Source organism: Stenella coeruleoalba (assembly GCF_951394435.1).
Source record: "Stenella coeruleoalba genome assembly, chromosome: 6".
Taxonomy (NCBI): Eukaryota; Metazoa; Chordata; class Mammalia; order Artiodactyla; family Delphinidae; genus Stenella; species Stenella coeruleoalba.
In genome coordinates this window covers 67,277,147-67,563,665 of record NC_137151.1, presented here as the reverse complement: position 1 = coordinate 67,563,665, position 286,519 = coordinate 67,277,147, and the positions used below count along the sequence as shown (strand labels likewise).

At 39.1% G+C, this 286,519-nt stretch overlaps 3 protein-coding genes and 2 pseudogenes across 12 annotated transcripts; 3 read left to right on the top strand and 2 right to left on the bottom strand.

The window, feature by feature from the left end:
* Window positions 1-91,718: 91,718 nt before the first annotated feature.
* Window positions 91,719-127,118, bottom strand: CYBRD1 (cytochrome b reductase 1). 2 transcript variants are annotated; one of them, XM_079924299.1, is made up of 5 exons: window positions 126,709-127,118; window positions 111,942-112,150; window positions 96,483-96,637; window positions 95,483-95,779; window positions 91,719-92,317 (listed from the first exon to the last, which is right to left on the bottom strand). In XM_079924299.1, the coding sequence occupies exons 1-5, from the start codon at window positions 126,899-126,901 to the stop codon at window positions 92,314-92,316; spliced, it is 858 nt and encodes a 285-aa protein (XP_079780425.1). In that variant the 5' UTR covers window positions 126,902-127,118; the 3' UTR covers window positions 91,719-92,313. The 2 variants fall into 2 exon arrangements, with proteins under 2 accessions (XP_079780425.1, XP_079780426.1); XM_079924300.1 differs by lacking the exons at window positions 91,719-92,317; window positions 111,942-112,150 and having other exon boundaries at window positions 95,518-95,779.
* A 16,787-nt stretch (window positions 127,119-143,905) lies between these two features.
* LOC307188113 (structural maintenance of chromosomes protein 6-like) lies at window positions 143,906-145,020 on the top strand (annotated as a pseudogene). The gene has a single exon. The product of its transcript is annotated as a structural maintenance of chromosomes protein 6-like (transcript).
* Window positions 145,021-146,938: 1,918 nt separating this feature from the next.
* On the top strand, window positions 146,939-147,596 carry LOC307188114 (structural maintenance of chromosomes protein 6-like; annotated as a pseudogene). The gene has a single exon. The product of its transcript is annotated as a structural maintenance of chromosomes protein 6-like (transcript).
* A 15,001-nt stretch (window positions 147,597-162,597) lies between these two features.
* On the bottom strand, window positions 162,598-197,972 carry DCAF17 (DDB1 and CUL4 associated factor 17). Of its 5 annotated transcripts, XM_079924481.1 has the most exons (14): window positions 197,242-197,972; window positions 196,704-196,807; window positions 191,174-191,264; window positions 187,427-187,563; window positions 186,583-186,661; window positions 185,486-185,575; window positions 182,559-182,663; window positions 181,987-182,092; window positions 176,318-176,460; window positions 172,230-172,339; window positions 169,076-169,166; window positions 168,275-168,358; window positions 165,928-166,083; window positions 162,598-165,142 (listed from the first exon to the last, which is right to left on the bottom strand). In XM_079924481.1, exons 1-14 carry the CDS (start codon window positions 197,365-197,367, stop codon window positions 164,975-164,977), a joined length of 1,590 nt encoding a protein of 529 aa, XP_079780607.1. In that variant the 5' UTR covers window positions 197,368-197,972; the 3' UTR covers window positions 162,598-164,974. The 5 variants fall into 5 exon arrangements, with proteins under 5 accessions (XP_079780607.1, XP_079780608.1, XP_079780609.1 ...); XM_079924482.1 differs by lacking the exons at window positions 196,704-196,807; window positions 197,242-197,972 and adding an exon at window positions 196,403-196,659; XM_079924483.1 differs by lacking the exons at window positions 196,704-196,807; window positions 197,242-197,972 and adding an exon at window positions 195,263-196,369.
* METTL8 (methyltransferase 8, tRNA N3-cytidine) lies at window positions 197,964-281,690 on the top strand. 3 transcript variants are annotated; one of them, XR_013828762.1, is made up of 12 exons: window positions 197,964-198,103; window positions 229,057-229,214; window positions 232,956-233,110; window positions 251,013-251,104; window positions 261,030-261,400; window positions 262,772-262,821; window positions 267,808-267,871; window positions 269,068-269,207; window positions 273,886-273,992; window positions 274,136-274,201; window positions 274,943-279,215; window positions 280,820-281,690. XR_013828762.1 is itself a non-coding variant. In XM_079924486.1 (11 exons), exons 2-11 carry the CDS (start codon window positions 229,203-229,205, stop codon window positions 275,131-275,133), a joined length of 1,248 nt encoding a protein of 415 aa, XP_079780612.1. In that variant the 5' UTR covers window positions 197,964-198,103; window positions 229,057-229,202; the 3' UTR covers window positions 275,134-281,690. The 3 variants fall into 3 exon arrangements, 2 of the variants coding, with proteins under 2 accessions (XP_079780612.1, XP_079780613.1); XM_079924486.1 differs by having other exon boundaries at window positions 274,943-281,690; XM_079924487.1 differs by lacking the exon at window positions 229,057-229,214 and having other exon boundaries at window positions 197,975-198,103; window positions 274,943-281,690.
* Window positions 281,691-286,519: the final 4,829 nt, after the last annotated feature.

Below are 286,519 nucleotides of genomic sequence, written 5' to 3'. Positions count from 1 at the left end.
TGGTCATTGCTCACAATGTTGTATGTGTTATATCTTAAGATCTTTGACTCAACATTGGCCGAATGTTTAAGAAGTGTTATTTTCAAGTGGTGAACCTATGTATTACACTGAACATTTGGTGAACACTTTCTAGGATATTTATACCAGTATTAGAAAGAAAACGCCTTACAGAGGTTTAAGCAAAATCTAGAATACAAAATCTAAATTTTGAAAATGTAGTGTAACCTCATCTGTTAAAAAAATGTGAGAAATTGTCTTTAATTAGAAAGAGATTTGTAAATCTTTACTCAGTTTTCACTAGTGTTCGTGGTTGTAAACTGGCTTCATTGGGGTGTTACAGTTATGAAAATTAGCAAGAAAACCTCTGATTCCTGTATTTCCTCCCAAATTTCTTTAAATGTAAGTTTCTTTAAATATTCCATGTATACATGGAATATTTATTTGAGCCTGCAAATAAAATGATAACTGTTGCAATCAATGAATCAATAAGAATATGTTAATCAGCATAGCAAATAATTCCTCAGTGTTTTGTTGCAGTGTGGTAGGTAGCATTTGGGTTTTATCTCAAAGAATTTTTTAAAAGAAAGCATTTTATACTATTGGAATCTAAACCAAGCAAGAAGGTTTCCACAGTTTTAGATTTTTTTAATATACAAAGAAAGCAAAAGTTATTAGAATATGAATTTACCAGAAATGTGTGGATTGATACACATTTTTTAAAATTTTATTTAAAGAATTTAAAGCATTATTTAGCAAGAATTAAAGCTGACACCAAAGCAATGTCTTTCTTATATTCTAGAATGACATTGCCCAAGTCTAGCAGTAATCCTAGGATTCAAAATCTAAGTCCTTGGGCCTGTGTCTAGTCTTTTCCTTGTCTTGCTCTGCCTATATACAAGATAAATATCTCAGAAATAAATTTGAGAAAGGAAATCCTTCAATTCCAAGACTTTCCCCCATAACCTAAAATTTCAAAGAGGTTTATAACTATACTCCCTTTTTGTTTTCTTTCTTTTTTCCTAATATTTAGTTTTCATTTGTTAATTTGAAGAATTGTTATTGATTACCTACTGTGTGCCAGGAATGGTAAGAGCTAAAATGCATATCTCTGTTCTCAAGGGGGAAGGACAGTCGGGATACTCAGTTCAACTAAGTATTATGATGGGATTAAGTAAGGAAGTGATGGAAAAACTCTGAAAAATAAAGTTTTCAGGAGGAGGTGATTCCAGAGCTAAGTCTTTGATTCTGGAAGGTTAAGTAGAAGTTTGCCAAGCAAAGTAGATGCATAAGATTGCCTTAGGAAGAGGAAAGAATATGGCCAATGTAGAGAGAAGGTGTGAGATCAGGGACTACTGGAGAATCTGGAAATAATTCAGAATGGCTGTAGGCTAAGATAAAAACTGGGCAAATGAAGCCATAGGCAGGGGTGAAGTCACATATTCCAGTTTAGATTTAGTCCTGAAGATGATGTGAATCCACTGAAAGATTTTAAGTAGGAGAATGGTATGATAAGTTTAGCATATTAGACAACTGACCTTTTGAAGTGTCTGAGGAAAGGCTGGTGTGCTGGTATTTTCTATTTGGCCCTTGGACTCATTTCCTGCCCTTCTCTGCCAAGCTCATGCCTCTGGGGGTTGACCTCATCTTCTTTGAGGTTGGGTTTAATGAAAATGAGGTTTAGGTAAGGTTATCAGAAGGCAGATGGAAAGTGAAATTGGCACCTCTTCCCCACTCCTTCTCTCCTTTGATGTTATATCTCTAGTAGTAGCTTCATCCCTCCATGACTACAACTCCTGCCTGGTGGCCCCTCCTCTATGGCTCTGCCTTTCACTGGGCTCTGGAAACTTTATCTTCTCTCATTGTCTCTTTATCTTCTCCTCTGTCTCTAAGTGTTTCATCAACTCTTATTTGCTCCCTTACCTCTGCTAGCCCCTCTGCAACTGATCCTTTCATTAAAAGACCTTCATTTGAACTATTTGAGTGAACTCTGTTTCTTCCTGAGACCCTTATTGATCCTGCTTGGTTGGAAGGATGGGATATGGAGAGAACAGGCAGAGTAGAGACTAGAAGCAGGGAATGCAGTTGGAAGGCTTTTGGATGGAACCAGAAATTACATGTGTATGAGCCAATGCATTAGCAGTAGGGATGAAGCAAAATAGATTAAAGAAATATTAACATTGTGTAAGACTTTTACAGCAATAAAGCAGAGTTGTACCCCAACTGACCTTCCCACTGAAAATAACTAAAAATGAGGATAAAATAACTTCCTTCTTGCTTCAAGAAGCTGGCAAGACAGTAAAGAATACTTAGGATAAAAGAAGGTAGGAACCTTGAGGGCATTTACCTTACCTTGTGAATTTTCACAGCCCTGTAGGGGTCAGATCATAAAAGACAAAGCCCAAGGCCTACTCTAGACTGGGATTTTAAAAAGAAACCTCCAAACACATCCTTGATCTAAGAAATCCACTCCTACTCCTGAAGGACTGCCCAACAACTTTGCCACTGAGAGGGGTGGGAATAAAGAGGCAATTCTCTGAGAATGTGCAATCACAAAAGGGCCTTCATGTGGATTTGCAGCCTGAAATGTCAGTACTTGGATGGTTCGTAAAAACACAGATGGAAAATTTTGTTTACAGTTGTCCCAGACTTGTCATGTACTCAGGTGCCTAGGAGAAGCAAACATGAATCTTTTTTATAGAAATCCATCCTTATTCCAGGCTTTGGAGAATTCTACACAGACAAATTTTAAGAAATTTGAGCTCAAAAATCACAAAACACATGAAGAAAGAAGGCACCAAAAGCAAGAGCCAACCAACTAAAACAATAGATAGCAGAATAAGACCCACAAGGACTTCAGATACTGGAATTATCAGACACAGAATATAGAATAAGTAAGGTTAACATGTTGAAAAAAATTAAAGAAGGAACTTAAAATATGAGTAAAACAGAAGATTGTTAAAAGAACCAACTGGAACTTCTAGAAATCAATAATGTAATAACTGAAATTAAAAACTCAATAGATGAGTTAAACATAGCTAAAGAGAGCAGTATTGCCCTTACACAGCATTGGACACTATGCTTTGGAGAATGTGCAGGCCTTCATCCAGCCACAAAAAATCTGCATGGCGAAGGATATGGTAAGTCACACAGAATCTATATGCCCCCTTCTGGATCATACTTCTGCCACCAGGGGCCCTGAAATTCCCAGTTCAGATGGCCCCAAGCCTGCTTCCAGTTCCTCATGCAGACCTCTTCCTTAGGTCTCTCCCCCTGAGAGTAGACTGTGCCCTCAGGGGGTGGGCAGGAAATGGCTCTCATGGGACTATGGATGGAATTAGGATTTGTAAATTGGGTGTCTAAATGTGTACATTTGATGTCCCTTTCAGTGTGGAATGGAGCTGAGGAGAGAAGACAGGGGTTTGGGGTTAACAGTTAGGAGTTAGCTCTCCCTATGCCACTATATTATAGGGCAGAGCTCTAGGTATCCAAGAATTTTATACTTTTTTTTTTTTTTGGAACGCGGGCCTCTCACTGTTGTGGCCTCTCCCGTTGCGGAGCACAGGCTCCGGACGCGCAGGCTCAGCGGCCATGGCTCATGGGCCCAGCCGCTCCGCGGCACGTGGGGTCTTCCCGGACCTGGGCATGAACCCGTATCCCCTGCATTGGCAGGCGGACTCTCAACTACTGTGCCACCAGGGAAGCCCAATCCAAGAATTTTAAATTCAAACTTGGTCTTTGTCAAGATCAGAGGATGGAATCTATTTTATTTAATACTTTATTAGCTTGATTGCTAACTTTTAAATATATTTATATAGTATGTTGCCTTCCATTTGTACTCTTTCCCAGGGTCCTAGAAATATTAGGAACAGGTCAAGAAGAGAAAATTTGTGTATTGGAAGATAGTACTAAAGACACCATCCAGAATGCAATATGGAGAGAAAAAAAAGATAGTATGTTAGAAAGATTTAGAATCATGGCGGAGAGGAGAAGTAGGTCTAATAAGCATGTCATGAAGTTCTAGAAGGGAAGGGGAGAAAGAGTAGAGCAGAGGCAATTTCAGATGTAAAGACAATTTTCCACAACTGGTGAAAATCACCATTCTACAGATTCAAGAATTCCAATGAGTTGCAAACAGGATAAATGAAAAGAAATCCAGAACTTGACACAGCTGAATATAACTGTAAAAAAACAAAACAAAACAATAAAAAAATCAATCCTGAAAATAACCCAAATATCCACCAACTGGTGAATGGATAAAATTGTAATATATTCATACTGTGGAATACTACTCAGCAACAGAGAGGAATGAACTACTCATATACACAACGGCATGAGTGAATCTTGAAAACATCATGCTAAGTAAAAGAAGTCAGACATAAAAGACTATGTACTGATCACATTTCTATGAAATTCTAAACAAGGCAGAATCCTAGACAATGACAAAAAGCAAATCAGGGGTTGCCTGGGCTGGGATGGAGAGAGTGACTAACTGCCAAGGAGGCAAAAGGAAACTTTTGGAGTCATGGAAGTGTTCCTGTGGCTTCGTAGTATGTTTTGAAGTCAGGAAGTGTGAGACCTCCCACTTTGTTCTTTTTGAGATTGTTTTGGCTATTTGGAGTCCCTTGAAATTCCATATGAATTTTAGGATGGATATTTTTATTCCCGCAAAAAAAAGGACATTGGGGTTTTGATAGGGATTGTATTGAATCTGTATATCGCTCTGTATTGCCTTTTTTTTTTTTTAACTTTTAAACCTTTAGCCAGAGTCATCAAGAAAAAGAGGGAGAGGGCTCAAATCAATAAAATTAGAAACGAAAAAAGAGAAGTTACAATGGACACCACAGAAATACAAAGAATCCTAAGAGACTACTACAAGCCAACTACATGCCAATAAAATGGACAACCTGGAAAAAATGGACAAATTCTCAGAAAGGTACAATCTCCCAAGACTGAACCAGGAAGAAATAGAAAATATGAACAGACCAACCACAAGTACTGAAATGGAAACTGTGATTAAAAAACTTCCAACAAACAAAAGTCCAGGACTAGATGGCTTCACAGAATTCTCTCAAACGTTTAGAGAAGAGTTAACACCTATCCTTCTGAAACTACTCTTCCAAAAATATCACAGAGGAAGGAACACTCCCAAACTCATTCTATGAAGCCACCATCATCCTGATACCAAAATCAGACAAAGATACCACAAAAAAAGAAAATTACAGGCCAATATCACTGATGAACACAGACACAAAAGTCCTCAACAAAATACTAGCAAACCAAATCCAACAACACATTAAAAGGATCATACACCATGATCAAGTGGGATTTATCCCACGGATGCAAGGATTTTTCAATATACGCAAATCAATCAGTGTGATACACCATATTAACAAATTGAAGAATAAAAACCATGTGATCATCTCAATAGATGCAGAAGATTTTGACAAAATTCAACACCATTTATGATAAAAACTCTCCAGAGAGTACTGCCGTCTTAACACCAAGTCTTCCCATCTGTGACTACAGAGTATCTTTCCATTGATTTAGTTCTTCTTTAATCTCTTTAAGTAATTTTTTTTTCTTGGTTTTCAGTGTACAGGTCTTGCTATCCTCAGTTAAATTTTACCTAAGTATTTAATTCTTTTTTATGTTATTGTAAATGTATTGGCTTTTTAATTTCCTTTTTGCATTGTTCATTGCTAGTGTATAAAAATACAACTGAGTTTTGTGTGTTCATCTTGTATCCTAAAACTTTGCTGGATTCGTTTATTTGCTCTAACAGCTTTTTTGTAGATTCTTTAGGATTTTCTATATATAAGATTATGGGCCTTCCTGGTGGCGCAGTGGTTAAGAACCTGCCTGCCAATATAGGGGACACAGGTTCGAGCCCTGGTCCGGGAAGATCCCACATGCCATGGAGGAACTAAGCCTGTGCACCACAACTACTGAGCCTGCGCTCTAGAGCCTGCGAGCCACAACTACTGAGCCCACGTGCCACAACTACTGAAGCCCGCACACCTAGAGCCCATGCTCCACAACAAGAGAAGCCACCGCAACGAAGAGTAGACCCCGCTCGCCACAACTAGAAAAAGCCCACGCACAGCAACAAAGACCCAATGCAGCCTAGAATAAATAAATAAATTTATTTTTTAAAAAAAGATTATGTCACCTGTGAATAGAGATAGTTTTACTTCTTCCTTTCCAGTTTAGACATAGTTTATTTCTTTTTCTTGCCTAATTTCTCTGGCTAGAACTTCCAGTACAATGTTGAATAAAAGTGATGAAAGACAGCACCCTTGCCTTGTTCCCTAAGGGGAAAAACTTTCAGTCTTGAAACTATTGCTTTTTTTTACAAAGTCAGAATATCTCCTCCTTTCATTGGAAGAGTAGCCAAGATTATTCTGTGGAGTCTGGTCTCTCTAAGACCATGGGAAACCTACTCACCCAGGGAAATATGTCAGCTCTGGGCTGGAGGAACTGAAGACTACTGCTTTCAGACAGGGAGCTGAAAGAGGTGTGGGAAATAACTAGATATTGTTTGGAATTTCCATCCACTTAATAGGGAATAAAAAATATGTGAAACCCTTTAACTGGTTTCTATATCTTAGTGTCCTGAAATTTCTCTCTCATTGTGGTTAAAGAATCACTGGCCAAACAGGGATGCATATCTGTTTTTCAAATTCTAAAATCTGATTAAGTAAATAAAGGTATAGCCATAGAATGCAGTACCATGAAACCTTTAAAATTAGCATGGTAGTTCTCTGCATGCTGATGGCAAATGACCTCCATTATAATTTATAATTGAAAAAAGTAAGGTACAGGGCTTCCCTGGTGGCACAGTGGTTGAGAGTCCACCTGCCGATGCAGGGGACGCGGGCTCGTGCCCCGGTCCGGGAGGATCCCACATGCCGCGGAGCAGCTGGGCCCGTGAGCCATGGCCGCTGAGCCTGCGTGTCCGGAGCCTGTGCTCCGCAACGGGAGAGGCCACAACAGTGAGAGGCCCGCATACCGCAAAAAAAAAAAAAAAATAAAAAAAAATAAGGTACAGAGTAATTTGCATAGAAGTATTCCATTTGTGTAAAAAAGAAGAAACATATCTGTGTGTACATACCTGTGCAAGGATACACAAGAAGTGAGTAATAATGAATGTCTCTAGAGAAGAAGTTAGAGGTCTTGGGATCTAGGATAAAATGAAGACTTTGTCCTGTGGCCATTTGAATTAAAAAAAAAAAAGTAAATGTGTAATAACCAAAAAAAACCCCACACAAGTTTTTATTTCGTTTCATTTTTAACACTTTTTAAAAACTCATTATCAGCATTGATTAGAAAGACTGTAATGGCTGAGAAAAGGTCAGTTCTACAGATATTATTTAGTTCAAACCACCATGCCATTCCTACTTCTTAAAGTGGCAGGGCTGAGGAGGAATCATAGTAAGCATTAGTACTGAAGGGGCCTTTTGTTCTGGGGAGAGAGAGAGGGAGCTTGCATTTTAAAACTTTGCAGATGGGACTTCCCTGGTGGTCCAATGGTTAAGACTTTGCCCTCCAATGCAGGGGTGCAGGTTCGATCCCTGGTCGGGGAGCTAAGATCCCACACATCTCGTGGCCAAAAAACCAAAACATAAAACAGAAGCAATATTGTAACAAATTCAATAAAGACTTTGAAAATGGTCCATATCAAAATAAATAAATAAAACTTCTCAGAATAGTTTGTAAGAGAAAAGTAAAATAGATAAAAACTGCATTTGCTGAACACACTCATATCTAGAATTACACTTGAACTCAACATGCCAACATTTAGAAAATTTTATATAAGTAACATATTGAACACACTGGAGGATTTCATTTATATGAAAGTTTAAAGCAGGTGAAACTAATCTCATGCTATAAGTCAGAATAGTAGCTATGAGGTATGGGGGTATTGATTTGAAGGAGAAATGGGGAGGTCTGTGGTGTGCTGGTCACGTTCCATATCATGGTCTGGGTGGGGGGGGTTACACAAATTTATATAATCTATAAAAAATTCATTGTACAGCTGTACATTGTAAAATTGTATACATTTTATGGATTTATATAATCTGTGAAAATTTCTACCTTAAGTCGGGTCTTGTTTACTGTTTATAGGTTATATTCAATAGAGAAGTTAAGAAAAAAGTAGCATATTAAACTGTGGCACTTAAACAAACTCACAAACCGTCCGAAAGATGCAACACCCAAATCAGAAGAGGAAGGAATTTGAAAGGGTTAGAAATGTGTCACCCAGTGATCCAGGCATCACAAACTATTCAAGGAACTCCAGTAAGTCTTTCCCAGGTAGTCGAATAGCATTTAAAACTGTTGACAACTGTTATGATATATACCTTCATTGTACAAAGTTTAAGAAATTATGTTGTAAAAAAGAAACTTATAGCTGCATTAGTGATACACAAAGCTTTCTGGTAATTATACTTTTAGTATTTTTCTGTAAATGTCACTTGTCTGGTTATAAACTCTGCTAAAATGAAATGTACTAAAATTTAATATATACATTCCTGTGACCTTTTTATCAGGCAAAGAGCATATTTCCTGGGATCTTTTCATACATATTGCATCTCTCCTATTGTTTTGACGTGTTAATCAAAGGTCCTATACGATTTCACTTTGGTTTTGTTCCTGATGTTTCCACCACCCTGCCTTTGTGCTTTGAGACTGCTCATCTTTTGCAAGTTAACAATTATCTCCACGTCACTTGCGTTTTTATACTTTCTAAATATTTCCACTTCACCTTCAGGAAATGTATTTGACCTTGTCTTTTTGAAACACTGGCACAACTATTTTATTCCAACTTTGGAAACTATCTTAACTTTCCCATTTCCTCTCATGCCTAAGGGAAGCTATTTAAGAAACTATCTTCACTCAGAGAAGTGTTCAGGAGCTGACCAGCAAATCTCTCCTCATAATTTAACAGCATTACTTTTCTATTATCCTTATTATTGTTCTAGTCTATATTTTTCCCTTTGGAGTGTTTGCTGCATTGTTAACTTAATATAGTTGTGTTTTTTTTTTCTCATTATTTCCTCTGCTTGTCTTGATGCACATATTTTCTCTCTTAGTGTCAAAATAAGGTGATGGTGAATTATGAGTCCCTTCTGAGCTGAGGATACTTTTGTAATCTGGTAACCTTTGGCAGGAAGTACATATCCTAGTGAATGATGGAGCACTTAAGAGTGATTCACCACCAAGCATTACAGAAAATAGGCTGAGGGTTCAAAAATTCAAGGCACGTTTCCTCTCCTCAGCATGGTGTATATACTGTGCTCTCACTTTTCTACCCCCTATGATGTGGTTAAGAGAGAGGAGATAATGACGGCTTCTTAAAGTTACCTATAATGCACTCAAAACTGTTAGGTGTAATGGTTTTAAAAGGTAGAATGAAAACACAGCTAGGAGATCAACACAAAAGGAATCATTTTCTGATAGAGACAGCAAGGCTTGTGTGTTTCTCGTTACACACACGCAACTCCCATTAACTGTAATGGGAATTAAGAGTGCCCCTTTAAAGGAATACATACCCCCCACCCTGAGTGTGGTAGGGAGATACCTTTCTCCCCCAGAATTTCTTGTATTGATTTACTTTCTTGTGGTAGAATCAAATCTTGTATCATTTTTTAAAAGTTACTCCTGCATATTCAATATGCTATCTAATGTAAGGGTGGAAAACAACAATTACTAATTGGCAGGTGTAATATAGCTAAACAACCACAAACCCTATGTAAAGCCCAAACCAGACCCAGATTGATTGATTTTCAGGTTAGAAGCATCGATCTGTAATATTCCCCTTTGAATAAATATTTATTCAACATTTGACCTTACTGACTTTAGGCAAATTTCAGGGTGGCTAAGACTTTCTACATTAACGTGGAAATGAGCTTCCAATTATACAGAACTGTTGATTAACAACATGTACAGACTTGCATAACGGGAAAAGAACTTTGGTTTGCTCAGTGATCTTTTCAGCTATATATGAATATAGAAATCTTGGTCACTGACAGATGCTGAGCTTAATATATATCTCTCACTATCCCCCGAGCTCCCAAGCCATACATCCAACTCTCCACTGGATATATCCTGGAGATCCACAGGCACCTCAAATTCAGTGTGTCTAAAACTGACCTGTCATCTTTCCCAGCAAGCCTGCTCCTCCCCTCTTCCCCATATCACTGAATGAAACCACAATTCCTTCAGTCATTCTAGCCACAGTCCTGCAAAATCATCCTTTTCACGTTTCATATCTCCCACATCTATCACTGTTGATTCCATCCCCTAAATATTTTCTGGAGGAAAGAGAAAGACAGCTGTGGTGCTAAGCGGGCAGGTTGCAGCAAGTGTGACTCTAGCTAGCATCAGATCCAGGCAGATGGCCTTCATGAGGGAAGTGTGGTAGCAGGAGATGAGAATCCAGCCACAAGGACTAAAGGGGTTAAGGTTCAACCAAGACAGCACTGGGCACAGAGAACTAATAGATTAGGGGGAAAATTAGGTAGTGGTAAGGGAAACCAGGGGTGGAGACACAAGATAAGGGTTCCCAGAGTTGGGATGGCAGGCAGAGACTTGGTCACATGTGGCCTGAAAAAATGAGTCAGTTGCTAGAAGATACAAAGTGAGAACTTGATCAGCATTAAGGGTGACTTGGGGCAGAGCCACAGAGCAGTAGATCCCGTAGTCCTTACGTTTCCCTGGCCTTGGAGCCAATTAACCTCAGAGGCTGGAATAGGAATGAAGGAACAGGTGGAGTTAGATCCCAACTTATGGCTTCTAGGACTTTAGGGCCAGTCGTCATCACATCAGCTGTCGCTGGGTGCTGTCTATAACTCTCTCACTAACAGCCCCCTCATTGTTTTAACCTGCTGCCTAAGAAGCTTTTCCCTGAATGACTGCACAGTTTCAAAAGAACAGTATTCTGGGCTTCCCTGGTGGTGCAGTGGTTGAGAGTCCGCCTGCCGATGCAGGGGACACGGGTCTGTGCCCCGGTCCGGGAAGATCCCACATGCCACGGAGCGGCTGGGCCCGTGAGCCATGGCCGCTGAGCCTGTGCGTCCGGAGCCTGTGCTCCGCAACGGGAGAGGCCACAACAGTGAGAGGCCCGCGTACCAAAAAAAAAAAAAAAGAACAGTATTCTGCCGTTGATTTGACTGTTTCAGGTGTATTCTAGACTATCAAGGTACCAAAGTAAAGACAGTAAATTGCAGGGGCTAGGGCTCCCCTCTCGCTTGGCGTCATGGCCTCCCTGGCCCCGAGAACAGTGTCTAGCCCATGGTGAACACTCAAGAAATAGTCATTGAATTTTGAATGAATTACAATGTAATTATAGTGGTACTTATTACTTTGGACCTTACAGATTTACGATTCTAATTGTTCAAGACTCACAAACCCTAATCTCGCCTTCACATTGTAATACAACGAACAAGGAAACTTAGAAGTGATGGCCAATAGATTGTTTCCAAGCAGCTCTGCAGCAAACCATTTGTATTAAAATCAACGAATGTACTACTTATAAATTATTTTTGACATTCAGAGAACTCACAGAAATTATAGAAAAATTACTAGAAGACTAGGAAGTAAATAGGCAAAGAAAAAGACAGTTTATAACAGAGTAACAACAAATGGCTAATAAGTGTGAAAATGTCCAATTCCTAGTAGTGATGATATGCAAATTAAACAAGGAAATATAATTTTGTAACTCAGGTTAGAAATTATTTAAAACTTCTAGGCCTCAATAGGTAGACAGACACTCTTAGATGCTTTCAGGAAATGTGCACGTTGTTGCTGTCTTTAGGAAAATAATTTTCAGTGCTTGAAAAATATTTGCATCATTCAACAGTTGGTTCAATACCTGAGAGTGCATCCTAAAAAATAATTAAAAAAAGATTGACAGAGCTTTTTGTGACTTTTAAAATAATTGTGAACAATTAGAAGCAATCTAGATGTCCACAGAGGATAACCAGCATCAATTATGGTACAGGCAATATGGTGGAAACATTCACCACTGCTAAAAATGATGCTTCTGAGGAGTGTGATGATATGAGAAAATCCTTTGTTATAATGGCAAGTGAAAAAAGAAGAATATAGGGGCTTCCCTGGTGGCGCAGTGGTTGAGAGTCCGTCTGCCGACGCAGGGAACACGGGTTCGTGCCCCGGTCCAGGAGGATCCCACATGCCGCGGAGCGGCTGGGCCCATGAGCCATGGCCACTGAGCCTGCACGTCCGGAGCCTGTGCTCTGCAACGGGAGAGGCCACAGCAGTGAGAGGCCCGCATACCACAAAAAAAAAAAAAAAAAAAAAAAAAAAGAAGAAGAATATAAGTTTGTATATAGAGTATGGTTCCAATCACTTGTAAACAATTACATGGGGAAAAAAACTAGAGGGAAATTCACCAAAATGTCTCACTGCCTCTAGGTAATGAGACAAGGACCCAGAACAGGAGTTGGCAAAGGAGAGTCAAATAGTCCTAGAAGAAAAAGTTTTCGTCAACTGGGTGAGGATATAAAACCCCTCAGGGAGAACCAAACCTTCTCAGAAAGCATAGTATCATCTATACAAAGGACACAGGGAGTGTGACATCAGAGAACGTCATTATCATTAGCAGCTTTTAGACAGGTAAGGCTGAGAAAGGCCTGCCTTGTGGGAAGAACTCAATGCTGAAACAGTTTTTGTCAAACTGTGTCTCATAGAACCCAGAATTCTATACATAATAGTATTTTAGGAAGTCCATAAGCCTCCGATTGAAATCTCTTCAATGTTTACATTACTAAGACAGCAGCTATTATCCATTAATTCCATTTTCAAATGCATGTGTTTATCCAAAGTGTGCTCTTTGATTAACTTTATAAGCAAATGTTAAATGTTATAAAGTTGACTGCATAAAATAAATCTATGCTGATAAAATGCTGGTCTTATCTATCTTCTATATTGGGGTTTAATTTTATTCCTAATAAAATTAAAATAAAAAAAGAGATGACACACTCAAATTAGGATAATTCAAATAGGGTTTATTTACCAAAGGGACCATAACTTTCCCAGGTACGAGGGGTTATGGAAGAACCACGAGTGATACTGCAGGATCCAGCATGGAGCTCATAGCTACAGAGCTGTCACCAGCCCTGAGGCTTGAAAGACGAGAGGAAGGAGAATAACAGAATCCCAAGAGGAGAGAAGATCCTAGGGTGTGAGCTGCTTTGAGAGGAGCAGTGACCTTCTACCCAGGAGCCCAGGCACCTAAGTGTATCTTACAGGTAAGCAAGTAGGGGAATAAGTATCCTGATGTTACTCTCACTCTGATCTCCTGGGGCTGCCCGTTAGGCAAACGCACTTGGAAGCCAGAGAGCACAGAAAGTGATCCATGCAGGTCAGCCTCTTGAGGCAAAACGCAGGAAGGAGAAGGGTAAAGCACGGTGGAGGGGCAAAGTATCAGGGGGAGAGTATCACATGGCATGTTATTTCATTCAATTAATAGAATAAAGCTCTTGTTTCCGATAGATAACCTTGCATTATTAAGTTTTGGATTTCAGCTAACTGTAACTACTGGCTTCATCTCAGGGTAGATATAATACATGTCACAAAACACTTAATAGAGATTAGAACAATGCCTGCAAGGAGTGTATGTGTGTGTTTCTTTTCTACTAGCCAAGGCAATATTTTCCAGGAATGAGAACCATGTATATTTTGTCACTTATAGAAGAAATTGAATGTGGAAACCTGAGTTAATTGGCACTATATTTCTAATTAATTAATTAGAAATTGGGCAATGTCTCAACCCTGCCCTTTATTTGGAACTGATTCGATATAGAGGAGTGGAGGCGGTGAAGGACTCTAGAATTCTTTAAAGGCATTGTATTTGATGGGGGTAGATTCATAGCACTCCTTTTTCTCCACTCAAATGTGGAACCATTTAAGAGAGAGGGGGAGAAAGAGACAGAGAGTCAGAGAGACAGAGACAAAATCAGGCAGATGGAGATAAAAACATCACCTTATTATTGGTAAAGCTGTTGGATAATGTGGCATGCTAATATTCACCTCTGAACTAGGCAGCCTTACCCAGTCAGTCATTGGCAGCCCTGAACAGCACCTGGTCTCCTTGGGGAGGGGGGACCACTTCTATAAAACTCACAGCAGAGAACAGAGAGTGTACTTTCTTTAAGTACACAGATGCCAAAGGAAAGAAGAAAGAACCAAGGAAGGAGAAAGCTGAATATACTCAATTTTTTTCTCCCAAACTCTCCAAGTATATAATTCTCTCTTCCTCCTACAGGGAGGAATGAGGGAAGGGATGGAAACAGGCCAGGCGTTGTACTCTGGAAGAGATCCTGCCACAAGGAAACATAAGGTGAGGAGAAAGGAATCTCTTCTCCAATAGAAGCTGATATCTTGGCTAACTGGATGCTATCAGGGAATATAGGAGAAGAGGAAAAATTGTGATTTATTTTGGGCAATGTTTGACTTGAGAAGCCAGTGGGCATCAAGATGGGGATGTACAGCAGGCAGTTCCATATACGGATCTGGAGTTCAAGAGAGATGTTGGGCTGGAAATGTAGATTTGAGTCACATACATATAGATAAATGAAGATGGATATGGATATGGAAGATGGACATGTATAACAATGCCTTGGATTTAATGTACATAAAAAGAGAAGAGAGCTCTATATGGAACCCTGGAGAACACCAGCATTCAAGGAACAGGTGGAACAAAGTGATTATAAAATGGTAATGGAGAAAGGTAGGTAGGAGAAAAGCCAAGAGCAGGTGATTATGTAAGCTACAGACCCAATGACTCAATTGGGATGAGAGAGAACACGGGTGAAGGTATTCAGAAGAAGAGTTTCTGAGTTCAATACAAATCAGTGGATTTTCATTATGCACATTTATAAGGTGCAGTGATTGAAGGTGTAGCGGTGTAGGGAATGCAGAAATTAGGAAGACGTGGGAATTGGCCCAAAGTTGGGGAAGATTCCTTGATTTAATTTTTCTAGTCTCTCCTCAGGCTCTGGAACCTCTGAGAGTATCTGATTTAGGGTAGTGACAGTGGGGGAGTCATTCAAGAGTGTGTCTTGGTCAGCTTTGGTAACAGTGAGATAGGGCCCCAAACTTAGAAGAGACCAAAAAGTCAATGTCTCTATACCTTATTCATAGAGATTTTTTAATTTAGGCAGGTTTAAAGCATTAATTGGCAAACCATCAGTTAATTGAGAAAGTAAATTATTATATCCAATTTCTCAACCAGACCAGTTTATTAAAATGTATTGTGTCAAATCATAAATTTTGACAGTGTTGGATTCTATTTAAAGAAAAATCAAAGGAAATACATATATAAAGAGTAAATGGATCATCACACAAATTCTTGAAGCTAAGAACTAAAAGAATAACAAGGTCCAGGGCTTCCCTGGTGGCGCAGTGGTTGAGAGTCTGCCTGCCAATGCAGGGGACACGGGTTCGTGCCCCGGTCCAGGAAGATCCCACATGCCGCGGAGCGGCTGGGCCCATGAGCCATGGCCGCTGAGCCTGCGCGTCCGGAGCCTGTGCTCCACAACGGGAGAGGCCGCAACAGTGAGAGGCCCGCGTACCGCAAAAAAAAAAAAAAATAACAAGGTCCATACCAAAATACATCTGTGTGTGTGTGTGTGTGTGTGTGTGTGTGTGTGTGTATTTTTTTAAGATCATTCTTCAGTTGACCTATCTCTCTTATAGGGTTTTAGGGTAAAATAAGAAAAAAGAAGAAATACATGAAAAGTATTTAGAAGAATGACTATCACACAGTGTCCATGAACATTTATTTTTACTATTATTATCATTACTGTTACCACTACTTCTCCTCTCTTAGGAAAACAGGGAGAGAGGAAGTGTGCATGTAGGTAGAATTTTTCTCCACCTATGCTTCCGACAGACAATTTGAGATCTAGAAGCCTCTGGAGCAGTAGTTCCTAAACTTTTCTAACTCAGAGAGGCTGGTGAAAATTACAATCTCTCCTTGAATAAATTCACCTACACACAAAATATTGTACACAATTTTGCGAGTGGGATAAGGACCCTTAGAAGGGATAAGCCCTTTTAGAATAAACTCTAGACTTCCCAGGGTGGTGGGACAAGGAGCCAGTTGCAGTTACTGTAGACAGTGTTTACAAGCACTACATTAAGTGTGGAGATAGAACACAGACACATTTAAAAGAGACTTTAAAATAGCCACTAACCTCATGTGGCCAACATTCAACAGAGTAATAATTAATATGTGTCCAGTCCTCTGTTGAACATTCTGGAAAATGCAAAGATCTATAAGACTCTAGATGTCAGGGTCTCAGATTCTTGTGGTGGAGAAATACTAGACCAGAGTCGTGTTCAAAGTCCAGAGGCACAGAGCCAGGAGCCAGCTTGCTGGAAGTGGCGACTGAGTGGCTACACTCATTACTGTAAAGCTAATGATGAATTAAAAACATATTTACTGAGCTGATGCAGTCAATAAAAGCCCCAATTAAGGCACCATTAAGGGACTTAACAGTGTAGTGGTGGGGAAGACATTCCTAAAAAGGTTTAATGATCTCAGATCCTGACATAGCCGGGAAGTCATTAGTCATTAATGCCACGTCTGGATCTCGATTATGAAGTTCTCTATAAGAAAACAGTTGGCATATAATAGCACACAAGATTATACCTGATTTGTTACAGAGAGCAAGATACACCTTTTCAAACGTATTTTTAAATCTCTGTGTTTTCAGGTAAGAAAAGTGGCCAATTATGAGCAGAAACTGCCGAGTGGAAATCCATAGCATGATCGCATGCAAATTAGATAAGCATTACCATTCAAGTGAAAAATAATAATAATGGAAATACAAAATGGAACATGGTATTGTACTGATTAATAAGACTGTGACTGTGCCTATAAAGCAATTCGATTAATTCCCAGTGTAATGTGTGGAAACTCCTTCAACGTAAAGCTACATTGAATCTAGAGAAAATTAAGCAGATAGAGTCTCTGCCTTCTTAAGTATTCATGCACTTACTCGTTCATTCAACAGCTATTCACTGAGAGCATCTGTGTAAGGCTTGGTCGGGGACACTAGGAAACAGGTGAACAAAGCAGTCAAGGTACTCATGAACGGTACAGTCCAAATAAATGACGATCGACTGTGATAAGTACAGTGAAGGAACAAACATGGTGCAGACTGAAGATCTTTTAAGATAAGGTGGTCAAGGGAAGGCCTCTGGGGAGCTGGTTCAACAAAAGACCTGAAATGTAAAGAGGCCAGTCTTGAAAAGGCAAGCAGGGGAAGAAATGAGGGGTGGGACTTTTTGGCTATCTAGCATCTGAATTCCTTTCCTGAATTCCTTCCCATGGTGTGAGTCTTGGTAAGGGGCACGCTTCTCCAAAGCCCACCTACTCACTTTCCTAGACTTCCTTGCAGTTAGAGTTTGGGAATGTGACCCAGACTTGGTCAGAGTCATCTAAGGCAGTGAATCAGGAACTAGTGATACCAAAAAGCAGAGCTGAGAATTCCTTTTGGTGGCAATGAGTGTGGTAGCAACATTCAGTTTCTGGAGTAGCGATTCCAGGATATCCTCGTCTAAGGGAGCGTTGCATTCAGAGGCAAAGGCAACAGAGCCCTCTTCAGGCTGGTTCTGGGTGTGATTTTGCCTGAAGTTCTGTTTGTCCAGCTTTGCTTTGTCTCTTCCTAATCTCCAAACCTCATATTGCAGCCTTCCTGGAAATTCTGTGAGCCACCCAATACACTCCATTTCTCTTAGGCTTAAATCACCCAGAGTCGGTTTCTGATGACTCCATCTAAAAATCCTGAGAGATTGGAGTACGTTGCAGGTAGATGCATGTGCAATAGCCCTAAGGTGGGAGGAGAGGGAGAGAGGGCTTGGAGGAACCGAGAAAAACCCCGAGTGGCAGCATTAGTGAAAAAGGTAGCAAGTGAATAAGATGGGCGCAGCCGGCGAGCCAGAGCAAGCAGGTGTGCGTAGCAGAAGCTGGGAATGTGCTGGGCCGAGCCTTTTCTCAGGGACACTCAACTAGCTCCCATGTCCTGATGGGATGTGTCCCTACTGGTCTCTGAGGACTCTGAGGCAGGGCTAAAGGGTTCTGGTTGGGTGGTTGCCACTCTCTGCTGTGCCAAGGAATTCCAGACTCTTCTCTACTGAGAAGGCTAAGCCTGAGCTTGCCATTTCCGGCTCTGTGAGATCACTCTCTCTTTCTCTCCTTGAAGTACCAAGATGTGTATCTCTAAAGGCATTTATAGCATTAATTTGGTTATATGTTTTTGAGTGTCATATCCATCATTAGACACTAGCTAACTCCCTGGGGTCACAGTGGGGAGGTGGGATGATTACATGCTTTGGATTAAAACAGATTTGGATTTTATCTCAGACAAGTTCCTTCACCTCTCTGAACCACAGTTTTCTCATTTGAAAAATGAGGATACTGGGCTTCCCTGGTGGCGCAGTGGTTGAGAGTCCACCTACCGATGCAGGGGACACGGGTTCGTGCCCCGGTCCGGGAAGATCCCACATGCCGCGGGGCGGCTGGGCCTGTGAGCCATGGCCGCTGAGGCTGAGCGTCCGGAGCCTGTGCTCTGCAACGGGAGACGCCACAACAGTGAGAGGCCCGCATACAGCAAAAAAAAAAAAAAAAAAAAAATGATACTAGTACCTCATTGAGGATTACATGCACTCTAAGTTACTACGCAGTGCCTACCACATAGTAGGCACTCTGTGATACTAGTCCTTTGTTCCTTAGTATTTCATGGAATTGAACAGAATCTTCTGCAGCTAGGAAAACAATGTAACATCCTTACTTTGGTGCTTACCTTATTGTAAAGTGCTAATTTAGAATAAAGTAACTTACATTGCTTTCTTAGTTCAGAATTTGATCATGAAAATTTCCTTTTTCTTAAAAATTCCCTAAAGAGTTATTGCCATTCACTAAGTTCACTCCAGCAAAATTACTAGCCAAAAAAAATAGACCATTTTTCCCCTTCTAAGATCCTTACATTAATGATGTAGAGTACAGTTAAAACACTGCATCCAAAACCAGAAGGTAGATTTTGTTATTCTTGAGAAACAGAGGAAGATATTACTCAAGTCCTGATTGTCTTAGCCAAAACATTCCCTTATGTAATATTCCTTGGGCTTTTTCATTTTAAGAACTTGAAATCATAGATGTTCTATAGGTTTGTCATTGATTGACCAAATATGTAACTCAGCTCTGAAGATACTAAAAAAACTTTACAAAACAAAAATCCTAGAGCCTCCCAAGCTCCTTGCTTACTGACTTAAACACTTTAATTTAATCTAATGAATTAACAGTCTTTTAGAATCCTTTTCTTTCCTCCTTGGCTCCTGATTTTTTCTGCGGTACATGGGCCTCTCACTGCTGTGGCCTCTCCCGTTGCGGAGCACAGGCTCCGGACGCGCAGGCTCAGCGGCCATGGCTCACAGGCCCAGCAGCTCCGCGGCATGTGGGATCTTCCCGGACCGGGGCACGAACCCGTGTCCCTTGCATCAGCAGGCGGACTCTCAACCACTGCGCCACCAGGGAAGCCCTTGGCTCCTGATCTTTAACATACATTTTCTGATCTCCATCTTCCTCTGATTTCTTGTTTCCTTGGTTTTGGTATAGTTTCTCTTTTTGTGTCTGGGGCCATGTTAAGAAAAAAAAAAAAAGGTTATGTTGCAAGTGTGTGAGGTTTCCCTTCAAATGGCAAATGAGGCAAAGCAGCCAGAATGCAGGATTCATTTGTTTTTCTTCCTCTAACTACTTTCTGTAAACCACAAGACCTTGCAACCAGTGAGAGGCCAGTCAAGGAAGGTCTTGATTTACATAAGGGGGTTGATAACACCATTTTTGAAAAACCTACATTCCTCTCTTTAAAAATTCCCATATTCTTGGCACTGAAGTAGCACTCCCAGCACTGAAAATTCCTACACAGCCCTGGTGATTCTGAAATGGAGCAGGTCCTTGCCCCCCATGTCCTCCGCCTGCCTTTTGTCTGTGAAAAAAACTTTAGCCAAAGAATAAGTTTAATCAGAGAAGTGAGGAAAATGCAGAAGCAAAGAAAAACAGGACAAAATTATAAGAGTTTAGTCAGTAAGCAAAGTCAAGGACCTAAATAGGTAATATTCTGAGCCATATCCTGTGAGCTGTCTTATAGATACTGAACCTCCACCAGGTAAAAGAAGTTAACTACATGGTGACCAGACTGTAGCCACAACATAGGCGACCACAATTCTGAGGACTGGCCTCAAGGAAATGGGAACAAACCGACCCAGAAACTGAAGATTAACTGTACTTAAAACAATCAAGATGACGCTGGTCAGACCACCGATGACCAGTTTCAAGATGACTGTCAGGGCTGATGGTGCTGTTTCTACATACAGGCCCCTCCCTCTGTCTATAAAAGCTCTTGTGGGCTGATTGTCAGTGGTGGTGGGGGAAGGAGGGAGTCGGCCTTTGGACAGGCATCTGCCCTCCCCCCACCCCCAGTTGCCAGTATCCTAAATAAAGCAAACTTTACTTTCCACCAACCTGGCCGCTTTATTGGCTTTTGAGTGGTAAGCAGCCGGACCCCACTTTCGGTTACAATTGGAGCCTCAAGTGAAAACATTATCACAACTTCCCACAGAGGGAAGTGAAGAAGATTTATTGCTGCTAAGTACAAATGTGACAAATAATTAAGAACTGAAGCATATTCTTATAGGATAATCAGGCGCTTGTAGTTATTTCTTGGCATGTTTGCCTTGGAATTCTAATCACTAACAACAGTTCAGATTCTCAGAGAAAAGATTATCTGCCTGTGAAAACCTCTAGGCAAGGCAACTGGAAATGCTTATTGCAAAGAAAAGCAAAAGTACAGCAAGATATATTTGTAGCATGTGAGAGGAATGCATAGGTGAGCATTGGAATGTTCTTTTGGTATTGGTCCTGAGGAGTAACTGTTTTAGGAGGATTTAACCAAGACAACTTTGAAAGCATCTTGTCTTCATGTGAAGGGTTAATCACGCTTAATAGGAGGAATTCTGCTCTTTGGTATAAGTTTTACGCACAAATAAGTAACTGATTTCCGGACCTCCAACACCAAACTCTAGTTAATGAGAGAAAGTGAAATCCCTGACTCAACAAACAGACTAATTTAGGGGACTAGCGCAATTATTCTGTCTTTGTTTAACGGTAGGTTTCAGGTGGCATGCATTCACCTCACTTTCTGCCTCTCACATCTACATTTAAGGACCCATGTGATTTCATTGGGCCCACTGGAATCACATCATCATCATCTCCTTTTAAGGTTAGCTGATTAGCAACCTTAATTCCCTTTTGCTATGTAACATAACATATTCACAAATTTTGGGAGTTAGGACATGATTTGGGAGGTCCTTATTCTGCCTATCACACTTCTCAATCAGACTGTAAACTCCCTAGTTGTCTTATATTTTTCTCTGTATTTCTCATAGAGATAAGAATAGGTCTAACTATGTTTGTGTTTTGGTTGATTCTTGAACTAATAGAATAAAGGTTCTCAAACGATGGTCTAAGGAGCTTTGGTGGTCTTTGACTTTCAGGTATATTGCAAGTTGTGTTAAAATTCAAGTCTGAAAAACATGTAGCTAAAAAAACCCCAACAAGTAGTTTTCATTGCCCATACAAGTTTACATTATTTTAAGAAAAGAAAGAAAAGAAATTTTATGACACTCTTCTGCAGAAACAAAGGAGTAAGCCAGAAAAGAAGACATAGGGTCTGGGAAACAGGAGAGGCAATACAGAGCAGGGGAGAAGACTGTTCTCAACGCCTAGCAGCACTGGACACAACCAAGCCAAATGGGAGCTGGAGAATGTGGGACTCCATTAGGATGTCTGTAAAATGATCAAAATGGAACAGCTAGATTACTTGGTGTGTCTCATGTACTGGAAGGATATTTACACTTCTTTCAGAGAGTTTGGAGATGAATCACAGAAAATTAAGCAAATAAAAATATGAGGCAATTCTTGTACCATAAAAGAAATGTAATTCTAGAATACTATGTAGCTTAGCTGTGAATAATATTAACAAAATGATGAACACTGAATTAAATGAAATATTGATTAAATTGATATTGAATATTGATAAAATGAAAATTATAAGTACATAGTGGAATGAGGAGAATATGTGGATAAGAATTAAATTCTCATCTTACATAGTAGGAAGTCAGATAAAATCTAAAACTGACAAAAAAATCAAGAAATAGTAACCTAAGAATATTATTTAGAAATAAGGATAAGCAGCTAAAAGAAGAGATATTTCTAGTAGGGAAGTTTGGGGCAGAGTCCTTGTATTATTATTTGACTGTTTAAACTACATATGTGCATTAATTAATTAATTAAAATTAAGACAAACTGTATCCACATTTTGAAAAAGATAAAAGAAAAATGGAGGGATTATTTATAAAGGCAAAATTCCTTTACATGTTGCCCTCTCTCTTTCTCTGTCTCTTTCTTTCTTTCTCTTTGTCTCTCTTGCCTATGGCAAGCAGGCCACAGGAACTTTTATTCTAACCAGAGTGATGTTTATTTTATACCTCGATTCTAAAAATTGAAAGACTTCAGTATGATTTAGCCTATTAACAAACCAACGTGGCGGGCCAGGTAAGGGTCATCAGGTGGTGCCTGCACAAGGTGATCGGAAAGAACTGTACTAGGAATAGCAGGGCATTGCAGGAAAAATATCTAGTGGACATGAGAGGGTATTGTTAAGGAAACAATCTGGTTTATGTTTCTGTCAAACCGAACTATTCCCGGTTGCCTGTGTGCCATGTTTTCCTTCCAGTTGGTTCTTCATATACTTTTATAAACCAAACATAATTAGTCTCATCACTACTGATATTACATTGGATACCAGAAAATGCTGAGCTACCTATGCTTGCATTATTAACCCTTTTACCTTACTTGTGGGAGGTTGTCCATGCTTGCTTGGTCGGATTTTAAATAACTCTCAGAATGATATATCCAGAGGAGACAATTTAGTTGAATTAAGCTTTGGCAAAACCTCTTCCCTCCTTCCTGTTATCTCCCTACCTTCCAGTCTAATTATAATGAGCTTAACTGTAACTATAACATGGTTAAGCAATGATTTACGGGGCAGTGAGACAAGATTTTAAAAGTTAGAACTGTCTCAGGGATTCCAGCAAATACGGTTATCCCAGGTTCTCAATTATGTTTTGTTTTGTTTTTAAGTTTGTTGGGCAAGATTATCGATTTATAGGTTAGTTTTCTTCTACTTGTTTTTTTGAGTTGAGAGGCCCTAATCTTCATTAAACATTTTCCCGTTAAGTTGTGCAGTTTGATTAGTCGATCCCAGGAAGAGGTGTTTGGAAGCAGGAGGAACTGGAGCAACCAGCCCAAAGAAGCCAATCAAAGAATAGCAGGCTGGGGGCTTCCGTGGTGGCGCAGTGGTTGAGAGTCCGCCTACCGATGCAGGGGACGCGGGTTCGTGCCCCGGTCCGGGAAGATCCTACGTCCCACATGCCGCGGAGCGGCTGCGCCCGTGAGCCATGGCCGCTGAGCCTGCGCGTCCGGAGCCTGTGCTCCCCAACGGGAGAGGCCACAACAGAGGCCCGCGTACCGCAAAAAAAAAAAAAAAAAAGGGGGGGGCAAGGTCCTGCACTGTTTGTCCCTATATTTAAAAAACGAATGGCAGGCTGTGGACATAACCAGGCTACAGGGCAGTGTCTCTCCCTGATACTGACAATATCCCATGACAAAGGCTCTGTCCTATTACAGTTCATTCGATATTTACTGAGCATCCCAGTGCCTGCCACTGTTTAGACGCTAGGAATACAGCTGTGGACGGTGTCATAATTCTGCCCAATTGTATCTTTTTCAGATGCAGCCGTGCAAATTAAGAAGAATACAGTTGAATTTTCTACACCCTAATCCAAACTTAGTCCAGGGGTCTTACCTGGCTTCATTTAACCAAAAACTTCAGAGGAAAGAGCCCTTCCCATGAAATCTGCAGTGTTCCCAGCTTCTGACCCCTCTGGGGGAACAAGGTTTATTTCTGAAGTAGTTTGCTCCAAAGCGTTCTCCCACCCCACCACCTCTCAGATAAAGGACTAAATTCCATGAAAAGCCACGGCTACCCCGAAGTAGAAATCAGTCCCTAATGATATTACACTCGCACAAATTGAAATGGGGTTAAAAGCTCAGATTGTGGATTCTTAGATTTCTTGCTAAGCTGGAAGCTTTTATGGGCTCACTTTAAATCGAGAGGCAGAGTTTAGATCCTTTTGTTACTTAAGAGACTGAGCAAATTAGCAAGTCCGAGGCAAATCTTTTTTGATTACTGAACTATTACAAATGCCTCCTGGCCAAAGAATAACCTCTCTCCAGAGGGAAATGTTCAGCAGGACCTTTTGCTTAAATTCATAAAATCTGTTAAAGCAAATCTCTCACTTTTCCATTAAGTCGGTAAATTACTTCTAGGGGAAAAGGAAAAAATGCCGGCAATAAAATGGCTGGACTATATTAATCATGGGAGGTGGGGCTGCAAAGGTGGAAGAATTGATGCTACATTTATGGTGCAGAGAATTTCAGGCTTTTTCACGTGTTGAACTAAATGTAAATGATGTCACCTTTTCCTCTGCTAGTCAGAGGCAAAGTTATCCGTCCGCAGAGGCTTCACCGAATGCATTGCGTGGCTGACATTAAAATGACTACAAGATTATTTCTTTCCATATCTATCCCCTTAGAAAAATTTTCAAGATTTTATTGTAGATGGGAAAAATGCATAATGCTACGAGAAACAAAGCCCTCGTTACATTCTTGCTACTGGATTATTGCCATTCTATCTCAATGCTGATTGAAATCCAAGATTTTGTATCGGTGCTTTAATTAGATGCTGGCAAATATCTTTCTGCCCCACTGGAAATGTAATCTTTCTATTGAACATTTTGTCCCAGTGAATTTCATCTGCAATAGCATTTTGCATTTGAATCAGGGAGGTCAGTGCTTGATAGCAGACCATGTGGCGCTGGCTCTGTTCACTTTTGGGTGAAATTGAACCCTGAAGGTGTTGAAAGTACAGCAGTGAGTCATTATCCGTAATTATCTCATTGTTTCATCCAAATGATTAAAGTCATAATACCACTGCCCAATTTGTTGTGTTTCTAAAAATCGGACTTTCCTATGAAAATGACTTGCCAATTCCCATGTCCCCAATGCTTCCCAAATATATGAATTAGCATATTGTCTCAATGCATCTTGTATACAGGCATTACATTTACTTAGGGAAACTCGTGCATGTCATAACAGTTGTCCCTAAAAGGGTCATATTTTTTTACATTTTTCTCAGTTTGTGTGAGTGAAGAAGTAGTCCATGCTGTGAACTTAACCCAAAATTTAAAGTTAAAATATTCTGTCCCTTGTCTAACCATCAGCACTTTCTGAGCCTTGGAAAAGAGTTAATCATCAAGCAAAGTGCTAAATTATACTCTTTTCTAAGGTTGAGATAGCAGAAAAGAGAGTGTCTAGCTAGTGGTTTTTTATACAGACTAGAAGCAGCAGCAAAACACATTTCCAAATATTTGGCTTGGTAGTTAAATAATTTATTCCATATCTGTAAGCAACAAAGCATACCCCTAGAATGCATCTATACACATATATGCATATTTTTAAAGTAAATGTGTGCTACCAAGATATAAAAACTTGCCTTTCATGCTGTGCTAATATGGAAAGACTGAGCATTTAACTGCTATGTGGACAAGGCTTTTACAAGTAAATTTGCACATCAAAAAGGCCTAGCATATTCTAATTTAAATTCACCTAATTTAAATAGTGACAGCTTATGGTTCTTTGCAATATGATCAGTTTAATCAAAAAATGTATAGAACTACTAGAGAGATTCGCCTATATTAGTAGACAAAAAAATTGGGTTACAAGCCAATTTTTGAAATTGAAATTGAAATTCCAAGTGTAGAAGAGATTCAAGAAAGTAAGCAGCTGGTAACTGCTTTAACTTTTAGTAAAAATAAGACCTAGTACAATTTCCGAGTAGTATATTCATTGTCATCATAATGTAACCTTAAGTGTGGAAAAAGGAAGTGAAAATTTTGTATGAATCTGTTAAGTATAAAAAGAGGAAGTGAAAATTTTGGTACGATGATTTAATAATAGACCGATAAAATTTCTCTAAGTAGAGAATATAATTCATAAAAATATTTAAATGTGCCTCAAATTTTTGTGATATGTATTTAAAAACTTAACATTGTACAAACACTTTGAAGTACTGATGAACCTAGTGGCAGGGCAGGAATAAAGACATAGACTTAGAGAACATACTTGAGGACACAGGGAGGGGGAAGCGTAAGCTGGGACGAAGTGAGAGAGTGGCATGGACATATATACACTACCAAATGTAAAATAGTTAGTGGGAAGCAGCAGCATAGCACAGGGAGATCAGCTTGGTGCTTTGTGATGACCTAGAGGTGTGGGATAGGGAGGGTGGGAGGGAGACGCAAGAGGGAGGGGATATGGGGACATATGTATGCATATGGCTGATTCGCTTTGTTGTACAACAGAAACTAACACAGTATTGGGAAACAATTATACTCCAATAAAGATCTATTAAAAAAAGAAATTATACTAAGGGAATTAAGAGTTTAATAAGGATGCTTAAAGGAGTTTAGTTACAATTATCATAGTGCTGTTAATTATAACAAAAATAGCATTGGAAAAGTCTAAAAATCCTATACTGATGATTTGATTGTGCACATTATTTCCAGTATAGAACATGTATTCTATATGATGGAATAGTATGTAGCTATTAAAATTATGTTGCAGAAATATAATTATAGAAATGTTATATGGAAATATATTTGCAATGTTATGCTGTGTAAAAAAAAAAACGTTCAGTTTATACAATAGTACATAAGTATGATCCCATGAATATATGTATAGGTGTGTGTGTTTGTTTTCAGGAAAAGTTGTCGCCAAAATATTAAGACTGGTGATCTCTGAGTGGTAGGGTATGTGTGATTTTTATTTTCATTTTGCTTTTCTATTTTTTTTTCTTTTCTATTTTTGATTTGCAGAATTTAAAAAATAACAGGAATGGATTGCTCCACAGTGCCAGAAGTGTTATACATTATTCTAGCTAGGATTCAATCTGGCTTTGCCATTATTCTCTTAAAATTGAGGGAATCCAATCTAAGTAATTTTCCAATCCCCTCTCTTCTCTTAAGATTATAAAAGAACCCCCAGGAAATTGGAGCAGAGCCTGTGCTCTTCAGTTCATTATGGTTGGCACTCCTGATACTCCTCACCAAGGGAGCATGCTCCATCTGAAGGTGAGCCGCTCTACTGGTGGTCACGTGCTTCCTGCTCAGTGTGGCCACAGGGGCCTTCACTGGGGTTTAAGGCTCAGTTCCCAGGCACCCATTCAGCCTTTTAACTTCATGGTGGTGCTGGTGGGGACTTGGGAGGAGCTGGTCTTTCTTTCCCTCCCTTAATTTAACAGTATTCAACAAACAATAACAAAAATAAAAAGGAATTTTTTTAAAATAAAATTACCCTGTTATGCCATTTATTTTCAAAAATGTGCTTAATGCCTTTATTTTGAAGATAATGGCATTTAAATATTAATTTTAAATTTATAAGAACAACAACAACTAACTATTCTTAATATTTTCAGGCAATGAATGATACCAGTGAAGACACAGTTCTTATCCCCAAGAAACATAATTAAATTAGCCTTTTTTTTCTTTGGAGAAAAATAAAAAGCAGGTCTATGGACAAGAGAGACTTGTTCAGGGCAGGCAGCTACATTTCCCCCTCAGCTTCACCTCTTCTTCCCATATCCGTCTTGCTGCTGATGCAATGTTGGGTGCTCGGAGAGTCAGCTAGATCATACAGCATTACATTGAGATCCTCTTCCAAATGAATGGACAGGATTTAATGCTGGGAGATCCAGTGACTGACCATATACAGCCCCTTGTTAAAAACAGAACAATTTGCCACAGTCTATCAGGGGCTGGCTCTAAAGGATTTGGTTCTGCAAAGTTAGAAGAGGGAAGGAAGGTGCTGGCATCGGTAGCACCTACCAGATTTGAAAAGAGCTCATCTGCAGAGATGAGACTGAAGCCCAGAGAGCTGACACAGTAAAGACCACCCAGTGCCTGTTTGTTGAACGTGTGATGGTGATATCTGAGCCCTACCCTTGTCACACAACTGTGTTCCTTCAATAAGAGCACAGGTTAATTGGACATAAGACAAATAGTTCATAGTTTTGGTTTTAGATATTTAGTTGAGATTAACAAACAAGACTCTTAATAATAATGACCTTCCAGAATATAATGGATTGTTTCACAAGCAAGAAGTGATCAGTTGTCTTCCACCTTCACTCAAGACAGGTTGAGAGCCTGAATTACAGCCTGAGAAAGTTCAATTGCCATTTCAAAGAGCCAGTCATTTAGATATCGATTATCTATGTTTCTCCTTAGTGTTACAATGTACTCTTCATTTTGCACTTACAGTGCATCAAGTTCTGTGCTAAACATTTCACATGCTTTTTTCTCCACTAAATTTGTACAGTAACTCTGTATAGTAGGTATTACATACCCCAATATACCGGTGAAAGAACTGATGTTTAAAGATTTTAATTCTTTTTCAAGTTTACATAGAACAAGTAGGAAACAGGTTTGCCTGATTTCAAAGCCTCACTCTTAACTGCTGCTTTTCAAACATTTAGGATGCTTTTGGCTGCAAGTAACAGAAAAACCCCAACTCAAGTTGCCTTAAGGAAAATGCTATAACTAACATAACCAAAGGTCCAGAGGGAATGTGGATTCAGGGCAGTGTGTCAGGGCTCAGGCCCTCATCACAGAGCTTCCCTTGACTCTGCCCTCACTCCACCCCACCCCCTCCAACCCCCTATGTTTTGGCTTCATTCTCAGGCTGATACCAAGAGGGCTCATCAGTTCCAGGCATCATATCCAGGCAAAACAACATCCAGAAGAAGAAAGGGACTATGCATTTCTTGTCTCTCCTTTAAGAATAAGAAGGAGAAGACCTTTCCTGGAAAGCTCCCCAACCCCCAGAAGACTTTCTCCCACATCTATTTTGCCAGAAATAGGTCATATATATTCTTAATCAACTTACCAACAAGAGGAATATGATTACTGTGACTGGCTTAGATCAATCACCTGGGGTGAAACAGATTCTGATGATTTGGGAACTTGGACCACTCTAATGTTATTAATTAATTGTAATGCTCAGAGCCACATTTTAGGTTTACCACTAGCAGTCTCATGAACTTTGGATATTAACATTACCTTGAGCCTTATCTTATTTTCCACCTCGGTTTTTTCATATTCTTACTTTTCAATATATTGAAATATGTGTTTAATTGTAAGTGACCTCAAATCCTTTTTAGAATGAGGTGGAGTAAAAATAATAATGATTAAGTAGCTATTTAGACACTTAAATTTTAAAATAGTGCTGGTTTTATTTCTAACCTGCTTTATTATCTGTGAACTTCTTGTGAAGGAACAGGGCTAGTATAAACTTTGTGCATATTTATGACATTTTGGGTTATTCTGCAAGGCCAGGTTATATTTTTAAGAGGAACTCCTTGACAGTGATCATTGTTAAACCTATGATTTGAGTGATGAGAGATTATTGGATTTCCTCTAGAGGTCTTTGCACATAAAAAAATTAAGACTCTAACTACCCGTGTGATTGAAGCAGTTTTGCTGTATGAAGAGGGCTTGAACAGTCAATTATTTATTCAAAACTCATCTCTTATGTTTCTAGACACTGAGCAGACTGGAAAAGTATGAGATTCAGATTCTGCCCCAAAGGTGTTTACCAACTAGATGGAGAGGCAACTGCTCCTACACAGAATAATCAGATAAAAGTCACAGACACTGCATGGTTCAGGCAACTGTGGGATGAACTCTCAGTTTTCCCATCTACAGTGAAAGAAGGTTGGGCTGCCCACAACTTCTTGGTTCTGACAGTGCTTAACCTTCTGTAATCCTGTGATGCTTCTAATGTTATGACTCTGTCTCTATTTCCTCTTCTTTCCTTATCTCCATACTCAGATTTAATAAGGTTAAGAGATGGGCCTAAAACAACACAAAGTCTAGAATCAAGGCAAACCTTGATAGCTCAGGACACTCAGTTGATAGATTTTGTGGGTCCCTTTGTTAGGGGGAAACAAAATCACAGCAAAAGAATTTTATGTCTGGTTGGAATTTATTCAAAACAGAAGAGAACTTCCAAGACAAACTGTGAGGTCTTCTCCTAAGTCCTTAGTATCTACAACTAACAAATGAGGCCTCAGGATGGTCAGCACTAGGTGCTGACAGATCCTGATTTACCAAAGAATGATTCAAATATGTTCATTGTACCATATGTACTTATGAAAGAAAGCACCTGGCACATAGTAGGTGATTAATAAATATTTATTGATGTCATTAAATAAATTGAGTGAGTGAATGAACCAATGAGTGAATAAATGAATGAATAATTTTATCAAAGTGTTTCAGGTTGATAAAGAAGATGTGGTACATATACACAATGGAACATTACTCACCCATAAAAAAGAACAAAATAATGTCATTTGCAGCAATATAGATGGACCTAGAGATTGTCATACTGAGTGAAGTCAGGCAGAGAAAGATAAATATCATATGATATCACTTATATGTGGAATCTAAAAAATAGTAAAAATGAACCTATTTACAAAACATAGACTCACAGACATAGAAAACCATCTTATGGTTACCAAAGGGGAAAGGGGTGGGGGAAGGATAAACTAGGAGTTTGGGATTAACAGATACAAAATACTATATATAAAATAGATAGGGCTTCCCTGGTGGTGCAGTGGTTGAGAGTCCGCCTGCCGATGAAGGGGACATGGGTTCATGCCCCGGTCCGGGAAGATCCCACATGCCACGGAGCGGCTGGTCCCGTGAGCCACGGCCGCTGAGCCTGCGTGTCCGGAGCCTGTGCTCCGCAACGGGAGAGGCCACAACAGTGAGAGGCCTGCGTACCGCCAAAAAAAAAACAAAAAACAAAACAAAACAAAAAAAACCAAACAACCCAACCCAAAAATGGGCCAAAGCCCTAAGTAGACATTTCTCCAAGAAGACATACAGATGGCCAAGAAGCACATGAAAAGCTGCTCAACATCACTAATCATTAGAGAAATGCAAATCAAAACTACAATGAGGTATCACCTCACACCAGTTAGAATGGGCATCATCAGAAAATCTACAAACAATAAATGCTGGGGAGGGTGTGGAGAAAAGGGAACCCTCTTGCACTATTGGTGGGAATGTAAATTGATACAGCCACTATGGAGAACAGTATGGAGGTTCCTTAAAAAACTAAAAATAGAACTACCATATGACCCAGCAATCCCACTACTGGGCATATACCCAGAGAAAACTATAATTCAAAAAGACACATGCACCCCAATGTTCACTTCAGCACTATTTACAATAGCCAGGTCATGGAAGCAACCTAAATGCCCATCGACAGATGAATGGATAAAGAAGATGTGGTACATGTATACTATGGAATATTACTCAGCCATAAAAATGAACGAAATTGAGTCATTTGTAGAGACATGGATGGATCTAGAGTCTGTCATACAGAGTGAAGTAAGTCAGAAAGAGAAAAACAAATATCGTATATTAACACATATATGTGGAACCTAGAAAAATGGTACAGATGAAGTGGTTTGCAGGGCAGAAATTGAGACACACGTAGAGAACAAACGTATGGACACCAAAGGGGGAAAGCGGCGGAGAGGTGGGGTTGGTGGTGTGATGAATTGAGAAATTGGGATTGACATGTATACACTAATATGTATAAAATTGATGACTAATAAGAATGTGCTGTATAAAAAAATAAAATTAAATTTAAAAATTAAAAAAAAATTAGAAATAAAAAAATTTTAAATAGAAAATAAAACAAGCCTTATTTTAAAAATACAAAAAAAACCCACAAAAAAATAGATCCAGTAAATTTACGTAACTCTTAAATGCATTTGGCAAGAATAAACATCTACCTAAAACCTATGTAGAATTCTGTGAGGTGCTTTTGTTTTGGTAATGTCCCATCCCACCCACTCACCCTGGAGGCAGAAAACGTCTATTCCATTAGCGAAGGGCTGGGCTGCTCTTGAACATTTGATAAATAATCGCTGGAGTTATGGCAAAGTAAGGGTCAGTGATGTGGCCTCAGTCATGTTAGCCAACATTCATTTCCTGTGGTCCTCGGCACACTGCAGTGTGGTCTCATCTTACTGCACAACAGCAGGAGTGAGTGGAGGGGAACAATGCACAGGCCCTGAAAAAGGCACAATTCACATACTGCAGCCGGGCCACCCAGAGGCTCTCAAACACGACAGCCCCTAATCCAGGTGAGTGCAACGCTACAATCTGTAATCCAAACACTTAAACGCTGCAGTCTACAATCTACGTGAGTATAACATGAAGGCCCTATAGATCCTGGTGCAAAAGGCCACTCCAGGCAAATACTGTTCAGCAAACCAACAAACAGAACCAGGAGTGAGAGACCACTCAGCCCAGTGCGCTGTTTCCCATTTCCGCCCTCAGCAGTTTTCCCAGCCTCAGAGACCTCACAGAACTGCCATTTTGCAGGAGTGGAGGTTTCTTCTTGGGTTCCCCAGTTTCCTTCTGGTATATCACATAGCACTCACTTTTGGTTCCAGGTCAACATTTTCTAACTTGACCTATACATCCAATCAGTGATTTATCCTGAGTTGCTCACCATTCACAATCACTGTTGTTATCTGCTTTGTGTTATAAATCATCACCGTTTCTTCTCTTTTGCGAAGAACGTGGCTACACTTAAGAGAGCAACTATCATTAAAGCAACATATATTTTTAAATAACACTAAATTGGCGTTTAAAAAGAAGCTAAGGCACGTCTTGGCTGAGGCTAGAAGTCAGAATTTATCAATCTCATTGATAAACGCTCAGCCTTTGCACACATTCTCCCATCTCTCCCCACCACCCACACATAGGTTGTTATAAAAACACCTCTCAGATTGCTGGGGTTGGTTATAGTGCCCTCTTGTGTCTCTGCCTTGCAATGTCATCTTAAACCTTTCAGAGGACGTATTATTTTCATTCATATAAAATATAATCAGTAATGGCATTTTAAACAGTAGAAGCAAGTCTAAAATTCTCAAAATGTACATACAACGTTAGACAGCTTTGAAGAGCCATAAATGGCTCAGACTGGTCACCCCGGTCTCATGGCAAATTTTAAATTTAACGACAGAAAATCAACAAAGATTTGACACCAAGGAAAAATATATCTAAGGGACAGATGATGAAAACATTACATCCTCCTTAAAAATAAACTTAAAGCCCCTTTAAACCTTGAACTTTTGTTGAAACCAAGTTGCCTTTATCATCTCTGTTCAGATTTGGAAGAATTCTAATTGTACATTTTGTGAGAAAATGCACGTTTGACAGTAGCTTACTCTTCCACTCCCCAGCAAAAAGTCAGAACTACTTATTTCAGAAAGGTTAATTTCAAGTCAAGCTTCACTTTTTGTTTTAAAATAGGTCTTAAGAGAGAATATTTAAGCATAGCCTCAATTTAATTGGTTTAGCACCCAGAAACTCATGTTAAAAATAAGGACATTTATAACAAAGAGAAACTGCCATGGCAGAGAAATTATTACATTCTCTGCTCCCTTCAGATTTTTAACTCATTGTTTTACAAGCCCACCTCACCTTAATTGCTTTTCTTTTTTTTTTTTTCCCCCATAAGCTTATAGCGTGGTCTCAGCCCAGGAAAACTGCTGCCATTTGCTGAAACTGGCAAGTAGGTCATCCTAGTCAGTAATAGCAACGAAGAGCGGGTATCAAAAGACTCCATTTCAAAAACATAGCTTTTAAAAGAACATACATAACATTTTCCTCCTTGCTGAGAGAGCCAGTAAGTGTCAGAAACATTTAAATTGAAATTCTCTGTGGACGTCATCCCTATTCTTCATCCCACAAATTTTGGAAAAGAGAATTAAGTCCCAGGTCATTTGACAAGGATCAGTCTTGGGAAAAAGAAAGATTTATCTCCGACCTTACTTTTTAAAGGACAAGTTCTGAATGACATTACTGCCTCTCTAGGAAATCGCCCTTCTGGCTCTTGGTTTCAGGTTTTATTTCATTTCCTACGTTACTCTCCATGTGACATGGGGATGAACCAAGATCAAAGTCATTCACAGTCTGGAAAAAGGTTTAACCTGTGATCCGAGGAACAGAGACAAGAAGTAGAGACAAGAAGCAGCCTCAAAAGTTCATGAAGAGACTCTGACAGCTTAACAAGAGGGTAATGAAAGCCGTACTCCAACAAAAGTCTGAAAGAACGCAGTCAGATATCAAGCAACAAATATGTGTTTCCAACCGTAGTGGGAAGCTTACAAAATTTTGCTGAATGGCATTGGACCTGTGAGAACTCCAGAAACTCTTGGCACAGTGACTTCATCCAAACCCTGACACTAAGAGACTTGACCAAACTCTACCACAGCTGCTAGCAGCCTAAGACCCAAGGAGACTTAGTGATAATTCAGAATCCAAAACCAGATAAACCAAAAACCAAAACAAACGAACCCCATAATGTTTAATTTAAACATAACAGGAACTCACAGCTGAAATAAATTTCAAGGCTTTCCATTTTGAAAGTCAAAGAAAAGCCTGGTAAATATACAATGAGACATGAGGAAGAGGGATAAATAACTTTTTGGCAAAACCACTGAAGTTCCTCAGACATTGTCGTTGTCAATTATATTCAAATGGTCAGAGTGTTGGCTAGAATGAAAGGAATATTTGTTATCATGATGCTAAGAAAATTCGGTTTTAATAATATTGAGGTTCAAAGTTTGGATACAAAACAAGATAAAACCATCTAAAGAATTACAACATTTTTTTCTAATACTTTTTCCAGTGTTAACTTTACTAGGAAACTTGTCTCAACACCCAAAACTAAAAGCTAATGTGAAGAAGATTTAGAACTGCCTATTGATGAGATGACCTGGAATTCAGTCTAAAGCATCGAATTCATTTGAGGTAGGGGATGGTGGGGTGAGAATGTCATGTTTGAACACCATGAGGTTTAGAAGAGTATGCTTTGGTGTGTATGTTGGTCCATATCCAATCCAGAAGTCGATAGTCACATGAAATGGAATATAAACTGTCTTGGGTCTTGGCTCTCAAATGTCTAAGAAGCTCAGCTATGGAAGGTCTGCTGCTTGAACAAAGACTGCAGAATCTGCAGAAATATGAGTGCCTTGGAGAATTAAGAAAAAGGGAAAGGAAAGAGAAACACCAACTCAGCCCTTCAGATGGCTTTTCAGGCATGGGGCTAAATGTTTACACTTAGGTATGAATAAACAAATATGCTGAAATCACCCCTCTGTAAAGTTGAGGTTTTTGTCCTGAGAGAGAAATTTAATAAATTTTAAGCAAGGGGACTTTAGTTTTAGAAATATATTATCCAGGAATTTATTAGCTATTAGCATTTCTAAAGCTACCCCAGAGGTCTACGTCTTGGTGTCTTATTCTGAGAAATTGAGACTAACTGGAGAAGAAAAATGGAAGTAGTTTGAAAAATACAGAATTCTTTAATCTGGCTACTTCTATGTACAAGCTATCCCCAGAAAGTGGTACAGAGATACAATTTGACTCCAGTTTCCTTAATTTAGGTGTTCACATTTTTAAAATGATATATTTAATTTTTTGTGCTCAGGCAAAGAAATTCAGATTTTCTTTAAAAACAAAACAAAACACTGTATGGGTAAGGAAAATGTTTAAATGGTAACATGAAAGTAATAAGCTAAGCCTAAGCTATGATTTATTTAATAAATATTTATTGAGCTTCTGCCATGTAAATGGCACTATGATGATTAGCCTAATGACCTGAATAAGAAAATGTGGAAGTGCTTATAATATCAGTGAGGACTCTCGGGGTTAAAAGGGATAGACATACTATTCAAGCCAGCTTTTTTTTTTTACCAAAAGTGATAAAGGGAATTTATTGTTCACTGTTACTGAAAGTTCAAGAGCTGCTTCAGGGACTGCTGAATCCCGGGTCTCAGTGTCTTATCTCTCTCTTTATCTCTTGGCTCTGCCCTCCTCTAAAAGGAGTTAGATGTTAAAGAAAAATAAAAGTAAAAAAATAGGGCTTCCCTGGTGGCGCAGTGGTTAAGAATCTGCCTGCCACTGCAGGCGACACGGGTTTGAGCCCTGGTCTGGGAGGATCCCACATGCCGCGGAGCAACAGAGCCCGTGAGCCACAACTGCTGAAGCCCGCGCACCTGGAGCCCGTGCTCCGCAGCAAGAGAAGCCACCGCAATGAGAAGCCCACGCACCGCAACGGAGAGTGGCCCCCGCTCGCCGCAACTGGAGAAAAGCCCACGCACAGCAACGAAGACGCAAGGCAGCCAAAAATAAACAAATAAATAAATAAAAATAAAAATAAAAAATGAAAAAGAAAGAATGCACTGCAAAAATAAAAAAGGAGTTAGAAGAGCCAGAAAGGAAACCCACAATTTAAAGACTTTAAGGTCACGTTTACAATCACCATTAAGGAAAATCTCCGTTGAGACTCATATCTCTTGGTCCCACTTTCTTTTCCTTAAAATGAAAGATGTGAACTATCATTTCTAACGTTTCTTCCAGCTTCAACATTTAGATTTAGCAAATAAAAATACACACATTTTAATTTCAGATCAACAAAGTAATTTTTTAGTCCATGTATGAACTGAATATTGTGTGGGACATACTAATACTGAAAAGTTTTCTTTGTTTATTTGAAATTTCAAATTTAACTGGATTTTACCTGGCCATCCTAATCTAGACCTAAAGTTCCATCCATTCACCCATTCACTCATTCGTTCATTCATTCATTCATTTCATCCATCCATCCACAGATTTATTCAAATAGCTGGTAACTGAGCACCTGCTATGTGGCCAGATAGGTGCTAGGGATACAGTGAAGAACAAAAACAGACAAGATTTCTGCTCTCATGGAACTTTCAATCTCTCTAGCTGGGAAGAGTGACAATAATCATATAATTGACAAGGTGAATGGATAATTGCTAGCCGAGTTAAGTGTGCTGAAGGAAAGGTGAGCACATTACAAAGGACCAGAGGTCAGAGAAAGCTTCCCTAAGGAAGTGGTATTTGAATGAGAGCTGAAGGCTGGGGGAAGAGCATTCAAGATGGAGGAATTAGCCAATATTTCTTGTCTATGTTAGTGACTGCAGAGTTGGATTGAAAGATTGGTTGGTCTTTTACTGGGTAGAGTTGGAGAAAAACATGAGTAGAGGCACCCTCTCACCTCCTCAGTCATTCTGGTTCCTGTTACACCCCCAGCCTTGCTTTGTGACCATAATAGGACACTTTCCATGAGTAGTACCACTGTTACCCTAGGTAACCCTTTTTCGGATGTCATTATAAGGAAATGTGGGCATTAAAAGATACAACTTATGATGCCAGTCCTGAGAACACATTACTGGTTCTATTTCACTTCTGCTTATTAATGATGAGTAACAACACACGGAATTGTTTTCTAAGTCAGGAGACCTGGATTCTGGCATTCACTCTGCTGCTAGCTAGCTAGCTGAGTGTGGACATGCCATTGAATCTCCCTGTGCCTCAACTTCCTCAGCTATCACATGGGATTCACATCATGAATTCAGCCTTTTGCTCACTGGATTGTTGTGAGGAGTAAAATAACATGGAACCTTATGTTTGAAAAATGAGTTTTATTGTTCCTATATTATTGGTTATACTGAAATAGTTACTACTATTGTTTCTGGTATGGAATAACTTCCATACAATATTCAACAAAATATGTCTCCAGATGTTATGCCAGGTATATTGAAACTCGGACACATATAAATGTGACATGAATAAGTGCCTTTATAGGTTTTTCATCAGTTTAATGAGAATACAGTATAATATTTGCTAGGTTTCCACCAATGTGGGGTTGAGAGGGTTAATGTGCTTAGAACTTTTTGAAAGTAGGCTGCTTCCTGAACACAAATATAAATCTCACTTGTTATTATTACTATCATTATAGCTGATGTTTCTTTTTTTATAAATTTATTTATTCATTTTTGACTGCGTTGGGTCTTTGTAACTGCACACGGGCTTCCTCTAGTTGTGGCGAGTGGGGGCCACTCTCCGTTGCGGTGCACGGGCTTCTCATTGTGGTGGCTTCTCTTGTTGCAGAGCACGGGCTCTAGGCGCGTGGGCTCCAGCAGTTGCGGTGCGCGGACTCAGTAGTTGTGGCTCGCAGGCTCAGTAGTTGTGGCACATGGGCTTAGTTGCTCTGCGGCATGTGGGATCTTTCCCAACCAGGGTTAGAACCCGTGTCCCCTGAATTGGCAGGCGGATTCTTAACCACTGCGCCACCAGGGAAGCCGTGATGTTTCTTTTTTTTTAACACATTAACTTCCCTCCACTGAGCAAACTGCTCAATTGTTGGGAAGACTCATGTCATCATTCATCTCTTCTTGATGTGTCTCACTGCTGTTGAGCTAAACAATTCTTTAGCTCCCAGGGTGCCTATTTAATAAATGAAGCTGTGAATTTCCCAAAGAAAGACTTTCAATTTTCCTCTTGTGTGATGGCTGTGATCAAGCTCCAACACCCTGTGGTCTGGTTCAATGGGAATGTATACTTGGAACTCATTCACTAACTTGCTTGTTGTATTTAATCTGTTAAGTTCTATAAACTGTAGAAGTACCTAATGCTTTTCTTCTTCTCTTGACAATTTTCTCCTTTACTTTCCCCCAAACTTGGAAAAAAAAAGGTTAATTGCTATATATTTTTGAGCTAATTTTCTCTGACTTCTATAAGACATTGTGAAATAAGAAGGTTATCAGTATTTTATGTATCTCTTAAAATGCACACACACACACACACAATACATCCTGTCTAGAAGCTGAGTGGAAATAATAGCCGATGCACTGAAGTTGCAGAATCATGGAGTTATCAGAGATTTTGAGATCAAGTTCAACTTCTTCATTTCACAGGTGAAGAAACTGAGGCTCAGAGTTTACATGTTGGTGCCAAGAGCACGTGACAAAGGCAGCACTAAAATGTGACCTGAGGACCAAATCCAGCCAAATCCAGCCATCATTGTATTGTCTATGGCCGCGTTTGCACTCCAATGAGATGAGTAGTTTCCTTTTCGTTGTATTGTTTCTAATTTTATTTGATAATTGATTATTTATTTTTACTGAGGTATAATTGACATACAGCATTATATTAATTTCAGATATACAACATAATGATTTGATATTTGTATATGTTGCAGAGTTGAGTTGAGTACTTTCAACAGAGACTATATGACTCACAAAACTTAAAATATTTACTGTCTGGCCCATAAGGTAAAAGATTGCCCACCTCTGTCTAGGCTTTTGGAGTCTTCTGCCTCCAGCTGGCAGATGGGGGGCAAGCAGGAAGCATACATGAAATGGGGACTGGGAAGGCGGTGAGGGCAGCCAGGCCTGGAGGGTGAACATCGTTTCTGCTCACTTTCCACTGGTGAGCATTCGTCATACGGCCCCACTTAGGAGCAAGAAGGGTTGGGAAATGTAGCCCTGAGCAGCTGATTCCCAGTGCAAATTCTACTCTATGGAAGTGGGATCATGACTTTTGATGGATAGTTTGTTGTCCGTGCCACAGGTGGTCAGAACCTGTTGGTCCCCCGTAGTGTAGTAGATACAATTTGTGGGTATCTGCTCAACACTTGGCCCCCATCCTTGAGAACTATAGCCTCCCAGAGGGTGAGCCTCTTTGGCCATGTCTTTAATATCTGACCCCATTGCTTGTCATAGCTAATTACTGAATTAAATGATGACACTTTGTCCAAAAGATAATTCCAGAGATTTGGATCAGATACTAAGAGACAATAGTTGGTCTCTGTGGTTTATTTTTATTTTTTTAATGTTCTTCATTTACTAAACTTTTAACTGGAATGATATATACAGACTCTCAGTAGAGGCCATGTTTTGCTTTAAATCTATTCCAAATGTTACATATTGCTGGACCTTTAAAAATAATACACATAGCTTATTCAGCTAAGACGGGAGTACAGCATCATAATTATAATTAGTAATACAAAATCTACAGAGGAAATGCAAAAGATTAATATCTTTCAGTATTCAAGACAATAAAGCATAATAAATTGTAAGTATTTTAATTAGACACGGAAGCTGTGGGGCAGCCATTTAGCCCCCATAGAAAAGCAGAGAAAGCCACACTTCAGAGCAAGTGAAGGATGAAGCAGATACACAGAGAAGAGACAAGAGACCATGTGGCTCCATGAAGAGCATAGATTCTTTAGCTCCTGATGGTTTTTGGATTCCTGGTTCTTGTTTTGCATGAGGCCCATCTGTACTTCCTAACTTTGAGACTTTTCAGATACCCATTGTAGTGGACATATATGGTTTTTGTCTACCCTGCACCTCTTCCTTTATTTAGGGGAACAACTCTTCATCCACCCCATACTTGTGACCCAACGTGTGATCATATGACCTTGATTTTTTATTCACGGTGATTAATACAGTGGAGAGACACATGACCCAAGTCAGGACAATCACAGTCTCCTTCTGGGATGTTTTTGAAATGGAAATGGGAGAAAGAAACACTTTTCTCCAAAGAAGGAGTCAGAAAGCTATGTTCCAGCCAAATTCAGCCTACTACCTTCTTTGCTTTTGTTTTTTGAAATAATTATAGATTCACAGGAAATTGCAAAATTAATAGGGAGATTCCAGTAGCCATCACTCAGCTTCCCCCAATGACAACATCTGATATAACTATCATACATTATTAATACCATGAAATTGATGCTAGCCCAATGCAATTAACTAGACTAGAGACCTTACTCAGATTTCACCAGTTTTCACTTTTCAAAAACGTCTTTGTGTAAAGTTCTATGGCATTTTATCGTATTTATACGATAACCTATAACCACCTATAACCACCATCACTATCAAGGTACAGAACTGCTCCATAACCACAAAGGAGGGCCCTCTTGCTACCCCTTCATAGTCACATACTCCCCACTTCTTCCCTAATGTATGACAACTACTAGTCTCTTCTTCATCTCTATAATTTTGTCATTTCGAGAATGTTACATAAATGGGATCAACAGCACATAACCTTTTGAAATTGGCTTTTTTTCTCTCAGCATAATACCCTTAGAACCACTCGAGTTGTGTGTATCAACAGTCCATTCCTTTTCATTGCTGGGTCGTATTCCATGGTACAGATGTGCCACAGTTTGTTTACCATCCACCTTTTGAAAGACATTTAGGTTGTTTTCAATTTGGGGCTATGACAAAGAAGCATTCATAGACAGTTTTTTGTGTGTGAAAACATTTCATTTTCTAGGGTAAATGCTCAGGAGTGCAATTGCTAGATCATATGTCAGGTGCGTGTTAAACTTTTTAAGAAATTGCCAGACTGATTTCCACTTCACATTCCCACAAGCAATATGTGAGATCCAGTTTCTTTGCATCCTTGCGGGCGTTTAGTACTGTATTTTTATTTTAGTCATTTTAATAGGTTGATGATAATATCTCATTGTTGTTTTAATTTGCATTTCTCTAATGGCTAGCAATTTTGAACATCGTTTCATGTGCTTAGTTATTTTTGGTAAAGTGTCAGTTCAAGTCTTTTGCCCATTTCCTGATTGGATTGTTTGTTTTCTTACAGTTGGGTTTAGAGAACTCTAAACATTTTGGATATGAGTCCTTTGTAAGGTAGGTGTTATGCAAATATTTTATTCCATTCCATCCACCACATGTTTTTGTAAACAGTTTTATTGGAACTTTGTTTCATTTTTGTAAATGAAGTTTTTACTGGAATGTAGATAAACTTACTCATTTATTGAAGTATTTTCTGTGGCTGCTTCTACACCACAATCGCAGAATTGAGTAGTTACAACAGCGACCATACGAGAGACACCAGAGACCAGCAGAGGCCTGCACAACCCACAATATTTACTATCTGGATCTTCACAGAGTTTGCTGACCCCTTCTCTAAAGTAGGGAAGGTGGAAAGATGAAAGCCCAGAACTGCTCACTTAGAGAAAGTCAGTGTAGAGTAAAAGGGAATAAGGTGGACTTGAAGAGAAACTAGAGAAAAGACCAGGACATGAGAAACCAGGTTCCAGATCCTGGATTCAGTCCATTTACTCGACGCTCCAGCACTTGTACAAGAACTAACAAATTCCCCCTCTTGCTTAAGCTGGCTCAAGTGGTGTGAGGCAGGAAGGGAACTCGCCATATGGCACAGGCAGTATAAAGGAAAGTCAGGATGAAGACCACTGACCAGCCCCAAAGAGCGATTTCAGGATTTAAAAAAAAAATCTGTCCTTAAAACCCATCAAAGCAGATGACAGCTTCTGATTTCCCATGTCTTCTCATTTAATAGGAGATCTTTTTTTTCATTTACCCCTTTATAATGAGTCTTTTTATAAGTGAGTGATCGTTGTGTTTCCTCTGTGTTGTACAGACCTGATAGTAAGTGTATCTATCAGTCAGCATTCTCCAGAGAAACAGATCCAATAGGATATACCATATATATCCATATTTATAGATATGAACCTATACATAGGGATATATAGATAGATAGATTATAAAGAGAGATTTATCTTAAGAAATTGGTTCATCCGGGGTGGGAGGGAGGGAGAAGCAAGAGGGAAGAGATATGGGAACATATGTATATGTATAACTGATTCACTTTGTTATAAAGCAGAAACTAACACACCATTGTAAAGCAATTATACCCCAATAAAGATGTTAAAAAAAATACTAATACCTAACTAAAAAAAAAAAAAAAAAGAAATTGGTTCATCCGATTGTGAAGCTTGGCAAATCTGAAATCTAGGGCAGATCAGTAGACTGGAAACTAGGCATAAGTTGACGGTACAGTCTTGAGTCTAAAATATATAGGGCAGGCCAGCAGCCTGGAAACTCAGGCTGAATTTCTATGTTATAGTCTTGAGGTGGAATTCCTTCTTCTTTGGGAAACCCATTTTTGCTCTTAAGATGTTCAGCTAATTGTATGAGGCCCACCCACATTATCCAGGGTAATCTCCTTTTCTTAACGTCAACTGACTGTAGAGCTACAAAATACCTTTCCAGCAGCATCTAGTGTTTGACCAGACAACTGGGCACCATAGCCTAGCCAAGCTGACACGTAAAATTTAACGATCACAGGAAGATATGACAAAATCACTGCTTAATTCATTTTTTTATTGAAAGCCAATATAGGGATTTTTCAGTCACATTTATTTACTAAATATTTATTTAACATTAACTATCTTCCCAGCTGCATTAAGGTATCCACATAGCCACTTCCATCTCAAGTGCTGCTTACAAGTAGGTCCCAGGAGTACAACACTCACAGAAACTCCTATAACCCCAATTCCTCTCCTTTTCCAGTGTCGAGAAAGCTAACACTCTCCATTTTGCACCACCTTCTTTTTTTTAATTAATTAATTAATTTTTATTAATTTATTTTTGGCTGCATTGGGTCTTTGTTGCTGCACGCAGGCTTTCTCTAGTTGTGGTGGCGAGCAAGGTCTCCTCTTCGTTGCGGTGCACAGGCTTCTTATTGCGGTGGCTTCTCTTGTTGCAGAGCACGGGCTCTAGGCGCATGGGCTTCAGTAATTGTGGCCCACAGGCTCAGGAGCTGTGGCTCGTGGGCTCTAGAGCGCAGGCTCAGTAGTTGTGGTGCACGGGCTTAGTTGCTCTGCGGCATGTGTGATCTTCCCAGACCAGGGCTCGAACCCGCGTCCCCTGCATTGGCAGGTGGATTCTTAACCACTGCGCCACCAGGGAAGTCCCTACACTTAACTCACATGTCAGCTACAACCCCTTGCGGGAAGCAGCTTTAGCTTAGCTCCTTCAAAGGCTAACATTTACAACCCTGAGTAGTCCCTAAAACACAGAGAAGCTCTTAACCACCTTCCCTGAAGTGGGGAGTGATGGAGCATGAGATTGTGGGGTGTCAGGGCTGGACCAAAAGAGACTGGACCCAAGAATTAGAGGGTTTGGCTCTTCTTGCAGGAGGCAGGAAGAAAGGAGAATGATCGTTTTATTCTTTTGAATCCCCTACAACTCCAAGACAATGTAAAGTTAAATATCTCAATCAATTGCCCTACCCATGATTTTGATTCATTTCTTGAGAGGAGCAGAGTCAAATGGTAGAAATAGAACTTGGCAGAGAGTTGGGCGTTTGGGTTCTAATCCCATCTTTGCTGTTATGTATAAATATTTGTTGAATGAATATTCAAGTCGCTTCAGTGATGTGGGGTTAATCACCACCTCTTACTCCTTCTTGCTTCATTTGTACCTCTCACTTCTCTCAGAGAATCTTTGTGAAGATTTTTGAAAGAAGGGAATGACAAAGAATTTTGAGTGCATACAGACTGGTTCCTGTGGTGACAGGATAATGGCCTCCTGAAGATGTCCAGGTCCTAACACCAGACCTGTGAATATGTTAGGTTACACCGTAAAGGGGAATTCAGATTGCAGATGGAATAAATGTTGCTAATTAGTTAACCTTAATTTAGGATTACCCTGGATTATCTGGGTGGGTCCAATATAATCACAAGGGTCCTTGAATATGGAAGAGGGAGGCATTAGTGTCAAGGTAATGTGATGTGAGAAAAATTCAACCAGCCAGTGCTGGCTTTAAAGACTGAAGGAGGCCCCAAACCAAGGAATGTGGGTGGCCTCTAGCTGGAATAGGCAAGGGAATGGATTCTCCCCTAGAGCCTCCAGAAGGAACACAGCCTTGCCAATGTTTTGATTTTAGCCCAGGGAGACCCATTTTGGATTTCTGACTTCTAGAATTGTAAGATAATAAATTTGTGTTGTTGTAAGCCTCTAAATTTGCAGTAATCTGTTACAGCAGCCATAGAAAACCAATACAGTTACTTATAAACCTTTTAGATGGCATTGGTCCCTAACCCCCTAGAATGAAAATGGGTCTCTCTAGATTATTAACCATAGTCAGATGTTTGTCATGCAAACTAAGGTATCCATGGCTAAGGCTCTTTGTTCCCAATTAATCTGAACTGTCAAGTACATTATATTGATATGCATTTTACTTGTTTATGTTTGCAATGGATAGCAGTGTCCCTTAAAGTGAAGTGTGAAGGTGCATTAATCTCCTAGGGCTGCCATAACAAACTGGTGTCTTAAAATAACAGAAATTTATTCTCTTACAGTTCTGGAGGCTAGAAGCCTGAAATCAAAGCGTCAGCAGGGATAGACTCCCTTTGAAGACTCTAGGGAAGAATCTTTCCTTGCCTCTCTAGCTTCTGGTGGTTGCTGGCAGTCCTTGGTGTCCCTTGGCTTATGGCAAACTATGTCTCCATCTTCACATGGCCTCCTTCCCGTGTGTCTCTGTCTTCATCTCTTTCTCCTTCTAAGGACACTAGTGATCGGATCTAGAGCCCACTCTAATCCAAATGACCTCAGTTAACTTGATCATTTGCAAAGACCCTATTTCCAAATAAGGCCACATTCGCAGGTACTGGGGTTAGGACTTCAACATACCTTTTAGGGGACACAGTTCAACCCACAACAGAGGGCTCCTTCCTCAGAATTCCCTGTTGCGCTCGTTAAAGGTGCAAATTCTGGGGGCCCACCCTTGACTACCTGATTGGTTTCTCGGGTTCAGGCTTAAGAATCTGCTTATTATTTATTTATTTATTTACTTATTTATTTTTGGCTGTGTTGGGTCTTCGTTTCTGTGCAAGGGCTTTCTCTAGTTGCGGCGAGCGGGGGCCACTCTTCATCGCGGTGCGCGGGCCTCTCACTGTCGTGGCCTCTCTTGTTGCGGAGCACAGGCTCCAGATGCGCAGGCTCAGTAGTTGTGGTTCACAGGCCCAGTTGCTCCGCAGCATGTGGGATCTTCCCAGACCAGGGCTCAAACCTGTGTCCCCTGCATTGGCAGGCAGATTCTCAACCACTGCGCCATCAGAGAAGCCCATGAATCTGCTTATTTACCAAGTTCTTCCAATGGTAAATAAAATTTAGGGTGACTAAACTTTATTTAGTCACCCTAAACTTTGAGAACCATTGATATGTTTAATGGTTTTATTTTTCACAGTTTAAAAATGGTAAGGGAAGACAATTTAGCTTAAAGCCTGTTTTTGTCTTCCAAATATTTATTTTACATATTTATTGAGGTGAAAAAATAATGCAGGGAAGCCCTCCACCTGTGTACAGTGGCATCCACAAGATACTAAGAAAAACATCAGGTGTGCAAATGCTTCCATTAGCACAAAACTGACCAGTTTTCAAGCTTTCCCCAAATGACCTCCAAGGTGGGCAATTTCTTAGCTTAGAACATAAGAGGTGCCCCACAAAAACACTGATCTGAAGGAAAAGAGAAGGTGGCTTTCTAGAGCCCCTGAAACACAACATGGTCCCAAGAGAAGCCCTGCCATGCTTTCTAACAGTGACTCGGGTGCCTATAGAGAGGTGGCCCAGGGAGAGGGGAACAAAGGAACAGGAGAAATTCTGGGGAATCTGGCAGAGGCAGTTCAAGTCCCCAGGAAAGTTCTCTGTTGTGCTGTCTCTCCACTTAGACTGCTAGCCATAAGCCAACACAAGGGGATGGATGTGTCCTAAATACATAGCCACCCCCAACTCCCGCTTCTGTTTTCTCTAGACAAGATTTATTCTAAGGTTAAAGTATAAGAGGTATATATAGAAATATTGGGAAAGATGTTTGCCAAAATAGAAACAGTGGCTATAACTGGTCTAGGTTTGGGGTCACCCTACTCTTTTTCTACACAGAACCCCATGCCTTATCAGATGTTTTTGCTTAACATGGCCGTAAAGGTAATTTTTCTCCAGGTATTATTGCAGCTCTAAATCATGGCTTCTAGAACATTTCTAGCTAACGGGGAGTTTAGAGAGTTTAAAGTTTTAAAATATAAGCTTACAAGATTTAACATATTTTTATTTTCTATGTTTCTTTCTGACAGGTAAAAAATAACTCTGAAATCTTCACCACATAGCAATATATACCCATAGTCCACACTTCCAACCACAACATGATTTCCGCTGGGGTAGAGGGATGCCGGGACTGACTAGAGATTTTCTTCAAAACTCCTCTTTACCACAAAGACCCTGTGGAATTTAGAGCATGTGTGGAAGGGAAGGGAAAGAGCTGGGGAGCAGACAAGATGAAGCATGATAGAGCAACAGAAAGGAACAGATTTTACTTAAAGAGTTTTAAAAAGAGAAAGAAGCGAGCTGGTTAAAACTGCGGGTAGGGGCCTTCCCTGGTGGCGCAGTGGTTAAGAATCCACCTGCCAATGCAGGGGACACGGGTTCAAGCCCTGGTCCAGGCCGCAGATCCCACATGCCGCAGAGCAACTAGGCCCGTGTGCCACAACTACTGAGCCTGTGCTCAAGAGCCTGCAAGCCACAACTCCTGAGCCCACGTGCCACAACTACTGAGCCTGTGCTCAAGAGCCTGCAAGCCACAACTCCTGAGCCCACGTGCCACAACTACTGAAGGCTGCGTGCCTGGAGCCCGTGCTCCGCAACAAGAGAAGTCACTGCAATGAGAAGCCCGCGCACCGCAACGAGGAGGAGACCCCGTTCGCCACAACTAGAGAAAGCCTGTGCGCAGCAACGAAGACCCAACGCAGCCAAAAATAAAAACAAATAAATAAATAAATTTATTTTAAAAAAAAGAAAAGAAAACTGGGGGTAAGCAAGCAGCAGAGCATTTGGAAGCATAATAGGGGCTGGAGGCAAAGAGGAGCCATTCAGAGCAACACGAAAATTCCAGTGAGGTGAGAAGGAGGAAGAGAGGCTTTGCCAACACAGGCCAGGGTCATCCTGGCATGTGGCTCTGAGCCTGAGCCTGGGGCCCATGTTTGGAACCCTGATTAAGTTCATCCCTCCATTCCTCAGTGTCAGGAACTAAGAGGGCAGTGGCTGGGCCAGAATACGTCAGGGAAAGGGAGCCTGCAGGAATAGCCAAGAGAAAAATCAACACTTTCCACTCTGCTTATTCTAGCAAAGAGTGTGTGACTCATCCTAGAGCAAAGTTATTACTTGTCACCTAACAGCTGAATGTGATGCTGCTAAGTCTGATTGAGGGGATATGGGAAGGAAACTAACAGTTGGCAAGTTCCCACCATGTGCCAGGCACTTTGCTAAATGCTTTTCACCTTATTTTATATAATCTTCAAAACCATACAGGGAGACAGCACTGTTGTCCATATTTTGCAGATGAGGAAACTGAGGCACAGGGAACTTACATAACTTGGCAAAATGACAAAATTATCAAGCGGCAGAACTTGTAGGATCTATCTGGCTTGAAAAATCATTGCTCTTTTTGCTGAGTAGAAACACTACGGCACACCGGAGAGTTCAAATCTCTACTTTTGTTTTTGCTTCTGATCGTCACTGCCACCCATTACGGAAGGATTTTTGGCCTTGAATTTTTAAATTCTTTCTTTAGGGTAGGGGCTGCCAGTGCATGGTGTGTTAGTCCAGGTCCTCCAAGAAGCAGCCCTCAAGACAGGATTAGATGTGCAAAGATTTTATTAGGGGAAATGCTGATGTGAGAGAATATAGGGCAAGAATGGGAGAAGGCTGAGAGCTGTCAGACTGCGATGCAAGTCTAATCCCGATGAAGAAGAAAAGGAAGGAAGATTGGATGGAAGCATGTGAGACCACAGAGCAATCTAAGGAAGGTCTGGTAAAGCCTTCAGGGATCCTTGAGACAAAACCAGCTATGGGAATAATGACTCTCGAGCCAGAATCACCTTGCACCAAAGTTGAGAAGTCCCACATCTCCTAGGAATGAGCCTGCCTCAGATTCCTTTCCTTATTCAGCCATTGGCTGGGAGCAGCTATGGGTATCGTGGTCTCTGTGCAACCATTATGATGGACAAAAAAGTGAAAGACAACCCATAGAATGGGGAAAATATTTGAAAATCATATATCTGATAAGGGACTTGAATCCAGAATATACAAAGAACACAATTCAATAATAAAAAGATGAATAACCCAATTAAAAATGGGCAGAGGATCTGAATAGAAATTTCTCCAGTGAAAATATACAAATAGCCAATAAGCATGAAAAGATGCTCAACATCATTAGTCATTAGGAAAATGTGAAAACCATCATGAGATATACTTCACACCCACTAGAATGGCTATGATTAAAAAGATGAACAATAACAGGTATTGGCTATAATGTGGTGAAACTGGAATTTCATACATTGCTGGTGGGAATTTAAAATGATGGTGTTCCTTTGGAAAATAGTCTGACAGTTCCTCAAAAAGTTAAACATAGTCTTGGCAATTCTACTCCTAGATATTTACTCAAGAAAATTGAAAACATATGTCCACATAAAAACTTACACACTAATGTTCATAGCAGCGTTATTCATATTAACCAAAAAGAAGTGCTCATTAACTGGTGAATGGATAAACAAAATGTGGTATATCCATACAACTGAATATTATTTGGTCATAAAAAGAAATAAAGTATATGTATGTATATATATATATATATATATATACACATATATATATATACACACACACACATACATACATACATATATACACATATATAGTTGACTGTTGAACAACACAGGTTTGAAATGTGTGAGACCACTTATATGTAGATTTTTCAATCAATATACAGTTAGTCTTCTGTATCTGTGGATTCAACCAACTTCAGATCATGTACTAAAGGGACTTGAGCATCTGTAGGGGGTGGGAGGGTGTCCTGGAACCAATGCCCCATGGATATAGAGGGACAACTGTATATATATAATGGAATATTATTCAGCGTTAAAAAGGAAGGAAATTCTGTCATGCTACAGACGACGAACCTGGAGGACATTATGGTAAATGAAATAAGCCAGTCACGAAAAGACAAATACTGTCTGATTCTACTTATATGAGGTACCTAGAGTAGTCAAATTCATACAGACAGAAAGTAGAACAGTGGTTACCAGGGGCTGGGGCTGGGGGTGGGAGCTGTTGTTTAATGGCTATGGAGCTTCAGTTTTACAAGATGAAAAGAGTTCTGGAGACTGGTGCACAACAACCTGAATATACTTTACATTACTGAACTGTATACTTGAAAATGGTTAAAATGGTATTCTATGTTATATGTATTTTAATACAATTTTAAAAAAAGGGTGGAAAAAATGGAATGAAGTAGTGACACATATCACGACATGGATGAACCTTGAAAACATTATGGGAAGCCAAAGAAGCCAGACACATGTTGTATGATCCCATCTGTATGAAATGTTAACACCAGGAAAATCCACGGAGACAAAGAGTAAGTTAGTGGTTGCCATAGCTGGAGGGAGTGAGGAATGAGGAACGACTGATGATGGGGACAGAACTTCCTTTTGGAATAATTAAAACGTTATGGAGTTAGACTGGGAGGGAGGCACAAGAGGGAGGAGATATGGGGATATATGTATGCATATGGCTGATTCACTCTGGTGTACAACAGAAACTAACACAGTATTGTGAAGCAATTATACTCCAATAAAGATCTATTCAAAAAATGTTATGCAATTACATAATGGTGATGGTTGTACACCTTTATGCATATAATAAAAACTACTGAATTGTATAATTGTAAAGGATGAGTTTTACGGTATGTAAATTCCATCTGAATGAAGATATTATTTTTTTAAACACTGCAATAGATTTCAGAGCACATCAGTTGCTGGGGCCCCCCGGTCAATTACACTCCCTGCAGTTACAGACCTACAATGTGTATTTTCATGGCTACCATACATAAAGCTCTCCCACAAGTACATTTTTGGTGTTGATCACGATAATGGTTACCTAAGATGCATTAAGTGCAGACCTGAGCAGAGTAATGGACTAAATTATTTCCCCAAATGATTTCTTTTTCCAGGATTCAGCAAATGCATGGTCCTGAATTTCTCACTGAAGGTATATGAGTTTTGCTGCTCCTATTTCACTGTTGCAACCATTTTGATTCTCAGAGAACAAAGAGTATATCAGCAGAAAGTATGAAATGCTTTCAGATCTACTTTGTGACCCTAACAAACCATAAAAAGAAGTTTGAAACAACTTGGCATTTTCGACTGCTGACCAGAGCCATGCTTATGCAAACTGTCACTGAGTTGTTACTGCCATCATCCTCACTTTGGGCAAATCAAATGCAAAAAAGGAAGAATGGGACAAGCCCTGCTGAAATAAGATGGGAATGCTCGTGACTCGAGGTACATGGTAATTTTTTTAAGTTCCAGATTTATTAGTTTAAGTGGAAGATAAACCAAAATCTAATTTTAAAAAATTTCCCAGAGAGATGGAAAGGACAAAAGGTGGGAATAGCGATAGAAGCCAGACGTTTCTGAAATTACTTTACTTAGATATTTGACTTTGGAATTATGTAAATGTTTTACATGATTAAAATAAAATAACTATGAAAATCAAATATGAAATTAATAAATCCAATTGTGGATTGAGTGGGTGGCTTAACTACACAGAGAACTATTTCAAGGTATTTTAAAAATAATAATTTGACTGAGATGTATCCTAAGATAAAAAGAACTGCAAAAATGTACAAACTTGAATTTTTTTCCAGTAGTCATATTGCTAATAATAATATTGATATAGTTATTCTAAACTATTATGTATGTAATAGGATAAAGCAAATAAATAATTATGTTCATTCATTAGAAGCCAAGATTTTCAACATAAAAGAATTATAAATATAAAATAAGAGAAGTATAAAACATGCAATCCTAAATTTGAATCAGAAGTATAAATGCACAATTCATTTTCCATTAAAAAATATTTCCTAGGGGCTTCCCTGGTGGTGCAGTGGTTGAGAATCCACCTGCCAATGCAGGGGACATGGGTTCGAGCCCTGGTCTGGGAAGATCCCACATGCCATGGAGCAACTAGGCCCGTGAGCCACAACTACTGAGCCTGTGCGTCTGGAGCCTGTGCCCCGCAACAAGAGAGGCCACGACAGTGAAAGGCCCGCGCACCGCAATGAAGAGAGGCCCCCGCTTGCCACATCTAGAGAAAGCCCTTGCACAGAAACGAAGACCCAACACAGCCAAAAATAAATAAATAAATTTATAAAAAAAAAAATTCCAAAAACAAAAAATATATTTCCTAGTTCTGTCTACTGGAAAGGCCTAGGAACAATGATGAATCCAGTCTCATTGATCTACTCTGGCACTCAGACTACAGTCTCTAAATACAACTTCCCACCAAAAGCAACCAAGCCCGCCTAGGGAAATAGCTAATTAACTGGGGCAGGAAATGATTATGACAAGTTTGGAATACCTTGTCATATTAGAAAATCAGGAAGCTATGAAAAACTGCTGGAGTCATGACAAAAGGATTCAGAAGGCAATATGAAGAGTCTCCCACGGGCCAAAACTGGGACAATTCAATCATCAAGATGAATAACTTCAATGAAATGAAACACACTAAAACAAATGAGTTTCATCTTTGGAGAATGCTAGCAACCAAATCATTTTTCTGAAAAAAAAGAAAAGAATCAAGCATTTATTCTGCCTTTCCTGTATAAATTATACCTCAGGACAATCAAATTGTTGATGAGAGGAAGTTCCTCTTGATAAGATTTAGGCTAGTAAATGAAGAAGGAATGATAGAAAGAGAGTATGATCATTTTGCAACCCTCTAATGAATTAGTGGATATAGGCAACAATCTCATTGGGCTTCTAACATTACAGAGACAACCAGACATTTTTCGCCCCCTAGTGGAAGCTCACCATTATGATGTATTCTTGATAAACAGGCAAACCTGAATCCAATAAAGTAGCAATGAACAATTTCAAATAACCTAATTCAAATTTCAATTAATCTCTGTGTTGTCTGATATGGTAGGCACTAGCCATTTATGTCTAAGTAAATTTAAATTAATTAAAACTAAATAATTCAGTCTCTCAGTCACATCAGTGTAATAGCCACATGTGCAGATATAGAACATTTCCATCATCACAGAAAATTCTGTTGGGCAGGGCTGAAAATGTAACTACTAGTTTACAGGAAGTACAGGAAACAGAAGAACACTATTCACACAGTATGAGGATTCAATCACCAAATCCAGGATGTAGGAAACTCTATTGGACGAATGACCCAGGTCTTTCACCCAATAAATTACAAGGGGAAAAGCGGGGGTGGAGAGGAAGAGCCTATAGTTTAAAAGAGACTTAAGAAAAACATCAACCAAATGTAAAGTATGGACCTCATTTGAACACTGACTGGGTATTTGATGATACTATAAAAGTAGTATTACCTTTTAGTGATAGTGATATTTCGGTTATATCTAATACATAATTATCTTTCAGAGATATATCCTGTAATAGAAGGAATGATTTGATGTCTAGATTTAGCTCTAAAATCCAGTAGGGAGAGAAAGCAGACCGGGGCATAAATGGCATAAGATTTGCCATACGTTGATAACTCTTGAAGTTAGAGATTCCATTAAACTATTCTATTTTTTTGTATAGGTCTGAAGTCTTCCATAAGAAAAGTTTTAAAAATGACTGATTTATCTTTTAGATTCATAAAGCTGTTGTATCTTTTTTTTTTTTTTTTTTTGCTGTACGCGGGCCTCTCACCGTTGTGGCCTCTCCCGTTGCAGCGCACAGGCTCCGGACGCGCAGGCTCAGCGGCCACGGCTCACGGACCCAGCTGCTCCGCGGGACGTGGGATCTTCCCCCACTGGGACAAGAACCCACGTCCCCTTCATCGGCAGGCGGACTCTCAACCACTGCGCCACCAGGGAAACCCTGTTGTATCTTCTTTATTCTCCATGTCAGAATGATTGCAGCACAGAAGTGGTGGCATCACATCGTGCCACTTTGTTCTCTGACGAGCTCTCTCACCCTTTGACAAGTTACATAAATGTGCTTTCCCATTATATTAGCTGTAAGACCACTTGGGTAGGTGTCCAGCAGCCATTTGACATTCAACGTACACTACGAAGTGATCATTTCATCCAAAGAAACATGTAAGCTGCTGGAATTACAAAGATGAATAAAATATAGTTCTTGACTTCAGGGAAATTACACTCTCACGAGGAGGTGGTTATATAATTCAAAATACATAAATTACTACAATAAAGTAGTCACAAAGTTTAGCAAAGACTGAAGAAGGATTGGTCTATTATATCTTGGGGTAGTGTTGAAGAAAAGGTGTATAAAGAAGGTGGACTTCGCACAACATTTTTTTTAAAATAAATTTATTTATTTATTTTTGGCTGCCTTGGGTCTTTGTTGCTGTGCGCGGGCTTTCTCTAGTTGGCGGTGAGCGGGGGCTACTCTTCGTTGCAGTGTGCGGGCTTCTGATTGTGGTGGCTTCTCTCATTGCAGAGCACGGGCTCTAGGCACCGGACTTCAGTAGTTGTTGCATGAGGGCTTCAGTGTTTGTGGCTCATGGGCTCTAGAGTGCAGGCTCAGTAGTTGTGGCACGTGGGCTCAGTAGTTGTGGCACGTGGGCTCAGTAGTTGTGGCTTGTGGGCTCTAGAGTGCAGGCTCAGTAGTTGTGGCGCACGGGCTTAGTTGCTCCGCGGCACGTGGGATCTTCCCAAACCAGGGCTCGAACCCGTGTCGCCTGCATTGGCAGGTGGATTCTTAACCGCTGCGCCACCAGGGAAGCCCTCGCACAACATTTTGAAAGAATGAAAACACACTTTAGAGGTTGACAACAGGAGCAAAGACAGACAGGCATGGAAGGGGCTGGCATGTTTGAGAGACTGCACACGGCGTGCCTCACTGCTCTGGAGGTGTTCATTAGTAAAATTCAAGTAATTACTGTCTTACTAATGGTAAATTTCAATTCGGTTCAATAAATTCAATTCAATAAACTTTCAGTTCAATTTAATTAATACCTAGCAAAGCAAATGAATAACTGAAAATATTCGATCATTTAAGCAGTTTCTACGTACTTAACACTCCCCTCAGAGTCTGTGGAGGGTCCAAAAGAAAAATAGGGAAAATTCCTAAAGGATTTTCTGGTCTTGATAGAGAAGTAGGATTTACATGTGTGGAATAATCACAGAGAATGATGAGAGAATTCCTGAGGAAGGCAAAAAAGCAGACTTTTAAAGAGACTTAAAAAAAAAAAAATAGGCCAGGGTTTTGTTCTAATTTGAGCTAATTTTGTTGGTAATGGCAGCCAACACTGAGGACTCCAGGACATGTCAGGTCTTGTGTGAAGCGCTCATACTACCTCATTTAAGCTCAGATTCATGAACAGAAAAATCGAGGTCCCAGTGACTTGTATAATGGATATTTTTATATCCATTATATCCAGAAAAATATAATGGATATTTTTCTCCCATTTTTAAACTGTAGATACTGGGAATGTCATCCCCCAAGTTTGCCTCACTCAACTTTAGTTGGTCTTCATGTATACATGGGGCTTGGGGAGTGTGGGGGGGATGGGGCTGTGTAGCATGGGATGAGACTGACACAGGGAAGTCTTTGGCCTGCCTGACTATGGTGAGACTTGCTATGAACAGATGAGCTGGGCCAATGTGATTCCTTCTCCAGGCAAACTGGTCTGCAAACGCAGAAAGAATCTGATAGTTGGACGAGGAGAGAAGGGAGAAGGGAGCAAATACATGAAGAGCAAGAAGCTCAATCACATTAATCCAAACACCAGTGAGAAGCTCCTGTGGCCCAACCTAACTGCCCTTCTGATTTTAGTCTAGATATTTGGATTTTTCCAAGGTCTCTTTGCACATTCATCCTTTTATAGGTGGTATGAACTTGAGGTCTTAGGATTAAGATGTGCAAAGATGTTTTTCTAACTCAACTGTGGTTTCAACTCAGTCTCTTTTGGGTAAATACACATCAAATATGGAATTCTCCCTCCGCCTCTTCTTCCTTTCTCCCTGGAGGGATGTAATTCCCACAATGGAGACAAATGGGCCCTGGCAGAAAGAGGGAACTCTGGCCTGTGAAATGGTCACCCTCCCCGAGGCCCATGTGGTCCTGGGTGATCTCCTTCCTCTCTACGGCATCCCTGGCTGATGACCTAACCCTGATAGCTCTGAGGCTGGTCCTACACTGTACCTCTTCCTCCTTCAGTGGCCAAAGTTGTCACCCCCCACTTTTTCTTTGAGGGTCAGAGACTCTTGGTTATGTTCCCTGAACCATGCAGGAGTACACTGGGCCTGAGAGGATGCCCTAATCTATGAGACTGACATGCTGCCTACTGCACTAAGGAGGCAGGTTGGGGATGCCCTAATCTAGTCTGAGCTAATCTAGGATGTGCCTGGACCCTGCCCCCAGCATCACAGTCTACTCAAGAACAGTGTTGGATGCAACACTTCTCTGTGAGGCTTGCACTCTCCCCAGCTACAACCCTGGGCCCAGGCACAGCCCCTTCTGTCCTTGGAGCTCCCCAAATGCTAGCTTTCATTTGACAATCTGCACTCTGCCATACATGATTTAGCCAGGCTGAATAAAACCCAAGTCCTGGATGAGTTCTTCTAGAATCTTCTTTCCCATTCCCTGCTCAAAATTCACTTTGGAAAGATAGGTACCCTGCTCTTGCATGTTCATGCACGCTTCTTCTTTCTGGGGGTTGTTGCTTCATGTTCTCAGTACTGAGCCCTTTCAGGGAACACAGGCTTGCCTCTCTCAACTGGTCTGGCTCCTACATTAGAAAATTTACTTACAAGATTAGTTTCATTTCTCGTCTTAGTTTTAAGAATCTAAACTGGAACTCAGAGGTGAAGAATGATTTCTTTTTTCTTGCCTTCACACACGCTCTTCCAGTGAGCATGCAAAGTTGCCTGCTGTCTGAAAGGGAGAGGGAGTGTAATGATTACAAGAAAGCTTGAGGAGAAAACCTTAATGGTATTGCATAAGCGTTATCTACTATATAACAATACTTGAGTATCTTGGTGAAGTTTCTTACAACCTGTGCAACACACCACCAGAATCCCCTTTAAAATGATGATATTTGTGCTCCAGGATACTTTACAGTATAGACTTCCTGAATTACAGTACAAGATTTGCATGACATAATTCTGTCCACAGGAAACTGTCCAACTCACAATATAACCAACTCTTTTTTTTAAATAAATTTATTTATTTATTTATTTTTGGCTGCATTGGGTCTTTGTTGCTGCATGCAGGCTTTCTCTAGTTGCAGCGAGCGGGAGCTACTCTTCGTTGCGGTGCAGGGGCTTCTATTGTGGTGGCTTCTCTTGTTGCAGAGCACAGGCTCTAGGTACGTGGGCTGCAGTAGTTGCAGCACGCGGGCTCAGTAGTTGTGGCTTATGGGCTCTAGAGTACAGGCTCAGTAGTTGTGGCGCATGGGCTTAGTTGCTCCGTGACATGTGGGATCTTCCAGGACCAGGGCTCGAATCCATGTCCCCTGCATTGGCAGGCAGATTCTTAACTGCTGCGCCACCAGGGAAGCCCAGATACAACCAATTCTTGAAATAGCTTCATTACTAGATTTTTCTACATAACTAGGTCTTTCAATTTTACATGTAAGATATGTGAAACCCACAGATAATCTACTAAATTCATTTTCACCATTATCTCCAACATCAATCTAAACATAGTCTTTTTATGGGCATGAGCAATTACATCTAGTAAAATAATTAAAATGCAAGTTTGGAATTTTTCCTTTTCCAATCCTTGAGGAAGATACTAAGGAAGAGGAAACAGAAAAAAAGGCAGGACATGATAAAATGGTAGAGATTTTAAAAACCCACTCCATTTGGAACAATTAATATTACTAAAATGGCCATACTACCCAAAGCAATCTACAGATTTAATGCAGTCCCTGTCAAAATACCCAGGACATTTTTTACACAACTAGAACAAATAACCCTAAAATTTATACGGAACCACAAAAGACCCCAAATTGCCAAAGCAATCCTGAGAAAAAAGAACAAAGGTGGAGGTATAAGCCTCCTAGACTTCAGACTATACTACAAAGCTACAGTAATCAAAACAGCATGGTATTGGCATAAATCAGACACATAGATCAATGGGACAGAATAGAGAGTCCAGAAATAAATCCACACAGTTATGGTCAATTAATCTATGACAAAGGAGGCAAGAATATACAATGTATACAAGAATATACAAAGACAGTCTCTTCAACAAGCGGTGCTGGGAAAACTGGTTAGCTATATGTAAATCTATGAAATCAGAACACTCCCTCACACCATATTCAAAAACAACTCAAAATGGTTTCAAGACCTAAACATAAGACCTGAAACCATAAAACTCCAAAAAGAGAACATAGGTGAAATACTCTTTTACATAAATTGTAGCACTATTTTCTTGGATCAGTCTCCTAAAGCAAAAGAAATAAGAGCAAAAACAAACAAATAGGACCTAATTAAACCTAAAAGCTTTTGCACAGCAAAGGAAACCATCAACAAAATGAAAAGACAACTTACAGAATAGGAAAAAATATTTGCAAATGATGTGACTGACCAAAGGTTAACATCCAAAATATACAAATAGCTCATATAACTCAATAACAAAAAACAAACAATCCAATCAAAACATGGGCAGAAGACTTGAATAGACATTTTTCCAAAGAAGACATACAGATGGCCAACGGGCACATGAAAAGATGCTCAGCATTGCTAAATATAAGCGAAATGCATATCAAAACTACAATAAGGTATCATCTCACACCAGTCAGAATGGCTATCATCAAAAAGTCTATAAGTAACACATGTTGTAGAGGATGTGGAGAAAGGGGAACTCTTCTACATCGTTTGTGAGAATGTAAACTGGTGCAGCCACCATGGAAAACAGTACAGAGGTTCTTTAAAAACTAAAAATAGCAATTCCACTCCTGGGTATATATCTCCCAAAACCAAAAACACTAATCCGAAAAAATGCATGCACCCCAATGTTCATAGCAGCATTATTTACAATTGCCAAGATATGGAAACAACCTAATTGTCCATCAACAGATGAATGAATAAAGAAGATGTGGTATATATACACAATGGAATACTACTCAGCCATAAAAAAGAATGAAATGCTGCCATTTGCAACAACATAGATGGACTTGGAGGGTATTATGCTAAGTGAAACAAGTCAGACAGAGAGAGACAAATACTGTATGGTATCACTTAACATGTGGAATATAAAAATAACATAAATGAATGTATATGCAAAACAGCAACAGACCCACGGATATAGAAAACAAACTTCTGGTTACCAAAGGGGAGAGGGAAAGGGGAGGGACAAAGTAGGGGTATGGGATCAACAGATACAACTACTATGTATAAAAAAGAAAAGCAACAAGGATATACTGTATAGCACAGGGAATTATACACAGTATCTTATAGTAACCTACAATGGAATATAATCTGCAAAAATACTGAATCACTATGCTCTATACCTGAAACTAACACAATTATTGTAAATCAACTATACTTCAATAAGAGAAACAAATTTTTAAAAACCCAATCCATGCTAGGATTATGACTATGTAAAATGAATGCATGCAAATTCAGGGCATAAATGAAGCCTGGAAAATGGAAACCCAGCTGACTTTTTAGTGAGGTGGGATTGTGATTTTTTAAATCTTTAAAATTTTTAGCTAACATTATTGTGTTAAATAGAGGAAACATTCTAAAGCACACAATAATTTGGACTTACAACAGAAAGATCATTGTTAAAGATTGAGAGGAAATAGGAGAGAGAGTAGAAAAATAAAGTCTAAATAATCTTAAAATCCTGGTGAATTCTAACTAATCAATTCTCATCTGGGAAGAAATGACAAGAAATCTATGATATTTAGAAATAACGTTAAAACAAAGCTCCACCAACTCTCACATGTAGGCATTGTGTAATTCATTTCATTAAATGGGTGTGCAGAAAGGAGAAGTTTCCCTCCAACTGAACAATTTAGATGTCTAATTTGAGGTCGGATCCCTTTTAGCAGCAGATTTTTTTTTTGTTTGGCAAACACAGCAAACGCAGAGCCTCTCCTATTTGTCCTCTCTCTGGATTATTTGCTTACCCTGGGAAATGAAAGGATGGCATGGTTTGTGAATCAGGAGTTGTTATTCTTTGCCTGCATATCATGTTGGCTTTTTTTGGTAAGAAAACTCACAAGAGTATACAAAAATTTTTGGTGAATAGAACCCTTTATTTTTAGTAGAAAATGGATGGAACGGTTTGGGGCTTTAGGGCCACCTGTTGCTCTTGGGTGAGCGCCTCCCACCGCCTTGACTTTTTATTCTGCCACGTACTTGGTGCCAAGATTTACATGGCCACAGTGGGGAACAACAGGATTTAGCATAAGTAAGAATAATTGCTTTTCCCCTGGGGAGAGACAAAAAGGATAAGTGCACAAGGTGCAAAGACAATATTATCAGGAGTTATATTCCTGTTCGGCTCTTTTATTCACTCTGAATCCTGGATTCTGTTGCAAATAATAAAAGCAAGAAGCCAGTTGGCTTGGAGCCAAGGTCTGGGATTAGCAGAAGAGACTATTTGGGGCTAAAAATATGTTTGCCGGTGATGGTTCTGTACATTACAAATATGGCCATTTGGATTAAAAATTGTTTCTTTTTTCTGCAAATTGAGACATTGCCAGGAAAGCACAAATTAATAACGATTTGAATGAGGCAGGGAAAGACAGGTTTCTATGAGTACCTGGGATCCCACACGCTGTGCAGGCACACCTGTTACTTCTTGCCACCCTTTCTCAGTTTGCCCGTCTTCTCTGAATTTGGGTTGGATTGTCATTAGTCCCTTAATAACCTGCACCTTGTTCTCTCTGTTAATTCAAATTGTGAGGTACTTTTTACTCTAGCACTCTAAAATCAAATGATGTCCATAAACAACAAAGTGCTGCTGTAGAGCCCAGGGAACTATAGTCAATATCCTGGGATAAACCAGAATGGAAAAGAATATGAAAAAAGAATGTCTATATGTGTATAACTGAGTCACTTTGCTGCACAGCAGAGACAGGCACAACACTGTAAATCAACTATACGTCAATTAAAAAATTATTTTAATTAAAAAAATAAAATGATGTCATGTTTTCCTTTTTACCCCCCTTTCAAATAATCCCCTCTTTTCCCCCATAAAATACATCGAGTTAATTGCAAGAACTCATTTTGAATTCAGGCAAACCTGGGTTGGAATCCTAGTTTCCCTGCATGCTACCTATCTTTGTGATCCTGGGGAAATTAATTTTTTTTCAGTTTAGTTTCCTCATTGATAAAATGAGGAATCATAATAATACACATCTCGTTGAGTTTTGTGAGGATCAATGAAATAATACATAAAGAGCGTTTTGCATTGCACCTATGCAATAGTAATGTTGCATAGTAATTGTAAATACTCAACAAGATTTTATCTCGATTGTTATTGTGGGGTAAAGTGGTGTTCAGAGGGAAATTTATAGCTTAAAAATATAAAAAATACGAAAGCCTTAAAAATGAGATAAGCATTCAACTTTAAAAGTTAAGAAAAGACAAAGAAATGTTTGTTACAAATATGATGACTTCCATTTCTGATTATATGGAAGACTAGATGTCCAGAGAAGTCTTCCAGTACGGAAGTAAAAATTCTGGATAAAACATACTTTAAAATTTTTTTAAAAAATACTTGGCTGGCCTATCAGGAAAAGGAGGAATATCCTTGCTATAGATAGTAAGAAAGTAAAAATTCAGAGAGGTAAGCCTATCTGATACTGATGTTTGCCATGGAGGTGTCTGTCTATCTTAGGCGGCCATGTGCTGAGGAGGAGAGACCAAAGCATGAGGCCTGTAAAAGCTGAGATGATGGGCTGGAGAACATCCACATGAAGCCAGGATTCCAGAAAGGTTATACTAGGTACGTTCAAGAGCACTGATCTGGGATGTGGTGGTGAGAGTGGGGTGCCCTAGAGAAAGAGAGAGTGGAGGGAATTTACCTATCGTCCTTGCATCTAAATGAAACGTAAAAATGGGGAAAAATACTTGGAGAATATCTAACCACAAGTTTGTCATCACATGTGTTTGAGGCCAGAATTTATACCATCTGTGTTACCCACACCCCAATCAACCTGAGCTAAGTATTTGGTTAAAAGTGCTCCCAAATATTTGGTTAACAGAATATTAACCAAATATCAGAATAAGCCTTAAGAAGGCAGAAGGGTGGAAATAATAAGAGAAAAAATTAATGAAATAGAAAGTGAAGAAACAGTACAGTCTTTTGAAAAGACTAATAGTAGTGATAAACCTTCAGAGAGTTGCCCAAGAAAGAGGAGAAAACACTAATAACGTTAGCAGTGGAAAGAGGACATAATTTGCCAATAAATTTGAAAACAGGTGAAATGCACAGATTCCTACAACAGTGTTTCTCAGATTTCAGCATGTATCAGAATCACCTGAAAGCCTTTTAAGAACACTGATTGCTGAGACTCCTCTCTCGAGTACCTGATTTAGTAGGTCTGAGATGGAGTCTGAAAATTTGCATTTTTAGTAAGTTCACAGGTGATGAAACATTGAGAACACAGTCCTAGGAAATATAAATTACCAAACACATTCTGAAAGAAATAGAAATCATTTTCTAATCCAGTGCTTTCCTACCTTTTTCACATCATGTCACATACACACAAAACCCAGTAACACTGTATGCCTCACTGGGGTAAACAGTTGAGGCTGCCCTTGGCTGGGGATAATATGCTCTTGAACTCAGCTTATCCCGGGCCCACCTTGATCTACCTGTTCTTGGCAGCCCCAGTGATCGAAGGAGCAATATCTGGGCTTACCTGTAATCCATACTCCGTATACCAGTGTGCCTTGCTGCACCTGCTGGGAAGCGCCGTGCTAGGATTTATACTCAGACGTACTAATTATCTATTGCAGCATTAAAAATTTCCCCCAATTTAAACGGCTTGAAACAACATACATGTATTATCTCACAGTTGCTATGGGTCAGGAATCCAGACGTGGCTTAGCTGGGTCCTCTGGCTCGGGGTTCTGACAAGGCTGCTATCAAGACGTGGGCAGGGGCCGCAGTTATCTTGTGGGGAAGAATCCGTTTCCAAACGCACTCACTTGGTTGTTGGAGGGAATCGGTTCCCCCAGGGCTGTTGGGCTGAAGGCTGCTTGGCTCCTGTCCGGTTGCTGGCTGCAGCCCTCAGTTCTTTACCCTGTGGGTCTCTGTGTTGGTTCAGCTGGCTCCAACAACTTGCTTCTCGCGAGAAAGCAGGAAGGGCTAGAGAACGAGAGCTAGGCAGAAGTCAGCTTTTTGAAACCTAATTTCAGGGTGGCATCCCACCACTTTTGATGTATTCTATTAGAAGCAAGTTACTAGGTGCAGGTCACCCTTCAGGGGAGGGAATTACACGTGGGCATGAAAACCGGGAGGTGGAGATTATTGGGAGCCGTCTTAGAAGCCTGCTTACTACACCAGAAGAGAAATCCCTGGGTGGAAGGTTAATGCACACGTTCAGCTTTACCGGACAGTTCCAGATTACTATTTAATACTGCGTGATGGTTGCCATTATTACAAATTCTCACCGACACTTGCTATTGTCAGACTTTTTAATTTTTGTCAACCTGGTGGGTATGAAACAAGAACTTGTATTTCTCTAGTAACTAATGAGGTTGAACATAGTTTCGTATGTTTATTTATCACCCAGATGTGTCTTTTTTTTTTTGGGGGGTACGTGGGCCTCTCACTGTTGTGGCCTCTCCCGTTGCGGAGCACAGGCTCCGGACGCGCAGGCTCAGCGGCCATGGCTCACGGGCCCAGCCGCTCCGCGGCATGTGGGATCTTCCCGGACCGGGGCACGAACCCGTGACCCCTGCATCAGCAGGCGCGGACTCCCAACCACTGCGCCACCAGGGAAGCCCCCCAGATGTGTTCTTCTGTGCAAGGCTATTCATATTTGTCGATTTCTATATTCGATTTTTATCTTTTTCTTATTGATTCAAAGGAGCCCATGTGTCTGGTTATTAACCCTGAGTCCACTCTATGTGTAATGAGTATCTTCCTCCAGTTTTTGGCATCTGTTTTCACTCTCTTGATAACTTGATATTCTTTGAGGAACAGCAGTTTTATTATAATGTAGTTGAACCTGTGCTTCCGGTTTTATGTTAAGAAATCCTTTGTTACCTCAAAGTGAGAAAGATACTGTTCTACGTATTCTTCTGGAGTTTTAAAATCCTGTCTTTAAGGCCTTTATCTATCAAGAATTGATTTCTGTGTACAGTTGTGAGATAGGAGTTCACTTACCTTTTCCCCTCACATGGTTAATCAATTAACACTTATTGAATAGTCTGTATCCCTCCTCCTAATCTGCAATGCCATAGATAAGTTTTCCTTATATTCATCTATTCATGGGTATTATTCTGGACTCTGTTTTGGTCCATTGATCTATCTCAGAATTGATAACATGTTCTTAGTTTTTAATGACTTAATAACAAGTCTTAGTATCTGGTAGTAAGACCATTGCTTCTCCTGCTTCTTCTCCAGGATTGTTTTGGCTATTCTTGACTCTTTGCTCTCCTGTATCTTAGAAGCAGCTTGTCAAGTTCCATGAATAGAATGTCATTCAATCTATAGGTCATTTTAGCAAAATATTGTTTACATCCTCTTTAATGTCCTTTACTGATATTTTATGTTTTTTTTCCATAAAGGACTTGTACATCTCTTGTCAGATCTATTCCAAGTTGACTTATATATTTTGTTGCCATTATAATTAGCATCTTTCTTTTAACTGTGTCTTCTATATATTTATTGCTAAAGGGTAGATTTGCAATTATATTTTGTCTGTCGATCTTACAGTGGCCTGAAAACCTCTTTTCCCTGTTCTTGTCTGGTTTTAGTGTCAAAGTTGTGCTAGCCTCAGTTAATGAGCTGGACGCTATTCCCTTTTTTTTTTTCTGTTCTGCAAGATTTCATGTATGATTGGAACCATCTCGAATATTTGGCTGTTCTTGCCTTTAGAAATAGCTAGGCTTAGCGTTTTCTTTGTTGCAAAATTTGTTACTACTAATTAAATTTCTTTAATGGTAGTAGCAGAGTTTTCTATCTGGTGTGTCGTGTAAGCAAACTGGTGTGTTCTGAATGGGCTTCAGGGTTTTTAAACCCTCAGCCCTGACGAGGCCAAGGCAGATAGGTGAGAAGTGGACATGGGCTGCAGGAGCCCCTGGACCAATTGCCTCTGGTCATGAGCATCCTCATCCCTTTGCCCCACTGTACCTTTGATGTATATCACTGAAGCTTTCTGATTTCTCCATAAAGACCTTGCACATGTTTTGTTGGATTTATTCCAAGGTGCCTTATCATTTGTTGCCATTACAATTAGCATCTTTCTTTTAATTGTGTTTTCTAATTATTTGTTGCTAAAATATAGATGTGCAATTTTATTTTGTCGACTGATCTTATTTATGGCAACCTTACTAAACTTTCTTATGAATACCCACAATTTTTCTATACAATAGCTTTTGCGTGTATGCCACGATGGGGAAAAGGTTGGTAAGCATTGCCTCAGAGAAAGTTTAGCCTTGGTTTCTTCATCTATAAAATGGGGTTGAAAAAGTGTCTGCTTTATAAGATTGTTATGAGGATCAAATGAGTTAATCCAAGTTAGGCAACAGAACAGTACCTGGTAAACAGTAAGTGTTTAATTATTCTTCCTTTACTTAAGACTACATGTTCCCCTCCTGCCAGGTTCATCCTGATACCTTAGGCTTTCAGAAGTAGTTTTGACCTTTTTTGCGTCTTATACCCACTTTTAGAACCTGAGAGAAGCTTTGGATCCTTACCCCAGGAAAATGCAAAAATATATAATTTTGCATATAATTTGAGGAAGGTCAAGATCCCCTTATCTCTGTGCTTAGATCTTCCCCTGCCTCCAAAAGATTTATAGAACCAGGTTGAGAATCCTGCTATAGAACAATCTTCCTGGATTCCTAGAGGAATTTAAACTGTTCTAGTGGGATACCCTGTGGATTTGGGATTAATTGAATTCACTCCTAGTTCTGGTTGTGACATTGTGCCCCCATCTGATAAGTGGGATTCAGTCCTGCTCCTCTGACCTGCAGCCTAGCTTTGGTAATCAGGGCCAGGTCTTACTTTCCTTCTAGAGCCCGTGCCTTGGCAGACAGCTCAGAACCCCTGACACTCCTGAGATAGGGGTCATGCCCTGTAAACGTTAGTGTCTAGGGCAGGGTTTCTCCACATTGGTACTATTGACATTTATGTTGGATGATTTTCTATTGTGTGTGTCTGTGTGTAGGGGCTGCTCTATGCATTGTAGAATGTTTAGCAGCATCCCTGGCTTCTGCTCATTAGATGCCATTAGCATCTCCCAATTATAACGATTAAAAATGTCTCCAGACATTGCCACATATCCCTTGGAGAGACAAAATCGCCTCCAGCTGAGCATCACTATTCTAGGGCCTGAAGTCTTGTCCTTAAACTTCTGCCTGTTGCCTGAAGTCCTGCCATCTGCTGACAGACTGCCCAAATACCACAAGCTGAGTTCTCCAAATACAGCTTGCTCCTGGATTTCCCAATGCCATGTTCTGCCTTCCTGTAAAGAGGCCACTGTAATTGTTTTTTTTTCTCTTTTTTTTTTAAACATCTTTATTGGAGTATAATTGCTTTACAATGGTATGTTAGTTTCAGCTTCACAACAAAATGAATCAGTTATATATATACATATGTTCCCATATCTCTTCCCGCTTGCGTCTCCCTCCCTCCCACCCTCCCTATCCCACCCCTCCAGGCGGTCACAAAGCACCGAGCTGATCTCCCTGTGCTATGCGGCTGCTTCCCACTAGCTATCTACCTTACGTTTAGGCCACTGTAATTGTTGCAGCATCTTGCTGGTGCCAACAGCTTGCCTGGACTACCAATTGTTTTGTTTCAAGATACAGTTTTTTCTGGCTTGAGTGAATGGCTCTCCACCCAACACACCTGCTAGCTTTCCCTCAGGGATGGGGTGGGGCTGATTTCAGTCTTTGGATCCAGTTGAGACCCAGTTAGTTCTTCTAAGAATGGCTGTGTCATGAGATATGGCAGTGAGAATGTGTTTGTTTTTCTTAGAAAAGTAATCTTCACAGTGGTTTTATGTGAGAGAGCCTGTCCTTTTACTGTGTAAGTGGTGGCAGGGTTTTCTGAAGGCGATAAATTTCCCCATTCTACCGTGCAACAAGTCAGCTGGGAATGAGCTGTAGAACAACAGAATTGCAGCCTTAATAGATGCCAGCAGCACAAAGGTGGTCAGCTTAATAACACAGCCTTAGAGAGAGTGAGAAAGATTGATTGATTGAAAGCTTAGAACAGAGAACAGAATGAGAGAACATTGTGTAATGCTTTTCAAAGAGAACTTATCTAAGAACCACAGGAGAGAGAGAGTAGAGAAAGAAAGTACAGGACAAATCGTACCTTGCAGCACCCTAAACCTGCCCTAGTTCATTACAGTGGGGCAGGGGGCGCTGGGAGGGCCCAGAGCCTGAAAGGTGTACTCCACGGGCTGACACTGACTTTGACATTGGGAGAAAATCTATTCAAGCAGGTAAGAAATGGTATCCAATGGCTTTAACAAGTTAGAAGCTTATTTCTCTCTCATGTGGAAGTTAGTGGCTTTCCTTTGCAAAGTAATCAAGGGCCCAGGTTTTTCCCTCTTGTTTCTCTATCATCTTTCGGATGTTGCCCTCATCTCTGCCACCAAGATGGCTCGTTCCCCCACCCATATTCCTGCTAGCAGAAAGAGGGAAAGAAGGGAAGACACACCCCTTCCTCTTCGAGGCTTAACCCAGAAGTTGCAATACATTACTTTGGCTCACATCCCATTGGCCAGAACTTAGTCATATGGCCACACCATATGGCCACACCTAGCTGTGAAGGAAGCTAGAAATTCTGGAAGGCCATGTGTCCAGAATCAGGGCTTCTCCCTGAGAAATTTCTCTACCACCATTAGCCTGAGTGCTTCTTGGCCTCAGTCTTTCCTCCAAATTCAATTTTCCAAATGCCCGAAACATCTGTCTGGCAGATCCACCCTTGGAAGACAAAAGATGGAAAGGAAAAAGATGGAGTCCTCTTGAACAAAAAGGGGTTGCTAAGCACTTAGATTTTGTTTAACTGCTAAAAGAATGGCGACTATAAGTGTAACGCCATCAGGCAGGTAAAGTGACCTCATCTTGTGCTAGGGCCCCACTTCTAACAGAAGAGTTGCTGGCTAGTAATTGTTGCAGAGTTCAATTGTTGCGGAGAAGCCTGAGGCAATGACGTGGGCTCTTGGAAGGCGAGAGGCACCTGCTTGGTGAATTGGGATCTGAAATACACCCAGTGTTCTAAGGCAATCATCCCTAGTAATGCTCACCTTCCAAAGGAGTGAAATTTAATGGGTGGATGCCAGCACATTTCTGAGACTGAAAGAATTAGAAACCTAGAAGGGAAATATGTCTTTGGCCACACTGGAAAAGACACTTCATTATACTGACAGCCTCTGGATTATGCGGAATGTGGTCTCTCGGCTGGAAAATCTCAGCAGTCTAGTCCTCACTGTCAAGAGGGCCAGAGGTCTGTGGTTACAGGACACCACAGGATTGCAAAGCAGTGAAGGCAGAAATGGAGATTAGGAAAGAACTAGTTATATAAAAGATATTCTGATATGATGTATGTTATTTTATAAGATTATCTTTTTTTACATTTAAATAAACTTTTTTAGAACAGTTTTAGATTTACAGAAAAACTGAAAAGATAGAGTTCCCATACAAATCTTACATTTTAATTTTATTTTCAGAGATAAAGGAATTTATTACAGCACAGCAGGAAGCAAGAACATCTGCATATTTGTCTTATATTTTTACATGAAGCCTTTTTTATTCTGTAACGTTTTAATAAGGACATTAAGGACAAGAGTTGGTCAGTAGCAGAAAGTCAAAAAAGGTAACATTTTCTTTATTCTGCCACTCCCTGAACATGAGATTTTTTAGCAGATCACTTATCATCTTTGAGCCTCAGTTTTGTCACTTGTAAAACAGAAATAAAACTAATGTTTCATAGAGTTGCTATGGTGACAACACAATAAAGTACATGTGAAATGTCTGTATATGGACTTATTGTAAACTCTGAAATACTGATCAAATCGTAGTTCTAGCAATTATTCTGCAGCACCCTATGATATTTTAAGTGACTGAATACAGTATGTGAGCTGACACGCAGGGGTTAATGTAGTTAATTAGCTTGTCATAGTATGGGCAGCTGACTCAAAGAAGGGTTGCTAAACTGATGCTGGAAAAAAGCTAAAATCATTAAACAATTGAATTTCCACTTGTAAGAACAAGTGGAAATTTTTCACTATGAAAATATGTATCATAAAATTTTAGATGACCTAATAATCATTTTCCCCAAATAAAACATTTAATATGATTGACGAAGGATGTGAAGAAGAAATAGTTCTTAAGTGTCTCGGATTTACTGTCCCTACCTCCTAGGATAAGGAGCAGAAAAAATGGGCAGGATTTGTATCTGGAGGGGTTGTATGAACCAGAGAGGAAATGAGTGTTTTCCTAACTTGCTGAGGTACTTGAGCATGTTTGTAATATCCATAGATTATTATCAACGGTTATCTCTGAGTGATGGGATTTAGGGGTAATTTTTTTTTTCTACTTTTTAACTTGTCCAAATTTCCTACAATGAACATGCATTGTTCTTTTGTAATAAAAGTTGTTTAAATGCTAAGTGTTGTCAATGTTCAAAGTAGATGTTGGGGACTTCCCTGGTGGCCCAGTGGTTAAGAATCCACCTGCCAATACAGGGAACATGGGTTCAATCCCTGGTCTGGGAAGATCCCACGTGCCGCGGAGCAACTAAGCCTGTGCACTACAACTACTGAGCCTGCGCTCTAGAGCCTGCGAGCCACAACTACTGAGCCCACGCACCACAACTACTGAAGCCCACGCACCTAGAACCCATGCTCCACAAGAGAAGCCACCACAATGAGAAGCCTCTACACCGCAGCGAAGAGTAGCCCCTGCTCGCCACAACCAGAGACAGCCCGAGCGCAGCAACGAAGACCCAACGCGGCCATAAATAAATAAATAATAAATTAAAAGAAAAAAAAGTAGATGGTAGGTTAGCTCACCTTGTTAAAACAAAAACTGTGAAGCATTTGCTTAGTTTTTTCTGGTTAAAAAGAAAAGTCACGGTTCCTGGAAAATCCCATCAACCATGAAGCATGTTCTTTACACTTCATGTTTCCAAGATAAGCCACCCATGAAGGTGGAAAGATTCCTATAATGAGTGGACAAAAGGGTATGCTGCCTTAGCCACTCTTGGGATCCATTGTATGTCATCAGTCCCAGCTATAAAACCTTGAATTTTCTCTTTCATATAATGACTAACATTGAAAGAAAAGCTGCTAATAGTCACCTGGAAATTAGAGCACTAAAAGTCACGAACAAAAAATTTTTTCTTTCAAAAGCAAGGTCCAGGAACTGGCTTGAATCAACACATTACAGTATCGAAAGTAGATACTCACTTCAACCTTACCCTTTATTTGTGAAGTCATCATGTTTTAGGTAACTGGGAAAGAGGAGACACAGGTGTCCTCAGTAGTGGGGAATGTAACCTTTGTCTTTGTTCTTCACACGTGGTCCACTGACCAGCCGCAGCGTCACCTGGGAGCCTGTTTGACAATCAGAATCTCGGCCTCCACTCCAGATCTGCATACTGACAGGCTCTGCATTTGCCAGGTGATTCGTAGGCACATTAAACCTTGAGAACCACTGATGTGTTGAATGGCTAATTTTGAGCTGCCCTGACAGTATTGGCTAAGAGATCCAGCTGCTCTGGAGGCACTTGTAGAATGTGGAGGTAGGTCACCGGTGTCAGCACTTCCAAGAAGCTCATCTTCGCTGATTCATCGAAAAGCCCGCCCCAACTGGTCAGGAGTAAAGATGAAAGGTGGGGTAATTATTCAAAGAAATTATCAGGGCATTCGTTGTGCAAAAAAACATGTTACAGGAATTCTTTGCAATATTTTTTATAACAATAGAATAATTGAAAAGAATCTAATGTTAACAAGAGATTAAAGAAATTATGGCTGCAAAGTAGCCATTAAAAACCATGTCACAGAAGAAAGTTTACTGGCATGGGAAAATGTCCGCATTGTATTCCTGAGTGAACAAAGCTGGCTACAAAACATGGCCTGATTCCATTGTTATGTTTTAAACACACATATACGCACAAGGAAGAAAAACTGCAAGGACATGTGTTAACAGTGGTTACAGATTTAGAGTGATTTTTTGTTTTATTTTCACTGTACTTTTCACATTTCCTGCATCAAAGCAATTTTTATTTTGTACAAGGAGAAAGAGTGTTATAACCAAAAAAAGTGATCAAGACACAACCCTGTATTTCTGGCTGTAAGTGGTAGAAATTTTTATCGAATAGAAACTCATTTCTACTATGAATCAATTATAGCCAATATTCAAAATGACACTGACTTTTGCACTAGAGCCATAGGTCTCAATCCTGGCTACATGTTATTATCACCTGGGGAGCTTCAACCAACCAGCCAACCAAACAACAATACAAAAACAAGGTCTGGTTCCCACCCCCACCCCCCCGCCGCAAAAAACCCTGGGCACTGGGAATTTTAAAAAGCTCCTCAGAGTTGAGAACCACTGCTAAGTACGGATGGAAGGATATTCATAGTCAGTTCATTCCTGAAAACGATTCCTACATTGTTTTAGTTATAAAACCTTATGGTTATATATTTTGGGTTGTTTATGAAAGTACAGTTTTTAAAGTCCTCCCACCATCATTTAGTTTTATTTATTTATTTTTTTGGCCATGCCGCATGGCTTGCGGGACCCTATTTCCCTGACCAGGGCTTGAACCCGGGCCCCAGCAGTGAGAGTGCTGGGTCCTAACCACTGGACTGCCGGGAAGTTCCTCCACCATCATTTTATTTAACAATATTTAACAAACATTTATTGAGCATCTAGACTATTTGTTCCCTGTGAGTCTCACAATAACCCAGGAGGTCAGTAGGAGAGGTATTAAGTCCATTACACAGAGGGGATAGCTCAGATCCCACAGTTCCTTAGGGAAAGGGCTCAAATCTGTGTTCCCAGAAGCAAAGCCAGTGTTCTTCCTGTCATCACATTGCTCCTAGTGTTCCACATTTATGTTAAGTTTAGAGAAGGCACTTTTTAAAAAAAATTAATTAATTAATTTATTTATTTTTGCGCAGGCCTCTCACTGTCGCGGCTTCTCTTGTTGTGGAGCACAGGCTCCAGACACGCAGGCTCAGTAGTTGTGGCTCACGGGCTTAGTTGCTCAGCGGCATGTGGGATCTTCCCAGACCAGGGCACAAACCCTCGTCCCCTGCATCGGCAGGCGGACTCTCAACCACTGCGTCACCAGGGAAGCCCGAGAAGGCCCTTTTCTAGTTCATTCGTTCTTTTTCTTTATACATCTCAAGCATACTTAGAATGTTTACAACTGAGGGATGTGCAAGAGTCTTCCTTTACACTGCTTTGAAAATCAGGCAGTGTCGGCTCAGAAATTTCTGAGGACCAGTCTTATAATCATCATTTTGTTGCCAGAGCTGGCACCAGATCCTTGCTCAAAACTCACCAATCCCCACCTTTAACAGGAGTTAATATAAATCTTTAAATCACAGAGTCTGAAGATAAGAAAGGAAGCTATAGGAAGAGAAAAACAAAAACCAGATGGAACCAGCTGGAACCAAGATGGCAATGAATCTGACCCCCAACAGACCTTGAGTCTCATTATATGCTGATTTTACTACATTAGCATATTAAATGACACACTTACTGGTGGCCATAACTGGTGGAAGTCAAGGACCAAAAAAGGATAAAAAGAGGGTGTCACCCCACTCCCTCAGAAAGCCCTGTCCCTTCCCTGGAAAACTAATGCATATGCTTCCCCATCATCAGCCTCACTTCTCCTCCCTCTGTCTTCACTCTTTAAAATCAAATCCCTCTCCCCAGGTGGGCGAGACTACTAAATTCCCACTTCTCCATTCTCTGGCCATTGAATAAAGCTTGTGCTGCTTTAATCTCGGCTTTGGTTTCATTTTTGGCTGCACCAACCCTAACAGAAAAAGAACCTTCCCCACCAAAGCAGAGGGCCATGGCTGGACTAGGGTCTGAGCAGGGGTCCATAAGATTTAATTTGTTAGGGAGGGTGGGAGGGAGGGAGACGCAAGAGGGAAGAGATATGGGAACATATGTATATGTATAACTGATTCACTTTGTTATAAAGCAGGAACTAACGCACCATTGTAAAGCAATTATACCCCAATAAAGATGTTAAAAAAAAAAAAAAGACTTAATTTGTTAACCCTTTGGGGCTTAGGTGCTAAGGGGTTCAGAGCTTCCGGATCTGGCAATGTAAGACTGAGTAAGAAAGCTAGAGACTTGGTGTGACATTTCCTAGCTGAATCTGGATTTTAGCAATAGTGTCCTACAAGAAGAGGCCACTGGAACCAGCTGTAATTTACCTGCTGTCAAATGATTCTGCCCTTTGTAAAATGCAAATTGTTTGAAAGACTCTTTCTCTGAATATTTTAGCTGTTGACTTCCACTGTACCTTCACAATATAACTGTATGTCTTATTATGTGAAATTATTCACATGACTGGTACATTTTGGGAAGTAGGCGTGGTTTTAAAATAGTAAAGCATTTCACCAAGTATATTGAGAAAAAGAAAAAAAAGGAAAGAAAACAAGGTGAGGCTGTTTATACTAGATATCAAACTATTGTTTATGTTACTTGTGATTAAACCTGAATAATTTTTAATTGGAAATGGTCACAATGCTTTTCTAAATCCCAGCACTAAAAGAAACAACCAAATCTGACAAACTACAACCGCCCTGTTGGTGGTGAGGAAGTCAATGGCGGCCTTGGTTGCCCTTGGAGGCTGCTTGTTGACAGCCGTGCAGTTGCTGCCACCTCGTGGACAGTCCAGATAGCACAGCCAGGGAGGCGGCCTCAGCCACCCAAGGAGCAAGGGCTCCACAGCCCAGCTAGTCAGTGACACTTTGATAATGCTTCAGCTGAGTTCACTTATTACCTTGGAAGACAAAGGGCCTGTGTGGTTTATTATGGATTTGTGGTGGTTATTAATCCACTACACTATTGTTTTATGATAGACAACCTAAGATTGAGGTCAATAAAGGACTCGGAACATGGACTCAATAATTTTGTTGGCTTGAGAACAAAGAAGAAAGTAAATAGTACCTGGATCCTCCAATAATTACTCCATCTTATAAATTACTGTTTTCTCTTATTCCAGTCCACAGTCTGTCATTCTAGAAAGTATGATATATTAATTTTTAGCTAAACAATATCCACAGGGAGTAATCAGAGTTGACACTGTACAGGTGTTTTCCCAGGGAAAAAGGTTACTGTTGGAATTATTTATAAACGACATGAGAACACTGAATATTAACGAAGTGATTTTCATCCATTTATTAAGTATCTGAAGGTACATATGCACCAAATCATGTCCTGGCTGACATTTGGAAGGTCATGTGTTATCCAAGAAGGAAGCTCCTGCCTTCAAGGTGCCATCACCGACTTTCCTTCTTGTCGTTTTTCCTTTTAAATTTTATTTAAAATTTAATTATTATTAAATAGTTCAGTCGTACACAACAACATAAAAATGTGAAATTGATCATGCCTGACCACAATACTCAGCTTAAGAAACACAATGTTATCGGTACAGGTGAAGCCCTCTGTGAAACTCCATTGTGTTCCCTTCCTTCCCATCACTTCACACTTTCCACTCCCCTAAATTTGGTGTTTGTCATTCCCATTTGCTTCTTTATGGTTTTGTCAATATATATGTATCTGTAAGTATTATAAAGCATCAGTTTTCGTGTTTTAAAAACTTCATTTCAATGGTTTTTCTCCTGTAACTTGAATCTTTTTTCCTTCAATGTTACGATTTGTGAGATTCATCTATTGCATTACTTTCCTAGGGCTACCATAACAAATTACCACAAACTTGGTGTCTTAAAATAACAGAAATTTATTCTCTCACAGTTCTGAGAGCTAGAAGCTGTAATCAAGGTGTCCTCAGGGTTGTCCTCCCTCTGGGGTCTAAGGGAGAATCCGTTCCCTGCCTCTTCCAGCGTCTAGTGGCTCCAGACGTTTCTTGGTTTGTGGCTACATAACTCCAGCCTCTGTTTAAACTCACCTTCACATGTCCTTGTGCTCTCTGTCTGTGTCATTGGATTTAGGGTGCACCCTTGTAATTCAGGATGATTTTCTCTCAGAATCATTACTTAATATGCAAAGACCCCAGGTATTATATGGTGGAGGCAGACTCCACCATATGCATTTTTTTTTTTTTACAAGTGTTTCCTACCCAATTAACTCATCTGGTTTTTTTTGTTGTTGTTGTTTTTTAAATTTAATTTATTTATTTTTGGCTGTGTTGGGTTTTCATTGCGGTACACGAGCTTCTCACTGTGGTGGCTTCTCTTGTTGCAGAGCCCGGGTTCTAAGCCCAGGGGCTTCAATAGTTGTGGCCTGCGGGGTCTAGAGCACAGGCTCAGTAGTTGTGGTGCACAGGCTTACTTGCCCCGTGGCATATGGGATCTTCCCAGACCAGGGATCGAACCCATGTCCCATGCATTGGCAGGTGGATTCTTAACCACTGCACCACCAGGTAAGCCCCCACCATATTCATTTTGACAGGCTCCCCTGATCATTGGATTACATGCCTCTAAGCTCAGATGGCTGGGACTGCCGGTTAAATACAGGGCATCTCATGTGGCATTGGTTCTAATGCTTAGCCCACATAGATTAAAGTAGTACTGAGGTTACAGGTGGAAGAAATGGCACGCTAACTGGGGAGGTAAGAAATCTGGGTTCTGGAGTCAATCCTCTACTGACCCCCAAACTCTAAGAGACGAGAAGCCATTTTGTCCGCTCCTCTTCCTAACCATTTACCTGATTTAACTGTCAGGGAGGTTGAGAAGAAATAACCACTGACTTACTCCCTGGTTTGGGCTGGGAGTGCACAGTGGGATGTTTGAAAATACTTTTTTTTAAATTATTATTACTGAAGTAAATAATCTTATGGAAATTTGGAAAATGGAAGGAAAAATGACTTTTAAGCCTACTAACCGAATCCATCTATTTCTCATCTGCACATTTTTACAGTTGCAATCATTTGAATCTAGTTTTATAACCTATAATAACATATCATTTACTTTGTTGCTACATAATCTTCATAAATGTTTTTTTAAGACAAGTATTTTCATCTCCATTTTACAGTTGCAGAAACTGATGCTCAGGAGACTGACTTACTAAAGGTCTTACAATTAGTAGGTGATAGAGCTGAGGACCATAAAGAAATTGTAGTTTATAATGCCTAAAATCTTGTAACTGTTACAAGGTTGTATTTACATATGTGGCTATTTCTAGTAACCATTTACCCATCAACATCCCATTATCTCTTGCCACGTGACAAACCACCCCAAAACTTAATGCCTTAAAACAATGATTGCATTTATTTTTCTCATGAATTTGTAATTTGGGCAGGGCTTGGCAGGGACAATTTGTCTTTGCTTCCCAGGGCATATCTGGGGTGGCTTGAGACTGGTGGCTGGGACCATCTGCAAACTCGCTTACTCACAGGTTGCCAGGTGATGCTGGCTGGGAGCCAGGACAGCAGCTGGGCTGTGGCCAGAACACCTCCACAGGGCCCTTCCCTGTGGCTGCTTGGCCGCCTACCACAGTGGTGGCTGGATTCCAAAGGCAAACATGTCAAGAGAGAAGAAACAAGGCAAAAGCTGCCTCTTCTTTTGTGATCATCTGAGAAGTCATACAGGATTGCTTCTGCCACGTCCTACTTGTTAGAAGCAAGTCACTGAGGCCAGCCACTTCCAAGGGAAGGGGAATTAGGCTGCATCTTTTGTTGGCAAGAATATCAAAGAATTTGTGGACATGTTTTAAGACCTCACAATCTGCCCATTGGACATGAATTATTTACATTGCCCCCTACATGTAAGATATACTTACTCACCTCTCTCTAGATCCCTAAAACATTGTACCTACGGTAGCATCAAGCTTGAGGTCCATGATCTGGACACGTAAATCAGGGCTAGGGGTGGCTGAGGCTCCTTGGGTCCCGTCCCCTGTGTGCAGCTTCTCCCAATCTGAAGACCTGTGAATCAAAAGACAAGCCGTCTGTCCACCACACCCAATACACGATGGCATGTCAAGCTATAGACACTTTTGTTCAAAAAGGAGAAAAATGGGAAGCACACAGCAGTCCCTGGTTCACGGCTGTTCTGAAATCCACCTGAGTGTGTGTTGCCAGTTCCCTGATGAGGACCCGGTCTTCCTTCCTGGAAGTTGTTCACCATAGCTGGACTCAATTCCACCCTTTGAGTCATTTTTCCTTTTCCACTAAAAGTAGTCCATTTTTGTAGCCAAGTAGTTCTCTTAGACTGCTTCGTGCCCTTTGGGAATTCAAAGGCCTGAATGTCCCTCTTGGTCTAAGCTGATTATAATTCTTAAAAAAAAATTTTTTTGTAGGCTTCTTATGAATCAATTTATAACCAACTCTATTTGGCAAAAGCCATACCCACCAATCTCATTTAGCCCTTCTCTACCTCAGTGTCTCCAAAGCTGCTGTCTGAGAACATCCTGATGCTTTGCAGGTCTTTTGTACGCTTGAAAGGGTCAAGGAAGCAACACCTTAAAACTTCCTGAGGTCTTAACAAAGAGTTTTATAGTCACACCCCTGACTTCACCTTTGGGCCGTGTTTCATGACAGGACTCTGGATTTGATCTTCACTTGGAAGCCATTTATTTTGCCATATGAAGAGGTGAGGAAGGAGAAACAGTTACTTCAAACCTAGCAATTCCTGCCTGCTATATATTTAACAGTTCTTTCTTTAGTTTCTCTCTCTTCTTGCGTTCTACTGTAGTCAGTAAGAATAACCAGGCAGCACATGCAAGGCTCTTCCTGAAAATCTCCTTAGATAGGTCATTTGCGTAATTTGGTATATTTTTAGTAAAAGGCGAAAGACTTATGCGTTCTGAAGAGGAACCAGAGTATTGGTGTATTTTTTATCTTCCATGTTACCATAGATGACACTGTTGCTAACTTTCTACCACTATATGACAGCTCCCAATAACATTTCCTCACTTTCCTGTCACCCCTAACCAATAACATCTTCAAGAACCATGAGGTTTTCTTTAACAGTCTCTTGAAGACCCTCCCAAATTCTGCCTGCTGTCCAGTCCTGAAGTCGTTGCTGTATGTTTTCAATTCTCATCGTGATACCAAAATCTGTTCCAGTTATCTGTTGCTACATAACAAACCACCCCAAACCTTCATGGCTTCAAACAGTAATGACATTTATTTGCTCATTAACCTACAATTTTGGAAGAACTTAGAGAAGACAGTTTCTCTCTGCTGTACTCAGTGTCAGCTGGGCTGGCTACAGGACTGGGGGCTAGAATAACCTGAAAACTCACTCACTCATTCACATGTCTGGTGGCTAATGTTTGGCTGTCCGCTGGGAGCTCATCTCTAACTGTTTTGGGAATACCTACACTTGACCTACATGTGACCTACACGTGAACTTTCCCTGCAACAGCTTGGCTCTGTCACTAAATGGTGAAGGGATTAGGCTCCAAGAGCAAGCATTCCAAGAGAGAGAGCCGGAGGGAAGTTTGTCTCCTCAGAAGTCACATAGTATTATTTCTGCCACATTCCATTCTTTAGGCGTGAGTCACTGAGTCTGGCCCATGTATAAGGGGAGGGGAATTGGACTCCACCTTTTCATGGGAACAGTGTCAAAGAATTTGAGGACTTGTTTTAAAACCACCAATAAAAATGTATTCTTAGCTCCATTTTACAGATGTAGAAGCTCTAATTCAGAGAGACTGACTTGCTGAAGGTCTTACAATTAGTAAGTGATAAAGCTTGGAACCATAGAGTGTACTTTCCATATTTAATTACATAATATGTAATGTACAATTGGTAAAGCATTATAATGCTACAACATTTTACTTAGGAAAGCAGAGCTGTAGATGTCTGAAGGAGAGGGAGGCAAGGTCCAGAAGCTTTCTAGAAGGCCTTTGCACACATAAAATACTCCAATAATGTTAGAAAATACACAGAGCACTAGTCCGTGCATGTAACATCTGCAAAAATCATCAAATGGCACATTTCTGGATTTGTATGATCTCAATTATTAATTGAGTGAACATTAAGATGATCTCAGTTGAGCTTTTTTCTAGTTTCTTAACACAAGGACGAGAACCCATCAGCCATATGGGTTATTAATCAAGGAACTTGATTATTTCTTGTGTGTAATGAAACAGGAATTTATTTTGCTGTTAGTGTCCTTTAATGAATCAAACTGTCCTAATGGCCAGAAACATCTTCAGTCCTGACGTCAGAGCACCTAACTAGGTTCTACATTTCTACCAACCACCGTCTAGTTTGACGTACAGTACACCGGCTCCATATTCAGCTAAGATAACTGAGCACAGGGGAGCCCTTTAACATAACATGACATTGGGCTGTTTGGATTCTCATAAAGAGGGAATATGCTCACCAACTTTTGCCCAAAGTTATTTTTGGTCTCCAAGTGAAAGTCTGATTAGTGGTCAGTTTTTCTTGCTGAATGCCTCATATTTCTTTTTCTCAGATGGCCTTTATTCATGTCTGTGTGTGTTTGCGTTTGAATGTGAGTGCATGTCCTTATGTGAGCGTATTCCAACTAGTTTGTTTCTCAGTTGTTAATAACTGACAGGCCTTTGAATTTTCTTGGCAAGCACCTTATTGTGCAATGAGGAAAAACAATCAAATGAAGATATATTACAACCAATATAAAGTGCTGTGTCTAGCAATGTAACTAAGTATCTTCTGAGAAGTATAAAAGCAACTTTCCCTGACCTATTATGTCCTTTATGATTATGGTTAGTCTGTGTAGTTTTTCTGAAACAAAACACCAGTTCCTACTGATTTGGGCACATGTTCCCTATATTGGTCAAAATCTATGATCTTACCCATTAGGTACAGTCTTTAATCTCCAAGGACAAAGATGTTTAGCTTAATCTCTCCCTCTCCTGCAGTAATTGCAAACACAATCAACATTGTTTGGTTCAGACTGTGGTTGCCTGAAAAGAATAATGTATTGTACTTCAAGGAAAACAAGGCATTTAGACAATCATGCTTAGGAATTTACCACCATGATCTGCAAGTTTCCCCGTTGCTTTGGCTCAGGGTTTCTCCCTTTTGCTCCCTTCCCCCAGGCTGTTCTGAGCCATGTGGGTTTGGTTTGGGTCCATCTCCAACTCCTTCCTCTATTTATCCCTTACCACGGTCTTGCCTTTTTGTTACAAGGAGCCACCCACTTCCTCTCTCCTTTCTAGAGTCCTCCATATCTAGATTACAAAGTTTTACTCCACCCTTAAACCTTGAGAATTCTAGATAATTCTATTGCAGAAAAATGGAAATGGTGGTGTAAATTAAATTGAGTGCAAGTCTGTAAAATAACATAGACTCACAGCATTCCAGCATGAGCCTAGGTCAGTGCCTGCGCACACAGGAGAGCCTCAGTAAATAATTTTTTAAAATAACTTTATTTATTTATTTCTGGCTGTGTTGGGTCTTCTTTGCTGTGCGTGGGCTTTCTCTAGTTGCGGCGAGCAGGGTCTACTCTTTTTTGGGGTGCGTGGGCTTCTCATTGCGGTGGCTTCTCTCGTTGCAGAGCACAGGCTCTAGGTGTGCGGGCTTCAGTAGCTGTGGCACGTGGGCTTCAGTAGTTGTGGCATGCAGGCTCAGTAGTTGTAGCACACAGGCTCTAGAGCGCAGGTCCAGTAGTTGTGGCGCACGGGCTGAGTTGCTCCACGGCATGTGGATCTTCCTGGACCAGGGCTCAAACCCGTGTCTCCTGTATTGGCAGGCAGATTCTTAACCACGCGCCCCCAGGGAAGCCCCAGTAAATAATTACTGAGTCAATAAGAAGGGTCTGTTTTTGGAGAGGATAGAGATCAAGGAACTTTTTCTAGGCTACACTCCTGGACGATGATAGCGTTCTTACCAGAATCCAGATCTTCCTGTTTTGTCCAGTTCTCATGCTTCTACACTGCCCAGATTCCAGTAATTTGCATTACCTTCAGAAACTTTCAACATTTATGCCTCTGGGGATCTGGGAGATCAACAGTGCTGCAAAGCACGAGGATCCTTGGGCCATTCTGGTGTCTGACCAAGTTGGGTTTTTAGCAGATGCTTTGGTGCCTCTTTCCTGATGTTAACAAAGCATTTATTCTGATTTTAAAAATATTGTCTTTGATTTCTTGTTAAATTAGACTAAACCAAGATTTGGATGATGTCAACCAGGCAGATGGATTTCTAATAAAACATAATTTTAAGTACTTGTAAATGTTTATCTTAGTACAAAAGTAATGCATGTTAATTATAGGAAATACACATAAAACAAAAAGAGGTAAATTTTAAATGCCCATTATCCTACTCTGACCCAAAGAGAACCATTATTAACTAATTAACTATTGGGTATATTATGCTTTCAGTTATGTATATATGCACATTCACGTTTACAAATTGTTTCATATATTATTTTACTTAACAATATTTTTCCATATTGTTAAGTATTCACCTACAACACAATTTTTGACATAATGTTTTTATAGCATAACATTGTATTTGTCCATTCTATTGGACACTGTTTCCAAAGACAAGAAATCTTTAAAGAAGATTTGCCATACAGATAGTCAAGACAAGAATGATTCTCGGTCTCCATTTGCACCTGCTTCCAATCCAGTGCTCTGGAAATACGAGAACGCAGCGGCCATGCACTGGGTTGCCTCTGGGAGCAAGGATCCAGCAGATAGCCAGAGGAAAACGGCTCTCGACCACCGATGCTCTGGGTTCCTCTTCTCGTCCTCCTTGAAGGAGGACCAGAGATTTTCACAACCTACAGACCTTGTGGGCTCCCTTCTTGAAATCAATCAAGTATTTGTACTTGGGAAGATCATGAACCCAAGAAATGAACAGGGAGTGGGGAGAACAACTTTATACATTTAATATAATTATGGAGGGTGGAAATAGAATTTTTAAAGTCTTTTTAATGAAGCAAAGAAACATGTATGCAGGGGGTTTTTTTTGTTGTTGTTTGTTTGTTTTTTATTTTTGGCTGTGTTGGGTCTTCATTGCTGCGCACGGGCTTTCTCTAGTTGCGGTGAGCAGGGCTACTCTTTGTTGTGGTGCACAGGCTTCTCATTGCGGTGGCTTCTCTTGTTGGAGAGCACAGGCTCTAGGCGTGCGGGCTTCAGTAGTTGTGGCTCGCGGGCTCTAGAGCACAGGCTCAGTAGTTGTGGCGCATGGGCTTAGTTGCTCCGCGGCATGTGGGATTCTCCCTGGACCAGGGCTTGAATCCGTGTCCCCTGCATTGGCAGGCAGATTCTTAACCATTGCGCCACCAGGGAAGCCCACATGTATGCAGTTTTGCATGCTGATTTAAACTGACAAACTGCAGGTTAGGGAGACGTGTGTGTGTGTGTGTGTGTGTGTGTGTGTGTGTGTTTGTGTGTGTGTGTGTATGAGAGAGAGAGACAGAGACAGACAGACAGACAGAGACAGAAAATGGGAGTGGAAGGCTAGGTAAGGAAAGAATGATTTTCTATCTCGTGGGAACTGAATCTTAATCACCACTCCACACTCTTGCACACACTTGAGTTGTGTTTGTACTTTTGCTCTCCCTGGAATGAATAAAGTCACACTTAAAAGTTGTCACTACTCCCCTTGCCTCAGCCCTCTTTTACTTTCCTTCCTCCTCCCTATCTTGCCACGTGTTAGTGTGAATGGCTTTTGATGAGAGAAAAACAGAAGGGTTAGGGCACTGAGAAACTAGGGAGGGAAGACACTAAGAAAAAAGGTCAGTGAGGACTTCTCTGGTGGCGCAGTGGTAAGAATCCGCCTGCCAATGCATGGGACACAGGTTCGATCCCTGGTCCGGGAAGATCCCACATGCCACGGAGCAACTAAGCCCGTGAGCCACAACTACTGAGCCTGAGCCCTAGAGCCCGTGAGCCACAACTACTGAGCCCGTGTGCCACAACTACTAAAGCCCACGTGCCTAGAGCTCGTGCTCCGAAACAAGAGAAGCCACCGCAATGAGAAGCCCCCGTACCGCAACGAAGAGAAGCCCTGGCTCACTGCAACTAGAGAAAGCCCACACGCAGCAACGAAGACCCAACGCAGCCAAAAAAAAAACAAAAACAAACAAACAAAAAAAGGCTAGTGAGCCAGGATGGGAAGTTTAATTCAGCCTAGGACCAGCCCCACAATCCCACTGTCCAGGCACAGAGGGAAGCAGCTCTCAGCAATTCTGCGGCCCCGCCCCACCTTCTCTTTCCCACCATCGGCCATCTCTCTTGCTATCTGCTTCTCTTGGTGATTAACCCTTCATAAACATTCAACATCTATCTATCTATCTGGCCCTACCATAAGCCTGGGGGTGCAAATTCAAACTCTCTACACTTACAGAAATCAGGAAGGGAGAGCCAAAGAGCAACAGGTACAGTCTGATAAGAAGGGCTTGTGGCAGGAGCAGGGTTCTTTGAATGCTCTGAGGAGAAATGCTCCACCCAGACCAAGGGGTAGTGGGACCAGGAGCACAGGAGAGGAGAGGGAGCCAGAGAGGGGTTTTCCTAGGTGATGCCTGATTCGAGTTTTAGATGAGATGCTGAGGTTAGCAAGGCGCAGAAGGTGGGGCAATGTTTGGCCTGTTTTGCCAGCTCCCGACCATCTTGTAAGCTATTTCAGGGAGGTGCTTGGTCCTAAGCCTCGCAGGCAACCACTACGTAAAGCAGTTAATTTGCCGTATCAACATAGTATTGTAAACCAGAATAGAATTGCAGAGACTATTATGCTATACAATAGGACCTTACGTACTGTGTGTACTTCACACACTAGTAACCAGTATTAGCTTCACAAGATCTTTTCCACCCTTTTTCACCTCTGCTTCCCTCTTCTACTTCACAATCTGTTTTTTTCTGAAAAGAGATATGATTTCTGTACTAAGGAGGGAAATTAACTTATCCCAAAAACATCACCTGGGACAAGATCTATATGCTTTTCTCAAATGGATATTAGATGATATTATGCAATTAATTTATTTTTAGGAGATGCAAGCTGAAGTATCTCTGGGTAAAGTCTTATGTTTGCAACTTACCTTAAAAACTATGGTGGGGAAGGAGACTGGGAGAGACACAGAGAAAGAGAGAGAAAGCAAATGTGGGAAATGCAAAATGTAAATCATTATAGAGGATATATGTGTTTATTATACTATTTTTCAATTATTCTACAGATTAAAATTAAAAAATAAAAAGTTGGGAAAATACAAATGGGTTTCTCACTTGGAACAAAGTACTGAATTGGTCAGTAGTAGATTCCTTTCAGAGTCCATGTAAAAAATGCCTTTGCCTTCACATGGTGCATATCACCTCATGAACCTATCTCTGTACATATTTGTTTTGTCTGTATTCCCATCTCTAAGTGTCAAGCTGCCAGAATACAATCTCATATTCAGAATTTTTCTCTTGTCCAGTGGCACAAACCTAGATGTTCAGACATTTTAAGTGGTGAACACAATCACTTAATATTACCTTACAATTCTTACCTTATAACGAAGGTCAAACTCGTCTTAATTGCAAGGTGTTTAAAGCAGGTATGTTTTCTACAGCATTTAATTAAGTGAGCATTAAATCTAAGTGGATGATAAGCAAGGTCTGGATTTGGCAAGAAGTTGTAAGGGCACCTTGAATAAGGCGGTCCTCTGATCAGCTTTTCCCAAAGCAAAGCAGTCATTTTGCAGCTGTTCCATTAAAACAAACAAACAAACAAACAAGACCTTTCTGGTCAAAATCAGTTAGCAAAATACTGCACATTATATTGTCTGTCTTGGAGATTCATATTATATATTAGCAATTAAAAGTGTTGCAAAGTTCTAGTTTCTAGTAATGGAGGAGTAGCTTCTATTGGATAAACGCTTCCACAGATAACAACTAAAAGTTCTGGAAAAAATATTTTTTAAAAACTACCTGAAAGGGCTTCCCTGGTGGCGCAGTGGTTGAGAGTCCGCCTGCCGAAGCAGGGGACACGGGTTCGTGCCCCGGTCTGGGAAGATCCCACATGCCGCAGAGTGGCTGGGCCCGTGAGCCATGGCCACTGAGCCTACGCATCTGGAGCCTGTGCTCTGCAACGGGAGAAGCCACAACAGTGAGAGGCCCGCGTACTGCAAAAAAAACAAAACAAAACAAAAACAAAACAAAACAAAACAAAAAAAACTACCTGAAGACACTGCAAAGCAATGAAAACCAGACAGAAATTGGAGTACAGCCTATGTTTGTAAAAAGGGAATGGCACTAGATAAGTTTCCATTTTTAGCTTTTTTGCTGAGGGAAGACCCTGGTCTCTGTAAAGCAAGGAGGCTGAAACTCAACAGAAAACACTGTTTTACTTGGTTGAAGAACCAGAGGACAAAATTCAGTGTGACCACAGGAGCTTGAAAGAAGGGGGAGGATCCTGGGAAGAACAGAGCCTATAAGGGAGAGCCTTAAATTCTACACATAAACTCTACTCACATCTTTGGCTGCCCTTGAACTATATATGCATGGGTAGATTCCAAGCAACTCATCTAAGCTAAAAGAATTGAGCAGAAACTTCAGCTGCTGCTTGCTGCAAGATAAATAGTGTATAGTGTCAGTCTGACCAAGTTAACTGCCTATTAAAACAAAAGGTCAATATTCTTTAGAGGAATATAACAGAACACAGAGTCTCTTCAACCATTCACAATGTCTAGGATACAATAAAAATTGGTAGACATACAAAGAAATACCTAAATGTGTCCAAATTCAAGAGAAAAGGCAATCAATGGGAACTCATTTCAAAATGATCAAGACATTGGTATTAGTAAACAAAGACTATAAAGGGGCTATTGTAGTTATGCTCAGGGATAGAAATGGAAACATGCTTGTAATAAATGGACAAAGAAATTCATGCCAATACACATCACAATCAAACTTCCAAAAACAAAAGACAAAGGAAAAATCTTGAAAGCAACAAGAGAGAAAACAACCTGACCTATAAGGGAAAAACAATTTAAATGACCACAGATTTCTCATCAGAAACCTTAGAGGCCAGAAAGGAATGGGGTAACATTTTCCAAGTACTGAAAGAAAAAACTGTCAACCCAGAATTCAATATTCACTGGGAATATCCTTCAAGAATGAAGAGGAAATAAAGTCATTCTCAGACAAAGGAAAACTAAGAGAATGTGTTGCCAGCAGACGTACCCTAAAAGAAAGGTTAAAGAATGTTTTCTAAAAAGAAAGTAATCTTGGAACATCAGGAAGGAAAGACTAACAGTGGAGAGAGTACATATATAGGGTAAATACAATAGATTTCCTCCTAATCTTGGGTCTTCTAAACTTTGTTTGATGGTTGAATCAAAAATTATAATACTGAGGGCTTCCCTGGTGGCACAGTGGTTAAGAATCCGCCTGCGAATGCAGGGGACACAGGTTCGAGCCCTGGTCCAGGAAGATCCCACATGCCGTGGAGCAACTAAGCCCGTGCACCACAACTACTGAGCCTGCGCTCTAGAGCCGGCGAGCCATAACTACTGAGGCCACAACTACTGAGCCCGCGTGCCATGACTACCGAAGCCCATGCGCCTAGAGCCCATGCTCTGCAACAAGAGAAGCCACCGCAATGAGAAGCCTGCGCACCACAATGAAGAGTAGATCCCGCTCACCGCAACTAGAGAAAGACCGCGCACAGCGACGAAGACCCAATGCAGCTAAAAATAAAATAAATAAATAAATGTATTAAAAAAAATTATAATACTGTCTGATGTGATTCTCAATCGGTAGAGGAAATATTTAAAACAACCATAATAAAAATGGGTGGGGAGGGAAGGTAGAGAATATAAATGGTGTGGGGGGAGAGGAAGTGGATGAGAATATAAAAGAGTACCACGAGAGATCTTTGTGGTGTTGTAATAGTTCTGGATCTTGATTGTGGTGGTGATATCATGAATCTACACATGATAAAGTGGCATAGAACTATATACTCACATTGTTCCAATGCCAATTTTATATTATACTATAATTACATAAGATATAATCATTGGGGCAAACTGGGTCAAATACCTCTGTACTACATTTGAAACTTCCTGTGAGTCTATAATTATTTCAAAATTAAAATTTCGGTTTTCTTTTTTTTTTTTTAGTAGAAGAGGGGATATAAAATATAGAAATGTAAAATGACTTAAACTCTTATTTACTAAAAATGTATATAATTTTAAAAAATGAACAGAGCCTCAGTGACCTGAGAACAATATCAAAAGCTCAAACACATTCTAAATGGAGTTCTAGAATGAGAAGAGAGAATGGGGCAGAAAAATATTTTAAGACACAATGGCTAAAAATTTCCCAAATTTGATAAAAGACGTAAATTTATAGATTCAAGAGGCTCAGTAAACGCAAAGCATAATTTAAAAAAAAAAATGTACACCCAGGTATATCACAATTAAACTACTGAAAGCAAAGATAAAAAGAAAATCTTGAAGCACCGAACTGATCTCTCTGTGCTATGTGGCTGCTTCCCACTAGCTATCTATTTTACATTTGGTAGTGTATATATGTCCATGCCACTCTCTCACTTCGTCCCAGCTTACTCTTCCCCCTCTCCATGTCCTCAAGTCCATTCTCTACATCTGTGTCTTTATTCCTGTCCTGCCCCTAGTTTCGTCAGAACCATTTTTTTTTTTTTTTTTTTAGATTCCATATATATGTGTTAGCATACAGTATTTGTTTTTCTCTTTCTGACTTACTTCACTCTGTATGACAGACTCTAAGTGGCCAGGAACAAAAGACACATTACCTACAAGGAAACAATAATACAACTGATTATTGTCTTCATTTGTTTGTTTGTTTGTTTTTGGCCACGCCTCCTGGCTTGTGGGATCTTAGTTCCCCCACCAGAGATCAAACCTGGGCCCCAGCAGTGAGAGTGCCGAGTCCTGACCACTGGACCGCCAGGAAATTCCCCTGACTACTGTCTTAACATTATAAATTATTGAGGCCAAAACACAGTAGAATGACATCTTTAGGGTGCCAAAATGAAAAATCTGTCAACCCAGAATTCTACGTCTAGTGAATACATCCTTCAAAAATGAAAATTATATAGACTATTTTTAGAAAAATGAAACCAAAGAAGAATTTATCATCAACAGACCTGCACTAAAGAATTACCAAAGGAAAAAAAAAAAAAAAGAATTACCAAAGGAAGTTCTTCAGGATGAGGATAAATGATGCCAGATGGAAACAGACTTCAGGAAGGAATGAAGAACACTGGAAAAGAAAATATGTGGGTAAGTTTTAAAAGGTTATTTTTTTACTTCTGCATTTCTTCTTTCTTTTTTTTTTGTAAGAAGATTTTTAGTTTGAAATATGGTCTGAGCAACATGAGTGTAGTATGTCTTCATTTCTTTAAAATACTTACGATTATATAAAGCAAAACTTTTAACACTATATTGTGGGTTTATAATATATCTAGTTGTAATACAGATGACAAGAATGCAAAGTTGGTTCAATATTCATAAATTCATCAAGGTATTTCACCATGTTAACAGAATTAAGGAGAAAAGTAATATGATTATTTCAGTTGATGCAGAAGAATCATTTGACACAATTTAACAATTTCACTCATGACTTCCAAAAAAAATTCAGCAAATTAAAGTTCATCAACTGGATGAAGGTCATACATGATATATTTAATGATAAAATATTGAATACTTTCCCTTTATGATAGTGAACAAACTAAGAATGTCCCCCACACCAATTTACTGATGTTTGCAACATTTTGAAATGTATAAAAATTTAAGATCGAGTATTTGATGAATAAAGGGATGGATACATAGAAATATGATAAAGCTAATATAGCAATTGTTAATTATAGACTCTAGGTGGTAGGTATGTGAATGTTGTTCACTCTGTAATTCTTCAACTTCTCTGTATGTTTGAAAATGTTGAACAACAAGGTCCTATTTTATAGCACATGGAACTATATTCAACATCCCGTGATATATATATGAATAACTGAATCACTGCTGTACACCAGATACTAACACAACGTTGTAAATAAACTATACTTCAATTAAAAACAACAACAGTGGCGCAGTGGTTGAGAGTCCGCCTGCCGATGCAGGGGACACGGGTTCGTGCCCCGGTCCGGAAGGATCCCACATGCCACGGAGCGGCTGGGCCCGTGAGCCATGGCCACTGAGTCTGTGTGTCCGGAGCCTGTGCTCCGCAACGGGAGAGGCCACAACAGTGAGAGGCCCGCATACTGCAAAAAACAACAACAACAACAACAAAAAAAACACAATAAATGTTGGCTTGCCTGCCCCCGCAAAACAATGTTCATAATAAATGTTGAGGGAAAGTCTGCAAAGTCTTACATTAGAGAAATATGTTTGTTTGTTTAACTCTGTTTCCCAAGCTTCTTTTTTCAACAAAACAAAATAAACAAAACCCCTAAGGAGAATGTAATAAGCCCTGCAGAACGTACTCTGGAAAACACTTCCTATTTAAATTTAGTTTACACCCATTTAGCTTTTTAAAATAAGAATGGTGTTTCACATCCATTGATCTGTAACAAACCACCCCAAAACATAGTGGCTTAAAATGAGGACAATTTGTTGTTTCTCATGATTTTGTGGGTTGACTGGAGCTCACCTGGGTAGTTCTGTTGATCTCACCTGGAATCTCTCATGCATCTGAGCTCATCTGAAGCTTGAACATCCAAGATGACTTCTCACCCTCCAAGGTCTCTCTTTGGGTAGCCTTCAGGTGGTCTAGTCTAACCTTCCTCAATAGCATAATGGCTCAACTCCGAGAAAAGAAAACAGAAGTTGTGAGTTCAGTAAGAGTTTGTGGATCTTCACTCTAGTACCTACCATTAATTTATTTGAGTTGGCCATCTCCCTAAGACTCCTCCACTGTCTACTTGTGTTTCCTGTCATCTACTATCAATTCTTCCTCTCTACCATCAGCATTGTCTCTTTACCACATTGTTCTTGATTTCTCATCATTTCAGCCTGCCACGAAATATCATGGCCCTACCTCATGATCTAGACCAGGGATTGGCAAACTTTGGGCCTATGGGTCCAATATGACCTGCATAAATAAATAAATCTTTTTGGTAAGTAAATACAAAATAAGTAATAAGTAAATAAGTAAATAAAGCTTTATTGGATCACAGTCATATTCATTCACTATTGTCTGTGGTCTCTACTGGCTACAATGGCACAGTTGAGTAGTTGCAACAGAAACTGTGTGGTCCACAAAATCCATCTGGCTCTTTAGAGACTTTTTCCTGATCCCTTATGGCTCCTGTCTCTAGGCATTCATTTAGCTTCCATTCTCACTGACTTATTCTTGAAATATTTCCCAGTTCAAGTTCCTAGAAGAGAGAAAACCAAAATCCTCTGAAATGCTTATTCCTCAATCTGGAATGAAATGAAAGAGGACATTCCCATTTCATGACAGGCCACTCCATCGTGTGTTGGCCAGCTACGGAGAGGCTGCATGTGGGCAACGTGTTCTGTCCCCGCCTCATCCAATTAGCTGTGACTGAGGAAATGCAGGTAATATGTAGTCAGTAAAATGGAGCTGCCTGGAGGGATCGGGGCATGGTGGGCACTATTACATGTCTAGCACAACTGCAAATTGAACTGAATGAGCTGATATATGTAAAATTATATGACAATGTGCTTGAGCCATACATTTAAAAAGTGTCAAAAGTACTTGCCAATTAATATCAATCTGAAATGAAATAGTACCCCTGAAATTAATAATATAAATCAGTGACAAAACATGATGTAACTTATACAAATTCAATTCACACAATATCATGGCTCTATTGCATAACAGGACATATACTATTATGGTGTGATTATACCTACACATCATAAAATACCATTAACATTTCCCAGGTGGCAAAAAGTAGGTGAAAAAAAGACTAAATGAGGGACATCCCTGGTGGTCCAGTGGTTAAGAATCCGCCTTCCAATGCAGGGGATGCAGGTTCCATCCCTGGTCTGGGAACTAAGATCCCACTTGCAACGGGGCAACTAAGCCCGTGTGCTGCAACTACTGAGCTCGCACACTCTAGTGCCTGCAAGCCACAACTAGAGAGACGCCCACACTGCAATGAAAGATTCCGCATGCCACAACTAAGACCCAATGCAGCCAAATAAATTAATTAATTATTTTAAAAAGACTAAATGAACAGTTAAATTAAGATTCAATGGGTATTGGCACTACTTAGATGCTAATTATCCTTTTTTATTTGGAAAAAAAATCCAACAATTCATCCATTATGAATTATGTATTTTCTCAAGGATACATTACTATGAACACAGAATTCTGTAATAACCAGCACTTTTAATAGGTTTTTTCCCAACTTAAACTGCGTCTGCTTTGATTGCTTACATCTTGGCTCCCTTCCACACTATAGAGTATAGTTCCAGCTCAGATCCTCTATGGAGGACACCATGACAGTTTTGAAACAGTCCTCTGATCCTTTTAGCAATGTAAAAGGTATGGTACTCAGAGTACAATTTATAGAGAAATCTGACAGCGTTTTCAATAAGCAAACTTTTAAAAAATATTTTCCCCATTGAAAAACAAACAAAAAAACCTGGGAAAGAGACTTTCAGAGCAACACCTACAGGGACTTCCCTGGCAGTCCAGTGGTAAGACTCTGTGCTTCCAATGCAGGGGGCATGGGTTCAATCCCTGGTCAGGGAACTAAGATCCCACATGCCATGTGGTGTGGACGAAAAAAAAAAAAGAACAATGACTACAACTTCTTCAACTTCTTGTCTGGACAAATTGTAACATACACAAATAGCTTCCAAAATAACTTTTATTACTATATAAAAACAAAGTCAAGAAAAAATAGATGCATTTTTTTCTACAAAATTATAAAATATTCAGGCTATTTAATATTTTTCCATAAATGTGTTGAGATAAAAAGGCAAATTTAAACATAGAAATCTTTTCCACATAAAGTTTTCAGGTACCTTGTAGGGGATAAAGAATAGTTTTTCTTCTACTTTCCTATGTGTAGCTCTAAGACATAGCAGTTACAGCTTTCTGTCAGAGTTACCTAAAAAAGGACATACAAAGATAAAAATTCCATCATGTTGCAATAAAATTAGCAAAAAACTTTACTTTGGGCTTTCAGATTTGGCAGTTGTAGTCAACCGGTATTGCACTGGAATTTCCAACTCAGCAGGGAAAAGAGCCTAATTAAAAACAAGGCATCCTCTTAATTTTTGTCCTTTAGAAAAGCAGTCCCCAACCTTTTTGGCACCAGGGGCCGATTTTGTGGAAGACAATTTTTACATGGAAGTGGGGGGGTGATGATTCAGGCAGTAATGCAAGCGATGGGGAGCGATGGGGAGTGGCAGATTACGCTTCGCTCGCTCACTCGCCTGCCGCTCACCTCCTGCCGTGCAGCCCAGTTCCTAACAGGCTGTGGACTGGTACTGGTCCTCGGCCCAGGGGTTGGGGACCCCTGCTTTAGAAAACAGAAACCACTTGTCAGTATTCCTTAAAAAGTACAATTACCTTTTTTGTCATTTGATCGTAAGCTCTGAGATGCTGTTTCCAACGCACACAGCTTAAATGAAACCACGAGAGGAAAGGGAAGAAGGTGATTTGGAGGGTGGATTCAGTTTGACACAAGGTGCACAGGAAGCTGTACACTTTTGATAACATTAACTCAAAAAGTATATTCATCTGAGTTTCTCAATAAACCCTTTGAGACAAAAGGCTTTAGTGTTGATTTAGATGAATGTTAAAGCGTTTTTTTTCTGAAATTAGATTATGGGGTAAGCCAAGCCAGACTATCTCTGCAGGTGATATAAGCTATAATTATTTGGGAAGATTTCAATCACTGTTTTAGAACCGATACCTAAGGCTTTCTTCTCCCCTGTTCTTTTTGTGGGCTTTTTAAAGAGAAATTTTGGGGGGAGATGCTTTAGGCAGGACAAACCAGCTTTTGAAAGATAAAGGTACAATTATCATTAGAATAAAAAGCCCATTAAAAGAAGAGTCTCAAACAGAAAGGTTTTCTAGATATATTTGACTATGCATTGTTTTCATAAAGGTTGAGAAAGAAAGAGAAGAAGTTCCTATAATATCTGTAAGATTACCCTCACATTAGCCCACAAGAGGGATAAAATAAAGGGCTGAGATGAGGGGTGTTCAGATACTTCTCAATGGAGCAGAATAGTCTAGTGCCAAATCCATAATTAACTTTTAACTAATAACCTCTTTCTTGGCCTATATGAAATGGAATGGCAGCTTCAATCCTTGGGGCTGCCACTATCCCCTTCCCCCTAAAAAGCCCTGGAATTTTGTGCACCTCTATGTAATGAAATATCCATTCACCAAAATATGTTTGTGTGTGACAATGCAATTATTCCTTCCACTTAGCACCCTAACTGTAGCATGCTCTACGTATACTGAATTTATGTGTCTACTACGTGCCAGGCATTGGGCTGGGCACTAGGGATTCTTACGACACTATTGCCAATTTTGGAAACAATTAAGAAAACAGTGTTTTGGTGAGGGACTCTTGAATGGATATTGTGAAGCTTCAGGGATGTGATGGAATATAGTTTGTACTCAGTCTATGGAAGTAATTACCAGTTACCCTAAAAGGAAATTCACTAAGCACCAAAAATGTTAAGTTTAGTTGGTGTAAACTGTATGGTTTAAAATTGCAGGGAAACCAAAAATCAATCCCAAATGAAAAGCAACATTTCAGCATAGGCGCCACTCTAGGTTTTAATTTAAGTCAGCCCAGAGCCTAGACAGAGGCCTCATGCATGAAAACTGTCATCTCTGAGTCTTAATTCGCTACTGAGAACCAAAGCACAAGATGTCCCCGAAAATTCCACCCAAATCAGGAGGGACCCTAGCTTTTGCCCCCGGGGAAGGGCAGACCATGAAGTCCATCTCTCCTATCTCCAAACCCAAAGCTGTTCAGCAGCGATATTGTTGCCTAAACCTTTCTTTGCTACCAAGACAGATTTAAGATCAAAGGGGCATCAAGGTAAGCCATGGCTTGTTGCCCGTGGCAGGGTGCCCATGATGAATTTCCAGGTAAGGGTAGGCCTTTCTCCTTGGTTATTTGGGAAATCTGCCTTGGAAACAGAGCCAGAAGGTAAATTTTAACAACTCTACTGCATTCCACCAAATGAAGTTTATCCACGGGTGGGTCAAAACAGGTATAAATTAGCATGTAACAGAAAAAACAGCATAGTGAGGTGGTTAGGATCATGGACTGAACTGAGGTGCCAAGGTTTTGAATCTCAGTTTCACCACTTATGAGATGTGTGACCTTGGGCAAGTTACTAACCTCTCCAAGCCTCAGATCTCTCATCTGTAAAATGGAGCTTTTAATGGTGCCTACCGCAAAAGTTTTGTCTGGGGGTTGAATTAGCTAAGATTTATAAAGTGCTTAGAATAGTGTCTGACACTTAGTAAGTTCCATGTTTAAAAAACCCAGAAACTTGGGGAAAAGTGCTCTTTAAGGTTTGTGGAGTAGTTTATACTGCTTAAGCATTCAGGCATATTCTCATCCTAATTAAGTTTAGAATCTGGATCATAAAGTATACCAAACCCAAGGAAGCCTTGGGATTAAGTCAGTTTTGGAAAAACTTCCAGGTCCGACCAGGCAAGATCTTCAGCTACCTACAGTCCTATCACTGCTCCAAAATGCCCTAATACAAACCCTGGTCTCCAGGGCCAATCTAAGGATAAACCAGCTGGGGAGGGAGCAAAGGGTAGGCACAGGGAAAAGGGAACCAGTTACTTTCCTAAATTTTTTTCTGTGCTCTAGTCATGACATCTGTGTAGCATTAACCCTGTCCCACATATGCATGATCTGATTCCAAAACTTTACAACTGGACTCCCAGAATTAACAGAAAATGACTGCATGACAAGAGGCCAGGGAAGCTGCCAGTTTAACAGATACATTTTGATCATCTGTTCTATGCAAGGCACTGTGCTAAATGCTTTGGTCCTCAAGAACAAGGTAATTAACCACAGTTTACACCTGCTGTTATTTACATTGATCATCTCCCTTCCAATTCAGGTAAGTTCATAGGCCTCAACCAATACAAATGCTTTCAAGAAATCCTACTTTACGATTAGAATAAATATTGAGTCTGTGGAGCTCAATCATCTTACGGCTAAATAAGAGAAGCTAAACTGTAGAACTAATGGAAGTTATATGGCTACATCTCTAGCCCATTTTACATGGTGGATCTCTGTCCAGCCTCATCAAGGGTGATGTTTCTTTTCCTTGCTGCTGCTTCACTGTTTAACTCTGAATCTGATTTGTCCATATTGCCAAAGTTCATTGCCATGGAACCTTCCATTCCCTCTGGAGCGCCTCCGTTTGGCTGAAGAAGGACAGAATTTGGTTCTTTAGGACGTTTCCATTGTGGTCTGGTGACTATCCAAAAAATGAGCGCCCCAAACACCAGAATCAGAAGGCCGAGGGTATTTGTGAAAACACCTTCTGGTGGGAATGTACTGTATGCAGGATTTTTCCTGCAAAAAAGGAGAGAGTGTGTCCAATTACAAATAGGGTGATACACCAAGGGGGGAAAGCTGGGAGGGAGGGGGAGGATGAATTGGGAGATTGGGATTGACATATATACACTAATATGTATAAAATACGTAACTAATAAGAAACTGCTGTATAAAAAAATAAAATTAAATTTAAAAAAATTAGGGTGATACAGCAACATGCCAAACAGTCTTGAATTTATCTGCTCAAAATGCACACTGGTACAGCTTCAATGTAAATTCCCTTAAAGCTTGACATTAAGAAGAAATTTAAGATATGCTATAATTCACTCAATGGATTAGTATGAAATTGTTAAAAATCATAAGTATGAAAATAATATAGCATCTAAAACACCTGCATCACTTAAAATTTAAAAAATGATACAAAAATGTAGGTATATCATAATTACAGTTAATATAAAAACATACACATCAAAACGATTGAAAGGGCATGCATAACTTCAATAGTTGTTTTGTAAGAGTAGTGCAATTTGTTGGACTGTTTGGCTTTTCTTCCAAGCATTATTAATGTTATATCACATGTATAATATAATACATTTCTAAAATATTTAAATTTTCTATTTTCAACATTTAAAAATTTTTGTTACATTTATATTTGTCCAATGAACAAGTATTTAACATTTTGTAGCTTAAGAATTGCAATTAGGAAAACTATGCAACTTACAGGGCAAAAATCAGTTTCTCCGTCACTCCCATAAGTACTGTTGCAATCACTGTTCCAAAGACGAGAAGTCCAGAATAAACATGTATGGGCATGAGAAGTGCTCGGAGAGAAAGTGGAGCCCAAGGAAGCAGAAAGACAAAAAAACCTAGGAGAAGCTAAACATCAAAAAGTACAAAAGTTATCAATTAATTGTAAGTTTTAACTAATTTTAAAATTATTATAGAAGCAATATGTACAAAATGAGAAAACATTTCATATAGAACCAAGGGCATAAAATGAAGTTTCCCCATTCCAGTTCCACTCACTTTCTCGAGTATCCTTCCAGAAAATTTCTATGACTAAACAAGCGTGTGTGTGTGCACACATGTGTGTTTAAAGAGAGAGTAAGTCAGACATAGAAAACAAACTTATGGTTACCAAAGGGATGAAATAGGAGGTTGGGACTAAAATATACACACTACTGTATAAACAGCACAGATAAACAACAAGGACCTACTGTATAGCACAGGGAACTATACTCAACACCTTGTAATAACCTATAATGGAAAAGAATCTAAAAAAGAATATATATATGTGTGTGTATGTGTATATATATACAGTGTGTGTGTACATATACATACATATATATATATAAAAAACGGAATCACCTTGCTGTACACCTGAAACTAACACATTGTGAATCAACTATATTTCAATAAAATTTTTTAAAAAAGAGAGAGGGGGACAGTTTTTTAAAGTACAAGTGGGATTTTACTATACATATTTGTTCTGCATATTGCTTTTTTCCCTGAATAGTGTATCTTGGAGATCTTTTCATATCGATGCATGTATCTAGTTTATTCTTTTTAATGGCTGACATTCTAAGACTGTAACAAATTATTCAGTTCCCTATTAATGGACATTTCTGTTTCTAGTTTTTTGCTATCATTAACAAGGCTACAGTGAACATTCTGATACTTATTTGCTTTTTATCAATTTCCTTAAGGTTGCCAAGTAGGAAGGGAAGGAAAAGATTTTTAAGTCACTAAATCCAAATACAATAGAACACATTTATTCAGTTCAACCTAAAAAACTATGTGGAAAAAACCTGGCAATTTTGTTTTATGAGGAAGAAATGAGTTCTGCAGAAAATTCTCTCCATTTCCTTGATAATTAAATCCCTAGTGGGATACTTCTCTGCAGAGAAGACAACAAGATTATTACATAAACTAAAGTCTGTTAATGCTTTCACAGTTTTGTTTTGTTGCCCCAGACCCCTGCCCATTAAGTAATCTCTTCTCCTCCAGAAAATAAAGATGACTCAGTGACCATTGAGTTACTGAGTTTAAAGAGACTTCTTTTTCAGGTATCTCTTTGGTATCTACCACTCTAACAAAACAACTATGAGAATGAGGAGAAACACTAGCGTCACTGTTCATTTTTCCTGATTGATATCAAAGGACTAACGGGGGACAGAGAGGAATGAAGGCAGAAGGGGTGTGATGCCCTAAAACACATTTAGAATCAGAGTAAAGGCAACAGTAATGAATGGAAAGTAACTGAAAATGCATGCAATAGGCTGCTTTGCATATTTTATTGTCCATTAATACCACAGATGCCTGAGTATATTAGAAATGGTTCAGAGAGTCCCCCTTGGTGGTTCAGTGTTCCTAATTCTCCTTCAGTGATCTTTAGTGATTCTTTTAGTATCCAAGGGTAAGCATCCTGATGTACAGGTTGTGCTTTCTATACAAAAATGGGGCTCAGGTGAGTGACTGTCAAGGATTTAGCACAAATACATTTCTACGAGTAAGTCACCATATCTTTTCTGTGACTTATCCATGTAAATATATATATTTTTCCATATTCCTGTTATCCTGCCTTTCTATTCCTAAGATTCTTATTGTTTTGAATGATTCTTACTGTTTTCTCTTATTTCTTTCAGGATTTATCATGTGTGTCTCTTGTAATCCCATAAAGCTTAATGATCTAAGTAGATGGGACACCAGAAATTTGCATACAGGACCCCAGGACGATTTAACTCTCCTAAATCTTACTTTCCCCATGAAAACATTTTTTTTTCAACAACAGAAAATTACTTTTAAAAGGAAAGGAAAAAATTACAGAACACTTAACTTTGATTAAAAGGGTTCCAAATTATGCAAATGTATAATAGCTTATAAAAAGTTAAAATTTATATTAATCATTCTCTATTTCCTTTTAACCATCTTAGCCTTACTATCTTACAAGTAATAGGGCAACTTAAATCCTAGTGGACTGAATATTACAAAATCCTTAAGTTCCTTTAAGTCAGTGTTTCTTGAAATGTTGTTCATAGAAGACCTGTATCAGAAACTCTTAAGGTGTTTATTTAAAGAGATCCCTGTGCCACATCCAAATCTGCTAAATCAGAATTTCTGGAAGTAGTGTTTAGGAATCTGCATTTTGATGGAATGCCAGGGTGATTCTTGCTACATGTTGCAGTCTGAAGACCACTGCTTTTGATTCGCTCAAGTTATTTCAGAGATATGAGTTAAGTGCATTCTGGAAAATCCCTAAAAGTGAAGGCAGTAGACTGCTACCTTCAGTCTACAAACACTTATTAAGTGCAAACGAAGTGCTCCAGAGTTTAGGAACCATCATCTACAGAAAACTGCTCTTCACCACTATGGAGTTCTTAGGAGAGCTAAAGAAGAGTAAAATCTCATTTAAAAAGTTATTATTTAGATATGAAAGTGAAGATGTAGTATGATTCTAATTATGCTTAAATTTTTTTCTTAACTATATATTCATGGGCATAATAAGAGCCTAAAGGAAATAAACCAAAATATAATGATATCTCTAGATTATGGCATTATCAGTGATTTGAGGATTTTTCTGATTTTATAAAATTTTAAATAAATGTATGTTACTTTTATAATTAGAAATATACAATGAAAGTTTACTTTTAAAGTTCCTGTGTTAGATATCTGGGCTTTTCTCAGTTGATTATTATTGTCCTTTAAAGATACAAATGTATTTTACTATGCCAGTTTTATCTCACTTTATGAAACAGATGAGTTTTTAAAAAAAAGATATGTGTAAACTTTTAGACATAATAAAAGCTTTTATTTGCAAAAGTCATTAATGAGACGAGGAAACATCTGCTTAGCTAGCTTTTGTGTTAGGTTTGATTTGCTTTTCTTTAAGGGTACAGGTGGATTTAATGTGAATCAAGTGATTTACAGATTATTATATGGAGGCTCCTCCCAGCTCCTCTTCATTTTTCTGCTATTGTATATATAGCCAGCAGAGATTCAACCAACTGCTGATGGAAAATTTTTTTTTTTTTTTGGTAGGCGGGCTTCTCACTGCCGCGGCCTCTCCCATCGCGGAGCACAGGCTCCAGACGCAAAGGCCCAGCGGCCATGGCTCACTGGCCCAGCCGCTCCGCGGCATGTGGGATCCTCCCGCACCGGGGCACGAACCCGTGTCCCCCGCATCGGCAGGCAGACTCTCAACCACTGCGCCACCAGGGAAGCCCTGATGGAAAATATTTTTTTTAATTTCCAGAAAGTTCCAAAAAGCAAAATTTGAATTTGCCAGGCAATTTTTTACATAGCATTTACATTGTATTAGGTATTACAAGTAACCTAGAGATGATTTAAAGTATACAGGAGGATATGCATGGGTTATATGCAAATACTACACCATTTTTTTTTTAATATAAATTTATTTATTTATTTTTGGCTGCATTGGGTCTTCGTTGCTGCGCACGGGCTTTCTCTAGTTGTGGCGAGCGGGGGCTACTCTTCGTTGCGGTATGCAGGCGTCTCATTGTGGTGGCTTCTCTTGCTACAGAGCACAGGCTCTAGGTGCGTGGGCTTCAGTAGTTGTGGCACACGGTCTCTAGAGTGCAGGCTCAGCAGTTGTGGCGCATGGGCTTAGTTGTTCCACAGCATGTGGGATCTTCCTGGACCAGGGCTTGAACCCGTGTCCCCTGCACTGGCAGGCGGATTCTCAACCACTGTGCCACCAGGGAAGTCCCTACACCATTTTATATAAGGGACTTGAGCATCCACAGATTTTGGTATCCATGGGGGTCCTGGAACCAATCCCTCGCGGTTACTGAAGGATAACTATATTCACTCATTCCTTCATTTAAAGCACATATTTCTGGGCCACATCCCGAGAGTTTCTGACTCAGTAGGTCTGGAGTGGAGCCTAAGAATCTATTTCTAACTTCCCTGGTAATGCTAATGCTGCTGTCCTAGGGACCACTCTTTGAGAAGCTCTGTCTTAGGTTATTTGCAAGTTGTGTTTTTCAAACATAACAGCATATTTTCTAGGGGTAAAAACACCTAATCAGAACCAACTAGAATACATCCATAGTTTTTTGTAAAAAGAAATGACAGACATTCAAATTGAAGTCTCCTGTCAATATCCTACATTTTCTTGCTACACTGTCTTTCATCAAGTCCACCTGGCAATACCTCAACCTGGCTCACATCTTCAGGACTACCCCTGGTACGCTAGGTCCCACTGGAGTAAATCATGCAGTCAAGGGGACTAGCATCACTATAAATTCATGGTTATGATGCTCATGGCTATAAGCACTTCCGTGCTGCTCAACAATCCTCCTACTGTATGATTTATCAACTGGTCCTCCATGTTTCTCCCAGACACAAACCTCTGGCTCTCTTGTGTGCCTCCCCACTATTGGCAGATGATCCTACTACCACCTCGTGGGAAAACAGAGGCAACTTCAGAGAAGAGCCTCATTTTTCTGCCACCAAACGAAACAAACCAAAAAACCATCCCAAGCGAACAATTCCTTTCCTTCTTCAGTTGCAATGGAGTTGGTGTCCTCCAATTTTCCAGCAGTCTCCACAACCTACTTCTTGAAGACATAGCTATAAATTATTGCATCTCTCCAGTATTCACTACCTTTCCTTCTCTATGGTGCTATCCAGTGAGCATTTTAACATGCCCAAGCTTCTCCCAACAAAATGAAGTAAAAAAGAAAGCACCCAAGCACCTGACTTGACTCTTGTCTCTGACCAGTTACCAACCTCTCTTTCGCTTCCCCTTCTTACCCAAACCTCTTTATTGAGTTGTCTCTATTTTCTCACTGTAAACAAAGGAGGAAAAAAGAGAATTTTGCTCAATACCCAATTCTACAAGGATTAACCTGCTGCAGTCACTGACCAACAGACAGAGGAAAGGAAGACATAAACAGGATGCTCTGTTCTTTGGACAAATAGGCCCCTTAGATAGTTAGATGTACATCTCAGGAAGAATTCTAATGAGCTCAGACTCTTGCATCTTCCCATACATTAGAAAAACACTAAAGTCATAAACTTGAGATATCTGTTCTTTGGGACTAGCAGTAATCTTTTACCAAGATGTTACTTGACTGCATGTATTCCCAAGCCCCAAATCACTGCCTCTTTGGAGCAGTTTACTCAGAGCTACTGAGTGATTGTCTCCCACACTATAGTCCTCAGTAAGACCCTGAATAAAACTTAAACTCACAGCTCTTATGTTGTGCATTTTCTTTCAGTCAACATCACCTTCTATTTCCTGTTCAATTTACTGAAATCTGGCTTCTGCCCACCAAGGAAACTGCTCTCCAGGGTCATCAGTGACTTCCAGATCACTAAATCCAATGGAGAGTTTTTAGACCTTATTTTCCTTGACTTCTCAGTAGCATCTGGCACTCCTAAAGCCCTCTCCTCCCCCTCTAATGTTCCCTTTCTCATCCCACCCCCACTTTTTCAAGCCTGAAAGTGACTCTCTCTCATCCCCTGTATCACTGACTTTCCAAATCTCATTAATTCTACCTCCTAAATATCTTTAGGAACATATGCTTTGCTAACTGCTATTGCTACTCCTCCAGGCCACCATCATTTCTCATCAGAACCTTTGTAAACATCTTCAACCTAGTCTCCCTAAATTTATCCCTGTCCAGCCTCCAATTCATCTTCCATACCCCACTCCAGGCAGCTCAAACTCCTTCTGGTTTCTCAAATAAAGCAAAGTTTTACCCATATACTATTCCATTCATAGAATACTCTTTCTGCTTTGACCACAGACCTCATGACTCCAGTTCTTGATCTGACTTCCTTTATTCTCTATACCATATGAGAGCTCTCCTAGAACACTCCATACCCACCCAATCTACCAAATACTCAATGACCTGTCTTCCCCTGTAAGCTTCATGAGGGCAGAGAGCATGTCTCTTTGGGCCCATGCGTGTCTTGTGGAACAATGTATGCCCCATAACTTAGACAGGTATCTGACGCATAGCAGGTATTTAACTCTGTTGAATAAATGGATGGATTTAGGAATAAAACTTCAATGACATAAAATGCATATTCTCAACCATGAAGGTGTCTATGATCTATAGTTGAAATGAAAAATGCCATCTTCAGGTCATAAAGGAGCCTACCACAAGACTTACACTTCTAATAACAACAGCTTACTTGTGTCATTCCAGTACGCTAAGCCCTAGGCTGAGCCTTTCCATGCATTATTTGTCTTTGGTTCTTATGATGTTGTGAAGGATGTATGAAAATCTTAATTTCTAGGTGAGCAAACTAAGTCCGAAAAAGTTCAATAACATGTCCAAGGTCACAAATTACAAATGAATGAAACTGATTCAAACTGAGGTCTTCCTGAGTCCAAGTCCTGTGTTCTTAAATACTACCAGCTCTCTGGATCTGAGCAAGGAAGAAGCCAAGGGACCACATTTTCTCCTGCTAAACAAAAGTCAGAAAGTTGTGACATGACATTTCTGAGAAGCCTAGTTAGCACACAAATAAAACAACCGGAGATAAGAATCTGAATATTTCAGAGGGCAAAAGAGAATCTTGAAACAATTAAAAATGTTTTCAATTCACCCAAGCTTAATAGTAGAAAATCTAATGATGTGATTGATTACATTAACAAATTAAAGAGGAAAAACCATATTCATCTCAACATACACAAAAAATTCTACATCCATTCATGATTTCGAAAGAAAAACAAAATGGTTTCACAAACTGGAATTAGAGGAAATGTGAAACATCTGCACTGAATAGTGAAATATTAGAAGTATTCTCTTTAAAATAAGAACAATTCAAAGATTTTTATCTCTACCTCTATTCTATACCTCGTAAATACTTCTATATACTTCAATACTTCTATACTCTTCAATTCCACTGGCTAAGACACAGAGGAAAAGACATACGACAAAACTGGCAGTGCAGATAAGTGGCAAAGACAGGGACGATTCAATAAATGATGCCAGGGAAAGAGTTTATCATTATGGAAAAAAATGAAGCTAGATAACAATATCACTTCATGAACTAAGTTACTTCTAAATGAATTAAATACTTAAAGACAAAACTTTAATATTCTTAGAAAACATAAGAGAAATTAAAGTTTCCAATAATATTACTGTAATGTAACCTCTTGGCTATTTGTAGGCTTTTCTCTTAGACCAATTGCTCTCAAACATCAGTGCGCCTCTGAATCACCTGTAGGGCCTATGAAAGCACATACTACTGGGCTCGCCCCCGCCCCCAACCAACCCAGACTTTCTGATCCAGGAGGTCTGGAGTAGAACCTGAGAATCTCGTTTGTTTTGACCTCAGGGTAGGGAAGGATTTCATACACAAGGCATCAAAACAAAAAATAATAATCTTAAAGGAAAAGATGATTAATTCATTTCATTAAAATTGAGAATTCCTGGGCTTCCCTGGTGGCGCAGTGGTTGAGAGTCCGCCTGCCGATGCAGGGGACACGGGTTCGTGCCCCGGCCCGGGTGGATCCCGCATGCCGCGGAGCGGCTGGGCCTGTAAGCCATGGCCGCTGAGCCTGTGCGTCCGGAGCCTGTGCTCTGCAACGGGAGAGGCCACAACAGTGAGAGGCCCGTGCAAAAAAAAAAAAAGAAAAAAATTGAGAATTCCTATTTGTCAAAAAGTACTAACAAAAGAGAAAATACAAGTTTCAAAAGCTTGAAGATATATGCAATACATATAAATGAAAAGGAATTTGACACAGAACACCTATAAATCTTTAAGAAAAAGGAAAACAAACTCATTTTTGAAATGGACAAAAGACATGAACAGGTATTTTTTTAGAGGTGAACCATAAGCAATCAGTGAAATAAACAATAAAACCACAAGAAGACACCCTTTTATACCCACTAGTTCGGCAATATTTTAAGTTTGAAGAGGATGCATGCTGGCAAGGATGTGCCATATGGGAACTCTTATTTGCTGCTGGCAGGAACACACTTGGGTCATCCACTTTGGCAAACAAGTTGATGTTACTCTTTTAGACTGAGTATATAACTGCAGTCCTAAGTATACCGCCAGAGAAACCTTTGCATATGAGGACCAAGAGATGTGTATATGAATGTTCAGTGCAGCATTGTTTGTAACAGAAAACAATTGAAAATTGCCCAAATGTCTAATAGCAGGAGAATAGATAAGTAAATGTATGGCTTATTTATACAGTGGAATACAAAAGTAAAAATGAAGGGCTTCCCTGGTGGCACAGTGGTTAAGAATCCGCCTGCCAATGCAGGGGACATGGGTTCAAGCCCTGGTCCAGGAAGATCCCACATGCCACAGAGCAACTAAGCCCGTGTGCCACCACTACTGATCCCAGGTGCCGCAACTACTGAAGCCTGCGCGCCTAGAGCCCGTGCTCCACAACAAGAGAAGCCACCGCAATGAGAAGCCTGTGCACCGCGACAAAGAGTAACCCCTACTTGCCGCGCACAGCAACGAAGAACCAGAGCAGCCAAAAATAAATTAATTTTAAAAAAAAATTCTTTGAGGAAAAAAAACAAGTAAAAATGAATAAACTACACCTAGAGGAATCAATATAGTTGAATCAGTAGAAAGAAAAAAAAAGTTGTAATTGAATACATTTGATACTGCTTTTTAAAAAGTAAAAAATAAAAAATAAACATATTGTTTGGGAATTTACAGTATGTGGTAAAATTATAAAGGAAAACAGGAATGAGAAAAAAACTTCTGGAGAATGGTTACCTCCAGGGGTTGGGATAGGTAGAAAGATGTGGGATCAAGTTGGGGGTGAGGAGGTGTTCTATGTTTTCTAAATTAAGTTGGATGGTGGAATCATGAGTTAACTTTATTATGATTCATAACTTCTACATACACACAATGGTTTGTTATTTTTTTAGAAATCTCCCAGAGGCTAGATCTCACAAGTAGAAAAAATACCTACAACTTAAAATGCTTTGCAATTCATAGACAAACACGAGGAAGGGTGAAGACTTTTCAGCTTGTATTGGTTGTATTGCTTTGTTGCTAGCCCCCTTTCTTTCCTCCTTTTTAAAAAAATATTTATTTATCTATTTATTTTTGGCTGTATTGGGTCTTTGTTGCTGCGCACGGTCTTTCTCTAGTTGTGGTGAGTGAGCTTCTCATTGAGGTGGCTTCTCTTGTTGCGGAGCACAGGCTCTAGGCGTTGCGGGCCTCAGTAATTGTGGCACGTGGGCTCAGTAGTGTAGGCTCTAGAGCGCAGGCTCAGTAGTTGTGGTGCACAGGCTTAGTTGCTCCCTGGCATGTGCGATCTTCCTGGACTAGGGATGGAACCCGTGTCCCCTGCATTGGCAGGCAGATTCTTAACAACTGCGCCACCAGGAAAGTCCCTGATTTCACTCTTGATCAGTAGACATAGTTACGTTCTTTGTAACAGCTGTATAATATTCAACATGGATTTACCACAAATTATTTAGCCATTCCCTTGTTGATGGACATTTAGGTTGCTTCCCGTTTCCTGCAAACATTGCCACACTAAAAATCCTTCTTAGAGCTCCTTTTGTGACAGTATTTTATTTCCACTCTCCCCAAATGTGGGATCACTATGTTAAAAGGTATATATATATATATATATATATACTTTAAATTTTTACTGGAGTAAGGTTGATTTACAATGTTGTGTAAGAGTAAGTATATTTTTTAAAAAAATAATAGATATTAACAAACTACTTCCCTAATTCGGTGGCAATTCACTTTCCCACCAGCAGGGCAGAAGTTCATCCTTACCTCACATCTATGATAGCAATGGATATCACTATTGTTGTTCTGTCAGTCTCACGGGAGAAAACGTTACTTTATTGTTGTTTTAACTTACATTTCCCTAACTTCTTAGTGAGGTTGGACATTTTATCATATGCTCATTGGTGATTTAATTCTTCTTTGAACTGCCTGTTCAACTCTTTTGTTCATTGCTCTATTAGGTTGACTTTTTATTATTAATTTTTAGGAGTTGTTTTGTATATTAAACACATTAACCCTTAACACATGACATGATTATTCCCCATATCTCCTTGTGCAGTTCCTGCTGACTTGAATATCTTTTGTCACATACACAGTCAGCCCTCCATAGCCACGGGCTCAGCATACATAAATTCCACCAACCACAGATCAAAAATATTCCAAAAAAACAAATTCCGGAAAGTTCCAAAAAGCAAAATTTGAATTGGCCGCAGACCAGCAACTATTTATATAGGATTTACATTGTATTTACAGAGCATTTACATTGTATTAGGTATTGTAAGTAATCTAGAGATGATTTAAAGTATATGGGAGGATGTGTGCAGGTTACATGCAAATACTACACCATTTTATACAAGAAACTTGAGCATCCTTGGATTTTGGTGTCTGAGGGGGTCCTGGAAACAATCCCCCAAAGATACTGAGAAATGACTATAATTAAAAAAAAATTTTATGTAGTCATAAATGTCTTTCTTTTCCTTTATGGTTTTTAGATTTCTTGTCAACCTTATGGCCTCCCCTACCTCAATATTATACAGATTATATGCTTCTTAATTTTCTTTTTCTCTTTTCACTGATTTTGGATTTTTTATACTCATACCTTTAATCTACTGTATCTGGAATTTTTTTTTCTTTTGTGTGATGTACAGAGTCTTTTTGTTTGTTTGGTTTTTTCCAAATGGATAGCCAATTATGAAGGTAACATTGATTAAATAAGCATTCTTTCCCTGGTAAATTGAAATACCATAGTGTCATAGAAAAAGTTCTTATACACACTTGGGCTGTTTCTGTCCTCTTTGTTCTTGCCATGGATATATTTTGTTTATTCCTGTGTGAGTACCTTGTTTTGAATAAAGCAGGTCTCCCTTCTCTTCTTCAAAATTTTCTTGGTTATCCTTGGATACTTGTTTTTCTGCATAAAGTTTAAAACTCCCATTGGGTTTAAAATTAGAATTATATTAACTATAAATATTAGTTGAAGAGGGAAGGATATTTCTATATTAATTTTTCTCTTTCAGTAACATGGTATCCTTCTATTCATACCATGTTTTCTGTTTTTCAATAAGTTTTTATAGTATTCTACTATAAGATTTACAGGATTCTACTTCTTATTCTAAATGGTTATTTCTAGAATGGGCAAAAGTTATTGGATTCTGCATGGCTATCTTATATCCAGATACCTTTCCAAATTCTCTCATTATTTTAGCTATCTCTTGTGTTTCTAAACATGTATTATATGATCTGCAAACAGGAAAAAAGTGACAAATTTTCTATTATTTATACAGATTTTTTTCATTATCTCATGCATTAGCTAAAACCTCTAAAACAAAGTTGAATGACAAAGGTACCAAGCATCAATGTCTTATTTATTTAATGGAAGTGTCTTCAGTATTTCACAGTTTAAGCTGATGTTTGCTGTTTGATATTGGTAAAGGTGTTTATCATCAGAGCTGCCACCTTAGATGTGAAGTATGGAGTGCACAATGGGGCAACATCTAAGAGGAGTTTGTTTTCTCCCAGTGCACTGGATCAGTTTAAAGTATCTGTTCCTTGTAGGTCAAAGGTATAAAACAATCTGGACCTGATGTCTTTTTTAGTGATAGATTTCAAATGATCTTACCAGTTGCTTATAATGTTATTGGTCTGTTTAGGTTTTCTAGTTCCTCTTGGGTCAAATTTGGTAGTTTATATTTGTCAAGAAAACAATCCTTTTTTCTTTCTTTAAGATTTTTAAGAATATTACCATATATTAATAATTTAATAAATTTAATAAACTGTCCTAATTTTAAAATATTATTTATATCTATGACTATATTTCTTTCTTATTCTTAATGTTGTATATTGTGCTTTTTTCAATCAGATTTGCAGTGGTTTATCTATTTTATTCTACTTGTTTTAAAGAACCAGCTTTTCATTTTATTTGTAATTTCTTCTATTTTTAATTTATGGTTGTGATAGGCTAAATCATGCCGCCTCCCAAAGATGTCCACAACTTAATCCCTGCAAGCTATGAATACGTTATGTTACATGGCAAAAGATGCCTCGCTGATGTAATTAAGGTTATGGATTTTCTGATTGGGAGAAAACCCTGGATTATCTGGGCAGCCCAATCTAATTACATGAACCCTTTCAAAAACAGAGAACTTTGGCTGGAGGAAGAAGAGATGAAGAGGAGAAAGAAGGAGAAGTCAGAGAGATTCCAAGCCAGTGAGACAGAGGGGGCCATGTGCAAGGAACAGAGAGAGGAGCTAAGGACAACCCTCAGCCCACAGTCAGTGAGAGTATGGGGACCTCAGTCTTACAACCACAAGGAACTAGCTTTTGCCAACAACCTAAATTAGCTTGGGAGGTGATTCTACCCCAGAGTCTTTCCATAAGAGCCCAGGCCAGCTAACACCTTGATTTTGACCTTGTGAGACCCTGAGCAGAGAAACCAGCCAAGCCAATCTGGACTTCTGATGTAGAGAAACTGTGAGGTAATATATTTGGGTTGTTTTAAGCTACTACGTTTGTGGTAAATTGTTATGGCAACAATAGAAAACTAATACAACTGTTCACGGATTTTTTTTTTTTTTTTTGGTGTTTACTTTTCCTTGTATATTTTGCTGTTCTCTTTTAGTTTCTTTTTTTTTCTCCTGGTTTTATCGAGATATAATTGAACTTCAGTTTCTTAAGTGAATACTCCATTTACATATTTTAAGTTTTTCTTTCAATAAATAAAGGCATTTAAGCCTATATTCCTCTGAGAACCATTTTATCTAACACCCATATATTTTCCAATAAATATTCTTTTTTGCTAATTCCTAGATATTTCTTAATCTTATATATTAAGATATAGAGCACAGTATAAATTGGTTTTTAGAAATTCCAGATTAAAAGGTATATCTAGTATAGGAAACTTTTTTTTTTAGCTTTAAAAGCTTTTATTGTTATACAGAAATGCATGTGTATTTAGAAGATACAAAAAGTGAAAAGAAAAATAATCAACTGGAATCCAGCCACCTAGAGATCATTTCTGTTAACATTCTGATGCATATCTTTCCAGATGTTCAGAGAATGCCTTGGCATATAACTAACGCACTAAAGGCATTTTAACTACTGTACTCAGAACCATAAACCCTCTCACAGGCAAGCTACATAAAGTTTTGGGTAGTCTCCATTCTGTTCCTCAGAAATATGGCCGTCCACTGAGGATGATCAAACATGGGCTGAGTGATGGTGGGCATGTTGTGGAAACAGCAGGACCATGTGGGGAGAGCTCAGGATTGGAAAGACCAGCGCCTGAGTCCCAGCTCTGCCTCCTGCTGTGTAACCTGTGCGTCCTCAGCATCTGTAAAGACTGTCTCACTTGAAGGACTACGTGAGGTAAGCAGAATGCCTCACACTGCGCTCTGGCTCTAATATCCTGCATTCTGGTGTGGCACAAAGGAGGTGAGGCAAAGGGAGGGGAACAAACCGCTGAAAGCAGAACAGAAAGCTAGGAAAGTCCTGAAGAGATGCTAGTAGACCAAGGGGGTCCCCAAAGCAACTGGCAGCATCTCAATGGCCCCTGCTCTTGCCATCCTACTCTCTGAAGGGAGAGGGTCCACCAGCTGGCAGCAGAGGAGGACGCTGTCTCCCAGATGAGAACACTGAGGGAAAATCAACTTTGAGGGCAGGAGATCTGGGCTAGGCTCAGCCACCCAATTTGAGATATTCTCCTTGTTCCTTCTTGATCAGTAAGATCATGTTTGATACAGGGTTCTCCCTATGCTCCCCTTCTGTCTGGCACCTTTCAATCCACCAATCCCTACCTCCAGGCATGCTAATGCAAACTTAAATTATTAATAGTGTCCATATAGATATCAACTTTTACTTACTTAAAATTCAAAAAGGCTTAAGGCTTTAAAAACCTTACTTTAAGAAGCAGAAAAATGACAAATACATGTCTGCTAAGAGATCCTTTTTGAAAGAGGTCATACATTCATATATTCTAAAATATGCCTTGAGGTTTTATGAACTCACTCCAGTTTCTTCTCCTATATCCACAGAAAAGTAAGTTCACAATGATGTCCCAATCAGGAGTTGGATATATGTACTAAGCAAGGGAAGTGAATTGACATAGTTTGTCAAAAAAATTGACAAAGATTTTTCAACAAAATGGTTAACACCAAAAACATTAAAAATTAACCTTTACTTTTGTGATCTAGAACAGCCAAATTCCTATCTCACTCCATTAACTTACATTTAAATATAGTGCTCTTAAGTGTATGTGTTTTTTGGGGACTTCCCTGGTGGTCCAGTGGTTAATACTCATGCTCCCAATGCAGGGGGCCTGGGTTCGATCCCTGGTCAGGGAACTAGATCCCCCATGCCACAACTAAGAGACCGCATGCGGCAACAAAGACCTGGTACAGCCAAATAAATAAATACTTAAAAAAGAGTATGTGTTTTTAGTAAATGAAGACATTTAATAAATGAAATGAAAATAAAATAATCACTGAGCCTTCAAAATCTAACAAAGACGTAAAAATTCACCTCTTTACTCTTAAAGTTAAACCTAGAAAATAGAAGTGACAGAGAACGTGAGAAAGAAATCTATAGCTCTTGCCTATGCTAGTTGATCCAGCACATGGAATTTAAAGTCCAAACAATGGCAGCCTAGATATTATGAGATGGCAATTTCTCTACATACATATGTCCATATTTAAACCCTTACATTCAAACTCATAACTGAATTCTGCAGTTCTGGTGCCCCCTCAGGGGGAAATACTTATAATGGAAACAAATGGAACAGTGACTAGTGGGAATGAGATGATTTCCAAGAAACTATGAATGAATGGAAAACATCGAAAGTATCTGAATTGTTTTACTTTTTATATCTTGTTTAGAAATACACTGAGAGGGCTTCCCTAGTGGCGCAGTGGTTGAGAGTCTGCCTGCCAATGCAGGGGACATGGGTTCGAGCCCTGGTCTGGGAAGATCCCACATGCCGCGGAGCAACTAGGCCCGTGAGCCACAATTACTGAGCCTGCGCGTCTGGAGCCTGTGCTCCGCAACAAAAGAGGCCGCGATAGTGAGAGGCCCGCGCACCGTGATGAAGAGTGGCCCCCCCTTGCCGCAACTAGAGAAAGCCCTCACAGAAACAAAGACCCAACACAGCCAAAAATTAATTAATTAATTACTTTTTAAAAAAATTAAAAAGAAACACTGAGATACTGACCTGTAAGATGTAGAGAATGACAGCTGTCAGTCCAACCCAGCTGTGCAGACTATACATATTGGGGATGTTCCTGGCATTGTGGAAATCAAAAACAGCCACCAGAGAAATAATTGCAAGAATGGCAGCAACAGCGTTTAACCCTGCATGGATGGATTTCATCAGGAGCTTGCTGCATTTCCAGGTCCATGGCAGTCTGTATACGATGATGGCTAAAAAGAGACAAAGGTGGACAGAATGTAGTGGTGCTGTTTTTTTAATCAACACAAGATGAACAATTCGACACAGTGAACACTCCCTTTTGTGAAACCCTTTTCTCATGGCTTCTGCTTCCCCCCTCTTCCCTGCCTCTCAGTGGTTCCTTCTTGGGCTCTTTGCTGGCATCTTCTTTACTCCCAACTTATGAACGAAACTTGCTGCCTCTCAGGCTCAGTCCTAGGATTTTTTTCCTCTCTCTGCTCTCTCTCTGCGTGATCTCATTCACTCTTTCATTAAAATGCTACCTGCATGGTAGGGACTCCAAAATTCTCATCTCCAGCCCAGAACTGTCTTCTGAACTCCACACCCACATAATCCAATGGCTTCTTGACATCTCCACATAGATGACTCTCAAATATTTTAAACTCAACATGTCCAAAATGAAATTCTTAATCTTATGATCTGGTTTCTTCATATAAGTGTCTTAATTTGACAAGAAAAAGACAGACTAAACAATAGAAAAATATGTGCAAAGATTTAAATAGACAAAGTATATCCAAGAGTATATCTAAGTATTTCACAAAAGAGTATATCCAAGTGACTAATAAATATAATAAAGATATCAACTTCATTGGTCAACAGAGAAATGAGAATACCTCTACCACATATCTGAATGGCTAAATATGGAAAACACTGAGTATTGGAGAGGTTGTGAAACAATCAGAATGCTCATGTTCTGCTGATAAGAGTTTAAATGAGAACAAACACTTTGGAAAACTAGCAGCAGCTACTTAAGCAAAATATATGCATACCTTATGATCTAGTAATTCTACTCCTGAGTATATGCCCCAAAGAAGTTTGTACATAAGTTCACCAAAAGACAAGTATAAGAATATTATTACAGCGCTATTCCTTGTAGCCAAAACCTGGGAACTTCCCAATGTCCATCATTAAGAGATTGAATAAATAAACTGTGATATATTCACACCATGGAATAATATACAGCAAAGAGGATGAATGAACTAAAACTAGAACTTCACCCAATGATATGGACCAACCTATAATGTCAATGCCAAGAAACCAGACATAAACAAGTATATACTGTATGATTCAATTGATATGAAGTATAACAACAGGCAACACTCATCTCTGCAATAAGAAAAGGCAAGATATTGGTTGCCCTTGTGAGGAAGGGGTATAGCAACTGGAAAGGAATGTACGAGGGATTTCTGGGCTCCTGCTAATAATCTGATTTTCAAACTAGGTGTTGGTTACATAAGTAATCACCGAGGGAAGATTCATTAAGCTATATATTTATATGTATACTTTTCTGCATGTAGATTAAACTTTAACAAAAAGATACTTAAAAAGCTTTTTTTTTAGTGTCCTGGCTTAAGCAATAGGTTATATACCCACCTCACCCAGCATGCAATTAATTTTTGTTCTGAAGACAATATCCTGCCCCAACCCACCCTCATTCCACTCCTTCAGTCCATGTCAGGAAAAATTTAGATATCTGGAAATATATGGCGGATTGAAAATGTTTAAAGAATACTTCCTTGGAAAATGGATTCTATTATATCAGCAGTGAATCATGTATATTTCTTAATTCCAGAAAAGAAGAAGCAGACACTGCTGCTGCCTTTTCCCTTCAAAGACATTTATAATTTGAATATATGAAACTTAATTGGATCATAAAAATGTAAGATTATCTTGTCCATTTTCAGGCAGAAACACAAAAAACCTACAAAGATAGATGTGAATTCAGCCTCTTTAGAGCTTTCAGCACAAGATGTCAATCTTCCTATTATTTGGTTCCATTCCAACACTTGACAGGCCTCACCATTAGGACAGTATTCCTTTTATGTAATACAAATTCTGAAGGACTACCACGTACTAATTTTAGTGCATATATGTCTATCTTATAAATGATTGATTATATTTCCTTAAGGATATGGAAACTTTGTAGACAATCATTTATATATTCAACAAATTTTTTCAAACCATTTAACACAACACCTTAAAAGGTACACTTTGTTTTTTTGGCCATGCCGCATAGCTTGCGGGATCCTAGTTCCTTGACCAGGGATCGAACCCTGGGTCCTGACAGTGAAAGTGCCTGAGTCCCAACCACTGGACCACCAGGGAAATCCCAAAAGGTACACTTTTAAAAGCTAGTTCAGGGAATTCCCTGGTGGTCCAGTGGTTAGGACTCAGCAGGTCCACTGCCATGGCCTGGGTTCAATCACTGGTCCGGGAACTGAGATCCTGTAAGCCCTGCCGCATGGCCAAAATAATTAATTAATTAATTAATTAAAAATAAAAGCTAGTTCAAGGCCCCTTCTCATCCCTACTTCATCCTCTTTGAAGGCAAAAATGTGTCTTGCTGTTTCTCCTTGTATCCCCAGAGCCTAGGACAGCCCTGGGCTCAAAATATGTATGCAGCTCCGTTAGTATTTTTTTTTAACTTATTTTGAGATACTGTAGATTTACATACAGTTGTAACAAATAATACAGAGAGATCCCATATACTCTTCACACAGTTTCCCTCAGTGGTAACATCTTACATAACTACAGTATAGTATTACATCCAGGAAATTGACGTCAATATAATCCATTAACCTTTTTCGAATTTCAGTAGTTTTATTTGTGTGTGTATGACCCTTAAGTTTTTTGTTTTTTGTTTTTGCGGTACGCGGGCCTCTCACTGCTGCGGCCTCTCCCGTTGCGGAGCACTGGCTCGGGACGCGCAGGCCCAGCAGCCATGGCTCATGGGCCCAGCCGCTCCGCGGCACGTGGGACCCTCCCGGACCGGGGCACGAACCTGCGTCCCCTGCATCGGCAGGCGTACTCTCAACCACTGCGCCACCAGGGAAGCCCTAGTATTATTTAAATAAATAAATGTAAAGCACTTTCTGCAGACTGATCAAAGTCCAGAAATCAAATTGATGTCAACTCTAACACTGTGGTTTCCCCTCCTCATGCTTTTCCTCCTCTGGTGACTCAGCGGCACATCCTATATGATCTAATGGGTTTTTTGGTTTTGGTTTGTTTTTTGCATTTTAAATTATTTTTATACTTAAAATTATATCATGAACATTTCACATATCATTAAATTATCCTTGAAAACATGAATTTAAGGACTGTACAATATTCTCATACATATTGGATTTTCTAGGTAATAATCAATTGTATGTTGACATACAATTGACATATAGATTATTTCCAATATTTACTAACTTCAACAAAAAGTTGAAGTAAAATAAATTTCACTGTCGTAATTATATGATTCTTTCGTTTTTAAGGAAAGCAAATGCCTCTTTACCCACAGACTTAGTAACCTTTTATCTACACAATCGAGTTTTTTGCAATCAATCTGTGATCAGGCAGCAGTAAAATAAAAATCTACAAAATATTAAAACCTAATAACGTGGGGCTTCCCTGGTGGTGCGGTGGTTAAGAATCTGCCAACCAATGCCGGGGACACGCGTTTGAGCCCTGGTCCAGGAAGATCCCACATGCCGCAGAACAACTAAGCCCGTGCGCCACAACTACTGAGCCTGCACTCTAGAGCCCGCAAGCCACAACTACTAAGCCTGCGAGCCACAACTACTGAAGCCCGCACGCCTAAAGCCCGTGCTCCGCAACAAGAGAAGCCACCGCAATGAGAAGCCCGCATACCGCCACAAAGAGTAGCCCCTGCTTGCCACAACTAGAGAAAGCCCACGCGCAGCAACGAAGACCCAACACAGCCAAAAATAAATAAAATAAATAAATTTATTAAAAAAACCCAAAAACCTAGTAACGCATTTCCCTTTCTCCTGGTTTAGTCTCATTTATTACACACACACACACACACAAACACCTGAGGCCTTGCAAGGTAGTAGGCACCATGCTAAGTGCTTTACAGGTTTACATTATAATCCTCGACTCAACTGTGTGAGGAAGGTATGTTTATTATTACCATTATGCAGAGCAGGAAGCAGAGGCACAGAGATGTGAAGTAGTTTGCTCAATATCATTTAGTGTTTTTAAATTAATATCACTGTTGTTATCATCATTGTGGTCACCATCATTATATCCTCCAGGCACCACCCCAGGGGAAGGAATCTTAGATGAGGGAACTTGAACATCCACATGCGGAAAGGAAATACTCAGGATGTTTGCTCAAATAGCAAATTATAAGCAATAAATCACAACAGCTTTTCCTCCCCAATCTGGGTCATATTATATCAAAAACTTCCAAAATCAAAACTAACCTCGGATGTTAGAAATCAAGAATAGTTATCATGACTGAGGAGAGTTACAGGGGTAACCAAGGGGATTCTGGGGTGCCTGGAATGTTGTTTCATGATGGGTACATGAGTGTGTTCATGTGATGAAAACATGTCACTTATGATTTAGGTACTTTTCTGCATGTATGTGGTTCTTCAATTAAAAGTACCTTAAAAACGTTGCCCAAAATTCATAGACAACTATGCTCCCAATGAAGAATTTTCACTCTTCTCAATACTACGGGCACCACAGAGAAATGTGTCAAATTTTCCAAAAAACTGAAGTCTACCCTCTTTGAGTGTCCAAACTTGACTTTTAAACTTTTCACATTTACTCAAATGTTCTTCAAATTGGTTGCACACTAGCTTTCCTTCTCTAGCACTAGCATGAGTGGAACACAATTTAATCTTTTATTGACAGTTTGCGGGTTATCAACAAAACACACTGTCCTATTACTATAAGAGAAAGTCCCTAGGAACTTTCGAAGCAGGAGAGGTACTTGCCTCTGATCCAAACGGGCCCAGACAGTTAACGTTTCTCTTTTAGTCCCTGGGTCTAGTGTAGAATTTTTCTATCTCCTCTTTTAGTTTCTTGCTCAGGTTAGGGTGCCTGCCTCCAGCCTCTCCCCTCCATCAGCCTGCATTATCTATTATTCCTACCTGTTTTAAGTTCTATTTAAGTTTATAAATTTTTATGATGGCAAAAATTTTAACATCTGTTAAATCTGGGAGATGAGTACATGGGGATCTGTTATATTATTTTCTGTATGGTTGAAAGAGTTCATAATAGTTTTAAAGTTAAAACAATATTTCTGTAAGCTTGCAAACCCAATAGCCAATTAGTCTCAACTGCTAAGTAGGCAGCTTGTGGAAATCTCAGCGGCTCTCATAGAAGTGAGGCATGGAGTTTTCAGCACCTATCCTGGCAACAGAGAAGTTCTGTGGGGTAGCTGACTATGTTTCAAAATGCTCTCTAGATAGATGGAGGATAACTGCAAAATGCCGCATTTGCATAAGGTGTTTACATGCTTTTTAAAATGCATAAGTAACCAAAATACGGTGGACTTCAGGAGAAAGGGCAATCTTAGCAAATCAACCACATTTCTTAAACAAGTAGCTCTTCTCAACAGTAGTATAAACTGCCTTGGAGAGTGGAATTTAAACATTTCTTGCTTCTTTGGCTTGGCACTGACCTAGACACCATTCCTGAGGTTCAGTGAGAAGGAAGAAAAAGGTCTCATAAGCCCATGAAGAGGGAAAATGCTATCAAACAGCTACTTGTGACTGAAACAAGGGTTTTTCTGTTAGAGGCCCTAGTCGGCAAAACCATTTTCGCCCAGAAAATGAAGGGAAACGTGAACACATATAATGTGAAAAATACATTTTAAATCTTTCTAAAAGAAAAATTATTGGTGGTGGAACATGCTATTGTGATAAACTTAGAAAGGAAGGAAGGGAGGGAGGGAGGGAGGAAGGAAGGAAGGAAGGAAGGAAGGAAGGGGAAAAGAAATCAATACCTGTGTACAATTATTCTTTCAACAATGAAGGGAAAAATGAAGTAACTTGAATTGAATTGAATTATTTAGAAATTTTCTCAGTTCCTAGCAGCATAATCAACTCAGGAATATGTGAAATATATATTCTCCAAGATGTAATCTCTGGTTTGACACCAGCTTTCTATCCATATACCATTACAAAACTATCCACATATACAAATTTGTCTCATAGCAGGCAATGCAAATTTAGAATCTGTCAAAGTGAATGTGGGGAGAAGGGCACTTGGAGGGAGAGAAATGTCCCCAGACATAGAAAACAATTTGACTCCAGTTCTTCTGTGTTTAAATCTTGTGATTTACAAAGGTAGGAGTACGTCAGTCTTGTTCACTGTCAGATCCCAGCATTTAGCACAGAGCCTAGCACATAGTAGGAATTCAGTAAGTATGTGTTGAATATACAAATCTTGATAAAGTACAGTAATTTAATATTTCCCAGAAAATGAGCAGATCCTCTTTTAAAACGCACAAATCGGGCTTCCCTGGTGGCGCAGTGGTTGAGAGTCCGCCTGCCAATGCAGGGGACACAGGTTCGTGCCCCGGTTCGGGAAGATCCCTACATGCCGCGGAGCGGCTGGGCCCATGAGCCATGGCCGCTGAGCCTGCGCGTCCGGAGCCTGTGCTCCGCAACGGGAGACGCCACAACAGTGAGAGGCCCACGTACCAAAACAAACAAACAAACAAACAAATAAAAACGCACAAATCAAAACCTCAACTGCTGACCCCAGTGTTAGTTCATATAAAACCAAACAGTTGGGCTTCCCTGGTGGCGCAGTGGTTAAGATCCCTCCTGCCAATGCAGGGGACACGGGTTCGAGCCCTGATCCGGGAAGATCCCACATGTCACAGAGCAACTAAGCACGTGTGCCACAATTACTGAGCCTGCGCTCTAGAGCCTGTGAGCCACAACTACTGAGCCTGCATGCCACAACTACTGAGCCCATGCACCACAACAACTGAAGCCCACACGCCTAGAGCCTGTGTTACTCAACAAGAGAAGCCACCACAATAGAAGCTCGCGCACTGCAACGAAGAGGAGCCCCCCACTTGCAGCAACTAGAGAAAGCCTGCACGCAGCTACGAAGACCCAACGCAGCCAAAAATAAATAAAAATAAATTTATATTTTAAAAAATGGTCCTTTCAAATAAGTAAAAAGTATTCTGCACTCGGCCCCACCTAATAGCTTTAGGTAAGCTTTAAGTGAACCCCAAAATAAAATAAGAGTAAGTTATTGAGACTGAAGTACACTGGAATTTTAAGACACTTATAAATTCTACTTAAATATGGTGTGCCCATTACACTTTTCTTAACACTCTGAATAACGTATTACTTTGACCTCCTTGGTAGTATGTTCTGAGCACAATTATCAAGATTTACAACTTATTTCCCTGTTCACCTAAGAATTCACCTGACACAGTCCAAAGGACCTCAAGTTTAAATGTAAAAGCAGAAAATCCTCTTTAAATACACTTCTTGAAAAGATTCCTGCAGTGGCTACCAAAGAGAATCTGAGCTCTGAAACATGCCTGTGCTCTCAGACTGTCTCACAGCATGAATACCATGAAACTGAAAACCTTTGGAGAATCCAAATGAAAGAAGTGATCTGGATGATTTGGAAGATTTGTTTTAGCAACTTGGCACTAGAAGCATCTCTTTGAAGCGACTAAAACCCTCACAAAGGCACCTACTTGGTACAAAATAGTGTATGAAAAGAGAAAAATTCAATTAATTGGCTAGACGTTTACAAATACCCAGAAACACCAGTTATATTTTCTTATGCCTCATATCAATATTATGACATTAGAACTAGTATTGGCTCTGATATCATTGGTGGTCTAACCCTGGTTAGGCATTTGATCTCTAAAATTAGGAGTTGAACTTCAAGTCCTAGACAGCTCTAAATATTTAGGGCTTAGGTTTTCTAAAAGAAAACCATAACTTGCCTCTAACAAAACAAATGAGAACAACTTGTAGACAGGGCTACATCTTAACTCATTTATTTTACACTGTCTGGCATACAGTAAGTGCTTAATAAATGCACTTAATAAATGCTAATTAAATAAATAGGATAATATATGAAGAAATCGAATGAATAAATGAATGAACAGACTTAGAAAAGTACAGCTGGGACTTCCCTGGTGGAGCAGTGGTTAAGAATCCGCCTGCCAATGCAGGGGACACAGGTTCAAGCCCTGGTCTGGGAAGATCCCACATGCTGCAGAGCAACAAAGCCTGTGTGCCACAACTACTGAGCCTGCGAGCCACAACTACTGAGCCCGCATGCCACAACTACTGAGCCCGCATGCCACAACTACTGAAGCCCACGCACCTAGAGCCCATGCTCCACAACAAGAGAAGCACCGCAGCGAAGAGTAGCCACTGCTCACCGCAACTAGAGAAAGCCCATGCCCAGCAACGAAGACCCAACACAGCCAAAAATAATTAATTAATTAATTAAAAGAAAAGTACAGCTGAAGTCTGCAGTCATTTCAAAGCCTGTTTTGATCTTTTAAGAAAGTTTCTATAGGAAGAAAAACAGTTATAACAAATATTTCTGGTTTATCTTTCTTAAAAGGGAAGATTGTTCTACTCTTTAAGGGAAAAGTTTAAAACCCCACCAAGTCAAGATAGAAAACTCTAGAAGTCACTGGAAGATATATACTGGATTTGGTCCACAGATGTGTTTTGTTTGATCAGCATGATTTGGGGGTTATATTTTGGTTTTGTGGCTTGTTTACTTTTAGACTGAACCAGTTTTTTAAAATCTAGATTCTCCTGGATAATGAGAAACTCTGGTCACTGTGGGCATCCCCAGATAGCCACAATCTGCTGGAGCTAAGAGGTTCCTATTTTGCCAGGAGTAGGCAATCTCCGATTCTCTACCTATATCCTGCTGCACGAGGATCTGACCTTTGGTCATATGCGCTAGTAAACAGAGAGGTTTCTCACCAATGTTATTGCGCAACACTGCTTATAATAAAATTGGCCTCTGATTGGTAAACTGTGTCCGGACTGGGAAGAACAACAAAAAGTCTGTAAAAACCTTATGAAAATACCATACTTTGGGCTTCCCAGAGAGCAGTGGTAACTGTTATATCCTGTATTGGTTTCCTAGGGCTACCATAACAAAGTACCCAAAACTGAGTGACTTAAAACAACAGAAATGTATTCTCTCACAATTCTGGAGACCAGAAGTCTAAAATCAAGGTATTGGCAAGACTGGTTCCTTCAGGAGGCTCTGAGCGAGAATCCATCCCATACCTCTCTCCTCGCTTCTGGTAGCTGCCAACAATACTTGGTATTCCTTGACTTGTAGACAGATCACGCCAATCTCTGCCTCCATCTTCACATGGCCTCCCCTCTGTGTGTCTGTGCCTCAAACCTCCTTCTCTTTTCTCTTATAAGGACACCAGTTATTGGACTTAGGGCCCATCCTGAATCCAGGCTGATCTCATCTTGAGATCCTTAATTACATCGGCAAAGACGCTAAGGCCCTATTCACAGGTCATTGAGATTAGGACTTGAACATATCTTTTGGGAGCCACTGTTCAACTCACTATATATCTTTTTCAGGAATAAGAAAACCAGGTCCATAGAGTATTTGCAAGAGATACACAAGTAAGCTTGTGCGTCACAGCTACTGAGCCTGTGCTCTAGGGCCCATGAGCCACAACTACTGAGCCCACATGCCTCAACTACTGAAGCCCACACACCTAGAGCCTGTGCTCTGCAAGAAGAGAAGCCACCGCAATGAAAATCCCATGCACCGCAACGAGGAGTGGCCCCTGCTCACCACAACTAGAGAAAGCCCGTGCACAGCAACGAAGACCCAACGCAGCCAAAAATAAATTAATTAATTAATCTTTTTAAAAAGATGACAGAAATTGTAACACATTGAAAATAATCCAATGGGGGAGAAACTTGATGCACAAGGAAAAGGGGAGAATTGATGGAGTGAGAAGGCACAGGTGGTAGGCAATTCTAATGAGGCAGTAACATTCTAATGAGCTTGAGGCCTTTAGAGTAGAGATGCGCTTCCAATATAACATGATGCCCATTCTCCCCTGAGGCTGACTAAAGCAGTGCTTCCAAACGGGCTGTAAACAGCAGAATCACTGAGGGGAAGGGAGGGCACTTTTTCTTTGGATGCTACTATTATCACCACAAATGAGTGGCTGTAAAATTGCATTTTGTTACTAACAATTGGCGATGGTACTGAAATAATCACTCATTCATTCAACAACTATTTACTGGCCTACTTTGTGCCAGTTCCAGGTGTTATTCTAGATGCTGGGGATGCAATAGTGAGCAAAATAATCATGTCTAAAACATTTTTATTAGATGTATTACAAAGAGATCTGCATGTATTTATTTATAACAAAAAAATATGTGCTTGTGGTTGTCTTGAATTGTGTCTTGAAATGTGCTTGTGGTTGTCTTGAATTGTTGTCTTGAATTGTGTCTTTATACTTTTAAAAACCCCCGTTTCTTTATGAATGACAGGTTTAATTACGTTTCTTTATGAATGACATAAATTTAATTATCTATGGCGTCCCAAAGGCTGGTTTTGGAGTAGGTATTTGGAGCACTTTCTCCATTCTATTCTTTGCCAGGTTTTACCCCAAGAGCCTTTCCAAATATATTTAAGTGGTCTTCGAATTTGGTCACTTTTAGATACATTAATAGGATATCCCATCTGCCTTTTAAGAACTACCCTTAATTTCTTTTTGTTATTCTTTTAAATGTGACTTAAATGAAGTTATATTCTCTCACAAAACCAACCTGAGATCATTATACTATTGAATTTCTCTTCCTTCAGTTTATACAGTCAAAAGAGTTCTACACGTGGAAAAGTAAGGCGTATATAATTGCTGAGGCTTCTTTTCACTAAATTTATATACTTGAATTTTCTACCTTTTACTAAAGAACACATTCCACCTTGCTGAACCTTTTAAAAGATCAACAGCCACTTTGAGAGCATTTATTTGTTTCAGTCTTTTCTGTGGCCTTTTCAAGTTTTGTTTCTCTGATTTCCTGGCAGTATACTTATTTCATGGGAAACAGTCCCTTCAGAGAAGCACAAAGCTCTTCTAAAAGTTCTCTTTGAAACTTCCTCATTCATGTTTGCTGGATTTCCTACTAGTTTAAAATTTTATTTCAGTTTTAACTATCCTATAGTCTCTTACACTTTATTTTAGAACACATATATTTTCCAAAAGACACATAGATATTTATTTTGTAACTTCTATGTTACCCTTGCTTTCTTCAGAGCTTACTTCTTAAAGGTGTTTCAAAGGACACATATTTATTCTCACATAGTTTTAAATATCATTTACTGTTTGCATTTGTAAAGCATTTTATGCTTAGAGTAAAAACTGTACTTTGGCCTTCCCTCCTCATCGCTGAACATTTGTGTATCACAGAGCTCAATTACATCACGTTCACTATTAGAGATCTGAAATAACATAGCCTAAAAATTTGCTCCCTGAAGCAATTATACACAGTAAAAAAGCTTTTATAACATGGCTGGTCTGTAACATGTGTGTTTCCCCTCGCCTATGAAGTCAACTATTTATTCCTAGTCCTTCTACTGGAGGCTTCCTACTGCTGGATGTGAGGACATGCAGGTGGGCCAAGACTTGCAAGAACTCATGAGTGCTATGCATGTGCCTGTATGTATGAGAAAGCTTACGTGCATGTCAATTAAATGTGTCACCTACATAGAGAACAGACTTGTGGTTGCCAAGGGGGAGGGGAGGTGGGGGAGGGACGGATTGGGAGTTTGGGGTTAGCGGACGCAAACTATTACATATAGAATGGATAAACAACAAGGTCCTACTGTGAACTATATTCGATATCCTGTGATAAACCATAATAGAAAAGAATATGAAGAAGAATGTACACATGTATTCCTGAATCACTTTGCTGTACAGCAGAAATTAACACAACATTGTAAATCAACTATACTTCAATAAAATAAATTTTAAAAATAAGTGTGTTATCTGATTAAAGTGCTTTTCATATCTGGAATCCAAATAGTAAACAGGATGGGTAATGTTGACAGGACAAACATTCCAAAACTAATACAAATATAGGAGTTAAGCTTAAATAAAAGCAGCAGATGAAAATTTCCAAAATATCCATGTACATATTTTTGCTCCAAAGTGAATATAAACAGATTAAGAAAAGTCCAAGGTTTAGACAAATTATAAATTATTTTAGGAAAACTGTAATGGACTCTAACATGAAGGAAAAGTTTCAAAGTGTATTTTACATGAAGCTTTTTGCTTCTCAAACAGAATATCTTACAGAAAATAAGCATATTGCCATAAAAGCAGAGAAATGAACCTTGAAAATAAAGCCCCTGAAAACACACTACTTCTGTGTAGTAGTGCTACACAGAAGTAGCACCTGCTCTGTGCCTCAGTTTACTCTTTTTTTTTTTTTTTTTTTTTGTTGTGGTACGCGGGCCTCTCACTGCTGTGGCCTCTCCCGTTGTGCGGAGCACAGGCTCCGGACGCGCAGGCCCAGCGTCCATGGCTCACGGGCCCAGCTGCTCCGTGGCATGTGGGATCTTCCTGGACCGGGGCACGAACCCGTGTCCCCTGCATCGGCAGGCGGACTCTCAACCACTGCCCCGCCAGGGAAGCCCAGTTTACCCTTATATATCTGTGAAATAGTGCACTTAGTGCACTAAGTAAATGTTAGAGCGTCTCCTCTTTAGAAGTCAAGAAACAAGTATTATCACCTGTGTTTCCCTTACCCTCCATGGTAAGGAGATATTCTAGCCCCTCCGGAAAGTTTCTTAGTATTAGAAGCTGCTCTGAGGAGTTGGTTTGAAGAGATGAAGAGACTGTTCCTACTGCTGTGAGCAAACAAAAGGTGTTGACAGCTCCGGCCAAACTTAAGGGCTCCACCACAAAGGAAAGAGTGCTTCTGCCAACAGCGACTTTGGAACTTGAGTGTGTTTTTCTCATTTTAGTTTAGCGGCAAAATACGCAACGAATAACTTAGCCAGCCAGTGGTACTCACACCCGGGTGCCATCTCACACCAGGGAAGCCTCAGAACCACAGCTGGGCCTTGGCAACAGCTTCCAGTACCTCCCAGAGTGGGAGGATGCCAGCCACGCCAGCCACACTGGCCAAGGCTGCTGCCCACGTTTTAAATGGAAACAAAAATCTTTTCTTTAGAAAGGAGGTGGGCGCTTTTTTGTTCTCTTCTTTGTTTGTGGAAAGTTAAATACTGGTGGAGAAAAGGCAGCTTGCTCAGAGGCAAGGCTAGAGGTTTCGGCTGGTGGACACCTCCTTCCCAAGTCCTTTCCACTCCTCTCCATTACTTTCTACGACATAACTCCAGTCCGCTACTTTCTGCCTTGTTCTAAATACTTTCTCTGCCAAGGCCTTGACTTCACTTTTTGGAAAGTGGTTACAAACAAATGGCGCTTGCACCACTCGCTAGAGGTTCCTCCAGCTCAACAGCAGCTGAAGGAAAGGAAGCTGTCAGGACATTGTGAGCAGCACTAGACAAAGACAACAAAACCGGACACTGACGGAGAGAGGAGGTAAGGGGGGAAATGGGTGAAGGTGGTCAAAAGGTACAACCTTCCAGTTATAAGTTCTGGGGATGTAATGCACAGAATGATGGCGGCAGTTAATAGTACTATACTGTAGATTTGAACATTGCTAAAGAGACCAGATCTTAAAAGTTCTCATCCCAAGGGGGGAAAAAATTGTAACTACGTGAGGTGATGGAAACTAATATATCAATTATATCTCAAAAACAAGAACAAAAACTGCCATCCGCTGAGCGCTCCCTCCGTGCCAGCCTCATCCCAGAGGCTGCAGGCCGAGGCAGCAAACCCCAAAGATGTTCCAAGCAGAAGCATCTCTCCCAGCCCAGCAGCCGCGAGGCCCCCTCGGGCATCTCTGGTCCCGCATTCCGGGCTAGCGCCCAACAGGAAGCCCCGCAGGGGAACTTTCTCTGGGCAGCAGCCACAAAAACAAGTCGGGCTCCAGACTGTCCAATAACCAGGCAGGGCAGCGAAACACCCTTCAGAGTCTTGGCAGCTTCTCGGCTCGACTGCGTTTAACGCTCTAGGAGTGAAACCAGAGCTGATGCTTCCTTCACTCACCCCGGCTACCCGCTGACGGGCCCCTTCGCTCAGGGCTGAGGATGAGACAAGAAGCAGCAAATTCTCGCCCCTCCATTCCCACTGCCACCCCCCCGCCCCCGTTGCCTTCCTCTCCTAACCCGCAGCCTTGAAGCAAGTTCAACGAAAGGCGTCTCCTAAAGAGATCTCCGCGCCTGTGATGGCGCAGGCTCGGTCCACAGGGGGCGATTTTCGGGGGCTTGTGGGCTGCCGGGCCGCACCACGCTCCCGCGTTTGGTGTCGTCTGGTGTCGCGTCGCAACCACTCGCAGCAAAGAGTTACTAACCAAGCCGGGCTAGCGCGCCCAGCCAGCCCTCCGCGTCGCGTCAGTGCCCAGCCGACCCCGCCACGCGTCTCACCGCGAACCCCGGCCCCGCGCGCTCCGCCCCAGCGCTCGCCCAAGTCGGCCCGGCCCGCGGCCCCCGGGCCTCGGAGCCCGCCCACCTCCCTCCAGCGCCGCGCCCCGCCGACTCCGCTCCCGGGCCGCCGCGCGCTGCTCCCTCACCCCCTCCCTCGCCCAACCCCACTCGGTTGGAACTCGGTCGGGAACTCCCGGCCCCTGCCTCCCCGCCTCCTCCCAGGAGGTGCCAGTACCGATGCCCTGGATGAAGACGAAGCCGGTGACCACGAGTACAGGGTGCCAGTTAAACTCGAGCGCGGTCCCGTCCCAGCCGAGCCCCTCCCGGTAGTGGAGGACCCAAATGAGGGTGAAGATCACAGACAGGAAGCCGACGAGCAGCGCCGACACCAGCAGCCCCAGGAAGCCCCTGTAGCCCTCCATGGCCATCAGCGCCCCATACTCCGCGCGGTGGTAGCCACAGGAACCCCGCGAAGCGGCGGCGGAGGCCTCTAGGTACTGGCACAGCAGCGGGACGCGGCGTCGACTTCTAGGAGCGCCCGGGGGAGGGGCTTTCTCGCATGCCTGTCTGGGAGGCGGGGCCTCCAGGGGGCGGGCAGCTGGCCGGTGCTCAGAGACTAGCCCCACCCTCGGGCTCTAGTGGCCGCCCAGAGCTCTCGCTGCGGGGTGGCTGACCCTGGCCCGGCGTCCGTGCTTGCGGAGAGCTCGAATAACCGATCCGGTTACTTGTTGAGAGCGAGAGTGCTGGGGTTCCATACCCACCACTTTCTTTTAGCTCTTCCCGAGTCTCTTTCCTTATATGAGGGGAGGCAGTGGTGCGCACTCTCGGTTAACAGAAGAGAGGGGTCCTTTGGGTGGCTTTGTGTGTGTGTGATTTTGACTAACGAAGCCTCATGAGCCGCAGTTCTAGAGGACTGGCTGTCTTTGATGCCAAGGAGGCAACTGTGGGACTGTGTGGACCTGGCCTTACCTAGCAAGGAAACTACTGGCAGTGTGCACCTAAGAGAGAGAAGGCAGATACCTCCTGGACCCTGGACTTGTCCGTATGTGATAAAAATGGATCTTAAAAGTGCCACCTGCTCAAACCTATTTGAACTAAAGCCCCACCTTGGTGGAGTGAAGCTCACTCACTCCCTGCCTTCTTTCCAACATTAAGTTTACCCTTCTCCATTGGACAAGAAAAGTGTCAGTGTTATCAACTGCTGTTAAAGAAAATGGGGCTCTGGCTGTTAGGGCTCCTAGAATGCACTTGGGAACGTTCACTTCTAGCTCTCTCCTGTAGCTCACCTCCAAGGACTAGTTTACCAAATTATCATCCTGCCATTTTGAAAGGCCTTAGAATATGCAGGAGATGTATGGGAGTGATTTTCAATGGAAAAGACAGGTTTTAGGCAAGGAAGTAGGAGTGTCAAGCACTGGTAGTGGGGCAAGATTGAGGTCTAAGAGTAAGGGGCTGCAGACTTCACTGATGTCACTATTTTTCCCTTGTTGGTAAAAAGAAAGGGAGAAAAAGAAAGAGAGTAAACAAGTGGAAAAGAAGGACCCCTACCCACAGTATAAGGCTTTCTACGGTCTGGTCCTGATGTCCATGGCTTCTCTTCCAACTCCTCACCACTCCCTACCCATGTCCCTGCCTCTAAAACTGTCCAACCCCATCTCCACCAAGAAACCTTCCCTGAGTCTGCCTATGCCCCTATTTTACACTTCTACCCACCTCCCCATCCAGTGCCTCTCTGCATCACTTATCAAGATGTGATATAACCATCTGTTCCTGTGGCTGTCTCCACTCCCCAGACAGCCTCCTTGAGATTAGTAACTGTCTAATTTATCATTTTATTCTTCCTTGAAATATAGTAGCTACTCAGTAACTATTGGGAGAAGAATGGGACTGAGTGTGTCAGTCAGGGTGCTGGCAGGAAACAGATGGCTCATTCCAGTTGGGCAATTTTATAACGAACAGGGCTACTTACAAAGTTGTGGGCAGGGTGTGGGAAACCACAAGGGTTTTGCAGTGCCCAGGCCTGAATGGGAGAGGGTTACTGAAATCCAGAGAGAGAAAGAGAGACAGAGAGAGAGAGAGAGAGAGAGAGAGAGAGAGAGAACAGTGTAAAAAGGGCAGGCTGACTGAGGCTATGGCCTTGAGTTTGAGGGATGCAGTCAGCCGGCAGGGACCCCACAGGGAGGAAGAATGGGAGGCAGCATGAATATTCCAGCCTTACTCTCTTCCCCTCCAATCTCCTGCCTGGTCCCAAATGGCTGAAGCTAATCTGAAACCCAGAGGGAAGATGATGTAGCCCATATAGGTCAGCCTCCAGGACACAGCAGAGTGGAGAAGGGTGAGAATAGATCCATAGGAATAAACAGACACTATCACTGAATCTTCCAGTTTTATTTTTTCAGACCTTTTGGGTTCCTGAGTGCTACAAAGATTCCCTGTTTAATTTTATGCTGTTTCTCTTCCTCTTCGACCTTTAACTAGTAATTCTTTAACAACAATATCATTGTGTCCCTATTCTTCTCCCTAAAAGTATCTAGTTCTTGTCCCCAGGTAACTTCTTCACCCCCTTAGCCCAACACCTTCACTCCACTCTCGAGTTGATTTTACTCTGCAGCAGCAGCAAAGAAGAATCTGTGGGATTCCAGACTCCATTTAACAAAACATCTCAGGAGAATGAAAACATGGCCAAATAGTATGGATGATGTTGAATCATCCTGAAGTTACCAGCTAAACTGAGAAAAATTTCAACTTTTAAGTTGTCCTTTAAGGACCTAACTTTGATAAAACTTGTCACTTGAAAGAGGAAACTTTTTAATAAAGTTTGTTGTGGCTTGGTATTAACAACTTTTAAAAACAGATTTGTTATATAAGTTTCCCTCAGGGGGTGGTAAATAATTTGCCACCAAAGTACTTACTCAGATACTTTGTGAAGTACTTTGTAAAGTTTACAAAGTTACTTTACTCAAGTACTTTTTACATCAATGCTATCAAAGGGCTGCCTGATGTGTGGGGATGGGGTAGGGCATTGAACAAGATAGCCTTCCGAAAAACCTATGATTCTAGAAACATGTATGTATTGGCACAGATTTTTATTGTCCCTGACAGACACAAAATGCAGAGTGAGGAGAGTTGTGAAGGGCCAGGGAGAGAAAATCTAAACCCCACTCATCAAGAGATCAGGAACCAGGGGCCCTGTTTGCCATTTATCTGCTGATCTTCCACGAGGCAGTGTTGCATTTCTTTGGCACGTACAGAAGTCCAGTATTCTAATGTAAAGTCTAATAAGTTGTACTTAGTGTTTGCTGTCTGGAGTAAGTGGACCATTTTTTAAATATTCAAATGTTGACTGTGTGTTGGTTACTCTGTTTGCCCCTCCACTCTCCACCCTTCTTGGTCTTGCCCTGTGCCCTGACAGACTCTAGTCCTCTGGCTTCCAATTGACTTTGGTCAATGGGTGGTGCTGGAAGGTCAGAGAGCAGGAAGAAAGAGGAGTCATCGATCTATTTATCCCACCATGCCCCCTTGCCAGACCATGGTTTTTGTTTTGTTTTGTTTTTTTGCGGTACGCGGGCCTCTCACTGTTGTGGCCTCTCCCGTTGCGGAGCACAGGCTCCAGACGTGCAGGCTCAGCGGCCGTGGCTCACGGGCCTGGCCCCTCCGCGGCATGTGGGATTTTCCCGGACCGGAGCACGAACCCGTGTCCCCTGCATCAGCAGGCGGACTCTCAACCACTGCGCCACCAGGGAAGCCCTGCCAGACCATGGATTTTACAGTGGTTGTGTTCCTCTTTTGGAGGAACACATGGGGACTTTTTAGTGTCCCCTCTTCCCCAGCTACAGCTCCCCCTGGGACCAGTAACACCATGCGCACTCCCTTCTACAGGCCTGCGCGTGGTATCGGCTGCCGGCTCGTACTTGTCCTTGGTCCTCACCATTCCTTGTGGGGTTCGTAACCCAAACAGACAGAAGAGTCTGTTTGCACCCCTGTAAATAGTCCCCTTATTAAACGCTCTTGAATGAAAGACTTTGTGCAAACCAGCTGTTTCCTGCAGGACCGTGACAGAGACAAGTGGAAAAATACTCTTGCCTAATACTACTGTTTCCCCAGCCTTGTCTGTGCCTTCTTAGGACATACTATGAAAGGAGGAATATATGAAGCAAGAAAAAAATCACAAGCAGGAGAAGTGAGCTCACACATCTTCCTCTTTTCTCTTCTACTAGACCAGAGATTTGGGGATCAGAAAGCGCTCTCAGATGACTAAGATAAAGTGACTCACAGCTCACGCCGGGACTCATGCTGTAATCCAAGCCCAGGCAGTGCTCAAAGGCTCCTTAGGGAAAGAAAACAAGGGTTACAGTTTTGAAAAGAACACAACTCCACGTTAATGGGAGGAATATTCTTTCCTCCTGTGTTGTCTTCAGGGCAAAAACCAAATGTCTGCTTTGCTGAGGTGTTTCTCCTCCGAGGGAACTGCTGAGGAGATTGGCCCCCCGCTCTGGCGGTGGAACCCGCCTCTACCACTTCCCTCACCTGAAGGTCCCAGAGTCCAGCCGCCCTAAGAGGGCAGCAAGGAAAGATTTCATCTGTATTTGGCACAGCCTGAGGAGCCCCAGTGTGAGAAGAGGCAGGAAGTAACTCTCTTCCAGACTTTACCAGACTAGGGACACCATCCCCTGCCCCATCACTACAGGGCCAGGTGCCAGCCAACTGAGGACACCCCTACAAGCAGAGCCCGCCGACATTATTCAAACTATCCAACGGTAAGTTTGTTCCACCTGCTTGTCTTGCTTCGCCCATTCTTTCCCTTGAAAACCACAACAAAAACTGACCGCAGTTCCCTTCTCTGCCTGCTCATCTTGCTGTGGTGCTTCCCTGTGTGGCCCTGTGTGGCCCTGTATGGCGCATTGTGCCTCTTGCTCCTAGGGCACTGTGAATACAAGAAAATAACTTCTTCCTTCGTGGCAGTCATTTTTGTGTCTGTGTGTCCTGCTACACCTGCTCAAAACAAATCCCAGCACATTTTTAGAACACAGACCTTGGAAGAACAGCAACAAATAAGACCAAATCCTCACCCTGAAGGAGTTTATGTTCTAACCTTGGCTTTATAAATTTGCATGGGGAGGAGTGCTCTAGAATAAAGAGAACCTAGGTGGGATCAAGCCCCTTTCCTTTCTTCTTCACCTGGTTATTTCCTGCTAACCTATGGAATAAAGGTGGTAGATGAAAATTGGGGAATTGAGGAATTTATCCTATTTCTCTTCTGTCTGGATGAATGCCTGAGCTAAATGCCACTCCTAATGTCTGGGCTGAGGAGATAGGGCCATTGTAATTTTATCTTGCCAGATGATTAGAGAGATGCAAGGTGATTAGGAAGAGATACGAATCTCTTTCCTAAGTGCTTCCTGTTTCTCCAAACTCAAATGGGATGATGATGGAAGCGATTTCAAAAATTAAGTGGGGGGCTTCCCTGGTGGCGCAGTGGTTGAGAGTCTGCCTGCCGATGCAGGGGACACGGGTTCGTGCCCCGGTCTGGGAAGATCCCACATGCCGAGGAGTGGCTGGGCCCATGAGCCATGGGCGCTGAGCCTGCGCGTCCGGAGCCTGTGCTCTGCAACTGGAGAGGCCACAACAGTGAGAGGCCCGCGTACCAAAAACAAAAACAAAAACAAAAACAAAACACACTCCTGGACTGACTGACAGACTGACAAGGTTAGAATAGAGAGCCTAAAATCAAGTCAGAGAATTAGCAAAGGAAAGAATGCTCTGGAACACTTTTCTTGTAACCAAGCTTTCTTCCACATAAATCAAATTTTACAAGCACATTGGACTATTTGGATGGGACTTTATAGTACGTGAAGAACTGGGTTATACTATTATTAACGAGTAGCCAAAAACATTGTTTACTTTTGGAGAACTTTTATGGGATGCTTCCTTGTTTGGCTGTGTAATAATAGGAATAAGTGCTCTAATTACAGTCTTCTCTGTCACTGATGCATTTTTTTTAAAGGGTGTTCACAGACGGAGTGTCTCAGAAATATATTTCCAGAATTTTGGCTCACAGATGTCAGGATTTTATTAAAGTATGAAGGGATCGTGTCCAAAAAAGAACTCTGAAAGCAGACCAGAGAGGCTTTCTTAATTGGCCAAATATTTCACTAAACAAATTTTATCTGCAAACAGCTTAGACAGACCTCAAACATTCTTAGACCTCAAAAATCTTGCAAAACCTTGATTATAATTTCTGGTAGCAGGTAAAGCTCTTTTTTAAAGAGAAAACCCAAATGATATAAGTCCAAATTTTACTTTTGTACCAAAATAAATTTAGCATGGCTTCTGTCATTTATATGTTGCTCCAAGCCTAGAGCCTTGAGATTCCAGTCAACACGAAGCAGTTTGGAATTAGTGAACATACATTGTTCCAGGATTTCAATCTGCTGTGTAATCAGACAATTTACATGGGCCCAAAACTGGGAGGCAGTTTGCTGATCTGTGACAGGACGGCTTCAGACTAGTCTGGGGTTCTTAACCGGATGTCTATGGATAAAACCTGAATGGGAGAAAAACTGCACCTCTATTTTCATTAACTTTGTAACTGAAATTTAGCAATTTCTATAATTATGAATGCAGACAAGCTCCACTACTATTCGCAGTGGCTGTGATTTTGTCACCAATAAAATCACTGATATTCTCATGTCCCATGGAGAGCTGTTGCAGGTATCTCAACTTTCCATTTGTGCTCAGCACCTCTTCAGAGTAACAACAGTTATTAAGCCTGCAGCTAGATCTTGTAATGCAACAAGAATGAAGCACATATACCATTGTACCACAAATTGTTCTTTTTTAAAATTTTGATAACTCTTCAGTATAGCTGGTTTCTTTGTAATCCCATGTTTTAAAGAAGATTGAGAAGGCCAGTAGTGACAATGGATACTGTAAGGAAGAATCTTCAAATTATTTACTATAAACCTAATACTTTTTTATTTTTCAGTATTTCCCCATTATTTTGAACACATAGAACTAGAACTCCTGATAAAGATAAAATGATGTGCAAATGACTTTTTAAAAACTGAAGTATAGTTGATTTACATTGTTGTATTAATTTCTGCTGTATAGCAGAGTGATTCAGTTATAAATACGTATACATTCTGTTTCATATTCTTTTCCATTATGGTTTATCTCAGGATATTGAATATAGTTCTCTGTGCTATACGGTAGGAACTTGTTGTTTATCCATTCTATATATAATAGTTTGCATCTGCTAATCCCAAACTCCCAGTCAATCCCTCCCCCACCTCCCCTCCTGCTTGGCAACCACAGGTCTGTTCTCTATGTCTGTGAGTCTGTTTCTGTTTCATAGATAGATTCATTTGTGTCATATTTTAGATTTCCACATATGTGATATCATATGGTATTGCAAATGACTTTTTTTTCAGCTTTGTTATATTTATCCAAAGGGTGAATCAACTACAGAATAAAGCATTTTTAGCATTAAGAAATCCAATGTTTTAAAATCTTTTTTCCTTGCAATTCTGTTTATTACAATTTTGTAATCCTGAAGAGATTCACTTATCTGAAGTTTTTCAGGAATTCACATATTTTGCATGATATCTGATGTGACTGGTAATAAAGTAGTAGCTATGCAATGAAGCTACTTTGCAATGAGGTAGTAGCTATGATCATAACCCTCTTGCAATCTGAAAACAACAGGGATTTTCTTTTCTGTACAGGCAGCTATGAAGTTTTCAGGTAGTAACTGTCCATCTGAAAGGAACTGGTCATCTTTTCCTTGATCAATTAGTATATCCAGCTGATCACGTGGATAGGACTTCACAAGATGGGTAGCATCATTAGCCTTCCAGCAGATGACTTTTGAATCCCATTTTTTAAACTTTTCTGTTCTATATTTTATTTATTTATTTATAGTTTATTTTTTATTCATTTACTATTGATATGTAACATTGTATTAGTTTAAGTATATAATAGAATGATTTGATATATGTATATAATTACAAAATGATTACCACAAGTTTAGTTAATATCCATCACCACACATAGTTGCAAATTTCTGTTGTTTTTAGATGTGTCTTTTGTAAGCAGCATATAACTGGATTTTTTTAAAAAAGTCAGTTTGTGGAAAGACAAGTGATGAAGCAATTACAGCAAATATTAATTGCAGAATCTAGGTGCTGGGTCTATGGGTGTATACTGTAAAAGTCTTTCAACTTTTCTGCACATTTGAAAATTTTCATAATAAAATGTTAGGGAAAAAGTCACTCTGCTAGCCTTTATCTCTTAATAGGTGAGTTAATCTATTTATATTTATTGTGATTATTGATATATTAGACTGATTCCTACCGTTTCCTTTTGTGATTTCTGTTTACCACATAGGGTGGAGAAAAGTACCTTATGTAGATAAGCTATTGAGACATTTGGAAGACTCATTTCCTCCTGAAGAAAAGGATTTTACCTGTAATATTATTTTTATCAAAAAAGTGATTAAACAGAGGCGCAGAATGTTTAAATAGTTTACCATTTTCAAAAATTACTTTTTCTCCACTATCATGGGACAAAAGCACCTCCTGCATGTGGAAAGAAGAGAGGTCAGTGTTCTAGGTCCTTGCTACTTAAAATGTGGTCATTGGACCAGCTTGTTAGAAATGCAGAACTTCAGACTCTACTGCAGTCTTCCTGAATCATAATCTGCGTATTAATAAGCTTCTTAGGTGGTTAGTAAGAAATTTAAGTTTGAGAAGCATTATCCTAGGACAAAAGCACTACCTCAAGATGCTTAACACCTGACAATCACAACCTAATGACCACAGCCTGGCCAGCTGTGACTCTCCCAGATGCTTACCTAATGCCAGGGACAGGGGTCTGTGTTTCTCTAAGGATCTGTATCTCAAATCAGTGAGATTTTAGGAAGGCTAGCAGCTATCCTGATAGGCTTCCTTTAAGAAGTCTGACTATATTTCTTGTATAAATGCTATGGCTTTTTTAAAAAAATTGACTCATGTTGGAAAACAGGGTGAGATTTGGGGTTCTTAAATGGTTTTATCATCACTGGAGAACCTGGTAAAACTTTAAGGTTCTTAGTGAAAATGTATGCACAGGACGATGACCAACACATAGAAGGTAAAATGGCGTTTTACAATAAGCTGATTATGACCCAACACCTCAAAGTAGAAATCTGGTATGCTGAGCTAGAATCATGTGAAAGTCTCCTTATTCCTAAAGTATGCTTTGAGCTCTTTCCACATTCATTCAATCAAAATAACCTCTCTCTATAGAAAGATTTAGAGATTCTCTCTCTGTATATCTGTCTATACCTACCTATCTACATCGATCTGTCTCTATCATCTATTTATTATCTACCTATCTATCTATCTATCTAAGAGAGAGATGCCAGACACTATGGTAGGTGCTGAGAATATAACTGAGCAAAAATTGACAAAGGTCTCTGTCCTCATGGAACTCACAGTCCTCTCCAAATACTAAACTTGAATTCTGGACCTGAAATCATCTCAGCTGTGAGGAAAAGTAGATCCAGTGCCTGCTTCTAGCAGCAGGGGAATGGAGCCACAGGGTGAGAGAGAATGTGGAAGGGAGATATTCGGGCAAGGGTCATTCCTCAAGAACTGACCTTTTACTGAGCTTTAAACACATGAAACCTCTATCCCTAGAAAACTCAGCCCAGTCATTGTCCAGGTTTCTGACTAACCAATCAGCAACTCCTAGGGGATGAGATAAAGATGGAGATTGAGGGAGAAAGCATAGGAGACGTCCTTGTCTAGAATTTAAAAATAAGAGATTGCTGTATTGTCTATAAAAGTCTAAGACAGGGCTTCCCTGGTGGCGCAGTGGTTGGGAGTCCGCCTGCCGATGCAGGGACCCTGGGTTTGTACCCCGGTCCGGGAGGATCCCGCATGCCGCGGAGCGGCTGGGCCCGTGGGCCGTGGCCGCTGGGCCTGCGTGCCCGGAGCCTGTGCTCCGCAACGGGAGAGGCCACAGGAGTGAGAGGCCCGCATGACGCAAAAAAAAAATAAAAATAAAAAAATAAATAAAAGACTAAGCCATTTGCTATACAGAAAAAAATTAGTTCAATGTTCTAAGAGTCTATTATGTGCCAGGACCTTGGGACCACATCTGTGAACCAAAAAAACAAAGCAAAACAAAACCAAAACCAGTCCAGTGCCCTTTTAAAGTTTACATCCTAGCTTACATCCTAGTGACTAGGATTGAGGGAGTGCAGGTTTCCCCTAAAGAGTGAAATATGTTATGTTAATCTCCAGGTTCCTGCCAAATACCTCGAGAGAGGTCAGTCTCTTGGATGAAAGCCAGGGTTAGTGCTGTAAGGCAGTCCCAAGCAGACAATGTCATATTCAAAGATATAGATTCTTGAGTTTTATATTGGAGTCCAGCTCCCATCTGGCAGGTCACAAGACAGCACCCTCCATGTGGGTACAGAGTAGAGACCAGAGAGTGAGGAATCTGGGCCAGGTCGCTAGCAAGTTATACCCATCCTTTTGGGCTCAGGCCTTCTCACAGAATGTGACAGGGACGAGGCTTGTGAACTCAGAAGGTAGGTAGGATCATTATTGTATAAACTCAGGTGATTTCTTTTTCTTGCTTTCTTTCCACAGTTTTAATTTAATTAATTTATTTATTTGTTGGCTGCATTGGGTCTTCATTGCTGTGCACGGGCTTTCTCTAGTTGCGGCGAGTGGGGGCTACTCTTTGTTGTGGTGTGCGGGCTTCTCATTGCGGTGGCTTCTCTTGTTGCGGAGCATGGGCTCTAGGTGCACAGGCTTCAGTAGTTGTGGCACTCGGGCTCACTAGTTGTGGCACGCAGGCTCAGTAGTTGTGGCACACGGGCTTCGTTGCTCTGTGGCATGTGGGATCTTCCCGGACCGGGGCACGAACCCGCGTCCCCTGCATCGGCAGGTGGACTCTTAACCACTGTGCCACCACGGAAGCCCCCACCATAGTGTTTTAATCAAAACTTTGTATTTATACAACCGGGTACAATGATAATTGTGTTGTGAACATAGGTTTATGGACATAAATATTCTTTTACATCCTTTGTAATATATTCTAATGTGTAGATATACCATAAAATTTTAACCATTACTGTACTGTTAGACAGTTAGGTCATAGTCTATTCTTTATCGTTATAAATAACACTGCAGTGAAAATCTATGTAGTTAATTTTTGGCACATATTCTATGATGACTTTGTACTGTGTCAAGTAATCTGGACTTACATTTCCCAGAACCCCCTGCCCTGCATGGTTCTGAGTTAATGAGAGCCATAAATTTTTTTTGCATGAGATTTAGATGGTGGAAATGAAGCAGCTGTCATACTTATACCTGGAAGACTAGTGTAGGGTCAGGCACTGTCAGAGCTCATGTACATCATCGTGGATCATCTTGTTAGAGGGGCCAGCAGCCAGGCCTGTGGCAACTCCAGCTAGTTCTTCATGGGATAGTACCTGGGCCTCACAGATCCAGCTCCCACCAGATCTCCTCTTTCAACCTCTCCAAATCTTGGCCCAGGCACATGTGCAGCCCTGTGGTGAAGTGCACTCAATCTTCTAGAAGTCTTCCACATCACTGAAGTTGGATGTTTGGAAGCAGTGAGAGGCAGGTGCAAGTTCTGGTTCCAGCCTTTTGACTTTAGCTCATCCTGTGGCTTCCAGTTTGTCCCCACTCTCTCCTACTTTACATGCATCTTCCTGTCCTAATTGCTGCCCTGCCGACTTCAGGCTTGGCACCAGGTGAAGAGCCGCAGTCTTGCACAGACTGCACAACCAGCTTCCACAACTGTATAAGGTCTAATCTCTATACAGATCTCACTATGTCACTCATAAGTGGTTCTGCTTCTCTGATCAAACCCTAATTGACACTCATTCATAACTATTTCTTTTGGATAAATTCCTAGAAGTGCAAAAGCCGGGTGGAGATAGTTCTTCTTATGTTCCTTAAATATTTTTTTGGTTCATGTTTTTTATTTAGTGAAATCTTTTTTGGAAAAATTCTAGCTTGTTTCTACTTTATTGGGAAGACTCAAAATAAGGTATTTTTGTCCACACTTGCACCAGAACTTTAATGGCAGAGCACTGGACCAGTGGGCTACAGTGCCCATGGCAGTAGCAAGAATCCAGAGGAGGTGAAATTCAGAAGGAGGTGGCCAGACCCACTTGCTGAATCACCTCCTGATGACACCCCAAGGTGACAAAACCTTTAAGATTCTCTTTTTCGTTAAAGACATGACAATTTCCTTTATGGTTTATCTTCTTAGGCTGGAGTCCTGTCTCTGAATCCTTAACCATTGGTAGACTTTGCCTGTTCCAACTGTCTCCATATACCTATTTGGACAACCATTTATTTATTTTTCCTGCATTACCAATATCTATGTTTGGTCCACCTGCTGGGACATACTATCGATGCAAATGGTATCATCTAGGTTTATACAGTGCATGATCTGAACAGCTATATTCATGAGTTTTACATTACCCCAGGTTGCATCTGCCTGTTGCTGACTTGATCTTTCTGTAGTTTGTGGCCATAGCTTTTGGATAACATGTTCTGTCTGCTGGCTGGACATCCACCCATAGCCATCATCAGGTCAGTTCCCTCAGTGTTTCCCCAGCTAGAAAGGCAGATTAACTCTAGGAATCAGCAACTATAAAAATCAGTGCATCCCAGACCATCGTGGACCAGGCCACTCCAGGTCCAGCTGTGTTCCAAGCTGCAACAAACTTAGCTTCTAGAAGCTCCTCCAAACCCATCTCTTAGGTAATAAATTTGCATTTGAGGTACATCAAGACGATTACTTAAGTCTAAAGTGCTAAAACAAGATTCTAGTAATTTCCTGGCTCCCCTCCTGTGACATCATAAAGGCTTTCCTTGCTTATGTACAGAGTCATAAAAGCCACTGGGTCTGAGGACTTTGATTTGGGCAATCTCCACTATAACAGCAATTTCTGGCAAAGACAGTACCTGCCAACGATGAAATGAGTATGGTATTTCTTTTTCATGTTTCTCATGTTTGCTTTGACTCAAATTTTGCCCATATCTGTCTGTGTGGGAACAGTCTTTATTGGGGGGGGGCAATTAGGTACTAATAATTTTCTTTTAATTTGCATGATTCACCCAGGCTAAACTCATGGGAAGGTGTTTTATGGAAATATATAAGGATCTGGAAGTCCAGCCTTAGCTCTCTAGTTTGACATAGACATTAAAACTGAGAAGAATAACTCCATTTACTCTGTCCCTCAGTAGTTTTCCAAGATTAAACTTAGAACAGTATACATTGATTCTAGAGTGGTATGGTTTGGAGGGCAAGGATATTTGCCATCAAACTTAAATTTTTGGTGGGAACCTTTTAAGTGATGCTTCCCTGTAAGCACTAGAATGACTATTATAGTTATTCGGAATGTCCTCTTTATTACTAAAATCTAGCTCCAAAGAATGAGGGGCTAGTTTCTTTGGATGGTCTCCATCACTTGCATCTTTCATACATCAAAAGTGAAACTTAGAACAGAATGATAATTCTACTAATATCCGGGAAGCAGACTTAATCAGAAAGTTTTGTACATTTGAGCTGCTTTTATCTGTTGGGCAAGCCACAGTCTTTCTGTGCCTCACTTTTTATCTAGGATGAAGTAGGGGAATAAACCAGGTATTCTTTGCAATTCCTCCAATCTTAAAATAACTTCATCTTTAAAAAATGGTATTTACCTGTGGCCCAAATGTTTAAAATGTCTGTTAGTGTTTTCCAAGGGCAAGTGCTAAGGAGTACATATATTGCAAAGTCAATAATTTTAGATTAACTGTCAGATTTTTTAACCATAGTGTTAAGGCTATATGCTTAGTTTGGATATACTCTACAGGAGAATTGTTAAATGCTTGTGCAGTTTAATTAAATATAATTTAATCAGTGGCTCAAAAATAGGAAGTGGTCAAATACACATAAATTATCAAGTTGCCAAAGACACCAAAAGTCTTTGAAGTAATGTGAGAGTGTGAACTTGCTTTACTTTGAAGATACTTTGCATTAGATATGCTAGCGTCCTAAATCAGAAAAACTGGATGACATGAAAATCCTTTTCCCTTGTTTGCTTCCAAAGGAATTTACTACTATTATTCAAAAACAAGAACAGAGTTCAGTTTCAATTAACAGTGTACTAAGTTAATGATTAGTGTTTATATTTTTAAGTTTCAGCTATATTAAAGTTTATGAATGCTATTAGCTGGGCTAATATTATATCATAAAAATGTCATTGAAAGTGCAATTAGCTTTACGTGCAGAGGAAATAAGATAACGGAATCTGTTGCCCATTTTAGCTGTGGACCTTCAATTCCGTGACATCTAATCTATTAAAGGACTTCAGATTTGCATACTTATTTAAATTAATTTACAAATTCACAAATTAATTAAGTAGATTAAAATTTCAGCAGTAATAAATCTTTGTAAAGCTTGGTTCTTCATAGAGAAAGAAAAACAAGATAATCTTTCATATGTAAAGAATAACGCTTGGGGCAGTTCAGACTTGCTTTATGGTACAGCACTGAACAGTTTTGCTTAATATTCCCCGTGTACTTACAAAGTTCTACTTTTTCTCCAAACCCCATAAAATCTTCTTTTTAATGAGTTCAGTAAAATATCTAAATTGCAACACTGCATCTATATACTTTGTCAAAGAACATTGTGGTATATTTCCTTAAAGTTGCATAAAGCAAATATTCTATGTACATTTCAGTACAAGACCTTGCAAACTTTTGGATTCTTAAAAACTACCTGGAAAACGCAACAGAAAAAAAAAAGGCAAAGACTAGGAACATTATAGTTCCAAGAAAAGGAAACACAAATTTCTCTTAGCTGTATAAAAAGGCACTCAATCTCACCAACAGTAAAAGATACAAATTGAAATTATGAGATATTATTTTCAACTATCAGATGGATAAGTATAAAAGGTTTACAATGCATTTGATGAGAATGTGGAAATATAGGCATGCTCCTACATTTCTGGAGTTTAAATTGATACAAACTCTATGCTGGGGGTTGAGGGAGGGTACAGGATCTAGTAGGTCTATCTCTAGGAATTTATAATACAGATATACTCAGGTGTGAAATGACACTGCAGTATTGTAAAAATAAATAATTGGATAGAATATAAAGGTCCACCATTGGGGACTGGTTAAATAAATTTCATACAATAGATCATTATGCAGCCTTTTAAAAGAATGAAAATGCTCTGTATGTACTGACCTGGACCAATATGCAAAATATATTGTGAAGGATTTCCAAATGGTGTGGTGACTGATTAGGTTCACAGAGGCGCCCTTCTGCTAAGGAACAACTAGACCTTGGATAGGACCTGTCTCTTTGAGGCATTGTTGGTCTCTCAAGAGATAGGGGAGGTCTCTGAAGGCCCTCTCACTCCAAAAATCAAAATAAAACCAGAGTTGTTCTGAGGTAAATGAGGATAGTGGTAACACTGCTATCAGGATACTGAGGCTTTGGCCAACACAAGGTTGGGAAGGATGAACTGAGCCAAGACCCTGAAGTGATCCCAGAATGATGGCTTCTTTGGCTACACAAAAATCAGTTACAGATAGATTAAAGCCTAGATAAGAAAGGCAAAACTATAATGCTCTTAGAAAAGAATCGAGGAGAGTATCTTCATAGCCCCAGGACAGTAAAGAATTTATAAAAGAAGATGCAAACAGTAACAACTATAAAATAAAGATTGATAAATTTAACCACATTAAAATTAAGAACTTCTGTTCCTCAAAAGACTCCATTATTATTAGGTATTAGAGGAAAAAGAAAAAGAAAATATAGGAGAAGGTATTTGCAATATATATAAGCAGCAAAGCCTAGTAAGCATTACTATTACAAACTGATAGCACAAATCAAACAGAAAAATGGGTAAGACTTTAACAGGTACTATACAAAAGGTGATATCCAAATGATCAATAAACAGACATCCTCCTTAGTAATTAGGGAAGTACACATTAAAACTAAAATGGGATACACACCTATCAGATTGGGAAAAAAGTTAAAAGTCTGACAACATTAAGTGTTGGAGAGAAAAACAGAACAACAGGAACATCCAAACAATGCTGGTGAGATTGTTAACTGGTATACTCTTCCTGAAAATATCATGTGGCATCCAATAAAGCTGAACATATATGTACCCCCGACCCAACAATTTAAATCCAAGATCTATACCTTAGAGAAATACATGCAGATGTGCATCTGGATGTATGTACAAGAATGTTCGCAGCAGTATTGTTATTAATTGGCCTAAACTGGAAATCACCCCAAAGCCCATCAACAGTAGAATGGGTAAGTAAATTTTGACACACCTGAACGTTATACAGTAATAAAAATCAACTGAAATGCAACAAAAGGAACAAGCTGGAGATACATAAATGAATCTTATATACCTAGTGTTGAGTAAAAAAGCAGAACACAGAAGAGTATATACGATGTGATTATATACTTAAAGTTCAACAAGAGGCAAAAGTAAGCCCTTTTGTTTCGAAATGCACACAGAGGTAGTACATTTATAAAGAAAAGCAAGGAAATTAATCAGGATAATGGTTACATCCTGGGGAGAGATACAATTGTGAGCAGAAAGGCACACACATGTGGTTTCTCGAGTGCTAATAATATTCTATATCTTGACCTGGAGGATGGGTTTTGTTGTTTTCTGGTTATTTTTTGAATTATGTTTTTTTCCACGATGCATGTTATACTTCACAGTTTAACCTTTCAAAAAAGGAAGTAAAGGAAATCACTACTAAGATAAACAAGCCACAAGAGAGTGCCAGGAATGAACAGGCAAATTCTAGGGGAAAGTAGAACTTTTCAAGTGTAAATGGAAAATTAAGCAAAACTGACCAAATGCTGAACCACAAAGCAAGTCTCAACAAGTTTCAAAGAACTGAAATGATACTGAGCATATTCTCTGACCACCGTGGAATTAAGCTAGAAATAAATAAAATTTTAAGTAGAAAATTCACACATTTGTAAATTAAGAAATACATTTCTACATAGTGCATTGTTCAAACATTGAAATCATTAAGGATATTAGAAAATATTTTAAGCAGATTAACACTTGAAAGTACAACCTGTCACAAGTTGGGAGATGCAGTAAAAGCCATGCTGAGAGGGAAATTTACAGCATATAAAATGCACATATTAGGAAAGAAGGAAGATGGAAAAACTTATGATCTAAAAATATGTCTCATGAAATTAGAAAAACAGCAGAGGCAGGTGCAGAGCACCGGGCAGCACGCGGTTCCAGGGGGCCAATGGCGGCCAGGCGAGGCCAGGACGCTCCCAGAGTAGCCTTAGCATAGGGTTGCACCGCGACAGTCCCACTGATTGGTTCCTTGAGGAGACTTCGTCTTGTTTGAGACCTGATGGCCAAAAGAGAGGAAGAAAACTTCTCTCCTAAAAATGCCAAAAGACTGAGACAAGAGCTGGAGGATTCTGATAAAGTGAGGAAGATGAATGTACAGTTTCTTTCATTAATGATACTTCTACTTTGCAGGAGAAGTTGGGATAATTGAGAGTATTCAGCTAAGAAACTTCATTCCATGCTTACACCCTTTAAATTTGGTTCTAATATCAACTTTGTTGCTGGCAACAATGGAACTCAGCAGCTGTCTCAATAACATTAAGGAACAGTGGAGATGATGCCTATAAAACAAATGCGTATGGTGACTCTACAGCTGTGCGAGGTCTCATCAGCATGGACGGAAGTTGATCTTATAAACTAAAAAGTGAAATGGAAACGTGGTTTCTACTAGGAAAGAAGAGCTAATTGCAGTTAATCCTAGCTTACATCCTAGTGATTAGGACTGTTAATCCAGTTTCTGTTTTAACACAAGAGATGAGCAACCAGTTATAGCTGTCTAAAATTGAGGGAGACAAATACAAATTCTTCATGAAAGCAACCCCACTTGAACAGATGAAGGAAGATTATTTATACATTATGGAAACAAAGAACAAAGGAGTAGATAAATCAAGGAAGAGTAATTTACTGAACTAAAGTGCCAGTGTTTAGAGAGAGAAGACGTGTACAAAGTATTGCTAGTGTAAGTACAATGAAGGCTAATTTAACGTACTTGAAATGTGAAATGCCTTGGGCAGTGGTCAATGAAACTGAAAAGCAAGTGAGTGCTATCAGAGATAATATAAAAATTGGAGAAGATCGTGCTGCTAGACTTGACAGGAAAATGGAAAAACAGCAGGTCAGACTTAATGAAGCAGAAAAAATACAAGGATATTCAAGATAAAATAGAAAAGATTAGTCAAGAGACAACTGCCTGAACACCAAAACGTATGGTATTGAAAAGAGATGTTACTCCTAAGAAAAGGGCCTATAATGAAGCTGAAGTTTTATATAACCATTCCCTAAATGCATGTTGAACATTAAAGAAAGATGATGAGTAGCTTTGCAAAAGAATTGAAGAACTAAAAAAAGTACTAATCAACCTTTGGAACTGGAGCAGCTGAAAAGGCAAAAAAATTATCTTAGTTAAAAGAGAGTGTAGGGCTTCCCTGGTGGCGCAGTGGTTGAGAGTCCGCCTGCCGATGCAGGGGACGCGGGTTCGTGCCGCGGCCCGGGAAGATCCCACATGCCGCGGAGCAGCTGGGCCCGTGAGCCATGGCCGCTGGGCCTGCGCGTCCGGAGCCTGTGCTCCACGACAGGAGAGGCCACAACAGTGAGAGGCCCGCGTACCGCAAAAAAAAAAAAAAAAAAAGAGAGAGTGTAACCTAGTGTAACCTAGAGATTGTCATACTGAGTGTAGTAAGTCAGACAAAGACAAATATCATATGCTATCACTTATATGTGAAATCTAAAAAAATGGTACAAGTGAACTTATTTGCGAAACAGAAATAGTCACAGGTGTAGAAAACAAACTTATGCTTACTGGGGGGAAGAGGGGGAGGGATAAATTGGGAGATTGGGATTGATATATAAAATAGATAACTAATAAGGACCTACTATATAGCACAGAGAACACTTCTCAATACTCTGTAATGATCTATATGGGAAAAGAATCTAAAAAAGAGTGGATATATGTATAACTGATTCACTTTGCTGTACGGCAGAAACACAACATTTTAAATCAACTATAATCAAATAAAAATTATATATATTAAAAAGGAGAGAGTGTAAAGGCCTTACAGGATCAAGAAAGTTCAATCAAGAGATTGAACAGTTTTAGCCATAGAAAAGAACAAAGAGGAACATACCAGAATTGAGAGAAGAATTAGATGTGAAGTATATGCTGAACTATCATCAGCAACAACTGAAAGAACTGAAAGTAATACTGATCGACTAAAAGGATTTGACCCTCATGGTCCAACTCTTCTCAAAGCCAGAGATGATGCTTATAGATGTGGACATTTTACCTATAAACCCATAGGCTCTTCAGGAGCTTGCATTCATCTTTGGGACCCTGAGCTTGCTCTGGCTACTGAACCTTGCTTAAAAGGACTTCTGCAAAGCTATTGTTGCCATAATCATGCTGATGAAAGAATGCTTCAGGCACTGATGAAAAGGTTTTATTCACCAAGCCACAGATAATATTTTCTGAGTTTTGGAATAAGACGTATGATGTTAGACACAGAGCTGCTTATCATCCAGTTTCCAACAGTTCTGACAGATTTAGAAATAGAAAATGCAGTTGTTGCAAACAGCCTGACATGAGAGGCATAGAGACAGTGCTACTAGTCAAAAATAATTGTGTAGCTTGTGCAGTAATGCAGTCCCAAAGCTAGCCAAGAACTGTAGCTTTTACTGCTGATGGTGATCAGGTTTTTGTGGGACATTATTATTTATCTGAAAATATAAGACCTAAGTTTCTAAACAGAGATGTGGATTTATTTCAAACTGACTTGGAGGAGGATGAAAATAAGTAAGCCCAGATATTAAATCTTCAGCAACATTTGTCTATCCTTGGAAAGGATATTAAACACAATGAAAATTTTCTTAGAAGGTGCCAACTACATTATAAAGAGTTAAGATAAAAATAAGAAAAAGTATTTCTAAAATGTGGGAACTTGAGAATATAGAAGAACTCCAGTCTACAGATGTTGCAACTTTGGAAGATGAGCCTCAAGAAAATAAAATGAAAATGAAAATAGTTGAGAAAAATATGGAACAACAAAAAGAAAACATGGAGCATCTTAAAATCTGAAAATAGAAGCAGAAAACAAGTATGATGATGCAATTAAACTGAAAATTAATCAGCTAGCAGATCCACTTAAGGATGAATCAAACCCTGATGATTCTGAAGTGGATAACCAAAAACAAGAGAAATGGCATTTTGAAGAAAAACAAAAAGAACACTTGGATACTTTAACTAAAAAGAAATAAGAGCTAGATATGAAAGAAAAAGAACTAGAAGAGAAAATGTCACAAAAAAGGAAGATAAATCTGCCCAGAGCAGATAGAAGAAAAAAAATTCTGCATCGATTCTAGATAAAGAAATTAATAGATTAAGACAAAAGATATAGGCAGAACATGCTAGTCATGGAGATCAAGAGGAAATAATGAGGCAGTACTAAGAAGCAAGAGAAAGGTGTCTTGATCTGGATAATAAAGTAAGGACTTTTGAAAGGTTTATTAAATTACTGGAGAAAATAAGAACCCATAGATATGAAACATATCAACAATTTAGAAGGTCTTTGACTTTACAATGCAAATTGTACTTTGACAACTTATTATCTCAGCCAGCCTATTTGTGGAAAAATGAATTTTGACCACAAGAATGAAACTGTTACTATATCAGTTCAGCCTGGAGAGGGAAACAAAGCTCCTTTCAATAACATGAGGGCCTTCTCCAGAGGCGAATGTTGTTGTTGGTGGTGGTGTTTTGTTTTTTCCATGGCTTGCTTCATTCTTTCCCTGTGGTCCACTACTGAATCTCCTCTCAGATGCCTGGATGAGTTTGATGTCTACATGATATGGTTAACCAAAGAACTGCAATGAACATGAGACTCAAGACAGCAGACTCCCAATGTTTCAGTCAATTTATCTTGCTTACCCCTCAAAGCACGAGCTCACTTCTGTCAAGTAAACTGATTAGAATTCTTTGAATGTCTGATCCTGAAAGAGGACAAATCACATTGCCCTTTAACCTGTGACTCAATAGCAAGAAGACCAAAGTTGATTTGTACCTTAAATGCTATGTCCTCATGTTGAAAGATTTGCAAAGGGAAAAAATTCAGGATTATTTGATGAAATAAAATGAAACCAAAGATATTCTTAAAAAAAAAAGCTCCTTTATACATCTGACCACAATAAATTATGTAAATAAGCCTAGAAAACCAACTACAATCAGCCATTTAAAATTATTTTTACTTTACTTTGAGAAAATCAATTTCATAGTACTGGTTTTAAATCTTTTTGGTTTTTTTAACTGTCTACTTTTATAGTGTTTTTTCAGAAGTAAAATTTTGTAATTACTTACATATCTGTTTAGTTTGGGTTCATTTCTATAATATTTTGTAAGAATTAAAAGTTTGAGCATCTGGGGAAAAAAAAGAAAGAAAAAGAGCAGAAATAAAACCCAAAGAAAGTGGAAGAAAGGAAAAAATAAAGATAAACGTAGAAATTCATGCAATAAAAACATACATATAATGGAGAAAATCAACACAGCTAAAAGATAGTTCTTTGAAAAAAGCTAAGGAACATAATAAACTTCTTGTGAGACTGATCAGGAAAAAAGAGAAAATATCTTACCTTACCTCAGCCTGGATCAGCTGTGAACTGAACTTTCTGGCGTTTTACATGTGCTTACCATTATTACAAATCGTTTAGATATTAAAAGATCACAAAAGGATATTATAAACAAACTTTATAATTTTGAAAAATTAGATGAAAGAGATTTCTAGCAAGACCCAATTCTCCAAAATTGACACAAGAAGAAAGAGAAAACCAGATAATTCAGTAACTCTTAACTAAATTGAATCTGTAATTTAAAGCCTTCTCAATGAAAGGAAGGGTTTGCTTCTATTATTAGTATTTTGTCTTTGTCATTGGTCACCTTTTCCTTCTTTACACGTCTAATAATCTTTTATTATATGACAGACTTTATGTGTAAAAGAAGAAGGCTCCAGCTGATATCTTCCATTAGTGGAGGGTCCCCCTTTCCTCAGTTAGACAGATAGACTGAAGGACAGATCACCTCAATCCAATCAGTGATTGAGTTGGGTCAGGGCTTTTAATTGAGAGTTTATAGTCTCTGATTCTTTAGCCCTGTAGTTCTGTCCTTCAGAGGTTTGAGCTTAGCTCTTTGCATACAACCCCATTGTTACGGGCTAAATTGTGTCCCCCATCCCCTCTCAGCTCCAAATTCACATGTTGAAGTCCTAACCCCCAGTAATCAGCATGTAACTGTATTTGGAGATAGGGTCTTTAAAGAGGTAATTCAGTTAAAATGAGTTCATTAGGGAGGGCCCTAATCCAATATGATGGATGTCCTTATAAGAAGAATTAGGACACAGACACATATATAGAAAGAAGACCATGTGAAGACACAGGGAGACCACCATAACCCAAAAGCCAAGGAAATAGGCCTCAGAAAAAACCAACCCTGCTGACACTTTGATCTTGGACATATAGCTTCAGGAATTGTGAGAAAATAAACTTTTCTAGGCTACCCAGTCTGTGGTACTCTGTTATGGCAGCCCTAGCAAGCTTATTCACCCATGTATGTATACCTGAGGGAGAGACTAGTTGTGAATTTGTGAAAGCCTCCTTTCCCTAGAAGGATTTTTTTTCCCCAAGCACCACAAGACAATGGGAGATCACAATCTGCCTTTCTGGCCAGCACCCAGCCTCACATCACCCTCAGGAAATGTCTCATGGGGAAAACCAGCCTTGCATTTGGGCTCTTCCAGTTTCTAATAGGTCACAACAGCTCTGTGTGATTGTCAAAAATTCTTCTGGCTTCTTTTTCTTCTAGTACAGTCTCCCTGTTTAAGTCAAGCCCACCAGGGAAGAAAACAATCATTAGCTTACCTAGGATGGGTTCTTACTGTTCTGGAATTTTAGTTCACCCATTCCTCTTTGTTCCACGACTCTCTGATATCTTTACAAATATAAATTTGCAATTTATCCATGTTATTTTCTAGTTGTTGCAACAAAAACATTGGAATACTGCAAATTAATATATCCTACCGAGAAGTTAAGGTTTTCATTAAACAAACGAATCCAGCAAAATATAAAAGGATACATCACAACCAAGTTGAGTTTATTTCAGGAATATGATTGTTTCAACATATAAAAATTAATCAGTGCAATTCACTACAGTAACAGAAGAAATGAGGAAAAATCATGATTATCTTAATGATGTAAGTATTGATAAAATTCTACATGTAGTCATGAAAAAAACCTCTTAGCAAACTATAGATAGAAGGAAACATCTATAAATTGTTATAGGGTATCTACGGAAAACAAAACTACAGGAAACATGGTACTTAATGGTGAAATGTTAAAACTGTTCACTCTGAAATCAGGAACACACTGGAGATCCTAGCCAATACAATAAGGCAAGAAAAATAGAAAACAGTGTTAAAGATAGAGGAAATAAAATTGAATTCTTGGGACTTCTCTGGTGGCTCAGTGGTTAAGAATCTGCCTGCCAACACAGGGGACACAGGTTTGAGCCCTGGTCCAGGAAGATCCCACATGCCATGGAGCAACTAAGCCCATGCACCACAACTACTGAGCCTGCACTCTAGAGCCCACCTGCTGCAAACTACAGAGTCCATGCGCCTAGAGCCCATGCTCTGCAACAAGAGAAGCCACCGCGATGAGAAGCCTGCACACCACCACAAAGAGCAGCCCCTGCTTGACGCAACTAGAGAAAGCCCGCCCGCAGCAACGAAGACCCAGTATAGCCAAAATATAAATAAATAAATTTAAAAGAATAAAAGGGGACAATTATATTAAAAAAATTGAATTCTTTGCATTCTTAGAAAATAAAATCCACAGATTGATATTAGAATTATTAGATGAGTTTAACAAGTTTACAGGATACAGATTAGTATGCAAAAATCAATGGAACTTCCCTTGTTGAGCATCAAACCATTAAAAAATGAAATTTAAAGATACTGTTTACAATAGCATCAAAACATACCAAACACCTAGTAATAAATCTAAAGAAAGATGTGCAATATCTCTATACAGAAAACCTAAAAACATTTCTAGAGAAATTGAAAATGACGTAAATAAATGGAGGGATATACTATGTCAATGTATTAGAGGACTCAAAATAGTAAAGATGTCATTACTCTCTGGGTTTATCTATAGAGTCAATGTAATCCCAATCAAAATTGCAGTGAGTTAATTTTTGTGGAATTGACAGATGGATTCTTTTATTTATTTATTTATTTATTTATTTTTGGCTGCGTTGGGTCTTTGTTGCTGTGCACGGGCTTTCTCTAGTTGCGGCAAGCAGGGGCTACTCTTCGTTGCGGTTTGCAAGCTTCTCGCTGCAGTGGCTTCTCATTGCAAAGCACGGGCTCTAGGTGCGTGGGCTTCAGTAGTTGTGGCACATGGGCTCAGTAGTTGTGGCTCGCTGCCTCTAAAGCACAGGCTCAGTAGTTGAGGTGCACGGGTTTAGTTGCTACACGGCATGTGGGATCTTCCCGGACCAGGGATCGAACCCATGCCCCCTGCGTTGGCAGGCAGATTCTTAACCACGGCGCCGCCAGGGAAGTCCCTGACAGGTAGATTCTAAAGTGGAAGAGTAAAGAATATGTCAAGGGTCAAGAATAACCATGACACTCCTGAGAAAGAAAAATATGTGAGGACATACTCTACTAAATATTAAGATATAAATCTACAGTAATTAATACAGTATGATATTGGTGAAAATATTGACAAATAGACCAATGGAATGGAGTAGAGTCCTTATATAGACACCTGGTTTATGATAAAGGTGTCATTACAAAAGTGGTGCTGGATTAATTAGATTTTTCTATGAAAAGGGAAAGAAAAGAGACACCCCGCCATCTCACACTATAAGCAAAAATCAATTCCATATGGATTTTAGCTCCAAACGTAAAAGAGAAGTATGAGAGACAGCCCAGACACAGACTCAGAGAGTGCATGAGAGAGAGATTTACTTCTCACTTTTGAACATTTTAAAATTCATACCTGCAATGGAACAGTAAGGTGCCCTGTTACAAAATATCTGAGTGACACTGAGATATAGAGGCTGACAGTAACTGGATCTTTGAAGAGATCTAGACCCCTTTCTTGAAATACAGACCCAGATTTAGGAGAGACACCATCAGAAACCACTTCAAACTAAGTTCCTTCCCTTGTGATAAGGAGCTTGAGGCCAAGGAGCTTCAGTGAGCTGTGATTCCCAGGTTTCCTGTCCTCAGTCATATACTGACACAGACCAATCCCAAACGGGGCATTTTCAGCTGCTTCCAACACCTTGGATCCTACTTTACTAAGGACATTCCCTACTCCTCATAGTCTTTCATGAGTCTGTACTATTTTGCTGCTAAAAAAAAGAACTCAGCAAATTCCCCTCCCTCCTGATTAATCTGTTGATTTTACTTGGAACACCAATATATTTTTCAAAACTTCAAAGATGAGTAAATGTTCTAGGTATTAACTCCAGTACTATACCCCAAATGATATTGTTTATTAGAATGACTGTCAGTGACTATGCACTTTTGAACTCACCTAAATATAGCATTTTCCATCATCAGAATTTTAGATTAACATCAGAAGATACAAAGTCTTATTTCATTAATCTGTATGCAATTTTAGTATTCATTGACACGGACATTTTATTATTACCTGCACTTCCTTGCCTAACATACGTTTCTTCTAGCAGGTATCAATAGCTGTTAAAATGCATCTTGTTTTATTCCTATGTCATTAAAAGCACAATTAACAACGCTGTTCTTTGAAGATAGAGCACCTAATGAGTTCAATGATCAAACTCATGAGATAGACACAGAAGCTGCTGTGTCTCAATGTTTTAGTCCTTATTAGCAGTCACGTCCCTGCGATGACTCAAAAGCATTCTTAGACACTTCTGTGTAGTCTACTAAGTTTAAAATGGGTAACAGGGGGACTTCCCTGGTAGCACAGTGGTTAAGAATCCGCCTGCCAATGTAGGGGACACAGGTTCAAGCCCTGGTTGGGGAAGATCCCACATGCCGCGGAGCAACTAAGCCCGTGTGCCACAACTACTGAGCCTGTGCTCTAGAGCCCGCAAGCCACAACTACTGAAGTCCATGCACCTAGAACCTGTGCTCCGCAACAAGAGAAGCCACTGCAATGAAAAGCCCATGCACCGCAGCAAAGAGTAGCCCCTGCTCACTGCAACTAGAGAAAGTCCACACACAGCAACAAAGACCCAACGCAGCCAAAAATAAATTAATTAAAATAAATAAATAAATAAATAAAATGGGTAACAGATATTTATCATAATACATTATCAAAATTCTAAGATAGATTCTGAGACAGAAAAAGTTAATAATTGATCAGAAAGTCATACAAGCTTATATCACAGACACTATTTTGTTGTCACCTATTAGAGTCAATATTTATAAAATAACAGGTATTAATCTCACTGATCATAGAATGTGTATTCACTCACTGTAGGACCATGTGAAAACCACAACCACCTCAACTTTGGGGAAGTAAAAATATTTAAGATAACCCACCAGTGGGCCTGAACTGATATGCTGGCAGTACCTTGTTTCCCCCGCGCTTCCTTTTAGGAGTAGATGAAATCTTATTCCTTTAGCTCTAAGTGAAGCCAGTGGCTGGGGCCTGTTTCTCTCATCAACTCTTACTGGGAATGAACTCCCAGCAACATCCCTCCTAGCCCTCATGCTCACCCCTCCCAGGGCAGTCCCCAGTCTCGAGTTTGTGAATAAACTTAGAATCAAACTGCCATTTGTTTTCCAGGTAATAGATGGAGGAATAAAAAAGTAAGTAGTGTTAACATTAAATTCCATTCATCCAAATATTATAGATTAAACAGTCAACTTAAATGATGAAAAACTCTTGGAAAAAAAATAGGAGTAGGACTTCCCTGGTGGTCCAGTGGTTAAGAATCTGCCTTCCAATACAGGAGAGCCGGGTTCGATCCCTGCTCAGGGAACTAAGATCCCACATGTCTCAGTGCAACTAAGCCCGAGCCCACAAGACACAACTAGAGAGCCCACATGCTGCAACGAAGATACGGCGTGTCTCAACTAGGATCCGACGCAGCCAAATAAATAAATATTAAAAAAAAATAGGAATAAATTTTCATGACCTTAGATTAGGCAATTGTTTCTTATGACAACAAGAGCAAAAGCAACAAAAGAAAAAACAGATAAATTGGACTTCATCAAAATTAAAAACTTTTATGCTTCAAAGGACACCATCAAGAAAGAGAAAAAACCACCTACAGAATGAGAGAAAATATTTGCAAGTCACACATCTGATAAGGGACTTATATCCAGAATATATAAAGAACTCTTACAACTCAACTATAAAAAGACAATCCCAAAAAAAATAATAAAAAAAAGACAATCCCATTAAAATGGGTAAAGGATTTGAGTAGATATGTCTCCAAAGAAGATATAAATGGCCAGTAAGCACATGAAAAGATGCTCAACATCATTAGTCATTAGGGAAATAAAAATCAAAGCCACAATGAAACACCACTTTACACTCACTAGTATTGCTATAATAAAAAATGGAAAATAACAATTGTTGGTAAGGAGGTGGAGGAATTGGACCTCTTGCATACTGCTGTTGAGAATGTAAAATGGTTCAGCTGCTGTGGCAAATAGTTTGGCAGTTCCTCAAAAAATTAAACATAGAGCTACCATATGACCCAGTAATTCTACTCCTAGGTATGTATCAGGAGAATTGAAAACATGTAGCTGTACAAAAACGTGTACATAAATGTGTATAGCAGCATTATTGAAAATAGCTAAAAATTGGAATCAACTCATCCATCAAGAGATGAAATGATAAACAAAATATATTACATTTATACAGTGAAATGTTATTTGGCCAAAAACAGGGATGGAGTACTGATACATGATACAACATGGATGAAATTTTGAAAACATTACGCTGAGTGAAAGAAGTCATATACAAAAGTCCACATTTTGCATGATTTCATTTATATAAAATGTCCAGAAGAGGCAAATCCATAGAGACAGAAAGTAGAGTAGCAGTTGCCAGGGACTGAGGGAAAGGAAGAATGGGAATCACTGCAAATGTGTATAGGGTTTCTCTTTGGGGTGATGAAAAGTTCTAGAACTACATAGTGATGATGGTTGCACAACTTTGTAAATATACTAAAAATCACTGAATTGTACACTTTCAAAGAGTGAATTTTATGGTATGTGAATTATAGCACAATAAAGCAGTTATTAAAGATCAATATCTTACTGTACAGCAAAGGGAACTATATTCAATATTTATAATAACCTATAATGGAAAAGAATCTGAAAAATAATATATATGTGTGTAACTGAACCACTTGCTATACACCTGAAACAAACACAACAATGTTAATCAACTATACTTCAATTAAAAAAAAATCAGTATCTCCCAACTATTAAAATCAAACTATCAAAATAAATCAATAAGGCTTAAATTTTTTAGAAAGAATAAACAAGTTCTATTATCTGACATTATTGAGGAAGGCTGGCTGGTCAGTTAACTTAAAAAGTTAATTAAAAAGGAAATCATTGTATAAAGATATACATAACTTGCAAAGATTTTATTCCAACTTAAAATATAAAAGGGTACATTCATTTAACTATCTTTGATATAAGGCCAAGAAGTTTTCTTTAGGTTTGATTTTGCTGATTGGTGTTCTCTCCCATCTTTCTGGCATAAACCACACTCACTGGATATCATTTCCAGAACTGGTATTTTTAAAGCAGACCAGAACCCAGAGATACAAGTGAAGAAATCTGAGTCCAGAATCCTTCCATTTTTTTTCAGTTCCCCCTTTTATCAGACACCTTGTACAAAATCAAATTCTGTTGGCCTCACCCCTTTCTTCTTCCAGCCACTGCTACCAACACCATTCTGTGTGGACTCTGCAAACTTCATGCTGGCACAACCTGCCTAACGACCTCACTCATCACTTTTCTCTGAGTTCCCCTTGGTTTCTGTCCATTGATGTCAAGGTGAACTCAGCCTTGTGCAGTCTGGACATTCAGGGGAATGATGTTCTGGGGATGAGCTTTGAAGAGTGGCAGATGATAAAAACTGGGGGATAGATTATTCTCCATTTTTCCCCATCTTGTCCCTCACATACTGCCCAGGGGCAGTTCATGTGCCTTCTCAGAGGTTGATTCATGAGATTAAGCATTTAGTTGCACTTAGCCAGCTTGATACTGGATTTCCTTCTTTTTTTTTTTTTGCGATACGCGGGCCTCTCACTGTTGGGGCCCCTCCCGTTGCGGAGCACAGGCTCTGGACGCGCAGGCCCAGCGGCCATGGCTCACGGGCCCAGCCGCTCCACGGCATGTGGGATCTTCCCGAACCGGGGCACGAAACCGTGTCCCCTGCATCGGCAGACGGACTCTCAACCACTGCGCCACCAGGGAAGCCCTGGATTTCCTTCTGTATCTGCTTCATTCCTCTTGCTCTTCATTCCTGCAGGGATTTCACTCCTTATCAAAGAAGTAGCACATAGGCTTTGCTTCAGGCTCTGTTTTTGAGGGAACCCAAGGCTAAGACATCTCTCAATCTTTCACAGCTACTTTGTCCACTCCTTATTTGACAGAAATTTTTAGTGACCTGATTATAACAAGTCTTTCTAAAGCATTTAACTTTTTAATAGTAAAAGCAAATTTTTCTTTTTAATACTCACATTTCATGGATTAATGTAATAAATTATATAATGACAGTAAAACACATAACTGGCAAAAGAGGTTCTTTAGAAACACAGTTGGCCCTTGGTATGCTGGAAAGCAGTCATGAGTTTGCAGATTAATTTCTTTGGGTCTTTGTCCATAGCAATTTACATTAAAAAAATAGAAATATAGTTGATTTACAATATTGTGTTAGTTTCAGGTATACAGCAACATGAGTCAGTTATATATATGTACCTTTTTCATATTTTTTTCCATTATAGGTTATTACAAGATTTTTTGTTTAATTTTATTTTTTTGGCTGTGTTGGGTCTTTGTTGCTGCATGCAGGCTTTCTCTAGTTGCGGCGAGCGGGGACTACTCCTTGTTGTGGTGCGCAGGCTTCTCATTGCAGTGGCTTCTCTTGTTGCGGAGAACAGCTCTAGGCGCGTGGGCTTCAGTAGTTGTGGCACGTGGGCCCTAGAGTGCAGGCTCAGTAGTTGTGGCGCACAGGCCCAGTTGCTCCACGGCATGTGGGATCTTCCCAGGCCAGGGACTGAACCCGTGTCCCCTGCACTGGCAGGCGGATTCCTAACCACTGCACCACCAAGGAAGTCCTATTACAAGATTTTGTGTTATACAATAAATCCTTGCTGTTTACTTTATTTACAGTAGTTTGTATCTGTTAATCCCATACTCCTAATACCTCCCCCCATTTCCCCTTTGATAACCATAAGTTTGTTTGTGAATCTGTCTGTTTTGTACATAGATTCATTTGTATTATTTTTTAGATATTCCACATATTAGTGATATCACACAATACTTGCCTCTGTCGGACTTACTTCACTTAGTATGATATACTCTAGGTCCATCCATGCTGCTACAAAAGGCAGTGTTTCATTCTTTTTTTATAGCTGAGTAATATTCTATTGTATATATACTACATTTTCTTAAACCAATTGTCTGTTGATGGGCACTTAGGTTGCTTCCTTGTCTTGGTTATTGTGAATAGTGCTGCTATGAACACTGGGATACATGTATCTTCTTGAATTAAGAAGATTAAATTAATTTCGTCTTTTCCGGATATATGCCCAGGAGTGGGATTGCTGATCATATGATAGTTCTATTTTTAGTTTTTAAGGAACCTCCACACTGTTTTCCATAGTGGCTGCACCAATTTATATTCTCACCAACAGTGTAGAAGCTTTCACTTTTCTTCACACCCTCTCCAGCATTTATTACTTGTAGACTTTTTGATGATAGCCATTCTGACTGGTGTGAGGTGATACCTCATTGTGGTTTTGATTTGCATTTCTCTAAAATTAGCAATGTTGAGCATCTTCTCATGTGCCTATTGGCCATCTGGATGTCTTCTTTGGAGAAATGTCTACTTAGGTCTTTTGGCCTTTTTTTTGAGTTGTATGAGCTGTTTATGTATTTTGGAAATTAACACCTTGTCAGTTGTATTGTTTGCAAATATTTTCTCCATTCTGTAGGTTGTCTTGTCATTTTATTGATGGTTTCCTTTGCTGTGTAAAAACTTTTAAGTCTGATTAGGTCCCATTTGTTTATTTTTGCATTTATTTCTACTGCCTTGGGAGACTGACCTAAGAAAATATTGCTACGATTTATGTCCCAGAATGTTTTGCCTGTGTTCTTTTCTAGGAATTTTATGGTGTCATGTCTTGTATTTAGGTCTTAAAACCATTTTATTTTTGTATATGGTGTGAGGGAGTTTTCTAATTTCACTGATTTATGTGTAGCTGTCCAGCTTTCCCAACACCACTTGCTAAAGAGACTGTTTTCTCTCCATTGTATATTCTTGCCTCCTTTGTTGTAGATTAATTGGCCATAGGTGTGTGAGTTTATTTCTGGGCTCTTATTCTGTTCCATTGACCCATGTGTCTGTTTTTGTGCCAATACCATGCTGTTTTGATTACTGTAGCTTTGTAGTATAGTCTGAAGTCTGGGAGAACTATGCCTCCAGCTTTGTTCTTTTTGCTCAGGATTGCTTTGGCAATTCTGGGTCTTCCTTGTTTCCACATAAATTTTACGATTATTGGTTCTATGTGAAACATGTCCTGGGTATTTTGATAGGGATCACATTAAATCTAGAGTGCTTTGGGTAGTATGGCCATTTTAACAATATTAATTCTCCCAATCAAAGAGCATGGGATATCCTTCCATTTCTTTGAATCATCTTAAATTTCTTTTATCAATGTTTTATAGTTTTCAGTGTATAGGTCTTTCACCTCCTTGGTTAAGTTTATTCCTAAGTATTTTTTTGATGTAATTTTAAACAGGATTTTTTTTTAAACTTTCTCTTTCTGATATTTCATTGGTAGTACAAAGAAATGCAACAGACTTCTGTATATTAATCATGTATCCTGCTACCTTCCTGAATTCATTTATTAGTTCTACTAGTTTTTATGTGGAGTTTTTAGGGTTCTCTATATAGAGTATCACATCATGCAGATTAATTTTGTTTGGCCATTTTGGGAAAACAGTTTGGAAGCTTCTTAAAAAGTTAAGCATATACCTAAACCTATGGCTCAGTCATTCCCTCCTTGGTATTTACCAAACAGAAATAACGTATATGTCTGTCCATAAAAATTTGTATGCAACTGTTCATAGTAGCTTTGGTTGTAGTAGCCAAAAAAGGAAAATAACCCAAATGTACATTAACAGGTAAATGTATTAACAAATTGTGATTATATACATATAATAGAGTGCTACTCATCAATAAAAAGAAATGAACTATTGATACATGCAATGCAGATGGATCTCAAAGTAACAAAACTGAGTGAAAGAAGCCAGAAAAAAAAGTACTTACTATGTGACTTCATGTATATAAAATTCTAGAAAATTCAAACTAATCTAAAGTGACAGTAACAGATTAGTGGTTGCCTTGGGAAGGGGGAAGGGAACAGAGAGGCAAGAGGGAGGGATTACAAAGGAGCAAGAGGAAACTTCTTGGGGTGATGGATGTATTCACTATCTTGATTGTGGCAATGGTTTCATGGATGCATACATGTCAAAACGATCAAACTGTATTATTTAAATATGCATAGTTTACTGTATGTACATTATACCTCAATAAATTTGTTAAGAAAACTAAAAATTTACACATGGCAAACAAACACATAATGTGCTTACTATCATTAGTTAATAAGGAAATATAAATTAAAACCACACAGAGATCTAATATAGTTACTGGGGAAAGCATAAAGGTTGTTTAATATGCTTTCCTATTAGCATCAAAAATTCACCTGATTTAGAAATAACATGAACTCATAATTATTATAGGAAAAGGTCATATTCTGTTTTATTACAATGTTTTGGTGCCATCCTGTCCAGCTCCAGCAGTCATGTGGAAACAGTCTGACATGTCCCTTTAGCAACCTAGGTTTTTCCTAGGTTGGTCTCCATTAAGGCAAAAGTAACTGGTGAGCAATGTATTCCATGTTTGAGAAAGAATAACTCAACCTGAGTTTTAGGTTACCTTAACTATTATCACAAAGAATGTTTTCAGCCGTTCCTTGTAGGGGGTGGTGTTAAAAAAGATGAAGGGATAGATCTGACAAGAGGGCTACTCTAGGCACAAGTATTATAGAAACAATCTAAGTATCAACTGGAAATGATTACACACCCACCAAAAATACTAAGATAAAAACGACAAACACAAATGTTGGAGAAAATGTGGAGTAACGGTAAGTCCCCATTGTTGAAGGCACGTAAAATGGTACAATCCTTTGGAAGAAAGGTCTGGCAGTTTTTTATGAAACTAAACATACACCTACCTTAGGACCCAATGATTCCACCCTTAGACGTTTACTCAAGAGGAATAAAGACATGTGTTCATAAAAAAAATTGTATAAGAATGTTCATAGCAGCTTTATTCATAACAGCAAAAAAAAAAAGAAAGAAAAGTGGAAACAGCCCAGGTGTCCATCAACAGGAAAATGGAAAAAAACAAACTGACATATTCATACAAGAGAATATTCAGCAATAAAAAGGAATGAACCACTGATACAGGCAACATGAATTAATCTCAAAAACATGCTGAGTGAAAGAGGCATTATGCTTTGCATGATTTCATTTATATGAAGTTTTAGAATAGAAAAATTTAATCTGTGAGGCAAAATAATCAGAACAGTAGTTACATCTGAGAGTTGGGGTAGGGAATGACTGGGAAGGGGCATGAGGAAACTTTCTGGCATAATTGCAATGTTCTAAATTTTGAAAAGGGTTTGGGTTACACAGGTGTATGGATTTGGGAAAAATTAGCAAATTTATACTTAACATTTGTGCATTACACTGCATGTGAATGTACCTTAAAAATGAAAAAAATGAAACCATACTAAACCCTACTTAATGATATGCCTTTTGAAGTATTAGGGGGATATATACTGATGTCTGCAATTTATTTTGAAAAGCATCATAAAAATAACATGGATGGATAAGTAATAAAACATGTAGAATAAAATGTAGAATCCATGTGGTTGGTATTTGGGTATTTACTGTAAAATTCTCTCAATTCTGCTGTATGTTTGAAAATTTTTATAATAAAACGATTAGGAAAAGCCAGTTGGTCTTATATTTCTATTATCTATCCTTGGCCTGAAATAAATTATCCTTTCTATAGGATAGAGACTCTATAGAAACACAGGGACCGGAAATTAGCCCTGCATAATCCCTGGGATTCTAAAAGGTAAGTCATACATGTAAACATTGTAAGAAAGGTAAGAAAACATATTAATTATTGAAAAGAAAATCAAGTTACATTAAGAGTAATTACTAATACTGGTGTTTATTATCACCACAAACAAGATGAGAGTACCATTTTTTTGTATCTTTTTAAAAACTGACTTTTTTCAGCCATTGCATGAAGAGCCATCTTTTTTTTTTTTTTTTTTGCGGTACGCGGGCCTCTCCCTGCTGTGGCCTCTCCCGCCGCGGAGCACAGGCTCTGGACGCGCAGGCTCAGCGGCCATGGCCCACGGGCCCAGCCACTCCGCGGCACGTGGGATCCTCCCGGACCGGGGCACGAACCCGTGTCCCCTGCACTGGCAGGCGGACTCTCAACCACTGCGCCACCAGGGAAGCCCAAGAGCCATCTTTTATGTCAAGTTATATACATGAATAGGCCAATTGTGTCTCATCCAAAATCTGTCCAAAATTCGGATATCTAATCAGTTTTTAAAAGACTTTTAAGCATTTTCGTATATACCCAATGTTATCATTGTTAACATGCTACATATGGGATAAAATAACATCCTTTGCCTTTTGAGAGCTTTAGAGGAAATCTGGCATAAGTTTGTGTCAAACAAATCTGAATGTGTTTCCCATCTCTGCACTTACTAGTTGTAGGCCCTTGGGCAAATTAACTTCTGTAAGCCTCACTTTCCTCATTTTACAAATGAGGAAGAAAAATGGTAGTTCATACCTCATACGGTTATTTTGAATGTTAAGTGAGACAATTCATTTTACATGTATCACAGTGATTGGCAGATAGAAAGCACTCAATAAATATGCTATCATTAAGAAAAAAGTGTGTACAAGAAACAAAACATTTAATTGATGGAAAAATGTGGAACAAAACCTTAGTTTATTTAAATAGAACAGTATCATCTCCTCACAAGGTAGTTCAAATAGCAACTACAATAGGATTTGTTTTGTTTTCTCTCTGAGTTGCGAGAAATGTTTTAGAAAGTCAAAGAACAATAATCTTGCTGCACTGATACTGTGAGAATTCAGACCCTTAGATCAAAGAGAGAAATGCAGAAATATACCTCTCATCAGCTTAATATCTGGACCATCTAAAAGAAGCTACCCTGTTTCACCCAATCTTGCATTAAACATTCAGAAATGTCACCCATATTGTTTTATGCCTGTCACTAGCACCTGTTAAGTAGGCTGGCACATAGTTAAAGCCTCTAAAATAGTCAGATAGAGAGGAGGGTTAAGGAGGGGCAGGAGGATATTAACTACCACTTCCCTCTGCCCTCAGGAGAACAGCAGTCTCATGTCTGGCAGGCGGCGGAATGAGCAGCTGCTGCCACTGTAGGGAGCTGGGAAGCCAATAATTTTGGGGGAATCATGCTCTATTGTTTCCTGCTATGTCTGTTACCTGTGCATTTACCACATTCTTTGTTATCTTCTTTATCTTTTGGCACCCTTTTTATTAACCTTCTTGTTAACAATCACGCAGTCCACATTCCCACATGGTGTTACAACTGGCTGAAACTAAGCAGTAGCAGCTTAATTAACTAAGCAGTAGCAGCTTGTCCCTTTAGTTGGGGCATAGCTCTCCTATTTGTTACACTGTCCACAACTCCCTATTGTCTTTCACACTAGGTGCATTTCCTGCCTGGCCCATATGGCATGTGGATCCAGGTCTAGTTTGATTTGGGCAGCAGTGAGACAATAGGCGTTTCTTAGTGCTCAGTTCCTGTCTTGACTGGAAGTATTCCACCCAACCCTGCCCCCACCAAAAAAGCAGCCAAGAATCTCAGATAGTTCTCAGATGCCTTTCTGAACAGATGAGTTCCTTCATAAAAAGAAGGCAATGACTTAGAGAAAGGTAAACTCAACAAGCCTGCTTTTTAAAAAAAAATCTGACAGAATTGAAGTCTTAAGACATCCTTTTCTGAAACACTTTTGGAAATGGAGAGCAGGCTTTCTGCCTTTACATAGCACTGCATTTGCTTTGAAACCCACCATACTGGTTTCTTTTCTTTTCTCTGATATTTATCTATTTCCTCTTATCGAACCTGTTTCAAGGTATAAATTCACTGGGCAGGACTATTTAGATATAGCTCATGTCTAGTTGGAAGTCTGGGGCAATATCTAGCACATCATAACTATTCAGCTATACATAACTGTGCTTTGTAATCACAATCATGTCTCCGAAATACTCTGACTTCAAATATTATATTACATAGTACTATTAAATATGCATAAAACAAGAATGGATTTTTCAACTTGTAGATATAAAAGTATTAGAATTTAATATATGAAGATAGTTTTATCATCTTGCTCATGAGGTAATCAATCACTTTTACTTTCCCAAGTGGTTATTATACATAAGTGCAGATTCAGAAAGATTTATTTTTAGCCAACATATAAATATTTTCCCTTATTCTAAAATGTTAGCAATCTTCTTTTCTATTGCACAAAAGACAGTTTTAGGCTTTATTTTTTTTTAATTTATGGACTCTGCTACTAATTTCTAGACTTTTGGAATAGCTAACGCCTTTCTCTCACCAGCCCTGTTGATCATAATTAGCCTGAAATTTATCTGCAAACTTCAAGGGCAGAACAGGGCAGAATTCACATTGTTCTTAACGTGGCATAAGGCCAAAACTGAAGGAAAAACTGGAGGATTTTGATGTAAATCATCCAAGCTAATATCCCATATTTTAATTTTAAATTTGAATCAGCAATGATTTTTACTGCTGTCTCCTCCCCTTCTATTTTTACTAGTTATTCTTTTGAGCCTGAATCAGAGAAATGTGCTAAACATATGTATTGCAAGCAACTGGATTTTTCAAACAGGAACCACAAAGAAACATTTTCCTCCCTTTACTTGGGTTGCTTTTATTTAACATTCTGAAGAATGATTATCTGAGTTCAAGGATCATATTTTGATCAGTTCTAACAAAGAAGAAAAAATACTCATCTCACAGCTAAGATAGAGCCAAAACCTTTTTCTAGTTGCCAGTCAGTTTCCAAGCTAGTAAGAACTCCTGGGACTTTATCTACTCTTCTACAGGGAGCAGAGCTGGTACAACCCAGGATACTTTTATCTTATTGCCTAGGTATGAAAATATTGCCTAAGCAGAACTGGAAGACTCACCAAATAAATAGAAGAGTGAAATGAATACAACATTCTTAGATGTATTAACAGCTAAACAGCCTACATATGAGAAAAAAAATTTCACTTACAGTTTGCTTGAAATCTTTTACATTAGCCTAATAGAAACACAAAAAACCAATGGGAACATCAAACCAAGAGAATAAAACCATGGAAGAAAAGATATTGGGGAACTACAGCCAATTCCTGATACTATATACAAACACAAAACATATATACATATACATTTTTTTTTAACTGTGATGACACATTTTTGGCTCAAAGTATTATTTCATATTATAGATCTCATTTTCCATCCTTAAACAAAGTTTGGGTGAGAGGATACAGGATTTCTTGATTTCTTTCTGTATCTTTTGTATCTTTCTTTTTATCTCTCACCCTTAGTTTTACTAATCAAAATCCCAGGCCATCCTTTAACAACCACGTTAAACACCTACTCATCAATGACCCTCTCCCAATAATTAGAATTAACCTTTTGCTCTGCTGTTCAATGTTTTATATTTGCATCACCACCCGCCTAAAAACTGCAAAATGTTAGACTTCTTGGGATGTCACTGTAAAAAATCTCTACATAAAATGAAGTACTCACCACCTTGTATGGCAAGAGTTTAAAAAAGAAGTCACAGTCATCTGAAGTCAACACAAGACCTTTTCTGGAAAATACTGGAGAATATGCTATGCAGATAATAAAAAGGAGGACTGGACGTGGCTGCTGGGGTGTTTGGCTAGAAGTCTCAGAAGTTACATCTCAAAATTTAAAATTATTGCAATCTTTTTTACAACTTCTGTTTGTGGTTTCTTCTTCTTCCCCAGGGTCACATACCATCTGGTAAACATAGCAGCTGAAGACCCTGCTGGGTTTCTGTTCTATGTGTAGTACCAAGTCTCTGTCAAAGTAAACTTCGTGGCTATATGTCTGTAACGAAAACAAAGGCAAATGGAATCTCCTCTTCACATAATCATATTCACTGCTGAGTCATTAAAATGTCACAGCGTCTATGCTAGGGATGTTCAAATATATACTTGGAGGCAAAATAGCTGCCAGAAATAGTTTATTTTTCATTATTTGTGGATATGCAGATGACTTATGAGAAAAGCATTACACAAAATGTTGAGAATGAAAAGAACCCTGGACTTAGGAGTCTGAACACCCAGATTCTATTGCCAACATTGCCACTATTTCACTTGTGACCGTGGGCAAGTTGCTAAATCTTTCAGGTTCTCCATTGATAAAACAATGATTGGGTAAAGTAACATCTACTGTTCTTTATAACTTTTATATTCTATAATACTTAGAAGAGCAGACAAACGCTTCTAAGAGTGCTTGAAAACCCTACACGCTTAGATTTGTCTCTATTAAATAACTGTGGGGATTTGATACAGTATATTTTTATTTTTTAAAACATTACCAAACTTATAAAATAGGAGAAAACTAGACTATGGTAAGGAAATAGACAGCATGTCTCATGAAAAAAGCATAAAACTTTATCTTTAAAGCCATTGGTAAGGAGAAATTCTCATCCCTAGAGGAGAAAGTCTAAAGAAGTACTCATTTTGTCCTGCATGTAGGATGATAACCTCTTCCATGTGGTCACTGGTATAGGTGAACCTGGACTGACGTGAACACAGTAACATCTGTCCCAATAAATGTCACCTATAAAGGAAACTCTTACAACTTTGTATTCCATGGACTCTACTCACCACATCCCATGACTCCACGAGTGGAATGCTTTTAAGTAAAGTTCCATATTCATTACAGTGGAAATCCAGGTGAGCTTTTCCTTCAGCATCTATTTGAGTAACAGCTACCACAGAAAGCAAATCTAACTCATCTTCATAGTCCACAATTTTGAAAGTCTTGGGGAATAGATAAGGCAAAAGAAAAGAGGGGCAAAATCCAGTTAGGATTATTTCTACGTTTGTGGCTTAACTACTATTTATAAAAATATGTAGAAAGAAAAATGAATGGGTAGGAGCATAGATAGAAATGTGTTTCCACTTATCTGCCTAGTAAAATATCAGTCTCAAGATTTTTAGGACTCAAGAAGTATCCTACAGATTTTGATGAACACAACCAAGTCTATGTAGATCTCAGCCAAAGTATAACTGAAATCCTCTATTATGACAGCAAGCCAGAGTGTCTCCAAATTTGAAAGAGGTATTCAACTGCTGACACTGATAGGTGTGTTCACTGGTTTCCACATAGGACTAAATATATAAAACTCAGTTCTAAAACTTGAAGACTTCCCACTGTGCTTGGAAGGTTCTCATACCAGAAAAACACAAGTCATTTCAAGAAGAACTGATAGCCCATCATATACTATTTATGACCCTATTTGCCATCCTTTTTAAAAAAAACCCTTTCTTAGGGAATTCCCTGGTGTTCCAGTGGTTAGGACTACACGCTTTCCATCCCTGGTCGGGGAATTAAGATCCTGCAAGCAAAAATGGCTGCTAATACTTGAGGGAGAATATTAGGAACAGAAATCCAACCCACAGAACAGGACTGGGATAAGAGACGTTAGTTAGAAATGATTAATGATGGTAAAGACATTAAGAGAGAAAAATCTAACCCCAGAACTCTGTCTCAAGGACGAAAACCTGGGACTCCAACAGTCTCATGGGGAAGCAGATCTATGCTCACCCATCCAGGGATGGCACATCTTGACAGGCACAGCAAGTTTCTCTTAATCACCAAATACTAAACCTTCACTCACATTTGGTCAAACTGCTTTTTAACCCATTTACATTTTCTGCCTTTACCACCTATGACATAAAAATTTACGTAGATTTATTACCAGTGATTCCTTTTAATTTACTTTTTGCCGTAATCTTACCTTGGGCAAACTTCAAAAGGTGACTTCTTGCCTGAGTGTCAGTAATTTTATAGATTTTAGTCACAACCCCTTTCAACTTTTCCTTTACAGGTGAAAAGTTTTTGTTTTCTAATCTCACAATGCAGAGTATCTTTCTCTTTGCTACTACCTTCTCCCTTCTTAAGTATTCTTGCCACTTTTTGGTAACTTTGGCATTTTTTTTTTGGTATTTTTTTTTTTGAATACAGTTTTACCTACAGGGTAGGAAGCTTTCTGCTTTGTTCTCGATGGTTCAAAAGAATAAATATATATTTGGTTCAAAAGAATATATATTTTTTCTTTTTTGAGAGTAGCCACATACTGTGCCACCTCCAACCTATTTTAAAAGATTTTCAAAAACTATCCTTAGGGCTTCCCTGGTGGCGCAGTGGTTGAGAGTCCGCCTGCCGATGCAGGGGACACGGGTTTGTGCCCCGGTCCAGGAAGATCCCACATGCTGCAGAGCGGCTAGGCCTGTGAGCCATAGCCACTGAGCCTGCACGTCCGGAGCCTGTGCTCCACAACGGGAGAAGCCACAACAGTGAGAAGCCCGCGTATTGCCAAAAAAAAAAAAAAAAAAAAAACTATCCTTAGAGATCTACTCAATATTTCTACTTAGAAATGGTCATATGAACTATATAGTTATAGAGTCTAAAGGGATTCAGTATTTACGCAAAGGCTATATATTTGAAGTATGAACACTTTGAGTTGATTTCATAAGTAATTCCAGTGCTTTTTCTTTTTTAAGAAAAGGATAAAAATGTATTAGCTTAGTGACTGGCAATGTCAAGTTGAGGCCAAAGGCTGAACTGATTTACCACACCCTTACACCCTCCTCCTCTGGCTCATGAACATTAACAAATACATCTATGTCTAGTAAGTGAAAAACAAGGCAAAAGCCATAGTCATCAAGATGTAACTCAATAATTTTCTATTAAGAGATTTCCCTAGGAAGTGTGCATATCAACAAAACAATAAGCTAATAATAGTGTTTTCAAATTATTTCGGTCCTATGAAATCTTCTGCAAACAAAATCTTAAGAATAATTCCAATATTAAAAGAGAGGAGACAGAGACACATCGGTTCAAATAGCACACACAATCCTGCAGACTAAGGTTGCATGGAGCTCCCCAACCTCTACCCCAGGGCAAGTTCATACAAGCTTAGTTTATTATTTCTGGCTAAAGTAATACCTCTTGTTCTGGGTCATCATCCAGAAGGTTAAAGCTTTTTTTTACCACCCGTCCAGAAGCTGTAACAGTGGGTAAGTTTTCATTCTATCATATGGAGAGAAATAAAAATATATGACAAGTCCTATTATGTAGTCAATGGCAAAACTGTATTAACGAATTTGTTAACTAACCAACCCTTCTCTAACATCCACAATTCTTTCCTCAACTGAGAAAATTCTGAACCAGATTTTGGATCCTCCAATTAATAAAAATACTTTATTAAAGTTTTTAATGGATAAAATACCAAACTAGAAATACAAATGTTACAGATTTGTTACTTCACCTGCCCTTCTGATTTCTGCCTTAGTATAGTACAGCAAATAAAGAGTCGATCTGCTTTTGGAAATTTCCCTCTGCATGATTTTCTTCAGGCTCTTAATTTGTATGCTAAAGACAAAGAACCATTTGGAGTCAAAGAATGGTGTGTAATTTTTTAAAGTTTATATCTAACCTTTCTTACCCTAAGTGTGCACAATTAATTAAACCCAAAGGTTGATAATTCATCAATAAAAACTTAAAGAGAAACCCAGAAAGGAAACAGAAATAAGCAAAAGATAAAAGTCAATATAATCAGCTCTCTTCAAATCTCATAGATATTATACATGGGGCTAAGACTAGCTACCCATGTAGACAAAATGAACAGACTTTTATAGAACTGTGCTTTTCTTTTCTGCCACACTAAAAGAGAAATACATTTGCATATTATATTCTTATATAGAAAGACAGTGATATACAAAGGATTTTAAAGTACTCCTGACTTACTTTGTTCTTCTCCCTGTTGGCCAAAATGACAAAATCTTCAGAGATCTGATGCTGGGCACTATTATTTTCTACTTCACTTAGCTTTAAAACTCTGAAAAGGTAAAAAGGATTCTAAGAACCTAAGATCTTAACACACCATCAAAATGTCAAAGTTGAACTAATGAAAAGAAACTTAACAAATGAAAATTATGGTAACAACACTGAGTTAGTTCTCTTCTCCTCCTGATTAGTCCAAAATATTAATGTCTGATAACTTAAGTGTCCATAAATTTCTTCAAATTTAGAGATTCTGTTAAACAGAAAAACAGGATATGTGACAACAGGTGCTACTGAAGTAGGTAATGCAGCAGCTTGCTGAGGCTTACACTATCTTCCAAACTGGCTTCATGAAAGTTACTCTAAAGAACCTCCTCTCTACCATCCTGCAACAGGTCTTCAACATTTCAGCTTTAACAATGGAATTATAGTAGATATTTACATTTTTATTTCTGAAGATAGAATGAGGTATCAATGAACAACACTCAGAGTTAAATATAATATAGACTGGACTGGCAACTAAGTTCTAAACCGAGAGTTTTCATAGTAGAGTAGTATTTTAAAACTGCAAATGACTTAATTCTTTTCTTTTTTCTTAAGGTTATATTTAAAGATTTGAGTTTTCTGAGTGCAAATGACCTCACGGATCGAGCTTATTAAGCAAGTGAAAGTAAAAGAATATTCTCACCACCTACACAAATCTGTTCACAGCATTAACAAGCATCAAAAGCACAATGTCCTCAAAGCTTAAAGTCTCAAATGCAGGCAAAGAGAACAGCAGGGAGAAGCAGCCACTGTGGCCAGAGAGAGCTGGAGGCCTTAGAGTTTGCCAGAGACAAAGAAATCAGATTACATTTTAAATTCCTTAATTAGTTATCTTAATTAGTGCCAATATTTAAGAGTGCCTATCTTTTAAAACCTAGCAAAAGGGCACACACTCTTTGTGGACCTTATTTTCTTAAACTCAAACTAATATAAAAGATGTGTGGTAACAAACATTAAGAGTAAGGTTTATTGGGCTTCCCTGGTGGCGCAGTGGTTGAGAGTCTGCCTGACGATGCAGGGGACACGGGTTCATGCCCCGATCCGGGAGGATCCTACATGCCGCCGAGTGGCTGGGCCCGTGAGCCATGGTCGCTGAGCCTGCGCGTCCGGAGCCTGTGCTCCGCAACGGGAGAGGCCCACGTACCGCAAAAAAAAAAAAAAGAGTAAGGTTTATTAAAGCTGACCATACTTTTTATGACTTTTTATAAAAGTTCATAATCTTTTTTCATTAAGTCCCTTCATCCTCCTTATAACTGATTCAGAGTAGACGAATTATCATGAAGCATACAAAATAAAGAACGCAGACACTACTCCTCTTATTCAACAAATACTTACTGAGCACCTACTCTGTATTAAGACCTATGCTCAGTGCCAGGGTTACAGGTGTCAACAAGATAGACTCTTTCCCTATCATGGAGCTCATGATTCCCAACCTAGATATTCAAACAGATAATCATACAAATAATTAATTTAAATTGCTGTAGGTGCTACAGAAGATTATATAGTGGGTAGAGTGAAAATATGATGGGGCAGCTAATCTAATGAAGGGTGCCAGGGAAGCACTCTTTGAAAAAGGGACATTTAAGGGGGCATAAAATATGAATAGAAATTAGGCAAAACAGGTAGGGGAAACAGACTTCAAATAGAGGGAACAGGTCCTTAGCTTTGTGAAAAGACAGCATGACTGAAGTAAACTGAGTGGGAAGAATCTTTTAGACCAGCTAAGTATGTTGGTCTTTATCTTAAGTGCAATAGGAGGTCATAAAAAGGTTAAAACAGAATTCACTTGGTTAGGTTTTTGTGTTTGTTAATGTTTCTAAAAATCACTCTAGCTGCTGAGAAGAAAACAGACTTAAAGAGTAAAAAGTAGATCCTTGAGAGTCCGGTAAGAAGGCAAATATTATAGTCTAGGCTAGTGATGACAATGATCTGACCAAGGTGGTGGCAGTGGCCAAGGGCAGAAAGAGGCAGATTTAAGAAATGTTTAGTAGCAAAATAAACTGGATTGATGGGATATATGGTGCGTGTGTGTGTGTGTGTGTGTGTGTGTGTGAGAGAGAGACAGAGAGAGGGAGAGAGAAAATGCAAGTAAGTGTTTAAGTACACGTATACTGATGAAAGACAAGAAGGTAAGAAAGTGTCAACAATGATTCCAGACTTATGACATAAACTTAGATGAGAGGTTTGTGCTAAGAGAAATTTTGGAGTTTTGGTGTATACAGGATCTTTAAAGCCAAGGGAATAAACAGGAGAATCAAGCAGAAAGGGAACGAAGAGTGAGAAAAGAGGGTCTAAGTCCTGAGGACTTAAAGTCTGAGTAGAAGATAAAGAACGTGGGCTTCCCTGGTGGCACAGTGGTTGAGAGTCCGCCTGCCGATGCAGGGGACGCGGGTTCGTGCCCCGGTCCGGGAAGATCCCACATGCCGCAGAGCGGCTGGGCCCGTGAGCCATGGCCGTTGAGCCTGTGCGTCCGGAGTCTGTGCTCCACAACGGGAGAGGCCACAACAGTGAGAGGCCCGCGTACACCAAAAAAAAAAAAAAAAAAAAAAAGAAGATAAAGAACGTGAATGGATACTAAGACAGACAGATCAGAGAGGGAAGAAAATATTCAGGAGCACTGTGGTGTCAGGGAAGCCAAATGAAGAGTGTTTCAGGGAAGGAGAGGTCAACTGTGTGGAAGATGTGGGTAAACTAAATACAACAAGATTTACTTCAAACAACCTGCTGCTTCTCCAGCAGTAAGGCTGTCTTTTAGAACAAAGATAAATCATCTCTCTCATTAATCCTGGAGAATGAATTAAGACCTGATGAGGATGAACCAATATGTAATCTTTTCCTCACACGTCATCTATCATCCAACAAAGAACTTACTCAAATGTAATATTTACAAACAGTAATGATGAGGTTGAAAGAATAAAGTCAGGTTTTCTAGATGCCATTCTCTGAGGAAGCACCCTACAAAAAGTTAATTATTTCCACAATTTGCTCAGTAGTTAGCTGGCAAAAATAAAGATGCCAATAAATACTACCAAAGGCTACTTTTAACTTTAAAGTAACTAAGGAAAATACTCACTTGACCTGATTTGGGCCAACATGTATTATTCTACCAGAAGCATCAGGATGGAAATAGATCCAGTCAGATTCTAGAGAACAACACTCCATTTCTTGGACCCCGTTTTTTGCCTGAAATTGGAACAAAATATTGAAAATAAAAATTAAGGAAAAATAAAATAATTTTTCCAATCCAGCATCAGTGATAGATCAGTAAGTCAAAAGTAAAGGAAGAGAAAACATTAACCAGCTGAACTGGGATGTGTATTAGGGCTGAATTAGGACACTCAAACTTGAGAAATCCAGAACATTTAAATTCAGAAATTTCATAGATGCACCATGCACTATATATTATAGCTCACAAATAATAAGTTACCATATCTCAAGCACCTAATGTATGTCTGGCACTGCATTAGATGTTTTATACTCATTATTTCTTTTGATCTCAGCAATACTTGAAGCATATATTGCTATCCCCATCTTATGGATGAGGAGACTGATGCACAAAGAGGATAAATCATTTGCTTAGTATTCAGCACCTACTAAACAGCAGATTAGACTCCAAAGTCCATGGATTTTCCATTATTTAACTCTGCCACAATTATGTACATGCAGTCCCCCACAACATCCTTCTCCCTTCCCTATCCTCAACAAACTGTCAATCAGAAGAGTAGATAGCACAAAAATAAACATGCAACCAAACAGGTCATACAATCTCCTTGCAAAAGTCAGATGTTAAACTCTAATGCTGAGGAAACGGTCTAATACTGCTTAGCACTTAAGGTAAGTAGAGAGATTGATTTCATAGTAGTATATTTATACATTAAAATAAAGAAAAAGATACCTCCATATGTGATCACATATGTAATAAATGTTTTACCTTATACACAGGAGCACTGGGGACTAATACCAGCATGGATATATCAACTTCACTGGCTTTATCCAAGTCACTTAACTTAATTTTTCCAATGTAAAATGAAATGATGTCATCTTTCCTATTAGATACTCATAAAAGTTTCTGATATATAAAATTATTAATTCCATTAGCATATACTGACAGGACACAATGTTTAAGGTATCACACTAGGCACTAAACATAATCCTTGTCATCAAGAAGCTCATATTCAAGAAGGGAGATAGGGGCTTCCCTGGTGGCGCAGTGGTTGAGAGTCCGCCTGCAGATGCAGGGGACACGGGTTCGTGCCCCGGTCCGGGAAGATCCCACATGCCGCGGAGCGGCTGCGTCCGTGAGCCATGGCCGCTGAGCCTGCGCGTCCGGAGCCTGTGCTCCTCAACGGGAGAGGCCACAGCAGGGAGAGGCCCACGTACCGCAAAAAAAAAAAAAAAAAAAAAAAAAGAAGGGAGATAGAAACAGAAATAGAATAAGGCAGTGTAGAAAACAAAGTGGTCAAGCTATGCACAGGATATTATCAAGCATCCAACCCAAGTAAGCAGAATTTCAGGAGCCTGAACTCTGCCTTGAAATGAGAATAAAGTGGCTAGAAAGAAGAGACAGCAAAATCAAAAGCACAGAAGTGTTGATCCATTTAGCATGTATATGCACAAACACGAGTAGCAGATAAAATTAAATTGAGAAGTAGAGTGTCCAGCCATGAGACTGGAGAGGTAGGCTGAGGTTACATCACAAGTGCTTTGTATGCCATGCTTTTTTAAAAACTGGAATTTAACACATTTTAGGTATCAAATTAGCACATGCATTTTAATTTTTTAAGAATTTTTATAAGTATCCTAACGATTTCTAATAGAAATGGTGGTATTACTGCATTTTACATATAAGAAAATCAATACAATTAAACATCTTTGTTGCAACCACTAAAACAATGTACATTTTGGCATCAGCTCCAAATGCTCCTTTGTTTAATATAAAACTTTTTTTTTTTGCAGTATGTGGGCCTCTCACTGTTGTGGCCTCTCCTGTTGCGGAGCACAGGCTCTGGACGCGCAGGCCCAGCGGCCATGGCTCACGGGCCTAGCCGCTCCGTAGCATGTGGAATCTTCCCAGACTGGGGCATGAACCCGTGTCCCCTGCATTGGCAGGCAGACTCTCAACTACTGCGCCACCAGGGAAGCCCACTATAAAACTTTTTTATGCTGTGTGTGTATGTATGTGTGTGTGTATATATATATATACACACACACACAAAAAAAACCCATATCTTTCTTTCTTTAGGAGACTATTCTCTTTATTATAATATCTAAATACAACATGCAAAAGAAACATTATCTCTTTGTGTTAAATACTAGGCAGCATTATTATCAGCTTCTGTAGTTTTTATTATTTGCTCAAATGCTAGTTTAAAGCTCAGTTTAATAGAAAGCTATGAATCATTTTCTGAATTCTTCAGTTTGCCTACATGTATGTTTTTGGGTTATGTATTTTTCTGACTGACAGGTGGGGAGGTAATGCACATATGCATCATTAAGGTAATATCATCTCAACAAAGTTGTCGAGCAAAAGGACTGAAAACTCCCCTGGATTTAGCAATTATTTATGAATATGTTGAAATAAGATCTGACTAAATGTTATAATCAGTAATCATACAAGGAGAATACTTGACAGGCATGCTTGATGTAGATGTTGAAGGCCATTTTGTACACACACATAAAAGAATATGTATTATCAGTTCTTATATAAGAAGAATACGTACTAAATGTCTAGAATGTGAACTGTGCAGGGTTTGACTAGATAGAAAAGTTCAGCAAAAAAGAGATGTGGGGCTTCCCTGGTGGCGCAGTGGTTGAGAGTCCGCCTGCCGATGCAGGGGACGCGGGTTCGTGCCCCAGTCCGGGAAGATCCCACATGCGGTGGAGCGGCTGGGCCCGTGAGTCATGGGAGGCCCGCATACCGCAAAAAAAAAAAAAAAAAAAAAAAAAAAAAAGAGATGTGACAGGTCCTGGTTGCTGAAGGATGTCCACTGCTGGGAGGTGAATAATCAAACCACAGACTTGTGGGAAACAGTCCGCATTTGTAAAAGAGGATGTCACTGGGCTGGGCCAAACAGGAGCTCCCACATGTGATAGGTTAATGAGAAAATGGAAGGGAAGAATGCTCCTGCAAAAAGACAAACAAACAAACAAAAAACGAGAACACACTATACACCATGTTCCCTGGTGGCCATGACACCAAAGGAAATAGATAAATGGACCCAAGACTGTGTACGTCTTCGGTGTGGTGAAAGGTGACCTGTGACTCTCAAAGCCACTGGGTCCAACAGTGACTGATGGAAAAAGATTCTGGAAGAGAAGCATGTGGAATAAGCTGAGTCTGCCTCATAAAAAGTTCATTTGATGTATCAAGAGGCTCCAGAAATAAACTAAACTAAATCAGCAATATAAAACAAAGATAGAACCCCCCTCCTCTGCGCACTCACTCTTGTACTTATCTCAATCACTGTACTTAACGGACTGCATCTTATTTCCCTACACATTTGCTTTCTTTTGAGAGTGTAAGCAACTTGTGGGAAGAGAATGTGTCCCCAGCCAAGTCTGGCACACAGTAGGCCCTCAATAATGTTTATTAAATGATAAATCAATGCCTAAGTCATTTTTAAAAAGAAAAATTAACTCAAGGGGTAATTTTTTGTCTTGTCTTGCCATATACCCTTTCTTTCTATTCTGCCATATATAACTTTAAAATATCCTTGAAAACTCAAAGTGTTTCTGTGTTTATACCATGACCAACAGAGTTCAATCTGGTTCTGCTCTAGAGAGCCAAGAGCAACAAACCATGAAGAAGCAGAACCAACTACACACTCCACCAGTAATTTCAGAGGCAGCCTGAATACATTCCATCAACGATTCCCACTATGCAGCTTCAGAGATGTTTAAATGGGATCAAGGAGATGGTAAGGACAAAAAACCTAATAAATCTTTGGTGTCCTGAGAATTTTCAAATGTTAATGTTTCAAATTCTGGGTAGCACATACAAGTGTTTGCTATATTCTTTGTACTCTCCTGTACTTTACGTTGTTTACAAATTATTAATACAAACAAAAAAGTAATTCTTAGGATTGGGGACCTATTAGAGAAGTAGAGAATAAAGAATTTCTGATATAAATTTACTACTGAAGTCTGACCACCTTGATTTACCAAGGAATTGTCCTTTAGGGCACAAATATGGAAAACTCCTTTTTGTTTCTTCTTATTAGGTGTGATAATGTAGTGCCAAGGATGGCCTCCAATCTGAAAAGCATTCTCCAGGGAGGACACCTCAAAGAGCAGTGGTGGTGTATCTGCAGAGATAGACAAAAGGAATGTATTAGCTCCTTTATTCTGGTAGCCTTGGATCATTCATTAACTGAACTCAACCTTTGCACGCATCATCTATGAACTTCCACTAATGAAAAATTACTATGTTCAAGGAAAGAAAATACAATCAGGAAAGATGCTTATTGCTTATTTCCATAGTCTTAAGAAAAGAAAAATCTGATAGGAAACAACTGTTAGGTTATGAGTCAACTTCCCAGACATCCGTTTTCAGGATATGTGTGACATGCAGCTGGATGGAGATAAAAAATGGGCTGAAGGTGCTTATGATGGCAAAAATGACAAAGTATACCTAACAAAAGCAGCTGCCATTTAATAAGCACCGGCTATCTACAAGGCTTGGTTAGATACTATTTCCATCTCTCGTAACAATCCAACAAGGTATTAGGTCTAATACTTCCTTCAAATGTGAGGAAGAGAACCTTCATATTCTAGACTAACCGGTTATATTTAGCAAACTTTACAAAAGAAGTGTTGCTTAAGATTTCCACTTCTGAAATAATGAAAAGTAACCACTTAGGATGGGTCCTGTTACCGTGGAAGCTTTATCAAAGGATAGCCACTACTACTAGTATAATCATTAGACAAGTTAATTTTAAGGTAGTTTAGATACATCCAGTCAGTCACTGTCTGTTGGAGACTGACAACACAAAAGAACTATCTGTTAGTGCTTCCTAGTCTTCTTCTTTGATGACAATTAATTTTATATAGAGCATAACAGACTTACTTTTGGAGACATGTATAAATGGAAGGTAGTGCTGCTTATGAAGACCAGAATTCCTTTGGGGCAGCCCTACTGAAATACCACATGGTCTGTTTGTGAAGGTGACTAATCAGAGTCCTTTGTTTATGCCTCTAACTTGAGAGTTTAATCTTTGGCTTATGAGGCCACCACTGTCAGTAAAGGGACTTGTCTTAGGGAGACCATTCACTCAAAAAATCACATGTTACATATAGAAGTGTGTGCCTTATTAGGTTTCTTCATAAGGGCAATTTACTACTTAAAGCTATACAAAGAGAACAACAAATAATGAAAAGTGAGTTTACAAACTGACAATCTTAAGGAGAAAGAAGAGATAAGTATAAACATATCAACTATATTTAAAGTACCTTTTTTTTAAAACCTTTTAAGAGAAGGGTAATATTCTTAATATATAAAGAAATCCTTTTTAAGTAATAAGAAAATGATGGACACCCCAATAGAAAAATGGGCAAAGGACATCAGTTGGTAAATTGTGAAAGGTACATAAACATCATGTGTGATAATATGGTGGCTACCAAATGATGGTGGATGAGGAAAAGAAGAATTATAAAGAGAAAAAAATACAATTAGAGTTTGAATTTGGGGTTAAAAATTTAAGTAGGTATGTTGTAGAGAATATAAGGTAGGAATTCAAAATAGGAAAAAAAAATCAATGCAAAAAGATGTATTTAAAAAGAAATACTTTTCCCAGCAGTTGCTAAAAATAGCCCAAAAGCACAGCATGACTCTGCTCACCACAACCCTGGTGGGTCCCCATTAGCCCCAAGAGCCCAAATTTTGATCTCTAATACTATTCTCAATTGAAAGGGCCTAGGAGTTCTCAGAGAATGGCTGATTCCATGTCTTGTGATGAGGAAATTTTAGGATCATTAATAATTACAGGAACATTCTTATATTATTTATAATCACAGAAAATTAAAAACAACCTAAATGTCCATTGTAAACTGGTTAAATAAATTTACAGTTCATGCGTTTAATGGTACATAAGTTGAGATTTTAAAACCTTGAGGAGCTTAGCATGTGCACATATATACACAGGACCACTCTTTGGCAAAGGTAATATAAGTACTGCATTCAAAAAGCATCAGAAGAAATATAATGAAAACTAAGTTTTCCTTCCATCTGTATCCCTCAAAGATAACTACTATTTATCAGTTTTCTGTGTGCCCTTCCAGATATTTCAAGCAATCCTAAAGGCATATACTCATATATCTATACTTTTAATATATGCATATGAATACTTAACACAAATGAGGTTTTTTATATACATAGTTTTGCACTCCTTGTTTTACTTACTAATATATATTGGAAACTTCTCTATACCAGTGCAAAAAGAATTCCTGTTTCTTTTTAACAATTAAGTTTATGACATAGCCAAACAATCATAGAATACTAATGTCACCTATCAATGTATCAATATACATTGTTTCCAATCTTTTGCTGTTAGAAACAATGTTGTAACTGTACATTTGTCATTTTGTACACATGTGAATGTATCTGGGATAAATTCCTAAAAATGGAATTGCTCAAAGAATATATGCATGTAAAATTTTGAAACATACTGACCAATTGTCCTCCCCAAGGGACTCCAATAATAAATGAAAGTGCCTTTTCTATACTCTCACCAACCCTGTTACCTAACTTTTTGATATTTGAGAATCTGAAAAGAAGTATCTTATGATAGTGTTAACTTGCGCTTCTCTTATCAGTGACGTTGGGCTTTGTCCTCCCCAAATTAAAAGTCATTTATATTTCCTCTTCTTCTGAACAATATCCTTTGCTCATTTTGTTGTTGTTGTTGTAGTCACTTCTTCTTACTGGTCTGTAGAACTCATATATAAGGAGGAAATTACCCCTTTACAGTGTATGTTGCAAATATATCCTGTTCGTTGTTTGATTTTTGAGTTGGTTTATGTGTGTGCTTTTGTTTTTTACCTTGCAGCACTTTATTTTTATGTAGCCAAATTTGTCAATCCCTTCTTTAATGGCTCTGCATTTGTGTCAGAAAGCTCTTCTCAACTCTGAGATAAAAAGATTCTCTAAGTTTTCTTATAGAACTTTAAATCTTTGATCCATCTATTATTTCTTTTGATGTAAAGAGATAGAACTCTGACTTTGTTTTCATAAGACCATCTATTAAATAATCTAGATGGAAATTAATATTTGTAATATATTAACATTTAAAAGTGGGTTAGGCTACAGATATATGCAATAATATGCAATGAATCTCAAAAATAATATGGTGAGTGAAAGAAGCCAGATAAAAAAGTACATATCATATGCTTCCATTTATATGAAACTCCAGAAAACTAGAGTGAAAGAAAGCAGGTTCATTGGTTGCCTAAGGCGGGGGATGGGGAGGGAATTGACTGGAAAGGGCACAGGGGAACATTTTGGAGTGATGAAAAGATTTTAAATCTTGATTGTAGTAGTGGTTTCATGGATATAAACATTTGGCAAAACTCAAATTGTACAGTTAAAATGAGGGCATTTAAGTGCATGTAAATTATACTTTGAGTTCTTTTTTTAAATTATTTTATTTTATTTTAATCATTTTATTATTTCTTTTCTTTTCTCTGTTTTTGGCTGCACCGTGTGGCTTGTGGGATTTTAGTTCCCTGACCAGGGATAGAACCTGGGAGCCCAGCAGTGGAAGCACGGAGTCCTAACCACTGGACCACCAGGGAATTGCCATTATTTAATTCATTCATTCATTCATTCATTCATTATTTTTTTAAAAAGCAAGTTATGAAAGAGTATTCACAGTATGATTCTTTTTTGGTTTCAGACATATATACATTACAAGATTACCAAAAAAACACACTGAGGTGATAACAGTTAATTCTATGCAGGAGGACTATGAGTATTTTAAACTTTCTCTGTTTATCATTATTTCCTAATTCTTCTGTAATGAAAATGAATTGCTTTGCATTTTTTAAAAAAAGTTATTTACAGTTAAAAGGAATAATTTTGTACAGAGCTTAATGATCCTGAAAAACAAATCTGTAGAAATGAATAGGATTTCAGTCAATATAGTCTGAAAAAATACTCAAAGTTTCCAACATAGTATGCTACTTTTCTAAGCTAAATGTCCAACAATTGCTGTATTGTTTTACAATGGCATGTGATATCACAGATATTTTCAAATGTTATTATTTTAAAGTTGATAAAAGTGAGGCCCAGAGAGGTTAAGTAATTTGCTCACTATCATAACCACCAGTTAGTAGTGGAATTTCACTCTTACTAGTAGCAGAACAAGATTGTGATCCCAAATCTAGTCTTCTCTCTACAAACAGGGACCAAAATCACAGCACAATCAAAGGCTCTATGAGCTTTCTTTATCACCCTGTTCTTTGCTTTATTTGCTTACTATCTGCATTTCAATGAGAACAATGTACCATTTGGGGAAACTCTCTTCAAAATAATACATTGTAGTTACTACTGGAGCCTGTAGTTTTAAAATTCTTAATAGATTCCTGCTAGCATATTTGTATCAAATATAGGAGGTATTGCTGAGGCTGAGTTATCACAGAACTGCCTAATTCAGCTTGTCCAAGACATCTAAAACCCCGAGTAATTTTTAGAATATTTATTTTGAGTTTCTTGAATAATGGCTATACTGGACTCTGTTTTTATAGTCTGTCATTTACTAATAAAAAGAACATCTCCTTTCTCACAATTAAATCTTTCATTTGTTTCTTGATCTGTTGATGATGTAATGTTAAATAGTAATAATAGAAAAAAATTACTGTCTTATTTTGACCCACATTAGAAAAACCTTTGGAGTTTCACCTAAATATGTGATGTTTATTGGTTAGAAGTAAAAGGAAATATCCTCAATATGACAAAGAATGATTCTTTTTTAAAAAAATATTTATTTATTTAAATTTATTTGGTTGCCCCAGGTCTTAATTGCGGCAGGCGGGCTCCTTAGTTGTGGCATGTGGGCTCCTTAGTTGTGGCATGCAAACTCTTAGTTACAGCATGCATGTGGGATCTAGTTCCCTGACCAGGGATCAAACCTGGGCCCCCTGCATTGGGAGCCTGGAGTCTTAACCACTGTGCCACCAGGGAAGTCCCAAGAATGATTCTTAATGAACCAAGACTAAAGATAAACAAATATTAGGATAACAAAATGTATTATCTTTTTAAATTTATTCATATCAGTTTTACATCTGTCTGCATTAAATAATTCTTGTATTGCTGAGATGAACTCTGGTCAGTCATGGTTTATCTAACACACATTGCTCAATTTGAGTAGCAGTTCATTTCCTTTTAATAAACTGCTGAATTTGATAAGCTAATTAAATATAGAACATTTTTATTATATTTATAAAATTATGTATAATTTTTTTGTGCTTTGTTGATCTTTAAGTTGGGTAAATTTCACAGAATTGTAAAATTTTAAGTTATAAAGGAACTAAGATGGTATCATTTGCTGCAACTTATTATTCTGCAGATAAGGAAATCACGACCAGAAAGGTAAAAGTAACTTGCCAAAGGCAACAGATCTCTGGCTAAGCAAGGTCCAGCATCCCCAGGCCTTTATCTAAATGAATAACAGATTTTTGTGAATGCCTATTCAAAAGCAAAGAATACTCTGCATAGGAATAAAATGAATTAATTTATAATTAAATCATGCAAAAAACATTTGGATGATTACAATTAATAACTATTAATATGACCACTTAATTTTTAAGGTGAAGAAAGTACTATATAGTAGCCATACCTGTGATTTTAATATTACAAGGAATGCCAAAAGGAGCCTCTCCTACAGTTCCAGTAGTCCCACCCCATCTGCATGCACACCCTAAGTCAAGTTTCTGTTGCATGAACTAAAAACAAAACAAAACAAAAATGGTGGCTTTAGCACCTACTTATTTGCTGTCTGGAGAGAGAAAAAAATCAAATTCACATGTATATGACAGAGGAAATGTCTTTATTTATTCAAGGGCCTTTCTGTTTATCTTCCCACCCCTCTTTTAAAGGTTACTTTGTCTTTCTGCATTTGTACAGTTTTGTAGAGTTGAAATCTACACAGTGCCTTACTTTAAAAACATCTCATTAAAAAATTCATACCTCAGTCCTATCAAGGGGGGAAAGTGGCGAGGGGGGTGGTGGTGGTGGTGTGATGAACTGGGAGATTGGGATTGACATGAATACACTAATATGTATTAAATGGATAACTAATAAGAACCTGCTGTATAAAAAATAATAAATAAAATAAAATTCAAAAAAAAATTCATACCTCAGTCCAAATCTCAAGTTAATTTCAATATGGCAAATTTCAGTTTTCTCTACCTGTTCAGTGATGGCTTGGAAGCTATAAAGTCTGACCAGTCCCGAGCTGTACATCACAATCAGTATTCCATGAGACAAGGTGGCATCTGTTACGCTCCCGAAAATCTGAGGGGAAAGGTAGATATCACCTGAGAAAAGACCAGAAGGCCAATCCTCTGAGTTTCAGAGTGGTTTGTCCATCTGTTTAATATTCAGGCCACCACTACAACACTGCTGTCTAGCATTATAACTTAATTATAATTTAGAAACTGGAAGCTAAGGTGTTATTAGGGCAGAGTGGTAAGCCACTGGGGTCTCAAACTGAAGCACTAATGGGAGTGTAAGACATACCCCTCAAAATGATGCAGCAGCATACATTTGCTTCACAGTCTTGTCAATATCTTTTAATAACAAATCCTCTTCCTCATGGACATAGGTGTAAACTGAGTCCATTTAATTCTACCACGCAGAATATGCACGGCAGAATAAATACAGGGACCTATTCTTCATAAAATGTTATTTATAAAGGGACATTTTTTTAGCTGGAGGTGAAAAGATTGGGTCTAAGAAAGTAATTCTAGTAAAAAATAGCCTACTCGAGAATTTTATCATTACCTTGTTCTTTAAATATCTAATACTGTTAAAACCGAACATGTTAAAAACCAAATACATCCAGAAACATTTAGCCTAGCTAACCTTGAGGAGCTTTGGCTCATTGTTCCCTTTCTGTCTCTGTTCTATGTACTAGATCCTGTCATGATGCTCCATAGAGCTCTAAAAAGAACTTGATTCTGTGCCTATTTTAATATTTAACAAAAGCCAACTAACATAAACAAATATTCATAGCAATGAAAGAACAAGTACCCCCGCTCGCCACAACTAGAGAAAGCCTGCATGCAGCAACGAAGACTCAATGCAGCCAAAAATAAATAAATAAAAAAGAAAGAACAAGTAGAAATTCAGTGAAAATCTGTTTCTGTTTCTACTCAAGAGAAATCATTTAGTAAAGATTTACTCCCCCAACAAACAGCTTAAAGTACATTCTGAGCCTGGCCCGTAGGTAGTCTTATTATGCATGGTAAGTGAAAGATGAATGTCAATTTCAAATAACTGTAATCAAAATCAAATCCCTCAAATGATTATCTCGAACATGTAAGAATAAGTAGAAACAATTTATGACTTTGCTAAGTGTTCACTCCTATTGTAGACTGTAATAAGTATACACACTTAATCCACAAGCACAAAGAGAACAATTACACTTATGAGCTGTGTTTTCTGTCATCTCTTAAAAGGATAATCATGGTTTGCCTTGCTCTTGACTAGCCTATGACTTTTTATTCCCTGATCCTCATTCCCCAATTTGAAAGGAGGATTTGTTTAATTCAAATGTATTTTCAGATGATGAGTGCTATAATAAAGTAGCCACTCTTATTTTAAAATTTGGTTTAAACTCTGGAGTCAAATCTAAGTTCAAATTCCAGCTTCTCCATTTACTACCTTTAGGATTTTGGTAGCTGCTTAACCTCCTAGTTAAATACTTTATATGTTACACTATTATTATATGTCGTAAAATATTCAAAGTGCCTGATACAAAATGAACAATTAATAAATAATTAGTTCTTTAGTCTTTATGCAGTTTAGTATATTATGCTTATATAAAACTTTTAAAATACATTCATCTTGTTTGCTTATAAGTATTAGTGGACCCTCAAGACCTGGCCTCAATAATGCTTCAGGTGCTTAATTAAAGACTAGTAGAATAGACCAATAAATAACTATTCACCCAAACTAAGTAACAATTTTTTTAAAGGAAACTAGCAAACTATTGATTCTTTTACTCAGAGGAAATATGTCCTTTCTTTCTTCCCAAATAACCACCCCACAAATCAAGAACAATGGCAACAACAATAAAACCCAACACTGGGCTTCCCTGGTGGCGCAGTGGTTGAGAGTCTGCCTGCCGATGCAGGGGACACGGGTTCGTGCCCCGGTCTGCGAAGATCCCACATGCCACGGAGCGGCTATGCCTGTGAGCCGTGGCCGCTGAGCCTGCGCCTCTGGAGCCTGTGCTCCGCAACGGGAGAGGCCACAACAGTGAGAGGCCCGTGTACCGCAAAAAATAAAAACAAAACCCAACACTGAATGAGTTGAAGAACTTACATATTTAATTATAAGACTTGTTTATATACCATAAAACAAGTTTTAGATCTATACTTTGCAATTAAAATGAGGCACTTTGTTGCAGCTTTTTACCTTTATGATCATTTTTAACAAGCTTTGGAATATTCCCAATGAAAAAAATATTTTACTCATTTCATAATTTTATAGAACAGTGGTTTGTTAATGACTGGTACTCAACACTATCCACCTGAAAAGCATAAAAACATGCAGAAAGGGACTTCCTTGGTGGCGCAGTGGTTAAGAATCCTCCTGCCAATGCAGTGGACACAGGTCGATCCTTGGTCCGGGAAGATCCCACGTGCCGTGAAGCAACTAAGCCCGTGCGCCACAGCTATGGAGCCTATGCTCTAGAGCCCGCGCGCCAAAACAACTGAGCCCATGTGCCACAACTACTGAAGCCCACGTGCCTAGGCCCATGCTCCACAACAAGAGAAGCCACCGCAATGAGAAGCCCACACACTGCAATGAAGAGTAGCCCCCAACACAACTAGAGAAAGCCCATGCGCAGCGACGAAGACCCAAAGCAGCCAAGAATAACTAACTAACTAACTAAATAAACATGTAGAAAGATGAAGGGACTATTAGACTCTCGTCCCACATCAAATGTTCTCATGTATTTTGATATGAAATAAACTAAATCAGCAAGCTTTGTACAGTCAAGGGAACATTTCCAATCCAAACACCTAATAAACAAATAATTAAACAATGATATTACACCTTATTGTCAAAAAATTAGTATTACAATTAAATCAGAAATGAGTTCCTACCTTTTTGTTGATCTCCAGAATCCCTATGAGTGAAAAAGGTAGCACATGGAACACTGCAAGGTACAGCAAAACAGGTTGTTGAATGCCTGCCTAAAAGGAAAGACTAAAATCATAGGCAGCTCTCAAGAGTATTTTAAAACTGCTGTTTTCCTAGTGGTTACCAGTGGGGAAAGGGAAGTGGGGGAGGGGCAATATAGGGGTAGGGGATTACGAGGTACAAACTATTATGTATAAGACAAACTACAAGGATATATTGTACAACATGGGGAATAAAGCCAATATGTTATAAGAACTATAAATGGAGTATAACCTTTACAAATCATGAACCACTATATTGTACATCTATAACATATATCATACATCAACTATACTTCTATAAAAAGTTTTTTTAATTAAAAAAATAAAAACACTGTTTTCATGAATTAAAAACACTCCTCTATCTATATTGCAAAGTTACTTAAACAGGAAGGGCTGCATGTTCAAAATATGTCCACTAAGCCTTTAGTCCTTCAGATACTACAAACTGCATATACACACAAAAATCTATAGAAGTAAGTATAACAGTAAACGTTTCTTAACAACAAAATATATTTTCCAAAAACATACTTTATATACTGTATAACAAAATATATTTATATACTATATAATAGATTATAATATAAATTAATATATTGTATTATATTATTATACAACATAATTTATACTGTGAATTGGAATTCTAATAATCAAGGGCCTAATCAAAAGACACAGAGTTATCATGGTCATATCATTTAGCATTACAAAACAGTATTACACTAACATGAGAAAATAGAAATAGAAAAAAGTATCAACAATTAAAACTCGAGTGATTTCTCTGCTTGAAGAAGATATCTCCTTTACTCTGAAGAACAAGGTTCAAATTTCTTTCCGTTATGGAATATAAAATAATCTGTGGTATTTCCCCAGAGTGGCTTGAAGGGAATTGCCTAAATTTGTGGTAAACAACTTTTATAGCATGCTTCAGAAATCAAAGATAATTAGTTCTTTCATAACAAATTTTCAGACAAATTCCTCTGGAAACAAATTCTTTATTTTATTGAATGTTTAAAGATGTCTACCTGCTGGGCCAATGCTGAGCCTTTGCTCTGAGCTGACTTGACTGCAATGACTTCTTGAGGAGTGTCCCAGCTCAAGTATCTTTTAAAAGAATAAAAAGAAATTTATTCATTTGGGTCAATTTCCTTATACTTAAAATAAAAATATAATAGATATTTTAAAAGTGAACAGTTTTTCAGTTACTTAAATTATAAAAGCAAAGCAGTTTATTTTAAAAACAAGTAACTAACTAAAAGAATTCCCTTGGATCCTTATACGTATTTATTCCTATTTTTAAATATATATATAATTTTAATCCTTCTAGAGTCTCAGTGAATAAAAATTATATTTGATCTGTCAGTATTCAAAACTTAGAAAACAAAAAACCATTCCTGATTTAAAATGGAAGTTACAAAAAGCATTGAAAATGTTACATTCACATTTTGCATGCACATATTCATTCCAAAAATTTATATCTAATTTATAAAATTGCTAGTTAAAAATTAACAGTTCTTAGATTATATTACGTAGGTAATTTAACTCAACAGACCAGCCTTCAGAAAAATCTACCATAAAATACATCCTACATATAAAATACTATTTGTAAAAAGTAAATTTTTTTAAGAAAGGGTATCTGCCAACTACTAGAGGTTAGTTACTTATGAGGAATACAAAGATAAATGATAAAAGGTCTCCATCCTCAAATCTTCAAAAGTAGTCATGAGGAGAGAAAAATAGAATAGGTTTTCAAACTGAGATCTATGTATACAATGGAAAACTTAAAAAAAAAAAAATCTTGAAATATCCCAGGCCACAAGTCTCAATTTTTCATAATAAAATTTTAAATAACAAAGTCACACTTAATACCTGAATTTGCAATATGAAGCAAGATATATTTTCTCAAGGACTTTTCCTGTAGTTGCTGATATACGAAGTAGCCAATTATGAGCAGTCAGTGCTATGAGTGAGGATTTATAATCTGATGTATTGGGAAGCATTTCTCCCTTAAAAAAAATGAGGTATAAAACTGAAACTCCACAGTCATAAACAATCTGCAGTAATCCATATCCAAAGAAAACAGCTAAACACTTAAAGAAGTAGTCAAATAAGTAAATTAAAAAAGAACTATTAATGCACAAATAAAGAATTAAGACAAGGAAAGATTAAAATCATGAATAATTATTTTCATCATTAATTTATTAAGTGAGTTTGTTCACATGGAGTGCTTCAACAGTACCTGAAATAACTGATTACTTATTAAGTATTAATCATTAAGTATTCAACAAATGTTAGCCAATCATTATCATAATAACAACAGTAATAGGAGTACTACTGATACTGCTGTGATAACAATAGCAACAATAACAGTTCTTTTTTTTTTTTTTTTTTTTTTGCGGTACGCGAGCCTCTCACTGTTGTGGCCTCTCCCGTTGCAGAGCACAGGCTCCGGACGCGCAGGCTCAGTGGCCATGGCTCACGGGCCTAGCCGCTCCGCAGCATGTGGGATCTTCCCGGACCGGGGCACGAACCCATGTCCCCTGCATCGGCAGGCGGACTCTCAACCACTGTGCCACCAGGGAAGCCCCAATAACAGTTCTTAAAACTATGTATAATACCATAAGCAATTAAGAGTCATCTGCTAGAATAGATGTTTCTTTATTCTTGTTTTCCTTTTGATAAAAGTTAAAATGGCAAAAGAGCAAATTATCCCATTAGTCACTGTGGCTCTACTCTAACCTCAAATGAAAAGCTAAAATCCAGAATCAAGGCAGCCAAAGAAGAAAAGAATCAGACCTAATTTTAAAGAGAACCTCTGTCTCCAATGGATTACCCCCAACAAAGGGAGAGGACAGCTGCTTGGGCGTACCTGCCACTGAGGGGTTGCCATAAGGTGGAAGACTAAGGCAGAAAGAGAAAGAGAAGCCAAGGGTTCTACTTTGATTTATAGAATAAAAAAGATGTTCTAAGGGGAAAGTTAAGAATAAGGAAGTTGAAATTACTCTTATATTGCTTGGGCTGAAGAGTGAATAGAAAAGAATGTAAGTGTAGTTATTTTATTTATACTCCTAAGGTTTGTCTCCCCTTTCAAATGTCAGGGAAAGAAACAAGGTTTTTTTGTTTGTTTCTTGGGGGTGTGTGTGTGTGTTTAAGCTTATTAGCTACTGAAGTCTTACACTAAAATCACAGGCAATGATGTAAATATTTTTATTCTTTGGTGTCTTACATAAGTATCACCTCATGGAGTTTTTAAAAATGTACCATTTATACCTTGCCTACTTAAAAAAACAAGGATTAAGTAGCATACATAACAGGTTCAAGCTATTTTCCTAAACTAAAAGTTGTATTTCACACATTATCTCAGAGAAGAAGGGTGCTAGTTTAAATGTAGTTTCACATCAGTATGTTAATACAATATGCTTTGTAGTTTTTCTTAGTGGAAAATCTTGCTCCACTTCAAATAAGAATGAAATGTTTAAAGAGAATTGAGATTAGGAATTTGGTTACTAGAAACTTTATTTTTGCAGGATTGCTCTAAATTTTTGGTGTTCTGCACTGGTGTCTTCAAAATGTTTCTCAGTTAGGAAATCTGTCATCCTCTTCCCCTCACCAATGAGACTGGATTAAAAGGCTTTAGATGTGGGGACACAAAAGTTATTTTTAACTTTCAATAAGGAGTTGGGGAAGAGAACGTAGATTTAAAGCTTCCTGATTTTTAAAAAGGAGACTTCTATGAAAAGAAAGCAACTGTCCAGGGAAAAAGAAAGCAGCAGCTCTGGAAAACTACAATTTTATGTAAAAACAACTGTTTAAAAAAAAAGGAATTTTAATAATAAATGCAAAGCATAGTCTCTTAACCTTTAAACATTATTTTTGGTCACATATTCTATTTTTCCTAAAAAATAAACAGCCAGATTCACAGACCTGATTAGTTTGTTGTAGTACTTTTTTTCTTTCTTCTTTTTTTTTTTTTTGGCCACACCAGACATCATGTGGTATTTAGTTCCCTGACCAGGGGTCGAACCCGTGCCCCCTGCAGTAGAAGCGAGGAGTCTTAACCACTGGACCACCAGGGGAGCCCCTGTTGCAGTACTTTTTTTTTTTTAAACATCTTTATTGCAGTATAATTGCTTTACAATGGTGTGTTAGTTGCTGCTGTATAACCAAGTGAATCAGCTATATGTATACATATATCCCCATATCTCCTCCCTCTTGCGTCTCCCTCCCCACCCCTCTAGGTGGACACAAAGCACCGAGTTGATCTCCCTGTGCTATGCAGCTGCTTCCCACTAGCTAGCTATTTTACATTTGGTAGTGTATATATGTCCATGCCACTCTCTCACTTCGTCCAGCTTACCCTTCCCCCTCCCTGTGTCCTCAAGTCCATTCTCTATGTCTGTGTCTTTATTCCTGTCCTGCCCCTAGGTTCATGAGAACCTTTTCTTTTTTTTAAGATTCCATATATATGTGTTAGCATACGGTATTTGTTTTTCTCTTTCTGATTTACTTCACCCTGTATGACAGTCTCTAGGTCCATCTACCTCACTACAAATAACTCAGTTTCGTTTCTTTTTATGGCTGAGTAATATTCCATTGTATATATGTGTTGCAGCACTTCTTAAGTGTTTCTTAGAACACTGATCCTATGGAAAATTAATATTTAAAAATATATCTCAAAATAGGAAGTTCTATGATCAAAAAAGCTGGGAAAACGGTTTGACAATCACCATGAACAGTAGTATTATTGTAAGTATTAATAGTATTAAAGGCTCTGAGAAGTAATTCTATAAATAAACTTGTTTAACCCTTTAAACAACCTAATTCTCCCAACTCCTCTAGCAATTATAAGATGTTAACATCTTATGAAAACGGTGTTCTGAAAAAATACACACTGGGGCAATGCTGATCTGATGGAATGAGCTTATCTATTATTTTATTATTTTTATTTTTATCTTATTATTTTCCTAAAAAGATTCATAGAGGAAACCCGTAAGAATCCACTTTCAAAGAGTCACATGGGCTTCCCTGGTGGCGCAGTGATTGAGGGTCCGCCTGCCGATGTAAGGGACACGGGTTCGTGCCCCGGTCCGGGAAGATCCCACATGCCGCGGAGCGGCTGGGCCCGTGAGCCATGGCCGCTGAGCCTGCACGTCCGGAGCCTGTGCTCCGCAATGGGAGAGGCCACAACAGTGAGAGGCCCGCATACCGCAAAAAAAAAAAAAGAGTCACGTAACGTAACTGTTGCCCTAAATAAATATTTTATTGTCTCAATATATTAAGTAGAATAATCTCTTAAACGCTAAGAATAACTATAAACTAGCTTATATTGCTTATAAAACTTTTAATCAGTTCATAACTTTTTCTAGTTTTCAAGATTTACAAATGGTATTAAAAGTTAAAAATATATTCATAGTATTAATATATAATTTTTTAGGACAGGAATTACTTGGTGAGGAAAAATGATAATCAAAAGATATGCTCTCTTCTTGATTCCTTTCAAAGTTTAAGAATCACTATGATGCCTAAGTTTTATTTCTTTATGCAGTACATTAACAATAATCTGTTCTTCTAGGCTAAAAATGCTTTAGAAATAAGTGCTCTAAAAACAAATCTTACCACTGGGCATTCCCATAATAAAGCATCCTCTATTTTTTCTGATTTGGAACATTTTGGCATTTCATAAAGTTTTCTTGGCTCTGATGCAACGCTGGGGAAAAAAAAAAAGATTATTCTTCTTCATAAATGAGGTAGTGTTTGCTCAGATTTGACGGTTTTGTTTTTTTTTAATTCAGAGATTTGGAATACCAAAAATACAACTTGCTACTTTGTTTTCCTCTTCTTGATTAAATGTTAACATTTTTTTTTCTGATCACAAAATTCATAATACACATTCATAGAAAAAAATCTAAAATATATAATAAATTAAAATAAATTATAATAGTACAAAACTACCCAATATTAACATTTTGGCTCAGTATTAATATCTTGGTTCATTTCCCTCTAGCTTTTCTTTATATACACATACCCACCTGCTGATCACTTTCCAAAATTGGAGCATACTGAATTCTTTCTTTATCCTTTAACATTTAATATGAATATCTCTGTTGAATTCTACATTCATAAACTGTTATTCCAACATCATAAAATGAAAATTAATTAGATAAAGAGTTCCTTTATTTGCGATGCAAATTAGTAGATAATAAAGGAAATACCCTTTAAGGCTTTTTTTTTTTACTCCCAAGTTGTGTTTCAGAAAGGTTGAATAAGCTTATACTTCTGCCAATATTGAACACTATATTTTTGATATGAAAAATAGTCTCTTACCTTTAATATATACTTCCCTGATTACTACTAAGAGGTGTACATAGATGTTTTCATTTTTTTAAACTCATGAACTTTAAAATTAAACTACTATTTAGAAACAATTTTTAGGGTGACAATTTTATTCAACTTTGATGTACTCTCACTGACTCAAAGGTTTAAACCAAACAGAATTTCACAGGAATGAAAGCAACCTCATATATGATTCTAACCTATGGGTAAAACACCCCTGAATGGAATATTAAAGAACTCCAATGGTATTTACCATTGGATCACCAATCAATGCCACTTACCCTGATTTTTTAAAAATTTTCAATTAAAGCAGCTATCTCTAAATTGGAAAAGTTACAATACGGGCATTAAATGATACCAAAGAATTACTGTTAATTTTGCTGGGCATGATAATGACATTATGATGATATAAGAAGATGTCCAGATTTCCACTTCTAGCATGAGAGTATGAGGAGCTCTATGGACATGCTCCCCAGTAAAATGGTGAGAATTATAAAAGGACAACTAATTAAAGTCTCTGGAAGTGGTCCTAGAGGCATATAACAAATGAAAAAACATTTACTCAAAAAAATCTACTAGAACTCAGTAAGAACAGTAAGAGTCTATGGTGTTTGAAATAATATGTGCTCCCTCTCCACCATTCTTAGCTCCGCAAGATGAAAACTCTACTCCAGACTGGTACAACCAAGAGCACAGGGCTCCCTCAACCCCCGGCTCCTAGAGGGTTACCTTCCCTCGAAGGGTAGAATGACAGCATTTTCCATCCAGCCTCCACCTCCTCGTTGCTGGGCCTGGGTTCTAGGTTAGTGCAGTCAAGAGGTGGGACTCCCTTCTGCCTAGCCCCTACTCATGGGACGGAGGCTCTACCTTGGGCCTGCCATGCCTAAGAATACTGGAGCTCTGATTACCCTTATCCCACCTCATAAAGCAGTGGTTCCACATTGAGAGTGGCAAGAAAATCCGAGGCTAATGTCTGCCCCAACCCCATGTGCTCAGCTAGAGTAAGGGAGTCATTCAGAGGCAAAAGTGCCACTGACCCTCTCCCCCCACCAGCTTGAGAGCCTTGGCTTGAAGATTTTGCCTGGTGGAGAAGCAGGCCATAAAGCAGATAGCTCCAAGTCTCTTCCCAGAGAAACTGACTTCATTTGTAACAGAGTGAGAAGTTCTAGCCTAAGAGCACTCTCACAACCAGTGGAGGCTGTGATGAAAGGCAAATGAGTAGAGATCTGTAGATTCACTGGCCATACAGGCTAAACTGTAGGCTGGTTAATTTGCTGGAGAGAACCAGAAAAAGATTGCTAGGAGGAGCCCTCCAGGGTCAGAACAAATCTCAAACACTACTTAAAAAACCATTGTCTCTAACTTCTGGTTTCTGGTCCATCAGTCATGTCCTCACAACAAGAAAATAGCTAAGCAAACTGAAAATCAACAACTCTTATTAGTTACATCAGATAATTGAGGTCAGAGGGCAAATTGCTGCCCCCAAAACTGGAGAGAGAGGTGGATACCAAGGATCACAGCTTACTAGAAGCAAAAACCCAGGAGCAAGCCGCTGGAGTCAGTACTGGGGAGACAAAAACAAGAACACCAGAGAAAATTTTAGGCTCTGACACCTACAGCGACAGCAAACAACAAACACAGCCTAACTCCTAGCCAGATAAATATTAATCTCACTCTAAAGACCTATTTACTACAATTCCTTTTACCCAATACATCATGAACTTTCAACAAAAAATTGCAAGGCATGCTAAAATGCAAAATACGAAGTTTAAAGAGACAAAGCAAGTGTGAGGACCAGACAAGTTATGGTGGAGGTTTCGGAATTATCAGATTGGGAACTTAAAATAAATATGATTAATATGCTAAGGACTCTAATGGAAAAAGTGGAGACATGGAGGAACAGATGGGTAATTAATCACAGAGAAAAAATCCTAAGAAAAAATCAAAAGGAAATGCTAGAAATCAAAAACACCGTAATACAAATGAAGAATGTCTTTGATGGGCTTATCAGGAGACTGGACACAGTTGAGGAAAGAATCAGTGATCTTGAACATACGTCAACAGAAACTTCCCAAACTAGAAAGAAAAAAGAATGAAAAAAGCAGAACAGAACATCTAAGAACTGTGGGAAATTGGAAAATGTGTAATGTACACAAAATGGGAATACCAGAAGGAGAAGAAAGAGAACAAAACAGAAGAAATACTGAAATAATAATGGCTGAAAATTTTCCAAAATTAATGACAGACACCAAACCACATACATAGGAAGCTTACAGAACACCAAGCATGATAAATACCAAAAAATCTATACCTAAGCATACCATATTCCAACTGCAGAAAATCAAAAACAAAGAGAACATCTTGAAAGACGGTAGAGGGAAAAAAATCACCTTACCTACAGATGAACAGGTTAAGAATTACACTGGACTTCTCTTCAGAAACCATGCAAGCAAGTAGAGAGTGGAGTGAAATATTTAAAGTGATGAAACAAAACAAACTCCCACCAACCTAGAATTCTGTATCCTGAGAGGTTATCCTTCAAAAGTTGAGGAGAAATAAGACTTTTTCAGACAAACAAAAATTGAGGGAATGTGTTGTCAGTGAACCTGCCTTATAAGAAAGTTCTGCCTTAAGAACTCAAAGAAGTTCTCCAGAGAGAAGAAAAATGATATAGGTCAGAAACTCAGATTTACATAAAGAAAAGAAGAATGTTAAAGAAGGAATAAATAAAGATAAAATAAAATCCATTGTTTTTCTTATACTTAATTGATTTAACTGATAAAAAGGTGTTTATAATAATGTATTCAGCAACAAGGTATTCAATGATTATAGCTTATGGATAAGTAAAATGTATGACAGCAATATTATAAAAGACAGGAGGGAGGAATTAGAAACACTCTGTTATAAGGTAGCTGCACTACTCATGAAGAGAGTAGGAGAAAGTGACTTGAAAGTGACTTAGATTAGTTGTAAATGTATACTGCAAGTTCCAAGGCAACCACTAAAAAGTTTAAAAAAGAAATATAATTGATATGTTAAAGTGGAGAGAAAATGTAATCATATAGGATGCTCAGTTAAAACCAGAGAAGGCAGAAACAGAATAAAAGACAAAGAAACAAAGAAAGCTGGAGTAGCCATATTAATTTCAGACACAGCAGACTTTGACAAGGAAAATTATCAGGGATAAAGAGTGGCATTAATGTGTATGCATCTAACAACAGAATGTCAAAATATGTGAGACGAAAACTTACAGAACACAAGGAGAAACAGACAAATCCACTAATATAGTTAGAGACTTCGAAACAACCTCTATCAGTAACTGACAGATCCAACAAGCAGAGTCCATAAGGATATAGTTGAACTGAACAGTACCATCAATCAGCTGGGTCCAACTGACATCTTCAGAGTACTTCATCCAACAACAAGGGAATACACATTCTTCTCAAGCCCACGTGAAACATTCACCAAGATAGACCACACTCTGGGCCATAAAGTATACTTCAACAAATTAAAACAACTAGAAATAATACAAAATATGCTCTCAGAACACAGTGGAATTAGATTAGAGATCAATAACAGAAAGATAGCTGGAAAATCTCAAAATATTTGGAGATTAAATGACACATTTATAATTAACACAAGGATCAAAGAAGCTCTCAAATTTTAAAATGAATATACAGTGTATCAACATTTGTGGGATGCAGCAAAAACAGTCCTTAGAGGGAAATGTATGGCATTAAATATATATATTAGAAAAGGAGAGGTGTTTTTGGGTTGGTGAACACATGGAGATTCAGGAAGAGTGGCAGGCTCAGAGAGCATAGAAGCTCTGCGCTCCTTCCCATATACACTGCCCTATGCATCTCTTCCATCTGGTTGTTCCTGAGTTATAAACTTTTATAATAAACTGGTAATCTACTAAGAAGCCAGTCACACACAAAAACCCATATTATGTGATTCAATTTTTTGAAATGTCCAAAACAGATGAATCTATAGAGACAGAAAGTAGACTAGCAGGTGCATAGGGCTGAGGGTGATGAAGGTATCCTGGTGATAGCTAAAGGGTACAGTGTTTCTTTTTGAGGTAATGAAAATGTTCTAAAATTAACTGTAGTGATGTCTATATGAACCATCAGTGGTTCATCAAATTCATTTTCATTGAATTTCAAGGAAGTAAAAATCATTGCATCGTACACTTTAAAATGGTGAATTCTTTCTTAAAAAAGAAAAAGAAAATGGCCATATTTTTTTAGAGAAGCAAACTTAAGTACGGCATGATGTTTGGAATATGCTTTAAAATATTTAGCAAAGGAATAAAGGAAAAGGGGGTGGGAAAAGATAAGCAAATGGCAAAATCTTGATCCTTTTTGAATCTAGGTAATGAATATATGGGGTTCACTATGCTATTCTCTACTTGAGCAAGTTTGAAAATTTCCTTCTAAAACAAAGGCAAGTAGTTTCAAAACAAAACACAGAAAGTCTTCTCTAAAACATCATCTAATTAGTAGGTACCTGGATCTCTTGGCTCTGGTATCTTTTAAGCAGAATAAAATACTACATTGTACTCAGCAAACTGTCATTTTGCCTGCAATATAAATTTGCTTTAAGTTGGTGTTTACAAGAATAAAACCTCAAACTTTAGATTTAACAAGATTTTAAAATTACATGTATTTTACCCCCTACCCTTATTTTGGACCGATTTCTCCATTCTCCTATTTCACTAAGCACTAATGTAGGCATGTGTTTCTATAAAAATTAGAGTTAAGATCAACAGTCAAATGAATTACAGCAAAAACTTTCACCAAAAAGATACCTGCTGACACAGCACCGATAGTTGTCAAAATATATTCTTCCTCTCTCATAGGCTATAGGTGACTTGGAATGAGTTGTCCAAACATTCTTAAACTTAGTACTTTCCTGAAAGACACAAGGAATTTCGATTTAGCAAATAACTCCTTTCTACTGTGCACCAATTTTAAGTTGGATAGTTACATTTACAGTTTTCAAAGTAATTTCATGTACGTTCTTAAAAAAACATTATGTTCAATTCTTCCTCACTCTGCCTTCACGTTTTGGCTTAAGTGGGGTGACCAATTTTTAGAAAAAAAAACTGTCTGCAATAAGACATAAGAAAGTTAAAAGTAAAAGCATGTGCCGGTTCTATTAAAGGCTATTTACTAATCCTCCAGGTTCAAGGCCTGGATCACCCTGCCCATCAAGGGTGATCTTAAAACGGGGCTGTATTGCGTGAAAACTGCACCCCTGCAGGAAGCTTGACTCCCACCCCTAGCCCCACCCTCCGCCAATCGCCCCGCTGCCCTTGGTTCGGCTCCCGGCCGGCGGGCGGTCACCTGGCACACCAGCGCCCGCAGGATACCCAGGTTCGTCCTCTGCACCACGCCCGCGTCCCGAGAGAAGAAGCCCAGCGCCCGGCGACTCAGCCTGCGGCACACGTTGGGCTTCTGGCTTGGGCCCATGGAGGTGCGGGCCGGTGGCGGAGTTGGCAGGGCCCAAGAGGGGTGCGCCCCTCACTCCGACGCTGGGCAGGAGCCGCTACCTCCGAACCTCCAGGCCCCAGCTCCCCGAGGGGCCCAGGAAAAGCTGACACCCGGAGCCGGGCCGGGGGCGCACGGCAGTGACGCGAGGTTAGGCAGAGCCGGCGCCGCCCGAAACCGGGCAATTGGGAAGGAAAAGAAACTTCCTTCCTGGCTGGCCCCTCAAACGCTCTCCGGCTCCGAACCCGGCGGCCGGCACTGCGACGACCGTAACGCGCGGTCCGCCGGAGCCGTTCCCTCACTGGGAAATGTAGTTCCCAGTGCCCTCGGAGGCATCTTGACTTCTGTCCAGAACTACAACCCCCACAAGGCAGCGGGGAGCGAGCGCTTGCCCCGGCCCCGCCTCCAACCGGCCGCGGCCCCGCCCGGCCTTGCCTCCTCTGGCCCCGGCGGAGGCTGCGCCGTAGGGCTGGCGCGCCTTTCCGGCTCAGCACGCGGCGCCAAGGGAGAACCCTGGGGGCGCTGTGCTGCAGCCTCTTGATCCCCGTTACCTGTTCAAGCCCTGCGTTCAGGGGTGCGTCCCTTGCCGCCCCAGTACCCTTACGTCTCTCAGCCCCCGACTTTTGCTCTGAGAGGCCCTGACCGGGCGCCGAGAGGGTGACGGTGTCGTGTGCTACCGCCCCTCTCCCCCGAAGGCAGCGTCCAGTGCTAAAGAAAGGTACGCCCTCGGCTTTCCCTTCAGTCACGCGTTGGACGTTGTGGATGAGGTGTACGGTTAAACCTTTTGGGTCCGTAAACACTATGCTTTTGTTATTATGAGTTAGTGGTGAAGGTGCTGGCATTCCCACCAAACTAGAGTTGAATTATTTTCCCGGAGGCCCGCCCTTTTGTGGTCCGCAGAGACGCAGGCTGGTTTTGCGATAATTGCTGCATTGTCCTTACTCGCCTTTTTTTCCCCTCCTTATCGGGAATGAAATATGAAATATTTACATTGTTATTGAACTGCCTAGGGTACTCCACGTTGATTCCTCTAAGTAAAAGATAACTTTGTGACTAGCCCTGCCTGTAGGGTCAAGGTTCCTGTCATATCCTCAAGGGCTGGGTCATTGAGGATATGACATTCCTACCACACTAAGGTTTCAGTAATCATGCACCAGACGAGGGCCCTTGCTTTGCTTTTAAGTGCCTTGAGGGTGGTGTCTTTGCATCTCCCACGTGGCCTCTTGTTCAGACGTGGGCTAGGGAGTGATTGCATTTGACTGACAGAGCAAAAAGTACAATACTGGGTGAGTGCATTGGTTTTAAGTGTTTAGGAAAAATTTGTCATATCTCTTTTTAACTCTGCTGAATTTCCTTTAGGGCCTGGGCTTTTGCTGATTTTTTCATGACTTATTTACAGCATACTGTGGAGTGCTTTGTATATTTTTAGAGAGCGCTATAATAGTTAATTTGGTAATTCATGAATGCAGCTGTCACTGAGAAAACGAACCCAGAAAAGATAACTGGGTTTTCTTTGGCGAAAATGAAATTCAAATCATTGCTGAATTGAATTGATCACCTCTTTTTTTCTCCTTCCCCTTCACCCCAACTTGTTTGTCTCCCCGTGGTCTGTATCTCACCACCAAGTCACCCAAGGGACAGTCATCCTAGATGCCCTCTTTTCTGTCACCCTCAACCAAGTGCTTTTGATTCTGTTATCCATCTCCTCTTCATATCCCCCCCGGAGTAATTTAGGGCCTCACCATTTTATCACATTATTATGTTAAGTAGCCTCCTTTCTGCCTTACTTAAATACTTTCAATTCCAATCCTCCTCACTGCTGCCAGAGTGATTTTTCTAAAGCACAAATCTGTCATTTCCCTATTTAATCTTTCAGTAGCTCCCCGTCACCCAGAGCAGAATTTCTCAAACCTAAGTAGATACCTAGGATTCTCTATGGTGAGCTTAAAATATGTTCGGTATAAATGGTTGTACATTAAATGAAGCAAAACTATAAAACAAATAAATTCTGATGAATGCTTATTTATTGTTAACAATGAGACTGTTTTTGCTGGACCTATCATGCTCTAAAAAGTAAACCTTCACTGTCCTCCAGGGCATAAATTCCTTACAGAAAGGCCTGTCCGCATTGTCCTTGTGTCCTCAGTGACTTCACCTCTTTTCTTTATTTAAACCAGTGTAAAAATCTTCCTTTGTTCATTGTGTCATGATTTCATTTGACCTTCACTTGACAAATATCATTTACGTAAAAGTCTCCATGTCTCTCATTAAACCTGTGCCAATGATAAACCACTTGTTTGCCAGTGCAGTCCTAAACACAAACATGTGAACTGAAATCTTGTGACAGTACTGTAATCAATTAAAAGGTAGTCATCCAGGTGATCCAGAGTATCCTTTTGTTCAAAAAATTTTTTTTATTTAGATTTTTAACAAATTAAAAATAAAACGTTTCTCTAGAGAAATCTCATAACCTCGAGGCTACATAATACGAATTTCTCGAGGTCAGTATAGGTGCCTTATAGGACAAAATCTGAATGCCTTAGTATAGTATACAGGGCACTTTACTATCTGCATCTTGCCCACATTTTCAGCTTCACCTTTGCCCGTCCTTCACATTTGCTGCTTTTTTTTTTTTTTAGAGTCTGTACTTCTTAAAAAAATTTATTAACTTATTTATTATTTTTGGCTGCATTGGGTCTTCATTGCTGCCTGCGGGATTTCTCTAGTTGCGGTGAGCGGGGACTTCTCTTCGTTGTGGTGCGTGGACTTCTCATTGTGATGTCTTCTCTTGTTGTGGAGCACGGGCTCTAGGTGTGTGGGCTTCATTAGTTGCAGCATGCAGGCTCAGTAGTTGTAGCGCACGGGCTTATTGCTCTGTGGCATGTGGGATCTTCCCGGACCAGGGCTCCAACCCGTGTCCCCTGCAATGGCAGATGGATTCTTAACCACTGCGCCACCAGGGAAGCCCCACATTTGTTCTTGTGCTTCTGACATGTTGCCTACTTGCTCAAGCCAGGGTGCCTTTACATTTAAAATTTTCTTTGTCTGGAGCACACTTCCTTTCCTCTTATCTGTTTATCTCAAGACTCATCCCAGGTATCACAGCTCCACTCACACACTTTTCCCGACCCCTCCATCTTCTAACATGTTAGAAGAGACAAGGCAAGTTATAGCCTTGCCTCTTCTAACACGTTACTCTGCATACACTGGTTGTGGCACTATATTAGAATTGTTGTTTGCCTGTCTTCCCAACGTTTGTGTTTAGAGAGGTCCATTCATTCATTCAACATACATATGCAGTAACCACATTTTAGGCAGTGTGCTAAGGATGCATATGTATGTTGAATGAATGGGCTATTCTAAAAACAATGTTGTACAGATTCTGTTGTCAGCAACTAAGTACTTTTAACATAGAATCAGATTTAGTCTTTATTCTTTAAATAAGTAGGAAACCACAATATTCATAAAAAGAAATAACTTTTTAAAAACTTTAATCCCTTGTTATAAAGCAGAAACTAACCATTGTAAAGCAATTATACTCCAATAAAGATGTTAAAAAATAAAATAAAAAATAAACCTATGGGAATCAATCAATAAATAAAGATTCTTTTATTCACAAACAAACAACAAAAACTTTAATCCCTAACAGTTCTACCTATAAAGTAGATATTTTCTTGTTGAAGGTAAAATGTCATGAATCGATATCCCTAGGTTAAGATTTGGAAATGACTTCTCTTAATTTGGGGCATAAAACAAACATTAGTTCTTTTTTTTTTTTTTCATTCTGTGTCTGTGTGATGTTTAGAGAATACTTAACCATCCTTGCCATGATACTTTAAAGACAGAAAAGAGGACATGTGAGTTCAGAAGTTAATAAAATGCTTTTTGTTCACATACGTCATTTAAAGAGGCATAACAGAATAAATGTATAAAACACTCTGGTTATTAAACCTGAACATTTGTTCAGAGACAAAGAAATTTGAACCAAGGCCACAAGAGGTCATTCATTCAACATGTAATTATTTTCATCTACAATGTGCTGGCAGCTATTTCGGCATAGGGTATAACAATGAACAGGGAACAAGGTCCTCACGTGTTGGGAGAGATAGACAATACATAGATTTTAAAAATAAGATTTTCAGGTAGTGATAAAGTGCTGGGAAGAAGAGAAAACAGAGTGATGTGCTCGACAGTGAGTGGTTGAGAGCCCTACTGTACCCAGATGGTCAGGAAAGAGCTCTCTGAAGAGTGGAGTTTGAACTGAGCCCTGAATGATGAGGATGAGCCAATCTGCATGAACTAAGATTAGAGTAGTCTAGGCAGAGGGATGCTCCAATTCAGGGTCCCTAAGGCAATCACAACGTTGGATTATTCTAAAATTATGAGAAGGCTAGTGTGATTCTTTAGTGTGCATGAGGGAAGTGAACTTGCCAAGGTAGGCTGGGACCAAGTCACATCGGGTATAAGGAATTTTGGATTTTATTCTGTTGTGATGGGAAGCCATAGGACACTTTGAAGAAGGAGTGTAATGTGATCTAATTTGTTATAATAAGGTCATTGTGGCTATAGTGTACTGCAGTGGCACAAGGAGATGGTGGCTGTTGCATTGGTCCAGATAAGAGATGATAGATGGGGGCTTCCCTAGTGACGCAGTGGTTGAGAGTCCGCCTGCCAATGCAGGGGACGCGGATTTGTGCCCCAGTCCGTTAGGATCCCACATGCCGCGGAGCGTCTGGGCCCGTGAGCCATGGCCGCTGAGCCTGCGCGTCTGGAGCCTGTGCTCCGCAACGGGAGAGGCCACAACAGTAAGAGGCCCGCGTACCGCAAAAAAAAAAAAAAAAAAGAGATGATAGATGGACTAGAGTGGTGGCAGGAGAGATGGAAAGAAGGGAACAGATTCAGGATATATTTATTTTGAAAGTAGAACTGACAGGACTTCTGATGTAGTAGATATTAAAGATGAAGGAAAGAGTCAAGTGAAATCATGATAAAGCAGAACCACAAATCAACATCCCCAAATTCCCCAGAACAAATGGAAAGCTGGGAAATACTCACGATGTGCTGTCAATGAAAGATGCCAAGATTTCATTAAATGTACACATTAGCATTATAGACATTAATGCTGGAGAATGTTAGGATTTGTTCTATGGCTGGGGCATGTGGGAAGAGAGGAATAAAATCAAGTCCCAGAAGTAGGCAGGGGTCAGAGCATGTGAGCCCATGGCAATGTGATGGGAAAAATCTCTGGAGTGATATTACATTCCCTTAAAGAGATAGTTAGGTACAGCATCAGGACAAGAGTGAAGTAGAGAGACCAGTTAGCAGGTAATTGTAGTAGTTCAGGTGAGAGTGAGTCACTTTTGGAAATTTATTTTGAAATTATTGAGGCTTTTAACCATAAATTTGGTTCTTTTATTTTTTCTCTGTATATTTTGATGATATATATCTGAACATGTAGTAGATTCATTCATATACAAAGTCCAGAAAGATTTAGGTTTAAAGGATTGATAGTAAAGTTTACAAACTATTCCTCTTATTTAAAAAAATATTTTATTTATTCAAAAGAATATGTATAGGTAACATAGCATAATATGTAAATAATAATTATAAAATGAATACCCAGATAGCTATCATCAACTTTAAAAAAAACAGAACATTACCTAAAACTTTGACATCTCCTATGTGTCCATCGTTCTTCCTGGATCCCTCTTTCTTCTTTATATAAATAAAACATTAAGTTTTGAATGTTTTTGAACATCATATAAATTGAATCATACTGCATATATGTACTCGTCTACAAGTTGTCTATTTTTGCTTCAGCATTACACTTGACAGAGTACCTGTAGTTCATTTCATTTATTTTTACCAATATATAGTATTTCATTGTGTGAATTTACTACAATTTATTTATCCATTTTCTACTGGCTGGGCTTTTGTTTCTTTTGGGCTTTTTATTCCTAGAAAAGTGCTTCTATAGACCTTAAACCTGTGTTTTGGTACACACATTAAAAAAGGTGTTCTTTTTCTATTGCTGTGTAACAAATTACCCCAAACTAAGCACCTTAAACTAACACCCATTTATTGTCTCTCTTTTTTTTGTACACCGATGACTACTTGTCCCAGAGCCATTTATTGGAGGGGCCCTCATTTCTCCACAGATCTGTAGTGCTAACTCTGTTATATATCGAGTTTACATTCATAGTGTATTTCTAGGCTCTGTTTTCTGGTCTATTCTATTTTTCTCTCCCTGGGTTAATGAATACCTGACCACTTTTATAATAAGCCTTTCCAGCTGGTACAGCAAGTCCTCTACCTTATTCCTTTTCTTCAGGAGGATCTTATTTCTTTTTTGCAATTGCACTTTCATATACATTTTTAAATCTGCTTAAGTTCTACAAAAACCTTACTGGAATTTTGATTGGGATGACATTAAATCTACCTATCAATTTGAAGAGAACTGACATCTTTACCATATCAAATTATCCTATCTCTGAAGACAGTATGTCTCTCCATTTATTTAGATCTTTTTAGTGTCTTTTAATGAAATTTTATAATCTTTTTATTAATGGATTGCATATTTTGCAACTTTCTAAGTACATTATATTTTTGGTCAGTGTTGTACATGGTGTATGTATTTTTTTAATTAATTTTTTTGTGGGGGCTGCATTGGGTCTTCGTTGTGTGAATGGTATATTTTCAAATTAGGTCTTCTCACTATATTTTTGCTAGTATGCAAACATGCAGTTGTCTTTTTGTATATTGATCTTATGTTTAGCAACATTGTTTTTGTATATTGATCTTTTGTTTGCCAACATTTATCTTTAATAGCAATAATTGTCATTTGTAAGGTTTGGGGGATTTTTCTACATGGATAATCATGTCCTCTGGAAACTGTGACAGTTTTGTTACTTCCCTCTCAATTCTTTTACTTTTTTTCCTCTTTCTTTTCTTACTATGTTGGCCAGGATCAGTGCAGTGTTGAATAGAACCAGTGATAATGGACATCCTTGTCTTATTCATGTTTATAAATGGAATACTTCTAATATTTCACCATTAAGGATGACATTGTAGGTTTTTGGTAGCTACCTTTTATCAGGTTAATGAACTTCTCATCCATTCCATATTTGCTAAAAGTCTTGTTCATTTTATTTTTAGTCATGAATGGGTGTTGAATTTTATCAAAGACTTTGTCTGTAACTGCTGAGGTGATAATATAATTTTTTTCCTGTAATCTGATAATGTGGTAATTACATAAATATATTTTCTAATGTTAAACCAAACTTGAGTTTAGATAAGTTTTGGTGATGTGTTTTGTTTTTTAAACACTGTGGAATTTGGGCAACTGCTGGCTTCATTGCTCTCTCAGCTCTTTGGATCTTTGCTAGCTTTTGGTCTCTGAGGGTTTCTCTTTCTTTCTTGCTGGCTCACTGATGTATCGATATTTAACAAGATATATTTTTTAATGTATTTGTCCAGGCTTTTGGGAATATTTTATAGCAGAAAGGTTTTGGGAGTATCAGGCTCACCAAATTACCAGAACAAGAATTCTACTTTCTCATATTTTTAGTGTAAAAGCTTCCATTAATGTAAGATACGATCACTTAGCACCATTTCTGTCTTCTCTTCTTCTTGTCTGTGTGCACAACCATGCCTCTCCCTGCTGAAATCAAGGAAGTGGAGTTGTATGGTAGAAAGAGCATCACATCAGGAGTCACAAGGCACAAGTTGTAGCAGCATCACATAGTGAAATTTTGACTAAGCCATTTACTCTGTTTCCTTCAATCATCTGCTAAGTGGAAACGGGATTGAAGTGAATCACATGAATTTATAAACATGAACACACTGTTGTAGAGAGTTTGGGGAAGAGAGAAGGTTGATTAAGTAGCACAGAGCATTGTTCTTTTTTTAGGGTAGAGAAATTTTGTATGATACTGTAATGGATACATAACACTGTGCATTTCTTTTTTTTTTTTTTTTTTCTTTTCCTGTAGTGCCATGCACGGCATGCAGGATCTTAGATCCCCAACCAGGGATCAAACCCATGCCCCCTGCATTGGAAGCGTGGAGTCTTAATCATTGGAGTGCCAGGAAAGTCCCAGACTATGCATTTATTAAAACCCATATAGCTTTACAGCACAAAGAGTAAAACTTAATGTATGCAAAATTTAAAAAAGAAGGGGAAGGGGGGTTCCAGGATATAATGCAGACGGTGACAAAAGAATCTAACTGTATTACAAATGTATGCGGTGATCTCACTGAAAGGGGCAAGAGAAAAGGTGCTGACCTAAGTAACTTTGAAAATGAGACTATAAGACTAAAAGCAGTAGGAACTATACATAAGCGCTGTCCTCTAGTTGATAAAAGTTTCCCACAGAGGTATGGGTTAATAATTCTGAAACTACTACACATGAGTACTGGAATTAAACAATTAATAGCTGCATGGTGGATGATGGCAACCAGATTTCTTACTGTTGGAGTGGGAGGTTATAGACAACCAAGTGGGGAAGGCTAGAATGATCCATGTGGTAATGGATTAGAGTTGGAGACATTAGTATAAACTCTAGTTAGCGTACTATAGATACAGATGGATACATATGAAACATTTATAGATAAAGATATGTGTATATGCATGGTTTAGTATACACACATATGTTTCCTTGCTTTGTCAGTTGAGAGGGCCTAGAAGCAAGGACAGCGTAGTAGCAAAGAGCACACCCAGCACCCAGACCATTCTCCAATAAAAGGAACAAACACTCTATTTATTTAATAAATTATTTTATTTTATTTATTTTTGGCTGTGTTGGGTCTTCATTGCTGCACACGGGCTTTCTCTAGTTGCGGTGAGCGGGGGCTACTCTTCGTTGTGGTGCACGGCCTTCTCATTGCAGTGGCTTCTCTTTGTTGCAGAGCATGGGCTCTAGGTGTGCAGGCTTCCATAGTTGTAGCACGCAGGCTCAGTGGTTGTGGCTCGCGGGCTCTAGAGCGCAGGCTCAGTAGTTGTGGCGCACAGGTTTAGTTGCCCCGCGGCATGTGGGATCTTCCCAGACCAGGGATTGAACCCATGTCCACTGCATTGGCAGGCAGATTCTTAACCACTGCGCCACCAGGGAAGTCCCAACACTCTTTAGAGGAAATGGCTGATTCTAGGACTGGATCAAGGAATATACAAGAGTCTGCAAAGTCTTGTAGTGCCAGAAAGTAAAGAAGTGCTCAAAAATACAATGATGGGAATGTGTCAAAAGGATATAGGAAACAACAGAAAGAGCTCTTTTTTTTTTGCGGTACGCGGGCCTCTCACTGCTGTGGCCTCTCCCGTTGCGGAGCGCAGGCTCTGGACGCGCAGGCCCAGCGGCCATGGCTCACGGGACCAGCCGCTCTGCGGCATGTGGGATCTTCCCAAACCAGGGCACGAACCCATGTCCCCTGCATCGGCAGGCGGACTCTCAACCACTGCGCCACCAGGGAAGCCCCAGAAAGAGCTCTTAATTGGCAAAGCAGGAATAGTTTGAACAACAAAATAAAGTAGTATTGGGTTATAACCCAAAGTTTAAAATAAATACCTATGAGACTGTACTGATATAAACAACAAGTGATTGAACAAATAAATGGGGGAGAAGAAACAAATCTCCCTTGCAAAAACATTCCAAATAATTTATGTAGACACTTCACCCTTAAAAAGGCGGAGCATAACTCCCCTCTCCTTAAGTGTTGCTGTGCATAGTGACTTCCTGCCAAAGCATATGGTATGGAAAAGAGGGGGGTTGGTAACTTTACAGTAGAAACCTGTCAGTCACTACCTCAGCCAATTTATCAAGGTTAACATCAACAGTGGTGAGTCATGTTCATACCACGTACCCTTGATATGATGTGATAAGAATGGCACTTTACCTCTGTGGTTTTCCTCCCTAAAGCCCATAACCCCAGTCTAATCATGAGAAAAACATCTGATGAATATTTACTGAGAGGTATTCTAAAGATAACTGATCAGTACTCCTCAAAACTGTTAAGGTCTTCAAAAACAAAGAAAGTTTGAGAAACTGTTAGAGCCAAAGAAGAGCCTAGGGAGACTTGATGGCGAAATGTAATGTGGTGTCCTGGAAGGAAGATGAGCTCAGGTACCAGCCTGCCTGGGTTCAGATCTCAGCCTCACTACTTATTAGTGTGTGAACCTGGTTACCCTAACTAGAATTACTTAACCTCTATGTGCCTCAATTTACTTATCTGTTAAATGGGTTCTTGGGGGGACTAAATGACTTAATATATGTAAAGCACTTAGAGTAATGCCTGGCACATAGCCAGCACTGTATAATTGTTTGAGTCTATTATTACTACTTTGCTTTGCTCTTTAGCTTTGGGGATCTCTGTGATTATAGCTGAATTTCAATGACTCTCCTTCAGCATACTGAGTTTTAGCTTGGCACTCTGACAAAACAGTATTCATAATGTTTTGCTTATAAGGGAAAAATTATCAAGATGGTAAACATTCAAGAGAAAGTAGGACCAGAACTTGAGGATTCCCAACCCCAGTTTCCTGCTACATATATATAGTATTGACTGAGTGAATGCAGAAGCCATGAAACCTGACAGGATACTTTTTATGGGCCTAGACATGCCAACATAGAGATTCTGAAGTTAACTTTGGTTTTCAGTAGATTCCTTATTAAAATATCCACTTCCCTTGTTAAACTGATGTTCTTTTAGGACAAAGCACTACCTGCAGTGCAAACCCCTCAGATTTAGGGTTCAGTACCTAAAATTTTGGTGATATTTGAAACAAAATGGAATGAATGTATTATAGAAACATATGTTTTAGGCCTTTTACTTCTCTGCGTAGAATACATACCAACTCTTCAGAAAACCCCTTACAGATCAGCAGCTCAGGTAGAATAGAGCTCTGAGAAGAACGTAGAATTTGGAGTCAGGAGACCTGCTTGGAGTGTGGGTTCTTGTAGCTGTGTGATCAAGGCCACTCATTAACCCCTTTGAGCCTCAGCTCCCATCTGTAAAATGGTGATAACAGAAATGCTTGCCCTGCCTTCCTCCCTTGCTTATAGAGTTGTTGTAAGGATTAGGTGTGAAAATGAATGTGAGAGCTCTTTGTAAGTTGTAAAACCTGTACAAGTATTATTTGTTATGATAATCTCAGGTTTTCAACCAGAGTAAAATTCTCATGGAGCTTTATAGTCATATTAAGTGTTGCAGTCATCTGCACACCTTTACTTACTTATTATGTAATAAAATGAAGTCATTCGAATTTAAGATGCTTTAGATGGTATATTTTCTCATAGGACTTTAGTTGTTACGATGTTTTTCTTTGGTGTAACAAAGGAAGGCATTGTTTTAATCTGGAATTGTCTCTTTGAGGCGGCAGTTTCAGGAAATGTTTTCCAAACTCTTCACTGAAATTGGCTGTATAGAGAACACAAAAGTGTCTTCCTGTCATTTAGAAGTTGTCTCCTACAGACACAGACCCTCTTGTCCTGGTGTGGAGCTGACCAGCAGAGGGTGCACAAGCTTTCCCAGCAGCTAGGCTGGGCAGACCTGACTGGTGCCATCTGTGTGTGCTGCCTGATGATTAACAAGTACTATAAATGAAAAGGTTCTAGCACATCGGAAACACAGTTACCAAATGGAAAGAGACAGCAGCCATAATGTCACACAGCAGTGTAGGAAGCACCTCCCTAGTTGGTGAATAGGAAGTTTCTGGATAACTGGAATTTGATATTCTAATGTGGTTTTATTTGTCTGTTTTACACCTTCTCCTGCTACTCTTTGCTTTTTCCAATTTCTTTCTCTTTCCAGCTTTTTTACCCCACCTTCTCAGCATCTGCAATTGTCTGCCTCACCTGGTCTAACAAATTGGGGTCTTTTAAAAGTAGCCTTTCTTTGGACTTCTTTGACCCTAAGGTATTTGGGTCCTGAATCCAGCCAACTACAGCATTCTGTCTGGGTCCCACTAACCAAACTCTTACAAACTCCATGGCATCTTTTCCTCCATGGAAATGGGTGACCATCAGAAAATTTTGTAACCTTTTAGTGTTACTGTCACTACTGCCCGTATCTTCTTTTTTTCCCCCCTTCCTTCCCAAGCGTGGATAGTATATAGTTACTGGTTTTTAAAATATTTTTATATTTTCTGATTATAAAAGTAATTTGAGTTTTCTCGAAAAGAACATTTTGAGACACATTAAGAAGAAAATATAAGGATCTCCTTGAGCCTTTCAGTCAAAGGGAACTACCATAAACTCTTCCAGACTTTCTCTATGCATACACATAGGTGTTGGTATGTGTATTAATTTTTTAAAATGAGATCATACCATAGGTACTCTTTTGTACCTTTTTTACTCTACCTAATAAATCATGGACTTCTTTCCATATCAACAACTTTAGGTTTTTAGCAACATTCTAAGTAACTACATAATTTTCCTTTATATAGGTGTACAATAATTGAGTCCTCTAAAGATGAATATTTGGATTGTTTGCAGTTTTTCCGTATAATGCTGTGACAAATCCTTAATATATTCTTCTGATTATATTCTTAGGATATATTTCTAGAAATGGAAATTTCCATCAGATTTCTTCTTTAAAAATGTTCATGTGTATTGCCAAAGTTCCCTCAGGAAAGGTCTCTTGGTACAATCTCCCTGGCAATGCGTGAGGATGCTTGTTCTTGCACACCACTGATCACAACATTTCACCTTTGCCAAAATGATGGTCAGTAACCCATTGCACCAATTTTTTTTTAATTGGTGGACTCTCTGCTCTCCATGTCACCCCAGAAAATTAATCTATGGCAGCAGTTCTCAAGTTTTTTGGTCTCAGGACCACTTGACACTCTGAAAAATTATAGAGGCCCCCCCCAAGAGCTTTTGTTTATATGGATCATAGTTATCATTATTTGCTGTATTAGAAATTAAACCTAAGAAAAAATTTAAATATTTATTTAAGTCCTTTTAAAACAATAATAAACCTATTGCATATTAGTATGAATACCCTTTTTATTAAAAGTATTTTCCAAAAGAAAAAAATTAGAAGAGTAGGATGGTTTTACATTTTTGCATATCTCCTTAATGTATGGCCTAAAAGAAGATGGCTAGATTCTTATATTTGCTTTTGCACTGTCTATTATGATATGTTGTTCCAGTTGATATATATGAAGAAAATCTGATCTCACACAGATATATAAGTAGTTAGAAAGGGGCGGAGTACTTTAAAAGTCTATTCAGATGAGTGTGAAGAATCTCCTTTAATACTACACTAAATCCCAGTAAGTGGTAGCTTCTTTTTTTAATTAATTAATTAATTAATTTATTTATTTATTTATTTATTTTTGGTTGCGTTGGGTCTTCGTTGCTGCGCGCGAGCTTCCTCTAGTTGCAGCGAGCTGGGGCTTCTCATTGTGGTGGCTTCTCCTGTCGTGGCTCGCGGGCTCTAGGCTCACGGGCTTCAGTAGTTGTGGCACACAGGCTTAGTTGCTCCGCAGCACGTGGGATCTTCCTGGACCAGGGCTCGAACCTGTGTCCCCTGCATGGGCAGGCAGATTCTTAACCACTGCACCACGAGGGAAGTCCATGTGTTAGTTTCTTAAAGGTTAATTGCAATATAATATTTGAAATCAAACCTGTGAACTTTTTCTACTCTGTTACATTAAAATCCATTGGTCTGTCTTGCACTTTGAGTGGATCTTTTACCCATGCATGATTTTGTGATATCATATGTTGGCCATCTGGAAAATATTGGTTCACTGAGTTGTGCACGTCTTCCAAATGTTGACACATTTCATTATACAATATCAAAAATACTTTATTCTCATCAGAACAGTGTTTAAGTGTCAGCAAGCTGTTAAGCTCACAGTGGTGGACACAGGGTTTCCAAAATTCTAATTTTTGCTTGAAAGCTTGAATTTTATCAATGGCAACAAATGCTGTCAGTTGTTTTCTTGACAGGCTTACTTTGTTTTTGAGAAAATGCCAAAGTAAAAATGGGGTTCCATGAAAACAGTCTTCATTGCTTCATCAAGGATATGCTTAAGTGAAACTGGTTTTTTCTTTTTTTTCTTCAAATGCATGGTTGGTAAAGAAGGCATGACCTCTAGTATAGTTTGGTGCCACTGCCTTGATTCAGACCAAGGTCCCAGCAGTTTTATCCACCATTGCCTGTACACCATCAGTGCAAATGTCACCACAGTAAAAAGGCAAATAACATGTTGATGGTATTGTGAAAATAATTCTGACCTTTTGCAGACCCACTTAAAGTGTCTTGGGGGCCCCTAGGGATCTGTAGACCACACTTAGAGAACCTCAAAAGGTCTAAGGTAATCATAGGAACTCATTCTCTTACCAGAGACTGGTTTAGGAATAGTTTGTGACCCAGTTCTGGCCAGTGAAATCTGAGAGCAAGTCTGTTGAAGAACTTGTGAAAAAGTTTCCTCATCACTAAAAAGAGGCATAAGAAAGAGATGATCCTTTTCCTGCTCTGGATATTGCCATGCCAATGTGATGCCTGGAACTGCTGCAGCTGTTTTGTAATTAACAAAGCGAACCAGCCTTAGAATGAAGGTGATGCTATTTAGAGCAAGATGGAGAAATGGCATGAACCTGGGTCCTTGATGACATTATAGAACTGAAACCATACCTGGAACTTGCCCAACCTCTGGACTTAGTTCTGAGAGATAACATGCTCTATTTATTTGAGCCAGTTTGAATAGTGTCTTCTGTTACTTGCAGTCATAAGCATCCCCCAAAGTTATTTATTATTAGTGTGATGAACATTTTAAAGTGTTTAGTGGCCATTTGCATTTCTTTTGTGAATGCTTATTGATGTATTTGCACATTTTCTACTGAGGTCATTTCTAATTATTTTCTAAACATTCCTTATATATGAATCATATTAACACATTCTAATATTTTGCATTTATTTCCGTGAGTGTCTTTTATAGTATATCATCCTGTACATTCCTATAGCAATCAATTAGTCTTTTTCTTTTATATTTTATGGCTTTGGTATAATGTTTAAAAGAGTCTTTTCTACCCCACTTTTTAGTAAGTATTCACCTATATTTTTTCTAAGCCTATAAAAAGTATTTTTACATTAAAAACTTTAATTCATCTGGAATTTATTTGGTGTTAGATAGAATAGGGATATAACTATTTTTTCTGAATAGGTAGCCCCTTCTTAATACGCTTTTTTGAATAGGCCAGTCTTAACCTACTGATTTGAAATACTAGCTTTATTACAAATGGAATTCTTATATATAATTTGACTAGTTTCTGGACTTTTTATTCTGTTCTAGTGCTTTGACTGTATATCCTGGCACTATAGACATGGCCAGGATATATTTGCTTTCTAGAGTATTGTAATGTATGGAAGGGCAAGGACTACCCCAACCCTCCTTAATCCTATGCCACCACAATCAACAGCACACATTTCCCCTGCAGTATTTTCTTGGTACTTTCTGCATGTTTATTATTCCAGATGAACTTTAAAATTATTTGTTCAAGTTCCCCAAAGACATTTTTGGAACTTTGATTGGAATTACTTTAATTTTGGCGAGAATTTACATTTTTTGTTTGTTTGTTTTTTGCGATACGAGGGCCTCTCACTGTTGTGGCCTCTCCCGTTGCGGGGCACAGGCTCCGGACGCGCAGGCTCAGTGGCCATGGCTCACAGGCCCAGCCGCTCCGCGGCATGTGGGATCCTCCTGGACCGGGGCACGAACCTGTGTCCCCTGCATCGGCAGGCGGACTCTCAACCACTGCGCCACCAGGGAAGCCCTACATTTTTTTTACAATATTGAATCTTCAGCTCCAGAAACCCATGTACTGTCTTCCTATTTATTAAATTATCTTCCATGCTCCTCTGTAGAGTTGTATAGCTTTCTTAATATCAGTCCTGTACATTTCTGGCTAAATTTATTCCTAGGTATTTCATATAATTTTTTTGTTGTAATTGTAAGAGGGCTCTTTCCCCCTGTATATTTTCTATTTTTATCAATATTAAAAAAAAAATTTAAAAAATCTAGCTCATATTTCCAGATAGTTTTGGCTTCTCAAAACAGAATAAGCACAATGGATACTATCATTTGTGGCAGTACAGTGTGTACTATGTGCACTTGATTTATGAGGTATGACTGTTTGAGACTGTTTAAGGAAACAGAACATACCAGAAGCTATATCTTAATGAATATGATCTTTCCAAGCTGGTTATGTTGAGAATATGTACATTTATGGCAACAAGAACAACTTAGTCTAAAAACAACAAAAGGTATATATCCTAAAGCAAAAATATTGCCACCACTGAGGATATGAAAAAGAATCAATTAGCTTGCTATGAGGACATTATCTGAAAATAATGTTTTCAAAGATGTTTTACTGTTATTGGAATAAATAGTAATCTCTTAAGGTGATTTATTTGAAAGGACAACATTTATTTTGATGTAAAGTTGTAATTTTTAGTTAAACAACATACCTTTATAGGCACACCTTATGTTATCAGGTGGCAACGAGATGGCCGACAGGTTTTTTGTGTTTGCTATTGTTGTTTTAAAAGAATCATTTAATCAGATTGTTTTTTGTATTAAATAAAATTCCAGTTGCCCCAGGCATTATGGATTGGCAGTGTTTCAGCTGTTTGGGAAAATGGAATTTGCCAGTTTTCTAAGATCATCTAAAATAAAGAAACAAATTTCTTTTCATCCACATTATGGATTTTGAAAGCATGTGTAGTCTAGGCTGGTATCTTAATCACCAATTAAAATGCTCCTGTGGAAAATGTGGTTCTGAGCTCTTAACAGCTGACTTACAAATGGTCTTAGAAATAAGACCTTTTATAGATTGAAGATTACTATGGTTTCTTTACATATTGTGGTCCTTGGAAGTTAAAACTATAATTAACATTCTCAATTATTCTCAAGCAACTTGCTGTGGCATTATTATTCACGGGCTATTTGTTTTAATCATTCTTAAATGTATTGGTATTTTAGTTTATGTAATTTCTGAATGAGTTTATTATATGTTAAGTAAAGAGTGCTTGAGTTTTTTTTTCTTTGGGTGAGGAGTCTGACTCTAGGTCAGAATCATATGTGTGATCTTTCAGGCCTGGCAGTTAGCAATTAAGACTTTTCCTGCAAGGCCTCATCGGGAGAAGCTGCCATCCGCACACCAGAATTGGTATACAGCCAGTGCACTGCAGTTTTCTGTAGGGATTCCAGTCAAGCCTTCCCCCACCCACCCCCCGCCCTGCCTCTCCCCACTCTGTGTGGCCATGCTTTTATGTATATCTGCATTCTGATAAAGTGAATGCATATGTGGGGACCCACAAAATGGATGTCACGCCAGTGGCCTAGTCAAGGTCACATTTCTAAACCTTAGTCAGCCTGCCCTTATGGGAAACACCTGTCAAGGAAACCTAACATACTACAATCACAATCCTCCAACCTCATTTTAGCTAGCTCACCTTACCCTAGAAAACAGGACCTGCTAGCCTTATAAGGAGATCCCTGACCTTCTAGGCAATCATGCTGTTTCCACATTGCCTCTTCTAATGTACTATAAAGCTTGCTCTTGCCCAAAATCCCCTGGGAAGAGTGTTCCACTGCTAGTTTTTTCATTTGACAATTCCTAGACCAGATGCCTGCATTCAGAGGACTCCTTATTGGGGGCCTCTGCGGAGACCCTTTCTCCACTTTGGCTCAGTGCCATTCCTCTCTTAGCTCTTCCCTTCCTCCTAAACCCCCCACTCTGCGCCGGTCCGTGCGCCCACAAAAAGGCATTAGCCTCTTTTTCAGGGGTCTGAGGCAGTGAGACAGTTTCCCCCATCTTTGTTGCATCCACTCGATCCTTGCCTGGTGTCATTCCACAGGGGAAAATGGAACACTGGGGAGCCGGTGCCTCTTTTTGCCTCTTGTTTACACTGTTATGGTAAGTAAAAGCTTGATTGCTACTTTCACAGTTTGCCTTTTTGTCAAATGGGCCACCTCAATACTTGATTGCTCAATACAGGGAAGTGGGAATGGGGTTCCTAATTATTTGTGATTTTCTTTTTCTTTTTCAAGCTTTAAGGGGTGTCTTTTAGAAATGTTTCTGGAATTCACTGAATAATAGTTTGACTTTACATTTGTGAAACACTATGTCGTTTATAATGTTCTTTGTAAAAACTTTGTGACTTAGGAATTATCTCCATTTAAGAAATGAGCCTTAGGCAGAGTAAGTGACTTTCCCAAAAATCATGATTAATGGATCGGCTGTACCATGACTTAAACTTGAGGCTTATTCTGTTCTCAGTTCAGCACTTTCTTGGGAAGTTGGGACTACTTTAGGGCTGAATAATAAGCATAGCACATCAAGTAGGAAGCTTGATCCTGTGGTATTAATGAAGCCCTAGGGAAATTGTAAGGAGAGCCAGACTAACGGTAACAACAGTAATATCAACTAAAGTTTATTGAGCACTTACCATGCACCTAGCACTATGCTACATTATGCTAGATAGATCACCTTCTATAACCCTCCCATATTTTGCAATAATCTTATTAGTCACATTTTATTGAGGAAATTGAGGTTAACAAAGTTAAGTATCATGTTAGAGGTTATATGGTAGTAAGTGGCAGATCCTGGATTCAACTTAATCCAAACCCTTTGCCTCTTCACCTGAAATTGTTTTCCAAGGAGAATTGAGGTGATTCTGCCCTACTTGGAGTATTTCTGCTGTTAAGGAAGAGTGGGAGAAGAATTCTCTGGAACAGAATCTTCTAATGCTGTATTTCTCAATGGTGAAAAATATATAAACCCTCATTTAAAGGAAAAGAATTCTCAGACCCCTGAGTTGATATTTTACTATATTATTAACACAAATCTGGTTATAAGCTCCTTGTACATAGAACTATTATTCAACTATAAAATCAAAATAAGCACAAATACAACCACAAAGCCAATAAAATTCAAATTAACAACATTATAACGTGACTGCCGATGTTTTACCAAAACTAAATTGCAGCTCTCATTATAAACAAGGTACTGACCACCACCACACAGGTTCTTTGGACTTCATCCCATCTGTACTGTGTGTGCTATGTGTCTTCTCAATTCCCTCACCACTTTTCTCAACTCAAAATACTGCAGAATCGGGCTTCCCTGGTGGCGCAGTGGTTGAGAGTCCGCCTGCCGATGCAGGGGACACGGGTTCGTGCCCCGGTCCGGGAGGATCCCACATGCCGCGGAGCGGCTGGGCCCGTGAGCCATGGCCGCTGAGCCTGCGTGTCCGGAGCCTGTGCTCCGCAACGGAAGAGGCCACAACAGTGAGAGGCCCGCATGCCGCCAAAAAAAAAAAAAAAAAAAAAATACTGCAGAATCTTTTTACAGTGTGCTGTGTACTCAGATGCATCATTTCTATCTTATATCTGTGCTACTTGTTGCAACAAGATCATAAATGCACATATAGGCACTGAAATCAAGTAGCAGTTATACATTTGCTCCTACTGATTTTATTTTTTAGATTATCATAATAAATATACAATTAAAAAAGTTGTCATAGGATCTTAGATGTGTCCAGTGGGGGATTGATCCTGAGGAGCAAAGGATGGAGATTTATTATAATGACCTGCTGAAGATTAAAATGAGGTGGTAGTTGGGGGTCCATATTTCAGCTTTTTGTCCATGCTAAAATGTTTCGTTTTCCTAGGTGTTCATGGCCTTGTGGTTCTCCCACACTGTAAGCATCTCTCATTCAAATAGGATTTCCTTCTCCTTGTTACAGCATTACTGGTTTTTGTTACTAGGTGACATAGGTTAAACTCAGAAGGCCTAATTACTAACCAGTACCTTCTGTCTGTCTTTTCTTCCCCTTGTTTCTGTTAAACCCAGACTTCAACCACATCAAGTTCATCAACCTTCCCCAATCCCTCCTTCTCCTCTCTCCTCTTTATTTTTAAATTTCTAGTCATTTTGGGATTTTATGGTCATTTGTTATATTCTCCCTCAATTCCACATCCTAAATCACCATTACTTTCTGTACCACAAGCCTAGACAGGCCTAATCTGGGTAAAACCACATATTTTCCCCTCAGACTGCCTGGTGGTAGAGGAAATCACATAACTGCTATATTATTTAGGTTACTTTTGGTTGGAGATAACAGAAAACTCAGACTGGCTTAAACAATTAAGGGAATATATTGGCTCAATAACTGAAAAAGCCAGATGTGGGACTGGCTTCAAATGAAACTTAATCTAACTAATTAACAATGGGACCTAACTTCTTTTTATTTTCCCAATTTTCCTTCTTCAGAGTTGGCTTCATCCTAAATGTGTACCGTGCCATCATCCTTAGGCCAGGTAGCTTCAAGATAGCTTTTGTCATGGACTGAATTGTGTCCCCTTCCCCCAAATTCATACGTTGAAGCCCCAACCCCCACCATGTGACTATATTTGGATAAGGCCTTTGTGGAGGAAATAAAAGTTAAGTGAGGTGATAAGGATGGAGCCCTAATGCAATAGAAATGTGTCCTCATAAGAAGAGAAAGAGATACCCAAGATCTCTCTTTCCACAAGCATGCAAGATGGAAGGCCATGTGGGGACACAGCAAGAAAGTAGCAAGAAGGACCTCACCAGAAACCAACTCTGATGCCACCTTGATCTTGGACTTCTAGCTTTCAGAACTGTGAGAAAATAAATTTCTACTGTTTAAGCCACCCAGGCTGTGGTATTTTGTTAAGGCAGCCTGAGCTGACTAATACAGCTTTCAGTAGCTCCAGGGCTTCATGCTTCCTCTTTCACGTGTAACAGGTATGAAAAATCATCTTTGTCCCAAAATCTCTAGCACTAGACCTAAGAGATGCACTCTGTTGGCCAGATTTAGTCTGATGCTCACCTCTGAACCAGTCACGATGCCCACAGATTTGGAATGTACTGATTGGCTCAGTGTAGGTTATGCAGTCCATCTCTGGCTTCAGCCAGGTCCACTGTGGCTTCTCTGCAAACTCATAGATCCCAGGTCCATGAGCTACTGGAAGTGGGGAGTGAGTACTCAGGAGGCAGCTAATAAATGATCACTAATTTGAGTTGCAACTTCACGTGGGCCAATTATGTTGTTCACATTACTTTACTCAAATGTTGTTAGTTTCCTTTCTCATTTTTTTTCCTGTTCGTTTTCTCAGGTTCCCTACCTTGCAGCCTCTTACTTCACAAAGAAGAGAGCATTGGGAAAGGGTTCTCTTAACAATCTTCCCTTCCACTACAAACACACCTGTTCTCACTCATCAGAGGATGAGATTGTTCTTGATGCCTTACATGGATAACATGTTTTCTGTGTACTTATTCCCCCTCCCTACCTCCCACTTCTGGAAACTTGTTTGTCAACAATCCATCTCTTTCCGCTATCTTCAGTCTATTTTGTTTCCGACACTGGATTTTCTCTCATCCTACAAAGATACTTAGGATTCTTTGCATCTAAACAAATACTTCTTTGACCTAGGGAATCCCTTAAGATAAGGCCCAAGTTCTGTTTTTTCTTCGCTACTGCCTATCAGAGTCCTCTACATTTACTACCTCCCCTACCCCAGTGACCTACTTATTCCTAAAGTCTGCATTCTGCCAGCACAGCCAGGATTCAAATCACTTTGATAAAGGTCATAATTGATCTGTGCCTTCAAAACCAATTATTTATTTTTAGCTTCTCCTTTTTTAATGTTCTTTAGTATTTGATCACATAAACTGGTTCCTCTTCCTCTACCTGACTCCTAAGTTTTGTATTCCCTTGAGTTCTATCTATCTCCTTTTTTTCTTGATCAATTCATCATGACTTCACCCACCAACCTGTAGACCAGGGACTTGTCTCTGAAATCTATATCTCTAATGCCTACTAATTACCTGAACTCATTTCCAACTATCTTTTGGGGATATTCATTTGAATGTATTGTGGGATCCTTAAAATTTGTCATGTGCAAAGTGACCTTATTCTCTTCCCTTCCCTACCCACATCCCACCATTATCCACCTTTTTTTTTTTTTTTTGCGGTACGCGGGCCTCTCAGTGTCGTGGCCTCTCCCGTTGCGGAGCACAGGCTCCGGACGCGCAGGCTCAGTGGCCATGGCTCACGGGCCCAGCCGCTCCGCGGCATGTGGGATCTTCCCAGACCGGGGCACAAACCCGTGTCCCCTGCATCGGCAGGCGGACTCTCAACCACTGCGCCACCAGGGAAGCTCATGCCACTATCTTTGGCTCTCATGATCTGTGACAAATTCTTCTTGAGTGTAGCCCTCATCTAATCAATTCTGTATAGGAGTGGTTTTAAGTCATTGATGTGCACCAGGATCATAAGTGAAGATTTAAGAAGCTGTAGATGCCCCAGTCCCAGAGCTTTGATTTTTACTGCTCTCGTTTAGGGTGCAGTAATTGGCAGGATAAGACCATCATAACAATCTTTATAAAATACAATCTGATCATGTTGTTTACCTGTTTAGAACTTATCAGTTGTTGACAGTGTCTATAAGAAAATATTCAGGCTGCTTAATTTGGTATACATAAAGATTCCTCATTATCTGGCCCCTGCCTAATTTTCCGGCCTTATAATCACTTCTCCACTCCAACCTCCATCTGTCCCTCACATCGTAGGCTCTAAGCATATAAAATTACTTTTAAAAAATAAACGTTTAATTTTAGAACAGTTTTAGATTTACAGAGAAATTGTGAGAATAGTATAGATAGTTACCATATACTCCATACCAGATTCACCTATTATTAACATCTTACATTAGTATCTATATTTGTCACAATTAATGAACCAATATTGATACATTATTGTTAACTAAAGTCCATAGTTTATTCAGATTAAAAAATTTTTTTTCACCTAATATCCTTTTTCTGTTACAGGGTCGCATCCAAGATACACTACATTTAGTTGTCGTGTCTCTTTAGGCTCGTCTTGGCTCTGACAGTTTCTCGGATTTAAGTTGTTTTCGATGACCTTGACAGTTTGGGGGAATACTGGTCAGGTATTTTGAAGAATGTTTCTCAGTTGGGGTTTGTCTGATGTTCTTCTCATGATTAGACTGGAGTTATGGGTTTGGGGGAGGAAGAAGAATACAGAGGCAAAGTGCCATTCTCATCATATCATATAAAGAATATATACTATCAACCTGACTTATCGTTGTTGATGTTAACCTTGATCACCTGACTGAGGTAGTGTTTCTCAAGTTTCTCCACTGCAGAGTCACTCCCCCACATCCCACCCATACTGTACTCTTTAGAAGGAAGTAACTATGCGCAGCCCACATTTAAGGAATGAGGAGTTATGTTCCACCTCCTTGAGGGTGGAGTGTCTACATAAATTATTTGGAAGTCTTCTGCATGAGAGATTTGTCCCTTCTCACCCATTTATTTATTTGTTTATTCAATCAACCATTTCTATCAATATGAACACATGGATATTTATTTTATATTTTGGGTTATAAGCCAAAATTATTTTGTGGTTCAGAGTATCAGTATTTCAGCTTTGGCCATTGGGAGTGCTTTCAGTTGGCTTATGTGTCCCTTTGACATATCCTTATCATTGTGGGTTGTTTTTTTGTTTTTGTTTGAGCAGTTCCTTACTTTCTGGCACCATGCTACAGGCTCATTTTATATATTCCCTGCCCCAATCCTAGCATCAGCTATTTTTCCAAGGAGCTCTGATTCCTTTTATTAGAGAATAGTATTAGAAACCAAGATGGTCCCTGTTGTGCTTGTTGCTACAGGGGTATGTTTGCCTCTCAACTAACAGAATAAGGAAATATATGTGTGTATGCTAACCCATGTATATACACACATCTATAATTAGTTCTGTATGTAACATCTGTATTTATAAGCTAAATATGAGTTCATACTGATGACTCCAATTCTAATTCATTACCATATGAATTATTCTAGCCTTCTCCCCTCACTTATCCATAACCTTCCACTCCTGATGAGAAACCTGATTCCCACCATCTGCTTCTTAATTGTTCAATTCCAGTGTATTTGTATAGTGACTTCAGAATGGTTAACCCTTTATCAACTAAAGCACAGTGCTTATTACAATTCTTACTGCCCTTAGTCTTACAGACTCTACTCATTTCCAAAGTTACTTAGCATCTTTCTTCAAATTACTTTTGCTTCCCTGAATATACCATATGTTTTCACACTTCTTTGTCTTTATTTGTGCTAGTCCCTCTGTCTGGGGTACCCTGGTTTTTACCCTTATCTCCTTGGAATATTGCCACTCACTCTTCTAGACCCAGCACAGATGTTGCCTTCACCAGGAAGCTTTCCCTAGCCACAACCAAGAGACTTAATCACTAATGCCTCTGTACTTTAATAGCACTTTATTCCCACCTCTATTACACATTTATCAGGACTCTGTTTGCATCTCATTCTTCTTCACTTGGTGGTAAGTTTCTTTTTTTTTTTTTTTTTAATTTATTTCTTTTTGGCTGCATTGGGTCTTTGTTGCTGCATGTGGGCTTTCTCTAGTTGCGGTGAGCAGGGGCTACTCTTTGTTGCAGTGCGCGGGCTTCTCGTTGCAGTGGCTTCTCTTACTGCAGAGCATGGGCTTTAGGTGCGCGGGCTTCAGTAGCTGTGGCTCGCAGGCTCTAGAGCGCAGGCTCAGTAGTTGTGGCTCACAGGCTTAGTTGCTCCACAGCATGTGGGATCTTCGTGGACCAGCGCTTGAACGGGTGTCCCCTGCATTGGCAGGCGGATTCTTAACCACTGCGTCACCAGGGAAGCCCTGGTGATAAGGTTCTTGAGGGCAGGAACCAAATAGATTTGTCCCTGGATTCCTAGAATTCAATAGTAATGGATGTTATGTTAGAATCCTCTTGGGTGAAAATTACAGAAAACCTAATAGTGGCTAAAATATATAAGGATTTATTTTTCTCATCTAGCAGGAAATCCAGAGGAAAGTGGTAACTATCATTGGTTTACCTGTTCAATGATACTGTCAAGAACCAGGCCCTTTCCCTCCCCTGTACACAGCATCACTTTCCTTTATTCAGGAAAAAGGCAGAGTGAGGGTGTCAGCAAGCCATCCTCCAGCCCCTTTCCCTTCTGTATGGAGGCAAAGACTTTTGCCCGTTAACAGACTTCTGTCATCTAGAACATGGTCACATGGCTCCTCCAACTGCAAGAGAAGATGGGAAGGTGTATTTTTAGGAAGGCTAATCTTTTCAATAAGGCCAAGATGTTGGAATTAAGCTCCAAGTAATCACAAGGCCACAGGGAGGTCAGGAATCTGTTTCCTGTTGGATAAAAGGCCTGAGGGTAGACAGAAGACCAGGCCAAGAAGACTCTTTAAGACAAGAGGAGAAAAGGCTTGATCTCAGTGGGAGCAACACAAATGTACCTAATGAGAAATCTAACATACTCTGACTACCCACTCTATATTCCTAGCATTCTGTATTGCTCCCTGGAAACTTTCGACTTGTCTGTTTTCATGTGGAAATTGTAACATTCTTGTGAATTTTACTTTCCATTCCCTGGTGCCTTTTCTGTGTCATACCTTCTGTGATGTGACAGTCAGATTTTTACCTGATAGACCATGGTGCAGTTTGCCTTGATTTTTTGCAAGTTATAACTAATTGTAGTTCTTTAAAATAGAATTTACACAGTTCTATAATTTCTGCCTACCTAAATCCCACATTCTTTTGAATTTATGGAAATACATTCATTTGGATGCTTTTATTCATTAATGTTCTGTTTCGAGTTTTTTTTTTTTTAATTATTTTTATTTTTGGCTGCATTGGGTCTTCATTGCTGCGTGCGGGCTTTCTCTAGTTGCGGCGAGAGGGGGCTACTCTTCATTGCGGTGCATGGACTTCTCATGTGGTGGCTTCTCTTGTTGTGGAGCACAGGCTCTAGGTGCGCAGGCTTCAGTAGTTGTGGCATGCGGGCTCAGTAGTTGTGGCTCGTAGGCTCTAGAGCACAGGCTCAGTACTTGTGGTGCATGGGCTTAGTTGCTCCACGGCTTGTGGGATCTTCCCAGACCAGGGCTCAAACCTGTGTCCCCTGCATTGGCAGGCGGATTCCTTTTTTTTTTTTTTATAAATTTGTTTATTTATTTACTTATTTATTTATGGCTGTGTTGGGTCTTTGTTGCTGCTCACAGGCTTTCTCTAGTTGCAGAGAGCGGGGGCTACTCTTCATTGCAGTGTGCGGGCTTCTCATTGCAATGGCTTTTCTTGTTGCAGAGCACAGGCTCTAGACACGCAGGCTTAAGTATCTATGGCACGTGGGCTCAGTAGCTGTGGCACGCGGGCTCTAGAGCGCAGGCTCAGTAGTTGTGGCTCACGGGCTTAGTTGCTCCGTGGCGTGTGGGATCTTCCTGGACAGGGATCGAACCCGTGTCCCCTGCATAGGCAGGCGTATTCTTAACCACTGTGCCACCAGGGAAGTCCCCAAGTTTTTTTTTTTCCCTAAGATTTTTTTATAATTTATTTATTTTATTTATTTATTTTTGGCTGTGTTGGGTCTTTGTTGCTGCGCGTGGACTTTCTCTAGTTGTGGCGAGAGGGGGATACTCTTCGTTGAGGTGCACAAGCTTCTCTTTGCAGTAGCTTCTCGTTGCAGAGCATGGGCTCTAGGCGTGCGCGGGCTTCAGTAGTTATGGCACATGGGCTCAGTAGTTGTGGCTCGCGGGCTCTAGAGTGCAGGCTCAGTAGTTGTGGCGCACGGGCTTAGTTGCTCCGCGGCATGTGGGATCTTCCCAGACCAGGACCCGAACCTGTGTCCCCTGCTTTGGCAGGCAGATTCTTAACCACTGCGCCACCAGGGAAGCCCCCCGAAGGTTTTTATATATAACATTCATTTATAACTTGAATTCTTTATAATATTTCATTTTGTGCCAGGACAGCCTTATTGATACATTAGTCCAAACATGACTGGGTAAATCCTGCATACAGGTGCAAGCATCTCCTGCCATCTAGAGTACCTAGGGTTAAGGCCATTTGCAATGAATCAGGAAGCAGAAGTCTCATTAAGTGTAGAACTCCATTAACTTCATTCATGAGAGTTTTTTACTAGAATTTGTAAGGACTGGTAACACATAAAGCATGCATGTAACTTAATACCTTTTCTCAGCCCACCAAATCTGATTACTACTTCCAGAAGTTACTGTAGTGCGCACAAATGTGAAATGGCAGGTGAATGAGTTAAAACAGATTTCATTCTGGTCCAGCATGTTTTTGGAGACAACTTCCAGAGCAATTAGAATACCCTTCAGATATTCAGGTTTAAGGCAGCTTTGAGATGGGTTTACATGAAATCCTTCATATAACGTGTGAGTCCCAGTAACTTCTTGTGTGTGTGAGTGCATGGTGACACCTTTAAGGGTGGTCTTAGAGAGCAAACACAGCACGAGATTCCCATTTTGAAGCTGCAGAGTGACTGACATGATAGTGTGATCAAAGTGCTCTGCAAATACTTACTGTAATTATTGTTGTTGTTCTGTTCTTGCTAATAACCTTATTTATTCTCTGAAATTATAATCATCCAAAGAAAGATTAAAACAAGATGTACCAGTTGCCTGAGCTCTTTGCCTCACAGATGGTCACCCTTAGAGTTCTGTGAAATTGACAGAGTTAATTGAAGCTTCAGTTTTCACGCCTGTAGTTGATACTTAAGTGTTTCTTACCTGTGGCTTTCACTATTCAAAACAGTACAACAATAGCACTTTAATTTGCTCTCATTAATGGTAGCCTCTCAGGTAATGTTAGTGCAGCTTTATCTAGATGTTGTTTGTTCCTCTGAATGAAACCTTTGTACCAGCTTCCCAGCCAGAGAAGGAAAGCTAAACAGTTACAAAGGTAAAAACATGAATGTCTCACTAATTTACTCATTTAAAGGATGCTCAGAACCCAGGAAACATCCAAGGGAAGTTAACTTTTAAGCAAAGGGCAGGCATTTAGTGTATGATTAACGGCAGTTTCTTTCTCTGAGATTTCAGTGAGCTGAGACAACTGGGAATCATTCTTAGGGAGGCAGCTCAGAGCCAGCGAAGTGCTCCAAGGATAATCATTACAGATTCACACAAACAACAGTACTATTTGCTCTAGTTCTTTGGTGCCCTTCCAATAGTATTGAGATGTGAGGAAGCAGTCTTAGGCTCAAGCTTAAATAGTAAGGGAAAGAAGTCCTTCTTTGCCTCTACTCCTCAATTGAGTAAAAGTAAAAGACCAGTGAAAAGAACAGGGTGTTAAAATGTTATGTTATTTAGGTTATGCGAGAGCACTTTGCCTGTACCTTGAGATTTGAGTACTGAAAAAGAGAATGACTGTGCTGCCCTACATCTGGGGACTGGTGTCTCCCAGTGGCATTGCTTGCTGTTTGATTAAGGCCCAAGAGAAAAAAACAGAATTGAGAAAGATGAAGGGAGGGAAGAAATTCTGGGCTTCCTTAAATCAAATACAACAAATTAGCAACCCCAGTAAAGACTGGGGAGTCAATACTGTGATCTTTCTTGTATGTGTGGTGTACAAAGGTAGGGCGCAAATTGTATATATGTGCATAACAAAGATGTTTTTAAAAAAAGGTAGAGCATAGGCTCTCCCGTTCAACTGCTTTGGGTCAAGTTGAAGCCCCATTAGTTATTGGTCGGGTAACTTTAAGCATGTTACTTTACTTCATTCTCTGTGAGGTTTTCCTATGTAATATGGGTATAAAAATAGGACCCCTTGGTAGGGAAATAGAGGTTAAATAAGATAATACATGTAAAGTGCTTAGAACAGGGCCTCAAACATGGTAAATACTTAACTTTTTAAAATATTAATATTTATATGAAAAATAAATTGGGATTGGTGATTTACTTCCTCAAAGATTTTTTCAAATTGCAATGTATGGCATGCAGTATTTCCTTTTACTAAAATTATCCCTTTTATTTAAGAAGTTGTTAAAACAATTACTCTACAAAAATAACATTTGCAGTTACTTAAAACATGAAATATCCTATATACATCTTACCTGTTTCAGAAGAATATGATATAGTTTTGTTGGTATGGTATGGTAAGGGCTGTGAGTCATTGTGAAAAGGGCCACATTTTAGTGGAAAGCAAAACATTTAGCCAAAATTTGGAGGTAGGGCAGAGATCTCTTCCCTACAAGTCATCCTTCTACACCAAGGCTACTGCTTTTGCTACAAGCATAATGTGGTGTTAGTGGTAAGCTCAGAAAACTTGTGAGTGTTAAAACCACCTTCTCCTTGGCTTGTCATACGATATATATGTGGAACCCAAGTCATTTTATACATTTGTTTGTTTCCTTGTATTCTAAAATGGGCACACACTTACCTACATCTGAGAGCTGGCAGGAAGTCTGTCAGCTCTTCATGGCATACCAATGTAGTTATAGCATAATAAATGCTATTGATAATGAAATTCTCTCACTCTGATACCCATATGAGCTTCAGTTCCTTTCTGGATCTGTTCCTCAGTGATTGCTTTAGCCAACTGACTATTCATGACTGAGTCTTGGTGTTGAGATATCAGAGGACCATGGCCCTAAAGCCATGCTCCTTCTGTTTCATTTTGACCTTGATAGGACTTGAGAGGAAGAACCACCGTAGGATGGTGAGCTGAAAGTGAGAACCTATAGGCAAAGTAAGTAAAAGAAATACCACTTGATTATATGGACTAGAATTTGATATGGCAGAATCAGTTTGAGCTAAGTTAAGTGAAGCATCAGGACCACAAACCTTTTAAGGTGCTTCCAACAGTAAATTAAAACTCAGACACCTAACAAGGATTTGTGGAAGTTCTTGTTGCCTTCGTATTTCTCTGCTCTGGACTGTTGTAACTCAAACTGCCTTAGCAATTAAAGCACACCAAGACATGCCTAGAAAACTCTTACCAGGCTTCCCTCTTTTGGATATCTGCAAGTTTTATTCCTGACAAACACCTGATAACTAGGAACTATAATGAGAAGCCCTAAGTCTGTGGGAAAACTGCATTGTAATAATGTGGCCAATATTCAGACCTTTATTTCATACAGTTGTACTACTTTTCCACGTTATGCTGGCCTCATAAAACAAATTGAGAAGTGTTCTCTCCCCTATTTTCTGAAAGAGTCTGTGTAAGATTGGTGTTATTTCCTCCTTAAACACTTGATAGTCACTAGTGAAGTCATCAGGGCCTCCAGTTTTCTTTGTAGGAAGGTTTTTTGGTTTGTTTTTTTATTGTGGTAAAATATACATAAAATTTACTTCCAAAAAATGACTATTACTAGAAATAAGGAGGGGCATTTATTAATGAGTCAATTCATCAAAAATATTAACATTTAATATTGCTATTGTGGTCAGAAAACATACTCTGTATGATTTGAATACTTTGGAATTTATTAAGACTTGTCTTATAGCTCAGCATATGTGGTCTGCCTTGGCAAATGGTTCATGATCAGTTGAAGAAATGTGTATTCTGCTGTTATTAGGTATATTGCTCTTTCTATAAATGTCATTCAGGTCAAGTTGATAATGTTCAAAACTCCTGTGTCCTTATTGATTTTTTGATAGTTCATTTCTGAGTGTTGTTCTGTTTATTACTGAGAGAGGGCTATTAAAATCTCCAAGTATTGCCGTGAATTTGTTAATTTTTCCTTTTAAAAGATTCTATTTTTGCTTCGTGTATTTTGAAGCTCTGGTATTAGGTACATGTACATTTAGGATTTTTATGTCTTGATGAATTGGCTCATCATTATTAAATGTAATAGTCTTTTTAAAAGTCTATTTTGTCTATTATTATACCTCCATTAGTTTTTTTCATGCAGTGTTTGCATGGTATCTCTTTTTGTTTTCTTTTTTTTCAATGTACTACAGAGCCCAAGAAGACCCAGAAGATATATAGTAGGATCGCCATTTATATAAGGTTCAAAAATAGGCAAAATTAAACAGTGTTGTTTAGGAATGCATCAGTAGATGGCAAAACTGGGGACACACAAGGAAGGAAATGAGCACCAGGCAGGGCGGGGGCTTTTGTCTGAGGTGGGAGCAGGGGCTGCTGAGCACAAGTACGCTGAAGGGCTGCTTCTTTTACGACTGTTTATTAAACATCTGTGTTTTATGCACTTGTCTGTATGTATGTCAGATTTCACAACTGAATATGTGAATTATGAAAGACAAAAAAGTGGAGCTACTAAGTTGCTTCATTAAATAAGTGTAATTTCTGATTCCTGACCCTTTAACTCACTCCTATACCCTCAAATGCCAGCAGGTGTAAAGGGCAGCTTCCCAAGTTTATTGCTCCGTTGTATCTCCAGAGCAATTAAAACACTGGAGGTGAACTGGAAAGATCTGGAAAGACCTAGATCCCACCACCTCAGATAAGAAGAAATGTCAGCAGCAACCCCTGCTCACCGGAAGGAATCGAGAAAGGACTGCTCTCCTGCTCAAATATTTGTCCTGCTCTTTTACCATCCCAGTCATCATTGCGCAGAGTTTATGTTTAACACCAAATGCTTGTAGGGCTACCAGGTCCCATCTCTTTTTTAATTGTAATCTATTTGTATCTTTAAAGTGCTTCTCTTATAGACAATACAGTTATGCCCTGCTTTTTGAAAGTTTGCTTTACCTCCTTCACTTTGATGAAAGACCTACATTGGTCTAAATGAAAGAAATCTGAAGAGGATTTTCACTTCTACGAAAAAAGGTGAAAACCGAAAATAGCTTTCAGTGTTTGTTTTGCAGTGAGCTGTTATAGAGGCGGTGCAAACCCTGAGCATCAAGAGCGGCACCTCCAAGCTCCTTCCCTGGGAACTACACTCAGCATCCCAGCATTAAGCCGCCATAGCTTTGAGCATCTGTGCTTTATCTTGATTTATTTTGTTAACAAGATGTGTCCTAAGGTAATTGCTTTTTTGCTTTACGCCATTTTGGCTTACAAAAGGTTTCACAGGAATCCTCTACTTTCGGATAGTGGGGGAGACCTGTATATGGTTGAGTATTGCTTTTTCATACAAATTAGCAACCTGTGTCTTTTAACTGGAATCCATTTACACTTAATGTAATTACTGATATGGTTGGATTTAAATATGTCATCTTGGTATTTGTTTTCTAATGGTTCCATCTGATCTTTGGTTTCTCCTCCTTCCTTTCCTGCCTTCTTTTGGGTGAATAGAATATTTTTAGCTATGCTTCTTTGTGTTATTTCAAATAAAAGTACTAATCCGTACAATTTCATTATGCAAATAATATCTTAATTAAACTTGTATTCAAATTAGGGTATGCCAAAGACCTAAATAGACATTTCTCCAAAGAAGATATACAGATTGCCAACAAACACATGAAAGAATGCTCAACATCACTAATCATTAGAGAAATGCAAATCAAAACTACAGTGAGGTATCACCTCACACCGGTCAGAATGGCCATCGTCAAAAAATCTAGAAACAATAAATGCTGGAGAGGGTGTGGAGGAAAGGGAACCCTCTTGCACTGTTGGTGGGAATGTAAACTGATACAGCCACTATGGAGAACAGCATGGAGGTTCCTTAAAAAACTAAAAATAGAACTACCATACGACCCAGCAATCCCACTACTGGGCATATACCCTGAGAAAACCATAATTCAAAAAGAGTCATGTACCACAATGTTCATTGCAGCTCTGTTTACAATAGCCAGGACATGGAAGCAACCTAAGTGTCCATCGACAGATGAATGGATAAAGAAGATGTGGCACATATATACAATGGAATATTACTCAACCATAAGAAGAAACGAAATTGAGTTATTTGTAGTGAGGTGGATGGACCTAGAGTCTGTCACACAGAGTGAAGTAAGTCAGAAAGAGAAAAACAAATACCGTATGCTAACACGTATATATGGTATCTAAAAAAAAAAGGTTCTGATGAACCTAGCGGCAGGACAGGAATAAAGACGCAGATGTAGAGAATGGACTTGACATGGAGAGGGTGAAGGGTAAGCTGGGATGAAGTGAGAGAGTGGCATGGACATATATACACTACCAAATGTAAAATAGATAGCTAGTGGGAAGCAGCCACATAGCACAGGGAGATCAGCTCGATGCTTTGTGACCACCTAGAGGGGTGGTATAGAGAGGGTGGGAGGGAGATGCAAGAGGGAGGAGATATGGGGATATATGTATATGTATAGCTGATTCACTTGGTTATAAAGCAGAAACCAACACACCATTGTAAAGCAGTTATACTCCAATAAAGATGTTTTAAATAAACTTTGCATTCCAAAAAAAAAACAAACAAACAAATTAGGGTATGCCAAAAGAGAGTTAATAGAGGGTACCTAAAGAGAGTGGGACTCTCTGGTGGCAGAAACCAATTTTCTCTACCAGAATTCTTTTGGGAGCTGACCCTGCCCTTCTCTTTTTTTCTCATCACAAAATGGAAACATGACCTAGTAACCATTAAGCTAACATGATAGTCATAACATAAAGCACATATTTATTAATCGTTGCAGTGACTATAACTGGATAGCTGCCTGTATAGTGTCAACTCTTCGGTCACTTCCTTCTTCCACACTGCAGGGATCTAAGGAGCCACCTTGGGAAATATGAAGTAACTTCCTTCCAATTAAATTTGTGTCAGACAAGTACCATTTTTGTGTAGTCAGTCAAACAATTAATTCACAAGCAGCTTGGTGCTGCCCTTAGAAGTTTGCAATTTATTTGAGAAAGCATTTATGTTAAGTAGTTGTATTATGTATCTATATTATGTTTATTATACAGTTTACTATATATTTATATAATATAAAAGATAAAGAGCATTGCAAGGCTGTTGTAGATAATACATAAATGAAATAAAGATGTTTGTGTGGTTAATTAGAAAAAGCTGCCTAAGCTGGACAAATTGCCACATGTATAGGCCCTGGCTATACCGTGTTTTTCTATGGGCTAGCGGTCTGCAAGGCACACACTTCTCTGACATTTTCCTGAATTGCCTAATATCCAATCTGGTTATGCCTTTTTGTCTCCAGCTGTCTGTAGATGTTCTTGGGCATTTATAGTGAGAGAAACATCTTTTTTTCCCTTCTCTTCCTCTTATATATATAGGTAGATATAGATAAGTATCACGTGATTATTTGAAGGATTGAAATTTCATTTTGATTTGGCTTTCCTGGGTGGAAAACATTTACATAATTTCATACTTTTGAGCATGAATTGCCTCTTTTTCTAGGTGTAATCCATTTCTACTCTTCAGCATACGGAAGATTTTATGAATAATGTTCAGTGCAGAAAGAGAGCTCTAAAAATAATTGTGCTAGTAGGGTTTTGTTAGTCTTATGTGGAACAGTGACAGGAGAAAAGAACAAAGGCACATCAGAGGAAAGGTAGTGGTAGGCAGAGCATTTGATTTCATTTGCCTCCACCAAAGAGCTTGCATTTAGTGGAGAAGGAAAAACAAATAAGAAACAGGAGATCTGCACTAGCTATTGAATGTTTCATTTCTCATCACTGTTAGTCACATTTGAATGGAATCATTGCAGTCTTTTTGGTGTGTATAACTAAGCCTTTTTTTCCCAAAAGGAAAATCTTGAATTTTATGTTTAAAAGCACAATGAGATGTTTTTGACATTCTGCAGTTTGTTTTGGAATTCATAGTCTTAAAACCCATTGACTTTCAGTAAGGTGGTAAAGGGTGTACAATACATGTCATTTTTATGCCTGATAGCACCTGGGATAGTCTCTAATGCATATTATATATACACACCTTTCATCATCCGTTTCTACCTGACAGCTTACAGCGTTAGGCTGAATGTTGCGATTAACAACTGAATGGGGGTGAAATGCCAAGCGGTATTACAATGGATTCTTATTGGAAAACATAAGCTCTTTAGAGCTTATTTTTTATACTTTTCCATGAAGATTTTAAGCCGACATATATGCCAGTACATAATTAAAATAACATACTCTTTAAATGTTTAAGTTATTCTCCAGAAATGGAGATAGATTTGGCTAATCAAATGATGATTCTCCTCTTGAGCTGGGATTTAAGCATGCGTTTTGTACAGGGAAATCGGTTTTGCAAATGCATTACTGATTATTCTTTAAAATGTATGTATACAGGGTTGTTAGAATTAAGAACTGTTGGGATCATATCTTAATATAGTTATTTTACCAAGATTCATATTATTCAGCCCAGCCTAGGGAATGAGATTTTTAAAATTTGTTTTCTTATTCTGCTCCTATACTTGAGTTTTTGGTCTAGTGGTCATCAAATATTCCCTAGAAATACATTTGCATAGAATTCCCAAAACAAAATAATAAAATCACTTAAAAAAACTTTTTAGTATGCAAAATCCAGATTCTGGGCTTACATGCTTTAGCCATGTGCTAAAAATTATATAAGCAAATACCAAAGAAAGCCAAGTTGGTCAAGGCTGTGACTTATAAAGAATGCCAGGCAATGTTGGACACTCCAGATATTCTTTTTCCTTCTCTTGGCCTGAAAAATACTTCAGGAAAGAAGCTACCATGCCCATCTTTCATTTCAAATTTTTTAGTTTTGATGTCCTTTCTCAGCTTGTAAACCTTTTAGGCCAGTTATTGGCTCTTAGATAAATAATATGTCGTTTAATCCATATTGACTAATTAACTGTTTGTAACTTTCCAGGTACTGATGAGGATGAATGTGATTTGGAGAAATTATTTTTCTCATCTAAGGATAAGAAAGATGCCTCACAGATACCGAAGTAGTTATCACCCAGTGGCCCCTCTGGGATCAAGGATTTTAACTGATCCAGCCAAAGTTTTTGAACACAACATGTGGTAAGTTATCTTTTTTTTTTTTTGTGGTACACGGGCCTCTTACTGTTGTGGCCTCTCCCGTTGCGGAGCGCAGGCTCAGCGGCCATGGCTCACGGGCCCAGCCACTCCGCGGCATGTGGGATCTTCCCGGACCAGGGCACGAACCCGTGTCCCCTGCATCGACAGGTGGACTCTCAACCACTGCGCCACCAGGGAAGCCCGGTAAGTTATCTTTTTAGGTGTGATATAATGTATGTACATTAAGCATCACCAGTGTTATTTTCATTTAGTGCCAGAAAAGGATTTTTTAAATTGAGCACTTATGTTGTTGAAGTTAAAAGCAAGGGTAACTGATCCCAACTTAAATGTTACCAATTCTGAATTTCTTTGCAAAGAGAATTAGAAAAGTGAAGTTTCCCAAGTGCTTTCCTCAGCTTTGGGTTCTTGCAGGCCCTCCCTGCTCACCTCTGATCCTGATTTGGCAGCATATCACTGAGGGGGCTTCTTTTCTAGGTAGAGCCCTCCATTTGCCTCTTTTACAAGTACTTATCAATCAGCAAATGTGAACTCAGTACCTGCTGCTTACTGAGCACCAGGGAGAACACATTGGTTTGACCTTAATTCATGCTTTTAAGAAATCCACCCTTTATTTGTGAAGATAGATGGGTATTTATAGGGAAAACTGATAATTAGGAATACAAGGCAGCAAATTGTAAGGGCCCAGAGTGTTCTTATAAGGCATAGGTCTGTATAAGAACAACTCAAGGGCTTCCCTGGTGGCGCAGTGGTTGAGAGCCCACCTGCCGATGCAGGGGACACGGGTTCGTGCCCCGGTCTGGGAGAATCCCACATGCCGCGGAGCGGCTGTGCCCGAGAGCCATATAAAGGAAGGTTTAAGTGGAGAAACTGAGATATTTATTCTTTCTCCAGTACCCAGTATGGTGCCTGACACATAAATATTTGTGGAATAATAGATAGGTAAAGCTGGAGTAAGGGCATTCTAGGTGGGTAGACAGTCATATCCACCTAGATGAGGAAGTATAAGGCATATTCAGGAGAACAGGATAGTTTGCCGAAAATAAAGGCTCTTCTAGGAGATTGGTAAATGATAAGGTTGGAATGGTAATAGACCAGGTGTGGGGTAGGAGCAAGATTGTGTGTGGTCTTAAATTCACACCTGAAGTGAAAGGTATTACAGAGCCACTAAAGAGAAATGGCATTCATTATACATGGTATATTAAGTATAAGTATTTGTATAACAGTATAAGGATAGATCAGCAGGTAGAACTAGAAGCAGAAAAGGGAAAATGAGAGAGAGATTGTAAGGGAAGAAAAAATAGAACTTGGTGCTTTTGTAGAATAAAGGAAAAGGAAACATTTGACTTGGAAGGTTTGATCCTAGATGACTAATAGAAATAGGAAAATCAAGAGGTAAATTGATTTTTTTTAAATATAATAGAAGAAAAACAGGTGGTTTATCTTCTTGTTTTGTTTGTTTGTTTTTTGTGTTTTTTTGCATTATGCGGGCCTCTCACTGTTGTGGCCTTTCCCGTTGCGGAGCACAGGCTCCGGACGTGCAGGCCCAGCAGCCATGGCTCACGGGCCCAGCCGCTCCGCGGCATGTGGGATCTTCCCAGACCGGGGCACGAACCCATGTCCCCTGCATTGGCAGGCGGACTCTCAACCACTGCGCCACCAGGGAAGCCCTTTTTTTTTGTTTGTTTGTTTTGTTTTTATCTTCTTTTTTTAAATTGAAGTATAGTTGATGTACAATATTATATAAGTTACAGGTATAAAGTATAGTGATTCACAATTTTTAAAGGTTATACTCCATTTATAGTTACAAAATATTGGCTATATTCTCATCCTTGTAGCTTATTTTATACATAATAGTTTGTAACTCTTAATTCCCTACCCCTATATTGCCCCTCCCTCTTCTCTCTCCCCCTGGTAACCACTGGTTTGTTCTCTATGTCAAACAGGTGTTTATATATTTAACTTCTTATAAAGTTAAATATACACTTATCATATGACACAGCAATTCCACCCACTCCTAGGTATTTACCAGAATAAATGAAAATATATGTCCACATAAAGACTTGTATATGAGTGCTCATAACAGATATAGGTATTAGACAAAATAAGAGGTAAATTGATTTTTTATTTTGGAATAAAGATGGTGCATTTAATTTTAGATATTTTGAATAGGTTTTCAGAGAGGGACATCCTGAGAAAAATGTCCAAAACATAGACTCCACTGCTAGGAAGAGAGAGCAGTCAGGGCTGAAGATGTGAGGTTGGGTATAATATCTGCAGACAAGATTGTTATCTGACTAGCCTTGGGAGCAGGACCTCTAGGGCTGGGAAAGTAATTCGTGGACTTTCTATGTTTATATTGCAACAGAATATCAATTTTAAAAGTAAATAGATTGACTTTATTAATTAGTCCTGCACTATACAATATGGTGGCCCCTACCCACATATGGTTTTTGAGCACTTGAAACCTGGTTAGTCTGAATTCAGATGTGCTATATAACATTTTGAAGATTTAATACAAGTAAAAGGTAAAGTATATCATTAATAATTTTTGTACTTAATTATTCAGTAAATGTTAAAATGATATTATTTTGGATATGTTGAATTACAGTATTTTATTAAAATTAATTTCCTTTTCACTTTTTTATCATGGCTACGAGAAAATTTTAAATTACATGTGTGGCCGACATTATACTTTCTTGGACAGTTACTAAGTTAAACCATTTTGACTATCATCACCAATTTGGACAGTTATAATAGGTTGTGAGATAATTGTCAAACAGTTAAACCTCCAGAGGAACTTCTGGTCCTAGGCAAGCTCCTCATTTGCCAGGTTTTTTGTGTTGTTTTTTGTCAGTAGACTCTAGTGATTTAGTTGTCTACATTTCTTTTTCCATTTGCTATCACTAGCTTTTTTGCCCAAGATTCCTGCCTGCCCATTTAAGTTCTGTTTTGTCATAGGCTCTCAGGGAAGCAAGGGTCATCTGGTTCAGTGCCTCTCAAACACTGTGGGCTAGCTTAGGGCTGCTGCACAAGAATCCCTTGAGGTATGGCCCAGGAATTTGTAATTTGAAAAAGTTCTTTTAGTAATTCTGTTGAGCTACCAGGTTTAGGAATCCTTGATGCAGTCCAATGGTTTCAAACTTTAGTAGAATTTTTTTTCCAAGTGAAGGCTTAACATAGAATCCCAATATTTAAAAGGTAAAAACAAACCTACTCTGAGTGAAGTGAAGTGGTCATAGAGGCTTGGGGCATTGACAGCTCCACTTCCCTTTTCCTCTCCCACCCCTCCCTCCCTCTAGCAGCCTAGAGGACCTTTAGGGTTCAGCTGACCAGAGTTTGAAAAACCTTGATCTGATCTCTACAGCCATCCTTCTCCATAGCAGACCCCCAAAGAAGTTACCCTGCCTGTGCAGGATACCTCTAGTGAACTCTCTCCAAAACAGATACATACTGTAATAATAAAAAAATAATAATTTTCTCCAAGGGAAGAGGAAAGTAGTTGCTTCACATCACCTTCCCATGTCCCCCACCCCAGTTCCCCCCATTTTTTTGCTTGAAGAGAAGATAAGTAAATTAAACTGAAAACCAGAAGACTGGTTTACTTTCTCCTTACTTCAAGTCCAAAGTTCTGTCTAAAAGTTCTCACTTCCTTCCTTATTTCCTCCTTTATATTTAAGAATAATGTCTCCTCATGCTGAATTTTGATTTTTAAGAAGTCTCTTAACAAGTACATGTCAGTTTTCTCTCAGAGATGTTGATCAGAATTGTGTACAGTTCATTTTTCCCTTTAGCCTCTAGTTTAGTTAATAAGAACTATTTACTCTATACATGAACCTCTTGTTAAAAATTTTTTGAGAAAAAATAAAAATACCGTTTTTCTTCAGTTTCTATATCCTGAGTAATATTTGCCCTCCAGATTCTGGATATTACTAGTATTTACATCTGCCTATAGGCTCTTAATTCTTAATAGTTTAGTTAAGTGAATTTCACATAACATAAAATTAACCATTTTAGGTGAACAGTTCAGTGGCATTAATTACATTCACGATTTTGTGCAACCAGCATCGTTCCAAAACATTTCCATAACTCTAAAGTAAAATCCCTTATCCATTAGGCCTCTTACACTCATGCTACAGTTCCCAGCCCCTGGCAACCACCAATCTGTGTTCATCTCTAGAGAATTACCTCTTCTGCATATTTCGTATAAATGAGATTATACAATATGTGATCTTCTGTGTCTGGCTTCTTTCCCTTAGCATAAAGTCTTGGAGGTCCATCCATATTGTAGCATGTATCGGTACTTGATTCATTTTTATGACAGAATGGTATTCCATTGTATGTATATACCACAGTTGGTTTATCCACTCATTCACTGATGGACATTTAAGCTATTTCCACCTTTTGGCTCTTGTGAACAGAGCTGCTGTGAACATGTGTGTACATGTACTTGTTTGAGTCACCTAGGGATGGAACTGTGGGGTCATGTGGTAATTCTACATTTAACTTTTTGCAGAACCGCCAAACTTTCCCACAGTGACTAAATCATTTTGTATTCCACTTATAGTCTTTTAGTTATACTTAGTACATTTATCAATTTGGGGGGTACTGACATGAAACTATATTCAGAGTGCTTGTGAGACATGGCCCAGACATCTGTCTGTATTGAGCAAATTACACGGTTACTTGGAAGAATCATTCCTTATTCCACGCTGCTCCTGGTTTAAGTGTATAGGAACTTTTCAGGGGACCCCCGAAATTTATAAGGAAGCAGTAAGCACTTGTATTATCATATAACTAAATCAGCTAGGCCAGCAGCTTTCAAGCTTTTTGGCATGACCCACAGTAAGGAGAACAGTTTACATCATGGAACAGTACCTGTACGTATAACACATGCACATATATGAAACAGGAACAGAAGTTTCCTATGCAGTTTTACCATGTAAGACATGCACTCAGAGTTTCCATTTGTTCTTTTCTGCTCCATTTTTGTTTTTTTCTCTTTTTAAATGTAGATGGACTAACTAAATTGATTTCATGACTCACTGAAAGGGTCATGACCTTTAGTTTAAAAGCACTGAGCTAAGTGATTCTCTGTAGATCCAAGGCAAGACCTATATCCTGTAACATGACTTTCTATTACATAACCCATTTAAATAACTGACTGTTTCCAGCATCCCGATAGAGTTCAGGCATCAAGAATTCTTTCTTACTATATAGTCTGAATTTTCTTTATACAGTAATTTGTCATGAGAGGCAATCTAGATGTTAAAAGGGGCAGTCTACATGTCTAACTTTAGGAAGTTACTTAATCTCTTTGTGCCTCAGTTTCCTCATCTCTAAAATGGGATAATAATAGTAATATTAACCTCATAGAGTTCTTGTAAGGGTTGAATTAGTATATATATATTATAATATAAATTGTATATACATGATAAATAAGCAACACATAAGAATTAGCTGTATTATTATTATTACCATTTCCTAACATGTACTTTAGTTACTTATGTGTCTGTTTTATCTTCATTATTAGATTGTATGACTCTTCAGAGAAGAACTTAGCTTATATCTGTTTCATTGCTATATTCTCTATATTATAGGCACCCAATAAGTTTGTTTGAATAAGTGAATCAATGTAGAGAAATAGGAGATCCAATTCATGTCTACTTGAAATTTACAGCTAGACTGAGAGTTACTATCATAGCTATAAAAAATAAATAAATAAAAAATAAATTTAAAAAATATCATAGCTAAACATGGGCTTCAGAACCCAAAAAATCTGAATTTAAGCCCTGACTCTACCCCTTTCCAGGGTTAGAATTTGAGGAATTTGAGCAAGTTTTTTTCATGAGGTGTTGTGAGTATTAAAGGAAATAAATATGTAAAACACTTAGTAGTAGTAAGCTCCCTAAAAGGCATCATTCTTGTTATTATTATAAGATGGAGAGTTGAGATATATACCAATGAATAAATAAACAGTATAGAGGACTATGCAGGGTCATACAGTGAAGACAGTGAAGACCATAGGAATAGTCTTCAGAATAGGAAGAGATTTTTGAGATGGGGATGTAAGAAAGTCAATAAGATTTCATAAGGCAGGTAGGATTTAACCTGGGCTCTAAGGATGAGGAGGATTTAAATAGTGAAAACCCTTTTGTTCTAGACATGAGCAAAGATCTGCATTGTACACGAGGTATATTTCGTGTACAAAAGCAAGCAAATAGACCAGCCCACTTGGAAGAGAGGTTTCACATTTTGAAACTGGGTAAATGGTGTGACAAAAGAAGTATTTTAGGAGAATTAATCAGGCTCTGTTGTCAGGACACGTAGAGTTAACCATTATAGAACATGAAATGATATCTTTTTTCCTTAGCATTTTTGTTATATTGACATGTACCCATCACTGGGCTAGGTTCAGAGCAGTACTCAAGAGAGGAACAGCAGATGATCACTGCTCTAAAGGAGCTCTAGTCTGTTTCACTAATAAGCTTGAGTCCTCCGGGTAAAGAAGATGGAATGAATCTGAAAAACAAAGTATTCCTCCTCCAACAAAATGAATAAGAAGTAGTAAAAGCAAGCAAAAACTATGCCAACAGCAACTACAAGAGTTCATACTGTTCATACATAGACAATTAGTGACCAAGGAAAGAAACTATAGATTCATGTGTGGCCCAGAGTGGCTCCTAACCCTATCTTTATCCCTCAGAAGCAGTATTAGGGAAAGGTCAGCTGACAAATCATTACTAATACTCATTAGGCAGCCCTGGCAAATGTTGAGAAAGAGCCCTTGAAAATAAATGTTCTTACCTATCACAGAAAAATTTGAGGTCTTAGTGAGCAGGGAAAATCATGGGGCTCACCATTTTCCAGAGTTCCATGCTGAATTGAAACTATCCAAAGCCCAAGGGAAACCCCCTTAGGAATAGGACACATCCTAACTAGATAAGTGAAACCTAGCATAGATAGGACTTAATAAATCTCAAAAAAAAAAAAAAAAAAAAGCAGACCCAGACCCTCATAGAATAAAGGCTGCCAACTACCCAGTGGAGTTCCCCCTTCTCCCCCACCTCTGACACCCTCAGATTACAGAAAAGTGCAGAGGATACATAATACCCAACCTTCAAACTAAGCTTGCAGAGAAAGATAAACCTGAGTAAGGTTTGGTGTCAAGAGAATTTGTCTGCCAACAAACCAGAGAGGAAAGAAGGAAGGAGGGGAGAAAGAACATAGCATGCACTATGGATTAGTTTGCATTTTCCAATATTTTATGTAAAGGGAATCACAATATATACTCTTTTTTTTCTGGCCTCTTTTACTAAGGATCATTATTTTTAGGTTTATGCATGTTGTTGCATATATCAATATTTTGCTTATTTTTATGACTGATAAAAGAATAAAATCAGAATATATAAAAAGCTCTCAAAATTCGATAAACAACCCAATAAAAATGGGCAAAATATTGAACAGACACTTCACCTAAGAAGATACACTGATAACAAGCATACGAAAAGATGCTCAAACATCAGTAGTCATTAGGGAAGTGCAAATTAAAGTCACAGTGAAATACTACCAAACATTTATTAGAACAGCTAAAATTCAAAATACTGTACCAATACTGTTCGTGAAGATGTAGAGGAACTGGAATTTTCATACACTGCTGGTGGGAATATAAAATGGTGCAACCACTTTGGAAAACAGCTTGGCAGTTTCTTAAAAAATTAAACATACAACCTCTATATGATTCAGCCATTCCATTCCTAGATATTTATCCAAGAGAAAAGAAAGCATACAAAGACTTTTGCATGATTGTTCATAGCTTTATGTGTAATAGTCAAATTTGGCAACAACCCAAATGTCCATCAACAAGTAAATGGATAAACAAATTGTGGTATATCTATATAATGAACACTACTAATAAAAAAGGAATGAAACTATTGATACACACAACGACATGAATGAATTTCAAAATAATTATGCTGAGTGAAAGAAGCTAGAAATAAAGAGTATGTACTTTACTTTTACTGTACTGGAAAATGCAAATTAATCTATAGAGGCCGACAACAGATCAGTGGTTGTTAGTGAAGCAGGAGGCGGGTGTGGCGAGAAGGGGAGGGGTGGAAGGGAGGGATTACAAAGGTGCACCAGAAAACTTGAGAGTAATGGATATATTCATTAACTTGGTTGTGGTGATGTTTTCACGCATATTACATTTGTCAAAATGTATCAGATCATATACTTTAAATATGTGCGGTATGTCAGTTATACCTCAATAAAGCCATTAAAAAATATGGTTACATCCATACATCGGGAAACAATGTAGCAGTTAATAAAAATAAGAGAGATCCATGTGTATTGATATCAAGAGATGGCTATGGTATGTCATTAAACAGAAAGAGCAAGTTGCAGAAAAGTATCTCTAGTATGGCCTCATTTTTATTAAGGAATTTCTATACATGTGCTACAGTATATACATATCTTTGTTTTTATATACACAGAGAAATGTCTGGAAAGGTCCACATCATACTGATAACACTGTTTATCTCAGGGATGGACATGGGGATAAGAAGTAGGGTAGAGATGAAACTTCGTATTTTATAAGCATTAGTATTATTTGAATTTTGAGTTTTTTAAAAGAATGCCCCCCATGTACATATTCTCATCTTACTGTCTATCTGATAAAGTCTTTGTTCTTTAATAATCAATTACAACTCCTCGTCTTCCTAACAGTTTTGGGTTCTACCAAATCTTCTTCATTTTCGTGTCCCCAGTTCACAGCCCGGTGCCTAATAGTTATAGGTTGTCAATAAATGTCTAATGAGAGAAGTAAATATTGTTTTTTTTCCAGCAGCTGTGACCTCTATCTCTTGTATGCAGAAGTGGGAAGGCATTGGTTCTTTCTGTGTGTCTTTTGTATGTCATTCATTCCTAAGTAAGAAACTGAATTACTAATAAAAATAATCAACTGAAATATTTATTATGGCCAAAAAAGATAAGTGGAAAGCCAGGACTCAGAAATATAAATTAGTGTCAATAGTAGAAAAGATTTAATTGAAGTTACTTCAATTATTCTCTGATTTACCTATAACAACTATATTTTATCCGAGACCTTTTTTTTACCGATTAACATCTCTGTGAAGTCATGGCATTTCTTAAAATTGATGGCATCTTACAATTGTAATTGGAAGTGTTTTTTTCTTTCTTACAGAAAGAAGAAAGGTACAGAAAGTAATGGTATCCTAGATTTGATGAAATAGGATAATTATAATTTCAAAGTACATAGTCTTAATTGTACACTGTTTTGAGAACTATTACATTTATTTTACTAATACAAAAACTAAGAGACATAGAAAATATAAATTACTTTCCACTGCCATACATCAAGATTAACATTTGAATATTTGTTATATTGTTAGAAAAGCATGAAAACCTTTTGTTATATGGATAAATTGGCAACAGACATAAAAGATTGACCCAGAAGGAAGTACATGTGAACATATGGGAAAATATACAACAGTAAAAGAAATACAAATCAAAACAATTTGGTACCTTTTTAGAGCTACTAAAATAACACCAAAAAAGAAAGAAAAAGAGAGAGAGAAATTTAAGATAACACCGTATCCTGGTAGCAGTGTAAGTTAATACAATCTGGTTATATTTCTGTTTATTTTTTGTCTCATCTGTTCTTTTATTTTTCTCTACTGGCTTTTTGGCTATACATCTTTTGATTATTTTTTGTATGTTATTTTAGAGCAATAGTTTCAAACATTTTGGTCTTAGAACCCCTGTACACTGTTAAATCATTGAGGACCCCAAAGACCTTTTATTTATGTGGATTATATCTATTGATATGTTCAATATTAGAGATTGAAACTGAACAGTAAAATATTAATTAATTTTAAAACAATAATAAACATTACATGTTAACATAAATTCATATTTTCATGAAAATATCTATTTGCTCCCCAAAAATATAGTGCAAGGAGTGCATTGTTTTAAATGTTTGTAAGTCTCTCTAATGTCTGGCTTAATGGAAAAAGCTGGATTCTCACATGTGCTTCTTCATTTAATCTTTTGTGTAATGTTGTTTAGGTTGAATTATATGAAGGAAACTTGGCCTCACACAGATATGTACTTGTAAAAGAGAGGAGTGTTATAATAGCATCTTAAGATAATTTTAGATATTTTTCTTTTTTTTTTAGTTGTGCCCCACATCTTGTGGGATCTTAGTTCCCTGACCTGGGATTGAACCCTGGCCCTCGGCAGTGAAAGCGCAGGAGTCCTAACCACTGGACCACCTGGGAATTCACCATATTTTTCTTTCCTTTTTAAAAAATATTTATTTCTTTATTTTTGGCTGTGTTGGGTCTTCGTTGCTGCACGCGGGCTTTCTCTAATTGCGGCAAGCAGGGGCTATTCTTCATTGTGGTGCATGGGGGTCTAATTGTGGTGGCTTCTCTTGTTGCAGAGCACGGGCTCTAGGTGCGCGGGCTTGCTTCACTAGTTGTGGCTCACAGGCTCTAGAGCGCAGTCTAAGTAGTTGTGGCACATGGACTTAGTTGCTCCGCAGCATGTGGGATCTTCCCGGACCAGGGCCCGAACCTGTGTCCCCTGCACTGGCAGGTGGATTCTTAACCACTGTGCCACCAGGGAAGCCCCCCCATATTTTTCTTGATACTACATTAAATCTCAGCAGCAGCAGTTTCTTAGTTGCAATATGGAATATGAAACCATATCAATGAACTTTTGGTATTGTGCTATATTATAATCCATTGTTACACCTTATACTTTTTTTTAAAATAAATTTATTTATTTTATTTATTTATTTTTGGCTGCGTTGGGTCATTGTTGCTGTGCCCCGTTTTTCTCTAGTTGCGGTGAGTAGGGGCTACTCTTCGTTGCGTTGTGCGGGCTTCTCATTGCGGTGGCTTCTCTTGTTGCGGAGCACAGGCTCTAGGCGCGCAGGCTGCAGTAGTTGTGGCTCATGGGCTCTAGAGCGCAGGCTCAGTAGTTGTGGTGTACAGACTTAGTTGCTCCGTGGCATGTGGGATCTTCCCAGACCAGGGCTCAAACCCATGCCCCCTGAATTGACAGGCAGATTCTTTTTTTTTTTTTTTTTTTTTTTTTTGCGGTACGCGGGCCTCTCACTGTTGTGGCCTTTCCCATTGCGGAGCACAGGCTCCAGACGCGCAGGCTCAGTGGCCATGGCTCACGGGCCCAGCCGCTCCGCGGCATGTGGGATCTTCCCGGACCCGGGGCACGAACCTGTGTCCCCTGCATCGGCAGGCAGACTCTCAACCACTGCGCCACCAGGGAAGCCCGACAGGCAGATTCTTAACCACTGCGCCACCAGGGAAGCCCGCACCTTATATTTTGAATTTTTTTTTTACCTATGCATCATTTTATGACATCATGTATGGATAATTTGGAAAGTTTAGTTCCCTGTTTTATGTAGATTCAGATGACACATTTCATTATACAATATTCAAAAATCACATTTGTTAATACACCATTATTCCCATCAGGAAAAATCTCTTAAGTATTGGGAGCTATCAAACTCGTGGTGGAAACAACCTTTCCAAAATCCTAATTTTTGCTTGAAAGCACAAAATTTATCTTTGACAGCAAATACTTTTTCTTTTCTTAAAGTGATAGGCTGATTTTGTTTACTTTTAAGATGCCGAATACTCAAGTCTGAATAGCTATAGTTTGTCTACAGTTGCTCTTTCAAGTAAAAATAGCATTCCATGAGAAAAGCATGTAATTTAGTTCACAATGCAAACAATCATACAAGTACTTTTCTACAAGTCATTCATCAGACTTCAGTGTGCAGCTTTTTGCATGCCTCCCATTTTGTCACATAAAATATTAAAAATATATTTACCGAAGGGTAATATATTATCCTCCTCCTTCACATGCTAAAAGTTTTGATTATCTGGTGGACATTATGGATGATATCTTATGTGGAATTTGGATTATGTTGTCTTCCTTTAAAGGTGTTGAGGTTTTTTTCCTGGCAAGTGGTTAAATTATTGCCAAATCTTCTTGGTCAAGTCAGATTTAATTTTAGGTTCTGTTCAGGTGAAATTATTTTGATATTTTTCTGAATCTAGCGTGATTCTTATTCCTATAGCGTGGCATTTCTGGGGTCTTAACTGAATGCCTGAAGTGTTCAGAGAGGTCTCTCCACTCTGGCTTAGCCAGAACTCCAGTATCTCCAAGCACTGCACTGCACTGCCTATGCAGACTTCAGGGACCCTCCCCTTTGTCCAACCCCCTCTTGTTCAGTATTCTGCTGCACAAAGTCTCACCATCTCAGCAGCTCTGAACCTTGATTTCTGCCTTCTCAGCTCACAAAACTACCACTCAGTGAGTCAGCCAGGCTCTGCTTGGGCTCTACCTCTGCACCACAGTCTAGAACATGTCCCAGACAGAAAGCCCAGCGTAAATGTGGGAGTTGACCTTTTGTGTTTCTCTTCTTTTAGGGATCACAGTCCTGTGCTGTCTGAAGTGTAGTCCAGTGCCTAAAAGCAATTGCTTTATATACTATTTTATCCAGTTTTATTATTGTTTATAGCAGAAGGATAAGCCTATTTCTAGGTACTCTGTCATGGCGCAAATCACAAATCCTATACAGCAGTTTTACGCCATAATTATGAATATTTTGTAGCTATGTAGAAGAGTGTGTGTGTGTGTGTGTGTGTGTGTGTGTGTGTGTGTGTGTGTATCCACAAATACAGGAAGGGAACTTGAAAAAATAAGAACTGTTAATTGATTAGGATATTTAAATGAAAGGTAAGACTTTTTCCTCTTTAAATTTTTCTATTAATATAATTGTAACTATGTAATAAAATGACTTTGTTATGGAATTAAAGATTACTGAAATAGTTTTAAGGTGAAACTAATAAACTTTATTTTTACCTAACAATATTTTATTTTTAATTCACTAGGCACCTGATACATTTGTTAAATTTGTCTTTAAATTTTCTTCTATAATGACACTTTTTCATACACAGTAAATGACCAAGACAGAAAAACATTTTATCTGCGTAGCTTACACTGGGTACTTTGGTTTATATCTGATTGTTAAAAATTATAATAGGAAGTGACACCACATTCAGCAGTTTTCTATAAGTAGGAACCTCAGAAACATTAGTACCCAAGCTAAATGATTGGGGAGAGAGTGTGTGTGTTTTAACTTTTCAAAACCAAACCAAATGCATGATTATTTAGACTGTTATTGCCATCAACTTAAAGCTAAAGCAAGGAATCATCATTCAATTGCACTATACATATAGAAGGAATATGAAATCACACATACACGCACACATATGAACTGAAGTCATAGGACTCATGGCCACTCCAAAATTACGAATTAATTCTACTAGCCTTGGTGTAAAAATTTTTTTTTTTTTTAACATCTTTATTGGAGTATAATTGCTTTACAATGGTGTGTTAGTTTCTGCTTTATAACAAAGTGAATCAGTTATACATATACATATGTTCCCATATCTCTTCCCTCTTGCGTCTCCCTCCCTCCCACCCTCCCTATCCCACCCCTTTAGGTGGTCACAGAGCACCGAGTTGATCTCCCTGTGCTATGCGGCTGCTTCCCGCTAGCTATCTATTTTATGTTTGGTAGTGTATATATGTCCATGCCACTCTCTCACTTTGTCACAGCTTACCCTTCCCCCTCCCCATATCCTCAAGTCCATTCTCTAGTAGGTCTGTGTCTTTATTACCGTCTTGCCCCTAGGTTCTTCATGACCTTTTTTTTTTTTTCTTAGATTCCATATATATGTGTTAGCATACGGTATTTGTTTTTCTCTTTCTGACTTACTTCACTCTGTATGACAGACTCTAGGTCCATCCACCTCACTACAAATAACTCAATTTCGTTTCTCTTTATGGCTGAGTAATATTCCATTGTATATATGTGCCACATCTTCTTTATCCATTCATCTGTCGATGGACACTTAGGTTGCTTCCATGTCCTGGCTATTGTAAATAGAGCTGCAATGAACATTTTGGTACATGACTCTTTTTGAATTATGGTTTTCTCAGGGTATATGCCCAGTAGTGGGATTGCTGTGTCGTATGGTAGTTCTATTTTTAGTTTTTTAAGGAAGCTCCATACTGTTCTCCATAGTGGCTGTATCAGTTTACATTCCCACCAACAATGCAAGAGGATTCCCTTTCCTCCACACCCTCTCCAGCATTTATTGTTTCTAGATTTTTTGATGATGGCCATTCTGACTGGTGTGAGATGATATCTCATTGTAGTTTTGATTTGCATTTCTCTAATGATTAATGATGTTGAGCATTCTTTCATGTGTTTGTTGGCAATCTGTATATCTTCTTTGGAGAAATGTCTGTTTAGGTCTTCTGCCCATTTTTGGATTCGGTTGTTTGTTTTTTTGATATTGAGCTGCATGAGCTGCTTGTAAATTTTGGAGATTAATCCTTTGTCAGTTGCTTCATTTGCAAATATTTTCTCCCATTCTGAGGGTTGTCTTTTGGTCTCGTTTATGGTTTCCTTTGCTGTGCAAAAGCTTTTAAGTTTCATTAGGTCCCATTTGTTTATTTTTGTTTTTATTTCCATTTCTCTAGGAGGTGGGTCAAAAAGGATCTTGCTGTGATTTATGTCATAGAGTGTTCTTCCTATGTTTTCCTTTAAGAGTTTGATGGTGTCTGGCCTTACATTTAGGTCTTTAATCCATTTTGAGTTTATTTTTGTGTATGGTGTTAGAGAGTGTTCTAATTTCATACTTTTACATGTACCTGTCCAGTTTTACCAGCACCACTTATTGAAGAGGCTGTCTTTTCTCCAGTGTATATTCTTGCCTCCTTTATCAAAGGTAAGGTGACCATATGTGCGTGGGTTTATCTCTGTACTTTCTATCCTGTTCCATTGATCTATATTTCTGTTTTTATGCTTGTACCATACTGTCTTGATTACTGTAGCTTTGTAGTATACTAAAAATCCTATCTTTTATTTTTAAGATTTCTTTTTCTCAAATTCAAGTTTTCAGGAAAAATATTCAGCATATTTTATATTTTCTTCTCAATTGTCTTTTTTTTTTTTTTTTTTTTCTGTGGTACGCGGGCCTCTCACTGTTGTGGCCTCTCCTGTTGCAGAGCACAGGCTCCAGACGCGCAGGCTCAGTGGCCATGGCTCCACAGCATGTGGGATCTTCCCGGACCGGGGCACGAACCTGCGTCCCCTGCATCAGCAGGTGGACTCTCAACCACTGCACCAGCAGGGAAGCCCTCAATTCTCTTTTTTTAAGAAAACATATATTCTTTTTTATTACAAAGATTGCTGGGTTTTCCCCCAAGAAGGATAGCATAAAGTTTTAATGACCATTGTTATACGTCTTAAACATGCAGTATAGTTTTTTTATAAATATGGTTTTTAAAAGGATTATCTCTAGTTGAAGCAGCTTTACAATATTAAGGAAATTTTAAGGCAGTTACTCTTTATTCCACTATTCTACTATAATTGTTTTTATTTCACCCAGTGTGTATATTATTTTATATAGTTGTGATTATAATACATATACAGTTTGGGGATCTGTTGTTTTAACCTCATGCTTTTTCATATATACTTTTCCATGTTGTTGCATAAACTTCATATCTATCATTTTAAATGTCTGTATAATATTCCTTTGAGTTACCATACTTTTTCTATTATCCTGTAAGTGAGGTTGTTTCCAGTTTTATGCTATTATATTTGGTATTCCAGTAAATACTGTTGTACAGATACTTCTCTGTACAGAACTTCTCTGGGTTTTTTTTAGTGGCTTCGTTACAATAAATTCCCAGAGTATAATTTGCAAGTCAAACAGTATGAACCATTTTCTTCCTTCAGTAGTGGTGGTGGTGGTGGTGGTGGTGGTGGTGGTGGTTGTGGTGGTTGTTAAATACCTGATTATTTTCAGTTTGTTTGTTAGTTGTCTCTATACTTAAATTCTATTGTAATTGTATTTGTTACTTATAAACCTTAATGATTCTTATTGCTGTCTGTTGGGTTTGGATGTACATGAATCAGACTCTTCTAATATAAGAACCTCCATAAAGCAGCTGGTCTGGAGGAAGTCCCCATAAATACAGTAGAAACATTTTATAGGTTTCTATGGGGATTCTATAACTATATAGTGGAAAATCTGTTCTCTTGGGGCTAAGGGTATAATATCCCCCTCACCTAGCAGTTAGGAAAATGAAGCAACGTAAAAAACAGTATAAGGAAGTTAGAGCAATTTAAGAAATAACTAAATCTATTAAATACTCAGGAAGAAGCAAGTTAAACTAACAGTTTAAAACAAATGCGTACGGGTGAAAACCATATACGCTCTCATCTCAGAGCTTGATTTTTTTACAGGGAAACGGACTGTTCTATTTTCCTTATTATATTTTTTAGAAATTCATAGATGAGAAACTTGTCCCCAGCCTTAGTAATACTATTTTTTCAATAAGTGATTTATTGCCTTTATCCATTTATTGCATTTAACATCATAACTGTCATATAATAATATTCTCTATATATTTATAGGTACAGAATATAAAATGTAGTTACCAGCTCCAAGTTATATATGCGATTGCTCACATATATTAAAATAAGTCAAAGCAAAAATTCGTTCTGATCTCATTCATTAAAGCAAGTGATAAAGCTGTTTAGTGATTATTTGGGTTGTAAATGATTGGGTTTTATTTGAAATAACAGTGGTTAAATTTTCATCTGTGAAACTCTGATTTTTACATTATCATATACTTTTCCTGGGAACTTCAGTATACCAGTTTTGATCCTTCTTAAATGTAATTTCTCACCTTTCAGTGGTGTATTTATAGCCAGGTCACTGGAATATACCCTCTCATATCTGATTGCATAAACATGACTTAAAATAGTACTGAGCTTATCATCATTCCACCCAAAGCAACTCCTTATTCTGTCACTGTTGCCCCCACTTTCATCAGTACTCAGTTTTAATACCTTGGAATCATTCCTGACTCTCATTCTTCTCCCTTCATTATCTAGTTAATCTCCAGATCATAACTATAGTTTTCTTTCATAGTGTCTCCCCCTCTACTCTGCCTTTCTGTTTCCCATTGCCACCACCTTAGTGCTGGATCTCATTACTCCTAGACTACTGCAACAGACTTGAATTTTGGGTATGTGATTTCTTTATTGTTAAGAAAAATGGTTTATTCCAGGAAACTACATCACCTACTTACAGTTTTACCTATTGCAAAAAAAGAAACATAGACTTTGTAAGAACAAAACAAAACAAAAATCACCTTTTTTTCTATAAAGATGTTGCTTCTATTCCAAGAAAGATATTTTGGTGGCAGGAAATAATATTCTCTCATATGGAGTAAATTCTGAAACTGAAAATACTTATAGAAAGTGCCAGGTCTTAGAAAGACGACCTTCTTATATGCTATATCAAGTAGTCTATCATTTAAACATAAATGAATCCATATACAGAAATTAAGGCAGCTAATAAGAATAGTGCAAAAGGAGTATGAAAAAACTATTAAAGAATTCCCTGTTCATAAATTAACAGAAAAGCAAATAAATTTAGCCTTAGAATGAAACACAGCAAACCATACCAGCGCCCAGATAAACATGCGCCATGGTGCTCCTGGGACACCACTTCAGCAGTTATCTCCAGAAGGTGGCTGGGGCTTGCAACACACCCAGAGTTAGAAGAACCGGAGGCGCTCCAGGGTTGCACCGGCGCTGTCACAAGGAACATCTGACACAATGTATTCATTTGCCTTGGAATTTGTTTGCCTTTGACTAACCTAGAATGAAAGAGGTATCCCTTGTCACTCTTTTTCTGCCTTCTTCAATTATAAAGCATGTTTTATAATCTTCATTTTTTGAAAGGGATCACATGCAGTGGTCAAAAGAAGAAGAAGAAGCAGCCAGAAAAAAAGTAGAAGAAAACTCAGCTGTGCGAGTCCTTCTGGAAGAGCAAGGTAAAGCAACTACGTGTTGTGTCTCCTGGAGCCTGGCTTTCCTGTGTGCCCTTCCACTGATTCAGTTCACACCTCAGTCTCTTTTCCTCCTAATTGTGCCACTACTTTAGAGAGTTCTTAGCTTCTACCTTTGCTAATCTACTTGTTCCTTTGGGAGAATTCCCAGTTATTCCAGTGTAGCGGAACCAAAGTTAAAGAAATAAATTATGTATTCACCCTATAAGTATAATCTCTTTCTATAGTCATATTATTGCTTTCTCTGGGAGATACATAAGGATGGCATTTCAAACAGGATATGAGAACATAATTTAAATTTTTTCCTTTAGTTATGCATCTTTTAGTATGCTGTTGTGCACTTGACCTAGGAATATTCAACAGATTCAAAAACTTTGAGCGAAGAAGGTAGAGTCATATCAAAATGTTTCTGGTCTTTTATTGAACATAAAGTTTCAGTAAGGATTTGAGGTACTTTTCTTGGAGGCCTTTGATATTTAGAGTTTAATTTAGGTAAGGCCTTGCCAACCTTAAAAATGGCTTCTAAAGTATTGGCCTATGCTACAATCACAAAACCAGAAAATAACAAGTGTGGGTGAAGATGCATAGAAATGAAGCCCTTATATGCCCTGTTAGAGTAATTATAAAATGGTACAACCTCTACTGAAAACAGTATGGAAGTTCCTCCAAAAATTAAAAATGGAACTACCATATCATCTAGCAGTCCCACCTCTGGATATATAGCCAGAAGAATTGAAAGGGTCTTGAAGAAATATTTTCACACCCATTTTCATAGCAACACAATTCACCATAGCAAAAGGTAGAAGCAACCCAAATGTCCAACAGATAAATTGATAAACAAAATGTGGTCTCTTCATATGGAATATTATTCAGCCATAAAAAGAAATGGAATCCCTGTCACATGCTATCATCTGGATGAACCTTGAGGACATTATGTTAAATGAAATAAGCCAGTCACAAAAAGACAAATACTATATGATTCCACTTATATGAGGTACCTAAAGTAGTCAGATTCATAGAAACAGAAATTAGAATGGTGGTTAGCAAGGGCTTAGGGGAGGGGGTGAAACACAGAGTTGTTGTTTAATGGGTATAGGGTTCCAGATTTGCAGGATGAAAAAGTTCTGGACATCTGTTTCACAACAATGTAAATATACTTAACACTACCGGGCTCTTCACATAAAAATGGTTAAGATGGTAAATGTTACGTGTTTTTTACCACAAATTTTTGTTTAAAAAGCACACTAAAAAAAATTTGGCCTCTGTCCTTCTCAGTGCATAGCTGGGAACCGACAGGCAGTTGGCCCAACACTTACACTCTCTAGAGAGAATTTTCCTACCTTTTTTCTTAAATGATTTCTCCTTTAAAACAGGTTGATTTTTTTTTCTTTAAAAAAAACAAAAACAGCTTATTGAAGTACCAGATACCCATAGAAATTAACACAATTCATAAATTTTCATAAAGTTTTCATAAAACTCAGTGAATTTTCCCAACACCCACTTTAAGAAACAGAATATTACCAGTAACCCAGAAACTTCCTCATGCCCTGTCCCAATTACTTTCCCAAACCCCTAAGACTCTACAAACAGCAACCACTATTCTGGCTTCTAATACCATAGGTTAGTTTTGCCAGAACAACTTGGTTCTGGTCATCATCATTTCTCAATCACTCATGTAGCACTGTCAGTGTACCTGTTAGATAGAATGAGAGGCAGTAAACTATGGCCAGGCGCCAAATCCAGCCCACTGTCTATTTTTATAAAGAAAGATTTATTGGAACTCATTTGTTAACATTGTCCATGGCTGCTTTTGAGCTACATCTACAAAGTTGAGTAGTTGCAACAGGGACCTTATGTAGTCCACACAGACTACGTACCGTCTGGCCGTTTACAGAAGAAGTTTGCCAACCCCTGAGATAGAATTTTGTTTCCAGATTGATCAGCTGTCCTGAAACTCCCCAGAGAAAGATGTTTGCATTCCTCTGTGCAAGCCAAGCGTAGTGAAAAGCACTAATCCCGCTGGTAGTTAGCTATTGTTGTGACTTTAGTCTACACTTGAGGCTAAAGTTTGAAGCAAAGGTAGCTGTTGAAACTTAAGCTAATGCGACAGCCCTCATGAGCTGCCCTTTGCCAGTGAAGGGGGCAGTGTGGCCCTGTCTTATCCTCTGGCATCATTTGTTATCCCTCAGAGCTAGTTTTCCTTCCTTACTGTAAGCATGAATATGTCCTGGAGGATAGACAAGAAAGAAGAGCACCTGATCCACAGTAGAACCATTCTATTTTTATGAACTCCAGCCATGCAGTCCCAGAGTGGGATGTGGCCAGGGAGTGTTGGGGCTGGATTTTAGAGTGCATACTGGTGGCAGTTCTGCTCACAGATCAGCCCGTACTGCATTCCTTTGCAGGAACTCTGTCACACTGTTTCTGAGGAAGTATAATTTTGCTTCTTTGCCAGCAGCTGCACAGGCATATTTTCCACATTACTCAAGCTTCTGCTAGTGGCCACCTGGATGTGACAGAGAGAGTCAAGCCTAAACAGAATTAAAAGATATCAGTCATCTTAATTCTTTTCCAGGAAGTTAAAAATTATCCACAGTATATTTCCTGAGAATACGAAAAACCAAGGATTTTTTTTTTCATGCTCTTTTGAGTATTTCTGTTTAGAACATAAATAGATGAGCAGTGCTGATAATGTTCCCTTAAAGGGCTCTGTACGTGGCTGCCTATTTTGGCCTATTTATGTTAACAATGAACTTGAGTGAAGCTAATGAGAAGGTTATTTTCAGGCCTTGGAAACCACAGTAAAGGAAAATGACAGTTCCCACAGAACCATAATGTGACTGAAATAGAAAGGTGGTGACTGGCCTTCCTCTATAGAAGCAGGAAAAGCAGACTGGAGAGGGCTGATGATACTGCTTTGAAGCATTTGGTTTGCTTATTAGCATGTGCAGTCTGTTTCTGAGCAAGTTTTCTGGCCGCCGTGGAGACACAAAAGAGTTCATTTTAAAATGACTCAAAGTGATCAAGGCTTCTGCTGGGTCCCCTCTGCGTCCTCCCTTCCTACCTCCCCCCACCCCCCCATAACACCACTCAGTGCAGTGGACTTCACACATGTCAGAGAACTGCTACAAGGAGAGGAACACACACATTGAGGGTGACCCTTACATCACACTTAAGCAAGGTTGCACAGAGCAGCAGTTGAGGGTGGCAAAGAAAGAAAACTTCTGTCCTGAGGAACTATATTGAGTGATGGGACATTACAGTGAGAGTAAATACCTACCCAGCCACCCAGTCCAGTCTCCACCAGGAATCATCGACCTGCTAGTCTGCAGCAGCCTAGGTGAGGCTTCTAATTGGATATCTAATGTCTCTGATGAATGTGGGTCAAGGTGAATAGATCCGTTTAAAAGCTCTATTCCCAAATGTTTTGAAAACCCAAAGGAAGCTGTGACCCGGTTCTTCTCCCACTGCCCCTGTTAATCACCATCTCTTCTTATCCAGGAGGGTCCTAAGTCTTTGAAAGAGCCAGTTTTCTCCCATCATAAAGTATTCCATTTGCAGAATAGTATACGGCATGAGCACTGTCTACTGATTTTATCTTACTTATTTTAATGCCACTGGGAGGAAATACTGGTTGTTCTCCCATGCTGGCCAACTCTCTGGCAAGTTTCTTTTGGTCTCTGTGTGTCAGTCTCTCCTGTCACTCCCATTTCCCATTTGTCACCTATTGTCTCAGCCTTTGGTGAGAACTGAAGTCCGGAAACACCCCCACAATTCTGAAAATAAGAATTTATACATCACAAATAAGACAGTCTTTTGCTGTACAGTGGTTGACATATTCATTCCTGTGATTAAAATGTAAAGCATCCGGCCTCTCATTAGCATTATTTCTTTCAATTAGATGCCCAGATTAATGATTTTTTTTTTTTTTGCGGTACGCGGGCCTCTCACTGTTGTGGCGTCTCCCGTTGCGGAGCGCAGGCTCCGGACGCGCAGGCTCAGCGGCCATGGCTCACGGGCCCAGCCGCTCCGCGGCATGTGGGATCTTCCCGGACCGGGGCACGAACCTGTGTCCCCTGCATCGGCAGGCAGACTCTCAACCACTGCGCCACCAGGGAAGCCCAGATTAATGATTTTTAATTCCACATTTCCTTTTGGTAATTTATTTATTTATTTTTTGCGGTACCGGGCCTCTCACCGCTGCGGCCCCTCCCCCCTCAGAGCACAGGCTCTGGACGCGCAGGCTCAGCGGCCATGGCTCACGGGCCCAGCCGCTCCGTGGCACGTGGGATCCTCCTGGACCGGGGCACGAACCCGTGTACCCTGCATTGGCAGGCAGACTCTCAACCACTGCACCACCAGGGAAGCCCTGGTAATTTATTTTAAATTTTATAATAGCTCAGATTTCTTTTTAAAGCAGGTTAATTCAGAGAAATGAGAAAGATACATTTGGCAGTTTTTGAGTTAACATGATTATAATTTCCTGAAAACATCTCTAGTGTGTTATATCTCAGCTGGTAATTTAGCAAATGTAATGGGTTTTTAAAAGTTAATAACAAATGCAGCTGCTATTTTTACTTTAAAATACCATTGTAAATAACTGTCTACCTAGGATGAGTTATCTATGTCGAGGAAAATAGTAAGAGAATTCCACTATACCTTCCTTTGTGAATACCTTACCACTTGAGAGTGTCCTATGTGAGAAAAAAAAATAGAGTAGCTAAAAGTTTTGTGTGCTGATAAATTTAGGATACTTGTTTGTAGGTCAGCTTTGGTTGTTAATTTCATACAGTGCTCTTAGAAGTATACTTTAAATTTCATAACTTTAAGAGTTTTCCTTTATTAGACAATTAACTTTATCAGTGACATGTGGAAATTTCCAACTTCGAGAGCTCAGGTGTTCGTGTAATTGCTGTGCAAAAATAGCTTTAAATTGCCTTTTGTATAGGGAGGGTGGGAGGGAGGGAGACGCAAGAGGGAAGAGATATGGGAACATATGTGTATGTATAACTGATTCACTTTGTTATAAAGCAGAAACTAACACACCATTGTAAAGCAATTATACTCCAATAAAGATGTTAAAAAATAAAATAAATAAAATTTAAAAAAATAAATTGCCTTTTGTTACATTGCAACTTAGAATAAATTTTCATAATATATATTAATCATATCGTATATGTCAGATACATATAAATGGTTTAATTCAATTTCTTAGTTGTTATATTCAGTGTGATTCAGGGTGAATTCTGAATATTTAAGTATGGTTAGTGTGTCATAGTCCTTCTTCCCCTCAGCAGTATTGAATTTAATAAATGAATAATTGAGAAGTTGCTTCATCTGGCTGTGGTTAAACAGATCACTACATCCCTTTTACGGCCGTTGGCAGAGAGCAATTAACTCTGAATTGGCAGCCTTGGAGAGTAAAGGGAAAATTTTCTCCTCCAAGAAAAATTGATCATTAATATACCTGTTTAGAAAATCAGTTGGACAAGATGAAGACAGGGCAGATTTCTCTACACTATATTCTTTTATCATTATTGGCCTGAACTTGAGTTGAGTGAACAGCAGGATTAAGCTAAATTTTTCACTCATGGTCAGAAAAGTTGCTCTTCCAATTCCCCTGTTATCACAGATACTCTTGCAGTTCAGGAAATTAAATTATATGCTGGAGGTGTTTCCTTGTCTCATAGCCATAATTATGAGTTTGACTGAGCTTCCGTGGGGTCTCAGAGGCTGTTATACATTACTGGGAACTGTGGAGTTGCCAGCATTGATTGAAGGTACTGCTAAAAGCACAACTTTAAAAAGCAAAAAAAAAAGTTCCAGCTCATTAGCCTTTATCCCAGACTATCCTGTTTTGTTTCTGTTCTGTTGCTGTCCCACAAACCCATCTATTCTCATAGAGCATTTTATGTTCCTGTTGCTCATCATAATTTCATCATACAACCTTGCATAGTTTATTTTTTATATAATTCAAATGGGGTTTAATTAAGTCTGTTTTTCTGATCTGTCTTTATGTAGGTTCACTTCAATCAGCATTATTTTTACTATTTGGTTATACTGATTATAAGGCATACTGAGGTTTTAATTTCAGCTTGATGCTTCATAATGAGAGGAAAGTACAAAATCAGAAAAACAGATTATTTTCAGAGATATTTTGGAGGGGGTTAATCTTGATTTTGTGTTAGGAAGGCAGTATGTATAATGATTGAGCATAAAGTCTGATAGAATTGGTTCAGGTCCTGGCTCTGCTGGGTGACTCTGGGCAAATTTTTTTATCCCCTCTGACCTTGAACTTCTTTGTCTGTAAATTGGAATAACATGTCTATCTGAGAGGTATTATTAGGATTAAATGGGAAAAAAATCCAAGTAACATTTGACATAGTGCCTGGCACAAAATAAACACTTAGTATGTACTATTGTGCTGCTGTTATTGGTACAATGATTTATGTGATGTTTGTTTTTTTCCTCCTAATTCCTGAGTGGGAAATACTTGAAAAAGGCTTGAAAGCGTATATATCAGCAGACCTTGACCATCATCTTTTAATAGTAATCAGATCCTTTTTAAAGATTGGATAAGCTAGGGTTGAATTTAGGTGCTTGATATATTTGGTACCTGCACCAGATTCTAGTCACCTCACTGCAAATTCATTTTCTTTATAAACTGTAGAAATTAAACAGTAGTACAGGCTCATATTTATGACAGCAATCTGATCCAAGATTTTGCAGTTTGTAGAACTGAATGTTTAATGTTCTCCATAAATTCATGGGATTTAATAGGAAAGTACATAGACTTTTTAGAGCTTAACCATAGAGATACTGTAATTCAGGGGTCCGGCCAGTGGCCTGTTAGGAACCAGGCCGCACAGCAGGAGGTGACCAGCAGGTGAGTGAGTGAAGCTTCATCTGCCGCTCCCCATCGCTCCCCATCGCTCGCATTACCTCCTGAACCATCACCCCCCCACCCCCCACATCCGTGGAAAAATTGTCTTCCACGAAACTGGTCCCTGGTGCCAAAAAGGTTGGGGGCTGCTGCTCTAATTCAACCCCTCATCAAATGAGGAAACTCTTTGGGCAAGTAGAATGAAGAATTCAACCAAGATTCCTTATCTTCATGTAAGATGTAGATAAAACTTTGCAAAAGAAAGAACTACCTAATAATCGTTAAATTGTTACCAGCACTCCAAATTTCCATCTGATGGTTATAAATGAATATAAAATAAATTTTAGAGTTGCAGTCAGTGTACAGACCATTCTGTGTGAATATCTTCTCTTAATATTATTATCCTTTAAATTTTAATTGCTACATAAGTTTACTCTGTTTTGACATGCATGGTTTGCTTGGTCATTCCTATGTTGCTGGCTGTTTGAGTTATTTCCACTTTTTCTTATTATAAATAGCACTGCTATGAACATCTTTTCTTTCAAGTTACTCCACTGCTGTCTATCTCTTCCCCTGCCAATTAATTCCGAGGGGGATATTCCCACAAATTAATCACTTATATTACATTCTAGTTACTTATAGTTAGGTTCAAACTCACTTCACAAGTAACTTGGTATTGGAAACTCAAATGCTAGAGATTTGACTAAATATAGGTCTTCTTAGGTGGGTCACCTTTTATTAAGCAGAAAAATCTTTTACCAGCATAGAGTGAGTTACAAAGAGAGTTCTTAAGGTAAAAGGAAGAAGAGAAGGTGCGAGAAGACCCTGGGGAAATTTGACGGTTTCCTAATTCCTCCTGAGTCTGATTTTCGGAATGTTGTTTTGTTTTCTTACACAGTATATCAGGTACACTCCAATTTCTAAAAGTAGAGATAGAACTATTTTAAAGATATACAGCATTTTTAGATTAGTGATAAATAGGCTTCCTCCCATTAGTGCAGATGAGAGCATGTTTTGGACTTCAACATCACATAATTCTTTTGTTACAGAGATCTACTTTCATTTCTCAGACCTTAAATACATATGGGAGTTTCTGTCTTTCTAGCAGTCCTGCTGCCAGATACAATTCAGCCCTGATGGGAAGGAAGTCTTGTGGCCAGATGGGTGGGGATCCATGGTACAAGGCCATAAAGATAAAAGTGGAAAGAAAAGAAAAAATATAAGGGCTTCAGGACAGGGTTCTGTAACAGAGACAAACCTGACTATAGGCAACTGCTTGTTCTGAGGGTAAGGGCTTCTTTAAAATTTTCAAAGAAATGAGTCTGTTGTTTTTAGTTTTAGTTTATTTTTGGAATAGATTATAATTTCACATGGATCAAAATTCAAATGAGAATTCTTCCTCAAACCCTGGTCCCCAGCCACTCAGTTCCACTCTTTAGAGGCAACCAGTACTACTAATTATGTGATTATCCTTCCAGAAGTATTCTGCCCATATAGCAGTAAATATGTGTATATACATACATGACTGTTTTTCTGTGTATGTACACACATGTATTTTTTTCTTCTTTTGTTTCTAATAAATAGTTGCATCCTATACTTATTGTTCTACATTTTGCTTTCTCACCTAACATTAAGTCTTGAAAATTATTCTATATTAATGGAAGGTTTTTTAAATTTTTTGAAGGCACTTTAGAAATGTCACGTGTCTACACTGGGCGAAAGTAGTTCCTAACCCAGGGATTAGGTCTGGTATGTAATAGTATCCAAGAAATGTTTCTTGAGTGAGTGATTGAGAAAGTGAGTGAATTAATGATTATACTAATTTAAGCTGCAGATAGAAAGAGGCAGAAAGCTAAGAATTGCCTGAAGGTCTGAGACTGTTGACCTAACCCTGATGCTGAGACCCAGGGTAATCGAAGGGATGACATCACAAAATGCGTATCTCTTTTTAAATTGTATCAGAAATTCTCTTTAAGGCTTCATATTAGGAGATGTCAATAAGAAGAGGTGCCTCTGGAGGTGGGTGAAGAATGGAGTTATGGGATGGCCCCTATACCCCAGGAGTCAGATCATACGGTCCTGCTTCTGCTGTGACCGGGCTCCAGGACCCATACAAGTGGGTTCATTTCTCTGTGTGTCCTTTCTTCAAACGTGAAACAAGGGGGTTGGAGTAGATTATTGCAATGGACCGTTCTAGCCCTAAGATTATGTCATTTATTATTCCACAATTTCCTGTTTGATTACCAGTTTGCACAGACATTTGTCGTGTAGAAGCTGCATTTACAGAGACATAAAAAATGAGGTATCATTTCTCTAAGATAATAAAGAGCCTTACAGGTTATTGGTAAAAATGTGATCATTAAGATTTCAAGATTAGACTGTAGAAAGCAGTATGCAATGATTATATTCCTCACAAAAATTTATTGGCTAAACTATTGAGACAGAAGCAGACTTACCAGGGTAAGCCCAAATAACCCACACATTGACACATTTTGTGAGGATTAATACTCTGTAGTTTTAACCTTTAAAAGGTTAAAAAAGGGCTTCCCTTATAGCAGAAACTAACACACCGTTGTAAAGCAATTATACTCCAATAAAGATGTTAAAAAAAAAAAAAAAGGGCTTCCCTGGTGGCTTAGTGGTTGAGAGTCCGCCTGCCGATGCAGGGGACACGGGTTCGTGCCCCAGTCCGGGAGGATCCCACATGCCACGGAGCGGCTGGGCCCATGAGCCATGGCCGCTGAGCCTGCGCGTCTGGAGCCTGTGCTCCGCAACGGGAGAGGCCACAGCAGTGAGAGGCCCGCCTACCGAAAAAAAAAAAAAAAAAAAGTTAAAAAAAAAATCAGATAAATAAAAATTATTATAATATTAAAGTTATTCAATAGTAAATATAATTGTTATAAGTGAATAGTATATGTAATATATTTAACAGTATTTAATTATTAAATATATTTAGTTATTAAAATAGTAACTAATGATAAATATAATTCATAGTAAAATAAATCCTTTTTCTTCTCTTTATTTTAGTGAAGTATGAGAGTGAAGCTAGTAAATATTGGGACACATTTTATAAGATACATAAGAATAAGTTTTTCAAAGATCGTAATTGGCTGTTGAGGGAATTTCCTGAAATTCTTCCAGTTGGTCAAAAAACTGAAGAGAAGGTAAAAGAATTATCATGGAATCATGTAAAAGTTCATGCTGCAAACTGTTTCTCAAGAATGCACTGCCCTACTATGCCTGAAGAAAAAAATCATGATAGAGAAATTTCTGGCTCATCAGATGGTCAAAACAAAGCAGGATCTGATTTTTCCAACCTAGACTCCAAAGAACACAGAAAAGGACCTCTGAAGACTGAATTGTTTCCTGGTAGCAACGCCACTTTCAGAATCCTAGAGGTATGGTACTGTAGGGGCAAAAATTTTTCAATGTACATTCCATATTACTTTAATAACGATCCAGATTTTTTAGGGGGGAAATGATCAAATCTAACTATTAAATAAGTGTTCATATACTTTTGTGCATAAAAATTATTTAAGGGACTCATATCTTTAATTAGTCAGGTTTTAAGTTTGTGATTTAAATTTTTTTTAATTTGTCTACTTTAATTTCTAACTTGAAGGAAGTTTTAAATACCAATAAAGTTTTGGCCTTAATTTCTATCTTTCTGTTATTACCCACTTTTAGGTGAAATAGAAATAAGTGAAGTATGTAATTTGCTATAATCTGGTGTAGACCTTGATTTTCTGTTTTAAAAAATAAACCTTTTCCTTCTGATTGTAAAGATAATATATACTGCTTACAGAGAATTTGCTAAAGAGAAAGAATAAAATAATCTACAGTCCCATAAACAAGGGATTTAATTTAACCACTATTAACATTTAACTGACTTTTTTCTCCTTTCGTTTATACTGTTTTGTATAGTTGAGCTATACTCTACCTGCATTTTGGGGTTTTGCTTTGTTTGTATTGAACATTATAACATAAACAGTTTTCCCTATCTTTAAAAATTCTCTATAAACATTTTCATGGCTGCAAAATACTATGTGGAATACTATGATTCTACTTACCTGTTTTCACTTGACTGGGCATTTAAATTGTTTTCAGGTTTTCAACAGCAAACCTCTTTGGTTATAGACTTTTCTGCATTTTCTTTTATTATTTGGGTTCAATTTACTAGTTCATAATTTATTTAAAAATTTTAGTACTGTTAAAATATATTGCCAAATTGCTTTCTAAGAAGTTGTACTAATACCAATTCACTGCAGTGTAGGTCTGTTTCATCACACCCTTACTGATTGGAATATTCTTATTTTAGTGCTTTCTGCTTTGTTAGACAAAAATTATACCTTATTTTAATTTGCATTCCTTTGATTGTTAAATAGGTCATATAGTTCTTTAAACGTTTAGAAGTCATTTGTACTTCTTTTGTGTTCTGTTTATTTCCTTTATTTATCAGATGCTTTTTAAAAAATGAGCTCTGCCCTTTATCATATTTAATGCAAATGTTTTTTTCACAGTATGTTTGTCACCTTTTAATTTGGTTTATTTTGGGTTTTGGTATGTAAAAATTTTAGATGTTTCCATAAGCCAGATTTCTCAGTGCATATTATTCTTGTGATTTACTTCATTGCTTTTGAGTTTAGAAAACTCTCCTATACCCAGAGATCCAGTAAATTTCTTTTAGTTTTTTTTTAATAAAAAAATCTGACATTGGTGAGGAAAATTTAACTTTATTTTCATAATATTTGTTTATTCTTTGATTTTAGGTTGGCTGTGGTGCTGGGAATAGTGTTTTTCCAATTCTGAACACTTTGCAGTGAGTTTTAGAGTTTTCTCCTACAAAATTCTACATACATATGGGAGGTTGAGAAATTCTGGGAAAAAGTTGTCATGTATATGCCAGTAGTGTTCTTGTTCCTGTATAAACAATGACTAAAGGAAATTTCAAAAGAAGTGTCTTGGCTGAGTGTCTAATTTCATGTGAACTGAGAATTACTCTGAAAATAATGTTTCACAGGCATGGGTTGTCCACCATGAGTTGAAGTAATTTTTTAAGCTTGTGTTAATGTGGATGAGGGAATAAGAAGAGAGTAAGAGGTTGGATCCTTCTGCTAAGCTGGGAATTGCTGAACTTTAGAGATTTATTTACCCCTCCAGGTTATTTAGGTGTCATTTTACACATAGAGAATAGAGTTTAAAGCTTACACAAAATAAAGTGTAAGCTTTAAACTCATTTTTTTGTCATCACTTCTGGAGCCACACCCAGTATAAAACCTTCTCAAATGACTGTATCTAGACTTGAAATTGTTTGGAGTTATAGCACCTAACCCTAAGATTCAAAAAGGCAGAAGTAGGGGATAGGAGCAAAGATGTTCTCCTGAGTTGCCCTTCCCGTTCACCACCTCACCTATGTGTTTTAGTAGGTGATGAAGAAGATACACCTTACAAAACTTTAACACCTTTTACCTATGGCTGGTCTGTCAAGTCCCTATTTTTTTTTAAGTTTACATGATAGCTTTCCCATTATTTTTCCATTATAAAATCAACATAAGCACATTTGTAGAACGTTCCCATTAGAGGAAAATGGGTTGGGGGGAATCACCCATTATTCCCACCACCATTAGCATAGCTGCTGACAGAATTTTTGTTATAATTCCTTTCAGTCTTTTCACTATGCCTATTTTTAAATTTAAGAAAGTTTTTTTTTTTAACTTTCCATTGTGAAAATGTAAAAGCATTCAGAAAAACTGAGTAATACAGTGTATTCTCATACACCCACCACCTTGTTTCAACAGTTATTAACATAAGGCCAACATCATGACACTTTAAGTACTTATGATGGATCTCCAAAAAGCAGGACATACTTCATTACTATTATAAACCTAACATAATAAAAATTAAGTAATTCCCTAATATCATCAAATTACCAGTTAAAGTGTCCAGCCAGAAGTGGTGCTGGCCAATTTGCAGTTCTGAATGGTCTTCCTCTTTCGGGACTTATTTTCTTTGTTTTCCCTTTTCCAATTTCTGGGCCAAAATTTCCTGTACTTTTATACCACGTAGCCAGATTCCTTCACCCCCGTGATCTCTGAACTTGTAATACACATAAATCTACTACACTGGCAGTTGATTGTGTGTTACTTTATGACTTACCTCAAGTTATTATTTAGCATATCGTTTCTCTATGTCTTATTTCTTCAACTACTATTCATATATTCCTTGAGGTAAAGAGCATATTTTACTCTAATCTGATTTTTCAGGTAGCCTAACAATACAATATAGATAGAGCTTGGTACACACTGACTGATTAATACCTCTGGCTCCCCACTTGTTAGTTGTATTTTTCCCTCTTCTACTTCTCCCTCCAACTAATAATTGCAAGCTCTTGCCTCTCACCCCCTGACTCTTTCTTTGTGGATATGTCTTTTTGGTTTTTTTTTTTGCCTCATATTCATATTTTAGAAATCACTGTAGCTCAATAACCTGAGATAATTAATTCATCTTTAAAAGGCAACCAGTGATTAGCCTTCCAAAGGGAGGATTAGACTTTTTTTTTCCCACCACAGAAATTGTGTTTTATTACTTTTGGAGAGTATAAGATTAATGTTTTACATTTTTAGAATATTTTACCATAATTAGACCTCTGGAATTGAGAGGTCATATCATTCTCCAAGGATCATTTAATTCTTAAACCCCTTGCCAAGAGAGTGCTTGGTGGTGTGGTGGTAGTGGTGATATTTACACCTGTTTGCTGGGAGAAGGGCCAAGGCAGTCAGCCGATTTTACTGAAAAGCTCTGGAAAGTCATTGGGTGATCACAAGACCAACTTGGGTTGCTGATGCAGTGGGAATTCAGTTTCAGAGGTCAAGCTGCCGTCTGGTAGGACACATGGCAAATGGCACAGGCCTTCCTTTAGCTTACTAGACTGTTCTGTATCTTGTGAGTGTTTAGTAACTACTACCCAAAGATAGACTGCATACCTTTCATAAAAGCTAGATGTGCCAGTGTCCAGAGAAGCATTTTGAGCTATATGGAAGTATTTATAGAACCATGTTAATTTCTTAAGTTTTAAGTTCCTGGAAGGCAGAGGCAGATCTTCCTTTAATGATGATAACAATGATGATAATGATGATGGTGATGATGATAGCAACAATAATAAGAATGACTAACATTTATTAGGTGCTTACTCTTGAGTCAGGCACCTTTCTAGAAACTCTACATATATGAGTCCATTCAATCCTTACAACCAACTTAGATGCCATATTTATCTCTTAGGAGTTTGGGATTGACATATACACACTACTACTATATTTAAAATAGATAACTAACAAGGACCTACTGTATAGCACAAGGAACTCTGCTCAATATTCTGTAATAACCTAAATGGGAAAAGAATTTGAAAAAGAATAGATACATGTATATGTGTAACTGAATCATCTTGCTGTACACCTGAAACTAACACAACATTGTTAATCAACTATACTCCAATATAAAAGAATTAATTTTAAAAAATAAAGATGAAGAAACCAATTACAGAGAGATTAGATGACTCTTCCATGGTCACCCAACTAAGTGGTAGAGCCAGGATTCAACCCTTGGCAGTCTTGTTTCAGAGCCCTTGCCCTTAGCCATCATACCACATAGTACTATATGTATCTGAGTGTTTTTTGAGACATTTCAAACATGTGTGACCAACCAACAATTACAAGTCACAAATATATGGATTTCATAGGAAACAATAAGGGTATATATGCTGCAATAAAGCACAGTTTTTATATGGGATGGATGAGAAAATATAAGCAGCACAAGTTTTAACTTTGATTCAGTACTGGTTAACTTTTCATAACCATATCCTATTCATGATACATTAATTTATTTGGACAGATCTTAATTTGAATACAAACCCCTAGTGCCACAGAATGGCACTATATATGAATACTATACTATATATGAATATTATACATGAATGTAGTATTCATCAATGAGTAGCATTTGAGAGTAATGCAAGCCTGGGTGAGATTTTGCTAAATGCATATTTGTGCTTATGTTCCGTGTTTATTTAGAAGTCCTCCTTGCTTAAAATGCCTCCTGAATCAAATTGGAAGTTCTAATTATGTGCTTCAAAGCCCATATATCCCGTCACACACTGGGCTCTCAGAATCCACTCTGCTTCTCATCCCTAGCATGTGACTCCCACTTCTAAACCCTTTCCCCTTCTTCCCACTTAGTAATGCCATCCCCCTCCTTCAAAATTCTTAAGACTTTCACCTGAGGGTGCCTGCCTTATGCACACTTCTATAGAAATTGTATATGTCCCCAACTAGGCTATAAAATCCACAAGAGCCAGGACCATACCTATAATTACTGTTTAGGACATACTGATCTCTTTCTGTGATTCAGACACACTACTAAGCAAGATGATGCAAGGATCCTTTGCTAATAGCATACAAGGTATGATTAGGAAGGGTACTGACCCACAAAATTCAAAGTACAGTTGACCCTTGAACAATGTGGGGGGTTAGTCCACGAATAATTTACAGTCGACCCTTCGTATTTGTGGTTCCTTCTGTATCCGCAGATTCCATCAACCACGGACCATATAGCACTTAGTATTTACTATTGAAAAATATCCATGTGTAAGTGGACCTGCGAAGTTCAAACCTGTATTGTTCAAGGGACAGCTGTATGTGCCTGCCCATTAGTAACCATGGCTCAGCCATTGTTACTGAATTTCAGGTAAAGACCAAATAGAACTTGTCTAAGTTCAGTGGAGGCCAATTAAAATTAGTCAGGATTTTCATATGGGTAAACATCACCCCCCCAAAAAAAAACCCCTGAATTTGCTTACTTTATTTACGTATTGTAGGTAAAGCAACTGAGTCTCGGAGAAGTTAAGTCAAATTCAGTGTTAATAACTGGCAAATCCAGGATTTAAACACAGGTGTAATTGGCTCCCAAATCCCATACTCTTACTAGACAGTTTTATTAGACAGTTTCATTTACTACTTTGTATTCTAATGCTTGGTCCATGTATAAGGCTCAATAAAAGTTTGAAAATCGGGCTTCCCTGGTGGCGCAGTGGTTGAGAGTCTGCCTGCCGATGCAGGAGACACGGGTTCGTGCCCCGGTCTGGGAAGATCCCACATGCCGCGGAGCGGCTGGGGCCGTGAGCCATGGCCGCTGAGCCTGCGCGTCCGGAGCCTGTGCTCCGCAACGGCAGAGGAAAGAAAAGTTTGACAATCACTTGAAACGATAAGAATATATTAGTGTTTTATTATTTTTAGAAGTTGTATTTACATGCTGTTAATATAAACATATTAATATTATATTTAACAGCACGTAAATGCAACTGGGGGTTGAGGGTCCTTGGAGAGGATAGAACTTGGCTAAGCTAAGAGGAGTTACAGGCCACGCTGGCTGGAGGCAGACAAGAAAGAGTGCCTGTGAGGGGCAGGAGGAAGATTGAGCAATGCTGATGGATGGCTTTGGAGGTTTCCCTTGGGAGAGTATGATGGGATATAGAGCAAGTAGGCCCACATAATGGAGGGCCTTAAAATCAGGGCAGGAATTTGAAAGTCACCCTGTAATTGATAAGTGTTTGAGATAATGTTGGTTCAGAAACAACATGAAGGCATCCACACACCACTGCAGAGAACAGTGTCTAAAAAGAAGAAACAACAAGCCAAGTGTCATCCAAAATTCTGTTAAAGGAATACTAACAAATTCAAACCTACACTTTCCTTTCTTCTGTAGCTTCAGCATATCTGGGCTCTAGATTTAAATATTTCTTTCATTTTCATAGGAATGCTCCAGAGTTCTTTCTTTATTGTTGTGATTTTGCTTCTGGAGCTGTGGAGCTGGTAAAGGTATGCCTTATATTTTCTTTAAAGAGAGCTATATTAAAAATCTAATTTTTTGCTGTTGAAGTGATTTTTTTTTAATGTAACTGCATCAGATGTAATCTGTGACCATTTTTAACTGAGCTTTTACAGTTTTGCAAATCATATCATCAACTGATGCCTAAGATGTTACCCTAAAACAATAGAAGTTGTTTGGGATTTAATATAGAGTTCAAGAGAGTGGTTCCTACAAGGTGGTATTTATATTTATGTCCCTAGAGCTTTACACACAGTTTGGCACATAGTAGGCACTCATTAAATTAAAAATTTTGAAAAAAAAAAAGGTCTGAAAAGGCATATATTACAAATCTAAAATGTCTCAACTGTAAGGAAAACAGTGGTGGGAACCGGGCCTTATTTGACCAATTCCCAAATGCTAGTAAGCATTATCATAGCAAAAAGAGGTAATTTTAGGAAATGGAAAAGGAATGGAAATTCTAACAAAAATGTATAGTAAACACATGGAACATAATTTCTGGTAATAAGAGTTAATAGTTTTTCATTGTAGACATTTTCTAAAATACTGAAAAGCCTAAAGGGGAAGATAAAATTTACCTATAATATGCTTTTTTAGAGTCCTAGAGTGAATCACTGTTAGTATTTTGCTATATATCCTTCTAGCGTTGTTTTTATAGGCAAATTGTGTGTGGATGTGGTTTTTTAAAATAGCATCTTTATTGAGGTATAGTTCACATACCATAAATTTCACCATTTTAAAGTATACAAACCTGTGATTTTTAGTATATTTAGAGTTGTACAGCCATCACCATTACCTAATGTTGATTATGTACTATAGGATATTTATATATTAATGCCAAAGGAGGCATGGAATAAGCAGTGAGAGAGAGAACCGAGGACCATCTCAGTGCCTCTGAAGTAACACAGGGTGGGCTTCCAGCAACACTGCCTACTGACTCAGAAAGACTGCCCTACTCCACTTTTCAAGAAAGGAGGGATTGCAAAAGAATATTTGTTATCAAGTCCAAGTGCTAGACTTAATTTTTAATGACAGCTTGAAATAACCTAACAGAATACCTAATCCAAAAATCAAATTTATAGAAGAAAGGCACTTGAGAGAAGTTAAATTGACGTTTTTAATTTGAGAAAAATACTAGAAGTCTGCTAACAACTGTTTTTGTCTTTTCATTCCTTTATCATGACAGTCGCACGCGTCATACAGAGCAGCCCAGTGCTGTGCCTTTGTTCATGACGTTTGTGACGATGGCCTACCCTACCCTTTTCCAGATGGGATCCTGGATGTCATTCTCCTCGTCTTTGTGCTCTCTTCCATTCATCCTGACAGGTAAATGAAGACTAAAGGGCAGAGCAAATGTGTACAGCCCCTTTATCAGGAGTGGCTTTCAAAACTATCAAAGCAAAAATGACAATTCTTGAATTTATTATTTAATGAACTACATTATGTATAATATGCAGCCTTTTAAATGTAGTTTTTCCTTTCTTCAGACTTTCAGAAAGAAACTGGTGACACTACTTCTTTAATGAGCTTTCTGTCACTGTCAGAATGAAGTAAGCATCTTCTGGCAAGACACATACCTATTAAAAGTGACAGAGCTTCAAGGAAATTACAAATTCAGAACAGCCTAATAGACTCCCGAGAGGGAAATTGTACATTGGTGATCAGAAACAAACATCTTAGATTTAGCATCTTGCTGAATGTTCATGAAGAGGTGGGCTGTAAATCTGTTTGGCTTCACACTGGTCTATCGATGGGCTTTAAAATATTTGTTTTAAAGAAGCCCACTAGGGAATTAGGGGTTATCAAAATTTGCCAGATTAACCTTGGACCTTTATAATCTAAGATTGGCCTAGTGCCATCATTTAAATATTCATGACTTAAATATTTTTGTTCACATAAGGTTTTGAAATAATAAATACAGCTTTTCTCTAAAGAGGAAGCACAAAGAGATATTACCAGCAATTAAAATGATCACTTTTCTTAAAATTTTGCCACCTTGTATGTATTAAGACACATGTGGTAAGTGTCAGGGGTTGTGCCTTCATAATGTTTCTTAAAATTGGGTTTTCGTGATCTTCTGGTAATAGATACGGACTTGGCATCAACCGCTTTTTGTTTGGTGAGTGTGACTCTTTCCCAAAGAAATCGAGTATTGTGTCCTTCCTTCTTTGCTATTATAAGGTCACTAGGACCCTTTACAGTCCTTTCACTTCTCATTCAGAGATGTGCACTTTGATTACTTGTGGAAAAGCAAATTAGATTTCCAAATAACGAATGAAATATATAATTGCACCTGGTGAGATATATCAAGTTCCATGAAGTTACTTCCTCCCAGTTTCTATAACCTATTTCTTTCTGCTAATCTGTTTATACTGTTGGCATTATTCAGGTACTGGTAGAAGGATGTCACCTATGTATTTTGTTTCACAGTTAAAAGGATGAATAGTAAAAAGGATAGAGTAGGTGGATAGTGAACAAGATTTTCTGACACCTATAACAGGAAATGTTTAAATTCAAAATGAGACCTCAAAAAGTCTACTTCAATTAGTTTAGATAATGTATTTTTGTCGTGAGTTGAATTGAATGTTAAAGAGAAGGGGAAGCAGATATCTTGGAAAGATTGTTTTTATAGTACATATATTCATTCTATTTATTTATTATAAAATAAGTTCAGATGTATCATGTCAGTAGCTACTTTCTTACCTACATGGAAATGACCTAAAAATGAGGTGAATGAGTAGAAGTTGGGTAATAGTAAGTGAAAAGTAAGGCAGTATCTTTAGGGTCATCTAGCACTGTGGCAGTAGATTCAGCCCCAGGAAGATTCTAGAAAAATGGCTTATTGCCAGCTTGGAAGTTCAGCTAGACCTTGAGTCTTGGGGTCCCAGCTTAAATGGGAGTAAACCATAGAAGGCTACAAAAAAAATAGGTAGCTGTCCTTCCTGTTATTGAAATAAAAGTATAATATGTTTTCTAAAGATCTAAGCATCGAATAGTCAATAAACACTCTTTTTTTTTTAATCCCTTTTTTTCCTTCTCCTCTCCCTCCATCCAGCGATAGGTGAGGATAGCAGAGTTGGCCCAAGTCAGATGAAAAAAGAAAAGGGGCTTTCCCCCATTCTTGTCCATCTCACCTGCAGGCCACTCCCACCTGCATTTCTCAGGAACTGGCTCTGGAATTGCATTATGACCCAAGATGGGCTGATAAGAGAAGCAGCTCCCCACCTCTTGCCTTCACCTGCAACGCAGACTTTAAAGGATAGTTGGAAGGAGAGGATTTGCAGAAGGAGGCTACATTTTGAACTATTTGGCTGTTTGTTTTTTTGTGTTTTCGTTTCATGCTTGTTTTGCTAATAATTGCAGAAAGAGATTTTTTTTCTCTGTACGTAAAACATTTATCCGGAAAGTGAATATTTTAAGGTTTAGATATGGTTTTCTTTAATTGTCAAATTCTAAGGATATAAGCACAGTGTGAAAATAACCTGTAATAAAATAAACAAGGAAAAATACTATTCTTTTTCTCTTTCATGTACTTAGGTTCCAGGTTTTTTAAAGAGCTTTTTTTCTAATCATGGCACCTTTTTCTGTCATTTCTCTCTTGTTTTCATAGTTACTTTCATTTTCTTACTGCTTATTTCTTTCATAACCTGACATACTGTTTCACCCCGTTATTCCACTTAACAGTGTTTTAAATTTTTATTTTTTTTTAATTTTTAAAAATTTTTGGCTGCATTGGGTCTTCATTGCTGCGTGCCGGCTTTGTCTAGTTGCGGGGAGCAGGGTCTACTCTTCGTCGCGGTGCGTGGGCTTCTCGTTGTGGTGGCTTCTCTTGTTTCGGAGCACAGGTTCTAAGGCACGGGCTTCAGTAGTTGTGGCACACAGGCTCAGTAGTTTTGGCACATGGGCTTAGTTGCTCCGCGGCATGTGGGATCTTCCCAGACCAGGGCTCGAACCTGTGTCCCCTGCATTGGCAGGCGGATTCTTAACCACTGTGCCACCAGGGAAGTCCCTGAACAGTGTTTTAATTGGAAGGAATTTACAGATTATCTGATCAAAACCCCTAATTTTTAAAATAAGGTATGCTCAGAAGCTTTAAGAAGCTTGGATAAAGCAGAGACAGCAAGGACTTAGTACACAGGCTGCCATTTACCATTCTCTGCCCAGGGCAGACATTGATAATTGATTTTGTAGATTGTCATTCCCTGTGAGTCTTAAGAGTCCTTTGCAGTAGAGCTCTGTCGGCAGCCAATGTCAGTCACTTGGCTTGATATGAGATCTGAAATCTTTGTCATCTCTGTACCATAATCACATATAAGGCCTTGAACACTTAACCAAAAACATTAAATCAAAAGCAGTCACAGGCTTCCCTGGTGGCACATTGGTCGAGAATCCGCCTGCCAATGCTGGGGACACGGGTTCGATCCCTGGTCTAGGAAGATCCCACATGCCTCGCAGCAACTAAGCCCGTGAGCCACAACTACTGAGCCTGCATGCCACAACTACTGAAGCCCACGCGCCTAGAGCCTGTGCTCCACAATGAGAAGCCACCGCAGTGAGAAGCCCGCACACTGCAACAAAGAGTGGCCCCTGCTTGCCACAACTAGAGAAAGCCCACACGCAGCAGCGAAGACCCAACACAGCCAAAAATAAATTAAAAAAAAAAAAAAAACCAGTCACAAGGGGTCATGTTTGGGAACCAGATGGGTAGAATAAGCAGTAAAAGAAAGAAGGTAATAAGAGCTTCCCAATATTGAGCTGGGGCTTAGAGTGTGAATAGAATTTAAATAGGCAAAGAGTAAGGAGGAGAGAATTCTTTGAGGGGAAACCACATGAGCAAAGGCATGGACTGCTCAGAGCCAAGCATGTAACAGTTTGGCTAAAGATGCTTCAGATTAGGAAGTAGTGGGAAAGATGTTGGAAAGATTGAGGTCAGTTGTAGGTGATCTTAAGGGCTCAAATAAGAAACTAAGATTTTATCCTGTGGATTAATAAAATCATGAAAATTTGAGCAAAGGGATGATTTGACAAAACCATCATTTTAAGCATACTAATTCATCAATAATATGCAGGAAGGATTGGCAGGGATAATAATAACACCTGTTAAGAAGCAATTCTGTTTCCAGCCTGAGGATGTTGGAGTTTGTATACTAAGGGAGTACCAGTGGGATACGAGAGAGAGAAACGATCAAATATGTAGTTTTTTTTTTTTTTTTTTACTGTACGCGGGCCTCTCACTGTTGGGGCCTCTCCCGTTGCAGAGCACAGGCTCCGGACGCGCAGGCTCAGCGGCCATGGCTCACGGGCCCAGCCGCTCCGTGGCACGTGGGATCCTCCAGGACCGGGACACGAACCCGTATCCCCTGCATCGGCAGGCGGACTCTCAACCAGTGCGCCACCAGGGAAGCCCAAATATGTAGTTTTTTTAAAAAGACATACAATTTGATGACCAAATGGTTGTGCTGAGGATAGTGGAAGAAGAGAAAAATAAAAGGAGTCAAAGATTTCTCTGAGATGTTACACTTCGGTGAATTTAGTACCTTTGAACTAAATAAAGAAGTCAGGAGGAAAAGCAGCTAGTTTTGGAGGAAAGGTGATCCCCGTTTAGGTATGTCTGATTGGGACAGTTCTGGCATATTTTTTATCTTGCAAGGAAAATGAAACGACTTCATTTTTTTCTGCCTTGGAACTACCTTAATTTGCTGTTAATATCAGGAATGTCTATGTGGTTTTGCAGTTCAGCATTGACATTACACATCAAGCTCTGTGAAGTTACCGCTCTGGTCATTTGGGTGATTTCTTGATATTCTAGGCTTTTTGAATCTGATTATTTAGCAAGTTGGTGTCCTTTTTTCTTTCTATACAAAATATTTTTGGTTTTGTTCCCCTTATATTTGTGGCTTACATTTCTTTGGCCTCATTGAGCTGTGCTTATTTTATCATTAAGGAGGTTAAATGTGACGTATAAAACAAGACTTCCACAGAGTCTCTTGCTTTGTTTTCAAAGGATGCAAGGTGTTGTAAACCGACTGTCCAAGTTACTGAAACCTGGGGGAATGCTGTTATTTCGGGACTATGGAAGATACGATAAGACTCAGCTTCGTTTTAAAAGGGGTAATGGTATATTCAGTTTGGAGTTATTTTCTTGTGTTTTAAAGAATGCTGTGTTTACATTTCATGTCAATTTTGTTGTTAGTGGTGGTGGTGGTTTTCTTAAGGAATACTAAGTTTCTCTTGTCACACTTTTTTTTTTTTAGGGCATTGTTTATCTGAAAACTTTTATGTTCGAGGCGATGGTACCAGAGCATATTTCTTTACAAAAGGTATGTTTATCTATAAGAGGAAATAATTAGCTGTAAAAACTTTCCTTGGGTATTATTTGCAGGGAGAAACTTAAAAGCTCTAAAAATGAGGCTTCAAGAGTTGAATAAACATTAGATGTCTTTACACCTTAGTGATTATAACTGTTCTATGTAAAAGCTTGGAAGTGGCCTTTTTGCCTGTTAATCTTTTTCCAATTTAAAGAATCACTTGTTTCATCCTCATACCCTAACGAAGTTTCCATTTCAGAGGTACTGTTAGCCCAGATATGAAAAAATTGATGACGTGCCACAGCCAAAAGAGGGAATGTGATTTTAAGAGTCCATAGAAAATTACTTATCTCTTGTCAATTTCTCATTTTAAAAAAGCATTTAAAATGAATCCTTCATTCAAGGACTTTGCCCAAACTTATGTGAGTACTTTTACAATGTGCCATTTGGGGTCTCTGCAAACCAACAAAAACTCAGATCTGGCACCTTTCAAAATATTGAAAGCTGCAACCTATAGTGTTGTATATCTGTTAACACCTGCTGTGTTCAACTGTTTATACTTGGTATGTTTGTGTGAAATAGAAGAAAACCACTTGGTGTCATGGGTTTCCTTCACCAATTTGTACTAGAGAATGTTTCTTGGTATAAATGAAAATTCAGATGGTCATTCATTCCATTAATGTTCCATTGTTCCTGACTGCCCCTCCCCCCAAGTCACATATCATACATTTGACTGCCATTCTTGTCTCACAGGGGAAGTCCACGATATGTTCTGCAAGGCTGGGTTAAATGAGAAGCAAAATCTGGTCGATCGTCGCTTACAAGTTAATAGGAAAAAAAAAGTGAAAATGCACCGAGTTTGGGTTCAAGGAAAATTCCAGAAACCATTACCCTTCACTCAAAAAAGCTCCAAATTGGTATTTTCACTCTTTTCTCATGGCTGAACTACGTATCATGTTAAGGTACAAACCAGAGGATTACACTATTCAAAGTCTTCTGTAAATCTTTCATTTTTGAAAAGACAGAAGAAGAGAATTTGTATATCCTGCTGTTTACCATGGGTGGGCTCTTTTGTGCATTTTAAGCACACGTAAGTGATTTGGAAGAGAGCACAGTATTCTGTGTTTTCAAAACGTAATATGCTAAAGCTTGTTTGGATTTATTACATCTTAACCATTTTGTTTGTTGTTTGAGTTTTATAAGCATTCAGTTAAATTACCGATATAAGTCAGATGATTCTGAGAAGCGGAAACCTGCCATTTTTTAGAAGTGAAAAAAACCCATCTACTTTATTTATACATTAGTTGAACACAGTTGAACTCTCCTCCACTGTTAACTGATAGCAGAGAGGCAGCTCACCTTGTTTCCAAGGAAAGTCACAAGACCAAGACAAAAGTATATATTTTTTTGTTTTGTCGTTGTTCGTCCCAAAACTTTCTTTTTCTTTAATTCACAGACTAATGTCTGAAACAGAATTTTAGTTTCTCTTTCCTTTCCTAAAATTGGGGAAGTATGACCAATGCTAATATTATTTTCAGGCTATTCTTAGGTGTACAAGTTGGAAGCCTTCTTTAAGACAACTGTCACACCCAAGAAAATTCTTAAATCGTAGCAATTAAAAATTTATTTACCACCTTGCCTCAAAAAAGACATAAATTGGCTTGCAAATTGTACTTGGTAAAAATGGAGTTTCTAAAACTGGTCTGTCATTCGTTATACAACGTATACTGAGTACTTACATTGTGCTGAATTATATGGAATAATACAATAAAGACCCAGCTCTGTCTTCTGAGAGCATAAATAGGCTCTAGCTGGCAAAGCAAACTGTGCATCCCAAGCCTCTAAATCATGATCTAAGATAACATGTGAGCAAGTACTCAAATACGGAGCTTATCAGCTAGCTGGTATGCTTGACTGATTATGAGCCACAGAAACCTGGAAGACATGGACAATCTCCTGAAAGGACCACCATCAGAATGATCAGTTCCAACTATTTTTCCTTTTTGAACTCACTTAAAATTCAACTTCCTGGAAGCATATGATTGGTCCAATGTGGATCATGGATTCATCTTTTTTTTTTTTTTTTTTTTTTGCGGTACGTGGGCCTCTCACTGTTGTGGCCTCTCCCGTTGCGGAGCACAGGCTCCGGATGCACAGGCTCAGCGGCCACGGCTCACGGGCCCAGCCGCTCCGCGGCACATGGGATCTTCCCAGGCCGGGGCACGAACCCGTGTCCCCTGCATCGGCAGGCAGACTCTCAACCAGTGCGCCACCAGGGAAGCCCCATGGATTCATCTTTTGACAGACTGGGGCAGGACAGGTTATTTGATGGCACCACCAGACTATATGGAATGGAGGCAAGTTCCTCGAAGGAAAATCAAGACACTGTTATCAAAAAGAGGGGAGGGTTGCTGCCCAGTCACAGACATCGTGTGGTGGTAGCAGTAGTAATAATGGTTCTGAAGAGAGAGAAAGATCAGCTGTGGGATGGAAGGGAAAGAATCAGGGTTCTGGGAGGAGGTAGGTCTCAGGCTAGTCCTAGAACATATGCTCTCAGAAGATGGTGAGAAGACAGGTATGTTTGGTGGGGATATGGATATTCATGATTCGGAATAGTGGAGAAAAGATGGGGAGGGCATCTATAGACAGCCTTGAATAGAGGGTGCATTGGGTTCTGGTCTCTGGACTAGAGCCATCCGAGGTTGGTTTATTTCTGTTTTATCCTAGCCATGGTGTGTTATAAATATATTTAGAGAGATTGATTGAGGAGTCGTCAACAGAATGGAATGCAGTGAGGTCAGAGATCAGGGCAAGGAGAACCACGGAAGGTTTTTGCATACATTTTCCTTGATAACAAGTCCTCAGAAGTACAATATCAAGGTTTCTGTTTAAACATGCAGTAAATGTAAAAGTCAAAATTTGCCTGGGACTCTTAACTCAGTTGTTTTCCTAATTAAAGTGTATATTTAAAAGCCAAACTAGTAACGAAGGTATTACGTACAGCAAGGGCAGTTAGATAAGTTAATGTTGCTATGGGAACCCCAGCAGATCTTCTTGTGTCTCAATTTAAAACTCATGGCCCAAGGTGGTTTTAAAAACAACAGAAGGTAAAATTATTCCCACATTCTCATACATGTAAATTGTACTGTCTCTCTCTGTCCTAAATAGCAGATTCAAGCCAGCTTCTTGACTGGCACAGTAAAATGCTGCTCCGTGTCTTTCTATAATGTATTACAGCATGTAGTTAACCTTTAGAAACTTCAAAAATACATCCACCAAATTTGGACTGTGAGACACAAACTGGGCTCTTTTGGGCTCTGTCTAGCATAGACCTCCTATTCCACATGGCTGCTCAATGGGCCATTTCTATCAGTGTCTTCTGCTTGTCTGGTCAGTCTTTCTCTCCCTTAGCCTACCTGAATCAACCCCCTACTTAGAGTTTGCTGCCAGACAAAATGTAGATGTTTTTTGGCAGAGGAAAAATAAGAGAAAGACCTGATTTGGAATATTGCCTATAGATATTAAGAAATCATGAAATGTTGCAAATGTATCTGCTTGGGTATTAGTTTAAAATATTTGATAACTTCATGAAATTCTCATCTTTTCCCTCACATCTATGGAGATAGGACTAGTCAGTTAGGCAGAGTTTGATATTTAAAACTTCATCTGCTGAGGGAGCTGAATTTCAAAAGGACTATTTTCTTTCTAACAGAAAAAGATGTGTTCCTTCATTTTATAATACAGAAACAATGAAAGATGCTATATTAAAAATGCACCCTCTGTTTTCCTCCATTTATAAAAATTCACTTTTGAGCATTTTCCAAATGTAAAAATTCTCACACACATGAAGTACTGTTTCATAAGGTTGTGAGAAAGCCAAGGTAGCGGTTTCTATTATTAAAAGTTTTGCATTTCGGTATGACACATTTGTCGTATTGAAACACCCAGTTAATGTTGACTTCTGAGAACTTATTTGCTTTGCTTGTCTCAGTTCCATATGTGTTGTCTCTAAATTTTGAATACATCGAGGTTTCTACCATCATGCAGTCTAAATCGTTGCTATACATATTTGTACGTGAAAATTATTCACCCGTATGCGAAGAGCTGCCCTCCGGGGCATCAGGACCATGTAAACCGTTCAACATCAGGTGACTTAAATTCTTGCCCCCAGACTCCTAGGCTGTATTCCTCTGGTTTTCCAACTCATCAAAGCCAATTTCTGAAGCCAGAATATATCACGCATTATTACTTCTAATTGGTTTTAATGTTTGTTATGCTCCTCACAAGTGCAGATAACTTCACATTTGCATCATTAATAGGCCTTTTTCTGAGCCTCTGCTTCTTCTGCTTTCTGCCTCTGTTAGTCATCAGTAGACGTGTTGGTGTGGGTATTCACCTCCCTTCCTTGTGAAAAGTGCCTTGTAAAATCTAAAGCACTGAATATATGTGAGGTATTGTTATTAATAACAGTATTTACAGTCTACAAGGCAGCATACAGAGTACTCCAGCAACAGAAACTTTTTCAGTGGTTTTATGAGACCTTGTGAGAAAGACAGTAAAATGCATGGAAAAATATTGCCTGCAAGTCAGACAGGAAGCATGGGTCCTAGTTCCTGTTGAATCGCTTAGCTGCTCTTAATTTACCTCTGAGTGCTAAGTCTTTTATACACTACACTTTTATATACCACATTATTCCGTCATTTAATCCTCAAACTCCTATGAATTAGTTTTTACTGTAACCATTTAACAGATAAGACTGGAGCTCTGAGGTATTGGGTAATTTGCCTAGGATATCACCGCAAGTCAGTGGCAGAAACACAATTTGGGCCCAGAAGTGTCTGATTCCAAAACCTCTAGTCTCATCAGTACACTTTTAATTGATAGACTCAAATGCTGTTTGGGAAAGCTGCTGGAGAAGAAAAAGAGCTCCTGAATCAAGCAGAGAATTATAGCAATGGGTGGGAGTTTGGATCAGACGATCTTCAAGGAGACAGCTCATTCTAGATCCAGTGATTCTATGAAATAGGTAGGTAGTACTTATCCACAGTTACAAACTGGGAAGGAAGAGAAGGAAAGGAACGAAGAGGAATGACAAAGCAAAAGCTTGCAGTCAACTCTTTTCAGCGTTCTGCATATGTTTACTTCTGCTCTCGCCCCACCCCCCTTCGGGCTTCAGCCTTCCACTTGGCTCCCCTGCGAGCACACAGAGCACCCATCACTTGCATACTCCTCACTTAAAGAAAATAAATCAGTCTGTACTGCAAGGGGGTAGGGGGAACCCTCAAAGGGATCAGCTCCTGCATAATCTAAAATATGTGATCAGGGAGTGTCAATAATAAAATGAGTGAAAACATCTTTGTTTAAAACATTGTATGTACAATAATGCCAATTCAAGCCTGACATGTTGAGCATTCCGTGGAATATGGCTTGGGATTTGAGAGGCCCAAAGTTACCTGCAGGTTGGCTTTGGTGTAGTTATAAATATAAATAGAAGTAAAATAACAGTTGCATCTTCATTTATAATGAATATATACTGTGGCCTCAAAGCTGCAGAGGAGAGTGGATGCCAAAATCTATCTTTCATTAACATATGCCTTAAATGACAGGGAAGAGGTGTTAAGACAAAATTACTTTTTCCTCTGCGTATGAGTCAGCAACATGCAAGTAATAATAGTTCTGCGTGTGAGTCCCTACAGAGGGTAAGAAAAACAGCATCAAATTGAAAATGCAAGTCCACCTGCCGGAGGGGCCCAGGTGGCGGTAGAGCACAGCTCCCTTGAGCACCATCTTGAAGTGTCTCAGGGCACAGTGACCCCAACTCTGGCAAGCCAGGTTGGCATGATCTGCATGGAGGGCATTAAAACCTCCAGGTAGTCAAAGACAGCTCACCCTCAGCTGCTCCTGGACCTCATCAAAAGCAAGCTACAAGGCACCACCACTGTCCAAGAGTTTAAAACAGCTGCTTTGGATTCTACGGTGCATGTGGTTTCACAACCACTTAACCTTTAGTCAGGAACAGCTAGAGGCAGGTGAATGGATAAATACATGTTAACATTACATAAGGAGAAAAAAATAATATTTAGGAGCACATGGACTTCAAGTAGTCACAAATAGCATTTAGTTAGCTGTGTCCTTGGCATCCCAGTGATTTATGTCTTTATCTTTGATTTTCTCCAGCAGATAGGCACTAAGTAGAGCCTGGACTCCAGAAAAGATATGCTTTTCTATCAGGTGTTAGCTGCTAAATTAGGTGAGCTGTTCATTGCTTCCTAAAAAGCCCCAAACATCTCTCCTACTTGGGCTGGTGTCCAGGAAAACTATGAGTTTTGTTATCCTTACACAAATTTTTTGGCAGTGTTTTCAACCCATTGCTCCTTTATGTGACACTTCCTAGTTCATTGCAGAAAAAGAAATTAGTTTTTTCTTACTTAATCTTTATATATCAGTTGTTGGTTGTTTCAAAAAACTTTGGGGAAGGGCAGTCACCCTTCAAGTCTAAGCCTTTCTCATTGAGAAAAAGCTCTAAAACTGTGTAACTTCCTAAAATTAATGATGAGATGCTGTTGAGTCTCTTGCATTAGTTTGTTGATGGTTTTGTTTTTTTTTTTAATGCTGTGTACTTAACACAAGGAACACTATGCAGTTGCTGCCTCATTTCTCTCACCTCCTGCCTTTTGAGAGTAACGTCTTTCTTCTGAGGCTGTCCTGCTGAACAGACGTGATAGCTGTCCATACATTTTTAGTTACGCCGCACTCCCTCAGGTGAGGTGGAACAGCGTCCCCTTAAGCAGCATTTGGAACTTGCACTGAAAGAGAATGGCTGAAATTGCCCGTGTCACATGCCGCATTGAAGCAAGGAAATTTCTGCCGCTAAGGATAATAGCTTTTCTCCTTGCTCATACATCTTCCTTCACAGCCCTCATTTATTTTAATGTATATATTCCACTTTGACTCTCTGGAAGATATTTTTAAAGGTTTTTTTAAAAAATCCAAATGAAAGATGAAATTCAGGATCCAGAAAAGCATTTACTCTGTTTATCCTCTCCATGAATGTATTCTTAATCAACCAGTCTTTCTGAGCATCTCTTCATTTGCTGCTTTGTTTCGTAATAGAATACTTGGGCTCTGGAGATTAGTGAGACAAAGACAAAGCTTCATTATAACCATCCTTGTTTTACTCCCTTGTCTTATAGGCTTTCTCTTCCTAACTCACTCTCCAGGTGCTTCTTTCTCTTGCCAAATAGCGCAAGGAAATACTTTTGCAGATCTTTTGTTTACTTTAGAAAAAACACTGATCCAGCCTTTCCCATTCGGGAGTGCTGCTCATTTCCTGACTGGCCTTTAAAGTTTGGCTCGGTAGCAACTTGGGGATTTGTTTTCTACCCAGAGTGAAAGGAGCTGGGTGCCTAGCAGCCCCATGCTGGAATGAGAATTAAATTCTGCTCATTCCCTGGATAAGCAAGCTGATGCTTTCCTTGTAAGTCCCCCCCCCCCCATTCCTCAAAGCTTTAATGTTTAGTCATTTAGCTTTAGCTTTTTAAAAGACATTTTAATAGGGTTGTCTCTCCTCCAAGTGCATGCAGGAGCTGATCATGGGCACAGGGAAACTCTTAAGAATAAAGAATTTCCTGTTTGCTGGTTTTTACCTACAATGAAAACGATGTACAACACATGCAGTGCTTACCCCTACTGCAGTTCCATTGCCAGTTGCCTGGCCTGGGACAGGAGGAACTGTAACACCCAAGGAATTTGGCTTGAGCTTTCTAAGTCCCCAAGACTGCCAAGTTAATGAAGCTTTGGTTATTACTCAGTTGAACATTTTCTGACTGCATGTAAGCTTTATAAATCTCGTGCTTTCTTCTCTTTGGCACGTTTACATTAAATTTTATTCTAGTTATGTAACTTTGTACTATAGTTATGTTTATATATGAATGTAAGTTACTCTTGATTCATCCTGCCTTGGGGTATTTATTATAGTTTGTTATGAAGTGTCAGTAACTTTCCAAAGAGAGTGGCTTTCTAAACCTGGAGCCTATATTTTTATATATTAATGCATTCTTTACATGAAAAGATTTTTATTTATTTATTTATTTTTGCGGTATGCGGGCCTCTCACTGTTGTGGCCTCTCCCGTTGCGGAGCGCAGATTCTGGACGCACAGGCTCAGCGGCCATGGCTCACAGGCCCAGCCGCTCCGCGGCATGTGGGATCTTCCCGGACCGGGGCACGAACCCATGTCCCCTGCATCGGCAGGCGGACTCTCAACCGCTGCGCCACCAGGGAAGCCCTAAAAGATGTTTAATGTAAAAGGTTAGTTAAATGATAAAATAGAAAACCTTGACTGACAAATGTCTTAACTACATCGGGGTGGGCGTTGTCTTTAAGGACTTAATCTATAATATAAAATAATATGGCAAATAAAATACCATATGGGGGGGAGTTACAGACAAAGTTATTGGCATAGACAAGGTCCGTTTGAGGAAGCGTACCATGTCAATATGATGACAGCGGAATCTAGGGTCAGTCATTCCTCTAAAGCTCAGCCAGACACACAGAAACAGTCACCATTAGGAAAGGCTACCAGCAGAAGCGTCTGGCACACTGGCCTAGAGAAAGTGGGCAGTGTTCACAGGCAGAATAGCCAAATACTGTTCCAGTGACCCAGAGAAAAATGCGAGGTCAGAGAAGTTTGTAGCAAGAGTGACTTGAAACTGAACCCCAGAGAACTAGACTGTAAACTTAAATGCCTCCTAGCCTGGCTCAGGAAGAACCAAAGAAAGACTTCACTGAGCCTTGGGAATAAGAAGGCTGCAGAGGCCATGAGCTCTTTTTCTGTTTACCTGAATTATATCACAGAAATAGCCATTAAGACATTTTGTTCTTGATACTTTTTTTTTGGTACTTTTCATTTTATTTTATTTTTTTATCTTTGGCTGTGTTGGGTCTTCGTTGCTGCACACAGGCTTTGTCTGGTTGCGGCGAGCGGGAGCTACTCTTGGTTGCAGACACGGGCTTCTCATTGCGGTGGCTTCTCTTGTTGTGGAGCACAGGCTCTAGGTGTGCAGACTTCAGTAGTTGTGGCACACAAGCTCAGTAGTTGTGGCGCACGGGCTCTAGAGCACAGACTCAGTAGTTATGGCACACGGGCTTAGTTGCTCTGCGGCATGTGGGATCTTCCCGGACCAGGGCTCGAACCCGTGTCCCCTGCATTGGCAGGCGGATTATTAACCACTGCCCCACCAGGGAAGCCCCTTTGATACTTTTTAGAAGAGCAAAGACTTGCCTTTATCTGATTCTTACTTTTGATTCCAGAGCCCTTGTGCTTGTTTTCCATCACGGCATGTCACAAAGTATGAGTTTATTGATGTTCATAAACCTGGAAAGATGGGGTACAGCTTTAGGATAAACACGCCCAGAGAGGTGCAGGCAGCAGGGGATACTGGCCAAGCCAGAAGATCGTCCTCATTCCCCAGTGTGACAGAGAAAGGTCTAGCTCCTACTTTGCACAAGGGAACAGATTAGGTATCAATGTAATAGAGTCACCAAGTGATTAAGATCTGCTGACCCTCTGCAAGGAAGTAAATGGAGGGCAAGTAAAGAATACAGGCCAGAATAGCCTATGAGACAATACCATGATATGCAGTCACCACCACCTGGTGAGGTTTGAGAAGCCCCCCAAAGCACTATTCCTGTGTTCCCTGCCCACATTTTAAACCAACTGAGAGACTGAGGTGCCAACAGATGAAGATTAAAACATGAGCTTAATTACTGATGTAGCTGGTACAGTAGAGAATGGCTCAGGGTGCATGGAAACAGTTGCCCCCCAGTACTGAACCCCAGAATCAAGACCCACAGCTGGACAGCCACGAGACTCTACCCATGGGGGGTCTGCCCCTGTAGAGCCTTTTACAGAGCAGCTGGCTTCCAAGAGAGAGTGAAAAAGGACTAGTTTAAACATGCCTAATTCATTTCCCAAATTCACTTTTTAGCCAAGTCACTTCACCTCTCCCAGGAATGAGGAAGACAGGACTGAAGAGACCAGTTGCTGTCCCTCCACATGGTGAGAAACAACAGGAGTGGGAATTACTTAAACGTTTTGTAAGTGCTGGGTAAAGCATACCCCACATCTACCGAGACTCGAGCAATGTGGAGTGGACTCTATTTTGTCCTTTTGTCACTTGCTGAGTCATCTGCTCAGCATTTACCTGTAAGCCTGTGGCAGCTTACCTGGTCTGTAAGCATCTGCCTTAGTGATGGGTGGAATCCGCAGGGTAGGCACTGACACTTGTATGTGGTTAGAATACCGGGGACTGCAAACAGAATGAATTTCCAAAGTTATAACCAGTGACTTATTCTAGGAACCCTACTACACTTAAACCTTTACTAGATTGCTAAATAAATGGCCAGGAGGTCTAGCAACTTTGCCAAGCACCGCTTCTACATTGACTCACTGTACACCAGCACTTCTCAAACTATCCGAGGCAAAGGACCAGTAGTTGCTTTTTGTTTTGTTTTGCCCGTTTCCAACCTGTCACAGACCAGTACTTTTGTAAAACACGATAAAGATGAATTAGTAGGAAAAAAAAAAAAGATACACTCCAGTTTCTGGCATTGTTTCCTGGTCTCTGCCCTCTCCCCACAATCTCTCCATATTACTGCGCGGTCAGCCAGTGCTTACCAGCTACATGTCAGGCATTGCTCTAGGTTTTGGGAATGAAGGGTTGAACAGGAAAAAGGAAAGAGACAAGCCCAAGATTTTTACTAGATTCATCAGTTATAACCTTACTCGGTCTCTCTGCTCACCCTGTCACAGACTGGGAATGAAACAGTTCCCAGACCAGCACCCAGTCACAACCCATCCCTTGAGCTGCACTGCTCTAAACCACAGGGAGACTAAAAATCCATGTCACAGTATTTGTTCAGCTTTGCCTCCTGAGCCCTGTTGTCTCTCTTCACCTCAGAGTGTACAATGCCAGGGCCTGGGCTCTTGCACCTAGAAATGCTTGGTCCAGGTGCTCAGTGCTTTTCGCTGCTATCCTTTTCACATAGTTGTCTGTGTTAAGTACACAAAACCACACCTCACCACCCAGCTGTCACCAGGATTCCTGGTGGTTATTGTTCCTTTTATCTGTTCACTTTTTAAAATTTTGACTTTTTGTGAATATGTGAATCAGTGCAAAATAGTTTCTATGCCAATGTAAAATGGAAAGGGAGATGATTCAGTTCTTTTGTTGAAGTCAAAACTTGTAATTTTTTCCCCCACTCAGTAGTGTTTAAATGCTAGATTGATGCCAAACTCAAAGAACATGGAGAACTTGGGGAAAGGCCAGAGACAGATAAACGATTAGTAATAGTTTGTTACAAGGGCCATGATTAGAGGCTGAAGAAAATGTGTTTATTAACCCTAGAAGAAGAGCATGCTACAGGATGAGAATGATAGCTCCCAGGTAGAAACAGGTAAAAAGGGTTCTCAGAGAAGAGAAGAAACATGGGGCCCATTTGGTTATAAATCCTAGCTTCGCTCCTGCTGGCTGTGTAACCTTAAACAAGACACGTAACATCTCTGAGCCTCAGTAATTGGAGATGATATTGCTTACCTGAAGATTGTTGTAAGGACTAAATATAATGCACATCAAGTGCAAGACATGATGCCTGGAGATAACTGGTGCTTAATAAGTGGTAATTAATAGTTTTTTTTAAACAAAGGATGGTGATCAAGTCATCTTTTTTTAAGGGAGGAGAAATGCACTCTTCCTATAATATACATATTTTAAATTAGCCATAAGAAATTTTCCTAACTATGAAGAGTTAAGTTTCCTTACTTCAAATTATTGCTGTTTTCTTGACTTACATCCAATTCAGTTCAAACATATATTAAGCATCCATCCACTGTGTGCCAGATATTGCCAGACACAATGCTGGAATGAATAAGACTCGGCCCTTGCTCTTTGGATGCCCACAACTTAGGATGGATGACCATTTGTCTGAGATATGGTATCTCCTACTTAAATCTCTTGGCTTCAGCTGGCCACTGCCATTCGACCCCCATAGTCTACCTAACCCCAGCATATTAATTTGCATCCTAGTTTTTGAGACCCTTTTCAAAGCCCCCCGTGAATAAATCTAGTCACGTACTACCCAGCAAAAGCCAAACGAATCGTGTGAAACAAGGTGTAGCCCCTGTGTCACAGACCCTCTTGTGTGTAAGTTCCCTTTTAATAATTCTGCCCATACTTCTACATAGATCACCTCCTGCCACAGCATTTAGGGCTTCCACTTATAATACCACTCAGCACCATTCTGCATTACCACAACCCATCCAACCTGTCAC

What these genes read in the sequence shown, in the direction of transcription:
- CYBRD1 (XM_079924299.1), bottom strand. Translation starts at nt 126,901, where the DNA reads ATGGCCATGGAGGGCTACAGGGGCTTCCTGGGGCTGCTGGTGTCGGCG. An exon ending in CGTCTTCATCCAGGGCATCG is followed by an intron (nt 112,151 to 126,708) that starts GTACTGGCACCT and finishes GTCTCTTTTTAG; the next exon opens with CCATCATCGTATACAGACTG. An exon ending in GAGAAACTGATTTTTGCCCT is followed by an intron (nt 95,780 to 96,482) that starts GTAAGTTGCATA and finishes CCTTTTTTGCAG; the next exon opens with GAAAAATCCTGCATACAGTA.
- DCAF17 (XM_079924481.1), bottom strand. Translation starts at nt 197,367, where the DNA reads ATGGGCCCAAGCCAGAAGCCCAACGTGTGCCGCAGGCTGAGTCGCCGG. An exon ending in TATCGGTGCTGTGTCAGCAG is followed by an intron (nt 191,265 to 196,703) that starts GTATCTTTTTGG and finishes TTTTTTCCCCAG; the next exon opens with CGTTGCATCAGAGCCAAGAA. An exon ending in TATTATGGGAATGCCCAGTG is followed by an intron (nt 187,564 to 191,173) that starts GTAAGATTTGTT and finishes ATTTTTTTTAAG; the next exon opens with GGAGAAATGCTTCCCAATAC.
- METTL8 (XM_079924486.1), top strand. An exon ending in CCAATTCTGAACACTTTGCA is followed by an intron (nt 262,822 to 267,807) that starts GTGAGTTTTAGA and finishes TCATTTTCATAG; the next exon opens with GAATGCTCCAGAGTTCTTTC. An exon ending in TCAGCTTCGTTTTAAAAGGG is followed by an intron (nt 273,993 to 274,135) that starts GTAATGGTATAT and finishes TTTTTTTTTTAG; the next exon opens with GGCATTGTTTATCTGAAAAC.